The following is a 288358-nucleotide window of genomic DNA, read 5'->3' on the forward strand; positions in this document are numbered from 1 at the left end:
TAATGTTCTGTAACGGTGCCAAAGCCTACCTGATCAGGCTAAAAGCCTGAATCATCTTCATATTAAACCTGACATTCTCTTGCCCATTGTAGTGAAGGAAGCATTTTTCTTACGTGCCCTCCAGTCCAACAGAGCTTAGGAAGGGTATACAGCACATAACGCTGTGATAAAAGTAAGGTGGAATATATCAATGGAACCAGAAGTAAAAGCAACATCTATGATTCCATCATAGATGCCAACTCAAAAAGTTGCAGTTCAGGAGTCTGGAAAAAAAAGTTGTCTATTCCACAAGCTGTTTTGGCCCCTACCTCATGGCTGCATGACAGTAATTTAGTAATTCTTGATGTGAAAGTTTGTCAGATGCATATTCCAGGCAATACCTCCTCCCCCTCGTTGAATCATACAGGCTGTGTCCTAATCAAATTATATTTTTGAAGTGTTTCCTCACTGAATCCCACAAGATTGTTTCTCATGTTTTCCCCCACACCTGCTTTTTAAACTATCCCGAGGCTGCCAGCAGAGCCTTCTTTCTTCTCTCTCTCCCCTTAACCCGACTTTCCTTTTTTTGGAGGAGGAAGGCAAGGAGGAAGAGAGTCATTGAGTTACATTTGTCATTTTTCAGTCCTTCACAATCTGCCCTATAAGCTGGTAATACCTAAAAATATCAGGAAGACCAATGCTTATTCCTGTCATTTCAGCCTTATACCTGCTTTCTTGTTTTGTTGGTTTTTTTTTTCTTGTATGGCCAAGAAGGAAGAGGTGTCATCTATTAATGGCAAGAAAACACTTGTGTTCAGATCTATTGCGTCCTCTTGGACTGGCACTGATCTTCCCTGATATTTCTGAGGAGGCTCAATGACCTCTTCCAGCAAATACAATGGGATGCTCCCCCTTACAGCTCAGGGAGAGGCAGCTTGCTGGGGATCAGCACAGTAGTGACATGGAATCTTTCACCTAAGCTGCTGCCGTTCACTTCCTCATTGTTACTCAGCGATCATACACAAGAATAAAATATTATGTCCTTGGCTGTCCACTGGCTACCCCTGCTTATCACAAGCCAGTTACATCATACCCTGTTTTTTATTTACAATGGACTCACTGTTGTCTTTTGAATTATTTCGAGTTTTATTCCAAGAGTTGTTCTCAGGGCATTGTAATAACCATGTACCACCTGTTTCCTCACAAACTGACTTGCAGGGGAACATGTATTTCACCTTTGCCCAGCCATTTGCTAAATCAGGCCTCATTGCGGGGCCACAGCCTAGTGCTTTTTAGAACTTTTTCTGATGTTATAGCAATATAAAGCAGCTAATAATAGTTAGCTGCCCAGATCTGCATCCTCAGTCCTCACATAGTCCTGGCCTATAAATTCAAGGGGGAACAGGATCACAGGAAGAGAGGATTAGGGAAGGCTGAAATGCAGCTGTAGAGGCAACAGCCTTGCAGGATTCAGTACGCAAACAATGCCACGTGTAATTTAGAATCATAAAATCATAGAATAGTTAGGGTTGGAAAGGACCTTAAGATCATCTAGTTCCAACTCCCCTGCCATGGGCAGGGACACCTGGCATTAAACCATGTTGCCCAAGGCTCTGTCCAACCTGGCCTTGAACACCACCAGGGATGGAGCATTCACAACTTCCTTGGGCAACCCGTTCCAGTGCCTCACCACCCTCACAGTAAAGAACTTCTTCCTTATATCTAACCTGAACTTCCCCTGTTTAAGCTTGAAGCCAACCCCTTGTCCTACCTCTACAGTCCCTAATGAAGAGTCCCTCCCTAGCATCCTTAGAGGCCCCCTTCCAATACTGGAAGGCTGCTATGAGGTCTCCATGCAGCCTTCTCTTCTCCAGGCTGAAATGCCCCAACTTTCTCAGCCTGCCTTCATACGGGAGGTGCTCCAGCCCTCTTATCATCCTCGTGGCCCTCCTCTGGACTTGTTCCAACAGCTCCATGTCCTTTTTATGTTGAGGACACCAGAACTGTACGCAGTACTCCAAGTGAGGTCTCACGAGAGCAGAGTAGAGGGGCAGGATCACCTCCTTTGACCTGCTGGTCACGCTCCTTTTGATGCAGCCCAGGATACGGTTGGCTTTCTGGGCTGCAAGCGCACACTAAAGCCGGCTCATGTTAAGTTTCTGATGAGCCAACAAGTCCTTCTCTGCAGGGCTGCTCTGAATCTCTTCTCCACCCAACCTGTAGCTGTGAAATTTGAGCAGGACACATTCACTGTATTGAACACAGTGGGGGGGAAGTATTGCTTGGCCTGTGGGACCATGCAGCACAGGGAACAGGTGATCTACAAGTTAAGGTGAAGTTAGGATTGCTTTTATTAATACTTGGGCTTAAACTATTCTTCTGCAGGTTTCATGCCCTGGGAAAATCAGACTGAAAGAGGGGAAATTTACATTAGATATTAGGAAAAAATTCACTATGAGAGTGGTGAGACACTGACAGGGAGGTTGGAACGAGATGATCTTTAAGGTCTCTTCAAACCCTACCCATTCTATGAATCTGTGATTCCCTAGCAGAGCACTGATCACAACCAGTCTCTCAGTAAACATGCCTAAACCCACCTATTACTACTGAAGGCTGGTTTGTAGCTGCCACTTCAGCTCAGACTGGTGCCACCTCCTCCTCTTTCTCAGCACAAACCAGTATTGCTTTGTGGAAATGTACCATACAGACGGCAGATCACATTGTGCCAAGGAATCATGAGGTCTTAGCTCTTGCACTTATACTCTTAACAACTATAGGATGTCAGAGATGAGCTGAAAAACATTTCTTTCCTAAGCACAAATACCAACAAGTTATCTGAAAACCCTAATTGTCATAGAATACACGACAACAATTTCAGTCTATTGGCACAAGTATCTCTGTGTGACAAAAGCAATGCAAATAAAGCAAGAAAGATACACATTGCACAGAGCACGCTTAAGAAGGACTGGCAGCTTCATTGAAAACTTTGCATATTCTTTATCAGTTACTTAAAAACAAGCTGTGCACAAAATGAAGCAGCCTGGGGATTTAATTGCCACATTTATTTTTAAAAGAATCTCCATTTAAGATGACATATGAGACACAACATAATGTCAATCATTATTTCAGGCCAAAGGAACTAGATTTTAATAGGAATTGATCGGAGGAAGACAGAAAGGGGTTTAGAAGACATTCTGAAGTGGTTTTGTAATATATACATGGCAAAAGGCATACGATAAATCTGTAATAATCAGATATATACATTCCTAATGTATATACCTTTTGGCTAGGAGTCAAAATCTGCAGTGGCCTTCATTGGATGCCCTCTGTATCTCCAGTGCACTTCTCTTCCCTGACGTTTTCCAGGTGTAGAGTCTGGGTTTAGGCCTGAGCAATGCAATTATACAGGGACTATACAACCTGCTTCATCATGAGATGGGAAACATTTGGGGCATAGCCTGATATTGGCCAGCTAGTTTCTTTGATTAAGAAGTCTTTAGTAAGACAGATCCCTGGTAAGGATAATGCAAAAATGTGAAAGAAGCAAAGTGTAAATGTTTCATATAAGTTTTTTTTAGCCTTTTCACCTTCAGAGTTCAGCACATTGCTAGAGCTCGTCTGGAAGTTACACTGTGGAGACGACTTCTGGACTTCTGGAGCACTGAAGCTGTGCTGCCAGAACTTGTAGAGACTCTATTGTCTGATCTAGTGGTCAGCACAGACCCCAGGTATGCTGTCCTGATCACTGGTAGGAAACAAATTAAATGGGTCAATGGAAATTTGTCAAACCAAACCTTTGTCTCGACATAATGGATGGTACTTGGGAAAGCTCAGCTAGATTTGTGGGCTGCTGCATGGCCTTGACAAGAAATTCAGTCTATCCAGGGCACTACCTGAATCTATCTATAGGAGAATATAATGGTATTTTCCTCATTCTCTGGAGCTTTTTAGAGGTAAAATCCAAGAGTGGTACCAAGGTGTTCCTATAATTAGGCAACAAAATACTATGCACATGATAGCAACAGATACATATCAGCTGGACTTTTGCCCTAGTTCAGCAGCCTAAACTGAGCTTAAACGACTGATTATTTTTCCATTTAATTTACCTTATGCTCAGAATCCACCACATATCTCAATTTGGTAAGCATTAAGAATTACAGTGCGCAGCTTCCCAGCCTTCTCTACAGCCTGTTGCAGATATACATAGTTTATCCTCATCCCAGTAATGGTTCTGTGTCCTTTGATCTAGTTTAGTTTTGCTGCATCTCTCTCACAGGACATGTCTACATCATGCTTAAATCCTACCAGGGGCATCTGTACCCAGAGCAAGATGAGTCCTCCCAAAAATTCCAGACAAATTCTCAATTACCATTGCTAATATCAGGAAAAGTGCAGATACACGTACATTCATCCTGCTCTTTGGTTATCAAGCTGAAAGTGACTAGAAGGGAAAGCTAGTGAGACTGATCAGTTCACCAGCTGGATTACATTACAACTGTTTCTAAAGAGCTGAAATAGGGACAGGCAAGAAAGCGGCGTCAGGGATATTAAGTGGATGCTAAAGAACCAGTTAGGCATATCCAGGCTAGATATACAGAAACTGTGAGAGGATCCAGCAGTAGGGACAGAAGCAGAGAAGAAGGGAATAGGGAGACTAGACATAGATGGGAAACTAGCTGTTTAAATTACTGTTCATTGCCAGTAAGAGGAGACGTCATCTGGCCTATTGAAATTGCACCACAGTTAACAGCCAGGCAGATAATTTGGAGAGATACTGACAGTTCTTGGGCAGGTAGGCTTGGAGAAAAATCTGTGCATATCTTAAAAAGAAAATTAATAAAACTTATGATGAAAAGATTCATTGGTCTAGTTTCATTAACAAAGAGTAAGTGAGAAAAAAACAGAGTTATTTGGTGTGAATGTACCAAATAACAGAAATAAGTGGAACCACAACATGAACAAGAGAATAGGAAAAAACCTAAGTAAGGGCAAATTGCATAAAATCTTTATAGAGATGGTTATTTCCTCCACTGCTACTGCCCACCTCCCTACAACACTAGCGACTACAAATGCCATCACTAAGCTACAAGTATGTATGAAATATACTACATACCCCCAGTCTGAGCATGTGTGTCCAGCCAAAGCTATTCTAGAATACATGGGGAGGGCAAATACTGAGAAGGACTACTGTGTAGAAACCAGAATTAAAAACTGTGTGTTCTTGCCTTAGTTGCCACGCTCAGCCCACTCTACTATGCTGCCTCACTCCGAGTTATTACATCACTCTATGCACCCTTGAGGCAAGCTATATCATTGAATTAACATTTGTATATTTATATCTCCTCTAAAAATACCTGTAAACATATGTATATAAATACTGTATCCCACCTGCCCATCAGCCCCAGTCACCTCCCACCTCCTGCTCACTAATAGCACAGTCCTGCATCACCTCCCACTCAGCTAAGCAATCCTGTGCTAGCTGCTTTCGACATACCCACAGCTATATATATTTATGAGCACGATAAAACCCTTCTTCAAAGTAAAGATAACATCTTTTTTGCAAGAGTTACAATGCATTTTAGAGTCACTGTGATGCTCTGGGGTTTTTACACTGTTTTGTGCTACATTTACATATACGTGTATGTCTTTGCAATTCATCTAGTTTGAAAAAGTATATACCACTAAGACTAAAAAAACCCCACAACCAGCCATGTTTATGTAGGCAAAAGTATTTTTTCTAGCACAATAATTAAATCTTTATAATGCTGAATTACCAACAGATCTTAAAAAAAGCAAACACAAGTACGTTTTATTGTATAAATATAGATTTCGCAGAACAACTCTTCTGTGAAAGAGAGTCTTTTGATTACTTGTAGTCTATACATTCTGTATCAGTGGCTAAATGCAACCCTGGTTAGGAATTCCTAGTGTTACTATGCCATCTATCCATTCCTGGTACAGTGCAGATGATACATTCCAAATCTATCATAGCATGATTTCCACATGATGGAAATTTTCAGTTTTCTTTTGTTTTTCTTGTGAGGCTCTTCAGTTGTGCAGTTATTTGATCTCACTGCAAAGAGTATTTAACGACTCAAAGTGATTTTCGTTGCTTAATTTCATCCAACCATTCTAAAATAAAAATTCTCCTATATTGGTATTTGCCCTTTTCAAGTGCATGTTAACAAATATCATAACCTTTTTGCTCCACACTTTCTATTTGGCCAAGTTATACATAGCAATCTCTTTTCATGGTCAGTCAATTGCATTTATCTCTAACTTGTCTCTAGCGGGTTGAATTCGGGCTTAATGCAGTGAGGTCTGGGGTATTTCTTCAATTCAGAGAGTTAAGTGCTCCTACTCTTCTGGATTTAAAAGGTGGTTCATGGGGTATATCTGCAAATATGAGTTTATAAAACTCTCAACGTGAGTTAGACTTGAGATCCTCTTAGAAAAGTTTGCAAATGAATGTGGGCTACAACCTTTCTTTATTACACGGATTTACTTGGTGCAAAATGGTGCTGTTTACAAGGAGTTTAATGGACTCCCTACAATTGATGGACTGGCAATTGCTACTTGCCTGACTGTGACATGAATGTTCTGATCCAGAGATGGTCTCACTCTTGTTTAGTCTAGAACACTTTTTTAGCATCCCCACAGTACATGAGGAGAACCCAGAATATTTCTGGAGGGTCAAAATTCAAGCTGAGGACTGAAATTTTCAGAGAATCAGGCATTGATGTATACCTGCTGAGTGGTATTTTTGGCAGCGGCAGGGAGGAACTTCACCCTGTGGCAGTCTTACTGGCAGCTTATGATGTGACATGCCATATATTCTAGGCAGGAACGACTCCTTACAAGAGCAACTTCTCTTGGCATGCAAAAGAAAAGTATACCTAAACTTTTAACACTCTATACGTAATAACTTTAAAATATCTAAATGTTTTCTGAGAACAAGACTGGGGTTACACCAGTATCTCTCCACCCTGGAAAAGTCAGCAGTAGTGTTCAGCTGAACATTAGACAGCCAGCTGTTAAAACCAGCAACTAGTTGTGTTATCGTATTACTCACCAAAACCTTGTTTCCAAATAGGGAGTTTCCAATAAAATTCCTGTTTCATTGTGATTTTTAGATGTCAAGCTTCCAGGTATCAGAAATTACCAAGAAAGCAAATGAAAATATTATCCGACTCAAACCCCACCAAAGCTATCTCCAGTAAAAGCAGGAAAAAATATCCATTCAGGTCCTTATTTTAATCTTCTTCCCTGCTTCTCCTTAGAGCTCAATTAATTAACTTCCATAAGTAGGGGTCCAAGTGCAGGCCTACAGGATACCACACCTGAATAAACCAATGTATTTTCAGAAAATCTGAGCCTGAATTTTAATATAGACTCTTATGAAGTGGCATGAAAACAAAGTACCCATTCCAACGTAGGAGGCAAAAAAGTCTAGGAAAGCATTTTAATTATGTTTATGCTTTCAGTGAGCATAATAATAAGTGCAGACAAGCAAGTAGGCAGCAACAAAACTCATGGGGATTATTTGTAAACTGCTGTAAAGTTAAACTAATTAATTAAGTACAATTGGTATTCAGTTGCATTATCCTCAGTAGGGTAGAAGCAGGTTTTATTTAACATGGACATTTGACTGAACTGTATTTCTGCATCAAAGGAACAAGACCTGTCTGAAAAATTAAAAGAAGTACTTTGTCCAAACAAAGGAATTATTACAACGTGAATAGTAAATAATGACCCTTTCGTAAGTTTTAGGGAAAAAAATAATTGTTCACTTTTAGGCAGTATTCCCTCTGATTTAAACAAATTTCCACATCTGGCTCTAACTGTCAAAGGCAGAAATGGTGGGTTTCACAAATTAGAGGCGAAGACAAAGCCAAGGAAGCCATTCTGTTACAGGGAGACTTAGTTTTGCCACATTGCAAACCAGGCAATTTTCTGTTTACAGAATTTTGCATTTTCTCTTGGCATCACAAAGTGCTCAGATGTCCCAGAACATCTCCACTGCATAGAAGCAATCCCAGGAAATGACCAGAAATGCTGATTGCATTGCACAGCGGCCCTTTCCCTAAAACTAGAACACTGTGGAACAGAGAGTACCAGACTGCTACGAGAACATACATAACCCTTGTCCATGTTAACATTAACTAATTCCCCTAGCTCAGGAAGAGAACCATAATCACCACCTCACTTTGCAAGAGACAAAAGTGCCATACTTGTACTCAGAAGTCAGTCACTGGTAATTAATGGAAGCCTATAGGTACCAACTGACAAAAAATTTGCAGTCATCCTCAATTCTTTGTTATACCTGCTGCCTGAACTCCACACTATGCCCACTTTCGCATTTCTTGGTTGTCATCCTTTAAAAGACGCACTGAATGCCAAGCTTAAGCTTAGACATATCAAGAAGCTCTGTCCATAAAGGATAGTGGGAGTTCCATCTGTATGTCTTCGCAAACTACTGTGGTAGTCATTGCTAATCTCCCGTGTTTCCAATGTAGCCAATATAAATAATTCCACAAACAACATTTGCGAAGTTCTGACATGTGGCAAATGTTCAGTAGCTATGTTTAGCACATGCTGGATAATCCAAGTTCTTCATACACATTAAATTAGCAATTTTGACTCATGATAAAAATGGAAATTAAAAAAAAAGAAAGACTTTTACAATCTATTTCAACCATAAGAGGAAAAAAGCGTGTCATACAAGAGTGATAAAAACTTACAGGAAGAGGTGCTTCCTTAATATAACAACCAAGGTACTTTTTCTAGTTTTGTACTACCAGTGGTATTACTAAAGCTTTTCTGCTGTTGAGCACAGAGGAATCCTTGGGTAGAGTATTGCTGCTACAGTTGTTCCTATATCATCCTCTCCTCAGCCAATATCCTGAGCACTGAAGCTGTTGATATCCAACTGTCAGAATAGTCCCTTAAGGAAAGAGCAGACCTCCTTAATGTTATTCCTTATGAAGACTTCCATACTTTCTCCAAACTTCTGCAGCTTTTATTAGCAGAAATTCTGGTATTTACTCCCTTTGGGGAGGAAATGCTCAGCTGTTTCTCTTAGAGAAAGTATCAAGGTTATATTCATCTTCTTTGAAGAAAGTAGAGAGACTGGAAAATGGAATATCTTCCTACTAACACCTCAGAGGTTTTGTTGCATAAATTTGAATATTTTATTTGCTAATGCTACTACAGTGCCTTATGCTTCCCAGCTCAGATGTTCTCTCCTCTTATGCAACACAGACACTCTTAAACATTAGAAGACCAGCATATGAAGAGACTGTTCACCTGCCAAGGATCATGGGAATTGTAGTCCAAGGCAAACTTAGCCAAGAGCAGCAGACTTATCTCCTTGGAGGCACTACAGCAGAAGACTCACATAAACATAGAAATGGCCACAACTAAAGTATTTGGCTGAAATGCTGTAGGTATTCATTCATGATTTTCTTTTGCAAAAGAAAACTAGAAATCACAGATGGAAATCTGAAACTTTCTGTGAAAAGCTAAGAGGTGAAACAGCTTTAGGATTTTAAGATCCAGGTGAATACTAGTCATGTTATCTGACAAAGGAAGAAACTGAGTCATTAAGGAGAGGGTCAGGGTCAGCCACTAAAATGGTGACTAAACGGAAAGCTGAACCAAGCACTCAGAAGCGTTGGTGAGGGACAGAAGGTTGGGGAGAGGAAAGAACAGTACCAGCTGCAATTCTGATCAACCTTAACAGGTATGGAACCACATCATAAACGTTGCCTCTTGAAACAGCCACCTTAACTCTGCCCAACTTCTGTTGTTGTGTTGTCACTTCCCTGCCCCTTCCCTAAATACTCTACTTTTACTGAATGGGGAAGAAGCACTATCCCAAAACGGTCTTTGCCTTTCTTCCCCTGACAAGCTTTTGGCTTGATCTTTCCTTTGTCCAGCTTCTAGGCAGCTATTTAGATGAAAACAAATGCTCAGCAGAGATGCAAACCACACAAGATTAGCATTCCTCATCAGTATATGCAGACATATTATCACTAGATTCTTACCAGACGACAGCAAGCAAGCAGAAGCATGGCTGGATAACACTACATCAAGGTAACCTTTTATTCTGCAGTATGGAAACTTAAATGTTCTATAAAAGATTTGTTTTCATTTGCATGTTTATTTGTATACCCTTTCAGTTCCTTGTGTTTAACAGAAAACGCAGATTCATTCCAGGGGTATTCAGCCATGGTAGAAATTCCACAGATTCCCCTCTCTTGCAGGATCTCAGAGTGTTAGTAAACATAACAGGCAACCAATCAGTCAGGCTACAGGAACACACACGTCTCCAGAAGGCAGTGAGAAAGCCTTAAATAAAACATAGTACCAGCTTTCAGTAGAGTGCATTGAGACAAATGCCAGGGCTGTGAAAGGTGTCACTGGGATTACCAATGACGTGCTAATGGCTGTTCAAGCAATCTCTGTGCCTCCTTCTCTCTGACTCACTGTCTCCCTTTGGAGGCTCCTCTCACGTCATTGAGGGACTGAGGGTTATTCACAGATCACTGACTAAATGCAAGCTTTAGCTTCCCGCCTGCATTCCCCTGGCCATAGGAACAGGACTGAGGTCACAGTCAAGCAGCTTTTGAGCTTTTTATCAATAGACCCAATGGAAAACCAAACAAAACAAACAACAAAAACTCGAGCACCTTCTGCTCTCCTGCTTCTATCTCCCACCAACCTGCACTCCCCCAAAATCAGGACTTGCCTTTCTGGTTTGTGCTGTTTTCTCCAACGGGTTAAATATTCCTCTGATCACAGCAGAAGTTTTATGGTTTCTGACTCTTTGCAGAGGCTTCTGACTAATAACGCAACATGAAACGTATACATATATAAAGCTCCCAAGTTTCAGATGAGAATCCAGCTTCAGGATAAGTACTAGAGAAACCTTTTGTTACTACTAGAAACAAATGAGCCACAAGTCAACTTATACACCTGTTTCTAATTAGGTTTTACAGTGTGCTGTGATGCTCTCTCACATACTTTTTATACAAGCACTTTAGCAGGAAGTGCTTCAGGCACTGCCAGTGCAATGTCTTTGACTCAAGCCCCTTCCAAGTCACTATTATCACTCACCCAAGTGCTATACTGTTGTTGATCTTTTAAATTGGATTCCACGAGTTAGTCATCGTTTTTACTGTAACTGTTAGGTTAAGGCATTACATCCCCAAATGAGACTGGCACACAATACTACAATCCCAATGCAGCTAATACTGTATTGTTTTAATGGTGCCTTTGACCGACCACAGTGGCTTTCTTCCCCTTTCCATGTGGAAATTATCTGTACTGCAAAAAGTGCATCTGTACTAAGATAACTGCAATAGTATTATGGGAATGTAATGAGAACAGTTAGTATCTACACAGCAAAGTAGTATAATATTTGTCTGCAGAAAAAAAAATCCCAAACAACCTCAATAAGAGACGATTAGTTTATAAAGGATGACAAAAATAAAGGACTCAAATCCTGTGTCTTCAATGAACGTGACATGCCATCAAACTGGCTTCAGCACATATGAGCAAACACACTGCAGGTGCGTGAGTGTAACCCATCCATAGGGCTTTTACACATCGTCTTCCTCACCTCCTCATGTGTAGTTGTTGTTCCTGCAGTGCCTTCTCCCCATTTCACTCATTCTCCTCATTGGTTTTATCCAGGTACCAGTTTTTCACCTGTAATCCTCACCACTTGTTGCAATATTCCAACAATCAAGATGGCACTTTTTTCCATCTACGGCCCTCTTAAAGTAAAGCAGCAGATTCACTTCATCATCCCTGGTATTCCCAAATTGCCCAGCCAATTCATCACAAAAGCCTATTCCATCACACTTGGTATCACAAAACAAGATTATTATTTTGATCCAGAGATCACATTTTCTGTTGCTTGCCAGAAACCTTTGTTTCAGGTGGCTCAAGCCTCTATTGTGCATAAGCACTTCAGGTAACAATAGTAAAAGGGGTTGTTATCATACTATATAGACTCAAAAATCAAGGAGAGCCTGGAAAATAGGAAGGGTAAGAATAGTAATTGATTTAATCTACTTAAGCCTTTTTGTTTCCTAACACTGACATGGAGATAGTAACCTAGAGATGAGAGAGTCAGCAGAAAAAACTCTCAGGACTTTAACATGTTAAACCACTAGAGCAAAAATTTCCAGATTGTATTTCTTAGCACCTCAGCACAGCCCATTAAATGTAGCTGTGGCAATGAAGCAGACTGGGGAGGATTCTATTTTTCATCTCCTCCCAAGCACTCCACAGAAGGAAAATACCGCGCCAAGTTCTCAGTTTACATTTTGTGACATGGTGATGCTCTTAAAAATTAGTTGTACCCTCCACTGAAAGTATAGTTTTCTACTGTCATGACTAAATCTCCTGAAATAACAAGTCAGTTTATTTTCACACCCTCCAGCTCTCTATGGTAAAGAAATTCCAATTTATTTTTGTCTCTCTTCTTCCTATTTTCAACATTTGTGACACTTCTACTTTATAAGATAAACATTTGAAAAAGAAGATGTCTCCGCACTACAGAAACACACTTTTATCACACTGGCTTTTAAAAGAAAAGTTCAGTTCTGAAAGGGGGGAGAAATCACATCATCAGAAAATGACTTTGGATAGTCCTGTATATGAATTATTCATGTTCTATTTTATAGTCCCCTTTATTCTCCAAGAAATATCAAATGATTCAGCAAGCCTATGATTTTCTGTGTTAATCAGATGTCTGACACTATACTCAGGCCTGATGATGGGCCAAAAGAGAAAGAACTTCTTTATGTGAGTTAACTGCAAAGACTTGACAAATCCCACTCAGCTGCATGTCTTCATGTAATAAGATGTTCAAATGCAACTTAATTATGTTAGTGAGAATGGAAAATTCCATCTAATGATTTATAGCCCAACCACTAAGACATCAAGTAAGTAGCCTGGCTGATATTTCCATCAGAACTATTATGTACAAAATGAACTACAGCTTTCAATGCTTTTTGAAAAAAAAGAGAAACTCTCCCTTTTTCTTTCTTTCTTTCAAATCCATTACTACGCTATCATAGCCTATGGTTTCTTTTCCCAACACGTTTCACACATCACCACCCTTTGTAGTCAAGGACAAGGATATACACACGCACATAACAGATGCATACTTAAACACATGATGGTCAGATTATCTTTCTAACAATTCAGAAAAACTGTTGGTTTTTTTTTTGTCAATCCAGACAACCGTTTTGGTTGATTAGCATCATCTCACCCGCTGAAGATCTCATTATGTGATGTTTTACAAATTCATCAGTTACACAGAAAGACGGAAAAATACAGCATATTTGTCCAGAACAACACAGAAAATCTGTAGTATGACCTATCTTGCTATATAGATCTGTAGATGGTCTGTGTAGAATCAGTGAATGGTTTGGGTTGGAAGGGACCTTAAAGCTCATCCAGTTCCAACCCCCAGCCACAGGCAGGGACACCTTCCACTAGACCAGGTTGCTCCAAGTCCCGTCCAACCTGGCCTCGAACACTGCCAGGGATGGGGCAGCCACAGCTTCTCTGGGCAACCTGTGCCAGGGCCTCACCGCCAACACTGAGTCAGATTCTTCCAAACCCCCTGTCTTCAGATCATTCCTTCTCTCCCATTTTGCTGGTTACAATAACCCTTATTACCATATCTGCCAGTACATGGCACAAATTCTTTAGTTCTATTAGTAACAAGTTATAAGTAATAGTAGGGCTTAACCACCTGAGGAAGAATTGTTCTTCTTACCAATGGAGGCATAAAATCAGCCATAAACTATATTTTGCTCCATAGATGTTTTTTTCCTGTGCCACACAAGATTTTTGAACAACAAAACCAAAATAAAACCAGCAACCCCACACCAGAATAGGGAATTTCAAAGATACAGCTCAACTAATCTAAAACTCACCCTGGTCAAGGAAGGACCATCTTCTGCTCCTGCCCAGCTCACACTGTACAGTTCTGTCTGTATTCCATGCACCTGATTAAGCAGCAGACAGTTGAACCCAATGGCCAGTTTGATAACAGCATGATTTTGCATTGACTCAGCTGTAACACAACGCTGTAAACTCGAGCATGTCTACATGGGAAGTTAGACTAGTAAACCTGCATAATCAGCTGAAATTTCATGGTCTAGGTGCTATGAAAAGAAATGGTAAATGCCCCATCCCTGGCAGCGTTCAAGGCCAGGTTGGACAGAGCCTTGGGCAACATGGTCTAGTGTGAGGCGCCCCTGCCCATGTCAGGAGGAACTATATGATCTTAATGTCCTTTCCAATCCCAACCATTCTATAATTCTATGAAAATAAAAATATGTCCTCAACAAAGCAGGGTGCTTTTCTAATGCTGATGTTCAAATTAACATTTTGATGTTAATTTGATGGTATAACTTCTGACGTAGGTATGACAGACCACACACATTTTGAAATCTCATTGAAAAAAAAACCAAAAGACATACCTCCCTTTGACCTAATTTTAAGCCGTGTTACAATATTTGGTATTCCCTGTATCCTATGTAAGATAAAACAATAACATAAGGACCTAGCTATATTTGAAAAATAGTAAATATGACTACAATGACAGGTTACTGCAAGGAAAAAAGTGTGCAGTAAGATTCTCAACTACAGTTTCACTGTTGCTGCAGTATCTTCTGCCTGCTGAAAATAACTGTTTTGATTAGGTATTTTTTCACATTAGAATTAAAAAAAAAATAGGCTATAAAAAACAAGATTAAAAAAAGAAATAAAACATTTTTTACATTATTTTTAATAACACAGCCTACCCAACTCTTCAAGGCCTCAGTGCAGATTCAATTTCATTATGGCCTTTATGCATGAGCAATGTGCTTAGGAAAATAAAAAGAATCAAAGTCAGTTAACACCGAATTTCTAACTAATCCTTAAAATGCAACTAACTCACAAAGCAGGCAGGATCATGGGGGCAACATATGATAAATACAGGGACTGACTGAACTAAGCAGATTATACAATACACCCACCCACGAGGGCTACAAGAGGAAGACATGGAATGCAATGTGGCAAGGGTAAGCCTTCATACACTAGACTCAACTGTGCATATCTCAACTGCAGCTTTCTTGTTTTGAATCCGAGGCACTACCCCAGGAATGAGAAGAGCAGAACATGGCACTCTAAGAATAAAAGCTAACCCATATATATAATAAATACTGTATGTTCATTTTTTACTTTCTACCTTTTTCCCTTTCAGTGGCTGAGCTGCACACAGCGGCTACTCTAGGACCATCCTAAATTGTAAAGCCTTTATTGCAGGCAGGGTAAAGAGTATAAAGAACTAAAATACAGTCAAAAGCAACCACTTCCTTGCCTAACTTGTGCAGTTGGTACAACAGTTGTGTTGCGTTAGTAACTGATTCATTATTGGCTGGAGGGCTTCATGGTCTTGGATAAAGCTGACTGAACAACAAACAAGTATGATGTAGATAAAAGTTTGCATCAGTGGCTGGTAAGTGTGCTTGACAGCACTAATTGCCTTTCACTAGCTCATTATAGATTAAGAGGATGCACAGCATAGCATCATTACAGCATCATCAGTTCGGAGCAAAACAAACAAATGATTAAGTAAGTTAGTATTGGCAATTACAAAGAACAATAATGAAAACTTAGCAGCGTATGAGAAAGAACACAAAATAAACATACAACATGTATTGTCTTTAATCTTTGAAAGCAATCACTTCAATACGAGCTATATAATGTTAATTAATGATACTAGAGCTCACAGCTATGGCATTTCTTGGCAAATTGTACAAAACAGATGTCTGAGCCTGAAGACACTGGCTTCTATTTTTCCCAAAAATAGTGAGCTGTTAGCATTCTTTCTTCTGTTAACATATTGAAATCTGCTGCCATTTTCTCTCCTGTTGTCTTGGTGTTAAATCAGAAAATACATTGTTGGTTTGGTGAGAGAGGGAAGATGTATTAGGCCAATCTGAGAAAAGAAAAAAATTAACAGAGACATGAAAAGACTCCCTTTCACAGCATCACTGCTGCCCCAGGGAATATTAGACTGGGGGAGAGACTGCTGGAAGTATTTTCAGCAACAGAGGGAAAAGGATAGTGCATGGAAGGAGCGTGTAATAGCATTAGGAATACCTCAGAAGGATGTTCTGTTCCATGTTTTGTTAGTTTCTCTTGTTACTGCTAAAGCTACTTGGAAATTGAAAGCCTGTACTCCAAAATATTGATATGGCAAAGACTTCACTTGGGAATATTCTAAAGAAAACTTCTGATTTTCTTGCCATATAACCATATTTTCCATATAACCAAATAATTCTGGTTTCCTCCTCACATTTTTATTTCCGAAAATACTTAAGAAAATCGATTTTCTAGAAATTGATTCTGTTTATTGAGACTTGGTAAACGTGAAAAAGCAAAATATGACAGTTGTAATTTGTTTATCAGATCTAATAATGATTGAGCCTTGATTGTATTCTGAAGGTTTAGGTTCTGTGAAGAAAGGATTTGCAAACTGCTTTGAAAGAAAAGGTAAGAGAAAGTATAGATGAGTTGAAAATGAAAAGATTTGCGTAGTATACAAGAAAGCCATCCGTTACCACAGAAAGAGCATGCATAACACTGCCTTTTTGTTACTGAAATGATATTTTAAATGTGTTTAAGGAGGAACTTTTCAGGTGTATCTCAAAATCCACTGTTTGACAAATGAGACACAAACACTATCTCCCAGAATACATCATCCTGCTAGAAAAGCCTAATAAACAAAATACATCAGCAAAATAAGACTTGTCTGTGAGTACTGAAGAGATGCTCTCAAATATGTTGGCGAAAAAGAAAAAAGTTTGTGTGCTGGTTTTGGCTGGGATAGAGTTAATTTTCTTCACAGAAGCTGGTATAGGGCTGTGTTTTGGATTTGTGCTGGAAACAGCGTTGATAACTGAGGGATGTTTCAGTTCCTGCTGAGCAGTGCTTACACAGAGCCAAGGCCTTTTCTGCCTCTCACCCACCCCACCAGCAGGCTGGGGATGCACAAGTGGTTGGGAGAGGGCACAGGCAGGACAGCTGACCCCAACTGACCCAAGGGATGTCCCAGACCATATGGTGTCATGCTCACATACAGAGCTGGGGGAAGGAGGAAGGTGGAGACATTGGGAGTGATGGCATTTGTCTTCCCAAGAAACAGTTACACATGATGGAGCCCTGCTCTCCTGAAGATGGCTGAACACCTGCCTGCCCATGGGAAGTGGGGAGTGAATTCCTTGGCTGGTTTTGCTCATAGGTGTGGCTTTTGCTTTACCTATTAAACTGCCTTTATCTCAACCCATGAGTTTTCTCACTTTTACCTTACTGATTCTCTCCCCCAACCCACCAGGATGGAGTGAGTAAGAGGCTGTGTGGGGCTTAGTTGTCATCCAGGGTTAAACAGTTTGGTTTTAAGTCTGCCAAGTTGACATGCTAGCTTTGTAACACAGAGTTGTTTAGAACCATGCTGTATTGTTTTAGCTTAGATTTGCCTTACTGATCTTTATAAGGCAGCGAAATATTTGCAAGGAGAAATATTTCCAGTTGTAGAATATGCCAGGCAGTGATTATGTGGAAAAACTAATGCCAAATTCTCTGTTTTAGAGAACTTTGGCAAAACTGTTCAGTGATACTGCATTCAATTCTGGGAATTTTGAATTAGAAAGCTGAAGAAAGATATAATGAACTCAGAGAAGAGTAAGAAAGGAGCTGGCTGAGAAAGGGTTAAAAATAAAATTAAAGACCTCAACAAGACGTTTGGTGAACAATGGAAGGAGTTCTGAAAAAGTGGGGTGTTTGATAATGTTCGAGACGTTTGGGTGGTATTGTTATTGAGCAGGACTATTTAACATTGGAAATTGCACAATTTTGAGTAATATGGTGAACTTTATAAATCCCAAAAGAGGCAAGAGATTATAGAATTAAAAAAAAATAAAATATCTAGTAGTCTCTAAGGACAGCTGAGTTCAATCACAAAACTGCTTCTAGGTAATGCACAAGGCCAGAGCACAGCAGTTCTGGACTCACTTATCAGGTCTGTTATATATATCATCAGCAAACCCAGGAGCAGCTCATCTTTCTTTACTGCAATTGTGCTTTACTAGAATGGGGATGTTGGTATCGCCGCTTCCTCAATCTTTGTTTTATCTATTTAAACTGTAAAGCCTTAAGGGGAAAAATTACTTCATGCTATCTGTTCATAGAGTACCTTGCACAGTGGGATCCTAATTTGAGTTCTCCAATTGCTGCCATAATACAAATAATAAATGATAATGTATTAAGACCACCAAAGAACAGCCCTCCAGTTTAATAAATGTAAATCCTCACTTGAGATAGTTAAATCTACTCTGGACTTAGAAATAGAAAACATATTTCAGGGAATAATCCTGTACCAGTAGGGGCATAGCTGACCTATTTTTATCTCTAGTTCCATGAATCACAGAAGTTAAAATGGACGCATTACAGTATCAAATGTCTATTTTAAATGATTTAATAGAAGGAGAAATCTTTTGAAGTCCCTTTTCTGTCAGACACAGCACTCTACATATTGAGCCCAATGTAAGGTGCTTATCTTTGAAATATGAAATAAAAGCTGTTGACCTTTTAAACACAAATCTTGGTGAGCTTTGGTATGGCTTGGTCTAATTATATTATAATGGATAGAAGGTAATCTCTTATGTATGCTGTCTAGGCACATCACCTCTTATCAGAAATCTCAGGGAAAGAATTGGCCCTATAGCAAATCAGTGAGGTAGCAATCTTTGTTGAAAGACCAGGATACCCTGGCTTCACAACAGACAACAAGAGATGCATGACATTGCTAAGCAACGCTATGAGCTAGTGAGGTTTTCTCTGGCTTCATATGGTGTGGTAGTTAAGGAAGTAAGAGCAAGAAGAGAAAGACAAAAACAACCAAATGAACTGAAGAGTGTAAGAAAGAAACCAAAAGAAGAAATGGAAAAGCAGGAAAAATAAGTGGGAGTTAATAAAGCAACTGTAGCATATAAAACCCGCTCTTCTAGGAAAGCCACAATATTATTATTTTCTAAGTAGGAAGTAATAAAAATCAGTATGTTTACCAATGGATTTCTCCAGCTAAACTTTCATCATCTCATTTTCCTTTAAATTGTCTAATCACATATGGATTGGAAAATGCTTCCTAAAGTAAGCTACGCTTTAAAGGAAATCACCATTTGTTAAAGCTTTTCTGCAGGTAGCCTAGAGAATGTTTCAAATCTAAAGAAGTGATTGGCACAAGTTTAAGAATTGAAAGCAGAACTGTTCATATGTCTCCATCTTTTCTCTTGATAAGGTTAATTCTCAGGTGATAACAGTTTGTCTATGGTTAGACACTCCCACGTTTTCTTTTTTTAATAGAAATATTCACTACTGCTCATTTAATGACCATGCAACCAGTGCTGTTAAAAGTCTTGCCACCAAACAGAAAACCAAACAACCCAGCAGATAACTTTTGAAAGTATGGCTTGAATTGTTCCTCAGTACAATCAAATCCATGCTCATGTGCAAGAGAATCTAGTGTAAAACAAAGGTATAATACAAGCATGCTTTCAATCTAATTGTAAAAGGGTTGTAAAAGGGTTGCACTTTCTAAACAAAGTCCTCTGATTCTTTTCCTCCATTTAGGTTATTCTTCAGTTCTTTCCAAGGTCTCTAACTCTCTTGTGCAACTTCTGTATTCTGCCAGAGAAATGACATTTGGTAAAAGATTAATGAACAATCCCAATCCACCTCTCATTCAACACTGAGGAGGTGTATTGTCACCTTGTTTATGTATACTCCCTGTCAGGGAAATACCTTCTGACCTTATTTTTCCTGGAGTACTTCCCAGACAAAATAAACCTATTGCATAGACTGCAACAGAATTGCTATCTCTTAACTCCCTGAGGAGACTACAAGAGATACTTTGCAACACCTTGATCATATGATGCAAAAGCTGATATTTGGTATTTCTCATTGAGATCTAAAATAGTTAAAAGGACCATCCCAAATAAACCATTTGTCTTTATAACCTTTAGGTGTTCATAATCATTGCACTAGTCAAAATGGAACAAGTCTCACTATTGGTCCCCCGGGTGACAAATAATTGTCTAAAAATAAACAACTCATTTAAAACTAAAAATCATTTAGTTTCTAATCATTTGATCAGAAAACAAAGTAGATATTTGATACAGAATATGAGTCTCTGACTTGGTATGCTAGTTTAATTCAAGTAAGTCCAAGATTCTAGTTTCCTACTGGTTTGTAAACATACAGCAAGAATCACATTACATCAAATCCCTCAAGAAAGAGCACCAACTACAAACTAAATAAGCCACAATTTCAGTGTCATTACACTGTTTTCTGATTCACTAACAGAAGCAAAAGTAATCTTGGTAAACAATTACAAGCAGACTCTGGGCTGCAAACCTGTAAAATACTACTACTGATGAAGTCACTTCCTGACTATTATTTTTGTGTGGGAAGACTGTTCTTCTCCAGTTTTCTAAGAATTTTCAGTCTTTAAGCGCCTACAATGAGCAGCTTATTTTGCAGTGTCTGTCAGCCCAGAAGTTGTTTAATTATTCTTTCCATCTTAATGAAAACATGCTTCTTATCTAGATGTTAATAGCTAAAAAATATGTTCTGTTAGACTAAGAACTCTAGTTGCACGGTTATTCAGGATTTTAAATATGGTGCATTTAGAAAAGCTTTTACTTTCTGATTTAGAATAACCCCCAGCCCTATCCTTCTTTGTGCCATGCTTTTAAATCTCTACTCCCACTAATACTGAGGGACATCAGGGAGTTATCCTTTAATGAGGTCCAGGAATTACACAAACTTTGGAAATATTTCAGCCGCTTTGTTAAAGGCACTCTCCATTCAGTTTGGGGCATGAGAAGTGGTTTTCGACCAGAAGAGGGAGCTCATATTGTTCTATTACTTGCAAGAGCAACGCGTGGAGGCACACAGGGTACTTAAATCCATTTGGTACAGAAATGAGAAAGGTAATCAGACATATTTTAATAAGCAAGATAAGTACAGATAAAAGTTTGAACTGAAATCAATCTTACTTAAAGACTTTTTCAATGAAACCAGAATTGTTCCAGATTTAGTTCACGAAAATAAAATGCCACATTTTTAACTATGCTTTTGATAGTAAGATTTAAGATTTATGCCTGCTACTGTTCTATGAGTAACTCCATAGTGAGAGCATTTATGGGATGGCAGGTCTCTACCATGATGAACAATGCCTGCAAAATTCAGCTTTGCTCTATACATAATAACAATATACAAATGCTAACGGTCCTAGAGCCAATCTTAGATTTCCCATCAAGCTCTGTCATGTTTAAACTGCAGAAGTAGCAACAAAGTTCTTTGAAGGCTTGCAATACTCTTGAGCCTGTTATCATCAAAATGGAATAATTAACAAAAGAGCAATGTCAAGAAAGAAAACGAGCTTGGTCTGAAGACAGAAAGCACCAGTTGCTGTTTCTGCAGCTAGTGAAGACCTACTCCAGTGCAGCCCAAAGAAGGATGTTCCAGAGAGCTGTGAAGGATGCTGGAAACACATGAGAAGTAAATTACATGATCAAACTGTGTCCTCCTCCATGGTTGGACTGTTTTCTGATGACTGTTTTCTAATCTTTAGGCCTGTTGAGTTCTAAATGTCTTGAACTATAAGGCTTTTATTAGTTCCCATGTTCTCCAAACTCCATAGTTAATAATATTTCAAATATTTTCTGGCACCCAATCTTTTCTTTTTTGCTTCTGTTTTCATCTCATCACTTTCAGGCCTACACATCTTGACAAACAATTCTGCTCCTTTCTTATTGCTTACCTCTTTGAAATAATCAGGTCTTGTTCGTTTATCCATACACATCCACACACAAACCCACATACACATTTGAATGGCCCTGGAGATGAGGATGATATAAAATGGATATTATAACTGTGAAGCATCGAAAAACTGATTCAAGCACAAAATTAAGTAGGGAGGGGTTGGGATTTTTTTTTTTTTTTTTTTTTTTGTGTGTGTGTGAAAGTATTTCACGGATGGTTTGAGGGTGAAAACTTCAAAATTTTATCTGGGCTTGCAAGCACTGCTTATGCCTCACTGGCAATATTTCCCCATGCAATCTAACCAATTGCATATGTGTCCAGAACAAAAGTGCAAATGTGCATCCATTCAGATCAGTGTATTTTAGACATTTGCCTTTTCATGGGCTCCTTTTCATGGCCCTTTCAAACATTATTAGAGTTTTCAACACGAATTATCTATAAAGAAGAAAAAAGTCTGAGCATTGTTTTCTGTGCAGTTGTTTCAATGTTATTTAAACATTTATATATTGGTGTATGCTCTAATTGAAAATCAGAAAAATAACAAGAATGTGGTCTACTGTGCTGACAGACTTAGCCACAAGTTGTTCCAACATCTCACTAAAACATAACAAACTTGTAATTCCCCAAACAGGTATGTAGATGATTAGTGGTTTAAACTAAGTGACATTTATTGATTTTAAAAGACCACTCCTTTCTGCACATAACACTTTGCATGTTGACCTACAATCCGTTACCCTCAGTAACTTCCCTGAAGAAAAGTGTACCACCTCCAAATTCGTACTATTATCATTATTAAATAAAAAAAAAATTATTAAAGGTTTGCAGATATGTAACTCTATGCAGATGGCATTGAGTACATCTTACTGGTGCAGAATGCTTTGCTATATTGCAAATCCATACATACTATTTGGTTTTATTGTGACATAAATGCCATTAAGCTTCTCAGCATATTTTTCAGTGTTGTATGCTAATTTACATTTCAATCCTGTTCATGTGTCTTCTCAGTAAATCAGATTTGCCTTTTATTACAATGTAAAATACCATTTGTAGCCTAATAAAAGTGATGCATACAATTAAAAAAAAAAAAAAGAAAAAGAACATCCAAAGAATTAAAATAGCATATAAGTCTCCACTCTCTCCTCACTGCAAATTAAAATAGCAGTTGAGGAGGAAAACGAAAAGAGAAAAAATTTATTAAGGGTAATGCTATACACATTTATGTAATAAAAGTACATCTGACCCTTTTGCAGTCCCCAAAATTGCCAGCTACTGTAAGGCTTTCCATGAACTGCCTGCCAAATTGACACAAAAACTGGCCACTTTCAGCTCACATCTGTGTTCAGTTTGCATGCAGCGAGAATGTAAGACGTCGGGAATATTTGTATTGCGCCAATCTGTAACATTACTTCCGATGAGAAAGCCACTTTAGCATGGGAAAGCAATGAAACAGGTGACCAGCACTCTTGGTAAGGAATAGTTTATTAATAATAGATCACTTGAATACAGAGCTTACTTCTCAATATGCAATTCAGTTAAGTCACCTCATGATGTCTGACATAAACTTATCTACTGCAGCAACATTATAGAGAAAGCGCGATCTCTAGTTTTGTATTGTTCAGAGTTTTGAATCCCAGTCCAAATGTGGAAAACACTTGCAAGGCTTGATTTCACTATTAGTGAGCATTTAATGACACCAGCAAACCACAACAGGAGCTGGCAAAAGAAGCAGCCTTTTCTAAGGAAAGGAACAATACTAGAGTAGTCTACTTTGGCACCTGAACTTTACAATTCATATACATGTGAGATCTTCATTACAAGACATGATCTTGCAGAAATCCTGATTGATTGTCTAATGAATGCAATGGTGTTAGCTCACCAGACCTTTTTCTCCAGCTGCACAGCAGTAAAGCAGCAGCTCAACTCATCCTCTGAGGCTGCCATGATATTCCTCATTTTCTCTGGGACACAGCTGCTTAAAACAACTGCCACCACAGCCTTCTGTGCCTTCTCAGAGTTCTCAACTGAAAACTAACTACTTGAGCAGTCTCATGACTCCCTAATCCTTAGCACACCTAGCATTAAATGTGAGCTTATGATCTTGCGAACGTAAAAATGCTTGCAATTCAGGTAACTGCTGACTCAGAACTAAGAAGTCATGGGTGTTAAAAAGATGTAAACTGTCTGTACACAATTCAAAAACTTCCATATAGCCAAAAGAGCCACTTAAAAATGTTTGAAACATTCCTTTAATGTTTTACCTCATTACCTTAACCACTTCTATCTCTACAAACACCATATTTACTCCAAAATCTTTTCCAAATTGAACGCAGTGCTCAGAAATAAAAATTTATAGTGTAAAGTTGCACTGCTAAGTACTGGCTCTTGATTGTTCTGCATAGCAAAATGCAACCTGATGTTTACTAAGGTCAAAGAATTGCTAATTACATTTAATATATAAAGAATAAATTATGTAGAAAACCCCCTGGACGTAAAGCCCTTACCTTCCCTGTCCTAGAGATGTGCTACTCTACTGCTTGCAAGGTCAAGCCTCTACTCCCAGATCTCTTTGGCAAAGCCGAGAAAGTTGGACTCCTCCTCTTAGGTCTCTTCTGCCACCTGCAGAGATGACGTAAACCAAAAAAAGTATTTGTGATTGTGGGCATTCCACTTGGGGCATCCCAAACAAAACATCCTATTACAATGTAGGAAATCACCCTTCCTAAAAAATGAACATCTTTTCCCATTTACTAAACTGAGTAACTTACAATCACTGTATCCATTTGGATGCTAGCCACCACTACCAAGGTTAGTATTTAAATATCAGTATCAAACTTAAAGGCTTATTGTGAGAATTATTTGTTTTACTTTTAGCAGCATGTTTGAAATATAAAAGCTGCAACTGTATTGAACTTACAAACATGAAATTAAAAGTACACAAGTCTATCCCGAGAACAGCCTTGAAAATTGAAATCTCGAAAGATTTATTCCAATGATCATTCCCAACCCTTTATTCACAAAACTAAAAGATATAAAAATAACAAACGCCAAAGCACAGAATTACAAATACAACACTACCATGAAAAATGTGGGGTTTGTTATTCCATCAAAAATAAACTAAGGGTAGCTCCTTTATATGGAAAGAAAGTATTTTTCCTAATTTTCAACAGAAAATAATTCAAACCTGAACATGACTATAAACAAAGACTTTCATTAAATACTTTTTTTAAAACATTTCTATCTATAATATTTTGAGTGTTCTCAAACTTTGGCAGAGAACAAAGGTAATGTCCACATTTACCCTTAATTCAAACAATACCAGTGTATTCTCTTTCCCATTATTTTACTGCTATTCCAGAGTAGTGCTCTATATAGGAGAGAGTATCTCATTACATGAACATAATCAGGATATCACTAAAAGACATGCAAGGTTTTCTGTGTGTCTTTAATGGAGAAAATATAAGAAACACAGTTAGGATTTACAGTTGAAGTATTTTATGCTCAAAATGAACGCTAGACCACAAATGTTTTCATAGCCATTTAAATATTCCAAGGTAGGATTCATTCCCATGCCTTGTTTATTTTCCATATAGTTAGCCTCTAGTGTTACGATGTTGACAAAGATTTTCATCTGCTTTCCTCTCCTATAAAAGAAAAGACAACAACCAACATCTCCGAAAGAGACATAGGAATATCCATTTGTCTTTGTGGACTCATAATTAGGCAAAGGATAGAACCAAAGCATGTTCATGACAGCAAACTTACTGCAGCACACCAAGATGCCAGACATGAGGAATCGGCCACACAGCTAAAGAAAAGGAAGTGAACAACCACAGATATTCCACCAGTTAAGCAAATACACATACTTTCCAACCTGTATTTTTCCAATAGTATGGTCTTGTTCCCACAATAGACCTAATGAACTACCTGAGAAATACTAATCAGCTCACATTTTCTGTGAGCCTCAAAGAGATTGCAACATGAACTGAACGGCAAGTTTTTTCCTCTCATGGCAATTATCTCTAGGTATCCTCATTCTACTCCAGTGCTGAGGTACAAGTGGTGTGAAAACAAACCAAATGAGTTCAGTTCTGGCTCTGTAGTTCCAGTCTGCACTTGGGAGAAGTTGGAGGCTTTTTGCTTTGCCTGGTTGAGGGAGCTTACCCTCTATAAAGAAAAAGCTGTTGCCAATTAATAGCCAGTGCAAACTTCACAAAAGCAGATGGGTCAAAGAAAATTTTTTCATTTCATGTCAGTTATTCTCATCTCCTTCAGCTAACTCCATGATCTTATAGGGCACTCTAAACTCAAATATTTGGCATGGAAGGACAAAGAAAGAATCGAATTTGACCTACCAACATTTTCCAGACTCACTCCTGTCCTCACTCTTGACTCATTGTTCTCCCTACATGACAGTATTCTCATCTAGTTTTCACATAACAGTTACACATAACTGCACCTGTAAGGTGGTCAGAGAGGAATTTAGGAAGCCACAGAAAAGGAGACTACTGCCAATATTTGTGACGGTTTTTAAATGCCATAGTAATATGAGGCAAGAGGGGCAGACTGCCATCTTAGGCAGCAAAGTGAGTAAATTTCAAGAGAGCATTTGACAGAAATTGATCTTGGTGAATTGGGCTACTGAAATGTAGTTTTGAAGATGCTATTAGTTGTTTCTTTCACTGGAAATTTGTATGTATAATATGGATATTATATATAGTCCTAAAACAGTCCTATATATACCTAAAACAGCTAAAAATAATTATCAAGATTATAACCAATAAATGAAAATACAAATTAAAATTAAAGTGACTCCTGGCACGTGAAAAAAGGATGCAAAAAAGTAGGCTTTCTAGGCTGGTATAGTAGAAACAGCCGCACTGGCTTCCCAATCCAGCCAGCAAAGTGCTCTGGAGTTATTTGTTCTTAGTATGGGACAGGATCTGTCTCTGTGTTCGCCAATGCCGTGGTCCTGTCTACTGACATAAACCTGCAAGGTGAACCTAGGGATAGTATGGCTGCCAGATGTACAGAAACCCTTCATGTACTAAGGAGAAAAGAATAAAGATGTTTTGAAAATGTTTCCTTGTATGAAGTTGGCTCAGTGGCATGCACTCAGATGGGGTCGCCTCACAAAAGGACCACTTGCAAAAAGTTAATCTGAAATTTCTCTTTCAAACATCTGCCATGTCAGCTAAACTGTCCAACTTTGAGCTTATACTAATGAGGAGAATAACAAGACTTTATGGCTTAGGCTAACGAACACGGTGCAAACATAAATACTTTCCAAGTGGAAAGTAATCCTTAACCCTAAATAAATAAAATACAGCCTTCCCCTCACACATATTCAACTGACAAACTTAGAAGCAATGTTGTTTTCTTTATGTTCAAGATTACTTTATTAGTAATCACCATGTGCACTTCTTAGGAACTTTTTCAAATCTGCTTTTTTGCTGTTTAGCAAACCTCAGCTGAACTCCACATTTCAGATGTTGCCTCGTCTGTCCCTTAAAATAACTTCTAAAGTATTAGAGACAGCTGCCATCGGCCTGTCTAGTCTGTTGTACCTAAGTCTGTTTCAGGTCCATACTGATAAACATTACACTAATTTTTCCTGATCCTTACGTGGTTTATTTTGACCTAATACAAATCACAGAAAGCTTCACAAAAACCTCTTCATTTTCCAATTTTTCCATTTCCTTGTGTACACTAGAGTACACAAAATTTGGTTTGCAAAGACATCCGCTCAATGAATGCAATGCTTCTCCTACGATCACCTGAAGGATTGCTTGTAAAGCCTCCTCATTTCACCCTCTTCTGATAGGGATAACTTGCTGCTTACATTGGGTAAAATACATAGCTGCATAAAAATAGCAGTGATCTTGATTTTCTAACTCACATTCATCTCACATTTTGTTTTCAACCTCGTTACATGGGCATAGAACTTTTTTTCTTAGCCAACATTAAAGATATACATATAAAAATAGATACATATAAAAATATATACATATAAAAATATATAAATATTAAAATAATCACGCTTCAGGAGAACACAACTATGCCAGTAGTTATTTTTATCTAGTTCACTTTCTTCAAACATATACAGTAAAACAGATCCTACTACGCATTAACTAGATCCAGTCTCTTCACCTTTTTTCACATGTTCATAGGCATGCAGCTCTTAGATTTTTATCCCCAGAAAATGCACTGTGCTCAACAAGCCGGGGTCAAAATGCAATATTCAGAATTTGTATCAAGAGGTGTAACATGGGTATTTTTCCTGTGACCTGTGGTCACTCCAGTCAGCTACTCCCAACCCACATTCAGCCTACAGCAGGACGGAATCTTAGTCTCAAAAGGTCATGACTTCAAGGGAAAAAGACTACTGCTGACTACCTCTGTTCTTCCAAATTTGTACTGCCTAAATAAACTAAGAAATTCTGTTTCTCTAAGCACAGAAAAGTTTAATTCCAGAAAAGAGAACAGATCATACAGACAGAAAAAAAAAAAAAAATTATCACTTGGCAGAGCCTTGTTTGGTTTTTGTGTTTTGTTTTGGTTTAGGTTTGGGTTTGGTTTTTTTCCCTAAGAAGAAGATCCTTGTTGCCTGATAGGAAAGTCTTTGTGATGGTGAGATTTAAATATAACTCCCAAACTAAGCTCACTCTAGATGTTATACCTGCAGATTCACGCAACATGAATGCTCCAGCTTCTCCATGCCAGGTCTCTGCAACATTGATTACAGGATGGAGCACTAAGCTCTAGAGTAAATTCACTGAGATCAATAGATCTATATAAATATAACATGAAAGTGGTGTGGAGATAAGTAACAAAAGGAGCAAATCTCATACTCTCACTAAGTCAACTTTAGTATTTATTTTAATCTAGGCACATATAAAATATAGCATTTGCTCTGTAAGTATATATGAGGTTTGATGTCAGCTGCCATATTTTTAAGGAAGATGTTTAAATATGATATTAGTGTCAGATGAAGACTAAGAAATTTGATATTCCCACAGTCTTCACTACACCAAACTTCTGTCAAATTACTTTACTGCAAAGCTTTCAGAGAGTATTGTGTTCTAATTCATAATTAGTAAAACCTCACACCCCCACTTCACCATAAATGCCAGAGCAAGGCCCAGAAAAATGACCAAAACAAAACAAAGTTAAAAAAATGTAAAATGAAGCCTTATAACATTAAAATCATATGTCTAAATCATCTAAAATACATCTAACAAACTATCTAAATATACTGTTTTCAGTGGCTCTCATCTGTTTTTCAAATAATAGGTTGTTAAATGAGACCTTATATTAGCATTAGTTTAGGAAAAGGAATTACAGCTCAAATGTATATGTCTGGGAACACCTAGCTATCATAGAAAAGAAGTGGGCAGACACTTGGTCTGGTCATTTGGAGACAATTAGGTAGTTTACATTAGGTTGCATTACAAGCAGATGCAGGTGGTGTTGCTTAGGAGGAAAGCCACTGCTGCCATTGAAAGTGTGTATTAATAAAGGTCGTATCCATTTTGAAAGCACTGTGCATCTTCACATAGCCCAAGGCTAGACACTGAAAAGACTGGCAGGTAGACTGAGGTTCATTGGCTGTGCCACAAATCCAAGAATGGGTATAAAACAAATGATTCCACTCACAAAAACTCACTTTAAAAACCTGAATTCTGAATAATTAGGGTAGAAACAGAAGGTTAAAACTCTCAACATGCTTTCTCTGTGCTTCTTTACCCTTCTTGCTAACAAGCTCAAGGAAGAGTACATAGAAGAATAAGTGTTACCTTAAAACGAAGTGACTGAATGAAGATTCTGGAGATCTTGAGTCATTTCCCAGGTATGCCACAAAACATTTGTATGTCCCTAAGTCAGTCACTTTGTTTCCACTGACTTCAGGTAAAAGCTTTTATCTCATTTTGGCTCACTACTTATATATAAAGTTATAGAATCACAGAATCATAGAATAGTTAGGGTTGGAAAGGACCTTAAGATCATCTAGTTCCAACCCCCCTGCCATGGGCAGGGACACCTCGCATTAAACCATGTTGCCCAAGGCTCTATCCAACCTGGCCTTGAATACCACCAGGGATGGAGCATTCACAACTTCCTTGGGCAACCCGTTCCAGTGCCTCACCACCCTCACAGTAAAGAACTTCTTCCTTATATCTAACCTGAACTTCTCCTGTTTAAGCTTGAAGCCATTACCCCTTATCCTACCACTACAGTCCCTAATGAAGAGTTCCTCTCCGGCATCCTTAGAGGCCCCCTTCCAATACTGGAAGGCTGCTATGAGGTCTCCATGCAGCCTTCTCTTCACCAGGCTGAAATGCCGCAACTCTCTCAGCCTGCCTTCATATGGGAGGTGCTCCAGCCCTCTTATCATCCTCGTGGCCCTCCTCTGGACTCGCTCCAACAGCTCCATGTCCTTCTTATGTTGAGGACACCAGAACTGTACACAATACTCCAAGTGAGGTCTCATGAGAGCAGAGTAGAGGGGCAGGATCACCTCCTTTGACCTGCTGGTCATGCTCCTTTTGATGCAGCCCAGGATACGGTTGGCTTTCTGGGCTGCAAGCGCACACTGAAGCCAGCTCATGTTCAGCTTCTCATCAACCAACACCCTCAAGTCCTTTTCTGCAGGGCTGCTCTGAATCTCTTCTCCGCCCAACCTGTAGCAGTGCCTGGGATTGCCCCGACCCAGGTGTAGGACCTTGCACTTGGCTTAGTTAAACTTCATAAAGTTGGCATCGGCCCACCTCACAAGCGTGTCAAGGTCCCTCTGGATGGCATCCCTTCCCTCCAGCGTATCAACTGAACCACACAGCTTGGTGTCCTTGGCAAACCTGCTGAGGGCGCACTCAATCCCACTGTCCATGTCACCGACAAAGATGTTGAACAGGACCGGTCCCAACACCGATCCCTGAGGGACAGCACTCGTTACAGGTTTCCAACTGGACATCGAGCCATTTACCACAACTCCTTGCGTGCGGCCATCCAGCCAGTTCTTTATCCACTGAGTGGTCCATCTATCAAATTGATGTCTCTCCAATTTAGAGACAAGGATGTCATGAGGCACAGTGTCGAACGCTTTGCAAAAGTCCAGGCAGATGATGTCAACTGCTCTGTCGCTGTCCATCAGTTGAAATACACCCACTTTAATTTCTTTGGGTTTTTTCTCTGGTTTGCTGTCTCTAGATGCTTTCTAGTAATAAAGTATTTTGTCCAAATCCTTAGTGGTATCATTGACTACGGGTGTCACAGTATAACCCAAGGCCTCAGATGCCACAAAATCCTGTTACAGTAAGCTCTGTACGCACTGCAAACAGTGTTTAGCACCCTGTAAAAGGTCAGCATAAGGCCATAAATAAATCAAAGGATTAACAGAAGTTTCTCATAATAACCACCAATACATTCAGAAAAACATCATATGATGCATGTCTTACACAGGGAGTGGCACATGTCAGCAAGTGACTGCTCATCTTTATCACTTTCAGAGATACTGTTGATAGGCTTGGCACTATGTCAACGAGAATATCCCTTGGAAATCTAATTATCCACCCTTTCTGGATACCTTCTAGAAAGTTTCCAAGACTCTGGTTGTTTTAATCTGTGACTCCACTCCTGTCCATACTCCACAAGCAGGTTCATCAGCTGGAGACTGCAAAACTATGACATGTATTGCCCAGTGGGGTCTTTGCCAAGACTTATTCTTTTTTCTCTTAATTCAAATAGTTCATATCACTAGATATGCAGGATGCACCCACATGAGTACAAACAGAAGCCAGATATAGAAGATTATTTTCATGATAAGCCATTGAATGTTTAGTTAGGTCCTCGGTTCTGTGTAACCCTAGATGCAGAGCCTTAGTAACTCGTGTGTAAAACAGAACAATACGTTCCTGTCTCAGCACGTAGTGCATGCGCATTCACTTCAAAGAAGGAACTGTCTTCTGTTCAAAGCCCTCTTCTCCCTGCATTCATACTGAACTAACAGTCTTAAAGTATGTCAACAACACTCACTGGGCATATTGCATTACACGGCACCACAGTGAGGTTCAAACCTCAATCACTAATGCCTGTATGGCTTTAATGAGCTTTTCTTCGGTAGGTCAGAATTATTATCCTCATGTCACAAATGGAAAACCAAGAAGAGGAAAAGAAATTTCATCTCCTTTATAAGGTCACACAACATGTCACTGCCAAACTTGGGTGCAAACTCAGGAGCTTTGTGGGTAACACTCACTATTCTATTGTGGACAGCACTGATTCTGACCATGTGAAGAACAGCCTTAACCAAACCCACCAAAACCAAGACTCAGTGCTTCCCCAACAAAGAATTCTAGCAAGGGCCACTTACGTCACAGGATAAGAGTGATTAGTAATGAAAATATTGAAATGACAAAAATAGACTTTATAGTAGTAGCGAAAGTCAATCTATATTTTAACATTCATGCATTCTACTCAAGACATTTCTAAAAATAATCTCCTTACTGTTGTCATTGCTTTTCTTGACTCATGGGATGCCAAGATAAAGATAACTAACTGAAGCATCAACTGTGATGGTGCCTAATTATTGACGCATGGTTGTTACTTCTCAAAGCTCACAGCCAAAATTAACCACAACAGGATACATCTTTAATGACAGATAAAGTTCAGGAACCGGCACACTGGTATTGCTTTATACCCAGAAAAGTCGAACTCAAAATGCTTAAAATTAAGGACTTCACAGTCACAATATTTGTTTGTTTCCTGATACTCCTCTTACAAAGATACAAACAGATGAGAACATTCATGATTTCCCAATTCTACCATCAAATGCTTTGCAGAGACCTTTGACTATAAGCTTGCGTGGGAGTAAACTGAAGAGTTACTTAAATAGCAATACTGAACTTAACAGCTCAGCAACGTGTGAACATTCTTTAATCTTCATCCAATAGTCAAATCATGGCCAAGACAATAGCACCACGGGTTTATTTTGCATTTATTTAAGGTTTTATGCCAGTAGTGGAACAAAGGCACTTACAGTACTCTACCATTCTTTCTTTCTCCCTTAATCTTAATATTTGCCTCTCCCAGCTCTCAAACTTCCAGTGAGAAAGGCAGAACCTTCATTAGATGCCAAGGATAAAGGTCGTGTGAATCTCCATCTTGTCCAATGTGAAAGACAGAATGATGCTGCTGTTGTAAATAGCAATGCTAAAAGAGCTGATCCACAGAAAATGATGTATTGAGAAGAAAAGCAAGGAAAAAAGAAAAAAAAAAAAAAAGGAGAAAAAAGGAAAGCAAAGCCCTCATCTTTACTTAAGTTCATGAGCGCCCACCAGACTGGTATGCAAACAGCAAACACAGCTTTCCTCTGAAGTCAAGGCTGCCGCTTCATGGTGGCTGTCTGTGAACTGTCATTTCACAGCAGGATGCCAGGGACATAACCATTAAGCACATGCTATGCAGTAAACTAGAAATACGTATGTAGGGCCTTGGAGCACAGCATCATTAAATGGATTCAGCTGAACACTGATAGTCTACTTAGGAGGGGAAGAAGAAAAAAGTAAAAAAGAAAAAAAAGAAATTTTTACAGAAGTCCTGAGGAAAATATTTGCCAAATAACAGCCTTCATGTGACTCAATTATAACATTAGTATGATAAAGCAAATTGTTTTTTCTCATTCTACTATAGAGTTGATGTATAGTAACAAGTTAATTACCTTTCTTATGAGAAAATGGTGAAAACATTAAGCTTTAAAAAATTCAAAATTGTGTTCAGTTTTTTGCATACATAACTCAGCACATTCATGTACTTTTCTAGTATATAACAGTTTCTTTCAGTAGCATCTGTGTGTCTGGACTTATGAAAAAGAAAACACCTTCCTTTATAACACCATGGAACGCCAGTGATTAATTCATACCATACCCCAAAACTGTTGGAGAAAAGCATTTGTAATTATTTTCATATTGCATATGCACAAGAGTGCAACAGAAGTAAAAAAAAAATAAGAGGGCTTAATTTGTTGTATTTAATGCTGTATTTAATGAATTAAAAATTCTTAGCAAAAGTGTGTTATGTTTTACTGTTTCAGATCGGTTAATCAATATTTCAGAATAATATTACAATATTTCAACATAGCATTACAACATTTCAATGTAATTTTACTACACAAACATCTTGAATATATGTGAATATTAAATAGGAAATACATATTCATTTCTACATTATTAGTTTCCATTCTTTCACGTTTTTCTCCACATTACTGGAATAGTATCCAATCTATGTTCAAGTTTTTCTTACACAGAATATATTCATTTATGGGATCACAATTCTTTCCATGGCAACCAACCTTCATGTGAGAGATTCATGATGTGTGAGCTTAATGACAGGTGAATAGGCACAGAAAATGTAAGTGGTGTTGAGACGGAGAGGATGATCTAGATCTGTGTATTTCTCTAAGTGAAAATTACTGTGAAATTCTGTAAAATAACAGTTTTGGTAAACTGAGAAATAAAACATACTTCTCTCATGTTCATTATTCACATAATAATAAGTCAAAGCATGATACATGAAAACACAAAACATCTCCCAGTTTACATAAAGAATGTAACCTGACATCTCATATACTTTTGTGTGGTGTCAGCATTAACGATCAGGCCCCTGTAAAACCACTTTGACACCGGTGGAAGCCACACAAGCGTTTGAGGTGAAGCCACCTCCAGCTGCTCACCACCCTGGGCAGCACACGACACCCCCCGCCTCGCACAGGGCACACCAAAACAGGGAACATTGGAGTATTCCAGCTATTTCCGAAATCCATGCTGCTCATCTGGTCACTTTCGTTTATCCAGAGCCTGCCTGGGTTTGTAAACACCAGAGGCCAAGGGCAAACCCTGGGCAGCAGCAAGGACACTGCCAGTGCAAGGAAGCTCTTCTGGAAAGAGGAGTTATGCTACACATAAACATGGAGAAAAGCTTCTAAATCAGTACCTCTGATGAGACAGATGTATAAAATCTATCAATGCTAAAAGAGCCAATACACAGAATATGATGTATTGAGAAGGACAGCAAGGAGAAAAAGAAAAAAAAAAATCTATTTTGTTGTTTTTTCTTTTTTTTTTTTTAATAATGTCTGTATTAGTAGTCAATACATAGAAAGATAGGCGCTAAACTGTTGAATATCTAGAGAAATTCATTTCCCCTTAACACGCCCGTCACGGTGCACAACTGTGGCTCCACAGAGCAGTAAGCCTCTCCGAAGAAGAAAAAACAAACCAAACAAAAAAATTATAATAAAATAATTAAAAAGTAGTACCTCAAAGTCTTCTTACAGCGTACTGAAGTGCTGTAACTGCTCCTCACTACGAGTCCTCCTCAGGGGCAGCGGCACTGTTTCACTGTGGGCAGCCCGGGACATGCAATATGGTGGCAGCCAGCTGCCCCCTCAGCGCTGAGCGCTGCTCTAGCCACGGTCCTGGCAGCACCACCGCTTCTGGACACCCCCTTCCCCGGCACCATCCACTGACCTGCAGCTCCCAGGCACTCGGGTTTGTTCCAGGCTGCCTCTTTCGACCCATGCCCTCGTGCCTAACTAGACCTAACTCTAAGCCTGGAGCATGGTGGCTAACAACATAGGGCAGTCCCTCACCTCCACCCACTGTCCACCATTGTGTTTGGGATGGCGTATTCCCCAGGATTCCAGAAGCAAAATAAGCAAATAAGGCAAAACTAAAATCAGCTCAAAAGGTAAATGAGTGTTGGCAACTCCTTTGCCTCGGTTTTAGTAGCAACAGAACTACACGCTCAGCATGGGTCAGTGTATTAGGCGAGGAGGGGTGCAGCACCTCAGCAAACCAGCCCACCACAAAACACTACCAACAAGCAGTTAACAGCGGTTTTTAGGTGATTGATACATGTGTCAAGGACTTCAAATCAGGAGATGGAGGAAGAAAAGGACAATGTCTAAAAACAATATATGCATTTAAAAAATGATCAAAATTTTTAGGGTTTTTTTAAATTTTTGTATGGGTGAAGAGCGTATTTACCTGTAGGACCACGTAGCTGTTGAAGAGAAATACTATTTTAAACATTTTTTTATGTCTTCAGAACCAGAAGCCTGGGATAAGACAGGCTGAGAGAGTTGAGGCTGTTCAGCCTGGTGAAGAGAAGGCTGTGTGGAGACCTCATAGCAGCCTTCCAGTATCAGAAGGGGGCCTCTAAGGATGCCGGAGAGGAACTCTTCCTTAGGGACTGTAGAGGTAGGACAAGGGGTAATGGCTTCAAGCTTAAACAGGAGAAGTTCAGGTTAGATATAAGGAAGAAGTTCTTTACTGTGAGGGTGGTGAGGCACTGGAACGGGTTGCCCAGGGAGGTTGTGAATGCTCCATCCCTGGTGGTGTTCAAGGCCAGGTTGGATAGAGCCTTGGGCAACATGGTTTAGTGCGAGGTGTCCCTGCCCATGGCAGGGGGGGTGGAACTAGATGATCTTAAGGTCCTTTCCAACCCTAACTATTCTATGATTCTATGATAAGCATCACAAAATCGTAAAACTGTTTCAAGAGCTAAATGTTGAACTAAATGATTATACTTTCAACAATTGCCCTTTTTCTTTGTAATGGACTGAAAACCAAACAAGCCCTGAAACAAACAGTCCCAGTCTCAGTTCAGCCTCTAACAGCACCTATTACAAGTCTAGGTCCTATATACTGAACTGTCTTACGAGAAGCTGAGAGAAGTTGAGCTCAGTTTATAGGACCTTGGTTTAATATTGATTAAGTGTTCAAAAGCCTGTGTTGGCATAAGCCTAGCCTCAAGCTGAACAATATCAACTGTTAGGGAAAGTGAAACTTGTGCCACAAATCTGTTGCCAAATATTCATACTGGTTTCTCAAGCATACAAACACAATTTATATTCCAGTAGCACAAACCAAAAGCATTCAGTAATACACAAATGTGAAAAAGTCCTTATAATCATTCCCTTTAAATAAGCAACTGAATTCTAAAATGAAACCACTGTTTTCCTTCAGCATTTTCCATCCAGCCATAGGCACAGCTATGAATGCATTTCATTAAACAGAAGGTGAAGAGGATAAAGAGGCAGATGAAGCCAGATCAATAGTTTACAATTTAAAAAAAAATAATTTCGCTCATGCCCATGGAAGGTGAAAATAAAATGCAGAAAGAAAGCAGCTGTTCAGCATCCTCCCCAACAATATGAGGAAATTACATGTTTCTTCTGAAAGAGGTATTTTAGCACAGTAGGATGTTCTTATGTTGTGACAAGATAATATGTGTGTAAAGCACTCCTATAATTCAGCTGTCACAGAGATGCGCTTACTCAAGTGCATGTGTGTCAATGGAGAATTAGCTTTGATCTGTAAAATACATCAGATGGCTTCCATTCCTTACGCTGAATCAACTCGGTTTGATAAGAAATTAATCTGACCATCTTTCTTATTGCCATTTTCAGAGTGCCTAATCTCTGGAACGGATGGTGTGACTGCATGGAGCTGTTTACAGGGTAAAATACTAATGTCAACATGGATAAAAATCACATTTTAATGGTTTTTATCTTAGCACTTCCCCTTTAGAGCATCCTAGGCATTTCAGGGTCATCAGGGTAACACACTACCCAGCAAATTTTCCTGGGAATTAAAAAAAAACCAAACAAACAGTATTTAATCCTGAATAGACCCTAAATTTGGAACTCAAAAATACATTTTCTCTAGCTTTTGTAATTTCAGCATTAGTGATCCAGATGTGAAAACAGAATTATTTCAACAACTATGTCTGCCAACACTATAAAGACTGACTTAAATCTGCAATAGTTTATGCAGTTTAATATACAGCCGATACCAATTTTTTTCACTATAATCATTCTTCCAAATAGAAGTTAACTTCAGTCTGGACTCTAAGTTCTTCAGCGCATGCTTCTTCAGACAAACAGAAAGCAAAAGTGAGTCTGATTTTCAGAATTTGGATGTCAAAGAAAAGAAAATAGTACATGCACACTGTAAATCTAAAGTGAAAAAATTCATCTATTTTGAGGAGTATGCTTTGAAGCTGATGCTTGCTTTGAGGGACTAGAATCTGGAAGCTGTCCCTTACTTTGCTTGTTTACCTCCTTCACACACTCACCTGGATGCACAAAATACTTCTAAGAAACTCCAGTGTCCTTTCTGGACACTGAGCATGCTGCGGTCTAAAGCTTAGCTGCTGCTGCAATTCATCTGTAACTTTTCATTTGGCATGTGGGGAAAAAAGGCTAAACGTCTGATCAGAAAAAAAAAAACAGGTTAAGTAAGACCTTCACCTCAAGTATTCCTCTATGCCCTATAAGTCATAGTGCCGCAAAGTCTTACATCTAGGCACAGATAAATTCTTAATTAAGAATCTACTGACAGAGAATTCCTACAGTCATTTAATGCAGCACAAAAAAGAGGAACTAGTGTGACAAATGAAAATCACACCCATACTTGTTCTTAACTTAAGCATCTTATAGGTTTGGCTCTTCCTGTCTCTGACCATTTTACTGTTTCTAAAGACTACCTTCACAGACTGAAAACATCTACTTTGAGGAATCTAGAAGTCTTTGCTGCCAGTACACCACTTCTATAAATAAGTACGCCTATAAGCTGACATAATAGATATGGTAATACTTGTGAAGGAAAATAAACAAAAGACAGTATCTGCTCACAGATGGGCTATTTCAGCATCCAGTGAAACTCAGGTGATAGGGCAGAAACAGATGAAGTGGTGGCAATATTTTTTAACCTTTGCAACTGATGGAGCAGGAGTGTAAAGAAGAATGGAAGCTGTGGTAAACCAACCAGAAACAAGTAATTTGGGTAGGAGACAGGGAAGAGAACAACTGAGTCTCCTCTCCATCTGTCTGTGGCCTTTTATCTATGTGTGCAGCTACTAGTTGTGCTAAGCCACAAGTACATCTCTGAACAATAGCTATAACTCTGAACATAGAAATAAATCTAATTCCCATACTCGCACTACCTTTCAAAAACTATTCACTGATGTAAAGAAAACACACAGTAATTATTTACACACATTAGCTAGTTACATTTGTAATTTCAGCCAGATCAGGTAAAGTAGAGCGATACTTTACAATCCAGCCTGTAAGCCATTTTGCAAAGCAACAGGAATCAAAAGCTTGTTACCCACCCTTCACCCATTGAATCAGCTCTTCTCTGGTGTTCCCAAGGCAGCTCACCTCTATTTTCTCAGTGATACCAGCTTCTGCCAACTGCTTATGTGCTTTCCCTCAAGCACCTATGTACTTTCTTCCTCGCTTTGCAGTAGAAACATTCTCCCTCCCTGCATGAAACGAACTACCACCTCCTAGGCCTCTTTCAAAGTACCCCTTTACCACTGAGTCCCACTTTGAAGCCAGTAGTGTCAGCTCACGATGACCACTGCCTTCTCAAATTATTCTTCTGAGATCTTGAACTTCAGGCACATACTGTGATTTTACTACAACAGTAGATGGAATTTGATCTTGACCTGTACTCTTGGCTGCAGTTGTTGGACTGCAAAAGAACTAGTAGTAACAGGTGTACACAGAATTAAAGTTGAGTAGGGTGAGATTTGTTGTGAGAAAGAAAGTACCAAAGTGGAATGCAAACCTGAACAGAAAAAAAAAAAAAAAAAAAAGAAGAAAGAAAGAGAGATGGCCAAAAAAGTGTGGTTGCGCTTTTGAGCCCATTAAAAATGTAGCATTTTTATCACAAAAATTTATTATATACAAGCTGTAGGTTTGTTTCTCGCTTGAAAAATAGAAATTTGCAAAGCCAGAATCTGAGTAGGCAGAAAAACTCAATAGGTCTGTCCTCAAAATACATTCAGAAAGAAACCTGTATACCTTGTTGTCTAAAGAGTTTAATGGCTTTCAGACACACAGTGGTGCCCAATAATCAAATGGAATTAAAGTGCAATTAATTACACAGTTAGAAATTAATATATTAGTTACTTGATGGTACCATTTCTCTCCCTAATAGACTTCAAGCTGTATAACCAAAATAGAAATTGTAACCACAGCACAGCACAATTTCTTATAGACACAGATAACAGACAGTGGCCATTAACTTCCTTTAATAGTTTACACACCAAGAATTCAACAAAGGGTTACTGCAAGTATCCAAATAATATACTATAGCGAAGGTGAAAATAGGTACTCCCTACTCCCTGACGTAAAGATAACTGCAGTAGTTGAAGAATTAACTCCTCATAGGGCAAGAAAACCTGGGCCAGCTACCAAAATACAGAAAACATCAAATAATCACTGTTTATTTGATGAAGGTTTGAAGTGACCAGCCACAAAGGAGCCAGTCATTCTTTGGCTCCAGGATGCAAAGACTGTTAATTCATTTTTGTTGTTTTAAGTAAAATAACACACATACACACACACATGGCTGTTTTACAGTCAGTAGTAACTAAAGAATTGTGTTGAAATTTCCAAATGTTTCACAGCATCTGAAGTGTAGAGAAATGATACAGTGTCTCCCTCCAGCCTCCTTCAAGTAACACATACAGACTACACAGACAAACTTTGCAGTACAAGGGAAAGGAACAAACTTCTGGCTGCCATTTGAGAGCCTTTCAATAGGCTGCCACCTCTTCTGGGCAACCAGAAAGCAACATTCTGTTACTCATCACTTGATTTATTTATTATTGTCATAAAACAGGATTTGACAGGTTTAGAGTTTGATGGAGATACATACCACAAATCTTTTACAAGCAGAAATGTGGTCTATAAATTTGCTTTGCTTCTACAGCTGTTCTAAAAATAACACACAAACACCATTTCAATACAACTTTTTGAGCTTGACACTTGTCTTTGCCTTCAAAACAAAGTTTTACAGACAGTAAGTGCACTAGAAATACTAATTCACTGTTTAGAAAAAAGGTATCCAATGAGCAAAAATGTGAATCAATTACATCAATGTGTATTTCCAAAATTCACATAGACAACAGTATCACAGGTGAATGAATGCAAAAGAACTAATGCAAGGTGTCCCTGCCCATGGCAGAGGGGTTGGAACTAGATGATCTTAAGGTCCTTTCCAACCCTAACTATTCTATGATTCTATGACAACACAACCATCCCTTCCCAAATACCTGGAATGATACCTAGAAATGCACAAAAAGAATCTTCAGTAATCTTCTAGGCAAATTATTGAGGAATCAGCTATGCAGTCTGAAGCCATTCTTCCTTAAGCACAATTAATTGCAAATTCTATGGTACTCATAAGCAATATTAGCTAGTACAATATAACTGCTATGACAGAATCTTCAGTGTCTACTGTTATGTTAGACATACCTACAGTGACCTTAATAATCATAACTTGACCTTAAGTCATCACATCATTTTAGATTTTAGCTCTAAAAGCTAGAGGTTTCCTTCTGAGAAGTATCTTAATCAAATTACTTCTATATTCTTTTTATCCACTATATACAAACACTGCATCATATGCATGGCCTGTACTCATGACTTTAGTTATGTCAGTTATCACTAGTTAAATCAGTTCTTAGATTAAAAAAAAACAACCAACAAATCAATCAACATAGTCAAGCTGATGGAAAACACAAGACAGAGATCCAAGGACTGCCATTCTTCCCACTAAGTCTTTGCTTGGCAGCAGCGCACACCGTCCTGTTGGAGCTACTGCTTGTAATTTATTAAACAAGCAACAAAAATTGCAACCAATTTAGACTTAAGATTTATAGATTTAAGACAGGGGCCCACCTTGGTAAGATCTGCCATTTCTGTGTGTGCTTCTCTGCGGCAAATGCAGCTGACTTGCCTCTCCCCCTCAGCATGAAAATAGAGGACTGACTCAGCAGGGTTGCTCTCTGGATAAGAGCAACGCTGCTTGCTTCATTACAAAGGGATTTCCTAAATGACCTTTGTGGCAACCTTGGTTTGAAGGCTAACCTATGGAAAGTAAAACGCTGTAGAGCGCTTGAAGGCCCTCTGGTAACTCAACACAAAATACTCTTCATACGGACACAATGAGCTCTTCACACAACACTTTAGCTCTTCCCTAGCAGCCTTATCTAAAATTCAGTCACAAATTCAATACTGTTAGGATTGTTTATGCTTCAGCTGTGTATTAGCTATTGAGTTAAAAGCTGAAATAACAAAGCATTTTCCAATTTCACTTGAAAGCAAAAATTTTAATTAGAGTGAAATGCATCTGTATGCTCTGTATGTATGTGTGCATCTAGAGGCAACCATATCCTTTAAAAGACCCTCTCAATATTACCATAGAATCATGGAAAGGTTTGGGTTGGAAGGGACCTTAAAGCTCATCTAGTTCTAACCCTTTGCCACAGGCAGGGACACCTTCCACTAGACCAGGTCGCTCCAAGCCCCTGTGTCCAACCTGGCCTTGAACACTGCCAGGGATGAGCATATAGGTTCTAAAGTTCTTAGAACTAAACTTTGTGATCAGAATGATGTGTTGCTGTAAAGCCCTAGTGAATCAACCGACACATTAATGTAATAGTTTGAATTTACCACAATTATTCTCTCCAAGGTTTAAAATCAGACTGAAAGAAAAAAAGATTCAGTTCAGCCATACGCAAACAGGACAAACCTGACGTGATAAATAGAGATTCCAAAATATCAGTAGAATAGTGTTTTAGTAATTTATAGCTGAAGCACTAAGAAAGAATGACTTTGAAGCAAAACAGAGGTATGAGCAGTCAGTGTCCCCCTTACCATCTGAAGATCTACTGAAGTCAGCCACAGCATGTCCTTGGATTTCAGCTGGCATGAATAGGTTCTTCACAACTTCATGACTTTGTTCCCAGCTGGTGACTCTTTGTTAATTTTTAATAAAACAGTAAGATACAATAAAATGAATCACAGTGACAGTGAGATGCAAGAAATAAGTAGCTCCCCAGTTCAAATATATGATGAAAGCAATGAAATATAAATTTACAATAAATTCTATTACTGAACTTTTGTTGTCATCAGCAACAGGCTTTAATAGTTGGAAATATTTCTTTTATTCATTATCTTATTTTAAATTGTTCTTACCTTCCCTGGAGTACCTGGACTTCAGAAGGTTCATATTTTATCAATGTCTTTATTGTGAGTCAGTGAATAGCAAGATTCCCAGCTGGACTCTGGCTTCTGCTCTTCAGCTGGATTTGATCTGACTCTCACGAGCTCAGTCTTACGTCATTCAGAAAAATTATTCAAATAACTCTAACCTTGAAGTTGTTCACTGAGAAGTTGTTTTTTTCCCCCTCTTTACACCAAGAACAAGCTGTGTTCTTATTAGCACAGTGTTCAGCCAGCTTCCCACCCCCCCTTTTAGATTCTGGGCCAAGGTCATTTTTACATTATCTGCTACAGACAGATTTTAAACACACCAGACAGATGTTACTTCCATTTTAAAAACATAGCTATGGAAAGTGTTTTGAGTCATAACAAAAGAAATCTGAGGATTCTGGAATAATTTTAAAGTAACTCAAACTAGAAAGGGAGTCTGCATGATGTTGCAAAGAAGCAGTTAACAATCTGTCATGTTGAAAGTAGAGAACACTAGAGAGACCAGTAATCCTGAAAATTCTGCAAAAGCATATTAAAATCTTGGGAATAAAAGAAATATGATGACTCCTATATTAGCAGTGTTATTAATGACACTCTAAAATGCCTGTCCAAACAACAACTTCAGAAGCAGCACTTGCACTTCTTACTTCCAAGAAAAATTCTACCACTGGTTTGTAGTCTGTCTCAGGACAGCAAAAATATTCTATTGCTCAACATGGAGAGCCTTATGTTCACTTGCAAGATCATTAATGAACACTATGCATTTACAGCTTATTTGAACTATCTTAGGGAATTCTGGGAAACTAATCACATATTCCATCCATCTCATACTTATTTAACTAATTACTTTGTAAGGAATGGGGTTCACTTTTTTAATCTTCTGCCATAGGCAGCCCATGTCAGTGGTGCCCTGGTGAAACCATCCACATGTCAGTCCACCGAGTAGGAATAGTTCGTGCTTTCCCGTACCACACAGATGCAACCTCACATAAATCCTCTCTGAATCTCATATATTTTGACTTTAAAAAGCCCACCCCTAAAGAACCATCAGGCTGCGGTATCATCTGGTTATCCAAATTACAAAGGACCTAAGAATTTTCAGTCCTTTTTCCTCTGCTGTTTTCAGAGGCTCCCAGAATGATAATACCTCAGCATCTTGGAAAGCTTTGTTTTTCTCTCCAGTCTAGGAGGACCAACTTTCTAATTTCTTCCTTCCTACCACTTCTCTTCCATTCCTCGTTGATAAAATCCTACTTCATTATCTTTTTTTTTTTTTTAATTTAATCTTAGCATCTTTTCTATGGTATAGTCAGGAAAACTTTGGACTTCAGCACTTTGTAAATGATACCAATTCTAGTACTCTTGCATTTCCTATTTGACAGAATTGTCCAATCCTAGGAAGTCCTGAGAGCTTTTAACTCCACTTAAAAAGGGGATTTAAACAAGAGATTTCCATAACTAAAAAAAATATTACCAGGACTTATCTGCCCACATCACTGCTGAAAAACTCTTTCTGCTCTTCTAAGATTAAATTATCTTTTTCTAAAAAATTAATTGCTTCCAACTGTTGGTTGAGAGAGATCCCTGGCCCATGCCAGCTACTTTGTGTCCAAGAAACTATCAGGGAAAACGCTGTCTGATCAGGCCAAACAAAAGAGGCAAGGAGTCTTCTAAGAGGAAACAGCATAGACAATCAAGTTTCAGTGCTGGGAAATATTCCCTGTTACTGTTGGACAGGATTTACATCTTGGCACTGCCTATAAATCATAAAACCCTACTTTGTGCAATGCTAGCTATACACTAAATATTTGAGGCCCAGATAAAAGCTCTTGTAAAAAGGCTGAAGGTAATGCTCTCTCCTTTCATTAACACAACAATAAACAAATATACAGGAAAAATATTATTACCTTCTTTTAAACTGTTTTCTCTTGAGTCTCAAACTCATGAAAGATCTGAAATAACTGCAGTTCTGTTGGCAGCCTTACATGATTCTCTCAAATGATACCACAGGGCAAGGTGTTCCAACTCATTCTTCAGTTCCAAATTCTCTAAAAAGACTAAAAACATTGGAATTCACAATGGAGCCACTGGGGAATGAATGGCAACTCTACCAGATCCTCCAGTACAGCAACAGAGTGTTAGTTACTTTTACTAAAGAAATAAGACATATATAAAAGATATAAATACACCATGCAAAGTCATATCTTAGCACCAGTAATATTTTTTTAACACATTGAGCAGGCATGCACCTGGTTGTGGGGCCCACACTGCATGTTCAACATTTGGGATCTCCATTATTCCAGCATACAGCCTAACCCCTATTTCATTTATGAAAGCCCTAATAAAAAGTCAGGAGGCTGTTCTTCTGAGTCAGCTGTTCTACCTTTTATCCTTCCATTTTTCCTTTCACTGTAATCCAAATAAAGAGCCATGATTTCATACGTGCCTGCCCCTGGTGGGTTACCACCTGTTTTGCAGCTGGCGAGTCTCTTTCTTTGCATAAAACAGTTTTCAGACCAGACCTTCATTCTGGCACCATGGGGCAAATTGGGGTCCCACTAAAACTTACTGTCCAATTGTCTTCACACAATCATAGCCACAACCCCAAGCACTGCTGTCATGATTCCAAAAAGACAAAAATCTGTAGCAGTTTGAAAACATGCTTTATTCATCCAAGATTTAATAGTCTGTTTGCTTCTTCCGGAAGACTACATATTGTGACATTTTGCTCAGTCTAACAGATACTACAAACAACTCTTCTTAAAGCTGTGACCCTTATTTTTGTTTGCTGGTTTTGCATAATGTGAAAAGACATATTAACAGTCTCTCTAGTAACAGTGAGAATTACTGCAATGCATTTATTCCTTGCCTAAGTATTGCTTCCACTTACATGAATTTCCAATGAACCTCAGCTCTTTTTTAATGAAAACTTAGACTTATGCCCTCATATTACTCCTGAACAGGGTTTGATTTCAGTTTTATTTTTATTCATGTCCTCTAATAGCAAATGTATGTTATTGAAGAACCTGAGAAGAAAACGAGTGTCTTTTCAGGACAAAATGATAAGGGTATTTCAGAGATGATTTTTGTGGAGTAACTGTTGTTACCATGACTTAACCTTCTTTTAACAATTAACTGGTATGCCAGCAGGCCAAATTGAGATATGATGACATATACTGAGACATTAAATTTCATTGTATTAAGGGAATGTGTATAAAACAGGTTTGCAGGTCTGTTGTCCAGCTAAGTATGGAGATCATATGTTTATGTTTTTATACATGATTTCTAAAGTTTGCTTTTAAGATTTTCTTCTTTGAAACAAAAGACAGTATTAGAATCTTTTGGATTTTCCCACCAAAGGTATTTTTGCCGAGGATGGAAAATGTTGATCCTTGCACGGATGCAATATACTATGATGTGCAAGTTGTACTTGTTTAAAGTGCTTTATAACAATGATATATTCTGCCACCTTCATCATATTTCATACTTACCTGTTAAAGCACTTAAGTTGCAACTACTTCAGAGTTCCATTGCTACAGCATGTTGATGAATGGAGATGCTAATGTAATCTGTGACTGAATGTAACTGGCCCTCTTCCTCTCCACTGCCATCCACATGCACCATGTAGCATTCACACTAACTGCCTGAGTATTTCTGTGACGAGAAACAGGAGTCTGGGTAGATGCACTGAAATGAAAAAAGTGTTTATTCTACATTGAGGGAGCAGAGGAAACAGCGAAACCCAACACCACTGCTTTTCCTAAAGATGTGTGTTTCTCTACAGCTATAAATGCACCTCTCCCCCTCTTTATCTCTCAGTTTCTTTTTTCTGATGCTGCTATTTCTAAAAAGCATTGTTTTGGAGTGAAGTCTGTATGAAAAGTCACATTGTGCTCAGAGGGACAGATCACTGACCCACAAAAGCTTTTGTACAGTTACCAATCTGCCTCCTGTGCACACTTAGGGATTCTCCAAAGTTATCTAGGCTGAAGAAATCTTATCAAAGTCTTTTGTATTACACCAACTGCAGAAGCTTCAAGGGGAATTTTATGCTAATGATTCTCTTTAATCTCCATATAATTCAGGCCAACTAAAAATAGATCTTTTACAAACAATGAATCATCATGACTTTAAGTGGATGCAGACTGCCACAAAAAAGTTGCAATCTCTGTTCCACAGCACTTTTCTTTCCTCTCTCCATGTAACAACCACCCAATGAGCCACTGACAAAAATGAATACAATTGGTTTTTCTTCTCCCCTCTTACTTCAGCTATCAGTAGTACAACCAGAGTCCAATAAAGAAACTATTCCATATACCATATTCATTTGAAAGACAATTCCAGAAGAGAAATAGAATTTACCTTTTTTTTTTTAATTAAGAAAATTAGACATGAGATTGCTAAATCTCATGACAGTAGCAAAAGCAAAGCTAATCTCTCTTCTGAAAGAGAAAAAAAAAAAGAGTACCTAGTCCCAGAGCAGGCCGTAGTCCTACTTTTACTGTTGTTCCACGCTCCTGGAATGTGTGAGAAAAAAGAGATACATGCAGTGACTGAACCGATTTGTATGATTAATTAGCATCCATGTTACCTTGCAGATCAGATACATTTCACAAGACTTCACACAGTGGTATTCTACATGTAAAGATTTCTCCTGGCATGTCACTACCAGGAGACAAATAGCTTTGCAAAAGTATCTCTATGATAAAGTGGGTCTGTGTGCAGCAAGGAGCTAGCTTTGTATCTCTCCTTAGACCACTGTACTCAAAGCTACCATCACTGAAGGGAAGCAGTAACAGTCACGTCAAAAGCCTAAACAGTAATTCATTTGGCAATTGAAAAACTACTCACGTCTCAGTGACAATATCATTGGTTTTCTAACACAATTCTTGTGGATTCCTTGAATTTTAGCAACACTTGAATTTTAGCAACTTCTGGAATTCCCTTAAGACTGGTACATACGATAAAGATTTGTATGCATTTTTCTTAGACAGGAGGTGGAATAAATGAACAACTAGAGTGCAAAGGCCAACTATTAGTATCATAGAGGTTTAGGGCTAAGGGAGATCCAGGTGTTGGCTGATGAAAAGTAACCATAAGACAAGCTGAAAGATTGTTTCCTGGACTTTTAAAGGCCTTCATGCTTGAACTTCTCTGACATTTGCTTTTGGATCTCATTACATTTTATTTTATCCTTTTTCAATGGAAGTTAGCAGTGTGATCCCAGGGTTAAGTTATGCACCTTACTGACTGTGAGACATCTCTCTCAATTTATCCAACTTTCAAACCCATGGAACTTCATGGCTCTGGTGTGGTAGAGTTTTGTAAGTGAATGTGGATGTCAGTCCTGGGTAGCATGATGGAAGCAAGCCCCCATAAGGAACAATACCGCAGCTGCTATGCAATGCTAGGAGAACTCTCTTACCCAGCACACAATCACCAATTACAGACATTTTTAAGACTACTCCATTTCACAAAGCAGTGTTTAAAATCATTGCAATATACGCACCAATAAAATCAATGGGTACAGAGGCAAAACACCAACCAGGAGACAATGAAGAGCCATCATGATGTCTGCAACTAAACAGACAGCCCAGGCATAGAAGCACATCCTGTAGGCCACCTGGAAGAGGCCCCCCCCCCCCAAGACCGTGGGCTTTGCGGAGTTCTCCATGATTCTTATAGAATCAGACTGGTTTGGGTTGGAAGGGACCTTAAAGCTCATCCAGTTCCAACCCCCTGCCATGGGCAGGGACACCTTCCACTAGACCAAGTTGCTCCAAGCCCCTGTGTCCAACCTGGCCTTGAACACTGCCAGGGATGGGGCAGCCACAGCTTCTCTGGGCAACCTGTGCCAGTGCCTCACCACCCTCACAGGGAAGAAATTCTTCCTTGCATCAAAGCTAAATTTTCCCTGTTTAAGTTTGAACCTTGTCCTATCACTACAGTCCCCGATGAAGTCCCTTTTCTGGCATCCTTGAAGGCCCCCTTCAGATATTGGAAGGCTCCTGTGAGGTCTCCACGCAGGTTCTCTTCTGCAGACTGAACAGCCCCGATGTTCTTAGCCTGGGCAGCAGGACAGGCTGCTAGTTGAGAATAGCTATTCTCTGGTCTGCCGTCTTTCCCAGTCTAGAACACGAAGAGTTTAGTGAGATTGCCTGCACTTTGTATGAGGGTGATACGAGTGTTTTTTCAGAGACTGCAGTATTTCTCTAGGACTCTGAATTATACCTGAGCAATGCTTAAATTTAACATTTTAATATGTACCTCCCAAGTGAACATCTAAATCTCTAGGACTTGGTGATTTTTACAACTATGACTAAGAAAATCGCTTTTTCCTCTAGAAACATAGTTTTCAGTTTACAGGTGCTCTGAATATTTGAGGTATAAGTTAAACTGGAATTGTGCATTTATTAGGATTCAGGTTTTATTTTCTGCAGGAAAGCACTGGCTGTTCCTTCTGGGCCAGGAGTAAAAAATCAGTACAGTGCTTTTAGTTCTAAAGGAACATTTCCTCTGAAAGCAAATGTGCAGAAATACACATTTCCAGGAGAGAGATATTAAGATATGAATAGTAATACACACTGATACAGTACTTAATTTTTGTGGTCACAGACGACAGTGATGAAGGTGGGAGAGAATTCAGGTATGGGGAGACTAAATTCAAAGTTTCCTACCATCAGTAAAAACAAAGGATAACAAAGAGTTAAGACAAAGTCAGGACCCTGAGAAAGCATTAAATATAAGCCAAAATAGCATTCAATGGTATATGACAGACTGTGATCAAAATAAGAGGTTGGCAATGAAGCTGAGAGAAAGCATCATCTAAAATTCAAATAAAAAAATCCTCCAAGAGGCAATAGGACCACATGAGCAGAAGTATGTAAAGACATAATACAGACCTAGGGCCATCTTTTCGTGTCTTGAGTACTACCTGGCCCCACAAATAAGCATCTTAAGTTTTCCATTATTTCCACTGTACCTGGGGGAAGAGCAAACTCCTAACAAAGTGTACTGGAATCTACTTATTCTACAGGTCAGAAGACTGGTAACAAGATTTTCTTTAAGCATCTATGTTATTTTTCATCTAACTGCTGACTTTTTAATCTCTTCCAGACTACAATCTAGGCTTTGACCTATACTAGGGGTAAACAGACTTCTCCTTACACATACATACTGTTTTTCCTTGGAGTTTTCTTTCTCAGCAATATGACAGACAAATTATCTATTTAAATTACTTAAACTTGCATATAAACTTAAATTTATGCCAGGAAAGTCTTTCCTAAGTCTTTGCTGACAACTTTCCAGATTTGTGCATTTTACCACGTTCATACCACAATGTCCATTTTGAATGCCCATAGAGCATGTTTGTAAAGACAAGGGTTGCAAAACTTCAAACTGTTATATTTACTGATTAGTTTCTAAGAAAATGCACACTATCTTCACCATACCCTTAAGCAAATGCCGTTCCATGTTTTTTTTCAAATATTAAACACAAAAGCCATCTATTTGTTTCTCTTCTTGCTTCCTTTTCTTTTTCTTTCATAGCATTTCTACTGTGCTGTAGAAAATAGGGTGTATTTTCCAAATTAAAAACTGCTTTTCAAGTTCTGTTTTCACATAGTGCAACAAGCAACAAGTGTCCCATTGTGCAACAAGCTACACACAATCTTACTGCTATCCCAGGAAAGAAAGTAGGGGGGAAATCCTACAGTACCTTTGTCTCCTAACTTGATTATTTACAATTATGAAATCTGAACAAACTCCTTCTAGAAATATTAAAAACTGATCTGCTTTGGTAAATTACTACTAATGCTTTCAACTAAATTAAAGACAACAGTCATACTTGTACATTGCTTGTCTGATGGGCAAATAATAACATCATCCTCATCCTTACTTTGTTGTCCTCTTCATTTTGCAGTTGCTGTAATCTCTCCACTCTAAACAGAAACACTAAAAAAAAAGAGAAGAAAAAGAATTAGCCTGCCCCATAGTTCTCTGCTTCTTCTCTACTTTTCTTTATTGTTCTCTACCATTGCATATACTGGATAAACATTCTTAAATTGAAGAAATAGCAGGTTCCTTTTGCTCACTCTACAGAGGGATAACACAATACCTGTGCAGAAGAAGGGACCATGTTATGTGTTCCAGCACTCTCACGAAGGTCATATTTAACTTTCTTTGAAACAGCTCAAGTGTCCGCAAGAGTTTCTTGGGCTTTGTGTTTTTAAGCAAAAGGCCCTAGCACTTAATATTTTGGGAATCAATACATTTCTCAATCCATACATTTCTTAGGCTAAAAATGTTACTAAAATGAAACCAGATTTCTCCATAGAAATTTTTGCCAGACACTGTCGTTGATCCAAATTTTGTAGAATACCATGTTGCCAAAATAAATAACAGATCTGCTATTAAGGCATTTTCAGTGTGAATGCTGTGAATCAGTCAGCCGATGGGCTTTAAAGAATACACTCATTTCCCACGGCTCACCAGAAATGAGGACATAACTTCTGTGACAACACAAGTCTTCTCCATCAGCACAATTGCACCAACACAACAGACACATGAAATTTGTACTTCTACTGTTACCACCGGTGTGCAAATGTTTCTATAGCTGGTATCCATGTGAGGTTATCAAGTTTAGAGTTTTTTTACTTTTTACCTCAAAAGCGTATTTCCAATTTTTTGTTACTGAGGAATAACACATTATTGAACAATCAGATATCAATCTTTAAAATGGTAGGCTTTAGAAATCCGTAGTATAAAACCAGCTTACATGACTTTAATGGAGTTTTAAAGCTCCTGACCAAAACTGAGTAACTCCATTTTCCTTTGGAGGTGTCCTTACTACGTCAACACAGTGCACAAATTAATATCGCCCTTCTGATTAAAAATCTGAATCATTTCTTTTCTGAGAATTCTCATCTTAGCAACCCAGGGTGTGCAGAGCAATGTATTCCTTGAGAAGGCAGTAAAAAAGCCACCTTCTTCCTTCCCTCCACGCCCCCAGATAGTAAATTTATCTTGTCCATTGTGAGTTTATTTTAGTGATACAGTAACAATTATATTGGTGTAGCGATCAGAGGCACAGCACTTACTAGTATTACTTCATTTCAAGATACTAACAAGGCCAGGTTGGATGGGGCTTGGAGCAACCTGGTACAGTGAAAGGTGGGTTGGAACCAGGTGATCTTCAGGTCTTTTCCAACCCAACCCATGCTAGGATTCTATGATTCTATGTTTCAGATGGTCCCATTACAACCAGTTCTAGACATCCTCATATCTTTATCTCACCGGCCTGCTAGAACAATGCTTTTTTGGGGGTAAAAAAAAATACAACCGATCTATTTCTCAAGTAACAGATGGATAAACAGATGGGTGGAAAAGTCCACTGAATAGTGTGTTGGCTGCCTGTCACTGCCTGTATGACAGCCAATAAATATCATATGGATTAAACCTGTAAACTAACATGTCCCTATTTAATGAATTCTTTCAGAATGGTACGTTTGCTTGCCAATACCCATATAAATGAAATGCCACTTTGGATAAGGTAAGGCAAGGAAACCAAACACCTAAGCACAGCTTGTGCTAAGATTAATAACCAAAAGCAAACACGGAAGGAAGCCCCATGGTAAAGTGTGCATATTTTTACAGATTGCCTATGAGAAAGCACCTCTTGAACATCTGAAACCAGCTCCTGGAAAGGACTTAACCTTCAGTGTGGTTACACTTTTAAGCAGTGTGAAAACACTGTTTTCACCCTGCTTACATCTCTTCTTGAAAGGCTTTAATATTTCTGGTTTTCAGACTTGCATAAAGGAAAAGGGCTTAATCCAGTAGCCAGTCATGAGATACCTACCCACATCACACCAACAGTATTCCTCCTCTTTTGAGAGACTCTATTTTGGGCTAACAAAAAAAACCAACAAACAAACAAAAAACCAACCTACTGGCATGACACAGAAATCCATATTTGCTTAGGCCTTTCTATGTCACCTTCATCCTGTATTACAAATAACCACAATGTGTCTGCCAAAGCCAGCACGGTTGTGAGGAATGGGAGTGTCCTGCTCACTTGAGGGTGTTCATCAGAACAGAGATCATCCTGTGTAAAAGGGTACTTCCTTTACCTTTCCTGCAGCCTACTGTCTTAATATTCACTGAGTAATTTTAGCTCTTCTACTGAGACAGAGTAGATAATTTTTCCCTTATTCAGCAAACCATTACTGATTTTACAGAGAGAGATACAGCTCTTACAGGCTCGATTCCACAGGCTGCAAAGTGAGATGGAGAGAGATTCAACAATTTTCCCACACTGTATTGAAAAAAATCTGCCTTGAAAAGGAGTTCAGTTCTCCACAGCAATACTTCAATGCCTTCACCACACGGGAACCTCATTCCTTTGTTTCTGAAGGAAATACAAGAGCAAATATTCAGGCTGAATAATGACACGTGAATTTAGTCATTAAAATTGTTTTACTTTTTGAATAATTTTTGGCAGGTAATAGAAATAGATTTGCTGATTTAAAAAAAAAAATCTTTAAAAACAGTATTTCTGAAAAGAAAATGCAGTACATGGTGATGCCATAAATATTAAAAAATTTACTTGTGCCAAGATGGAACATAATGGAAAAAGAAAACATAAAATAATTTCATTAAAAAATTATAATTTATTAGCTCAATATGAATAGAAGGGTTAATTTCTGAACATGTATAGACAATTTCAAAACACTAAGAACATTATTTTCCAACACTGTTTTCAGCCATACAAAGAGGGACGTATCCAGCAGATTGGTGTATGACAACAAGAAACTGATTATAATTTGAAAAGGAAATAAAACTGAGTAGAAAACCCCTAAATTGGTTTGAAAAAAGGTCTGACCTATGGAAGACTTGGCAAAGATTAACTTTCAAAGTTAAAGTCTGGCATATGAAAGTATTAGTATGAAGAGATTTTTGCCTTTACATAACACCTTTTCCCTGAGGAGCTCCAAGCCCTGTAAAGAGGTTAACAACAGCTTCATGACATTAATTAGTTTAACATTATTCCATTGATATCAAATGGGGCTAATGTGACATAATAGGAAGGAAAACTTCTTTAAGAGCATCACAAAAGCCTGTGAATATCCCTTTTACCTTCAGAGTCCCTCACAAGGCTCTAGTACTGCCAGCAAGACCGTCCTGCTGAGCAGCCTTCAGTCCATGTCAGTGTACCCAGAAACAGGTAACTTCAGGTTTTTAAATAACAGCTGTCATTTTTCAAGCCTCTTTGGGCATATGAGGCATGTGTTTGTGAAGACATTACCTGGATCCAGTCTTGCCTAGGGCTGGAGAGCTCCTGCATTGTTGGTTCAATTTTCTTATGCACTACAGCTGCCTCCTGAATGACTGCACACCTCAAGATCTGACTGAAGGGGTGAATTAAAGGTGGAATATTCTCTTTTAGTGTAGTATTACACATCTGTGCATCTTGCTGTACACTTAGTCATCCCTCCACGTGTGAATAGGCCCTCCTGTGAAAGAGCTGCTCTGCTCTGGGTGTCTTACTATGATAGACAGAATCTGTCAGAAACCATAGTGAGGTTTTTGCCCTCTTTTCCTTAACTTACTTATAACACAGAGTAAAATTTTTAAATTAGTAGAAAATTTAATGAAACCACTAGAAATATAATTGACATAAAGAAGAACAGGAACTTTATTTTTACCCCTCAAAACTGAAGAGTTTCACATTTTGCCAAGTGAAATCTTGTCCAAACTTTTTCTTTCATTATTTTTTTTAAGCAGAGTCGTCTTACATTCCCAAAATAACTAAATAATCCTGTAGAAGCTTAGATTAAAATTAAATGAGGCTCAGATGTGTATCTGAACTAATTTTTACTCCTTGGCTTGTTAGTCTCTGGAGTCTTAGGAATGCCTGTGTCCCAGTTATTTAAGGCAATTCCAAGTCTCCAAAATCTGACAGGATCCAAGATTTCAAAATAACATCAGAGAGTACAAATTTACTCTACTGAATAAGAGCAACACAAAACAACCAAGTGTTTTCAGCCTTCTGGATACATACAGATTGAAAGCTACTGATGACTTAGATATTTTTACAGCCCAGCAGGGATGGGTTACTCCAAGGAACAACAGCCATAGCAATGCATGAAGTAATTGTTCACAGAATATCAAGTACAAACAGTGCAGATTATTGCTGGCCATTCCAAACCTTTCTCCTCCTATTCTCCTTTTTGACTGATTTGTTCTCAATATCCCTGTCATAATCAGACTCGGTTTTCTCCAGCATCTAGAGGATTTTAGTCACTACGTACTTGACCACTTCATCTTTGCTTTTTCAACATACAGTCCACAGTTAGGTGCATCTATTTTCTTCACCTCTTCAGCTTTCAGGCTCATGCACCTACCTCCAGCAGATTAGACCCAGATCCCTAGCAACTCCAGATATATTCCAGTGACAGCTGATATTGGATTATTATACAGGTTGATGCTGCCTTCAGCTGAGATGACCTTTGAAATGATTTAAGCAGACACATAGGGAGTTACCCCTGAAACACAGCCACAGAAAACACAGTAAAGACACAGTTCCTCCCATTCTGACAACAGAGGATCATCACCAGGAGTTCCACATACATCACTACTCCCCAGGTGGATACCCCCAGACTACAGCTGACTAGTTCTGGAAGTAGTCCGGAGGACACCCGGAATGATTTATGTCTCTATGGCCATTGCTCTCACAGATAACTCCAACTTCAACTGCCCATAGTGTCTCAGAAGAACTCTGGGACAACTTGTCTGTGGAGACAAGTCCAGGCAGGTACAAAGCAGCAGCTAGATGATGTACAGCCTCATCATAGACATACTATCACCTCCAAAGTGTACTCTACTCATGTTTGGCCCTGAAACATCAAAGCTGAGTTACTACAGAAAGGGCTTGACAGTAAGGCAGGTGGCAAACCCTGGAAACATGGAAAATCTGGCTTTTAAGGTCTACTTTAAACACAATATAGCGCTAGCTCTATCAGCTCCTTGCAAAGATGCATGAGACTCATGATTTGAATAATCATGATAAATCCTTAGTACAAGCATGTTATCATCATTTGGAAAGATTAAAACCCCACACACATAGAAGGATGAGGCTGTGTACATTTTATTACTGAAGTTGCAACACTAATGCTGGTTTTAGACCCTGAAGCTTTGACTCTTTTAACAGCAATATTCACACTAATTAAAAAAACCTGATCAATATCCTTCTTTGTAAACCCCTAAAGGGTTCAGCATCTAAGTGACAGTAACCCCCAATACTGCTGGTTTTCTTTCCTTTGTCTTTCTTTCCCTCTCCTTATGTTAAGCCACTAAATTCATCTTTTTAGGACAAGACAAGAAGAACCTGCAGGGGCACAGTTTGTAACATATGAGCAACGTAGGCTGATACAAGTTTCTATCTCTTATTTAAAAGTTGTGGTGATTCACCTTAAATTACTCTTTTTTTTTTTTTTTTTCTCTGATAGAAGAAAAATAAAAGCAATCCAAAACTCTGCTAGTCAAACACCTAAGAATAAAGTTAAGGGTATGTGGGGATTTTCAGGGTGTTTAATTCCTACTATTTTTTAACTTCTGTAAGTAAATAAATAAGTAAAGCAACATAAAAAATCCAGCTTCTCCATTAGTTCTCTTCAACTTCTTAGTTCTAATTAGAAATGCTGAAAAATCAGGAATGGAAGGCTTAACACACAGTGTTTCTGGACTCATGCAAATTAACTAACAAGGAAAAGGACCCATATAATTCTCTAACTTATTTTGGGGTTCCAAGAGGTTCAACGGAAAATCTGAACTTCTCTGTGTTAAGCTGAATCCCTCAAACTTTTCAGATTAACCTTTCAGTGTATTAATAACAAAGCTGTTTAAACAAAACTGCCATTTTAAGAACTGAACCTAATATTACAAGTACTGTGCAATCTGGTCTTCCCAAACACCTCCCTTAATAAATCCCTTCCAAGCCTCCAAGCTGTGATTCAGACAGAGAAGAATAGTTCAGAGGTAACAGCACGGTGAACCCTTGAGTCATGCACACTTTGTAGAAAGAGTTGGTGTATCATTAAGTAATACAGGAGGAAAGAATAATTGATACAAGCCTAGTCAGCCAAGAGGGGACAAAGCCTGCATTTGTGATGTGTGACTCAACACGCTCTTCACCAGCAGCCTTGCAGACAAACGGCTCTCTGTAGGTCCAAAAGAAGTGGGGTCTTGCAAGATGTGAATCTGGAACTTTCCTTTGTCAATTTGCTGCAGCCCAGAATGTCTCTCTGCAGAGTCACTCACATGTAAATACAAGTTATGCGTTATGCGAGAGAATTCAAAACCAACTGGGGCATCCTTGTTACTTCTGCTATGATATATATATACTACAAAGATAACAGACTGGTTTGGCTTGGAAGGGACCTTAAAGCTCGTCCATTTCCAACCCCTGCCACAGGCAGGGACACCTTCCGCTAGACCAGGTTGCTCTAAGCCCCGTCCAACCTGGCCTTAGCACTGTATAAACCTAAGCAACCTCACAAAGATGAAAGAAATACATTTTAAGTACCACAGATGAAGAAACTGGAGTTCAGTAACATTACTTGCCATTACATTGTCATTTTAATTGCAGAAGTCCATCTGCTTCTCTACATTCCCGTTCATACATGGCTCTTCCAAACAATGACCATGTCACACAGCAATAGAAAATACTGATATTAACTAATGTTGATTTTAGTTAAATATGAACATAGCTGGGAAATACAGTGTAAGTTCTCCAGCAGAAACAAATTCATAGCCTTCAGGAGTCATTTGTCATTGTAGCACTCTTCATACTGTCATTAATACCTTTGTAAAATGAAAATTTAATCTAAACCCAAATTTTAAAGAAAAATAAAACTGAGATGAAAAAATGCCCCAAATCTCATTCCTTTGAATCTGTATCTTCATTTTGGGGTCAGAATTTTCTTTGCTTCTATTCTAAAATCGGGGGTGGGCGGTGGGCGGTGGGGGGAGGGAAGATGTTTGTTTTCAGAAACAAAAACTATTCTGCGTCCTTCAGCATTTTGACTGAAAATACTTTGCATTTTCCAATGGTCATCATTTTGAAGAGGTGTCATGTTCTCACTAGGAGTAAGGTGGTTTTCAAGAAGCTGTACATTATTTCAGTAAGATGAAGAGAAGAGAGGGATAGGATGCACAAAGGAGAAAGAGAATTTGAGAAGAAATACTTTGGCTCTTGGTAAGCAGCAACTGAAAGGTACTACCATGTGAAAGCTGATCTGTGTAACATGAGGTGTTTATCCCTTCAGTCTACATCTAAAGACTTCAGCATCAATAAAGACCTTAACAGCAGCAATTAGCACCATTTCAAACAAATTACACGAGTTTGCAATTCATGCTTAATTGATACTTCACTCAACAGAAGGTATTTAATACTCACATAAACCAGAATTTTATTAGAAATGTGGTGGATTTTTTATTTTATAGACAAAGTAGTGTGCTAATAAAGACAGAGTTAGAACTATGATCCCATTCTGAGACTATGCTGGTGCAATGACAATTTTACAGCAGGAACTATATTGGAATTATACTAATGAAAGCTTTCTTGTCAGTCAGTTCTCTATATATATGCCATTTATAAATAGTTACATAAATATGTAAACTTATACATATTTATGATCCACTTTTTCCTGATCAGAAATGACTCAAAACTATGACTATCATTTAATTAAGAAACTGAAGGGCAACAGAAGCCTTCTTTTCCCCCTAACAAACACTGGCAGGCAAGGGAATTTCAAAATACTGTATTTGCGATCTCAAGATTAGTTGAAGCTTTGGTGTGCAGCATTTCCACAAACCAAGTGACTTCTCAAACATGGATTTAGGCATCTAACTTGTGCCATTCATAGCAGAACATCCCGGCCTAACTGACTTGCTGCCAACCAGCCAGAGAACAGACCCTGAGCCCTGCCCTGTCACTATCCTACCCTCTGACCACTGCAGTCTGGTGATCACCAAACTTGCTTTCATAGTAATCAATACACAATTTAGTAACAATGTCACTATATTCTACAATACTGTATTCCCAATTTAGGTCTTTTGTAATGCCAGATAACCAGTGAACTGAACAGCACAGCAAATCAGCTCTCTAACTTCAGCTCTATAGAATAAACTGTACCACTCTGAGTAATGGCTTGCATTCCTCAATTTGAGAACTGCACTTCCCTTTTGATAAGAGGAAAAGCCTTGTTAGAGCATACTCAAAACATCTACAGCAGATGGACTGTTATTAATGGGAAGACAAAAATATGTTTATCTAGGCAGGGGAACCATGACTGTTTTTAAATACAAACTTAATTCCTTTAAATAAGGATACCTGGAACTTTACAGAAAGCAGACTACTGAAACAGGTGATAACACTGATATTTTTAAGCCCTAGAAAAGCTTAAATAAAGGAAACAAGATATAATTAATGAAAGTCTGCCAAGATTATAAAAGAAAACAATAACATATTTCTGCAAGAACATATTAAACCCACTCATGAACTAATCTGCAAGGAAAGAAATCTTTCCCAAAACAACCACTTAGGTTAAATGGAAGGAAATTATGAAACTGAATCACAAAGCTGTAGGGCTCATGTTCATATTAAAAAGAAAAATAATAGGAACCAATCACCCACTCTTTCTTCTGTGGTTGCTACTGCTTCTTATTTATTTATTTTTTAAGAAACTAAGCAGGCAAAATGAAACTCTTCTATTAATGAGTATGTGTTGACTCTTGTGAAAAAAACAGTGACAACTTCTCCATAGCTGTTCACATTAGCTATTTTTAATTCATTGCATAGGCTTGAACAGCCTGAATGACCACTGAAAACATTTAATGTGAAAGTATTTTAAATAAGTTTAAGCTCTCAGGTGTTTTTAATTCTTCAGTGAGTGATACTTGCTAAGAAATAAACATTCTTCCCTTCTCTAATTTATTGTTCACCAAATTCTGTGATTTGTGAGGATGGCTGCAGCCAGCTGCGTACTGACAGCAATTCGTTTATTGCAAACAGTTTATTGAATTAAAGCCGCCCATATGTTCAGCTGCACTTGAACATGAGCCTCTGCTGATCAACCCTCCTGGCCGTGAACAGCACCGAATAGAATAAAAACACACCTGAAGATATCAGTGAAGTATTTGACTTCATTCTAGATGAGCTTTAAGGTCCCTTCCAACATAAAGCCCAATGCTGTACATGGTAAAATGCATTAGGTAATTTGTTAAAATATTTAATAATACGCTCATTTCTGCATGCAGACATACACTTCCTTCCACTTCCTACACTCCTGCTTGAACATCAGAAATAATTTCCTATGTGCATTTAATTAGATTCTGCATATTTTTTTCATACACATCCTGATGATGTGGAACATTTCCAAAATATTAGGATTATCATTAAATACATAGATGAAATTTGGGGCATTTTTGTAAATAGGATTTCCATCTTTTCCGCACAATGGGTCGTGTCATGGCCCGCTGCCCAAACAACTTCTGGTGTGGAGCTGTAGTGTTAGCTTCCCATTGCGCCCATTGTAATCATAAACCCCCGTGGCCACCAAGGGCTTTCAGCCATCCATAACCCTCTGCATTTTTCTTGAGCCAGTGGCTAAATCTTTTACTGAGATTTTGATAGATCTTAAGGATCTGTACTCTGTCCCTTAGAAACAGCTTTTTAATTAGCTTATTTACTTATTGATGAGTGTAGCTGATAGGAAAGAAAAGACGCAAGGGGAATAAGGAAAGCGTATGTTCCCAACCTATTAACCTCTGCTATTCAATAATACTCCAAAACCCTCTTAACTTCCATTTTTTTCTCTCTTTAGATGGACTAAGGCAAAATGTTTTACATCCAGCACGGAGGAGCAATAAACATCTTTGCCAGCTACATTTCTGCAGAAAATGAGCCATAGATCAATAGATTTGTGTATTTACAGACTTCTGCCACAGATGATGAATCCTCCAGTAGATTAAACTCAGAAGAAATGACAAATAGTTGTTGGCATGCTGCTGGAGATTGGCTACATTGCCATTTCCCATGAAAGAGTATGGGCTTGTAACAGTTTTTAAATTCCTTGGACAAAAACCCAAACCAACCCAAACTATACTATCTGCCAAAGCTGTCCTTGTCAACCTTTTTCTGAAGTGATTTAATACTGCTTTACTGATGTGCTCCACTGCTGCTCATCATATACTACTTTAAATAAGTCTAGAAAGAAGAATAGCATAAAAAAAATTCCTATAAAGATGCTGTCATTGCAAAGAAAAGCGTTAAGGATGCAGCATAAATTGGCATGCAATGATAATTTAACATGCTTGCAAGTCAGCTGACATGCTATTAAGTAGAATATCACTGATAAAACCCCAAGTTGCTACAGTCAGTGTGTTCAAGACAAGGATAGCACGATAGGCATGGTTGCTCTGTCCCAAATGCAGCAAACCATTTTAACACATTGTCGAGCTAATAAATTTTGCTCAACAAGGATTAATAACTCTGGTTTAACTAAACTGCTTTGATTTCCAGGACTAACATGTCATCTGCACAGTTATTAAAACAAATTACTCTTGAGTAGTTACAGATTGCATGCATTTAAGTGAATTCATTTTAAGTGAAATCACAGCAAAGTCACGATTCCCTTTCAATGCAAATTATGCGCTTTTCATGCAACATTCAGGCATCTAACAACTCCTCATGCTGCACAGATCATTCCCAAGGCCTTTGCCAAGATAAGGAAAATGACATTTTGATGCCCCTTCTTGCCATTACAAGCTGCCAGGGCACGCGCTGCCCAGGCAGGCAGGCAGCTACAACTCCCTTCTCCTTGGATTCTGCAAAGGAAGCAGTGGCTGAGGTGAATGCAAAAAGAGCTAATAACAACTGTTAAAGGGAGCAACTGGGTACTAGTCATACATTCTAATGCTTCTCAAGTTTTCTCACAATGCCACTTTAAAGCCTTAGAGCATTTCAAGCTGCTGGATTTAACACTGGGTCAGACCCCATATAATTGCTAACTGTCCACTAGTGTAGCATAATTTGGGGAAAAAATGGAAGCATGACTCAGGTGATATGAATTATATCTCGACTCTAATCACTAAAAGTGATAGTCTCAAACAACTATCTTTCAAATTAAACACTTCTCCCCATTGCAGAAGATATACCTCTCTAATTTAATCTGCCCTAAAAAAGTCATGTGCAGTATTCTTTTTGTGAATGATAAAAATGATTCTCCTTCTCCAGTAATTACCCTCAATCTTTATCATTACCCAAGGCTACTTGGAATTACACAATCACCAATTCTACAATGTACTGCTAGAGGTATTCCTCAGTCTCTTCACTGAATAATCCCTGCAGACTTCAGAGAACAGTCAGACCCAGCCACATTCAAACACCCTACTGCTTTGTCACACAGGGTTGCTTTAGGAGAGGATGAGGAGCTAGTAAGCCATGGATCCCAAAACTCCTGCTCCCTGAAGCACTGGCAGTCTCCTTCCAACAAGGTGCCTCCCATCGTTCAGTAAGCTCTTTTGGAATTCCATCTGTTGACTCTGGCTATCAAGACTAAGGAAATTGCTCACTGGGGAAGACCGTGTTTACAAACCTGTATCTATAAATATTTTCAGTCATTAATTTAATTTTATAATCTATCACCTTACAGGGATATAAAGCATAAGAAATACTTTTAAGGATCCATTTGTAAATGTTCAATTTTAAGAGAGGCTTTTATGCTTCAGAGCATACAAATTTGTGTGTTAAAGATGACCTGCTTAGCTGATACATCACACATAAGCAGGTAGCGGCAACAAGCCTTCTTTCCTTCCACTTCAAACCCATGCCATCACATGTTCTTAACTGTATCATGATTGCATTCATAGATACTAAAGATATATGCCAAATGATACAAATTATTTGGCTCAGATTTCAGTTTGGAAGACACTTAGGAGAAGCCCTAAACATTATATTATGTTCTCAAATTCTAAGCATTAATTTAAGAACAAAGATATCTGATCCCTATCTATTGTACTCCTGAGACAGTAACTAGAATTGTAGCTTTTCAGCAGGCAGTGCTCAACAAGAGATAATTGTGCGAAGAAATGAAAAACCAAGAGCATCTCAAATGGACCAGAGGCAGTAATCTATGCAGGGAATGCACAGCACCGAGGTGTGCAATAGCATACCCAGATGTGTTCTGTGCATTTACTTCGTTACATAGTTCCATAACAATTCCTTGTAAACTGCTAATTAATAGCATCCTACAGTAATTGAGATGGTACATGTGGGTGCCATGAAAGAACGATGGCACCCAAGGAAGGTGACAAGCACAGAGCCTGTCCTGGAGGCTCTGCCATGTTCTGCTATGCATACACCTTCTAGAGTGGCAAACAGAGGGCAGGGAGAGAAGGGAAAGGGCTGAAAATGTTCAAAAATCCTAAGTAAGGCTCCAAAAATGTCATATATTTCCTTAAAAATACCCACAAACATTACATTTGGTTATCATACAGACTTACGGAAAAGATAAGGGGCTTCAATTCGCACTTGGAAGTTCTTGGTTTTGTCTGCAGCCATGAAGGCTGGAAATCAACTTTGATATTTCAGGAAAGGTGAGACTCTCATGCTCATGGGAAAACTTGGAACAACATTAATTACAATGGCAATGAGAGTTGTCAGTGCTGAATCAGATGTGGTGACTTGAACACAGAAATACTCTGTAATTTTTATATGCAAAAATAAGTAAAATTGTAAATGCAGGTTTCACTTGGAGAAAAGAAAGCCTTAAGCAAAGTTATTATATAGCCTTGTTATTAAATTAAGAGAAACATTAGGTGAATATCTGCTGAGAAATGTTGGCTATTCTGTGGGATAGAAGAAGGGATTGGGAGTAAGGCCAGTTTAGGTGACACACTGTTTATTCAGTAGCCAACGTTACTTCTGTACCACTAATACATATGGTAAGTTACTTCAATAGAGAAATGATGCAGAAGCAATTACATCTGTATTTCCTCATCAAAGTTAAAAACAACAAAAAAAAGGGCAAAAAAAGCGCAGTTTTCTTAGCACAAGCCTGTATTTGAAAAAAGGAATCCATTGCCTTTTCTCAGAAAAACTTGGTACTTCATTAACTCTTTCTTATACAAAGGCTGCTGAAATGAAACAGGATCCTGAAAACTAAGCTACGACTTGGATAGGCTGAGTAAAATATTTGCCAGCTATAAGTGGAAGCAGCTGAACTGCAAAAGAGTACTTTCAATATGTTGCTGAATTACTGAACTACTGGGAAATGTGGTATTTACGGAGGACTGTGCTCCCATTGGGATGTAATTGGGTCCAATGGTCACTGCAATTAAATTCAGTCATTATTTTTTGTCTCAAAGAAAAATGTTAACTGCTGCTGCAGGATTACAGGAATGTTTCCCTTCTTTTTAAAAGAACAATAGTTAGCTTGCCCCAAGAGAAAAACAAAATTCTCCAGATCAAGCAGCAACCAGAAAACACCCCCTGCGCTCAGCTTGTAATATGTTGTTTTCCAAATAACTTGAGGTCTATCAATAAAGCATTGGCTAATAAATCTAAAACCTGAGATACTGTAACATTTTAAGAGGAGGCTCAGATTTTAATCTCCGTGTCAGTCATCACACTATCAAGTACAGCCGTGCTCCCACCCAGGTATGCAGGGTGCAGCCCAGCACTGCTCTGGTTACTTAAGATGTACATAAGAAAAATTGGCAGGGTCCCAGTGTGAAAGTTAGTGTGACACATCCCTAATCATTCCTTAATTACCTTAGGTTTAGAATACTATTATGTGCAGTACAACTATATGGCAAGGTATTTGCCAAGCTCATTTAATTAATCCACTGTTTTTTAATTTCACATCACATGCTCATTTTAACAGACTACAGTGATAACTAGAATATATGTGCAATTTAGGTCTTGAGCCCACGCTTTTTAAAACAATGGAAGGTTTTTATTGCCTTTAATAGTGGCAGCAACATATAAAAATATAAATAATGCCCCATCCCTGGCAGTGTTCAAGGTCTAATGGAAAGTGTAGAATATATGTGCAATTTAGGTCTTGAGCCCATGCTTTTTAAAACAATGGAAGGTTTTTATTGCCTTTAATAGTGGCAGCAACATATAAAAATATAAATAATGCCCCATCCCTGGCAGTGTTCAAGGTCTAATGGAAGGTGTACCTGCCCGTGGCAGGGGGTTGGAACTGGATGAGCTTAAGGTCCTTTCCAAGCAAACCAGTCTGTGATTCTGTCTATTTATATTACATATAAACGATTCTTTCTGTCACTCTCCTGCCACCCAAGAGAAGCAGTAAAAAAATTATATATAAGCTCCAATTCAAAAGATTTTTTAACTTCTTATTATTTTCCTAACTTTGGTCTTCTAAAACCCACTGCCATCACTGTTGAGCCACTGGGAAATGCAGTGTAACATACACCCAGTGGACTTGACTCTAAATCCAGATGTTTGTTAATTCAGCATCATTGTATGTAGTTGCTACCGTAGGAGCCCAGGCAGTGAGCCTGGACTGCCCCACTCTGAGTGGAGCTTCTTCTGCAGAGTGTCAAGTCTTTTCCGCTTCCAGAGACCCACCTACCAGCCTACTGGGCTTGCCTCTGTTCCCTCAGCCCTCATTGCCTCCCAAGATTTCAACTCCCATTTCTAGGGTAACTTTGAGACATTTTGGAAGTAAAATGTGAGTATAACAACACTGTACCTATAAGTAAAGGTTGCAAGATCAGGCTCTCAGGTTGCACATGTACTAACAGGCACACATGCATCATTACTCTTGAGAACAGAAGTTTTGCACAAAACAGTTTTTCTGCTATCTTCGTTTTCAGATACTTATCAGTTAGGACCATCAATACTACTTATTTCAGTTCTTCACAAAGTCTATGAGAAGTGACCTTAACCATGTAACTACTTCTGATTAAGAAAAAATAAATATACCATTAACAGGAAAGGTATGTAGAAATGAGCTTAAAACACAGTTTGAATTTCGAAAGCTTTTCTAGCCTAAATTGCTGGTGACTAAGGTTACTAAGCTTCCACACATTTTTGTGTACAAGTTACACCACAATGCTTTGAGAGGGTTTTTTTATACTTACTAACTTGCAATATAACCTTGCTCATGTTATGTTGCTATGTTAATAAATATAATTAGAGCAAATATTAATTGCTAATAACATCATTAGCCTAGTAGAGACATTTTCTGAGCTCTACTATACATTCAGTGCAAATACAAACCATGGCAAATCTCAAAGTGAAAAGCAGATTACATTTCATCAGGATCACATCCAGGCTCTAACGTGGCACGAGAACAAATGACAATGAAGTACACTAAACCCTAAGTTTTAGTCAGGTATTCTCGATGTATGAACTCTCAAATGTGATTTATGTAGCATCATTTATTTTCATTGTGTATCTGTCGTATCCCCTCATGTTTTACTGTTTATCCAAATTTTTCCACCAACATAGACATTTCTTTTCGATGAATGTCAACAAAACATGAAGCACACTTGCCAATGTTATGCCAGTCAAAATTCCATGAGCACTAAAGAATAACTAGAACTTTTATACATATATATTTTATTCTAATAACAAATTACATGTGTGAGAAACATACTGCGCAAGTCTGGGGTTGTCTTTTGAATTAGCTATCTTGATTGAAGGGTTTTCAGATAAGAAGATGACTCACCCTTTATTCCTCTAAAATTCCAGATAGCATAATTAAAACAACTACTGACCTATAAAAGTTGTTACCCACATGTTTTTATCTTGTATCTTCATGTTGACAATAAACATGCTGTTACTATAATCATTTGCAGGTGCACTCCAAACAGAACAAAGAAGAGGTATTCCCAGGACAGACAGAGGGAGCTGTATCTCCAGTTTTACTCTTTAAAAAGACAGCTATAAACCAGCTGTCACATTTAAATTTGAAAACATAAATTTCAGAAAACTTCAGCTTGTTTTTCAGTGTTACAACCAATCGAATTAGGTTTTAAAAGCATCAGAAAAAGTGTAATTTGCCTAAAGATCAAGGTACAATGAAAAAGTTTTAGTTTTTATAAATATAGCTATGTCAGCAAGACATTCAGGCAACTGATCAAAACCTGCTCTGGTTTTTTAGCTCAGATTTCCCATTAACAAATATTTGCTCCTTTTCCTGTCTTAGTGATGTGACAGTGATGTGACACGGCAAAATTGAAAACCATGGCATTTCATCAGTAAAATATATATGAAGATGACAAATATTCAACAGCTTTAATTTTAATAAAGTTGGATGGACACATATTACAGCTTTCTGAAAAAAGAAAGCCCTTCCCTCTCATTCACCCTGGGATAAGCTTACAGAGGATTCAGAAAGATAAACACAATCCTAACTGCAAAGGAGACAGAGGGAAAAATATATAGAGCTGGATTTAGAACTGTATATACCTTCCCACTAGACACCCTGCCCTGCATCCATGAATGGAGACTGAACTATCACACTGCTGCTGCTTAGCCCCAAACAGGTAAAATCAGGCAATGAACAGAAAAGTAACAGAACACTGCATATATGAAAATGTGTTAAAATTGGATGTCAACCTCATAATTACTTTTTTTCTAAGGTGTTCAAACTTTACTGCTTTTTTCTCACTTTTTAATTAAACGTGTTTTTCTCTTCTACAGGGGCTGGCAGCAGGGGGAGGGAAGAAGTTGTTCTACATTAATTTAAATTAGTTGCAAGATTCACTGTTGCACTGCAGTCTTAATTAATCCAGCTTTAATTTCAGTATACCTTAGGTATAAAAAGACCTCCACATTTGGATATACTTTGGAAAGACTTAGAAATACAATTGCATATTATTCTAAGTTACAGATTAGTTTTAAGCAACTGCTATAGGAAAATATAAATGTATGGATATAGAGACCACCAAACAGTGTTTGCAATCCAGGTGTAAATGGTCCTAATCCTACTAAAGGGCCTTTCCTGGAGAGATTTTGGGGCATAAGTAAAGCAGGCTTGAACCCCTTCATTACTCTTGCTAAAGGTAAAGATGTTAAGTAAAATGGGCAGCAACAAATTGGCTTATGAGCTCATTACTTCTCTGTTTGCTCAAACTCATCTCATTTTTCACCTGTACTTTTGTACAGTGATACTCCAAACAATGAGTTGACTGATATCTAAGTTATTAAAAATTTAAATTAATCAAATAAAATCCCTTGCAATCTGCATCTAAGACTGCTTATTGCAATCATCCCACCACTGCAAGTCGCCTTTCCCCAGGGCACGGTTCCTCATGTTCTCCCTCATTGTGCTGTTACACTATTTAGGAGTATAAACTCTCCAATTAATACCATGTCCTCTCCAATACAAAGAGTAATATTAGAGCAATCATATGAATCATTAATAATCATAGAAGTGCAACCCTGGAAAGCAGCATGCAAAAAGTCTGATCCAATACTTGCTACTAGAAGACTCACTTGCCAACAGTGTTTACTGAAGTACTTGCCCCGTTCACACTACATTAGGAATCTCTCTCCTTCCACCTTCCACCCATCAAATACCAATACATCTGTACAAAAGTTGATGTTTCAGACTGGGATTTTTCCAAGCCAAGTGGCAATCTCATCAGATGTAACTGTAAAAGATTACTGAGAAATTAATCACCCGTAATAGTTTAAAAAAAAATAAATAAAAGAACCTGAAAATATATTAAACCCTTGTATTATTTGAAAACAAGTCTCTGCATTCTGAAACAACGAAACATCCTTTCTCTTTAGGAAGAAATAGGGAAATAGTGGGTTTTGGCTATAAATGCAGCTAATTGTGTTTATACTTCAAAAGGGTATTTTTATAAAGTACTATGTCTTTACTATAAAAACCTTATTCACAGAAAACTGCATCTAGTTTTCAAACAATTACACTGTGCAAATCCCTACACCAGGTAGGTACTTTCAACAGCATATCAACTCTTTATATTCAGTTGGATTAACTAATTAAATCACGTTTTCTAATAATTTTAATGGACAGTATGTTGACAATGCATATGAGTAGTCTCATAGCTGGTTTTTGATCCTTTTTAAAGTTTCCCCACACCCTTTGAAGTACTAACATGAAAAGATACATACTTCAGCAATATGCTTTGCATGCACGTATTGTTTGGCAACACCATCGTCTCTCCACAACTACCACTTGATATTCTCTACGAATATTCACACATTGTATGTTTTTACTCATTAGATGTTTCTAAATTCCTCATAAACATGGTCTACAATCTCTTTTCTTGTTGATAGGTAATCTTGCATTCAGCTGTATGAAAATGTAGATTGCTCAGGTGGAATGGCAAATTTCAGGAATGATACACAATTTGTATCATCTTGACAGCATGACTTGGTTTTCAGCGAGACTAATCCTCCACCAGATACCATCTCCTTCATAAATACCATTTTTGATGGTGGTAAAAAAAAAAAAAGTTTAGTTTTGCTAACATGTCACATATACTATGCTAGAGTAATTTAAGCTATGCTATGTAGGCATGTGTTCTGGTAAGAACATAAAGACCTAACACCCTTCACATAACTTCACTTACTAAATAAAATGTTTAAAGATACAAGAATACTTTGACAGATTTTTTTTTTTTTTTCCCTGGGAAACCCAAAAAATTCTTTATTCAGGCAAGCAGAGGTTACAACTCCAGGACTCTCCATACCTTAGGTTTAAAGCTGAAAGCGAGATGACCCTGAGAAAAACAGGTCCCTTAAAGAAAAGCTCAATGACTGAAGCAGTGCCATGGCTGCACAACTCCAACCCAGAGATGAAGAAAAATCTCTTACTGTCCCTAACCGAGGGACTGTATTTATGAAACCTGATCTACACTAGGTTCAACAAACATAAGAAACTGCCTTTGAAATCAGATGTGAGAATGGATGGATTTGAATCATTGTTTTAAGCATAAGGAATTGCAATGCTTTCATATCATTTATGGGATGCTGATACTTCTGTTGTAATTGGATGGTCTTTTCCTGAAGTGTGTTCCTGAAGAATGCACAGCATGGCACTACAACTTTTCCAAGCCCATGCTGGAGGTACAATTTTTCCAGCTTACAACTGGAGTATGTTTCAGTATTGAATTTTAGCTAAAAATAACATTAGCTATTTATATTTAATGTTTGCATGAAAAAACGTCTATTTAAGGTACAGTCTCTTGTCTCTAAGATGCCAACAGTAAGTAATATTATTTGAAGTGGAATGCTTTACTTAATATTTAATAGAATTTAGAATGAAAAATAGTTGAAAAATATTGAAATTTCAGAAAATAATGAAATGCTCATCACCACCCAAATGTTATTTCAGATTAGCGACAGATATTATCATGTATACCTAAGAACACATTACATGACACAGCTTTACCAAGGAATTAAACAATATTGAAACTTTTATTCCTGAAGAGATGAATCAGAGGTCAAAGGAATTGAAACTTACACTATTTTCCAATCCTTTTTAACATGCAAAGATAGCAAAACAATGGTCTTTTATTAGAATATCCAATTCATATTGACTTACTAAAAAAATAAATTGTTACATCTTCCACTACCTATAGCATCCAAATAGGAAAACAGGGTTACAATGGGCCTTCTATAAAATAATTCAATACTTACCTAAGTAGCACCTCTTCATAAATGATCACCAGCAAACGAAAACACTTCATAAGACTGCAACACCCTTTTCTTGATGGGTTAATTAGAATTCCATCCACACCTAAAGGTTGTACTGCATCTATGCCCAGAAGTTACAGTCACAGGAAGGAATTCAAATGGTCAAGTACAAATCTGACTGCTTGCTTGTACTACCCAAGTGCAAACACTGCTATTCTAAGTATCTTTTTTTCCCAAGATACATTTATTATTTAGAATCCATAATCATTAAATAACCAGGTCATCACTCCAAGAAGTAAATATTTATTTAAAAAAAAAAAGGTAAAAGTAAATTTATGAATTCCTGTATAGAACATTACATACCGATACCAATTTATTTATTTAAGTACTAGCTCTTGCCCCACAGGCATCCATGCAACAAGTCAGTTGAGAAAAAAAGACTTAGGTATCATGAATTCTTAGGTTAGTTTAAACTTACTCTAGACTAAACCAGCCATCTAACTGAGGTGTGTGAAACCCCATAAAAATGGGTCTGTCTCTCAATCAGCTACTGAGTTGAGACTGTTAACATCAGGGTTTTGAATTTAATCTAAAGGAAATACTGTAAATACATCAAACCTGTAATTTCTATAAACTTTGTCTTCGATGCTCTTTTTAAAAAATGTCTTTTTTGTATACTTAGTGACACTCACCTATCTGCATTTATTTTACCTTCTGATGCTCGACACTACATCCTAATTAGAAAGAAACACAAAGGTAAGAAAGAAATCTTTTCTAACAGCACTAAATTTATTTTTTTCAGTTTGATACTATCTATTCCAGTTAGCCTTCTGGAAAACAAAATTTAAGGAAATGATACAATTATACAATTATCTGTTTTGTTTTAGAGTTTAATAGCAGCTCTTAGCTTGGCTGACCTTCCTCTTGGGTTTGTTTGAATATCCTTGGCCTGGGGTGTAAGGACTTTTTTCTGTATAAAAATCCACTTTGAATTGGATTTTCCAGGGGATATTTCTTCTGTATCTTCTTCTTTGGAGCAATTTTTCAGAGCCTGTCTTATCTTTTGTTTTGCGCCAAGATTATACTTCTCTGTCATGTCTATTCCATGAAGAAAACGTTTGATAATACGATCTTCTAGTGAATGAAAGGAGAGGGCTACAAGGCGACCTCCCGGTTTTAGAAACTTCTCAGCTGTCTTCAGCCCTATAAGGAGTTCATGGAGTTCATTATTTACAAATATTCGCAGAGCTTGGAAAGTTTTGGTAGCAACATGCGTAGGTCTCTGCAGCAAGTCCTTCCGTGCATACAATGCTGATGCTGGAAAAGCACCTGTCGGAAATTTTAAAAGGTGTATGTTAATATCTTGTTATTTCTACGTTGCTATCCTGACATGAATCCATGCATGTACGATGACTTTAAAGGAAAGCGTATTTACAACTGAACCCTGAGTGGTGAGCTTCCTTCTTTCTAATTTATCTTTCTTTCCTGCTTTGAATTCACACTGCTGAAATTAAATTCTTTTAAACTGAGCTGGCTGGTGGTTGAAGGTTGGGTTTTTTTCCTAGAATCATTCATAGAAATTCCTTCCCCAAACGCTTCACAAAGTTAAAATACAAAATGATGGTTGAAACCAAGATAGGGAAAAATAAAGATTATCCAAAACCTCACTTTACAGCTCAGTGTAATCAGTGTCAGTTCAGTATTGGTAGTGGTTGGTTTTATGCTTTCAAGGAAAAAAAATAATAATATATGATGGGAACGATTTTAACTGTTGCCTTCTAAATATCTCTACCTGCGAAAAAAGCATAGTCAAGATGAAGACATCTACCTGGTGATAAGTATCTTTCCATGAATTACTTAAAGCTTAAAAGAGACATCCTTGTTTGGGGCTAAAAATTGTTGACCTCTACACTTGTGTGTGTTCAAATGTTCACAAAAATACCTTGAGAAATTCAGAAAACACGGCTGATGCTATTGCTTTTTCAGCTTGAATCTTGCTCTATACTATCTGAGTATAGAGCAAAAAGCTAGAGGCCAGATCCGATGAACCAAAGGGACTGAAATGCAAGAGTCTTACAACATCTCTGAAACCTGGGTAAACTTACAAACTATTACGTGAGTGAGTGCAGGAGCCTGGTAAAGATAAACTGAATGAATAATGCTAGTGCATAACAGAACAGAATTATTTTTCCAAACAAGAGGGCCCATTAGAGATAAGGCAATACAGCTGGTTTGGATGCAGCAGAATGCCTTAATTGCATGCCAGTGCTAAACTATAACATAATAAAACAATGAGAGTTTGAAGTTAATGCAGTTCATAATCAAGTAATTGATATTCTACGTAGTGGAGTAAAAGAACATGATACCTCTCAAGCAAGTTGACTAAATTTACATTTACACAGGTGAGTGAAAAAAAGAAATTGAATAGAAACATCATAATCCAGTACGTTGGCACAAAATAATTAGGGGACTCTCAAGAATTTTAAACGTAAGATTTTACTTAGGTCAGAAAACCTAAGCATTTGGCATCACAAACACAGAAGCAATCACCAGTGTCAGCAAAGGGAGAGGCCAATAACGGGATTTAAAAATTCAATAATTATCAACGATGCTATTATCATGTATGCAATGTACCTAATATGCATTTCTGCATTCTCAATTTTCTCAACTACATTCCCTACCTCCTCTGACTCTAATGCCAACAGTTCCTGAATTCACTGAAGAGATCAATCGTAACTGTGGCTGCTTCCTGGTTCTGCACCCTTTCAATACAGAAAGTGGCAACAGGATCAACTTCTCCCAGCAGTATCTACTGCATAGGAACATGTGGCTTTAAACTCTGTTTTACAAAACAGAGCAAATAAACCTAACGTGCAGGAGCTAGGCTCCTCCATCACTTACAAACTCCAGGAAGAGGTACATTAGCTAGCTAATAGAATTTCTGTCTTTGGGAACACCAAGCTCTATACTTTTCTACAAATCATAAAAAGCATATATACCCCCATTTTAAGAGTCACAAAGCCTGCTTTGATGAAAGAGCTGAACTAAAAGGAGAACTCAAAATCACAGAAGGCAAGATGTCCCAAGAAGCCAAATGACACCAAGCTTGTACTACCTGGCACAATATCTGTTTATGTATTTCTTTACATACATAAAATTGATTATTTGAAAATGGAATCATTGAAACTGCCATTGACTGCTACTTGTGTGTGAAGAAAACTGTCTCTTGAAGTCTAACATAAAGGAATGTTTTGCTAAGAAAAATAAACAATTTTCTTTAAATGGTCAACTAACAGCTAGACACACTAGTAATATGCTTAGAACTCTTGAATAGTTATTAAATGAGAGAGCAATGTTTAAAATCAGCATGTAATGCATCCAAAACCACCATAGGACACGCACTAAGTGACTAAATAGCTTCATATTCTCCACAAGACCTGTCTTAGGTTTCAGTTATAACAGCGTTTTCCTTCAATGGAATTTGAAGTTGAAACATCAGGTACTCAGGTAGCTTTTGAATTCAGTTACAGAAACCTCGAATAAGAAAAGTACTGTATTTGTAAAAGATCTCTCACAGATCTCTCTCTAACAAATCTTTTTTTCTAAGCCTATTTTAAAAAACATTTAAGGCATACATCACTCTTCCCCTCCTCCCTTCCAAATCCAAGCCCACCATTATCATGCTCACTTTAGGAAAACAGTTGTAACTGGAATGAAAAAGCATCATTCCCTTACAAAGTATCAGATATTAGAAATTATATTAGGGTTAGAAAACAGGCTACATTTTTCCAGTTCTACCTCTATAGTTCCTGCCCCTTGCTGAACAATTTACAGCTGTGACGTGAAAGCATCAGTTTTATACTTTTAATTTTGGGCTGCCACTACCCGCCCAGAGCTGGTGTTCACCCCTCTGCAGATCCAGAATTTTTAACTACCATGTTTTAGCAGACTAAGGATTTCCTAAAACTACTGCTGGTTGTCTGGGGAATGATCCATTTCTGATATTCTAAGAGTAATTCAGCTTCCAAAAGTATCACAGATAAAAATGAAGCCAACCTGCAAGAGTACAGAATGTAATTTAGGTACAAAACTGACTGTGCTACTTGACTGGAACCTAACCATAAAAACAGAAGCCTAGGATGAGATCTTATGTTTAAAATCCTACAGCCAATCTCACTGGAATTTTAGTAAAATATTGCAAGTTTCATCTCCTATGTCACCAAAATATCTTATCTGAAAAAACCAAGGATGACATAAAGATCTACTTCAAGACTGGTTTTCTAAAAATCTGTTTATATCTGGCCAGATTTTTTAGTAGTCTGATCATGAATACTGCTATTTTCCAACTGCAATACTGAATAGGTAAGCGAAAGATATGAAATACTCGGGCTAGCAGCACAAATGGGACACTACCGTGTCTTTGGAAGGATCTCCATTTGCCCTGCCAGGGTTGTTGGTATCTTCCTACAAGAATCCTCTCTGATGATTAACTGGGACGTTCATTTATCACTGTGAATTAATTTATCACACACTGAAGAAAAATAAATTAAAACCCAGGTATATTCTGGACATATAATAGAACCTTACAGGCCACAGCTAAATGTGTATAAACAGTACTGTGGATCATACATAATGGTACAGAATACTAATATTCAGGAAACTGGTAAAGAAATGCAGCCACTTTTTAGCATTCTTCAAATAACCCCCCCAAAGCAAAGCCAAAACCTAACCATTTCCAAGTTCAAAGACCTACTGGTCTGTCTTCAGAGGCTGAGATTAACCAATAAAACTGTAGTAGTGATTTCTGTCACATTGGCCTTCATGCTTTTAGCGAAGACAGTAGATTTTGATCTGTGTTCAAGGGGTGAAAAATTTTCCTACCCCACTCTTAGTCCTTTGGTATAGTTAAATAAAAACCTATTTGTGCTTTCTGCTAACGCACAAAATCTCTCACCCAGCCCCCTCCAATTACCATGACACTAAAAGAAAATCCTTCCTGGTAACAGGCTGTACAATGTACAGAAATATAAAAAACTGCATGGGAAGCTTGTAAAATGAATTTCATTCATAAAAACACCACGCTTCTGGCTAGATGACTGGTTTGGAATCCCAGGGAGAAAAATTATCATTCTTAGGTGTGGGATGCCCTGATGTTACTCACACTTGTAAAAATCTAATAGATTCACGTGTTGAAATGTATTGGAATTTTAAAGCTTGTGAATGAAATGAACAATGTGCTGTGCCTGTCAATAGGAATTATTAAAGTCCCCAGAGTGTGTGAGAGTGGGAGAGTTTAAAAATTAATTCAGATCGTGCACCTGCTTGCAGGAATCTGTCTGTTGAATTAGCATTGCATTTAATAAGTTTCTGTGACGCAAGGAATGTCCTTTTGTCTAGGCTCCCTCAGCACAGTGCTCATCCTCACCCATCTGAAATTCAGGCAATATTACAAATTCCAAACTGATAATTAAAGTCTATAAATGTGAAACAGTCTGAGACCGACTTTACCCATTAAAGTTCTTTCTAAACTTTTCAAATGTCTAATATCTCCTCATCAATTCTTTTCAAGTCCAAGTGATTACATGATCCTAAAATGATCTGTTAATAGATTACATATGTAAATATCACTGAGAAAAAATGAATTCTATCTGTTAGATAATAAAGTATATTACTCATTAAAAAGAAGTAAAAGTAGATCACAGATTGTATGGGAAAAGCATTATTAAAATTACATTCTAAAAGATTCACTATTTTAACTGGTTTTCCAGCATACTGAGTTAAACCCATTGTTTCAAAACAACTCCATGAGCTACAGCAAAAGCCATCTGAAGCACTTAATTGACTTCCACACATCTATTCACAGCCCTGCAGCTGAGAACTACTGATCTTTAGCACTTACAGATCGTTCACCATTGCAGATAGCTGTGTAAAAACTACAGTGAGTGGAGTCCAGTTGTGATGCAAGAAGAGATGATGTTCACACGACTGAATAGAAAACTCCTCCTTTTTCCCCATGTGAACTGCAGACTGCATGCTCACAGGCATCTCCTTATTTAAACAGGTCAGAAGCCTTGTGGATAACATGTAGAAAAAAAATACCCACAAAAAAAAGAATCACCAAACTTCCTTTAGGATTCTTTCTTGTAGGACCTTATTCATTGGCACAGTTGAAGAGAGAGATCTTTCAGGCTCTATGTTAAGGCAATCTTGACTTAAAATTCTATTTATATATTTTTTCCAGCTATACCTTAAAATTGTAACTCTTGCTAATACATGCTTTAGACATAGCTGATTGTTCTGTATCTGGTTTGTTTGTTTGCTTTTTAAATCCATCTTTTGCTCTTATCTCCAAATCAATTAGCAACAGCAATCCATGTTCTAACCTTTTGGTAGGAAAGACCAGAAGTCTAGGATTCTATATATAGAAATTAATTTTTCCAGTCCAAATCTAGCTGTCTTGGTAGCCTGGTTATCAGCTGGACCATTAACACCAAACTTTCGAGTTCTAGAAAATCTATATAGTAATCTATAAAGAAATATGGACTATACATAAATTCTCAGATACTGACACCAGTAGAGAAAGAGACAAATACCCAGCCACATTGGCTAGATTTTTTGCTTGTTTTCTTGCTCCTATACTAGACAAAATAAAATCCTGTTCTGGAGAGATCCTCATGCTTTTATAGAGTCTGCAAAATCTAAAGTGCAAGATTTAATTATTCTAATTAATATTTTATTTTTTAAAGGACTTGACATGTAACTACAGGAGGTCACAGATTTTACTGTATGACCGGTTAGTGAGGAGTTTTCTTCATGCTGTGCCAACAAGAGGATCCTGTAGCTGTGGTCTCTGCCACTTGAGCTCTGGCTTACCTCAATAACTTCACAGGTATTGTTTTACATATACATATTACATATGTATTGTATTACATATACATATTACATATTCTTTACATAAGAATACATATTGATGAAAAATGGTAAGTTAAACAAATATATTATAGTTACCAGAAATTTTCTTAAGGTATAATCAGTTCAAAAACTAGTAGGATCCACCACTGTGTTCCTTTACTGAAGGAATCAAATTAAAATTGGAAGAAGTTCTACCCAGAGATCAGTGTAACAGTCCTAAAATCATTTTAGCATACTTCAAAAATCTGCATACTTGAAAAAAAACCCCACAAAACATACATATTTACTGTGTTGGCAGCTATGCGCTGGATTCATTGACTCTGGCATGTGTACTATCTGATGCACACCTGATTCACATATCAAGCTGCTCTTGAAATACAGCACAGTTTAAAGTGAGAACAAAAAATCCTTCTCATTGTCACAGAAAGTAACCACCAAGTGATGCAACACATTAAACATGAAGGGATCTTCAATCTCTGTCTTTGATGCACTAGTATTCTGCTTTTCTTAGTTTAAGCTAGTGCACACCATCATTTCAGAAGTTATTGAGTTGCTTGTTCATAGCCTACAACACAACACGTTTAGCATAGCAATGTAGTTACTTCAATCTCAATAATGGTACTGTTGATTGGCAGTTTTTTAAAAACATGAGATACATGTGCCAAAAGCCTACATTATTAGTTCATAATGTTGATGACAATGACTATATTAAAAATGTAACTCTTCAAGTTTCATAAAAGACTCACAGTATTTAATCTCTTTGTTTCAGGTTGTTCCTCACATTTCACATTCATTGTATTTACAGCAGGCACTTACAACAGCAAGCAACGTCTCCAGGTCCTTTAACCATATCATCTAAAAATTGGGCCTTGTTTGACTGGACATTTTGCTAAAGTATCACGACTTACACAAATGCAAACCTTTTGATTTGTTCGTTGGTCATTAAATGTATGTCCTGTGAACTTCCAGTTTAAGTAACACAATTTTTTTAAGAATACAATCTATTTTTAAAAAGTCTTCAGGATAATGATACAACATTTAAGACTATTCTTCAGTAAATGTTAAATCTGGACAGCCATTTTAAAAGTCTGTACTCAAAGGAGTCAGCAGCTTGGACTTGTTTGTGAGAAGACCCAGTAAATTTAATTTCTTGGATATAAAAAGAAATTAACATTACATATTATAATGTTAATGAACAGGATTTGTGTCTTCAATTTTTTCCTTGAACATTTTCACTTGAGAACACAAACAAGAAGGTTCTTGATGTGAGCACAGTTCCCACATAACTGCATTTTGTTCAAGTTGTTTACAGTGAAGAGCAAGTAAGATGAAGTGTTTCAACAGTTGCTTCAGGCTGATCTAGTTGGCATTCACAAGACGAAGCAAGCTAGGTATTGCTTTACTTTTTGCTTCCTGGTTCTTTAAGCAGACAGAAACGATCTGGTTTCATTCATAATTGGAAACTTCCTTCAAAATATTAAAATGTAGAAATCTAAAACTGAGAGGTATATGACGCGTTGATATTTGAAAGCTTATCAATAGTGGGGATACAGAATTCCCTAGGCTGCTGTCAATCTGTGTTTCAACTTGGTTGGCAAAATGATAAATCACTTAATGTAAAATCTATTATTAGGCTAATCATCAAACTATAATACAAAAAGTCGGAGCTGAAAAAAGAAAGAGAGAGCGTGTGCTGACATCAGAGCAGAATAGGCAGGATTAGATCCTGCATGCTTTCAAGTACAAATAGATCCCTCTGGGACTTCAGGGATTAATATTTTTTTCTCCTCAGCCACTGTGAAGAATTAATGAGGGTACCTGCAACAATGCTTGCAAGCTGCTGAGTCCTGGTGATGGGGTATATGCTGCGTGCCTGAACGATAGCTGAAGCAATTTTCTTGGCGTGCCTCTCCTCCCCATATGTTCTCAGGATGGACGCAAGCGCCTGTTGATCTAAAGCATTCACAACATCAGCAGCAGTGGGCATGTCAGGGTACCTACGCACAAGAAGAGCCAATTAGTTCACTGACGTCAGTTTTCATTGACAAGAGGTGAAGCTTCGTAGCATTGAGACATAAAGTCAAACACACACACTGCATACAAGTGCCTTTGAGGTTTTCAAATAAGAGACAGCAACCCTATGAAAACAGAGATAGCTTGCACCTTTTCAATCTTATCTCTTGCCACTTTAAATGGGGTTTGCTCCTTAACACCAATTAGAACACCTAAAACTTCCATATGATAAACTATGCTTAATGAGTTGACAAAAAAAAAATACATTTCGGTACCATGTTACGATGGAAATGCTGTGTGACTTTTCATTTAGCCAGCTTCAAAATATAAACCTGCCCCTTATGGGTTCCTTTTAGTCACCTTGCATTAAATGTTGTTTTCTAGTCAGAACTGATTTCAAGGATCTTTTCTTTCACATCTACTGCTACAAAAACAATTGCTCATGAAAATAATTTAACTTTATTTTTCACTAAAAGGCACAAGAATTTATATTCAAGTACTGTTTTGAGAGAATACAAATGACCTAATATTACAAGTGACAGGAATTATTACAATATCAACAGTATAAGCCACATATTTATTGTTTTTTAAATCTTTGTCCCTTTGCTGTTGAAATAGTTCAAGGTGTTTTATGACCATCATATGTGGGTTTACTAATCAGAAAAAACCTACAACCTACTTAAATTCTCTTTTACAAAGACATGAATGTGCAGAATATTTTCCAGGCATTTACTACCCTCCTGCAGTATCTTAGAAAAAATAACAAAACTTAGAGGCAAGTAGTATCATAGCAACAACCGTCAGGTAAGGCTTTTGTTATGCCACAGGTATCCTTTGTTCTGATGCTCCTGTTCCATGTATGTATTCTCACGATACAAATACAAGCCTGGAGTTCAGATTCTTGCAATCCCAGGAGGATCACGTGAGCTTTTCACACAGAACCGGTGAAAGCGACTATCATGAAATTTGCTCTGTTAAGACTTAACATGAATGTGTTAAGATAATTCCTTAGAAGCTGAGGCTTCCCTTCAGCTCTGTGTGAGCAATGAAAGATCTAATGACATCTCCTAAGACTACAGGTTCATCAAAACACAATGCAAAAAAAATTTCATTCTCCCCATAATGCATTAGGCAATTACTGCATCATCTATACAGCAGAGATCTCTAGTTGGTCACATCAAAAGCAGAAGGCTACAGAAATATATTAGGTTGTTTGAAGATGAAAAGTGCTACATAAAGAAGAAATTATCGTTCCACCATTGATTTTCATGCTAGAACCAATTCTAATAATTTAAATACAGGTAATTTATTTAGTAATTGTTAATTTGATAAGTAAGCAAGCCTGATGTGCCTCCTACAGAATGTGAAAGGAAGCTTATAATATTGCTAAAGAAAGCTTACAATAAATCTACGGGCATGGAAGACAACATTATACCAGTGTGTTAAAAGCAGTGTTGCTATTTGATTTCAATTGGCAGATATCATGGATGGGATTGATTTTATTTATTTTCCATTACCTTCCTTTTAGAGAGCAGTAACTGGGTCAGATGGCCATTGCAGAAAAAGAGGAAGGCTGCTCCTTTCCTGAGGGAGCAACTGAACGTGCTCAAGTGAAGGTTCCACAAATAGTAAGCGTAGCAGAAAAGGAAAGGGACTGCACTAAGGGGTTGTGAGCCTGCAGACCAAGCACAGTCTGAGAAACTGCAGGAATAAGAGGGGGAAGACATGGCTCTGAAAGTGAGATGTAACTCCAAACACACCAAAACTGTACAATTTTAATGGCATAGTTAACAAAAAATGTTACTGGTTTAACTACTCATCAACATTCCTCTTATTTCAAAGAAGGGAAAGATGATAACCAGGGTTCTAAATACTGAGATTGAGAAAAGCTTTGTGGCAAAACAAAGGCAGTATTCTCCTGTGAAATTAAATGTGGTTTGATGATGAGAATTCTTTATTTTAAGGAGAAATTAAATGCACGGGCGATGCTGAGCACAGTTTTTGAGTGTCAAGGAGAAATATTTTATTAACAGGTACCTGTCACAATCCATCCTCATGTCCAAAGGTCCATCCTTCTGCAGGGAAAATCCTCTTTCAGGTGTATCAAATTGCATAGAAGAACAGCCAGCATCCAAGAGAACTCCATCTAGAGTCCCTGGCTCAACTCCGGAGGAGATTAACAAAGCTTCTGACTGGCTAAACTGTCCTAGAAGAGCTTGAATCTGTTTCCTGTAAGAAAACAACAAATAAATAGGCTTAATTTTAACACTGCAGTGTCCTCCTTTTGTACAGCAGGAATTAAATAGTAGCACTTGTTTGCCTCGGAAGCAATAGGGCTATTCCCAAAGTAATAGTTTAAGTACTTTTCATATGTCAACACTGAAAACTCGTCCAACCCACCCATCAGCAGCTACTTAAGCTTCTTTAACTCTTTACTCCATTCCTTCTTGATTTCAAGAAACGGAAACCTGACTAAAGCTTCATCTTTTCAGCACGCAGGAACGCTAAGGGACACCTTTCACATTCATCAGGAATGCCACGACCACCAAGGTGCCTGCTGTGCTGAGCAGGGCCCTCAGTCAAGTGAGACCATAGTGCAAAAAAGAATGCAAGTTCTTGGACGTAGAGGAGGAGCAGACAAGATGCAACATGACTGCACAGCCTTGGAGTTAACACCACCTACCAGGAAAAAAAATCCTGGGCTCCTGCCATGGGACAAGCACCTTTCCTTTTAGTGGTATTTGCTGTTTCAAAAATCATTGAACAGATGAGGCACACTGGATCATAAGCAAATACTTCAGTGTAGTTTCAATTCAGGCACCTAATCACTGGGGTGAGTAGAGTTTTACATGCATTTTTCTGCTTCGCATTCTTCTTTCATAAATTTAAGGTGGTTCTTGCTTAATATTCTCATACTGGGCAGGGAAAGTGGCATGGCAAGGAAGAACATGACATCTCTGAGGTGCCAAATGCTTTCGTGGGTATCTAAACCTGGACTTTTGGGTTCTTGCTTATATATAAAGTGACTTATAATTTAATAATTTATCTACCTCTTAAACTGTCAATGAATTTCACAGATTTGAAAAGATTAACCATCATGTTGCTGCATTTTTAAGCAGTACCTGTAAAATAAGGTATTTCTGCCCCTAACAAGCAGCCAAGTGCTGATTACAGTTTGGATGACTGCTCTTCAGCCCCGCTGACTGGCTTTGAATTATTACAAGGTTCACTACACTAACTCATAGGATTTTATCTAAGTTACATGGGTAGCAGTGAATGGATGGGGAGCAACTCCTTTAACTGTGTCAGCTGCAAAAGGACAACTGCCCATATGTCTTTTCACACTTCAAACACTATAGTAATTTCAACACAATTTTGTCAACTCCAGTGGCTATGGTTTTAAAATAGTGTATGAACCTATTCTGCACCCATACAATTGGGAGTGAGAAAATGGAACCAAGATTTTAAAGGGAAGAGAGAGAGACAGAGCACGCAAAAGTTCTATCAATAAGACGTTATGAATGCAACCATATGGAAGAACATTTAAGCCACACAACGGTATCCTCATTACAGCAGAATGAATCAACCTATTTAGCAGAGCATAAAACCCGGGAAATACCTTGGATGAACAGATTTCATGAGGGATATCACCATCACACATATGCATTTTTGAATCGATTAGTGTCCAGCACATAATTAAATACAACTATTCAGCTTAATAAGAACTGTGTGGTTCCATTGATATGCTGGAGGGAAGGGATGCTATCCAGAGGGACCTGGACACGCTTGTGAGGTGGGCCAATACCAACCTTATGAAGTTTAACTAAGCCAAGTGCAAGGTCCTACACCTGGGTCAGGGCAATCCCAGGCACTGCTACAGGTTGGGCAGAGAAGAGATTCAGAGCAGCCCTGCAGAAAAGGACTTGGGGGTATTGGTTGATGAGAAGCTGAACATGAGCCAGCTTCAGTGTGCGCTTGCAGCCCGGAAAGCCAACCGTGTCCTGGGCTGCATCAAAAGGAGCGTGACCAGCAGGTCAAAGGAGGTGATCCTGCCCCTCTACTCTGCTCTTGTGAGACCTCACTTGGAGCACTGTGTACAGTTCTGGTGTCCCCAACATAAGAAGGACATGGAGCTGTTGGAGCAAGTCCAGAGGAGGGCCACGAGGATGATAAGAGGGCTGGAGCACCTCCCATATGAAGGCAGGCTGAGAAAGTTGGGGCATTTCAGCCTGGTGAAGAGAAGGCTGCGTGGAGACCTCAGAGCAGCCTTCCAGTAAGGGAAGGGGGCCTCTAAGGATGCTGGGGAGGGACTCTTCATTAGGGACTGTAGTGGTAGGATAAGGGGTAATGGGTTCAAACTTAAACAGGAGAAGTTCAGGTTAGATATAAGGAAGAAGCTCTTTACTGTGAGGGTGGTGAGGCACTGGAACGGGTTGCCCAAGGAAGTTGTGAATGCTCCATCCCTGGTGGTGTTCAAGACCAGGTTGGACAGAGCCTTGGGCAACATGGTTTAGTGCGAGGTGTCCCTGCCCATGGCAGGGGAGTTGGAACTAGATGATCTTAAGGTCCTTTCCAACCCTTACTATTCTATGATTCTATGATAGTTCCTGAAAAGCACAACAATCCACTTTACATACTTAAACCAATTTAAGCTATCTAGTTATAGCTTTGAGACTCTATTTCCCCTCCACATAATGAGAGGAATTTTCTTGAAAATCTGTACCACTCTGTCCAACTGGGCAGTGTTTCTAACTTTAAAGTTCATTCATTTGCACAAGTTGTAAAATTTAATATGTGGCAGATCAAAATAAATGAGATCTGGAAAAAAAATTACAAATTGCCATTGTCCAGTTGCCCCAGCAGACAGTAATGCATGAACTAGTGCTGTACCGTGCTACCAACCCAGCTGAAAAATTACTCTAAACTATATTTGTAACTTGCTGGAATTTTTAGTAGGTTCCTTTAAAAAAGTCATAAGTAAGTGGATGGCTAAGATGTTTGGGACAGCGCCTTCAATTTGTGGTCTGCCAACCCTTTGTGATTAGAAGATAATTAATAAAGACACATATTTAAAGTAAAGTTGAAATTTACTCTTTGGTCAAGAGACACTGCAGCTGGAAAGTGTTTTGGAGTTTGCAACTAAAAAAGAGATCAAAAAAGAATTAGATGGACATTTTGATACCAGCCTTTCAGTGGTGAAATTCTAGCTTCTGTATAAAACCTGTTTGTTAGACACTGCATTTGTGTATCAGTAGTGGATATAGGTGTCTCAGTGAACTGAGCTCTTTACTAAAACCAGATGCTGTTCCTGAGATTATAATGACATTATATTAAAATGTTCAGGACAGTTCTCTGAATTCCTATTTCTTTGTGGACTAGAAGAAACAATTTTAACCATCTTGGGTATCTCATACATTTCAATTTATCAAACCAAGCACACAGCTAGGGAAGATTTATTACCTCATGAAAGGATACAAATATCAGTGCTTTTTTGATAGGATAGTAACAATGATTATAGTGATGGCAAGGACTAATCTATTAAATTATGAGCATGGCACAGTTTTCTATAGAAAAATATTTTACAAAGCAATCAGAAGCATTTATTAGAAAATAATAAAACACTTTCCTTGTCTACTATTCTTTATGTCTATGTTCAAATAATAACTGCCTGTTACACAAAATTTTCTCTAAAAATACTTAATTTAGCCTCAATTCTTTTTGCTTTCAGATTTTTAATTGCAACATCTCTAAATCCTGTTTCCAGAATAACCTCAAATAAATAATAAAACCTGTGTACCCTATATGAAAAATGTTTATTTCCTACAGTCACATGCCTTCTGCTCTCCCCAGGTACATAGAAATTCTTTTTGCTATCTTTTCCAGTGTCCCAATGTTTCCTTTAGGCATGACAGGATTTATATTTTATGACCCCATTTACCTAGTGTGAAAATCTGTCTATTACCCTCTTTGTCTTAATATATTGCAAAAACAGTGCACAGCAGATAAAGCTGGAAAGGTAAACCAGGAAACACCCCTAAATACCAAATAAACCAGCCAAGCTTATAGTTCAAAAAACCCTGAGAAGAGAGAGCATATCAAAACATTACAGAGCAAGACTGAAGAGGGGTTTCAGGTGAGTCTATCAAAAGCTGTTAAGATGAAAAAGGGTCACATAGAGAACATTTTAATCATTTTAGGTGATCTTTGAAGATTACAATCTAACTAAATCCAATTATCCTACTGATGAGAAAATATTTAAACTTAACACTTGAACAGTACTTCACAGATTCAGAATATTCTAGAAACGAAACGACTGTGAAGAGCTTTTAGCCCCTCTCATGAATGAGGAAATAAGATTTGCAGGGTTTAATACTGAATGACTTGAAGACTCCTATGTAGAAAGCTAAGAATTTCAGAAATTATGGCCTAAGGCTGTAAAAAAGCAGACAATACTTGTCACATGTTTAGCTCTCATTTGACTTGTGTTTGTGCATGCAGCAATAGCATGGTCATTTTTTATAAACTCCCAATTGCTACAAACAACCTCTAACTTCTCAAAATATTCAATGTGCTCACTCCCTCTTTCTTAATTGTGACATTCTCCAAGAAAAAAGATTTTTAAAACACTGACAACATGGACAATCCAGCCAATTTTAAAAATAATAAGAAGTTATTTCAGCTGCTACGTTGGGGCCTTAATAGATTTTATTGTGCTACAACCTCAAGAGCTTGCCAAGTTCTTGTACTGCTTGTCACTGCTGGAAAATAAAACAGAAACTTGGGTTCAGCACCCTTTGTTCAGGTCATAACACAGTATATTATATCATACTATGACACATATCATAATAATTCTGATAGACGGCATTGGATCCACACTTCTCAATTACATGAAAGAACTGAATGAAAAAAAGTTTGAAGTCTCCTAATGCATTTCAGGCTCTTCTGCTTCCAGTTAACCTCTGGTATTCTACAACGCTTTATAAAAATATTTTTTTATTTTACTTGGCTGAGAGGGATGAGCACAGGAACAAAGTAAAGCATGGACACAGCTTCTTCAGAATAAACAGAAAAAGTCTTTCCCCTTATCTAGTTTCTCTCTGTTGTCGCAGAGGTTGCTGTGACATCAATCATCCAAGTAATTCCCCAGACAAGTATGACTATGCTTTCATGGTTCAGCATTTTTTATGCGTATATACCAATACTTGATCTTTCACCACTGCTCCCCTTACAAAGTCTATGTATGAATACACAGAAAGTCAGAAAGCAGTGATCCCTTGTCAACAGTGAAAACTACCTTCCACTCAACCAGAATAAATAGTTTCTTTGAGAGAACTGGGGAAAAAGAAGTTTTCCAGCTAGCTCTGGCCAATGCACATCAAACAAGGAGACCAATCTGGTGCTTTGGTTGATTCATTAACCCCACTGAGACTGCTAAGAGGGGTGACAATTAGCACCAGCCTTAATGAGGACATTGGTACAGACCTGGTTTGATGTCACTGCCTCACTTCACCTCGGTCACTCAGCTGCTGTCAGATAGCTGGGACTATCCTTCATGGCTGTACTGCGCCAGGCACACCCGGAAGCACACCACAAGGTATTCCAGCCATAAATCCCGGAACTTTCAGCATCCTAACTGGAAATTGTTGTGCTTATTACTCTGTAACACCCACCATCTTACTCTGCCTCTAAGAAACTTTAGGATGGTTCAAAACAGTTTGCTCATTATTCTAATGTTCATTTTTATTTTTATATAAAGCATGCATTCCACTATTTAATCCACAAGCACAATTTCAGCAAAAACTTCTGTTCTAAATTGAAGGAACTATAAATACTGCTACAACTAAAAGAAAAGATCATTATTTAATCAAAAGCATAAATATCAACAATAATTTCCATAGAGTACATCAGAAATCTTTCCACGTTAGACTTCTTTCATAGCACTTATGTCTAATCCCATCAAAAATATATCTGAAAATTTAAGTTGCTAATGAACAATGTTCTTTGGCTAAATTACAGATTAAGGAGGCAATTTCTTACTGGACAAATAGAAGAGTAACAGAATAAGACTAGTGATTATTAAGGCAAATTTCAAAATTATATGCCTCACCAAAATTTGAGAAAATGTATTTTTGAGTTTCCTAAGTAACACAAAGTTTTGCTGAGTAATAAGAGCAAATTACATTATTTTATGCAATCTGCAGCTCGCCAGAGCTGAAACTTTTGTTATAAAACACATAACATTGTTGTTTGGCACCTTTATGACATGATACATGTAAGATACATAATATTCTGTCATCATTCTGTGCCCATAAAAACAGGCCATTAGAACATTTTGCTTTTCATCTTGAGGCCTGACAGCTCAAAGGGTAAGAATACCACCCATCAGAGGAACCATAGATATTTCTCTACATTTACATTGCCCCATCTGGGGATTTAGTTTGAGGCATGTATTAGTTTAGCCTTCACAGCAATAGGACAGCCTAGTTTGACAAGGTTCAGTGGACATAATGCAAGAACAGGTGAATACCTCTCAGGTCTACCAAAGACTCATTGTGACCCTTAGCTTTATTAGCACTGATTTTAACTTTCAAGCTGACCAACTTTCTTTACACTCCTGGCTCTTCTACCGGTTTGCATTCCCTCCTGTGTTACCACACAACCTCCAAGGAACACAGACTGCTTTCCCATCTAAATAATTACAGAAATACATACAAATCTGTTCATAAAAAGGATTACAAAGAAAGTGCAAAATAATCTTGTAGTCAGCTCCCAAGATTAGAATATAGCTATCCAGCTTCTAAGGGTATTCATTCATTAGCTGAATAAAAGGTTTACTTTCTTGACATATTTATCTGCATATAAAACATGACATTGACAGAACCTACACTGATGATTTACAAAGCAGCATGCAATGAACTGTTAAAAGGTTACTCCTACCTACAGCCCGCACATTCCATTGTTTTCAAATGAATCCTATTACAATTTGATTTACATTTGCTAAGACTGGTATAAAAACACAGACATACAGCATGTAAAAAAGCACCTCTCTTTCCTCCCTGCAGAAGCAAGTAATAAATGAAGCTATTGTTCAATTTTCTTCAGCTAACAAAACAAATTTACACAATACTTTTCCACATCACAAATTCTGGCACTCTGAAGTGCTCTATTCATGGAGAGAGCTTGCTCAAGAGTGCCCTAACTGTTGCTTGGACAGACCTGCTGCTACTCATACTTGGAAATATATTAGCATAACCTTTGCCTGATTAACAAAATATGAGCCTGAACCTGAAGGCTTAGTGGCAATACTATCACACAACAAATGGAAAATAATCTAAGCCACAGAAGCTTTTTTTCCTTAATTATTCAGCAGCTGACAGTATTGGAGTGGCCTGATAAAGCCCTAGAGGATTTTTATTTCCTTTGACAAACTATTTCTTTGTTTGACATGGTAGTTAAACCTCAGAACACTAAGGATGAATACACCTGGCGTCAGGAATTTATTAAATGAAACAAGTAAGATTTTCTTCCCTCCTGTCATTCTTATCTAAGCTATCTCATAATTGACTCCCACCTTAAGCATTAAACTGTCTGCCCAGCACTTGGACAGCGGCACATCTCCCAGCTATATGCTCCTAATAGTGGGAAGGAGAAATGAGAAGCAGAACACAAGAGGAATGCAAATAAGGTCAGAAGTGGAAGTAGGGGCATCACTCAGCTGGAAATTACAGAAGCCACAAAGCTTTGTTCTTCAAGGATCCTTTGCTTCTACTACCCATTCTTGACGCAAAATGGTTTCTTTAGATTGTTAAATTGTACTTGTTACTTTGGAATTTACAAACTCCGAAATTTTGTTCCAAATTACAAAGCACTTAAAAATTAAATTTGTATTTGCCTCTCATAACATTGCAATCTATCCATAGAAACAAAATCATATAATTAATTCTACCAAAATTTCTAAGTTTTATATACATATTTCATGGAATCACAGACTGGTTTGGGTTGGAAGGGACCTTAAAGCTCATCCAGTTCCAATCCCCTGCCATGGGCAGGGATACATCCCACTAGAGCAGGTTACTCCAAGCCCCGTCCAATCTGGCCTTGAACACTGCCAGGGATGGGGCAGCCAGAGCTGCTCTGGGCAACCTGTGCCAGCGCCTCACGACCCTCACAGGGAAGAACGTCTTCTTAAAATAGAATATTTTACTAGTTCATCAAATCAAAACTTTGAAGTCAGAATTTTCAAATACTGCATCTGAAAATTAGGTTCATTTACTAAAATAACGGGGTTTTAGTTACACTGGGAAACAGTAAGTTCTGAAAACCTACTAAAGTTAGACAAAAGAATGGAATTTAAACGACTAAGAATGCTTTTAATTTAAAAAGCTGCCTTAAAACAGCAATTCACTTTCCCAGCCACTTTGAACTTTTTCTTATTTAAAAATTTCAATTTCAGAGTGCAATCATAAAACTGGTTTGTTTATGAACCATTAACATCTTGCTGCTCTGTAGACACCACCTCGTTAGCATCCCTGTAGAATCCTACAGGCAATTCTATACTAAATTCTAATTCTGTTCTCTCCTTGATAAGATATCTTGTAATAACATCTGGCAAATTTAGCTGCATTTCACCAGTGACAGTCTTTCCTGACAATCAGTGTTTTGTGTATTGACATTCTTAACTTTATACAAGTCAGGAAATGCTGCATTCAGTACGACTTCGCTCCTACACAGTAAACATCCAGAATCTGTGCAAATTATTTCTTAAATAAATATAGGAAATAAAAATAATTACTTGTTTTGGTGAGATACCTGAATTTTAATGACATTTGTGGGGTTTTATGTACAGAGATCACATGCACAGCCTAGTTACTTGCCCCTGCAGATGACAACAAAGTCTCAAGTTGTTAAGTATTTGAAGTAAGAAAATATTTAATTGATTAATGTTTGGTCCTGAAAGTACACACATAATTTTAAATTACTGCTGTTTCTCTCTACTGGGAAAATAAATATATCCAATCGAGATTAAAAAAAAATAAGAAATGTCCCCCCACTTGTGCAACAAGAGAACATCCAGAGGTAAAACAACAGCGAGTCACCTTCACCAGTTGTCAAAGGGAATTGAACAGTTACATAATCAACACTATTTTTTTTTTCAAGCAGCAAAAATGAACAGCTTACATTAAAAAGATACCATATAGAAGAAATGATGTGGAAGTACAAAAATGTGACCACCAGACTATCAGAACAGAAGCTGCTGCATAAGTCCATTTAAACTACCATGAAACATGATCCTTAAAAACCCATACTCAAAAAGTATTTGTAGTCAAGTTTCTATTAACCTAGAAGAGGCAATGTCACAATCTAGATATATTTGTTTTGAGTACCCCAGTAAAGGATTACAAAGTTCATAAAGAAATGGCCAAGGAGAAATATGAGGAGCTGAACAGCATCACACGTGAAACCATGAAATGCCAGGAAAAAAAAACCAAATGTTGCATGAGCTGGAAGCTCATCATCTGGCCTTAGCTGTGAGGAAAAGGAACGCGAAGTTTTATTTGACCATAAAATGAACAGTAAACCATAGCACAAACGCAGCCATAAAAAGGGAAACAAAATCCTCGGAAGTACAAGTCAGAAATCTTTTCATCAGGAATAGAAAAGTATTAGTGGTAAGACTTCATCCGGAGTATCATATGCCATTACAGGAGTCTTATGTAAAAGATAGCAACTCAAAGTGGAACTGGCACAGAGGAGTTCTAATAGGATGACTAGGAGAAATGAGAGCTATTCTTATGAGATGAAAGTATAAAAAAAAAAATAAAAATAAAAAATAAGAGGCCCAGACTTGTTGTGCATACAAAAAACAAGGCCGAGAATAGATGCTAATATTCTCCACAGAGTATTTTAAATGCCAGGGAGAAAAAAGGCTAATGGACATTAATCAACTATTAGTTAATTTTAAATTTTATTCAACTAAAATTAAATTAGGTAACTATTTTACCCGGAAATTTAAAGAAAGTTTTATATAATGAAAAATGAGACTCTGGAATAGCTGGAGTACTGCATATAGAACTCCTAATTACTTTTAAGATAGAGCACAGTGAAGGAGATTAAATTATGCAGTGGCTTCTAATACCAGGCAATTGGATTCAATGATCTACAAATCTCTTACAGGAGGTTTATGTTTGAACAGCTATTGTAATTCTCCATTGTAAAGTTTACCCCCAAAATGTTTACTTAAAATTATCAAGACATACACACATTATACTTGCTACGCATGTATAAACATACTCCAACCAAAGAATAACATATCCCTTAGGTATAAACAGGTCATTTTATTTTTAGGAAAACCTAAACTGAATATATAACATTAGCATTGAAAAGGCTTCTTGCTCTTCATTTTCCTCAAAGTGATTACCAGGGATTTTTGAACCAAATAGAACACTAGTATTGACTGCAAACTGCTATTTTCTGGTACCAAACTGAAAAAAGATACTGCATTCAGATAAAATGATTTGTACCTTTTTGAAATTCAGAAGAGAAAGCAACTCCCAAACCCTCTGGCTGCTACAAAAGGATGATGACGACCCCAAGGTCGACAACTTTTGATTATTACTGAAGGAGAAGTTCAGTATCTGTTTTTCCACAGACAGCGATAAAATAATCTAAAGGCATTAACCTAATGCGAGATAAAAGGAGAGATCCGCAATATTAAAAAAAAACCAAACCCAAAAAACCCCCCAAAAAACCAAACCCACCGAAAAAACTCCCAACAAACCCACAAACAAAAAAACCCCAACAAAAACTAAACCACCCCAACAACCAAACAAAACCAAAAGAAACTACCCCACCATATTGGAACCGTATTGCTTCCCAACTAGAACAAAGGAGAACTGGCTTACCTGAGAAGAACATTTTAACATTCCGCTCCATGACTTGGGACTTTGTAGGCTCTATTTCTCTAAATTTTTGAGCAGTTTTCCATCTGTTTCACACAGTAGCTGATTCCTCTGACTAGTAGTTTCTTTTGCACTACTATCTTTATTATATGCTAAGATCTTATAAGTTAAATAATTACAGGTAATTTCCATGTGAACCTGAATGCCCTTTGAGATGCTAGAAAATACACAGTAACATGATCTTGACAGGCTTCAGAAGACAAGGACAGTCTACTCAGGCATTTATTTTAACTGATGGTTTCCAAAACCGGAATTCTGCTAGAATCTGTCTGTTTCACAAATGTTCAGAGTGTTATGGAGAACTTTTCTCTGAGGTGCCACTTTTTACTGAAGAATTGCAGAATCAGAGAATAATTTATCAGGAGACCTCGGGAGGCCGCCTAGCCCAACGTCCTGCTCAATGCAGGTCTAATTAGATGAGGTCGCTCAAGGCCAGGTCTACTTGAGCCTTCAACACCTCCAAAGATAAAGATTCAACAAGTTCTCCAGGCAACTTGTCCCGGTACTACCACCCTTACGGCTATTTTCCGCCCCTCTTCCCCCACCCCCATACCTAATCAGAATTTCTTGCCTTTTAACTTGTGTCCCAGAAAAATTCCAAAGGACTCCAGCTATATGGCAGCTCTTCAGGCAGGTAAAAAGCTTTAGTGCAAATTGCTCATAAAGTTGGTGTAGGGTTTTAAACAAGCCAAGTCTTCAAGAACACTATAGATCACTCATCTTGTTTTGTATTTTTTTTTTTCCCCAGAATTATAAAGATAAGTTTGAAATTAAGATGAAGCAACTGCGTATTTAGTTCAATCATAGAACCACAGAATAGTTTAAGCTGGAAAGGACCTTAAGATCATATAGGTCCAACCTCCCTGCCATGGGCAGGGACACCTCACACTAGACCAGGTTGCTCCGAGCCCCATCCAACCTGGCCTTGAACACTGCCAGGGATGGAGCATTTACCACTTTTTTGGGAAACCTGTTCCAGGGCCTCACCACCCTCACAGTAAAGAATTTCTTCCTTATATCCAACCTAAATCTCCTTGTTTAAGTTTGAACACATAAAACCAGCACAGTTTGACACACCTCAGGAACACTGATCCTTGGTTGTATTTTGTCACACAAAGCAAAACTATTAGTCCTGAACCAGTTATGGATTTACTTCATGCTTCATACAAATTACTCCATCTTCCATATCAGAGTATGAATATAAGAGTCAAAGTTTTTAAGGTCAGATTCTTGGTAGGATATAAAATAATCATTCATCATGTGGACTTGAACAATTAAAGAAGCTGGTTTACAGCTTGGTATTTTTGCACATTCTCCAAATAAACGATTTTTCAGTTCAGATTCAGGTTTCTCTTTGGAAGTGTCAGTAAGTGACAGTTTCATTGCTCTCCATTTGCTACAATGCTTTTTTAGCAGAAAGAATTTGTTACGGAGTAAAATAACCTTCACTGGAAGAAAGTTTCATTTTTGTTCCTATACAAATATATTTGTGTTCTTTTTCACAAGCTGGACTACTGATATCAGTATAAATACCAAGCACTTCAAGCAAAAAAATTACCCTTTTGTTGTTAATAAACTTCTCTTTGCCGTGGCAAAAACATGCGTAATCCTTAAATTCCTCAAAAGGCACTAGATGGCTCCACTGGTGTTCCTGCAACTTGCCCTGGTAACATTTCAAATCTCCCATGGGAAATACTAAAGAAATATCTTACTATTTCATTTCAACAATATAATGTATTAACTAGAGTATACTCTTTTCTACAGTGGCATATGGTAATATTAAGTGTAACTCCATTTGAAAAACTTCTGTAAAAGAAACTCAAAAGACACAGCATTTCCAATAAGGAAATATCAACTACAATCAAGCAGAATTCTACAGAACTCCCCAGTAGAACTCGTTTTCATTAGGAGAAGCAGTTTTACTCTGCGAAACACTGCCATGAACTTGGCGCAGCAAATTCCATCCCCATCATACATCTCCTGCAATACCAATGACTTCTGTGTTATATCCACAGTACAGTTATTAGACTTGTTACAAAATGTGTAGCTTGAGTTGAATTATAAAATTAATCCTCAAGTGATTCCAGAGCTATTGTTCTGTCTTACAAAGAATCCAGAAACTACTGCCCAGAGAACTTCCTCTGCAAGTCCAGCTGCTCAACATTCATCCATTTGGACAGACATCTCCATGCAAAGCAGTTCTGACATCATACTGCTTTTTTCCATAAAACCAGTGAGTTATTTGATACACAGACTAATGAATAAAGCATAATAGAATACGCTGTATGCTCAAAAGATGATCAGAGAGTTCTGGTTTTATTAGTTGTTAGATGGGGGGATAAGACACTCAATTCATTACAGTTATTTTGCATCATTCTTCTTGCAAAGAAGCAGCTGAGCAAAATCATATCAGGCAAACGCTTAAATCATGTACAAAATATTTTGGGTTCTTCTCAATATATGGTCCTCACCATTTATCTTTACTGCTTGTTTTTCTGATACCACCTATTTGTGGATCACTGACAAACACAAAGGTCCTGTCTAAAGTGAAGAGCGACATTCTGCACAATAAGGCCTAGCACATCTTCTATACATACATACATATATATATATAAAAGTGGTGAGAAGCTTACAAACATATATATGTATGAGAAGCTATGAGCTTCTCTCATAGCTATGAGGCTGGTTTTCCAAGACACGATCAGTAGCATGTGTGCAAAGTAGTGATACACAAGCATTTTAGACAAAAGTGGCCCCTCTGATCAATCTTGCTTACTGCACTTTGGTTTGCATCAGAGTGGCTTCAGTGCACATAATCTGAATTCCTGTCCAAAGAATTTAAATATGAAGACAAGTGTTTAATGTGCTTGGAGCACTAAGGAGCACTCAGTCCTAGGGATGAGAGTATTCAACTGCAAAACAAATTGTATCTCTCAGGTCAAAAGCACAACCTTTTCCGTTGTCTCATACTAGATGTTAACGCAGGCATTGCTTATGACTGTGGATTTTGGGAATTCAGATGAAGGATTCCATTCCTTCCAACAGAAGAGTTTGGGTTGGAAGGGACCTTAAAGCTCATCCAGTTCCAAACCCCCGCCACGGGCAGGGACACCTCACACTAGACCAGGTTGCTCCAAGCCCCGTCCAACCTGGCCTTGAGCACTGCCAGGGACGGGGCAGCCACAGCTTCTCTGGGCAACTTGTGCCAGCACATCACCACCCTCACAGGAAAGAATTTCTTCCTAATCTCTGATCTAAATGTACCTTCATCATGTAGGCTCACGTTTCCAGGCAGTACCTGGCTCACTTTACAAAACACCTTGAAAACCAAATATTGGAAAACCAGAATAGAACAATTTGCAGTTTGAAGGGACCTACAATGATCCTCTAAATCCAACTGCCTGACTACTTCAGGGTTGACCAAAAGCTAAAAGCATGTTATTAAGGGCATTTCCCAAATGCCTCTTAAACACTGACAGGCTTGGGGCATCAACCACCTCTTTTTTGAGGCTACTGACGAACCAGTACATAAGGACAAAAAACAACAACAACAAAAACCCCAAAAAACAAAAACAAACAACAAAACAACCCCCCAAAAACAAAAACCAAAACAAACAAAAAAAAAAAAAAAAGAAAAAAAAAGAAAAAAAAAAACAACAAAAAAAACCAGCCAAACATTTGGTTAAAAAAAAAAAAAAAAAAAAAAAAAAAACCTCCAAAACACGGACTGCGGATAGTGAATATTGAGTGCAGTTGGTTATAGATCCTGAGTGTTCTACATAACATCGTAGCACACTAGGCAGTCATGGTGGATATCTATGTAGTTTAAAACACACCAGAGCAGTAATTATAAACAATTTGTACTCAAGCTGGCTAGTAATCCAACAGGATTTTTACAGGCACTAACCTGCGCCTGGTACAAGTCATTCTTTTTTATGCTGATAGAACTGTAAAGCTTCAGAGAATTGGAGAATCACATCTTTCAACAAAATACGGTACATTAAAAGATGAAGCTCTTGGGGAAAAAAGGCAAATATTTCACATTATAACTAGCAGAAGTCTGATAAACAAAGCATTTTACACAACAGAACTAATCAGGTATCACCTGAAGTACTGGACCAAGTTTTACAGTCACTGCTTTAAAAAATAAGTCCAAAATCTCAAAGAGATCCAGGGACCAACATAAAAGACGGTTAGAAAACATGACTCATATGGAAACACTGTCATGCTCTGTTTTGGTTTTCTTTCTGAATCAAAGAAGGCTGGAGGGGACCTGGATGGTTACCTCTATAAGAAGTTGTGAAAGACATCAGTATTCAGTCAGTCTGTATGTCAAGTGAAAGCAAGTCAAGGAATACTTGGCTAAAGTGAAAGCAAAGCAGCTCTGCACCAGCCATTAAGAAAATTCTTCATGTATAAACCACACAAAATCACCAAGACATATTATTTATGCAAAGCATGTTACTTAAGAAGGTTTCTAAGAACAGGGAAGGAAAACACCATGAAGGAACTCCAGAAGCATATTTGATTTCATTTCAGATCAAGGAAAAAAAATAAACCAGGTAATTCCTTGACATCATTTAAACCCCATGTTTGTGACATCCATGATTTATTTTCTTTTAATTTCTTTTTGGAAATTATTCAGGGTTGAAATTATTTCATTCCTATGTCTGATCTGGAATTCTGCAGTAAAATTTCAAGTTGGTAACATCTGATCCACTTCTTAGAAAAAGTGACTGATCAGTATTTTGTCTCTATCATTCCACTCGCTCTTCCGTCTTATTTCCTGAAACTTCTAAGACTGCCCCAGGAGGTTCTTTCTTTTATCACAGATTTATTTCTTTGTGCTAGAAATACAGGCAGAATAGCCCAGTTCATGCTCTTATCTCCTATCCCTGCAGTCAACAGTCTCCCAGGTACGATTTCTGAAAGGTAGAGCTCATAGTGCTTACTCTTTTCTGCCTGTTTATTAGTAAGGTAATATTCTGCATTGATAAACCAGATTTTGGATATACAGAAAACTTTCTACTGGAGTCTGCAAGTCATCTTTGACTCTCCTTCCTTGATATCATGAATGTCAAAGTATCCTTTGTCCCTCCAACAAACTGCAGTTTATCTAAAACCTATACAAAAAACCTCCTCAGAAAAAATACAGTACGTAGATAATTATTTGTTTTATCTTTTAAAAGACTGTAACATATAGAACCCACATCTCTTTTTTTGCATGTTATACATATTGTTAGACTGCTTCCTGACAACCAGAAGTTATTACCCACAGGACTTAAATCATCCTTGTTTCCTTTCCTGTGTGCACAAAAAGAGCACAGGGTTTTTTTCAGATGATCCTGGCTGGCCAACTATGACAGGAAATGTTACACAAGTCCCTGTCAATTAAAATCATGGTAATAAAATCTCTAATGTAATTAGACATAGGGAAGTATTGCCCACTTTAAAGGAGGAATTGAAAATCTTATCTCCAAGCTCAACACAGATGTCACAAGAAAAAGAAGAAACCAAAAATCAAATAGTGGGTAATTTCCAGGAGGGTCCAGACTGTGCAGAAGAGCCGAGTTGGAAGCGACCACAGCAGACTTAGAAGTGTTTTCACTGATTGATTTCATGCTTAAGTGGACAGAGAGGTGTAAAGCCACAGTACTTTCCATGGCAACTGTAAAAGATGGCATATATGCTTTTGATGTAGAGCAAAAAATGAAGCAAGACAGAAATGCACAGCCATGCATAGTTCAGGATTTTTCCCTCTAAACAACAAAACCCAACATCTGTCTTTCACTCAATAATTCCATCTAGAGCTAGACACACTGAAGCATACCCTGAGGACTCCTCTAAAGCTTCTTCTAGCCTTCTCCACAAATTTTAACTACTGCCATTGAATGGTCAACCAATATTTAACTTCTGTTCTTTGCTATTTTGCCATCTTCTCCATTTATTTCACCTCTGACTCATTATTCCTCCTAAAAATGTCCTACCCCCTTCAATCATGAATTATTCAATTCACTTAGCCTTTGGTATCTTTCTGATGCTCCATTTTTCTCATAAAAAATTACATACAGCTTGTCTTCTAGACTTGCTTTTTATCCTTCAATTACTATATTTTTTCAATTGTCCTCGTGTTCCTGAATTTCCCACTTTCTTCCATATTCTTCCCCATTGCTTCTCCACAAAGAATCAATGCAATCCTACAGGTATTCTCAAGACATAATTTCCATCCTCTCTGAACAACGAACAGATGTTCATTGCAGCAAATATCCCTTAAAAAGCTTTTCCTATTTACTAGGGGAAAGAAGTCTTGTCTGTTCTTAGGATGCTTATTTCTTGCTCTTATTTCTCATTTACCAAAGTATAACCAAACAGTTATAAGCCACGCTTCTTTTTGCAGTACATCAACACAGATAGAGATTAAATTAAATATAGCCATGTTCGTTACAAACAAATCCCATATAAGTGATAGGAAATCACTGACTTTTCACAATTCTGCACAAATAAAGATCAACCTTTGAAGCTGTTTACGCTTACATCATCATTTTCCTAAACTGCAACTGAAGTTAGAGAGCTGGAACATGGAGTTGTAGATATGACTTGGATCTTCACAAGAAGCTTTACATTACAATACCTCACCAATTGGACTTTAAATAAGTAATCACTCGTGTATCTTGCAATTCCTGTTAAATCTTGTTCCTGATAAAATAGTGAATGTTAAGAAAATAAAATCTGAAATTAATTTGTGGACCACCACTATTCTTCCGTCATACACTGTTCATTGCTGTGACAATGAGAAGAATACACAGTGCCTGAATTACAGATATTCAGTTACAAAGGTTAATGTTGCACATTAAAGGAGATAAAAATTCTTGAGCAGATTCTTCTAAAAGACTAGCATTTGTGATAAATGTACCTGATTTGGGGGGGAGGAAATACTGAGGGGAAAAAAGGGAATTAAAACTACAGTGAAACTGTGCAACTGTCGCCTGTATTATTATTATAACATATGAGCAAGGAAATCACTGGTTTAAGCCTTTCACAAATACATATTCTACTTCAGGGCAATTCTTGCATTGAAAATGCCTTCATTCAAGATCCTTATCTCAGGATTAACAAGCACTTAAGGATATCAGGGATATCCACATTGTAGGTATCTAGATCTTGCAGGCTGCAACAGCCTAAAAATTAAATCATTTTGAACAGTTACTTCAGAACTTTTCAAAATGTTACTAATTTCGTTTTTCACAGGAAGTTCTCTAACAGATTATTTTTTCCCTGATTCTTGTATGTGCTGTATCAAGAGAAAGCTTACAAATCACTATTCAGATTTCCAAAATGACTGTTTGTCGTGGTTTGAGCCCAGCCGGTAACTCAGAACCACACAGCCGCTCGCTCACCCCCCCCCCCCCCTTCTTCCTCCCCCCGCTCCCGGAGGGATGGGGAGGAGAATGGGAAGAATGCAACTCCCACGGGTTGAGATAAGAGCAGTCCCGCAACTAAGGTATAACACAAAACCACTACTGCTACCACCAATGATAATAACGATTAGTGAAATAACAAGGGGAGAGGATACAATTGCTCACCACCCGCCGACCGATACCCAGCCCGACCCGAGCAGTGATCTGGGCCTTCCGGGTAACTCCCCCCGGTTTATATACTGGGCATGACGTGCTGTGGTATGGAATACCCCTTTGGCTAGTTTGGGTCAGGTGTCCTGTCTCTGCTTCCTCCCGGCTTCCCCTCCTCCCTGGCAAAGCATGAGACTGAGAAAGTCCTTGGTTGGAATAAACATTACTTAGCAACAACTAAAAACATCGGTGTTATCAGCGTTGTTCCCAGGCTGAAAGTTAAAAAACACAGCACTGCACCAGCTACTAAGCAGGAGAAAAATGACTGCTATAGCTGAACCCAGGACAGTATCCACCCCTTATTCCATACCATTCACGTCATGCTCAGATCCCACATCTCTCAGCACACCATCACCCCTGTCCCATATATACACATATATATACACCCACACCCACACACAGAGAAAGATATCGTTCCCTAGTCCATGGACCAATCCCTGTAAAATTGCTGAACTCATCCAGTCCATGATGTCAGGCTCCATCTCTTGTAATAGTCTTTCAGGGCAGGAGGGACGGTACATAGTGTTGGGTTGTTGCCTGCTGATGATACCGCCAAACTCATCTGGTCACTGCTGAGCTCGTCTGGTTTCCTCAAAATTCATTCTTTGTTGAGGTGATGATCGGAGGGAAGTCAGGGTCAATGGCTGGTGACCTGAAGATATCTAGCTGGTGGGCTATAAAAGTGTTATAGAGCAGGCAACAGCGTACAATTGAGTTCATTGGCTGTTTTCCCCCAAAATCAAATCCCCTTGAGGTACACATCGGACTTCCCCATCTTCCCGCATTACCCACCAAGTATATCCAGGTCCCTGAGCAAAAGCAACCCCACGAGTGGGTTTGCCTTTACCTGAAGCAGGAATAACCCAGACTGTCTTCCCCAACAAATTCTTTATGTGCACCACAGGAACTTTATCCCCCTCTACAGTACGTAAAAGTTCTGATTGGGCTGGGCCAGCCCTGTTGGCAGATCCCCTACTGTTGACCAACCAGGTGGCTTTTGGTAAATGTGTATCCCAGTGTTTGAAAGTCCCACCACCCACTGCTCTCAGTGTAGTTTTTAACAGCCCATTGTACCGTTCGATTTTCCCAGAGGCTGGTGCATGGTAGGGGATGTGGTATACCCACTCAATGCCATGCTCTTTGGCCCAAGTGTCTATGAGGTTGTTCCGGAAATGAGTCCCATTGTCTGACCCAATTCTCTCTGGGGTGCCGTGTCGCCACAAGACTTGTTTCTCAAGGCCCAGGATAGTGTTCCGGGCAGTGGCGTGGGACACAGCGTATGTTTCCAGCCAGCCGGTGGTTGCTTCCACCATGGTAAGCACATAGCGCTTGCCCTGGCGGGTTGGTGGGAGTGTGATATAGTCAATCTGCCAGGCCTCCCCATATTTGTACTTCAGCCATCGTCCTCCATACCAGAGAGGCTTTAACCGCTTGGCTTGCTTAATTGCAGCACATGTTTCACATTCGTGAATAACCTGGGCAATAGTGTCCATCGTTAAGTCCACCCCTCGATCACGAGCCCATCTATATGTTGCATCTCTGCCTTGATGGCCTGAGGTGTCATGGGCCCACCGGGCTAAAAATAATTCACCCTTATGTTGCCAATCCAAGTCCATCTGAGCCACTTTAATCTTAGCAGCTTTATCCACTTGCTGGTTATTCTGGTGTTCCTCAGTGGCCCGACTCTTGGGTACATGAGCATCTACGTGGTGTACTTTCACCACCAGCTTCTGCACCCGAGCAGCGATATCTTGCCACAATGCAGCAGCCCAGATGGGTTTACTTCTGCGTTGCCAGTTGCTCTGCTTCCATTGCTGCAACCACCCCCACAGGGCATTTGCCACCATCCATGAGTCAGTATAGAGATAAAGTACTGGCCATTTTTCTCGTTCAGCAATGTCCAAGGCCAGCTGGATGGCTTTCACCTCTGCAAATTGACTCGATTCACCCTCTCCCTCAGCAGTTTCTGCAACTTGTCGCAGGGGACTCCACACAGCTGCCTTCCATCTCCGATGCTTTCCCACAATACGGCAGGACCCATCAGTAAACAAGGCATATTGCTTTTCACTCTCTGACAGTTCATTATATGGTGGGGCCTCTTCAGCACGCGTCACCTTCTCTTCTGGTGACATCCCAAAATCTTTGCCCTCTGGCCAGTCCATGATGACTTCTAGAATTCCTGGACGACTGGGATTTCCTATTCGAGCTCGTTGTGTAATTAGTGCGGCCCACTTACTCCATGTAGCATCAGTTGCATGATGTGTAGAGGAGACCCTGCCTTTGAACATCCAGCCCAGCACAGGCAACCGGGGTGCCAGGAGGAGCTGCGCTTCAGTTCCAATCACTTCTGAGGCAGCTCGAACCCCTTCATAGGCTGCCAGTATCTCTTTTTCAGTGGGAGTGTAGCTGGCCTCGGATCCTTTATATCCCCGACTCCAAAAGCCAAGGGGTCGACCTCGAGTCTCCCCTGGAGCTTTCTGCCAGAGGCTCCAGGTAGGACCATTCTCCCCAGCTGCGGTATAGAGCACATTTTTCACATCTGGCCCGGCCCGGACTGGTCCGAGGGCTACTGCATGAACTATTTCTCGTTTAATTTGTTCAAAGGCTTGTTGTTGCTCAGGGCCCCATTTGAAATCATTCTTCTTCCGGGTCACGTGGTAGAGAGGGCTTACAATCAGACTGTAATTTGGGATGTGCATTCTCCAGAACCCCACAACACCTAAGAAAGCTTGTGTTTCTTTCTTGTTAGTTGGTGGAGACATTGCTGTTATCTTGTTGATCACGTCTGTGGGGATCTGGCGGCGTCCATCTTGCCATTGACACTGTTCCAAGTATTGCTTAAATATCTGTAGATCATCAGCACTCAAGAAAGGGCAGGAAAAATACTCTGTTGTCATTTTAAAGCTGGATTAACATTTGAGTATAACTATTACATTTAAGATTACAAGCAGTCAGCCTTTTACCCACATTCAGTTAGGTGTATGTACAGAAACAACAAGCTAGTAACTTCAAAATGTGCATATTCCAATGAGCAGAAGACTGTTAATGGCTTCTCTCACGAAACACAAAAGCATAAACAAGCCATCTGTCCACTAGAAAACTTCTTTTAAAAGAATATTGAAAGGATCATGCAGGAAAACAACCATGGTTTTTGATGTTTCAAACTTCAAAGTGTGGATTCTTTTATGTCATGGCCGCGTGTACACAGTTCAGAGCGAACATTCAGACAGATGCAAACAAAATGTGTGCACAGGATAACCAACAAGGCCACTTTGGCTTTCTGAAAGGCTTGATGTCGCCTTCATACAGTTGCTTAAGAAATATAATCCCTTCTCCCTCTCTAATTGCCTACTTGCCTTTCCCAACATAACTGGAAACATCTCAAGCAGTTTGCCTTCTCCTCAAGATAAGTGTAACTTTTCTGCTTACTGTTTTAATGGTCTCCAAATCCCATCACCTCTTAGGCAGCCTTTCCATTCAGTCCCTTCAGTTCAGTTGGGCAAACCAACTCATTCTTTGTCAGTCCTCACAACTACTTTTTTCTACCCCATATGTTTCAACAACTTTCTCAGTCACTACCCTGCAATAATCATGGAATGGTGTGGGTTGGAAGAGACCTTCAAAGGTCTGCAATGAGCAGGGACATCTTCCACTAGATCAGGTTGCTCAGAACCAAAGAAGAAAATGTTTGTCTCCATTAACTTTCTTTTTCCCAAGCCCAAGCCCACCCCCACCACCCCATTTTCCTCCACATCCCCTATATATCCCCAGTTCTCTCCACCTTATGTCTTCAGCCCCTTTCGCAGCCTACTGAAGCTACTGGACTGACCTGTGAGCATGACTCAGCTGTAATGACATTAAATCCTAATAAAGGCTCATGCATTTGACGAGGCAGGCCAGGTTAACCCCTGCTGCTCTGATACACATATACAGCAAACAGTCAACCTGCTTAAAGGTGTGTAGCTCAATAGCAGGTCTTGTGAACTCTGAGTGCAATAATTCATATTTTTATTCTGTTGCTTTTGGAAAGCTACATTTAGTAAGTTATAAAAAAGATCTCTTCCCTTACTTCTATATCGAGAAAGAATCCTAATTGGCCAGAATCAGTCATAAAAATTTAACCATGTTTCTGAAAACACAAGTGCCAAAGGGTAATGCATCGCTAATGGTTGCCAGTGGAATAAATAGCAGTTCTGACGTCAAAACTTTGTTACACTCCAATAACTGGCTCACTTGAGGTTTCAGGTACAGCAAGTTACATGTCAGTTTTAAATAAAGTTATAAAAATAGAATACATGGTGAACCATATTGTCACTATGCAACCCGAAACTACATGATTTATGTCTAATAAAATGTTAACAAAGGTGAAATGGTATAAAAATAGTATTTTCTACCTCCTAATATCCTCTTACTTGGATTTGAGAAGGCAAAACAAGGCAGATATTTCTCTTTCATTTTTCAAAACACATGGCCAAAACCAGAGTAAGCAATTTCAGATGAAAGTGACATTTTTTAAACATTTCTAGTACCTTTACCCAAAAGACAGTCTAGTAAAACTCAAGTAAAAATCTGCATTACAACAGAGCTTTGATTCCCTCTCTCAAATACATTAAGTAGCAAGTGGCATTTCCCTGCCTTTCAATTTCCTCTAAAGAGTAACTATTTAGCAAAATACTCTCTTTACATTTAATTTTGTAAAAGATGCAAACCATAGGCCATGCTTGCATAACAGTTCACAGGCTCAGTGATGCAGCCAACCAGATGATGGACAGAACTATGGTGCACATGTGGAACTCAATACTTGAATCCTTCCAGCTATGTCTACACACAAATGGAGGTTTAGCTGTGCAAGCTATGGTTGCATCCACAGGGAATGGGCAATGCTATTAAGGTAACACACAAGGCTAGAGATAGAAAGGCTGATCTGAGAGCAGGTTCCCCAAACTGTTATCTGGAGTCCCGCCTAAATAAGACTACACCATCCTGATCAAATACTAGCATTAGTAATTAATGGTGAGACAATAGCACAGGTTGCCCAGAGAAGTAAATGCCCCATCCCTGGCAGTGTTCAATACCAGGTTGGACGGGGCTTGGAGCAACTGGTCTAGTGGAAGGTGTCCCTGCCCGTGGCAGGGGCTTGGAACTGGATGAACTTTAAGGTCCTTCCAACCCAAACTAGTCTGTGATTCTATTATATGATTCTATGATTAAGCATTACTTATCTTTTTCTTCCCAAGTCTGATAATACAATCTTGCCAAAATATAAATATAAATTATAACATTTCCAATTTCAGGATAGCTGAAATCCTGAGGACTTCCATAAAAGAGGTCATATCATGTCCAAAAGTGAAGATGAAGAAATATGCAGTTTTGCCAAAATCTTATGATCATTTAATGGAGCACATCCAGCAGCTCACAGTTCTAGAGCTGGAACTTGACGTCAGATGACAGTGTGAAATGCAGCTATGATGATGATTTGGAAGGAGATAAAAACTGTCCAGCAATTAAGCCCTCGACCCTGTCACTTGGGTACCAAATGTACACTACCCTGAAGATTGCTAAGGAGGAGAGTGCAGGTCCCCTAAACCTCACCCTGACATTTGTCTCTGGAGAGGTGCTTTTCAAAGACTGTCAAATGGGGTCATCCTGTTTTGGTCAGGTTATAAACCTCTGAAAACTGCTGTCTCCTCATTGCATAGATGGTTCAGTTGGGGCTTACAAAGGCCTTAAACCGGGGGAGCGGATGAGAGGATTGATCTTCCCTGAGCATACTCTGAACTAGAAGTGGGAAGGGTTTTTCCTGCCATTACTCCTCACAGAGGTCAGGGTCCGTGGTGCCATCCACATGGAGCCAGGAGGCTGGTCCTTTTGAGAAGAAATTCCCAAGATGGGGGGTGATCCTCCTCTTTCCTCCAGCTTGGGCAGAGCCTGTCAACTGTTCATGTAGTCACTAATAAATCTCTTTCACTTGAATAGCAAGTCTTGTTCATCTCAAATCATTTCTGTCTCGAGCATCTTTTTAAGCATTTCTGGGAGAACAGGCATTATTTCCATTTCAGAGATAAGAATGTGAGCTGATTTAAATATTTGTACCATGTTCTGCCTGTCTGAAAATACACACAAAAACTTCTGTTCACAATTAAAAAAATGCTCAAGATGTTGCTCCAAGAAAGCATGCAGCCAAAATAAATCCAGTTTGTCTGTGGCCCCTGGTAGAACTGATGAATATTTTGTTCTCAAGTGTAAGAAACTGAGTTGTAGACTTAGAACATGTGATCATTTAAATGCTGGTGATACTAAGTAATTAAAAACTGTAACGGTGGTAGCATCTAACATCTCTTCTTTTCAAAAAGCAGCAGCATTAGGACAGCAAAGAAAAAAAAAAGTAACTGGGGAAAAAACCTGCCAAAAGAAATTGTTACCTGTTGATTACCATGAGTACCTAAGGTGTGGCAAAACCAAATATACTTTATATATTTATGTACTACATATAATTACTACATATACCTCAACCTTTACAATGCTGAGTTGACTACTACATTTTCTGTACTTGATCCTGAGTGCAAGAAAGGTACTGGCAGCAAAAACTGTCTGCAAGTACCTTTCAAATAGGAAATTATACCCTGGGGTTTTTTTTTCAGCTACAGAACAGCCCTAATTTTCCAGTAGGTTTTTCCCTCCAGTGAGCAGCAGCAAATATTAATAAGAAAAAAAGAATAAAAAGCAACAAACTGCCCTTTTGAAATACAATTCACTATGAACTGCAAATTTCTTCTCTCAAAATAGGGCAGATTTTAATCCTTTAAATCAAGGTGACTGTTTTGCTTGCCATATTCATTTAAATTACAGCACCCATAGCTTTCTAATGTTGTTTTGTTTCTGATACTGCAGAAAAAACATTACCTTTTAAACACATCATTGTGTTTAAAAACACGGACCTAGTTTTGTTGGTTTTGCTTTGGTGTCATGTGCATCATCTCCCCCCCCCAGTATAAGCTGGTGGGCCTGTCTAGGCTGGCAGAAGGAAATTCATCTCAAGAGGGAACAAGTGTTTCAGCCACAAGTTTTCATGAAGAACAAACAGCCAGAGCAGTGACAGGACCATCTAAGACTGAGCTTGCCTGAGGGGCAATGATGAAGCAACGCGTATTTGCTGCCTTGACTATATCCCTGTTTTTATCCGCATCTCTAATCTTGTGCTGCATTGGGATTTCTATCTTTTGTCTTCCCACTGGGGAAATACAAGTTTAAATCCTTTCTTATACGACAGAAGTAGCAAAGTATCTCATCACTATGAGTAACACTCCAAAATCTTCATTTGTTTATAAGCCATTAAACAACTACCATTAGAGAGGGCAGAGGAAAGAGCTCTAGGGCAGAACGTGGGCAGCAATGGCACTGGTCCCTGCAGCCTTGGTGGCATCCCTCCTTGCCAAGGACTGAGTGGGCAGCTCTACATGGTACACATCCTTCCACTGCCCAATTACTTGCATCTTCTAATGCCATCTTGTGATGTCCTCTTGCCGTCACCTGATGTAGCCCAGCAAAGCAGCTATACTTTCACTGCTTGCAAACATGTGGCTCCAGAGCCCGAGTGTGGCAAGTTCAATTAATTCTTTCAACTCTCCCCGAGTACTTTCCAATAATACCCAAAGAAAGTCTGTAACAACCTGGGACAATCCATGATTCATTATTGTAAGGCAAACACAGATCATCCAAAAAATGTATCTTAAAGCTCTAGGTGACTCCATGAATCAGACTATAAAACAAAATAAGCATTAGAAAAGTTGACATAACACCAACTTGCCTCTCCAGCTGCTCCATTTTGGTCCAAGTTCTAGCAAAGACAGGCAACCAGTCTGTCGTCAGGTCGATATATAAACTTCTTCAAAATAAGGCAAGTTTATTTTAAATATATTAAATAAGAAAATCTTCCCAGTGTTGTCTGCAGGTGGTGATGAAATTCTGCCTACAACATGAAGACTTTTTCAACTTTTCCACATTATACATGCTTAGCCTTCTACCACAAACATGAAAGTTCTTTCACTTGGGAGAGTGGGTCATCCCACATGTATAACCTCTTTTAAATACAATTAGCAACTATAGTACCATTTGTATAGATGGGAGGCATTCCTCCTATCGTTTCCTTACTCTTTAATGGAACTCAAAACTTAAGTGAACATCACAGCTGCCAATCAAACAAAAAATGCCATTTCTCAGTTCTGAGACCTTCATTTTGCTTTTTAAGTTCTTTACTTTTGTTAATCCTCACAATTATTAGGAATTTTTTTTTATTATTTTATATCTAAGAGAATTTTCCCTAAATAAGGAAAAAACCTATTAAAAAAAAAAAAAAGCCTTGTTAATAAGGCATAGATACTTCACTATGCTATTTTACCACATTATCTTTAAGACAAAAGTCCTTATATCTTACCAAGTACATCCTCCATCAAGAACTCTCCTCATGGTTCCAATTTCATTTTTTTTAGGTAAAAGAAAATACCCTTTAAAGAAAAGACTGACCAAGTTTTTGATACATCAACCCATTCTCTCTATCAATGCAGACATTTAATTATCAACATATTCTAACCTTACAAGGGAAACAGAATGGATACATACAAACCTTCATATGTATTTTAAAGTCCCAACTTTCAGGATGAAATAAGAAAACCCACAGTTGAATACTCACAAATATCAGAGCTCTGACAATATATGAAGATAGAAGTATATCCCACATCTTTCTAATGCATCAGGACAGATGATGACCATCATTAGTCCCTGGAAGCTCATATGCTTGATACCAGCACCTTGCTTAAACGTGGTTTGATTTTTTTTCAAGGTTATAATAGGGGGGGAAAAAAAAAATAAAATATTCTTTCTGTCTTTTAATGACTTCTAATGCTATACAAAGAAAGGGAGAAAGAGATCTGACCCAATTATAAGAAGGATACAGGCAAGACAGTGCCAAATCTAAAGGGTAATTTCACTGATCTCTTGCTTCCTCAATGGGGAGGAAACAGATTTAAGGAGATGAGGCGTAAAAAGATAGTATGAAAATTTTTATAAGACTGTTTCTAAAATTAACCATCCAAGCCAATCCTTGGCTGTCCAGGCATCCTATTCCATGTTTCAATGCTTCAGTTTTTATTTCGGATGATATTTATGTGATGCTCCGAGCAAAAAATATCACTACAATCTTAATTAAATGGCTATAAAGTAATTATTTTCCCAAGTATAGAATTTATAGTTTTAGCACTGCATCTTCAGAAGACTTTAAAGGAGGGCAGGGGAGAATGAAGACAGTATCTACAGCATGCAAAGTGCTCTTAAAACCAAGAAACTTCAGGAAAAACAGAGTTACTTTTTTCTGCTTTACCGCTTAATGCCAGCACCCAGGTACAAAGAATAATGAGCAATTTCTTATAATGTAAACTAGAGAAGAGATCAGAACTTGGTGACAAAATGGAGATTCAGTAGCACCTTCTCTCCTAGCTCTGTTTTCATGGCTCATACAGAAAAGACAGAAAACTTGGAGCAACGAACTGAAAGTTCAAGTTTAAAGAAAATTGAGAAAGCTTGATTCAGATTCAGTAGAAGGAACGAAGTGGCCAGATTCAAAAGACAGATATAAGTACTCAGGCAATGAAGGAAGATCTTGATTAGTAAGTTTAATGTAAAATTCATCATTTTCCACATCCTGCTTTTCTTCTGTAATTGCTTGTGTTGTTGGAAATCTTGATTATACCCTCATTTTCTAAGAGGTAATTTTCTGACAAGTGAAGCACTCCAGCTGTTCCACCTCTAAGTGGCAACCCTAGGTGTCTTGTGATTATTGTCAAAGCAACACACACACCTCAGACAAGTCAAGGCCTTCAAGGTCTGAAAGTCTGATTCAAGTCTGCTAATTTGAGCACTGGGTTTGCGGATAGAATGCCTTCCTAGCAAGCAAGAGGAAAATAAGGGAAGATGCTCTTGATTTGTTGAACTTAAGACTCTTGAACAAAAGCAATGTTTGACAACAATATTGTTCTTTTGCAAAACAGCCCAGAAAAAGGTATAATTCTGTTTGTGCTGAAGATCAGTTCCTGATCGCAGTGTAAATTCATTTAGGATCACTAAAATTGTATAAATATACAATAAGCAGCCTGTATTTAATGCTCCCTTTCTAACCTCCAATAAACATGAAGCGCAAGAGTACTCGACTACACAAGTTGATCTTTGAGGGATAAAAAACAATGCAACAGTGAAAGCTCCTAAAGCCAACTGCTGGAAAGCATTCGTTTCATAATTATGAGCCGTAGCATAAGAAAAGGCTAGGAAAAACTTTGTGATCAAAGCTCCTGTTGACTTCTCTCAAACAGGAACAGGGGGAGCCTATCCAGTCAAGAGAAACCGCTTTTATTCCTAACAGCATTTTGCATAACACTAGGAGAACGTAGCTTTGTGCTGCTACACATTCACTTCATAAAGATCATTAAACATATTGAAAATAGTATTTAAATGTATTTTTACTAGACAATCACATCACGTATCATGATGATCATTCAGAAGATGGTGTGACACGATCATACAAACTGCATATTCTTAGCTCCTAATTGTAGCATGTAAACTTTAATAGGCATTTCCAATTTATTTAGTAAACTGCATAATGTGTCACGTTAACAATTTATTTACCTTTTGCTTGAGACACAAGAGCAATTTCAGAAAAAACAATGATTGCAATCAAAGGACATTTAACTGCTGTAGTTTCAGCTTCTTTCCTTCCTTAACTAAAAATAAACCCAAAATGCCTACTGGTTTAACATTTAAATCATACAGTATCGCAGTAAATGCACAGTCTTCAAAGTCCTTTAAAATTAAACAGGAAAAAATGTGAAGAAATCACATTAACTTCAGTTTAGTTTAGGGATAACAACAGCTGTCATTCCGATCCATAGGTTCTCCAATGTTTAGTTTGAGAATATTAATACATACATATCGTTACATGTATCTCCCAAAGCTAAGGAAATGCAGCTAGCTTGCAGCACTGTGGATCAAAGCTCACACACATGAAATCCCACCCTTGTAAAAGGCTGGTGATGGACTTACAAGTTACCTACACTAAGTCTAAACTTTCAGCAGAAAAGACTTAAAGCTTGTAAAAAACTGTGGAAGCAGGGAAGTGAACTTGGAACTGGTTTTCTTGCTCTTCTAGTTCTGTAATATTTGAAGATATAACCTCCTGCTGCAATGACAACCTCCAGAGAGACTTACAAATAACAGAAAAATAAATATATATATAGTAAGACTGATATCCACTTGAGTGAACGTTCTTGAGAAAAAGCCATACAGCAACGTGATAAAACTAAACAATCACTCCTTTAAAGAAGAAAATTTAGGTTCTACATACAATTACAACAGAAAAATTAACAATTGAATTGGTTCTTTTGTATTCCTTACAATAAAACAAATTGTTATAGTATCAAGTGCAACCAACAAAATAATACTTATTTTGACTTCTATAATTTATTTTCTTTGTTCATCAGCATCAATTGCACCACAGGCTCCTGCTGTTTATTGTCCTGGTCGATTTTAAGCCCTTAGGTGACTTGTTAGCAAATGACTTGGAAATAAAAAGTGACGCAAAAAGCTGTGTAAATCCTTATTAATCGTTAACTCACTCTACCTCCAAGCCACCTGCAGTACCTCTTAAAGTTGATTATGGGGCAGAAAGACGTCAGAAAGCTAAAGCACTGAGAACATTCTGGTTCTAGTTAAACGGTGCACTTTTTTTTCATATATAGCTCTATTGAGATTGTCACTCAAGCTTAGAACAGTCGAAGAGTTTGACTAAAGCACTTCAGAGATGTGTTAAACCTCTAACAGATAGCGACTGGATTGAACATTGCAGCAGGAAAGAAGAAACAAATTATCTTATAGAAGACTTTTTTTCACCAAAAAATGAAGAAAACACCACAAGAACTGCCTTCCTGTTGACTTAGGATATGACCTAAACCGATAAAGATATACTTCACTTTTTTCTCTCAGTCATGTAATTCTAAAATCAAGTGTAAATATTCAGTCCCCCTCTTACCTGGCACAGAAAACCTTCCAAGACCACATGCTGCTTGAGAGAAGAGCTTCGCTTCCCAATACATCAACACTTAGGAAGCACTGAACCTTGAACCACAATTCTTTATCTCCTAATCTTACCACAGGTAGTAAAGAAACAAAGTACCAAGCTGTCATTCACTTGCAATTTTACTTTTACACAGGAACCTTAAAAAAAAAAACAAAACACAAACCCAAAACTCAAAGAAAAACACCTCTCTGAATCTGCTGTATGAAAAAAATAAGTCAGTCATAATAATTTGAGGATTTGCTGGCATTTAAGATGACAATAAAGCTGATAGCTTTATTGAACAAGAACTAGAAGAATGCAGCTGAGCGCAGCTCCACCTCTGACAAGTATAATGCTCTCTGCTGAGTTTAAGCAAAGTTGCCAATGACACTGTTGACATAATCTTAAGAGATCTTTTTAGTAACTGATGTGTTATGCAGGTCATAGTGTTTATCCTTTGCAACAGCTTTTAAAGGTAAAAATATAAATGACAATTCCTATTTGTCAAATGCAATTTAGACTTTTCAGTACTAAGAGTATTAGAAACTACATTCATCATACAAATAAAAAATGGAACTGAACTCTTCATGAAATTTAGCAGAAATGGTCTTCCAGATTTTTAGTATCATATGATCTCCATTCTCACATTTTACTGCTTTCTGGGAATCACTAAAATTTCCTGTTGGGGGGAGGGGGGCGGGAAGCAAAGGAAAAAAGAAAAAAAAAGACTACAATGAATGTGGAAGCACATGAAAACTGGACAAAGACTGTATGGTTATGAAGTAAGAAAGTTCTAGGCCAGTTTCATATAGCGCCAAGGGGAATACTTGTAGTAAACTATACAATACCCATACTAACACAAAGATATGGAATTGGTAAAAACCTTTTGGTACGAGAAGCAAGCATCCCAATAATATCTGACTTTTGCTTCTCAGCTCCTGAGACAGCCTCAAACAGATTTTGGAGGAATGACAGTAAATGGTGCATTAACAGCTTGTTCTTCATGGAAAGAATAAACAGAATAAACCATTTTAACATTGACACCCTAGATCCTGGGCTAGACAGTGCCATCCCTGGCAGCATTCAAGGCCAGGTTGGACGGGGTTTGGAGGTGTCCCTGTCCATGGCAGGGGGTTGGACCTAGATGAGCTTTAAGGTCCCTTCCAAACCAAACCATTCTGTGATTGTGATTCTGCAGGCTAAGACTTCAGGCAAAATTGCTGATGATCCTGCTGGTAAGTGAGGATGACAAGCAGCAGATGAGAAGTCCCAGGATTCAGGAAGACCTCAGCCTTTTTAGGCAATGGGTAAGGAGGAAGCCTTGGGAGGCTCTCCTGACACATGAAGGAACTAAAACTGGGAAGGACATGTCATGAAGACATGGCAGACTGGAGAATAGCACAGGTTACACCTAGGAATAAATTTCACTGAAAAGGCTGAGTTAGTAAAAGACTTTGCCTAAGTATTTACTGGACAAAATCTGCTCTTAAGTGCCCACTATCAAAGACTAGGAGGAAACATACTAACACCACAGTACAGGAGGACTAAGCAAGATGGTGATGAGGAGAGACGACAATGGACCCTACACGATTCAATGTGAATCAAGCAGAAGCCACTCTATTGTTCCCACAATCCCTTTATATACAGAGTTTTCTATCTCTGCGTGCGGTCACGCGCCTTTTGATTGGTAAAAGCCCTCTTGCACGAGGCAATCACGTGGCTCAGTAAGTGTCCTTATTGGTTCATCTAATTCCTGGTGTTCTTCCCATGTATTCGACTGCAGATGTTTTCTTCCTCTTATCTTCTTCTTGGTATGCGGCTATGTGTTTAGAAGAAGCTCTCTGATGGCTGGTTCACATCTTCTTATCTTCTTCTTGGTATGCGGCTGCATGCTTAGACGAGGCCCTCATATGGCTGCCTCATCACATGCCCACTATCCTCCAAATACGACCCCACAATTCCCCCTTTTTCTCTTTGAACCAGCCAAACTTTCTTCAAGGAATTAGTAATCATGTTAGACGCTCCCTTTAAGATACAGGGAACGATTAACAATACAATCACAATTATTCTTAAAAATACAATGCCTTGTTTACAAAGATCTAAAAGCCATCTCGTTATGCCCCGTCCCCTTAACCACTTATCTAAACCTGAACTGACCACCGTTAGTTTGTTCATGTTGTCTTTTATCTTGAGACTTTTATGAATTGACTCCGAATGGTCAGACAGATTCATACAACACATCCCTTCAAAATCCTCACACCCGTGACCCTGTGCTAAAAGCAAAAATCAATTGCAGCTCTATTTTGCAAAACAGCGTGTCTTGTGCTATCTACATCATTAAGCATTTGTGTAATTACTTCTGACGTTAAATTTATCTGCTTTGCGGCCCAACACCCTAACTCAGTCATGTCTCCTAATGCTTTTGCTGCAGCTACTTCTGCAGGGGCAAACAAGGAGGCGATAACTCGAGACGGCACATCCCAAAATTGTACCTGATCATTACAATCGGGCCTCAGTTGTATCCTTGTTGACAAGCAATATTGAGCTCTAACTTAAACAATATGTCATTTGACACATATCCCTTGAACCATTGTGACTGATAACCTTCTACCCCACGCGTGCCCTAGAACTTCGACAATACCATCTGACTCCACAATACTCGCAAACACACAAACTCCAAGGCTCCCAAGTTCCACAGTTATGTCACGGAGTCCTTAGGTGCTGGGGTGTTTTCGGGTGGGTCATGCAACTTTTCTTGCCATGGCTTTACCCACTTGGCTGGTATCCATCTGGTTCCTGTATCTGTAACAACACATGCATATCCTCTTCCCGATGTGACTAACTTAACTGGTCCTTCCCAGGCCCCTGTTATTCCGTTTTTAATCATTACCTTGCATTGTCTGCTCTTAACTTCTTCCAACCCTCCTTGTAGACCAGCCCCGTGTTTTACCATTGGTGGCACCAAGCTATCTTGCAGCAATCATAAGAAATTTAACACATATAGGACTTTGTTTAATCTATCTGCTGGTGACATAGCACTTTCTCCCCCTTTTTGTTTTTGAAGCAAACGCTTCAATGTCTGATTCATATGTTCAACCATAGTCTGACCAGTAGGTGAATGGGGCGTACCCGTCACGTGAGTAATGCCCCAGAGCTGGAAAAACGCTTGCGCGGAATGAGCTACATAGCCAAGGCCGTTGTCAGTTTTGATTTCTTGTGGCACACCAAGGGCCACTATAGCCGAACGCATGTGACACTGCATATGTTTGCTAGATTCGCCAGTCTGAGCTGTAGCCCAAACTGCAAGAGAAAAACAATCCAAGCAGACATGCACATATTTTTGTTTACCAAATTCTGGGACATGCGTAACATCCATTTGCCAAATTTCTAAAGGTCCAGTACCACCAGGATTGACTCCAGGAGCCCAGCCTCCGGTATACTGTTGACAATCGGGGCACGACTGGACAATGCCGCGGGCATCTGATTCAGACAGCCTGAATTGGCGGCGCAGTACTTTGGCCGACTGGTGGAAAAAATCATGAGACCGTCTGGCTTGCGCAAACCGGTCCGTTGAGGGAGCCGCCCATAGCGGCACTACCAGCTTGTCGGCTCTCGGGTTGCCTTCCACTAAGCCTTAGATTATTCCTGTGTGACTCCGAATATGGGTGATAAAATATTCACATTGTCTTTCTGACAGCAATAGCCACAACCTCCAAAATAGTTTGTACAATACCTCATCGTTTATCTCTTTCAGCAATGCTCATTCTATACGTGATACAACTCTTACTACATACAGTGAATCACAAACATTAACTGGTGTTGTCTTCCATCAAGCAAACACTTCTACCATGGCTCGCAACTCCAAATGTTGTGTGGAGCCTTGACAGTCTGTTAAAACTACATCATGCCGTTGCCCGTTGGCCTGCCACGTGATGGCAGCCTTTTGAGATCTTCCTCCTGCATCTGTAAAGACTGTAGCACCGTCTACCGGACGTGCAGAGCATCTACGTCGCTCTTCTATTTGACAGGAATGTAGTACACTAAAAAACTTGTGTGGTGGATAGTGCACCTTTACTTCACCCGAATAATCCAGCAACGCCACTTGCAATAAAACACACTGGCGCAAAGCCCAAGCTAAATATTCTGCCACTAAAGGTATTATGATAAAAGATGGTTCTTTCCCTGCTATTTCAACAATTCGATTTCGCCCCCTCATGATTAATTGTGCTAGCGCCTCCATTCGTGTTGTAACTGTCCGCTTTGACTGTGCCGATAAAAATACCCACTCTAATAACCGCAAAGGATCTCCTCCAGGAATCCATTGCAGTATTACAGCAAAAGGGTGCTGCTCACTATTGATTATTGCTAAACCTATCCCATAACCAGGGTTCCAGAGATGGGTATAGGCCTTACTAACTTTTACACTAATCTGCTGCAAAGCCTCTTTGGCCTCATTTGCCAACGTCCGGGGTACGTTTGCACCACCTCCTCCCCTGAGTAACCTCATCAGAGGTGCCAGCTCCCCATTGGTAATACCACATAGGGTCCTCACTCAGTTTAAATCTCCGAACAATTTTTGTACATCATTCAAGGTGTGGATCTCTGTCTGGAGTTCCACCTTTTGAGGTCGAACAACTGCTTTGTTGATTTCCCAGCCGAGATACTTCCGTACTTCTGTTTTTTGTATTTTTTCAGGGGCCAACTGTAGCCCGTTTGACTGCAACACATTTTGTAATTCAACAATCAACTGGTCTCCATTCAGCTGTTTTCCAGCTATCAAAATGTCATCCATGTAATGATAAATAAGCAAGTCTGGATGCGCTTCACGTACCGGAGTAAGTGCCCAGGCCACGTAAATCTGGCACATGGTTGGTGAATTTTTCATGCCCTGCGGTAACACTACCCAGTGGTACCTTTTCATAGGTTCACTTTTGTTTACGCTCAGTACAGAAAAAGCGAATTTCTGATAATCTTCTGGATGCAGGGGAATAGTAAAAAAGCAATCTTTTAAATCGATAATTAAAATGTCCCAATTTTGTGGAATCATATTTGGGGAGGGTAATCCACGCTGTAACGCCCCCATATCCTCCATGACCTCATTAATTTTCCTCAGATCATGCAATAGGCGCCATTTGCCACTTCTCTTTGGAATTGTAAAAATTGGGGTATTCCAAGGGCTTGTGGTCGGTTTAATGCGACCTTTCTCTAATTGCTCCTGTCCCTTTCCAAAGCTAAAATTAAGGGATCTGGCAGAGCTCTCTTAATTCCATATTCCTTCTGCCACTCCTGCTGGTTTCTTAACGTGAAAAACATATCTGCATACATTACTTCGCTCTGTTGATATCCCATTATTAATTTTACACACACACAAGGGATCCCACAAACACACTCCACACAACTACAATACCTAAAACACAAAAAAAATCCAATTAGACAAACAGCTATTAATGACACAATCACAACATACAGTGCAGCCTTGACATATTATATCGTCAACACCAAAATCGTTACCGTGATAATCCACAAAACTAGGTCAAATACCAGCAAGTCACAAACAAACAAATCCAAATGTATACCAATCGAGCGCTAGCAGCCGGGTATATGCCTTTACCTACGAGATTTCTATATCTCGATTTACGGAAGGCTCCAAACAAAAGGTTAACCCACCAAAATCCAAACTTCAAACAGACTCCCACGCAGGACATCTCCTATGACTTACGGAATGTTAACCAAAACAAAATGATATTTACAAAAGAATACCTTCTTAAAGACGGTCCTTGTCTGCTCCCGAGCGAGTGATCCGAGCGAGTTGAGGGGTCCCTCCGGGAAAATTCCCTGGGGGCCCTAGGGAGCCCTGTTCTCAGCGGGTCCTGCAGCGGAGCAGAGAGGGTCCCATCTGGGTCGCCAAATTGATTCGTAGAACTCGTTAAGAACTTGCCAACTTAATTAGTTTGGTAACACTGCTGGCATAAATGAGTGATTTCTCCTTGTCCTTCTACTTAGCAGTTAATTTCGCTACATCACCTCCTGAACATCTGCTTAGTTTCAGCTACTCCTTAGCTATAATCCTGTTTTGGTTACAATAAATTTTGTGCAAAGGTCATAACGTTCCAAAACTATGTCAGCTACAACGATTCATCTCAGACAAGGACCCTTATTGTCTTCTTTTGGTCGGGCCTTTTTTAGGTTTGGAAAGTTTTGTTGTTATATACAAAGCCACCAAGCTTAAAGTTACTTAGAACTAAATTTTCTTATTTACAAAAGATTATATTTCATTTTGTACTTCCTTGTCTCAAATCCCCCTTTTTTCTACCCTTTTGCAAATTCTTTTTTATTCCCGCCCCGCCCCCCCCCCAAAGCATTCTGAATAATCCCTCTCCATCGCCGTGTTGGGTCCCTGTCAGTTTTAGCAGTTTCACCTCTCACCTCTCCCCACCCCCTGGAGCTTCCCACAGCTTCGCCTCTCGCCTCCCCCCACCCCCGTGTGTTCTTCTCGAGCGATCTTTTTCCAAGTCCTACAACTTTCGAAGTAGTTTCTGTGCCCAGTCCAGTTCCCTGTGGGGCTCGAGCGTGGATGATTTTCGCAGAGACGTTGCTGGGGGAGGCATGGATGGAGGGAGAGGTGGAAAAAGCGATGGCTGGCTCTTGGAGTGAGACGGGTCAGGTGGGACGGGTGGCGGCTCTCCCCTGGGTGGCTTTTCTACACAAGGGTCGGGAGGCAGTGGTACGGACCAGGATTCATCCACTTCCATCCCCTCGTTTTTCCGGGGATCCACCTCGTCTTCTGTCAGAGGTGTCAACGGGGCAGCAGGGGAAGGGACAGGGAGCCGATCGAAAACTTTGATCTTAGACGATGGGGGCTGTAAAGCTATAAAAGCTCCGGCAGCAGCTGATCGCTCCGCCCTCATCGCTTGAAGGGTCGTTAGAATCAGCTTCCAAGTTGTTGCTAGTCCCTTAGCTTCTTTGTTGCCGTCGCTTACGGCATCCCATAACCGTTCCCCAACCTTTTCCCAAGTTTCAACCTTAAAAGCGGCCTGCGGATCTGGGGGGAACCCGTTCTCTCGGCACCATATTAATAATTTCGGAGCACAAGCTCATCGTGTTTAATTCCTCTCTTAGAGAGTATATGTAGGAGCAGTTTCACAATCGTACTTTCTCTCTTTGTTACACTCTGCCCCATCTCTTATTACCAGCTGCTCACCTCTAAGGGTGTCCCGTTGCAACGTACATTCTTTTTCTTCACGGACCGTCCTCCGATCCATCCCAACTCCAGTCCCGCTTGCTTGGCTCTCCAGCCGGTCCTCTCCTTCGGGGTTGCTCCCGGTACTATCGTATGACGATCACGTCGGGGTCACCAACTGAGGAGAGACGACAATGGACCCTACACGATTCAATGTGAATCAAGCAGAAGCCACTTTATTGTTCCCACAATCCCTTTATATACAGAGTTTTCTATCTCTGCGTGCGGTCACGCGCCTTTTGATTGGTAAAAGCCCTCTTGCACGAGGCAATCACGTGGCTCAGTAAGTGTCCTTATTGGTTCATCTAATTCCTGGTGTTCTTCCCATGTATTCGACTGCAGATGTTTTCTTCCTCTTATCTTCTTCTTGGTATGCGGCTATGTGTTTAGAAGAAGCTCTCTGATGGCTAGTTCACATCCTCTTATCTTCTTCTTGGTATGCGACTGCATGCTTAGAAGAGGCCCTCATATGGCTGCCTCATCACATGTGCACTGTCCTCCAAATACGACCCCACATGGTCACATATAGCAGCTGGACATGTACAGGCTAAGGGATCAGATGACACACCCAAAAGTGTCAAGAGAGGGGCCTAATGCTATCAGGAAGCCGCTCCGTCAGCCTTAAGGCATCATGGTGATCAGGTCCCTGATGACTGAAGAAAGGTCTGTGCCATGATAGTTTCCAAAAACTGTCAGGAAGGATTGCCCAGAGAACTAGAGGCTGGCAGAGCTCACCTTAATCAGTGTGGAAATTATACACTAAGTCCTCGTGGAAACTGTTCCCCAGCACATGAAGAGCAAGAGAACAGCCAACACAGATGTATTGAAGGCAAAACACTCCTGACCAACCTAGTTGCTTTCTAAGACTAACCAGCTCTGTGCCTAAGAGGTAAACAGTAGATTTAATTTGATTTTAATACAGCTTTGGGGTTTTTTTCCTCTATTACCCTGGTAACCCACATGAAATGCACAAATTGAATGTATGGGCAAAAAGCTGGATTCAAAGGCTATTGGTACAATGGATCAATGTGGGACTTGTACCTGGAAGTCTAAGAGGAGAGAAGTGCTTTCTTCCAGAGAGAAAGCCCTGTCAGACCTCCCATGGGAAATGTAATTTTGAGTTGAAAGCTTAAGTAAAGTTCAGTAATAAAGTCTGAATGCTACCTTGCTGGCTGCAGAATGAAGGCATAAATGCATGTTTGTATGCCATAACTTTATTACATATTAGTCTATTTCTCATAGTCTTCCAACATTGACTCACTGAGAAGCTTCCAGACTGGCACCCAAATATTAACTTTTCTTTCTGTAGTAATGGTTAGAGAAAGGACAGGACAATACAATTTTAGTTCTGCACACTTCTGTAACTCCATGATCAATAGCTTATTAACTATGAGAATTAAAATGGAAACACATCCCTTTGAAAACAAGGAATTCCCCTGATTATACAATGAGATTGAGCTCTTGTTTCTAGCCTTGATAAGATAAAGGTCTTTGAGCCATGAAATTATTGCTCAGAAAAGGACTACAGAATATTAAAAAGTCTTTAAAATTCAGTAGAATTTTATTTTATTCGTATTTCTTACTGCAACATATCTGAATTTATAATAAACTAGTGTCTCAAGCAAACAGATATGAAAAAAGACATCAAATTAATATCAAAAGCCTACAGAGGCTCCTTTTTCAGTCCATTTGTTACCTGAGAAATATCCAAAGAAACACAATTCAGGGTTTCTTCAGACACAGTTTTGATGCCCTGTTCATCAGGTATGGGACCATACAAAACAATGGAACAGATGAGACCAAGAATATCAGCATCTTTCATGCCTGCTCCTTACTCTGCTAAATTGCTCTCAAACACCAAATATTCCAAATACCTGGGACCAGCAACATGGAAATTCTCTATTATAAGAATGATGTGAGAGGTCTTATCTGGATTATAGTATAAAGCAAGTATAAAGCAGCTCAAACACTTGTCAACAGTTCCACGATTGCTCATACAATTCTCATTGTTACCAGCCACTTTAGTTAATAATATTGTTAATGCATTTGAATGTTGATAAAAAGATTATTTTGAAGGCAAAAAAAAATTGTAATGATGCATTTTATTCTCAGAAATCTAAGTTTTTCCACAGCACAGTGTGCCAGAAGGCTTCCATCTTAACACTGGGCTCACCAAGTGCCAACATCCAATTCTTTTGACAAAGGCAGACTGTGGGAAGGGTTGAATTCAGGCGAGTGTGCTCTTCCACTCCACACTTGGGCACTCACATGTTGCTACACCTTAACCCAGACTGTACTGCAGGGAATCAAAACTACTCTGATGCTCCATCAACTGAATGAGATTTTTGCCTTGTCTTTTGTGGTAAATCACTCTGTTCACCAGGAACAGCTAGTAGTCATGAATGAGATGAAAGAGGATGAAGTACTACCCTAAACTGACTGAAAACATGATGCAGCACATCTCTTTGAAAAGGGTGGGAAGAGACAACACAGAACTGGATTAACTGTTCCTGGTAACAGAAAAGCTGTTTTTTAACAGCTGTTTGCCGAGTTTCATGGGAATTGGTTCCTACAGTTTCTTTCAACGGGCAAAGGTACAGGTTTTCAGGTCCCCATTAAATCATTGGAGTGAAAAAAATAACAGTGCTTTCCCAGAGATAAAGATGCAATGGCTTGGGAGAGGTTGCTCTTGCCCTCCACTTTCCTTTCCCAGCCTAGCTGGTAGCACAGATCACCTCGAAGATGAATGGCCAATCTAGATATCATTATCAGGAAGAATTTGGTGCTGTTTTCCCAACTCATATTTAAAAATTTAAGTTGCAGCAGCAGCCTCTAACTTCTCATGATCAGTGTGAGATTACAGTAAACAATACCAGAATTACAGATTGTTTCTGCTGTTGAGACATGTTATTTATATTATTTCTTATAATCTCTGAAATTTCCCTACCTAAACCCTTGCTAATTGAGCAAACTAAGTTACTGTATTTTTCAGGCATCCAAATACAAAGCCAGCAATTAACTGATTTTTACTTTCAGTTCTTTGAATATTCTGCACAACACTTGGCACAGCTGAGTCACAAACATCAAAATCAAATTAAAACGCAAATAATGTTTATTATGACAAGAAAAAAAAAATGTAGTCAAACTCCAAGAAATTCATTTTTATAGTCTATGTCACTTACATGCATAATCCTAATGTATCTAAGATAAGTATTTGAAGTACAATGACTCAATCAGAAAAATAACCTGAACTCCAAATAACTTGTATTTACATTTGTGTATTTCATACTTTTGTGTAAAGCTCAATACTGATACTAAAATGTGTTAACACATTTTCGTTTAGTTTCCTGTTTTCCTTATAAATAATAAAATTCTTAATAAAATTAAGAATCATAAACTATCAGCTTTTGGTTTAGTTACTTAGTAAACAATGTGCTTACCTTCAATACCAACAAGTCTTAACCTTCTCCTAGTGACAAGCACCTTTTTGACCACACATTTACACCATTTTCATCTTTCTATGAAAAACTAGAATCTTCTACTCAAAAATTATGATCTATGTACTCATGAAATGAACTTTTGCCTTCATGGTCTGAAACAAGGAGGAGTATTCAACACAGTTTATGTCCTCTCATTTTGTGCAGAGCACCTCAATGCCTCCTGTTGTAAATATGAACAAAAATGAGCTAAATATACAGCTCTTGACAAATAGCAAGCTAAAATACTAACTGTTGCTGAGGAATATGGAGATACCATCTCCACAACAGGACAAAAAGATTTGTAGACAACTAGCTACCAGTTAGTTGCAAAAAACTTCAGATGAGAATCTATGTTCTCTTCCCCTCCTCTCTCTCATTGAAAAAGCAGAACCTTGAGTTTCACTGTCATGAAAAAATAAAACAAAGAAAAAATTGAAAGGACTACTCCATCAGTTTGATAGAAAATGGTAACTAAATGGTTGTAAAAGTAATATAAAAGTTACCTGAACACCTGTAAGAAATTTTCTAATCAAAACCAAAATTGAAAAGTCAATGTCTCCTTTACGGATCATGTAAGTTCAACAATTATTTCAGCATCCTGATTATTTACTTTAAAAAATGACATTTGTTCCTTTTAGAAAAAACCTACAACCCAAATTAAGCTTCACATAACTGTCCTCAGAAACACTCTGCCTTTAAGAGATATAACATTAAAGTGTTCTGCTTATACCACACTGATACAGATGAATTAAAAAAAATACCTAGCAGTATCTCAAACAGAAAGTATGAAAAGGAATAGAGGGAAGCAGGAATAACTCACAGAAGCAGAATCACTTCCTGCATGCTTTGCATGAGGATCCACTCAACAGAAAGTCTGAAGGAGATGACAATATGACACATCTCTCAATTTAAATTCTGTGGACAATATAAACCAATCCAAAACACTATCACACGGCATGTGACTCCAGGGGCCACCTTCAGGTCCCTCACTACTGCCTGCTAGAGACCAGCACTGCACAAATGTACCACTCAATGTCAGAGCACTATGCACAGTAAGATCAGAAAGTAAACATATTTTAGAATCCTACTGTGCCTTGGAAAAATTCAAGGCCTCCCATTCACAACAGGTTACAACCTACAGTCTAAAACTGTTCCTACTGAACCTGCCTGAAGCATGAGGCTGGACTAGATGACATCCTAAGATACCTTCCAATGGGAATGATTTTGATAGTGGTAGAAATTGCCTAAGCCAAAACTCCCATCCAAATTGATATATACCAATTATTCACAAAACTCTAATTTTCACGGAATACTGAAATGTAAAACGACTCTATAATGGTAACAGAAAAAAATGTGGAAATAACACAGTTCATTGTTTTAAACCTGACGCTTTTAAACCTTCCTTCAGAGCTTCAAACTGGACAACACCTAAGATTTTCATATTAAAATGACATTGCAGCTTCTCTCAAGACCACTCAGATAAAAATGGCAGCAATTTGTTTTCCTAAACCACTAACATAAAAATGCAGTCCTGACTCATTTGACTGGAAATTACATTAAATCCAGCACTGGCACATGAGATGTTATGTATGAAAACAGACAAAACCCCAGATTTATGACATGACATTGAAAATAATTTTAATAATTATTCTATCAGATCATTTTCCCAAAATAAATATATATAGCATTAAAATGACTAACAGAATCTTGTAAACAGAGTGAGCTGATAGACTGATTAGCATTTAATCAGTTTCCCAATGTTTTTATTACTAAATAAAAGTTTCAGTGGGAATGTCAACATAACCACATGCCTTGAAAGTAGAGCCATTGTATATACAGACGCAGTATTTAGGCGTAGCCATGTTCTTAAGACACCTTATTCCTTTAAGATGTAAATAAGGTGCAGATAAGAACTTCTCTTATGTAAAGAGTATATGAAATTTAAAATTGGAAATAGTCTGTAGCCATCCCACCTCAATGCACGAGCCAGACACATCTCGTTAGTTAAGCAAGAGTCAGGTCAGGACAGCATTTGTCTGTAACCAAGGCAGAAAAAATTAGAGCTCTGAAGTGATTTGATAAATTTATGTATTTAAATTTAGCAGATAGAGAGCTTTTCCTTGTGATTCAGTCTTAAAATTCTGCTATGATACAGCGCTAAAAGAATTCCGTGACGGAGAGATAAGAGATGTTGATCCACGTTCATCAATTCATCAATCTTTAACATCCTATACCTTGAGCATAAAAAGCTCTGCTCCAGCCTTCCAAATACACATATTAGCATGCTCCAGTGAACACAAACGCAATCTTTCCTGCCCTTACTGAATGCAATGTAAGTTAAGAGCTGTATTCTGGCTTGCCATGCATACAATAGCTAACAACTCCTGCCACTGGAAGTAAATACTAGTTTTAAGACCTACTGCATGGACCATATCGGCACTGAGTTTAGGACCCCCTTCAGCCTTTTCCATACATATGGATGTGGTGGCAACTCACACTTTCACACACATGCCCCCTCTGTGAGGTGCAATGTATGAACTTTTTCACATCTACCTCTGAGGAAAAGAATAAACATGCTGGAAACTGAATCTGACCAAAGAGACACAGCCAAACACCACCACATCAAAGGTAGGCTTATTACAGCCTGCAGGACAACTTCTTCTAGAAACATTTCTCCCTTACTCCAGGTAACTCACAAACTTGCTTTCCTGCAGGCCTCCCCGCCCCCCACAAAAAATTAGCATAGGACTTTATATCTTAAAGACTGTGGATAAATACCCTTTCAACTGAGTAACAGACATTACTGAAATTGCAGGGGTAAAATCTTAAGATATTTAGTCTAACTGTTGCACCCAATTCATTCAATCTCTTCAAGTTTCAGGTTGACACCTGAAGGCTGAAGACTGCTTGTCTGCTCAACCACAACAGCCAGATTTGTCATCGTTTTTGGCTTTCTACTAGTAACATCTTCTCAAACTTACTTCTATTACTGAGCTACATACTGTTTTAAAGAAACATTTGGATTTGTGCATCATTTTTCTTCCATCTCCTATTCTAAGGAGGTAGTGGTTTAGCCTACCTGGTCTTAGATTCTGCTACATTTTAAAAATGCTTACGTGTTCATATATCTATGACTAGTTCCACATGAAATGCGCTCTATTTAAGCCAAACAAAAGCATTCGGCCCATATGAACAGACACACAGATTGAACAGATGTAAGGTACTCTCTGTGCCCTGTGTTGTTTTCCAGGGGTGACAATCTCATTAATACTTCCATTTGCTTAATACTTTAAGCAAAAACATATTATGCACACTGTCTATGTATTACGGTAAATATATTAAACCAAATTTTTATAATGTAAAATATTTGGTTTCTACCATGCATTTTTACACTATAATTTGGGGTTTCCATCTTTTTGCTGTTGTCTCCCAATTGAAATACATGAAAAGAGTTGATGGTAACTCTGGGGACAGCAGTACGGGCACACAAGGCACCTGCAGTTGCTCAGTGTATATGTTGTACATGCATAGAAATTGTTTTTAGTACACAAATATAAATTGTTAGAAGTTTTATATACTATATTTAGAACAAATAAATTATTCTGCTAGAAGACCAATTAAGAATATGGTCTTCATGAAGAGCCATCATCATTTGTTCCTATTATCTCTTGATTTAGCCAGGAAATACCCAACAGAATATAAACAAAGTGGTCTTAGTACAATACTGCATGTTAGTCACTCCACTGCAGCTCCCTGATCTAAAATCCCTAACAAAAACAATAAACTGGTCTTTCCCAATTGCTTGGGATAGATGTGTTATTGGGAACTGTGAGTATATGACTGAAACAACAATTCAGAGTATTAGCATAGGACTGTTAAGAAAATTAAGAAAACAATCCAGCAACATTTAGTTCAGCTAATTAACAGGGTCAGCTATTTAAGAATGATGCTGAGCTGTACTGGGATTGCACAGCAAGGTTTTGGTACCAGGGGGGCTTCTGTGAGACAGCAGGGGTGAGGGGAAGGTGGTTTAAGATTTGGTTTTGTTTCTCACTATTCTACTCTGATTTAGTTTGATAATAAATTAAACTAATTTCCCCAAGTTGAGTCTTGCTTTCCCCTGACAGTAACTGGTGAGTTATCTTTCCCTGTCCTTATCTTGATGTACAAGCCTTTTGCTGAATCTCCTGTCCCCATCCTACTGTGGATGGGAGTGATAACGCAGCTTTGGTGGGCACCCGGCATCCAGAAACACACAGATACATGGTGAAGAACATTTTAAACAAAGAAACAAAAGCATCTACATATATAACACATGCAGCTAGAATTCACAAGCACTTCAAATAAGCTTATTGCAACTGGAAGTAGTTCTGTTTCCCCTAGATTTGGACAAAATGCATTCTATTTTCCCCATAACATACAACACAGAGCTGATGGTTCTGTCCCACTTTTCCCATCAACTTAGTGCAACTGTAAAAGCTAAACCCACAAGCACCATTGAACCTCAAAATCACTTTAGAACTACAATAAAAAGGTAGTTAAATCACATGAGAAATTTTAGACTATTTATCCTTACTTTTAGGGCTCACTTTCTTATTCTGCTCAGAGAATTACAAAGAACATACTGCCTCCTCTGTGTAAGGCTTTGCACAGGATTCTCATATTTAAAAGCTTGTAGTGATATTGGTTAATTGCCAGATTTCAGCCACCTCTCTAACCTTTCCCTTTCAGTGGGTGTGAAAGGGTTTACTTGTAATATGTATTGCTGCTGAATGAATTTTATCTTGTTCTCCTGGATTCTCAGCAGCAATTCCCAAGTTAGAGGCTTCCCCAGAAAGCATGTCAAAGGATTCCCACCCACACACTGAATATCTAACAGGCCCTGACCCATTTTCTCCTTATTAAAGCAGCACTACATAGTTTAAAAAAATAATAAACAGAGAGCCTAAATGAATGTGAGATTTGCAGTTGGAACTCCACCCTCTTCAGATTTCAGATCTGACAAAATCACTACCGAGAAGCAAAAAGACATTTAAAATACAAACATCAAATACATTTTCCCTCAGTGCTCTCCTTCGGTGACTTATTACTCCAGCTGTCTTTCAGCTAAGCACAAGGAGGACTTCATTTATTAGTTCTGAATATAGAAAAATTCCCTAATTTAGCCATATTTATCTCACCTTCCAACCATATCTTTGGGCATATTTCTGCAACTTGAGCTTTAATAATCTTGTAACTCAGTGCCTTGTGATATAGGATGCTTAAAAAATGAAGTCTCATAGGGAGTAACAGTTGGAACTACATGATTTTACTACTATTAAAAATGTTACCTAACCAGAAGAAATAATAGCAATTAACACTGAATATTTTGAAGTTTTTCATGTAGGATGGACTATTGCAAATACTACTGCAAGACTCAAAACCTATCATGTAGTTGATATGCTGGAATTTATTAATATCCCCGATTAAACAGGTACAATATCCTGTTTTAAGCAGAAACGAAATAGGAACAGAAGATTCAGTTCATGTATGACTTCCAATTTGCCCACTGCATTCACAATTTCAGACATAGCGGAAATTAGATTTTACCAGTTACCAGTTACCATTGCCTTTCCCAGCTCTTCTGCCATCAGCTCCAAAGGAAGTGAAGCAAGTCAAACAACCTCTCTCTAAACAGGAATGTTAAACAGAAGAGGTTTAAAAATAACCACAAAAAAAACCAAAAAAAAAAACCAATTGGATGAATTCCCTGAGCTTTTGATGCCAATACAAATTTGAATTAAACTGATGAAATCATGATAAAAGAATTATTTCACACAGTGCAGAAAATAGACAATAGACCCCATAATATTAGATGAACCACCTTTTAATGAATACTGAAAGAAAAAAAATCCATTTAGGAAAGCTACAAGTCTTGTAACAAGTAAATCCTTTATACTTACAACTGATTTGTAAGCAAACCCTAGCTTTACGTGTTAGTTATAAATGATACACCTCTTCTTTCCTCCTTTTAATTAAACCATGTTTTATACAACTGACTTCCCAGTTAAAGCAGATTGCTAATGAGCACATATATCATATATGAATATTCTTTTACCTTAATTTTCAACAGAAACTACTACGAAAAAAAGATATATCTTCCTTCTGAAAAAGGACCCACCTGTTCTTTTCAATAGGAAAGTTGGGAGATGAGGGAAACCACCAAAACAAGTAAGACTGCTCTGTATCTTACAATAGTATTCAAGCGATATGTATTCATCTTTCAGTGACGAAGATTTTTCACTAACACTATGTTATCTAATAATCTGCTTCATTCTAATGATAACTTGTGTCTATAGACGCAGACAACAATGTCTGGAGTCCAAGTAACCAAGTTTATATGATTTTACAACCAAAAATAGGACTACGAGACCTCCTTTGTTTATAAAGCCATAGTAACTTACATCAACTGCAATACCATATTGATTAAAGCTCTCTTCCTAAACATACGCAAGCAGAGAATTAACAATGACAATCACTGCAGAACAGCATCAAACCTGTAAAATCTCTTCATCCATTTAGAAAATAAACTTGCTTCACACCCAGGTTTGCATACTTTACAGATAAATATATGTTGAGTTAGAGGACTCTTCACTGTCTTACATTGTGCGAATGGTTCTGAAAACTTCTGTTAGGTATAAGATTAGGTTTAATGTGAACTAGAGTTTTTTGGTTTGGGTTTGGTTTCTTTTTGCTATGACACAAGAACAGAAGACTCTACAACTCCCATGACATCGAGTGGAATGTGTTTGCAAGGCTTAGTTTCAAAGAAAATGGACTTTCCTTGCCAATTATTCTCTCAACAAGAGCATTCTCTGGAGAAATAACAGTTGAGATCGGAGTTCCACAAATTTGTAAGTATACACTGCATGTTACTTCAGCCCACAGAGAACTGAAAATTTTGGGAAATATATTTAAGTGGTCTTACAGAGCAGGATAACTAGAAACTGAGCTCTGCTTTCTTCTCACATGCTTACATTTTTCCCACTGGGCCTCTGACATTGGCACTTGAAGAAGGGAACGCACACTTTAGCCTTTTCTTTTAGCAAGGGTGAGGAATACCTTCCGCATTGCTTGAATAGTATTGCTGTCTTAGAATTCCTTTTTATGTGGGGGAAAAGAAGATTGAAGAACTAGGTGTTTCTCCATCCACCTCTACCAGTTTTCTTCTTACTGGAAAGCTTTGGTTTTCCTCATGTAGAAGCTCTTTGAAATAAATAATTGTAGAATTAGAGACTGGTTTGGTTTGCAAGGGGCCTTAAAACTCATCCAGTTCTAACCCTCTGCCATGGGCAGGAACATCTTCCACCAGACCAGGTTGCTCCAAGCTATGTCCAACCTGGCCTTGAACACTGCCAGGGACGGGGCAGCCACAGCTTCTCCGGGAAACAATGTTTTTCTGGGCAATGTTTTCAACCTGAGAGTTTAAATTTCTTTAAGTATTAAGCATTATTCCATATTATTTAATTATATATCTACGTATTTCTACTTCTTGGTCAAATATGAACAGCAGCTGTTTCTGAAAGTTCATATTCCGTTTTACATATTGCACACTTCTGCATGAATGCTCTCTTACTGGGCTGTTTCTTGAATAAAGGAACTTGTATGACCACAGAAAACTAAAAATTTGCATTTAGCAATTGTTCACTTAGCAAATTCAGCACTCTTTTAAAAGAAAATTGAAGCATTAGCTTTACACAGAAATAGTAGCTTATTCAATTGTTTACTAGTTTCTGAAGCCAGTGGCAAAATATTTAGCAAACCTAATACTGAATTAAAATTCATTTATTTTTAAAAAATTAAAATATTCATAAGCAATATTTAAATAACCTCATTATTAAAAAGTATATTATTTCATCTTTTTTTATGAAATATTTACCACAAAGTGTATGTTTTGTACAACCCTGCCATCAGAACCATCTCAAAGCAAACAGAACACGAAACTTTCTTAAAACAATTTTTAAATATGAAATTGGTCACTTGACACATACTCAAAATTAACAATTTACAGAAAAAAAATACATTTAACTCCAAAAACCTCAGAAGAACTTGCATGCAAATACTCCTAAAATGAACTGGATGTGCTATTTAATGGGGTATATAAAGCATACAGAACTATTCTACAATAAGCCATTAAAAACTATTTATCAAAACTATAAAGACATATTCAATTGTGGACATAATAGCACAGTATCAACCTTATCTCGACCATATTTAAGACAGGAGAAGACAACTTACGGGTACGATTCTGAAAGCTGCTGAGCTATGTTATAAGCTGTGGGGTCCCTGTCCAGTGCATATATCGTGATGTTGCTGGTTTTCTCTAGAAGAGCTGTAGTGTGACCGCCGGCTCCAAACGTCATGTCAAGGAAACGCTGTTGAGTGAAAGAGACAACACCTTTACCTTTCCACAACAATAATAACAACAAAAAATGTTTGTTGATTTAAAGCTGCTTTTGCTGATTTCCTCACATGGAGGAAAACATATCATTCAATGTAGTCACAGTGCAGCAAGTCTCAACAGGAGGAAAGAAGGAGAAGCAGAAGGGCAGCTGAGATAAAAACTTTGGAAAGGTGAACACTGCTCTCCTGGCTATGTGGTTTCTGCAGGCTCGTTCTAGAGGTTTCTGTAGTCAGAGTCCACATGACCAAGAGGCTGACCAGGAGGCTTTGCTCCTGAAACTTTCCTAATAAACAATGAGTCGGGAAGCAGTCATCCCCCTTAAACCAAGACAGGTTGGGCTATGACTCCATTAACAGGAGAAACAAGAAAATCAGGTAGAACTTAATGCTGCTTTAAGTCTTTACCCGTAAAATAGCAGGACTGTTTCTAGAAGCTGTCCCATGCACCCTTCTCCTTTGGCCTTTGTTAAGTACAACACTCATACTTAACAGCTTAAAAGGCAAGAACTATATTGTTGACAGAAATAACTGGTTCTTCACTTACCAATGAAGAGGTTGCAGTTCCACTTACAAAATATTTCCTTTCAAATTACTAAAAAAGTATCTATAATTCTATACCCTAGGGAAAACATACTGGAGTTTAGAAAGTGACAGAATTTTATCATTTTATAACACTGCATTTAAAACCAAAGTAGAAATGTGACTGAGCAGCATTTTTTCTAGTTTCTGCACCTCTGAATTGCCATAAATCTTTCCTCTCAGTTTGTTTAACTGACCTCCCTTGACTGGGGGAAACAGCAGACTCCATGGAAGCTAAACTGGAACAACAAAATTCTCCACACCCTTCAGTACGTATTTCTGGTTAGGCTTTTTCTAAATTCTTTAATTACTTTTTGTGTGTGAAACAGTTTTTGAAGACCACTTAACAAGTGCAGTCATCTTAGAAATTAATGTGAACTAAACTTATTTACAAAAACTACACACCCTAAAGGTAAGCACCTTTTAAGGGAAATTTTGTAACTTACCTCTTGAAAGAATTAAGATTCAACCACAAAATCCCTTTGGATAAAAACAGAAATTCAAAGGCAATGAAGACAGACACAGACATTTTTCAAGAAATAGTTTTTAGAGAACATAAATAAAAGCTTTTTAATGGAAATCCTATAATAATAAAACAATATTTATGAGAAGAATAATACAACTCCAACATGGTTATAAGTGCAAGTTATGATTCTTTCAAATCTTTAGGTTGTCACAATTTAATTTCTTTGTGTGATACCTTCATGTTTCCTAAACCTGTGCTCTAAAAGCAGAACTTTCTTATAATATTTCACAAAGAAAAAAAATTGAGTTGACTCATCATCCAATATTAAAATCGCACCACTCATAGAAAGCAATAAAGAACTGACACATTTTTTTTAAGCAGTAGAAGACAAAATTATATTACAGAGGATATGATATTCGTATTATATAAATGCTCCCACTGTTTAATTAAGGATTCTGATTTATCTTCTGCCTAAAACCAAAGTATGTTCACTGAAACCAATTTATAAGTACAAAACTGAAACAGTCAAAAAAGTATTTTGTAAAAGACAACTAACAACAAGAATTTAACTAGGTTTTGAAAATACTTACATACATTAAAAATTCCAATCTACTGATAACATATTTTGTCTATAAGCTCTCACATTATCACTGTTGACCAGATTCAGAGAACCTCCCTCATGACAGAGGCTCCATTCAGAACAGGGTTTTTGCACTGCACTGTTACTTCTGCTAACTTTGTAAAAGTCCAATACTGGCTATTGAGTGGGCTATTAAAGTAATTAGAAAAACTTGTATTCTCTCTCCTAAATGAAAATTACTAACATAAAAGTATACTTGTTAACTCTGAAATTAACATGAAATCTAAATTCACATGAAATCTAGAAAATATACAAATGCTCTTAAATTACTCTTAAAATTTCCAAGAAATGTCTGATATTTTTTGATTTCCACTCAAGTTATTTCCATTTAATCCTTACCAGAAGTAAGGTACATGAGCAATAAGCAAATATGAGCAATAAAAAAATTTTCACTTTTATCTTCTATTTCTGTAGATAAATCCCTTCAGGAAAATGTGAAACAACAGCAGAAAATGAAAACCACATTTTGTTTCTTGCATAGGATTAACCCACTCAGAAATGTGGTCACACCAGTCTCAAGCATTAATTAGGACTGCACTCATTCTGCAACAACACAAAACAATCAAGACCAAAATTACATCATAATTCCTCTTGCAAAAAGTGAGTTTAATCAACATGAGTAACATCATCTAGGTTGGGTCTGGTTGTTTTGTTTAAAAAAAAGGCCTTCTCCAAATCCAGGGTAGCCAGTTCTCCTGATAGCTTCCGGAGAGAGCCCACGTTATCCCTAGGGTGTCTTTTTTTAGAAACATACCTGTAGAAGCCCCTTCCTGTCATCTTTCACATCTCTTTCCAGACTCAATTCTAACTGGGTCTTAGCTTTCGTGACCTGATCCCTAGCTTCCCGGACAATGTCCCTATATTCTTCCCAGGCCGCCTGTCCTTGCTTCCACCTTCTGTAAGCTTCTTTTTTCCTTCTAAGTTTCCTCAGAAGTTCCTTATCCATCCATGCAGGCCTCCTGGCCCTCCTGACATATTTCCTTCTAGTCGGTACACAACACTACTGATTTTGGAGCAGGTGATCCTTGAATATCAACCAGCAGTCTTGGGGCCCCCTGCCCTCTAGGGCTTTATCCCATGGCACCTTACTGAGCAGGTTCCTCAAGAGGCCAAAGTCTGCTCTCTTGAAGTCCAGGGCAGTGAACTTGCTGTGTGCCCTTCTCACTGTCCTGAGGATCTCGAACTCCACCAAGGCTGCCCTGGAGCATCACACTTCCAACCAGCCCCTCCCTGTTGGTGAGCACAAGGTCAAGCATGGCACCTCTCCTTGTCAGCTCCTCTATTACTTGTAAGAGCAAGTTGTCTTCCACACAATAAAGGAGCCTCCTGGATTGCTTATGCCAGGCCGTACCATCCCTCCAACAGGTATCAGGATGGTTGAAGTCCCCCATGAGGACAAGGGTCTGCAAGTGTGAGGCTGCTCCTATCTGTTTATACAGAGCTTCATCCTCCTGATTAGGCAGACTGTAACAGATCCCCACAGTCATGTCCCCCATCGCCATTCTCCCTTTGACCCTGACCCACAAGCTCTCTGTTGGCTCATCACCCAGGCAGAGTTCCATACTCTCCAGCCTATCACTGACACAAATAGCTATAACCTCTCCCTGTCTGCCTCGCCTGTCTTTCCTAAAGAGCCTACAACCTTCCATTCCAACACTCCAGTCATAGCAGCCATCCTGCCATGTTCCTGTGATCCCAACAATGTAATATCTCTGTAGCTGTGTACATATCTCTAATTCCTCTTTTTATTCCCCATCCTACAGGCGTTTGTATAGAGGCATCTGAGCCGGCCTCCAAATAAAGTCGACTCGTTGGCTGGAGCAGCTGAATATTTACTACTACCTTTTTTTTTGCTCCAAAAAATGAATTTTGGAGATCTTGTGGCTCATTCAAGAATACTTAGATTTGTTATTTTGCTTAACAGTCTCACCTGTCCTCACACACATCTATCAGCCTCTGCTTTCACTACTTTCAAATTTGATAAACTTTAAGCTTGGTAAACCTCTTACACAAAATGAATATTAATGAACCATACAGCAGATCTTATAAATAAACTAAAAATAAATGCTAGTAATGCAAAGGAAATAAGAAGAGAAAGGATAAAGCTCATTGTACCAAGATATAGTGACAAGCTCTCCATATTGTGACAGCATAAAAAAGCTTTAGTTAAGAATTCATGCAAGCATTCACTGTGAATAAACACATGCTCACCAAATTATACTGCCCTTTCTGGAAGAACCAACACAAACCAACCAAACCTTTAAGCAACAGTAGACAACTGTAACATGATCTTTAAATTGGGAGCACTACACAGAAGAGGATACAGCTCTGATTCAAGCACAAGTGACTGCAGGAGTGAATACACAGTGCTGGATCAAACACTGCATCACCAGCATTAACGGAATAAGCTGAAGCCGTTTTGGCCTCCTACCAAACCTAATTAAGGCTACATTAAGTACATTTTACATAATTTTGTAAGGTAGACCTTCCATGGATAATCTCTGAACTGGACACATATATATGCCTGAACTAGCAAGCAAGTATTCATACAGATGCCTCATAATCTACCTGTTCCACTCAAAAGCAACACTTTGCATGTAGAACCTAAAAAAAAAAAAAAAAAAAAAAAACACCTTAAATTATCAAATAATTTTATTATTTTATTATTAACGACCATTTTGGAGCATTGATCACATTTTCAATAACTCACTTTACTATACTGCTTCATAATACGGTTTTTATACATCCCATCCGTCTTTCATGCCTGAAATAAAAGATGCTTCATTTTTTCTTCCTTTTTCTCTTTTGCCTAGTAGTTTTTAATCGAATAAAATTAAATGCCATTTTATCCTCCTGGTCCTATAAATACTGGAAAAGATTATTACATGAATTCCTCCTGCAGTGACTCACCGTTCCATTGGTAAGTTATGACAGCCCCATCAGAGTTCCCCTTGGGAATTTTCTAATCAGTTTGTGACTGTGCATTTTAGAAACCATTTCACTCCTTCATGACATACAGATAGAAACAAACAAAAACTTTATAGTTTTCATTTTACAACTAGCTCTAAGATCGAGATACAAAAAGTTAATCTTCCTCATTTTTGTATATGAGACTTTTCACTGACAAGCTACCACCTAATAAATACCTTTTAGGCGCTTCATTTTACTATGACTGAAGTCATCTGTAATTCTGCTTATGATTATGTTCCACAGCTAATAAAGGTTACTCCAGAATACTTGGTAGCCTTTGCAATTATTTTTCCTTTACTATGTAGCAAAAAGAGATTGCAGAACTTATACAAAATTGAAACTCAAACATGACACAAACTGAAACTGCATGAGACTTACTTTAAAAACTTGTAAATCACAAATTTTGTCATTAGCTCCAGTAATTTCTAGTCTCTGCTTGCTTTCTTTATTAAATGCAAGAACTTTACCGTGTTCTTAAAGTAATTTGATCCTTTGATGTGCAACCTTATTTTCTGCTACTAACCGTAATTCTCTCAAGCACTTGATGGCGATCAGCTGATCTGTCACTAAACATTTTTTTTCTTTCTCTTGCAACCCTGACACAGCCTCAAAGGTCTGTGACAAATTGTACAAAATCTCAATATCCAAGACATACTGAGTTGGAATATAGTACATGAAGGAGCATGCAAAACAGTCTTCTATCCCAGGTCTTTTCCATTGCCCATATGACAGACTTCTGTTTACCTTCTGGTCTAGACAAACTTTTGTCTCAGCTTCTTCACACACACCACCAAAATATCATTATTATGCTATGATTAACTAGTACACATAAAGCATTCCCCATGGCTCTTTCCAACATATAACATTAATTCCTTCTAAAAACCAAGAGCCTGCTATATGCTAAAAATGACCTTGCACTGCATTGTTTTTTCTTCAACCCCCACTTTTTCTATTAAAACCCCCCAACTATGTTGTTAATGACCATCCCCTTGGCCTTCAGCAAGTGCTATCACCTGAAACACCTTAACCCCAAATTCACTGATACGAGGGGGGGGGGGGAATCAATCCCAAATCAATCTTCCCAGGAAAATGCAGTTCCTTCCTCCAACCCCATTTCTCACTTCCTCCAAATACTTAACACACACTCACAGAAGAGACAACTGTACAATTATTCCCCTCAGATGCTCTTGAATCACATTCTTGGCATCTTTCTCTTCTTGTATAAAGAAATCTTTATTTAAGTGGCAATCATTCAAGTATAGCAAGATAATGTACTGAGAGAACATTTTGCAGTACCCTTCAGAGTACATTTGTTGGAGTATCCTCCTCGCAAATTAAATGTTCATCAGACTCATCAAACACACCATGAGGAAATCACTTAGAAGGCAGTGAAGACAGCTATCGTGCCAGTCAAACAGAACAGCAGGCCAGCCATTGAAAGACAAACGGATATTACATATATTACAATGCATGACCTCTATACAATATAGAAGTAACTCACCTTTGTAATTTGCAATATATGTATCAAAAATTGTTCAAATTTACTTTTAAGAGGAAAATGTTACTCATTAGTAAGCCAAAATAAGGGAGAATCCTACTTAGTCATCTCTTTCAGCTATCAGAAGGACATACTTCCTGACGAGCAAAAAACTAAGCCAAGAGTAGTGCTGATTCTGGAATAGAAAACAATGTGAATGTAAAGTTTAAAATATGAGCAGAAGAAAAATTAGCTTGGAAAAACTACACACTTGGCCAGTATAGTATACACGAATATATTATTTTAAGTGATACATGCCCAACGGAGGACTTTCTACCCAAAACTGAGCTTCACAAATGATAAACTAGAATCACAGAACTTTCTTGTGGGAGGTAAAGAAAAGAAATATATCCACAATCCCTGCTGTCACAGCAGAGAACACAGCCAGTCCCAACAGCCCCTCACCCTCCATGTTCAGTCTTCCAGAATAAAAGCCAGGAGTTAGAGAGAATAACAATTATGAAATCAGCATCTTTTCAGTGCTAGCATAATATATTTGCTTTGAAAGTAAATGGTACTCTTTGCACTTTTTTACAGGCTTGAAACAAAAATCATCAGAATACCAGTTTATCTGAAACAAACTTTTTAAAGAAAAAGGGAAGAACAACTATTCAGCACCCAAACTATGCCTTCTACCTTTTCAACTCATTAGAAGAACAGAAAATGCCTGGTATCTACTGATGAAGAAAGAAAAACAACAGAGAGAAAGACTCACGCAATTGAGACATCAAACACCAAAATAACAATTGTTCTTGACATACTGTTACACTGGATATTCTAACAATAAGTTCACAAAAATAAATGGTTATGGAATTAGAGCAATAGCATATTTCGATGTTACTAAAGCCACCATCCACAAGCATATTCCAAGCCAATCACGACTAGGTCATGGCTCTTCTCTCTTTGCTTTCACTGATCTTAGTGGGATGACAAGCCAACATTTGTCACAATAATGTGGTTTCCATATTTGAAATATGCGCTAGTGTTTTCTTGTAAATGCAGAGAAGGTCAAACTACTAGTACACTTGTATTTTGAATCGAGATGTTTGTTAAGGCTAACAACATTTCATTTATCACTGCATCACCAGGCACTGTTGGTAGGTATCAAAGTACTTACTCTTATTTCTATCTATTCCATCGCTTGGTGGAAAAAAAATCTCAGGAACAAAAAAGTAATATCATAAACAAAATAATCCACACACTGCAAGATGCTTTTTGCTTCTTCATTCTCCTGGTGTTTCTATGATGATTCATGTTCCTTAAACTTGTTGTCTGAATTTCCTTGTTATTCACAACAGAAATTGCTCATTGTCACAACACAACTTGTTTTCCACCCTGCTGTATTTTTAAAATATCAGCTCTAAGTGCACTGAAGTATAAATATACCTGACCTCTTGTTCAAACATCTTGAATTTGCCACAGCTTACCATTTGAATACACTATAATACAACTATTTCATATACACTTAAGGAGAATAACAAACTGAGTTGAAATGGGGAGCAGTGACAAGGAATTCTACAGGAATCATTTGCTAGCAATGAGTTTTTTTAAAGGAATAGTTGATCTGCTGTGTGCTTTTCTTACCATATTTTTCACAACTAATCACTGCAAAGGTATGAATTAATATATACATTTAAAAAATAACTACTGGAGTACATACAGGCTACTGTTTGGGCACATATTTTAAGGTCCACAGTGGGAAAAGGCAAAATCTCTTCTCAATTCTTTAGACTCTTCCTTCCCTTCTGCAAAGCTCAAAGTTCACCAGCTCAAAATTGAAAATTAATGCTGAGTGCTGGCCTTTGTTAATACCAACCTCACTGAAGCTACAGTTTCAATAAACAGAAAATTAATCAGAAGTACAAAAGAGATGCTTAAGAGGAAAACTACATACATACTTAACTGTATTTCCTTCCAGCTTCTAAAAACAGGGACTCTGTTCTACCACAACACAAAACAGAACTTACACGTACTACGGAAGAGGACAGTGATCCAACAAAGAGATTGCAAACCCTATTCTAGCCAATAGGCTAGACCAGGAATGCCCAAGATCCTAAATGGGCTTCTCTTGGAAGACAGCAGGAAACACTGCTTTAAGGAGGCAACCTTCCCAAAACCACATCCACCCTCTATAGAGAATTATAACACATTAAGATTGGTATGCATGGAATGAATGGGAACCTCCAGGTGTGAACAGATCTATTCTGACCCCCACAGACTATCACGAAGAACACCGCCAGTAAATACTGATACCTATACACATTTCTAGCTGCATGAAGAACTATGATTTGAAAAAAACAGTATTTAACAAAACTTACTGATTTTAGAACTGTTCTGCTTTGCAGTCTCCTTCCCAGACACTAGTAGTAATTGATGAGAATAAATATGGTTCATCACATTCCAACTCATCTTCTGAATTTCAATAAAAGACCAATTACTACTTCAGTGTATGAGCAAGTATTTTTCATCCCAAAATACATCTGGCCAGTATGACACAAGACAGGAGAAAAGGTTCTGTTGCTCTCAAATCTGACACTCACCAGAATTAAGTTTCAAAAATTTCATACAGGCCTTTCTAACAGCAGTTCTGACATTCTTTGGTATATAGTAAAAAAGTATCAGCACTTGTACACTGTTGAGGTTTTTCTTCAATTCCACTTTTTTACTTCAACAGAATGTTTTACAGTAAGAGATTACTGTGATGGTCCTTAGAAAACCAGAAATTTATGGTCATATTCAAGTGCCTTAATTTTAAGATAATTGTCCAAGTGAATCAAGAAACAGAAATCTATTCAGAAAAGAAAAAACAATTCTATCTTACTTGAAATAAACTTCCCATGTTGCAACATGCAGCATAGTACATACTACTTTTCTGTTCCTAAAATTATAATTAATTTCTTTTTGAATACTCTTTTTAATGAACAGGAGAAACAAAGTTCAGAGAGCCTTTACAGATTACCTTTAGCTGACATGCATACCAATGAACAGTAAAAAAATATGTATATTCAGTAATTTTATATACTACATAGCCCTAGCTTTCTAATCAATAAAGATTACACTAATCCGATTTGTCCAAATTAATTTAAAACTTAAGTTAAACCCCTTTTGTTTTGCAAATATTAAACTATGTTTGTACATGCATTCTACGCTGTACAATGAAAATTAATTCACCTGCAAGGTGGCAGAAGCTGGACAAGCATCTGCCATGGAGCTCTAAAGGTCAGCTTGCCCCAGTGCCTTAACGTGGCAAGTAGTTAGTTCCATATAAACCAGTTAAGCTATTTCTGGGACCAACACGATTTAATGTATTCCCACACTACCAAAACCACGTTATATATATTCCACATTATGGAATGTGATTTTTAATTAACAGAAAAGATAATTATTCTGAGATAAAACTATGTTCCAACTCAGACGTTTTCATAAGAAACTATATGGATGGCAAAAAAACCTGTTTTGTGCAGCAAAGTATTCTAGATGAAAGCAGAAAAGTCTTGGGTTGGTTGTTTTTCTTCACACCAATATCTGATCCAAATCTTATTCACTGCTGAAATTGTTCACCAACAGGACATAAACAGTACACTTCTCCTACCTTCTTCCTCCATGTCACCTTCTTAGCATGCACAACTCAAGCCTATGAACATCATTTCCACAAACTGTTGATTTTGAATCAAATTATGGCAGTGCAGATATTATCCCATACAATTCTCAAAACACAATCATGTTAAAAATACTGGTTTGGTATGTCAAATACAGTAATGGAAAGTGCAAGCTTACGATATTTTTGTATTCCTTTGGAATTTTTTGTACATTACAGAAAAAAAAACCCAAACAAAAAACCAAAACCAAACCATTTCTCCTGAACGCTTCTATATCCAACATTTGCACTTCTCACAGCACTCGCCTTTAATCCACTGAATATATTCTGTCAATATTTTTTTATGCTAAAGCAGACAACCATTGTGTCATCTTCGTTCCCACAAGGACTGTGACCCTTCTCAAACAAATTTTAAGATCAGCATTTGCAAAGAACAGCAAAACTTCTAACATGAGCCTACAAGATACTATTTGAGGTACACACAGAAAACTTTGCTCTGCAGCTCATGATGTTCAAAGCCACGTCAACATCTGCTGGAGGTGTTTTGACAGATCATGTTTATGACCAAATATAATGGAAAAATTAAATTTAGGGCTGTCTTTCCTAAACACATGTGCTGAACACCACAGTCCAGAAAATGGTAATAACCAGCAGGAAGCAAAACTTTCATTTTGTAAGAATTTAAAAGGCACTATTGAGGTATAACTTTGCCAGAGACAAAAAGGAAGTAATTTCACATCTCTTACATAGAGTTTATTTCAGGTATTATTTTGCATTTTAACCTACACTTACAATTATTTATGAACAAATTACGATGATCATTGCCTGCAGCAAATAAAAGAATATAGTTCAAAAGGAGCTTTGAACTGTTTGCCTCAGGTCACTGTGAACATATTTACGTAATTAAAAAAAGTGTTTCTTTAAAAACTTAACATTTACAAACAAAGAAACAAAGTTATTAATTGCAAAGCCATTGTAAATTCGTACATGGATAAAGTCAGTTACACCATCTCAGTTACACAGAACAATCCAAAATGTCGGCGTTGACTTTGGAACATCTTATTATGGTAACAAACAATCTATTCAAAAGACACTAATGGAAGTGGGATCACTTTTCATCTGAAAGACATATGGAGTCCTTTTCCTGTCAACTGAAGTTCATGGCTGCACTCAATTTACAACTCTGATCAGACTAACATGCTTAAAATCCTACAACATGTAGCAATCTCACAAATGCTCTCCTATCATTAGATAATAATTATGTAACTTTGTAACATTATAAATAATAATCTCATAACAGTTTTTCTCCTAATTGTGCCACTATATGAAAATAATTTCATGCAAATATATGCTCGATTTTTTTTTTTGAGCTTACCACAGTAAAAGAAAAAAAGAGAAAACTCTAACTAAACCCCATGGCCTTCTCCAGCAGAAAAGAATCTCCTTGAAAAATAATGAATTTTTATTGTTCACCTTTGGCTGAAGTGTAACCACAAGATCGTAAGTTACGCGTATCCACCAATTCAACTACATTATGAATGGAAATTGTTGTTAAGAACAGTAACTTACCTTCAACATCAAAAGATCTACTCATCTAAACTCTTTCACTACTCTTCTCTCGGTAGTATTTTTTCATATAATATTCCCTACTGGTTAACTCACGGATATTTCAAGAAAAAATACATGTTATCGAATATATTATTATTCTAGAAAAGGAAGTCAAAAGGCAGTGATCTGAGAAGAATCTCCCATTTGGTTTTGACATTATTAATACAATAAGCTTATTAACATTTTTTCCAGTAACTAACTGAGCAAGTTCTCTCCTTCTCTGAGCTAGTCCTTAATTTCACTCTTCGTAACTCAGATCTGAACATACTAAAAAGAGGTTTCTGAAATTCACCACAGATTAACGTTTTAATTATATATACAGAAACCCAAAGTAACATGGCATTTGTGATCTGTTAGGAAACATTAGCTCCCAAACATCATGAAGGACTACATTTTCTACAAAGTATGTAAACAGAAGTTCAATTTCATAAGAAAGGTACAAGAAAAAAACAAAGTAAAAAAAACCCCAACCATAATATTTTGTATGCTCCCTGCCAAGACAAATCCACACTACTATACTGTTGGATAAAACTGGAAACACATGATGCATATTTACATACTCTGAACAATGTTACAGAATCATAGAGTGGTTTGGTTTGGAAGGAACCCTTCTGACTACACCACATTGCTCCAAGCCCCATCCGACCTGGCCTTGAACACTCACAGAATTGAAGTCTTAGTCATAGTATGCAAAGGCCACAGTGTTGTCCTTTGGTCATCTGTCATTACCAGTTATTTCAATTGTTCAAAACTGACGTGCTTTGGGGTGTTTTCTTATTTTTTAGCACTTCCCATGGAATTGGGCAGAAGCAAGTCAATATGATTAACAGAGCTGATTTTGTTCTTTAGGATACTGAAGCTCAGCTGACTCACAAATTAAACATATACTGCATAGCTATTTCTCTTCACTTTTTTAAAAAGAAAAAAGCTTTTAAAGTAAAATCTGGCTATTCATATTTCCATATTTCACCTGAATTAATAGAAAACATTGTCCTCCAGCTGCACTGTGCTATGTGTTTTTTCCCCAAAGACAGCAGTGCTTAAGAACTGCGGGCTCGGGGCACATTCAGTAAAACATGACATATTACCAGCTTTCCTTCTGATATTAGTGAACCCAGGCTCCGTTACTTCAGCTCTAGGATCAGCATTTCTTTGAAAAGGTCATGCCTGCCAACTATCTGCTTCCTGCTCAGGATATGAACAGTTCAGGACAAAGCTAGAAAGGGATGCGATGCAGAGTTGCCAAAGGTAGCCTGTAATTTAGATGCTTTTCTATTTGCAGATTGTTGGGTTGATGAGCAGAATAGATCATTAGAAGCACAGTCTGAGCAACTGTGCAACAGATTTATACCCTTATCCCACCAGTTCACCTTAACCTATCAAGTAGCATTTGCTTCCCTAACACAGTCAAGTCAAACACCATGCTGATAATGCCTCATTTAAATACTTCAAGAAGGTAGGCTAAGTAGGCTAAGTGTTATCAAAAGGGATGTTATACTTAGAAGCACAGACCACTGCAGAGGATGCATTGTCAAAGGACTGTCTGTAGCAACAGAACACTGTGCTGTAGGCTAGCATACCCTAAGAGCTACATGAATGCAGTTATCTCCAGACCTTGGCTGATGCCATGTATCTTGCACTGGATGCTAATTAGGTCTGCTAATATTATTATGTATTAAAAGATTTGGCATGCCATGATATAATACTATTTTTGCATACGTCATTTTTGTATTGTGTTGATCAACCGGATCTTGTTCCAGTCATTTCAAGATTTATAGTATCCAAACGAATCACATAAGTGGCTATATGAATAGAGAATCACCAGAAATCATGTTCAGGGATTAGACCATCAGCCTTGTTTATAACGCTTTTTAGAATGAGAAATGTGCTGGCTCAAATTCCTACTTTATATTACAGCAATATCTGCAGTATGGCAACAACAATATTAGTAAAGTTTACCCTTACAATTCATAAAAACAGTTATTGCCAAACAGAGGTAAGCTTCTGATCACTTCAGTCTTACAACTGACAGCCTAAAGCCAATAAAAATATTTTCTGCAAATCACTTGGTCCCAACACATTTCAGTGTCCTTTCTAGAAATCTTACATTACTTTTAGCCGAAATAATTTCTGCCTGAAGAGGGAAAAGGTCAAATGTGAAGTAGTAAGGGAAGATGAGACACTGATACTGAGAATCCAGGTTACATTAGTCATCTCTTCATGAAATTAATACATTATTTTGGGAACAGGGTAGAATTCAGCCATGCTTTTATGAAATACTAAAAAATATTCACAAATAATCTATTCCATTTATTATTTTACACTCAAATATCTCAAGAGTTACCTTACAATGAGAGATTTCTTAAAAAATACTTTTTTAATTTTGTAGGATGTTTTACAGCAATTGCTTTCCATACTGTGAAAAATCCCTATGGAGTTACTTACCAAGTGAGTGACTATCTTACTGCAGCTAAACATAGCTGCTCTAAACCAAGCAACAAACATTGAACATTTTTCAGTAATTAGAAATGCAGTGCTACTAAACTTCATAGAGCAGAGAAGATTTAATGACCTCCAATACACCGTAACTGGAGATGCTCATATTCTCATTTAGTATGCAGGTACAATACACTAATACATAATTAAAGAACAGGCAGTTACTGATTTATATTTACGTGAGATCAGCTTTACAAAAAGGAACATACTTCAGACTCACAGGCAATTAAAACCAGATTAATTTCCTACCACAAATATGAGTGCAAACTCCTAAGTGAGAACAGTAAGACTTATCACTTACTTTAATACTCTTTATTACATTAATACAGCAATCAAAACATAATACAGACCCTGAGAAAAATCCTGTCATTCACCACGGGCAAAAATTATTAGCATAAAAACCTTGTAGAACTATACAGTTTTCACATAATTCACTCTGCCCTTCAGAGCATATAATCGAACACCAGGAACTTCCAACCTCTTGTAGAAGCTCTTCATGCAACTGGTTCAATAGTAGTTTAAGAAATCTTAATCAGCAACACCTAATTAATTACAGTAATAAAACATGTTTAAAGTGTTGACATAAGTGACTGAAAAAACATGTATCCACAACGTAGTCTGAACAAGTGTCCCTTTACTTCCTTTTTAAGGCAAAAAACATTTTCAATTGTGTATTTTAATATAACATGCCATGCTGGAAATGACTGAATACAATGTCATGACTAAATTAAACAAATTCTTTTTTTGGGGGAGGTTCAGCTGTTAATTCCAAAAAGAATAGACGAGTGCATTAAGAACACAATAAACTATATTTTACATTGAAGTTGTTAAACTAACTGTGTGCATTTCAACATAACAGTATAGACAGTCAAAAGCTGGAAGAGGCAGCATACCAAATCCTTCTCTTTCTGACAACACTCTTTGTTTACAAAGCAAGTACTACCTGCGGCAGCATGTTACAAAATAAGCAGCTGGTTTGGCTCACCTTAGTTCTTATTAGCTAAAAAAAGAAGCATAGGTAGACCACGTCTAACTTAATTACCTAGATTATTGTGTGTAACAGTAGCTGAATCAACCAGTTCTAATACAGCATTAGTTTAAAACACAAACAGGAGCAATGCTACTCAACATGCTACTCTCCATGTAAAAAAACTGTTTTAAAAATCCCTACAAATACACAGAAAATAAGAGAGCTTTTATCACGAGACAGACTGTAAATACAGAAAGCTTTCTTGCTCCCCTTTGTCTATTATTTATTGCCTGCAAACAAATTGATTTTGCTATAATCACGCTTGTATGCCATGATCATTTATTAGAGGCCAAAGGAATTACCATTAGCACAGCTCATTTGCTTTATGAACTGTACACACATACAATACCGTTCTTTCGAAATGAACTTATCTAACAAGACAAGATCAAACAAGTGTGACAACAGTAAGAAAGGCCATACAGATAACAGTAACAATTCCATGTAATTACATAGATTAGTAGTCATCTCCCTCCGAGCAAAGCAATTAAACACATGTTTATCTTGAGACATAGTTTCATTTACCTCCAAAAGACTATTCATGGGTTTAATGTTATGAGCATTGCCTAGAGTGCTTAGCTGGCTCCACATCAACATGCACAACTAGATGGGGCTGTTAGTTTCACAATTGCTAGCTTTATCCTGCATTTCCATCCAACAGTTAGTTGCACAAGAAAAAAAACTTTAAAAGCAATTACAATTTTGAATCCTCTCTTCCCCAAGCAGAATCTGAGCCAGCAAAACCTCTCCTTGGATCTAGCTCTAAACACATTCCATCCTGTTGAGCTCCTCAAGACATCAACACACAGTAAATTACTGTTTTCCTACTGCCTGCTGTTGCATACACAAGCTTGCACTGTCTTGTATACAGCCAACCTGATAAGGTGTCAATATACCAGAGCAGCACAGTTACAGGGGAGGATGGCAGCACAACTTGGAATTACCAACATCTCGGAAACTGTACCAAAATTCACCAAAAAAAAAAAAGAGGCAAATTCAAGTACTATTGGTAAAACAGGAATGGGTCACAAAAATCACATAGGTATAGTTGAACAACAACAAAGGCAGATTAGAACTTTAATGAAGGTTCATTGATTAAACCCCATCCAACTCCTAATACCTCAGCTGTTTGAGCTTTTCTAAGAGCAATGCAAAAGACAGATGTGTTTGTCACTACAGCACGCAGTCATGACTGTCAAATTATATGCGAAACTCATTTCCTATAAGAAGAATGCATAGGTCCACTTTTCCTAGCAGGATAGTATTTATACACATTTTGGGGAGTAGTTCATTTGAGGAAGCTGGAAAATAATCTAGTTCTGAAACACTGACGAGTGGTATTACATTCACAAGAATCTGAAGTATACACTTCACTGAGCCCATTTTGACAAACTCTTCCATTTCTGACACTTGAGATAACCCTGTTAATCAGCATTTTCTGTTATAAGTAAAAATTTGGCAAAAATGTCTGTGCAGGATTTTAAAATACCACTAAAAATAACCTTTTTCAAAAAGAAAGCAAGGTTTTTCTATTCCCCAATCCCATTCTGCTTCCTACAAGAAATCTGAAGCATACATTTCACAACGGAAAATAGTTTGAAGGTTGATTTTAATATGATGCCTGCCCTACTGATGTTTTCTCCAGAAAGCATTAAAACATTTAATTTAAAATGTAGCATAAAGATTGGAGGACCTATTTCCCGTTGCTATATTAAACAGTCCTCAGGTTTAGAATGGCATCAACTGGTGAATATCAGGTAAGAAAACTGGACCAAGTCCCACTATCAGCATTCTTTACAGGATACAACATGGAAGGTAAGTAGCTAGTCAGTGTCACAGATATGTCTACGCTATGAAGAATTACTGGTGATTCTTCTCAAGAAGTCATGTCACACTACCAAAAAATTCATACCCCATATGACCCCAAACTCTGAAAGTTACTTTCTACAGCATCAGTGATCAGAAATCTTATTCTTAAGTAGCTGCACAACAGCTGCTCAAGTGAGAACAGAACAGACAGATTTCACCCTACTCTTATCTGCTATTCTCTATCTGCTTCTATTCTATCTGCTAAAAACCTGTCTCACAACACAGGATACGAAACTACAAATTTCCTCTAGAAAATCCAAGCAATTTGATACACCTTCTATTGAAAAAAAACGCAGGCAAAAGAACTAATTTTGAAACTTCTGTAAGAACAAAGACTGCAAATCTCCACACTCCAGTAACACAGAAAATGTGCCTCGCTTAGACGAAGAGAAGGCACTTACAGACACTGCAAAGTATCCTGTGTGGGACATAGCAGTAAAGTCCCTGAAATAACAGGTAAGCACAAATACATTCTCCCAGCTAAGAATATAAAAGGTCAAAACAGGACATCTCTAAACATAACTACAGTGTAAGCCTGTTGAACTCCTAAAATATCACTGCATACAGAATCTTCACACAAACAGGTTAACACACACACAAAAAAAACCCACACCACACAACTGGTAATTGCTACCAAAGTAAAATACTAATGAAATTAAGATACTGAAAGCAGCGAATGCAATGGGTATTTTACACCAAAACTTGTCAACAGAGGAACATTGTGTTGAATGTCACCAATAAAATTAAGAAACAGAATACAGCAAAAGACATTTACCAAGTAAATCTGCTTGAAAAGGAACATCATTTTTAGTCTTTCTGCTCTTTCAGCACTAAATTCATCATGACCCAGCAGTGTGCACTTGCAGCCCAGAAACCAACTGTGTGCTGGGCTGCATCCCCAGCAGCGTTAGCAGCAGGTCGAGGGAGAGGATCTGCCCCTCTACTGTGCTCTGGGGAGCCCCCTCTGCAGTCCTGCATCCAGCTCTGAGGCAACAACACAAGAGGGACACAGAGCTGTTGGAGTGAGTCCAGAGGAGGCCACGGAGATGCTGCGAGGGCTGGAGCAGCTCTGCCATGAAGACAGGCTGAGAGAGCTGGACTTGTTCAGCCTGGAGAAGAGAAGGCTCTGGGGAGACCGTAGAGCAGCTTCCAGTGCCTAAAGGGGCCAACAAGAAACCTGGAGAGGGGCTTTGGACAAGGCCATGTAGTGACAGGACAAGGGGGAATGGCTTTAAACTGACAGAGAGGAGATTGAGATTAAGACATTAGGAAGAAGTTCTTCCCTATGAGGGTGCTGAGGCGCTGGCACAGGTTGCCCAGAGAAGCTGTGGCTGCCCCATCCCTGGCAGTGTTCAAGGCCAGGTTGGACAGGGCTTGGAGCAACCTGGTCCAGTGGAAGGTGTCAATGCCAGCGGCAGGGGGTTGGGACTAGACAAGCTGTTAGGTCCCTTCCAACCCAAACCATTCTATGCTTCTACGAACATTTGCTCCAATTTAACCACAGCCATGAAAATCTAGTAGGTTTCAAAACTGAGATTTAGTGATTGCTTCCAAAAAGAACAGAAAAGGACAACATGTTCAATGAATGCCACATAGGCCAGCAGTACTGCAAAGGAGTCATGGAGATTCCTAAACCTGCAAAATAAGTAAATAAATAAAGAGATAAATAGATAGATAGATAAATAAATAAATAACCCACCACACACAACACTCCATTTTCATGTTCACTGCTGTAGACAGAAGAATATGCATCCATGATTGGAGGTGATCAGCAATTTTCTAAAACATACATTGTAAGAATCCAGTTGCAATTCAAAAATAAGAGTGATATCTGTCCCCAGCTGCTCTGATTAAAGCAGAGGGAAACAAAAACCAGAACAGCTGATGAAAACTTATTCAGGATGAAAGTCAATGCACAACATAATTCACCCTGTCACATCAACTGAGCGTATTCACTACTGTTATCTTCACCCCACAACCTCCTTAACCAGGATATGAATGTATATGCAACCATCTCTAGAAGAAAAAGGTTGTGAAGCATGATAGGTAGGTAGACATGCATGTTCTTACCAGTGTCTGCTGATAGGCACAGCCGGCCAAGACATTCAAGCCTCAGGTGCTTCACTGAGCACTAGTAATGCAGAATGCCTGACCAAAAATAACGGCATTACCATCATTTATAACTATTTACACCCTTTTACTCAAAATGTATTTCATCAAAATTATCATTTAGACATTTCTAAACATAGTTCGATAAGGTAACTAGCAACTGTGAGCTCCATCTCCTAAAACAACAGTATGGATACATTTTCTTGTGATTAAGAACCACTGTTTTACACAGCTTTTAGTACTTGTTTAGAATAATTGCATAGTTGATTTTGAATTTGCGCCTTATATTCCATTTTTTGCTTTTAATATTTATATGTTTTCATACACAACTCAAATAGAAAAATCCTAACGTAAGCAACCTAACTTGCTCAGAAAAAATAAAGACATTTATCCTAAACCACTTCAGAAAATTCTTTACAAAACCACAAAACAAACGCACCGGGCTGAGAGTAGCTTTCCAAGTGTACTTACTGCACTTTTTCTTAAATTAATTATTATAGCCCCCTAAGTTATTCTAAAATTGGTACCTTAATTGTTTCATGTCCACTAGGTGTTAAAATTTATCTTCTGGATTTTCTAAATGCCAGCTCCATCAGGTTCTGAGGGCTTACTCTTGCCCACTCAGAGTCAGGTCAACAAGACAGAATTTTTGCATAACATTTGCTCAAATCAAGCCTTAAAACTAATTATGCTCTCTACCAGCAGCCAAGAGACTAGCAAATAGTTCCAAAACTGGTGTCCCGATGCCATTGGCTTTGGGGTTTGTTTTTTTTTTCCCCTTACCTGCCTGGAAGAATGACCTACTCTGATAGAAATTTTGTACAACATTTGTAAAAACAATCCATGCACCAGAGCAAGGCAAAACTATTGGCTGTAACATGCAATATGCCAATGCTCACAGAAGACAACCTCTAAATATTTTACTGAGATGTTCGATGAAATTATAGAGGAAAAATTACAGATATCACCATTAGTTGTTTACTTGTTATAAAGAAAGCCTTGTCCCACACAATTAAAAAGGCACGACTTTTCAGTGTGTGTAAACATTCCTAAATATTTCCCCTACTTAAAGCAAATGAAAATCCCCCTACTCGTGGGATATTCCAGACTTCTGCATCAAGATGCAGAAATCCCATTAACAGGTCAGAAATCTCATTGCTGCTTCTTCAGTACTCCAACTTACAACAGACCGATTCTGCCCAGCAATAACCTAAGCAAAAGAAGTTTGAAGTGCTAAAACCCAAAAAATATAGGTACAAACGGTGTGTGGGAAACAGGATGAGAACAAATAGGAATCTATCACCACTTCTAACTCTATAACCAAGATTACATGAGCAACAATGCACTTGTTGCTCATGTGATCTTCTTCTTTCAAGGAAGAGCCATTAATATTTTACAAAGTAATCACTTCACACAACTTTATCACTGAAGATACTATTACTACTGTTACTGTACAAACCACAATATGACAATTCCCATATTACTGCATTTAAAATCCAAGCTGCAAGTCTCCACCACAGAAATCTTCCCTCAAATCTTCTGCAAAGAACAAGAAACGTTCACCTGAAACTAAGATTTTTATCTGACTTCATTCTACTTAGAAATTGGATACCTCCAAGTAGAGTTTTTTTCTCCTCAGTGGCTTTTGAGGCAGGTGAAAGCTTTGCTTTAAATCTTAACTGCTTTTTTTCAAACGGAAAAGATGCGTTGAAATATGCTGCATTAATGATTTTATTGCTAGTTGCTGGGACAAATATTTTGGGGACCATAGTCAAAATATCTAAACATGTTCACAAAGTGAAGTAACGGAATGAATACCTACATGAAAAAGTTACAACCATGAACCTATTTTAAAATGTAGGGGTTTAAATAACCTGAAATTATATGCAAAACCAAATTAATAGCTATTTTGATGGAGAGTAAGCACAATTTGGGAAAAAGTAAGAACAGCTAGAAAAGGAACTGGATAAAATCAGGACAAAGATGACAGGAAAAATACATGGAGTAAATCCCACAGAAAGGAAGAAGGCTCAATAAGTCTTGCATCCTAAGAGAAAGTTGGTGTAAGGGAAATCTACGATCCAGAAAACCAAGAAAGTCACATTCAAAGAACAAATCTCAGAGCTAAGTGAATGATTGTTTCAGGAGAGAACAGGACACCTTCCGTTATTGCTGCTTTATATGAAACTGGGCTTAGATGAAGACAAGAACAGAGGAAATGTGGAAAAGGAGTCCCTTAGGACACATCTCTCTGGTCCAATACAACATCTGAAGGCTCCAGCAATTTTCTGTGGAGGACTATTAACGTTGCTTTTATACAGCTGTAGCAGATGGTATGATTCACTTATCTCAAAATACAAGAGCTCAGGGAACTTGATGATATTATCAGGCATCAAGTTAGAACAAATAAGAAAAAGTCCCTTTCATGCAAATATTGAAACTATGGATATCATGTTGCAGGGAGAGGGCTAATATTTAACACCTTTCTTAGAGAGATTAAACTGGAAAAAAAGACTATGCTAGTGATATTACACAAATACGACTCTTTGGTTTTTTTCCTTCCAGGTTGCTCAAAGCCCCATCTGACCCAGCCTTGAACACTCCCATGGATGGGGCAGCCACAGCTTCTCTGGGCAACCTGTGCCAGTGTCTCACCACTCTCACAGGGAAGAATTCCTTCCTAATGTCTAATCTAAACCTCCCCTCTTTCAGTTTAAAACCATTCCCCCTTGTTTTTCCACTACAGACCCTTGTCAAAAGTCCTTCTCCAGATTTTTTGTACACTTCTGATGTGAACCAGACCTGTATTATGGTCTCATGATTTAGCAACATCTTTAGATCTAAATAGCTTACAAGAGAGGAAAAACTGTTCAAGAGAAAAAACAGACATAATCAGAACATCTTCCATCTCCTCAAGTATCTAGGAAGACATTTCTTCACCATCTCAGCTTCAGCACTTATCACATACAGAAGTAGCATACACAAGTTCTGAAAGTTCAAAAATATTGTCTCAAAGGTTTTAAAAGTAAGAAACTGAGTTGACAAGAGAGCCACCATCCACTCAAGTTTTCCTTCCTCAGTTCTCAGCTGGAGCAAGTAGGAGTCCTACACAAAGACAGCAAGGGTTTTTAATCAATGCAAATGATTTTTAAAAAAAAAGTAAAAAAAATTGAAATAAAGCCCTGGAGGGATTTGTTTTTCCCCTAATGAAAGATAGCTTCAAGACATGTCCTGTTCCCTCCTGCCCCCATATAGCTCTTTGCCTCCTCAAGCTGCATCATGCAAACAAACACACACACAAAGGCACTGAAGAACAGGAGGGAGAAAGGCTCCAGAGATATTGGAAACCACTGCCATCATCTGGGGACGACATGCAGGCACTGGGATAAAGAAAAGCCATTTATTATAAAACAGGGATCAACCCAAGAGGAACACTAGAAATTAAAACTAACAAAACTGAAGACATAATCTGTAAATCAACACAAAAAATACCAATCTTTTTAACTTTTAAGAAATACTGCTTTAAAAAGTTGAGGATAAGTGAAAAAGTATTCATCAGTGCTAATAGGACAGTTCTTAATGAAGAAAACTAAAAAAAAAAAAAAAAATCCTCAAAGGACTCCAAACCTCTGTAAATCCACAGGCATGGTAAAGAGCATAATTACCGAATACGTGACCTAACATGGAAAAAAAAAAGATTCGAAGTACTATAAGAAAAGATCACAAAGAGGATAGCAAAAGATAATGGCAATGGCAGGTCTACTCAACAGAAACAAGATCTTAAACCACACAAATTTTAACAGCAAAGAACAATTAATGTAAGTTGCTAAAAACAAAATACTTCAGTGGGATGTCAATCAGTAACACTGAGCTGACAACTGTGCTTTAATTAAATTTGAGACTGTTACCAATTAGTCTAGAGCACTACAGGCTTCATGCTGCGTATGACTCAGTGCACTGACTCATCCAGTCAAACTTTTCTTACAGAAGAACTAGCCAGGCACCCACAAGGATGCAAGATCAAAAAGGAACGTAGTTTCACTGACCTTCTTAGCAAAAATCTTGTTTCAAATTTAGACGACCAAAAGTACATACTGAAACAACTGCTCCAACAGGTTTATGGAGGACAGAATTTCAGGAGCACTGTTTTAACTTCATTTTAGGTAAACATCTCAAAAAAATCAAAATACGAGTAATGCTTTGTATAGTTTGAAGCTGAAGCAGCAGATTTTAAGTCTGCTTTTTAATAAGCTGCCCAAGGAGCATTGTTATTAATAAAATACCTATAATTTTTCATTGAAAGCTCCTGTTTTCTGCCACTTAAAGAGTCCTGAGTCATTTTAACAATTGGAGGCTGAAATTTTTTTATGTCAGGTCTTCAGCTGATGGGGTGGGGAGGGGTTGGAAAGGGTGACAAAACGTCTTCAGCCATTTCCCTGTTCAGGAAAAAAAAACATGTTTGCTTAGATTTTAAAATGGGAACAATTCTACTGTCATGCTAAGCATTAATAGCATTTTCAAGTTCTGAAAGACAAACAATGGGAGGATAGTCTTGGGTGAAAAACTCTTCTACTGATATTCCCATGGACCTCCAAAAACATGTTATATCTAAAAGCAAGACTTCTCTCCCAGTTGTTCGTTGTGGATGCTCAGGCTATGATGTCTAAGCTGCCAGGCACAGGATCTTGGGAAAGGAAAGCTGTCTCTCTTGCTCTCCCAGATTCCGTACTGATAGTTTCAACACAGAGGGAACCAACAGAGAAGAGTGGGTGAGAGATGTCCAGGCCCAAGACAGGCAACCTATTGAAGAGAATCCCTAAAGTCCCTATGTACGAACTGATGGAAACATCGCACTGTTTCTCCAAACAACTGGCTGCTCACTATCATCTTCAGCTCTAGATGCACACAGGCCCTGTGGTCACAGGTTGGATCAGCTTCCTTATTCACCTGAAAAGAATTACAAGTAAACTGACAGATCTGGTGCGAGCTCACTGCATGACTGCACCATCAGCAGAGCAAGGGAGGAAGGAAAAATGTACATCCAAATAGCAGCATGGGCAATGCATCCGAGATCTCTTAAGCCCTATGACAAGGTAGGAGCAGACAAACTTGAAATAGATTTGTATTTTAGCCTTAGAGCAAAGTGTGGAACAGGTAGGGCTGTTGAGAGTTAAAATGAGCATGAATGTTGCAATTAAGTGAGATTCTTAAATTAAAGCATGTTTTCCCCAGAACCTACAATAGGATCTACAAATCTCAGAATTTAAATTAATTTTTACCTATTGAAAAAGCTGTAACTTCACTGGGAACAGGTATATTTCATCTCCTTCTCACAGCAAAGTCAGAGAACGACAACCTACCACTGAACTAAAGCTATAGTTTCACAAGTATTGGGGGAAGGGTATGAACAAAAAGGGAGCAATTCTGAACTATTTTCTCATGTGCAAGTCTTCCTTCTTCTAGTTAATTTCTCCAAGCACTGGTTCTTACTAGGTACTTAAAATCACAGAATCATAGAACAGTGAGGTTTGGAAAGGACCTTAAGATCATCTAGTTCCAACCCCCCCTGCCATGGGCAGGGACATCATACACTAAACTTCCAATTTAACTTAGCAGCCTGGCATAGAAAACTCATACAGAAGAAAAAGTTGTATTGTTTTCTCCCATATTAGCATGTTTAACTGTTTTGCAGAACAGTCAGAGAGGGACAGGAGCATAGGGAGAGGCTTGGGGAACAGGCAAGCTGGACTTCCTCCCTTCAGTGGCAGCAAGACATTTCCCTGGCTTAGCTGTTAGGCCTGGCTCTTCCAGCAAACCTTGCAGGAACGAATCAACCACTTAAATAAAAGTTTTCTTTTGAAAAGAGAAGCAACATCAGAAATTGCAATATCCAACACAGTAATTAAAAAATGCACTTAGCTGACAGATGAACACAGGAACCCCTACCACGCAGCTCTCGTGTGATTCTCAGGAGCTCACTAAACCAAGCAGGCAGGTCACATTACTGGTTCTCATTGTTCTGGCTGTAAAACTCGGGAACTCGGATCTGCTTCCCAGACACACTGTGACCTCAGCAACTGCGAGTGGATGTCACTCCAGTGTGTGCTCTCAAGCAAATCTTTAACTCAAAATATTAACCTCTTACGAAAAGGGGCATGTCCACTTGGGCACCTAAAGCATTATTTTGGTATACCTCTAAGTTCTGCAAAAGAGAGACCCTACACACATGCCAGTGGGATTTACTTCACACCATTTCCACTTTGGTTCTTCAGGCTGAATATTTATCAACAGTTGGAGCACAAGGTACACTCTCAGAATCCATCTCCTGGCTTAGTCTGAAGAAATCCAGTTTGCGCACTGTGAACCATCTGCTTCAACCAGAAACAATCAATACATTTTCTCAAAAGCAGATTCTTTACCCAAGAACAGAAATGCTAATGCAGATGAACCCTATATTGTGTTAAAAGCAAAGTGCTTTGGGGTTTTTAATGTATTTTTTAAAATATAACTTTTAAATATAATCATGCTTTACTGTAAAAAGTATTTTTTTAAATATTATCTAAAACCATTTTCCAAAGGAAGCTCACAAAATACAGAAACGATGCAATCTGGGAAACCTTTCAGTGCCAGAACTGTAAGTGACAATTAAACCATTCAGCTGTCTTCTACTGCATTATTAAATCCCTACAAATACAACAAATACAAACTAGAAAACAGAGGATATAAACGATGTATGTCAAGCCAAGATGTGTGTTTCATGTATTTAATTTAGTCTTCTGTAATACTTTCATTACACGATACTCCAGTCAACTTTCTTGTGGCAGAGTTAAGATGGAATATAAAATACAGACCACTGTGATGGTTAGGCTGGCAAATAGAGTCTGGAGTTTAACAGGGGGAGGGGAGGGAAGTTCCTCAAGTGGTAGTTTTCTTTCTATATGCCAGAAAAGCTGTTAAATGTATTTGTTACAGAAATCTACTGTCTTAGTGTTTCTTCATGTTTTTACTGTACCAGATCAAAACTGTCTGTAGTGAATTACCTTTTAACCTATTCTAAACCTAATCTGAAGAAATTAATATACCAGATTATCTACAAAAATGAAGGAAAACTTTTTAATGCCTCACCAAGAATTCAAGAAGTACAGCAAATCTTAATTACCCAACAGTATCTGCAACATTCTTCACAAAGGAAACCCAACCAGATCATCTCACCATAATAAAACAATCGAGATGAGACTGCAAATATTCTATAACTCCTTAAAACATATCTTGGACATTATCCCAAATGATATATGCAATTCACAGGATTCCTATTAGAGTTATAAAATATATGTATACTAGAAAGCTCTCTAAAGACAAAAGTACTACAATATTGTGGGAAAAAAACCCACACAACTAATTAAGTGCTAGTTGTGGCTAAATAAGAGGTTACTACTACAGAAGTGTTTTACATTCTACTAAGAAGGGCTTCTCAACAGGATACAATTTCCCAATGTCGCTTAGTCATTTTTATACCTTATAAATTCAAGGCCTTGATCAAAAGATTTATCAATCTCAGACCTTGTTTTCTCCATGACATTAGCATTTCAGCCACCAAAATACTAGCAGATAAGTTTCTGTGAATCTTTCTCCTCTTCTGCTCTGTCAGGGGGTGCACCTACTGCTCTGCTAGAAGTAAGAGCATATAGCTCATGGAAGCTGAGAGATGCTCAGCTTCTCAAAGCCATTTAACAAGGACTAATCTTGAAAAGCAAAGTCTACCAACCTACTCTTGGTTATTTCCAAAGCCTGTATCTATAAATTTTAATTATATTTCTCAGTTCTAAGCACTGTTTCCTTGGTTGACTCAAGATGTGGCTTACGATGGATAAGGCTCCTACATCCTCTGCACTTATGCCAAATCTGTTTATAGCAGCTACCACTATGTCCTATCTAATGCATGTGTAGATCAAACATGTACCACGTAGAGAAAGGGTATCTCTATTTTCACACTTAAATTATTTTCACACCTAAAAATTTGTCTTTGATCCCTGTTAAATACACAGGAATTAAGAAGGAATACTTGTTGCGTATGCCTGCCAAAAGGCAGGGCTTTTGAAATTATTTTAAATAAATCAGATTGTTAAAACACGTTGGCACAGTGAGACAGGCTATAAAAGTTGGTTACTCGTGGGATCGCGACAAGGATTTGCTAGTAGAGAAATCTACTTTTAGAGAAATGCTGGAAGGGTTTTAGTATTTCTCTAAATAAATTAAGAAACTGTACACAGTCATAGCTGAAAAAAGAATACTAAAACATACATTTCGCTGTTATTCACATGCAAGTAAGAAAAATTATCCTCAAACCAACAAAGAAGGTCCAAGATGTTCTTGCATTTTTATTGGAATGTATTTATACCATTGCAATTTGGTAAGAAGCATTATTTAGCCTTTAGCATACTAACAACCTTTCCTCCCTCTTATGAGAATTTAAAATATTTTGCAAAGATGTTCAGTTTCATAAGGTAAGTCAGACAGATCTGTTTTTAAACTAGAAAGATTTTTGAGTTTTTAGTAACTGTTTCAAAACTATTACCTCACAGAAGGAAAAATATTATTAGAAATCTAGAGAATCACAAACTGTACACAGACACCTAGATACTCTGAAGCCCCTACCTCCCTTTCTGAAAAAACTTACAATTTGCATTTGCACTCTGTTTCTTCTCTAAGGAACTAAAAAAATGAAAGATGATGTAGTATTCCAGTAAATGTTTCAATGTCATCTTAACTTCAATCAACAAAAAAGTAGTGCCATGTTATAATAAAAAATTTATTATCAATGAAAAAGGAATAAAAAAGGAAGTTCTGGAAAGTTCCTTTTACTGGAAAAATAAAAGCATTTGAGGCTAAAAAGTGGTCGAGGTTCCCCTATAGAGCAAAGCAGTCATTCCGAGCTTCCCTGCAACAAACTCCAAAGTGTTGAAAACATATGCATTTCCAAAACCTACCTATCTGCACCTACCACCAAAAAGGTGATGGTGGTGATACTGCTACAAAATGCATGAGCAGGTACATGGTACAGATTCCCATCCAAACCTTTATCAAGTATACAAGAGCTGAACTTGTCAGGGAAAATATCATGAAGAATTAAAAGGCCTTATGCCTTATGTCATCACCTGCCAGAAAATAAAGATGACCAAAAAAGAATAAAAATCTTACACTTCTCTATTTTTGCCAGTAGCAATACACAACACCATACAAAACATTTTTTCTGGTATCTACTAGAGAAGAGAAAGCAGCATATAAAGTACACAGCGAAAAAGAATTTTAGTTGCAAGTAAAAAATACTTCCTATCAGTTCTATAGAGTACGTATCTTTCATCTACGTAAAAGATTATCACATGTAATTTAAGAAAACAAGGACTGATAGGTGGAACACAACTGGACTGTAATTTTTTCCAAAAGCACCTTTGAGAGAATATGAAATGATGAAAAAGTTATTTACACTCCAAGTCTAACAATCCACATTACAAAGACATCTAAATAAACAGTTGGCATGTGGAAAACAACCTTCTCACATAATGCATTTAGTACAATATAAAATTATTTTCCAGTACGGGTCTACTCAACAATTCAACATAATACAGCTATTATTACCCGTTTTTCACATTCATGTCATTAGCACACTAACAGAGGAAGCTACTAAATTATTCTAGGATTCAGCTGAAACATCTGTAAGATCACTGACTAGGTCTGCACATTCAGGTATTCCAGTAACTTGCATCCTCTATCAACCACCTCTACATCATCCCACACAGAGGGGAAGTAAGGTTATGAACATGTTTTGAAGCACCCATCAATCCTAATCACTCAACAGCCTCGAAATTGATTTCAAATATATTTCTTCACAAGGCCTCAATTTTCTGATTACAGCTAAACATGAAATAGACAAGATACCCCCCTCTTTACTTACGAACTTTTTTTTTAATCAAGAGATGAAAAAAGGCATTTTACCTCTTCTTTGTTATTGTTTTTCCACCTTCACTTGTTTTCTAATACTGCATACCTTAATGCTTACTCCACCAGTAAGCGTGGGCAATTTATCTTAAAATTTATCTCAGTCATCAAGTGTAGGTCCACTGCAGGTCCAAAAGTCCATTTGCTGGTAAACCACGTCATTCCTCACACATCCAGAAGCGAAGAGCGCTGCATCCCAGACCCTCTAGTGTACAGCCAAGCGGTGTTCCTTGTGTAGTGTGAAACCTGCCAGCCAAACACTGCTTTTCATGTGAGTGAAAAGTCCACAAATATGACCAAGAGTAAATCACTTCAAAGCAACAGAACACACAAGCCCTTTCTCCCTTTCCTCTCAGATCAGAGGTAACAGAAGCAAACAAAAACCACCACCACCTGCCTTTGTCACCTGCTTTTAGACAGCTCTGGCAGGCCTCACTTCAGTATGCATTATTTACTTTACTCATTTCCCTACGAGTAATGTTGTCTGGAATTAGATTTAATGACATTATGACTCAAGCACGCCATCAGTAACATCTCCGTAGGAAATTAAAATTTCAATGTCTGAATGACTTCAGCTAATCACCAGACTTAGCAAGACACAGATGATTTCCTGAGCTACCTCAGAAGAAACTTTGTTCCTCAATTATAACTGAGGAAATACTTAAGATGCAACGAAAATTTTACAAAGGCTCAACTGAACATCTAATCCACTCTTTAATATTTATGGTTAGCCAATCCCCAAAAAACCATGTACATGTTTTTGATAAGTCTTGGCTGCCAGGTGTCTACAGCAATTTGACATAATACAACTTTCTATAAAGTGGGAGCCTGGAACAATATTAGTTCATTTCAGTGTTTAAAACTGAAACTATTACTACAACAGTATTTTCCCAAGCTGCTGAGTACCAACACGCACCACCGGAATGAAGGTGATGTGTTCAGAAACTCTGGGAAGAAGTAAAAAATATTAAAATAAAATCAGACCATACATTTGAATGATTTTAGATACCTGTTAATTTTAAACATCAAATTTGGTAGTTTAACCTTTTAATTATCTTTATGTAGGACAAACCCATGCAAAGGTACTCACTACAGGATTACCTTAAACAGAAAGACAAGCAAGTAAGAAAAAAACCCCTGCAGATATTTCCCATACTCCAATTGTGATCTTAAACTCCCAGTAATATTTTGTGTGGTAGAAAAAGTCTGTATTCCTGTTTGCAAACTTGAATTCAAATATTTAATAAGAAAGCTTAGCCAAAAGGCTGACTAAATAAGACACACAGTACTAGATGGGGAGGAAATGAGTAGCTACATATATTAATTATCACCCTTTCTGCAATCACAGGCTCACTCGAGTTAAAATTTAAAAGGGCTTAGATTACTTTCTGGTGAATTTTATTAGTTTTCCCCAAGAGGTGCAAAGACTAATGCTGTCACAACAGAAAAGAAGAGCATATACAGCGTCATTACAAGCTGAGTCACCCAAAAGCACTGAATCTTGCTTTATTATAACACAGCATCTTAAATAGTCTCCTGAAGCACTATCATTTGTTATGCGATAGAGTGATAACGGCAAGCTAACCCAGTATTACAATAAAATGAAATCTGGTGCATCTGTGGAGCTGCTCTCAGTAGGCAGACCAAGTCCCTTGCTGATCTCTTTGGAGAGAGCAGCTGCAGGCTTCCCTTCCTCTACTGCAATCGAGAAAGATGCCGAACAAAGTTGTCGAGAGCCGTCTTGCTGCTGAAGGTAACGTTTAGCTATGCCTGCTGAAAGCCATGCTGCAGGTGGAAAGAAGAGGTGGTTGGGCACATGTCCAAGAATTACAACCAAAAAGATTTTTCCCTGTGCAGCTGTAGCCATCAACTTATTCTTCCCCCTCACACAATTTTTTTAGTTTCTTTCTCTCTAAAGAACAAAATCTTGGAAGTATTAAAAAAGTAAAACTGGAAAGGACCTCTTCACCACATTCGTATTTTACCACCATTCAGATCCAATATGTGACACTTCTCATTTGCTGATATTACAATCTAATCACAGAGCAGTACCAGATTCAAAAGAAAAAACAGTTGTGCAGTACTTTCAAATATATCATGTATGTTTTACTTCATCTGTCATTAAAGAATTTGCAATCCCTGTATTTTTGGGAGACCCCCTACAGAAGACAGCAAAGCAAGAGATTTCTGACAATTAAAGGGCATGACTGGACTTGAGAAACCTGAGGTAGTGGAAGGCGTCCCTGCCCATTGCAAGGGGGTTGGAACTAAATGAGCTTTAAGGTCCCTTCCAACCCAAACCATTCTGTGATTCTACGACTTTCACCACCCCCTGAACTGACATTCATGAAAACCATCTTCTGTCTTATTTTCTTCCCTGTCCCCCTCTCTCCTCTCTTATCTCGTGATGGAACTCACCCATATGCAGATGCTGTAAAACTTGTATGACATTTGATGGCATCACACTGTCAAATACTACTACTCCTCCTTTGTTACTTTTGATGCCGCAAAGAGCCATCAGTTATACGCCAAGGAACTTTCGGAAATGGGGTCTGGTCTTCCAAATCCCCATGTAGACACTACAATCATAAAACCAGGTAATATTGTTACTTTAAATGATGATAGGTATTTGAGGGACTATTTTGTGCATATTAATCAAAATCTTTTTGAAAATGTTTTCCATTTTCATGCACTGCCTTCAAATGGTAACTTCACCCCAAAAAAACCCTTTTAAAGTATGATTTCAGCCAAATAATTTAAATGGTGCTCCCTATCCCATGAGATTCAATTTAACAAGTTTCCTATTACACACTGCAGGAACCGAATACACTTTGCATACATATGCACTCTACGCACATTTCATTACACATCTCCCTACAAAGCTGTGATCTGAAGCCTGGCTCGTCCCTTTCCCAAATTCACAATATACACAACCAGAAAACCAGGCAAGAGAAGAATGAATAAAAGGTACATAGGAGCTACATCATCAGCTGAAATAACTCTTAATACCTCCCAGAAACACTAAAGTATCATGAATAAAAGTGTGTTCTGTGATTCCCAGATTATCTTCAGAATTTCTCTATATTAATTTATTGCCTCTTGCACATCCCACTATATTCTTTCTTCCAGTTTTACAACAGCTTATCTTTATCAATCACCACATAAATCACTGTGCTGCTGCCACAGAAAAATTGACCATACAGTTTGCATAGGGAAAGATATGTTCAGCATGCTTCCCACAAGCAAAAGCCAAACACAGAGTTATCTCTACAACAAAGAACACTACATAAACCAGTTGCTTTATGCCACCTACTTTAATTTTACAAGTCCAGTGGAAAACAAGCTAAAATGATAAAACCAATTACTATGTCCATGGAATGTTGTGTTTTTCCAAAATGAGTATTTCCGCATTTATTTCATGATGTAATCAATATTCCGTGCCAACCTTGGCATTTCGGTTGCATCCTACAAAATACTTTGTACAACTTGAGAACTCAGAATTCATTTTTCCAGGTCCTTTTTCAATTCCTGTTTATCTCAGACACCCTGCAGAAAACTTCAATTCTGATAGCCTTTAGTGTAAATAATGGGCTGTTCCAATTACAAATTATTTGCAGATGGCTTTGGAAGTACTACAGTAAGTACACTGGTCACCAGCATCGCCACGTAACTATTTATACGCCATGAAACTTGGAAACCCTTCTCACAAAACAGAAGTCCACTCTGCAGGGTGCTGTACAGAGAAAGGTTATTTTTGTCCTTAAAAGCTTACACTCATTGTAAAGCAGAAAAAGAAAAGCAATACTGACATACAGACATGGGTATAAAGAAACTAAGACAACAATTTCGAAACAATAGACTTGGCTTTCACGCACCAGCAGTCTACCTCATCTTCCTCTGAGTGTCATTTAACCAATATCTTGACATCTTGACTAACTAGCTCTGTGAAACAGGAAGGAGACAACTATGCTCCACATCAACAATATCCAACAGTGGCAACAGAATTTCAGGAGGTGAAAGGCTACTGTCTTCAAACTAATTGCAGAGCTCAAGCAGCACCTCAGCAACAAAAGACCAGTATTTGCCTGTCAGCAATGTCTTATGCTTCCTCTTGCTATTTTGGAAGGCCGTGCTCATAGTATCTGTCAGTTGAAAAAGAACCATTTGACCTTTAGATGCATGAAAACAGTAGCTGTCCTGAGAACAACGCAATATATATCTGGAAAACTGGAAAGCTCATAGCAAAGCTTGATGATTTTAAGAAATACATGTCTCTTTCTAGAAGATAGGTATCACACACTATTTCCAAGACAAAGAGGATATCCCATTCAATGAAAGCTGGGTAGTAAAAATAACCTTTATAATTTTATAAAGAATCAAAGACAATACTTCCACAAGAAGTCCTAGCTAACTCAAGATGATGTCAGACAAAACCTGGAGAAAATTAACTGCCTTATTTTTTAGACACAAGTTCACATAATGAGACAAAAACATCATATGATATTAACTCTGTTTCTGATGAATCACTAAAACACTGGAGAAAAGGGAATGTTTCATTCATTCTTTCTCACCTCAAGTTTGACCACCTATCATTTAATTTACAGGTATTAAAAAATGCTTCCAGGAGTATCTTAAACCAAATAGTACTCCTAGACCTCAATGCATCTCCATTTTAGTCTATTCTAGATTATATTTAAAGCAAAACCACAGATATATCAGATTACAGGCTTCTCCATACAATCTGAGTAGGGTGTAACATTTCTTTTTGTTCTAGTTGGAGTTTAAATATTATACCCAGAAGTGTTCTGTTTGTGCTTGAGCACTATCAAAATAGTTTCCTAGAGCTCTGCAACCTGTAAGAACCTTTGTTATTAGACCCCATGAGAATAATTAAAATCACAAAGTTTCATCCTCTCTCATTCACACTAGAACACACCGCTAACGAAATTCTTTCTCATACAACTATAGTAATACGATGTGGAAGAAATCCACACCTCTAGTTAAAAAACAAGTCACTATTGCAAAGGAAAAAATAGGAAAAAGCAGGGTGAAAACTGGGAAAACATGCTTCTGGTTGTCCAAAGACATTCACTCTGAAAATATGCTTGGTTCTTAAAGAGAACAGAGAAAACTCAAGCTGCCCTGACAACTGCAGAAACATTGGTCGAGTACACATAAAGAACACTAGTGGACTGATAAGACCAACGTTTTGTTTAGTCAATACAGTAAACTTAAAGAGGAAATTACTTGTGTGTGGATTTATTGCAACAGACTTTTCATTGAGAAGCGATGTAGATTGGTAAAAAACAATTTGTACACATGCTTCAAAGACAGGACTACTACAGGGACAGAAACAAGCGCTAAGGCAATAAAAGAGTCAAAGATAAGTGGAAATGCTATTGCTTAAATCCCTGACAAACAGATTCCACAAACAAAAAGACAGTCAATAAGAATATTCATTAGGAGGGTACTAACATCTTCATCTCAGCTGTGTCTTACTCTTAACTAACATTTATTTTCTTAGGGCCCCCTGTAAGTAAAATGAAAACCCCATTGACCAACCAAAACCAAAGGGAGAATATTATCCATCTAATTGGATTTTCTTTATATTGGCAACTCTTTGTCGTAGGACACAAGAAAGAGAGGCCCAAATCAGCTTTTTCATAACAAAGAATTTAACCGTGTTAAAACCAAGTAAAGGAAATCTTGGTGTGCATAGAAGAAAGCAGACAAACAAAATCCAAGATCAGAACATTACCTTCCCTGCCCACAAAATAAAGTGCTCACGGACTTCCAAATTATGACTATAACCTCAAAAATGTAAATTGATACGACAGTCCCTGTTGATATCCATGTTAACAGAAACTGTACCACCGCTGTCAGGGAGAAACAGTCTTAATTTTTGTTCAAAACTTCACTGATGCTTACTCTATCAAAACTCAGTTGACACACCGCTCCCTTTTGCAGACTACTTATTTTCAAAACCTGAAGCTTCAGAAAGTGCTGCAAATAGACAATTTACTCTGTCAGTAAAAAAACATGGAAGTGCTGTTTCAGTTAAGCTAAAGAGGATAGCTATATTATAAATGCTTCTGTTCAACGTAACGCACTTGTGCTGTCTTGTATCTGTCATTAGTGGTTCACCACTACCTCAGGAATCTGTAAAACCACGTATACAGAGACCCGAAAACACCCTACCCCAACAGTAAGCTATTTTACATTCATAAATACTTAAGTTATCAAAAAGCCTTCAGGGACAACAACAGCTACTCTCCATAACTTACAACCATGAATAGTTTCTTTTGGAAATTCTATTGCCAAATAAGTTTGGGGTTTTTTTATATCAACAAACAGAGTTTATTAGTCAGTCAGCTTCTTGATTTTTATTTACGTAGAAACTTACACAACTGGAAGAAATAGCTTTACATACAGCATCACAACTTGTATGTTCATTTAATGTATGAAAATTTCATCATGGCTGTTACATCTGTGAACTCAAAGCTCCTAGGATATTTCACTAGTTCAGGTATTTTCAGCAGTAGGACGCATGCCAAAGCAATGTGTATGTGTCAATATTTACACTATTCTGATTCTCTCTCATTTTCAAAACACTTAAAATGATACGTTGTCTTCCAAACAAAAGTTCTCACAAAGCAACACACAAAATTTGACCACAATTTCATGCTCCCTGAACACACTTCAAACTTGCCACGCCCCTTTGCCATTGTTGTACGATGCTGGTTTTGAGTAAAAATAAACAGACACATACTTTGAACTTTCTACTTCTTTATGGATCATTTCAGTCTTTGTAGTGAAACTACTTATTGGTAAGCCTAAATAAGATTCTATGAAGTTAATATATAAAGAGACAAAATCACAGATGAAAGCATCTGAAATGTGAAAATTATTTAAGCATTTAAGTTGTGTAAGAAATCCTTTCTATTTACTCTTGTATTTAAGATACCTCAGATGAAAACTGTTTCACTGTATCATTTTTGTAAAGGCAATGTGTAACAGTATACTTACCTTACACCAGTAGAATGTAGATATATCAAAACTGCAGTGTAGAGAGACCTGAGCTAACCCAGATACCAAAAGGAGTTTACAGACAGTACCATAGTGAAATAAGATGACTTGTAGTACCTACCACATTGCTGATGCTAAACCATTTCTGGTACCATACGCAGTCATTTTCTAACTACTGTACCTCTACTGTGCACCATATTATGCAGTGTAAGCGGATGCTAAGGAAACGCAGTGCCTCAAACCAAGTAAAACCATGGAAGTAACTATCTCTAAACAAGGTATGATTATGATCATGATTTTAAAAACCTACATAGTTACTACCTCTCATACAAAAGAAAAGAGCACCTCACAAACTGATGACATAACCACACAAGAAAACTTTCTGCTACTATTAGTAATTAACACAACCCTAGAAATACACAGAAAGACAAGCACAAAAGCAAGAAATTATTCAAACACTTACTACGGCTTTAACAAATACTGCTTATTTGGGGATTCAGGAATACAGATACCAGATTTCTATTATTACTAATACAGAGCCTTAATTTGAATTGCAAAAAAATTTAGAACCTTTAAAACATGCAACTGATTCTTAAAGAGCATCTCTGCATTCCTCTAAACAAAAGTTATCCCTACAGTGCACTAATTTTACTTCTGGACTGCTACTGAATCACAAATGTTAATCACTTAACTCACCTCACCTGGCTGAGGGGATAAACAATTAACAACCTCCTCCAGCATCACTGGTATGTGCAATCTTCCACGATCATTGTTTTCTATACTTTGAGGCAACTCTTCAGTTTCACATTTCTGGATGGTTTGTTCCTTTAACTCCAAGTCAGAAAGCTTTTTTGACGAAGAATGGATCCTCCCGGCCAAAATAGCCACATTTATTGAATTCAGTTTTAAGTTGCGCAAAACCAAACATTTGTAAACTTGGCACACACGCTGGGATAACATTTTGGAGTTGATCAACCTAGAAAAACAGTAGATGTCGGGAATTACTGCAACACAGTTAAAACAGTAGGTTTAAAAAACGAAGTGGAAATGCTGTAAGTAAAGCATTACACAATCCAAGATGGGCAGTTTTAAATGAGAAAGTCTAACTTGTTTCAGAATTTTCTATCTTATCTACCAATCAATCATATGCAAGCAACAATGGTTTTCCTTTTGTAAGAAACACCTTATTTTCCTTTACACTGGCAAACGCTATCAATGTCCCAGAGACTTTAGCATTAAATGACTAACAACATCTGAGCACAACCAGAACAGTGACTTCACTTTCAGGTTGCACCCCTCCATTTTGCCAAAAATGAGACATTTGCTCAGAGTAGCAGCACTCTGGTTGCCAAGTTCTCCGTATTTCCAGTTAAAATGGGAATGCACAAATCAAATACAACAATCAGATTTCAAACAGTGCTATAATTTAGCATTACACATGTAATAAATTCATGGGTTTTGTTACCATAGAATCGTTAGGTTGGAAAGGACCTTAAGATCATCTGGTTCCAACCCCCCTGCCATGGGCAGGGACACCTCGCACTAGACCATGTCACCCAAGACTCTGTCCAGCCTGGCCTTGAACGCTGCCAGGGATGGGGCAGCTACAGCTTCTCTGGGCAACCTGTGCCAGGGCGTCACCTCCCTCACAGTAAAGAACTTCTTCCTTATACCTAACCTAAACTTGCCCTGTTTAAGTCTGAACCCATGACCCCTTGTCCTATCGCTACAATCCCTGTATTACATCTTAATAAACACAGCCAGAGCTAAGAACACTCCAGAGTAAAACTAACTGAAATAATACTCAAGACTCTGGAAAAACCCAAGTGGTTAGCTACATAGTTTAACTACACGGAGAACTGATGACTTTTTTCACTCTGTCTAAACCACTCCAGAAAGCAAGCCAGTAACCAGCTAGAATTATTTCCATTTAAAAAAAAAAAAAAAAAAAAAAAGGGAAAAAAAGAAAAAATAAAGTTTAACATAGGCGATAACAAGGCTTTATTTGTAAGATCTCTGGATTTCTTTATGGAGCCGAGACCTTCTGTGATACTGTATTGCATACCCTCTTCCGCCAGACAACAAACTTGCAAACTTTGAAATAAAAGCATTTGAAAAAGTGCCACCCTACATTTGTACCATTAGCAAAAGGGCAACCTTATGTTAACCAATAGATTTTTATTCTGTGCTTTGCTTGGATTTACCAAACCAGAGGCCTGACGTGTTATTTTGCCTGCGTAAATAAGATCATGGAAATTTATTCTCATAACAATTTGTCTCAGCTTTCAGATTTAGGAGAAAATACTAAGGTGAGGAAAATAGTGCCCCTTCACCTTAAATCTGAAAGTGTATGTCACTCTACATAACCTCTCACAGTCACGCCAGAGCCCCAGGGTTCTCCAAGGAACTGCAATACCTCCACAAAAACATATGAGCAGGGTGAAGATCAACAATCACTCAACTTCCACTGTCCTATGTTGTTGGTAGGAACACCCAAGAAATGGTGTTAACACCAGGGACACACTTTGCTTTCACCCAACCTCAGTCTACACAATTAAGGGGTCTGTTTCTCCTCAGAAGTGAGCAGAACCGCGTTACTTTCTTACAGCACGTGCCTTAAGCGGCATTCGGGCACGGTTTGAGGCAGGACTTGCATCGAGGCTAAAAAAAACCGGACTCCGCAGGGATTCTTCCTCAGAGACGGCCGAAAAAGCGGCACTCCGCCCGCACCCCGGCCACGCCGCGCCGGGCCCCTGCCACTACACGGCAGGAAGAAACCAGGACACAAAAGGGACCTTGTGTAGGGAACAAGAACCGCCCGCCCTGCCAGGCCTGGAAAAAGAAAAACCCCCTCATGGCGGGCTGTGTCGCTGACCCTCGCACACCCCTCACCGCAGCCCCCTCCGCCCCTCACACAGCCCTCTCTCCCCTGAGGCTCAAAAAAGGCGGGAAACTGTGAATAACCTCCACTCGGCCTCCACGCCAGCAGAGCCACTGCCCAAGGCAGCCGCCCGCAGCCGCTGCGGGACACGGCTCACTCCAGGGGCCCGCACACCCACGCGCGCGACATTACAGAGCTGCCGAACCCCGGGGGCGACCGCGCCAGAACCGACCAGGCCCCAGCACGGACCGACCGGCGCGCTTACCATCGACACCGTCGCGCTGTCGACGTCACGGGAGCGACGGCCAATGAGGAGGCGGGAGGGCGGGCCGCCTGTGTTTGAATTCGGCGGGCGCGGCGGGCGGTGGTTGCTCTGCTGAGGGGGTGAGGTGAGTGGTGGCTGGGGCGGCAGTCGCGATCCTCTGCTCTGCCTTTGGTGGTGCGGTGCGGTTGACTCTGGTGGCGCGCTCCGGGGGAGGGCTGTTTGCGGTGGGTCGAGAGCGTTTGGGGGGACTGCGCTTGCATGTATCCGGGTGCTCTCTCCATTTTATGGCTTTGCTTCGCAGCCGTGTTTTAGTCAACCCAGGGTTTGTGTGGCTTGGCTGAGAGGGGGGCAGTTTGCTCTAAGGCCGCAACAGCGTTACGAAGACCCTCTACTGCGAAGGTCGCTGTCTGGTGTTAGGAGTGAGCAACTTTCAGTTGTCAGCAGTGATGGCCCATTAAAAAGAAGTTCTGATTTGACATACGTGGAAGGTGTTTTTGTACCCTTTACGAATTATGTTAATGTGAATCCCCTTTTAACTGTCTCTTTAAACCTACGTCCTACGTGACTAAACCAGTAACCCAGAGAAAGCAGAGAGGCGGTTACTCTGTGTTTTATTAAAGGACAAAAAAAACCCCACTTCTTTAATCTAGGGAAACCCGGTAGCTTATCTGCAATCTTCCTCTCAAATGGAGGAAAGCCGGTAGATGTTTTACGAGTTTAAATTGTTGAAATAAGCGTAAGAATTTCTCGGGGAAATACTAATTCGTTTTCTTAAAGCTGTGCTGAATTGGGTCACCTTTTCAGGCCAGTTACCGTGCTTTCCAAAGGGCTAGCTAACAGAGGGAAGGGGAGATGCAGCACAAGTGCGAGCTCCTAATCCTAGTTAAAGGCATGGACTATTCAGAAGGTTATATTTGAAATATAAGGCCTTTCGAGCTTTGGGTTGTTTTTTTTTGTTAATTTCAGAGAAGATTCAGCTGCTTGATCTGAAAGAGTCCTGGAAGTGAAGAAGAAGGGGCTAAAGGGATGTTATGTCTGCTACTAAGGAAGATGATGTCTGTAATCATGTCAAAGTGGTGGTCCGTGTCCGTCCAGAGTCTCAAAAAGAAAAAGATGGCAACTTTACCAAGGTTGTCCATGTTGTTGACCAGCATATATTGGTCTTTGATCCAAAGGAGGAGGAAGTTAGCTTTTTTCACGGAAAGAAAATGACCCATAGGGATATTAATAAAAGACAAAAGAAAGACCTGAAATTCGTGTTTGATGCTGTTTTTGCTGAAAGTTCAACCCAGTTGGAAGTTTTTGAGCATACTACCAAAAGTGTGATCGATGGCTTCTTAAATGGATATAACTGCACAGGTAACTTTATTATTTATCATCTGCAATTCAAAAACTTTACGGAATTCCTCAAAGTTTCTACCATTGTGTCCAATGGCTGCAGAAGCCTTGAGAGAGGCTGAGATGTAAATAATATAAATATTTTTATTTTAATTTATGGATATGAGAGGCTGATGTTTTGGCCTGTGAAAGTTAGGGTAGCTCTATTTTGAAAATGAGTTCATGTTAGGGCTGTAATACACTTTAGAATTTTATTGGATATGTGTATGCTTATGAGGGGAGCTTTCTGGAAAGAGTTACTCAACCGGAAGCGGCTGTATCACTGTGTGATAGCCTGCTTTCTGAACTCTCTTTAAGAGCTTGGTTCTTTTAATTGGCAAATGGAGTATGATGGGGAAATGAAATAACCTACCTGCAATAAGTTGATGTCTTAGGATTTGGAGAGAAAGCAAAGTTTCATCGTAAACTGACAGTGAATAAATTTGGAACTAAAAATTGAAAAGTAAATGTGATTTTTTGAAATGGCTTTCTCATTATAGCTGTAAAAGGTAAAGCCCAAGTAAGAAACTTGATCAGTTTATGCAAACAGCTATGCAGAATAACAGAGGTGTGAGGATGTCCATTTGACACTTGTGTTCCTGATTAGCTTACTGGTATAAAGTGTGTCTCTTTGCTGTATTGTTATTCTGTGAAACTTCAGTGCTTGCATATGGTGCAACGGGAGCTGGAAAGACTCATACGATGCTGGGTTCTCCTGAAGATCCTGGTGTGATGTATTTAACCATGATGGCGCTTTATAATTGCATGGATGAAATAAAAGAAGATAAAATATGCAATATTGCTGTCTCTTATTTAGAGGTGAGTTCTTGTATTTGGTATGTTGCTTTTAATAGGACATATTTTAAGGAAAAAATCTGATTTTGCCTTTCTTCAGCCCTTTTCAGGACTTTACAAAATGTATCCCTGATAGGAATGAATCTAAACTGTACTCCACAAATTTGGTGTTATTCATGGGCATCTGTTGCAGTTTTACAGAAGGCTGTCCAAAAAGGACTATCTTTTCTAATGTCTTCAGTGAACATTCTAATGACTTTTGTTTTGCTGGCCAGTTACATCCCTCTGAAGTTCTGTTGATGTGTAAAGGAAAAATCTTTTCAGGGTTATATTTAACAATATAACTTAACAATAAAATCCTATAAGCACTGTGAGATCACACAATGAAGTATCTAATCCCTTTTTGATAATGATTTTTAAAGTTTTTAATTTATTTGTCTGAGACAGAGCGCAACTGCTTGAATTAGAGCTGCTATGTCAATGGTTAGCTCTTTACAAATATTGCTTTTGTTCTTTGTCATCTCTCTCCAACTTTTTTGCATCACAGTTCTGTTTTCACAAGTAGGTGTCTTGGCACTGCTGTCAAGTAGTAGTAGTGAAATTGTTACCTTCTAGCCCTGTCAAAGTCTTAATGGAAGAATAGTTAGTATTTGGCAGGTGAGGAGGGAGAGAAGGAGGAGGGAATAGTTTGCTTTGCCATGTACTATTTCAAGTGCTTCCACAGACCAAGTAATAAAGCATTTAACAAGTTTAACAGAAGTACATAGGGATTAAGTGGTCTTGCTGAAGTTTATGGATTATGAGGTGTAATAAAGGACAAATGCTATGGATTTATGCTTTCTGCAAAATTTGGGTGTTTTTGTAAACTAAAATTTGATTTTTTTTTTTAATTTTTTTTTAATGAACAATTATTTACTAGGAAAGAGTGGCTCCCACTTCAATGGCTAAAAAAAATCATGCCAATTAATGTTTCAAGCTCAGTATAGGAGAACTCTTTGGCAAAATTACTACACAATGAATTTGTTACTTTGTCTTAAAGAAGTGTTAAAAAGACTGTGTTGATTTCTGTTTAGTTAAGTTTAATCCTGGCAAGTTTGGGAGGACAGTTGTATTAAAAGATTTTCAATTCCCTTTCAAAGGTCTACAATGAACAGATCCGTGATCTGCTGGTAAACTCGGGACCTCTGGCTGTTCGTGAAGATACCCAGAAAGGGGTGGTAGTTCAAGGGCTAACGTTACATCAGGTATGTAAATAGGTGTTGAAATTCAGGATGCTTCACGGTGCATTTGAGAAAATGGGTAAGATTCCATTGCTCTGTGGAAGCTGTGTCCAACTAAATTATTTCCTAGTGGGCTTTTTTTCTGGTCATAATCACCAATACCTTAGTAACTTGGAAACATAAGTAATGATTCAAAAGCATGTTGTTGGGAAAAAAAAGTGGTGATGTTGAATACAAATAGATAAAAGCATTTATTGCTCATTATCAAAAGGGTACCATTGGTTTGATGCTCACCTTCAAGATCCGGGTTTTTTGCTAAAATATCTTAGCATTTGTTCAAGAAATTCACTGTCTTCAGTGCTGTCTTGGAGTGTTCTACACCCCTGCAATGTCTTAATGTTGGTTTTGTTTTTAAATAGCCATGTTTGAGAAGTTTCATGTTAAATTGCCTTTCCAGGCCAGTGTAGCAATTCTTTGGCTAAGTCAGTGACAGAATCTGAAAATCAACTCTCATGGACCTATTTTCCTGCAGCCTTTTAGTGTACGCTACATGCTGTGTAGGTTCCAGCTTTTGTGTACAAAGAATAATGATTCAAGAGGAAACAGTGTTATTAGGTTGGCTCACTCTGTAAATGCAATCCTTCACAAAGCTTGTGTCTTCTGGGGAAAAAATTAGTATATTGGTGTTTAATGCATTGGCATAAGAAAAATTAAGTCAATCATTAAGTAAGGCTTCTTATAACAATGGAGAACCTCAGCAGGTTTGTTTAAATTCTTCACTAAAAAATTATCTGATTTTAAAGTGCTTGCTTTTCTCAGTTAAATAGCAGTAAGGTACAAGTGTTTGAAGTACTTCAAATTCAGAACAGGAAATTTTTCTTAGTTCTAGGTAACTAAAATTTCAAGTTCCTCTTTTTTTTTCTAAGGCAAATGTTAATGTCTTTTAGATCAGTGTAGAATCTCCTACAGTTGACTAAAAGAAGTGCATTTATCTTTTACTCTACCCTTAAAGCCTAAATCAGCAGAGGAAATCCTTCAAATGTTGGATTATGGAAATAACAACAGAACACAGCACCCCACAGATGTAAATGCCTCCTCTTCCCGGTCCCACGCTGTCTTTCAGGTAAGATGAGACAGGAGGCGTACAGTGGTCATTACTGTGAGTTGTAGGTTTTAATTAAAGCTGAATGCAATGGAAGCTTTTGGGGTTTTTTTTAAACTAACTGTGTTGAACCTTAGTTTAGGTTAGAGGAGAATGAAGTTTTCCAGTTTATTGTTCTCTTTGACTTGTAAGTATGTAAATATTCATAGTGATTTCACTGAACTAATCTTTTCCAGTATAAAGGCCTCTAGTTCCAATAGTTTGAAATAATATTCCATGGAAGAAATAGCTTTTCTGGAAAGCTGTAATCTTGAACAGCTGTTGGGGTTTTGGTGTTAGTTTGGGGTTTTTTTAATGCTTTATGGTTAATGAAACCATGAATGCTTAATGGTTTAATTCCATTGCTCCGCATTTTTCTAGGAAAAATATGTTACAGAATGCAGTTATATGTCTATGAACTGAGAATCTCAAGTAGGACTTTCTCATTCTGCTTGCTCTGGAGAATGTTGATTTTTATACTAAAGTAATTTCTTCCTGTTCTTGTATATACCAAGTTTTAGTACAATTAAAGCAGTGTATGTGCTCTGAAAATATCTCCATACACATGTTTTCAAAATGAAATTCTGATTTTTAGTTTCCATCTATAGGAGTTTTAAATCTGTTGTAGAAATCTGCTAAAACTTAAGACTTCTCCGAAGATTATTGCTGTTTGATAACCACCGCCTTATCCTTCTGATTCCTTACATGCAACCTGTGATGCTTTCAAAAAATAGTATTTAAAAAATCAGTCTTGTTAACTAAAATTTCCTTTATTTCTGTTTCTAGTGCATACTGCAAAGCACATTATCTTGAATAATTAAATGTTACCATTCTGGGTTTCAAAATAGTAAAATAAATTTCAATTCCTTGAACTACTGGTAAACTTTCACTGTTAGGTAGTTCTTAACTCTACCTGCAGACTTAGACAATGCTTAATAACTATAGCCAGAAGTTTCTATTTTGACATAGATGATGGCAGTGCAGTAGCTGTAAAGTTACCATGCCACAACTCTACTGTCAAGATTGATGAGAAGTGGTTAGTAACAGGCAGTATGTGTCTTAAATTGATCTCATGGTAGATACACCTGCTTGTTAGCAAAGGTTGCACATGCACCAAATAAACTATAGTGTCAAAATTACTAAACCTATTATCTTATTACGATTTTGTTTGAATGTTTAACAAAAAAAACTTGATTGGTATTTATGCTTTTTTTTTTTTTTTTTTTTAATAAATTATCATTTGAAACTATTTCTAGCTTACAGAGGAGAAAATTAAACCAAATATGAATGCTTGCAGATGAGAGGATTGTTTTCTTTCTGGCAATATAAGTAAAAACGTAATGAAAAGAAACATCCTCTCCTATTTAAATATTATAGGAACAGCAAATACATAATTTGTGTGTGTGTATATACATGAATATATTTGAGATGCAGCCTTGTTTGCCATGCGCTGAATGAAAGCTGTTATGCTCAATGGTCTTGTCAATGTTTTTCATATTATGGTCTAAAATGAACAAGCTTTGGGGTTTTTTATTTGTGTGCATATTATATACACACTGTGAACTGGCGTGTTGCATGAAGAAGTACAAATAACAATCATTTGATTATGAAATACTGTACAGTAAGCATCTGACTTTAAAGATCAAGAAGGATACGCTTTTGTAGCTCATACATATTAAGCCCTGAATGATTTTTCTCTGATTTCATTGTTGTTGATAATAGAATTCTTAAGATTATTTAAGCTAGTGTGAACATTTGTGTCTTTGAGATTGAGATGACTGACAAAGTTACTTTTGGAGTAATCCCTTCACGTTCTTTCTTTGTTTTTCCTGTGTCCCCATAGCAGTAGTGGCCAGCAAAATACCCTTGACTCTGTAAAGTGCACTGGCTGTCTTTTAGCCAGTCTCCGTACACAGCTGCAGTCAGTTAAATGGCATGCTTGACTGACCTTGATTTCATGGACAAATATCTAGGGGTTACAGCTTGTTCATGAAGCAAAGGACCTTTCAATGTAAAGGACAGGCATTGCCATGTCATGGCTGGAAGCATGTTCTGCTCTGTACTCATCATTCAGTCTCGGTGCACAGTTCGTTCACCAAAACTGCCAGACTGATTCTGTTGAAGGATACTAGAGTTGGCAAAGCCTTTCTCTGGTATGCTTTGCAGTATTCCTAATCCAGTTATTCCTGTCATGAGGTAATCCTGAATGTTTGTTGTATTTGTCTTTTGAGATGGTCTAGCTGTCAATCAAGATATTTAATTGCTTTTGCTTAAGTTGTATTTTCTGCCAAGTGCACAAAGTATTGGTAAAAGCAATGGTTAGTTTTGTTAAACAATTGTATTTTGAATATGTGATTTGTATAAATATCTATTAATATGGTGTGTTCTCGGAGATAAACAAGTGCAGCCTTTGAATAATAGCGCACTTCAGAGTGAATGGGTTTTAAGCCTTTTTCACAGAAGTGACTTCATGCTTGAGAGGAGGAGAGGATTAATCATTAATCTGGAAAAATGTGTACATAAATGTTTAATAGGAATGCTGCATCTGCATGTGGCACTTGAAAGGAATATTACTGTTGCTAACTAGGTAGGTCCATTGAATGCACTGGAAGTTTAACTGATGTTAATTTGTGTGTACTCATTTAAGCAAATTCACAACCATACACTTTTTAAGTGGGTTCTTAAATACTCTATCTACTTGATGCACTTAGTAGTGGTGGCATCTGTAAGAAGTAATTACAAACTAGTCAATTAGTGCTACAAGTAACCACTTGTGTCAGTTTTTATTTCCACAAATTTGTGGTATTTAGCAAACATGTCTTACCTGCTTATTCTTTGTTTTATTGCCTCATTGCTTCCACAGGTAAAAATGATGAGAAATGCCTGTTGCTGTCTTGATTCCTCTTAATTTTTAAGTTTTCTGTTATTTTTTTAGAGTTGCTTTTGTTTGTAGAGAAATGTTTGTTTGTTTTATGCTGGAGATGATTTTTGTTGTTCACTTTATTGGAGCAGGATGTTTTCTGGGGCTGACTCAAAGTAGTAAAAGTCTTGTCCCAGGACATTCCAAGCTAATCTTTGCCTTACTGTACCATCTGTCTTAGGTTTGAAATATCTATCTAGGTCAGGCAATTACTGCATTTGAAAGTAAAATCCCAATTGCCACACTGCTCTATTGAAAATGTTTTGCTGACGGACAGAGAAGTAGGAAAGATCCTGCTTTGGGGTATCTCCTGTATCTTTTGAATTTTTATAAAAGATGTGTCATACAACATAGTTTGGCTGTCACTCCACTTTTCTCTACTTCACTAATGATAGTTACTGGGTTCTGGTAGAATGTTAGTTAGGTGGAGATAGCTACTTTTCCAAGGTAAGTACTGGGGAGTGGTTTTTTTGGTTTGGGTTGGGTTTTTTTTTTTGGGGGGGGGGGGGGGGGTTTGTTATGTTGTTTTTTTGTGGTTGGTTTTGGTTTTTTGGGTTTGTTTTTTTTTTTTAATTTTACTAGAAATAGAACCTACTTGTATTGTTTGATAGAGAAACACTTCTATTTGGTATAGATATTTTGTGGCAAGTTATAAGAATTTTATTCACTCCCAATATTTGCAAATTTTTTTGGTGGTGTAAATTGCTGTGAAGATTTCACTGCTGATGTACAAAGCTTAAAACTGCAGAACTGGTGAGATGTTGACAAATAAAGACAACTCCTTTACATGTAGGGCAACTTGTTCCCAATTCACTGTCTAAAAGTGCATTCATGAAATTGTCAGTAATCATGAGCCTGGCAAATGGCAAGGCGCTCAATACAAAAGAAGGGAGAATTTCTAGAGAATCCTGAACAAGTAAAAGCCATCTAAGGATAACATTAATTCTTCTTATTGACTGCATAACCATGCTTTGCCTACTTGTTCATAAGCCTGAGGAAAGAATATCTTCACTAGCAGAAGGAAGCAAAAGTGTTTACTACTTTGTACATCTCCTGTGCCATGAAAATTTCAGGAAAGAAGGGGTGAGAGGGAACAGCTTTGCAGAAAGGCCTGGAGTAATATGTGTGTTCACAGCAGTAAATTAGTATTATTCCCTTATTAGTGGTAGTTACAGTTAAGTCTAAATCACTGGAAGTCCAGCCTTTTTCCTGGTTTGTCCCTGTATATGTGTATCCTTATGGCATACTTTTAAAGGTGCCTTGAGAAAGTGAAGACCCTTTTTAGTTTGAAGTGAAATAGCGTGTTATACATCTTGAGTGCTGAAGAGTTGAGAGCTATTTTAGCTATGAAATTCATTTGAAGCTCTCCAATCTTTGCCACTCTGGTAAGCACTGGCCTAGTTGCTTGCTTACTTCTCTGCAGCAAAAGAGAGGAGAGGGAAATAACCCATTTTATTTAAGTGAGAGGGCTAGATGGGGAAACAATTACTTAACACTGGCAGACTGATGTCCAGCCAGTCCTCAAGCAGTGGGAACTGTGGAGAAACCAAAAAAGCTGGAGCAAAAGCTAAACACTGGTGTGCCACCAGCACTACTGGGGTCACAAATATGAAAGTACCATACAGGCTGCTATGCCGAAAATTAACCAAACCCAGTGCAGCCACAACCTGCTTCTTTTTCCTTACTAATAGCTGAAGCTGGTGAGTTTAAGGGGTCAGTGTCAGAAGTGGATTCACTGTTTTCCATTAGGCCAAACTACCTATTGGTGTTAGGTATATACTGGAAGGTTTAACTTGGATTCTGAGAAGGATGCCAATGTTTCTGAAAACAGTTGTTACGCTGTAAAATAAAGTTATTGCTTAGAGTAACAAGACTCGTTAGTTGTTACTTTTTAATTATTTTCTTTTTTTATTGTAGATCTATCTAAGGCAGCAAGATAAGCCAGCCAGTATCAACCAAAATGTTCGCATCGCCAAAATGTCTCTCATTGACCTGGCAGGATCTGAACGTGCCAGTGCAACAAATGCCAAGGGGGCCCGTTTTAGAGAAGGAGCAAATATTAACCGCTCCCTGCTAGCTCTGGGAAATGTCATTAATGCCTTGGCAGATCCAAAGGTATGTGCTTCTTTGCCATGCAGTCCTCACCTCCTAGTGTTCTGAAAATAGTTTGAAAAATTGTAAGCTTTCATTGACTTTAATTCACAGTCCTAATGGGAGAGTTCTCAAAAATAGTGTGCAGCCACCTAAGGATAGTGTCAAAGATGAATGTACCTCCTTTTCTTAACCACACTTTTCAAAATCAAGCATATGTAGAGAAGATTGCATGAGTGAATATATAGCCTTATTAAGACAAAGACTTTTCCAGAGGTTTATGCCCTTTAATCTTAGGGGAGGAAGCTCTTATAAGAGAAAACACCTGTCCAAACTTGTTCTTTTGTATTGTTGCATGTTTCCATACACCCACACTCACAGCCTTTTCCCCGCCATCCCATTCACAGTAGTGAATTAATCTTGTCATCTGGCTCACTAACTCCAGGGAAGGAGTGGGGACAGTTGTGTGGGAGAAGGACAAAACCTCCTGAACTTTTGCCAAAGACAAGTCCAGTGCCTACAGCTACACTGTTTTTGTTCTCTGGTCAGCTAACAATTTCCGCCTTCAATTATGCCAGAGAAAAATGATCAAAGCTTTTATTTCCCTTCCTGGTGCCACACATTCTCATCATCATCTTGTTGGAGTGGGAGGCAGAATTTAAAATCCGTACACGGACCATAAGTGAGATTCTTCATGTTGACTTACTTGGTGCAAGACTGGGATACTAGTGATCTAACTGGGGTACTGTGAGATGAAGATTCTGTATATGTGATTGGGGAAAAAAAAAAAAAAGCTTCGCAAAGCTGACTTTGGGTTGCCTAGAAAGATTGTGTTATCTCCATCCTGTAAGATAGTTAAAACCCGAGTTGGCATAGACCTTGGCTGCTTACTGTAGGTAACCATGCTTTGAGCAGAGGGATTGGGCTAAATGGATCTTGAGAGGTCCTTCCCAACCTCCATTTTTCTGTAAACTGTAAGTAGTTTAATGTAGTCTGCCTTTCCTGTTAGTTGCCCACATCACAAAAATAGTTGTCATGTATCTGGACATCAGAAAGAAACCTGGCTAACACGTGTGGTATAAAAGTATTAAAGAGTTCCAAGAGATTTAAATCATTTGAAATGTATATGTAGTTGTGAGAAAGATTACTTATGTCAAAGAAAAGCTCCAAGGCTGTTTATTGTGGTTTATGGCCTTTTTGAAATTCTAAGCAGACTAAAGGTGAATATTTAAAATACAGTTGACTAACCCATAAATTGCATATCAACTTTCTTTCTAGAGTAAGAAACAGCACATTCCTTATCGGAACAGCAAGCTCACTCGTTTATTGAAAGATTCTCTTGGAGGAAATTGCCGAACAATAATGATAGCTGCCATTAGTCCATCGTCTATGTTCTATGATGATACATATAATACACTTAAGTATGCAAACCGAGCAAAGGATATCAAGTCTTCTGTGAGTATGTTGGTATTTATTGATCTATCAAAGTATAATAAAACAATATTGAGAGAGTTATTTCTTTTAGAAGATTGTAATTTCCTTTACTTCTGTCCTAAAATTTTGTTCACTTAGCTCTTGTTTCTTACAATTAATTACTCATCTGAGTGAGAAATGGAGGTGCAAAAAGCAACATAGCTTCATTAGTGGGGTGATGCTGCCAGTTTGGAAGTTTGTTTTCTGACCGTCAATTTTAGAAATAATTCTCAGCTGGTAGAATTCACAGCCAGTTTCAGTATCTTACTACTTTCTCAGGGAACTGTAAAGCATATTAAAGAAATGGCTAAGCAGTTGTGCAAGAGCCAGTCTAGGTTTGTTACAGGTAGAATTCAGCTGGAGATTATATTGATACATCAAAAGCTACTGGAGTGACCTGTTGTCTCCTCTCTGTCTTCTATAATACTTTGTAGCGTTGCTTCTAATTTCTTCTATGTAATATGGGTTGACTGTAGTTTCCACGTGTTGCAAATGTAAACATAGTTTTTTATAATAAAAGGCAGAAGATACGCGTAAAATAGTAAACCTAGGCTGAATAAGTGCAAAATGTGCTTGTGCATATAAATAATTACTTTTTTACTGTTCTGTTGAAGGAAATGGTCATGGGAGTGCAACAGGTGACTCCAGAAGTTGGGAGTCATTTTTGTTGTGCAAGTCAGGATTTTATTCACCCCTTTCTTCATAATGCAGTACAAGTGTAATTATGTAGTACTTACAGACAGTGTATTTATTATGCAGGAAAACATGAAGGAGCCTTCTTAAATTCTAACTTGTTCCTTTTCTTTAACAGTTGAAGAGCAATGTTGTTAGTTTGGACAGTCACATAAGCCAGTATGTTAAAATTTGCAATGAACAAAAGAAAGAGGTATGTTTAAAAAAAAAAAAAAAAAATCTATTGTTGAAAGTGTGAAAAATTAATTGTTACAATTTTGAATAAAAAAATGTATATATGTTTATAGGATTAAACCTATATGGCAATATTGTCCTAATTCTGCCATATAGTCTTTAAAAGTAAGATATTTTGTCCTCTAAGAAGAATATCGCTTACTGCCATTTGTAAAGTTTTTCAAGACATAAGCACAGAATGATAGGTTTAAAAACAACAGACCCATTATATTCCAACTAAAAGGTACCTTTTTTGGTTTAGATCCTAATGTTGAAAGAGAAGCTTAGAGAATATGAAGAAAAGCAAGGAAGCATTCCTGGAAATCCTAATGCCGCAATACTTTCAAGCAACCAACAAGTGATAATACAAAGGTAAGTGAATCACATGACAATCTTGCTTCAAAATTGGGGTTTGCATAACTTGTAAAAGCATCTGTAGAACAACTCTTTCCAATGTAGGTTTCCTCATTTTTAGCATTGCTTTACTTTGCCTAGGTGTGGCTTTGCATAATTTATCACTTCTTTACAGAACAGCTTGGTGGTGGATTTAAAACAAAGCAAATATTGTATACTTGAAATATTCTGATATTAACCTTCTAGGAAAATTCGGTGAAACACTGCAAGATAACTGTGATCCTCAAGGAGCTGACATAACTCGCTCTGACATCACAATTGAGATCAGTGATGAAGGGTCTTGCATCTATAGGTACTTTCTTACAAAGTATTTCCTAGATTGACAGAAGTGCAACAATATCAGTATTCTGTGGGTTGTATTTATTCCTATCAAGTTTTCATTAGAACTGCTGATATCAAGAGTATTTTTTTGTTGAACCTTACTGAAAGTTATGACCCTCATCAGTGCATATGTGGTTTTTAAAATGCTTATGTGCTGGCTTTTTTTAAAGCTTATCAATAGCTTCGTTATTGTAATGAAGAAATTTCATGGCAGAATGGGGTATTTTTGTCTCAAGGCTACCAATATTATTCTGTATTAACATGCAGATGGAATTCTACCACTCGTAACACAAAAGATGTTAGGACAAGTGTTCTCAAAGGAAGCTCTAGAGCTCTGTAGGGCTAAAAAGTTCTTTTCTACAACCAAAAGCTAACAATTTTGGAGAAAAATAACAGCTTCTTTAACCTTGGTTGTATAAAGTACTATCTTGCAATGTAGATTTTCAGAATAACCAACATCAAATGTAAATTTTATCGATTTCTTATCCTATTTTGAGCCAATATTTAGCAAAATTGCTATGTATTGATTTTAAGTTACCTTGACTTTTTGGATCTGATGCCTATTGTTGTGTTACTAAAAGGATCCCCATGTGAGAACACTTGTCTTTCAAAAAGCTGAGAGCATGTGTGTGTATACATACATATGCATGTATACATATATACACACACATATGCAGTAGCAGATGAAAATTATGTGGTGCCAGCCAGCAAATTAAAAATTCATCAAACAAAAATACAGTAAAGAACCCAAAGCAAACAAGCCAAACTACTAAATAGCCATATAGTGGGCTGAGCCATAACCTAACAATAGAAATAGAATGATCAGTGTAACAAAAGAGTAGCGTTATATTTGAGTTCTATGTAATACAGAAGTACAATGCATTTAAGAAAGGGGAAAAGAAGTTGAACTTAATAGCAACAAAAGCTTCCTGATATATCTGTCTATAGAACACTCTTACTTAGAGAATAAGTCGTCCATCTCACAGGCCTTTTAAAACCAGGCAAAGTCATTTAATAACAGGAAAAAATCCTTTTTCTGGTAGGAAGCTTATGTTCATGACACAAAAAATGTGCAAATGTCCTACAAGTAAGAGTAAGTTACTACAGTTTTGAAGGTATTAATAAAGTGGTCAAAATCTAGACTTCTAAAATCAAGATGATAGGTTTTGAGGAGAGGCACAGTATTATTTACAAGGGTTTTTATCAATAACTCTAGGAACATGTTACCAAATGGAACTTAATTTGAAATTCCAAAACTATAGTCTTAAGTTCTAATGGTGGTGTTTCTCCTCACAGTCTACTTTAGTTAAGTAATTGGGCAGGCAACACATATAAGCAGCAGGAAGGAGCATATGAATGCTAGCTTTCAGCAAAGCTACGTAACAGGTCTTTTTTTGTGGGTGGGCAGAATGTAGTTTGCATAAATGATAGCTGCTGCCAGATAGTATTTTGGTAATAAGTTTCCTGCAAGGTTTAAGAGAAGCAAGAACTTGAAGTTCTTCTTTCCACAGAGTTTAATTTATGTTTGTAGGTTCCTCACTTTCTATTGCTTTTATATTTCTTGGTCTCTTTTTATTCTTGGTGATGTTCCTGTCTGTCTTTTCTGATGTGACAGTCTCTGATGACAGCACACAAAAAAGTAACAGATTAAGACATGATATATGAATTTGTTGCAGAAGTCAATCTATTCCATAAGAAGGTTAGGTTTTTGTGTGAAAGTCTTTCTGGATCTGTCTCTGCATATCTCACCACATATTTCTGAGAATTATTCACCTAGGTTTATTCAGTTAACTTCTTAATGGCCATTTGAATGTGGTATTTTTTTAACCTGGAAAACTTTGGTAAAAATCCGTTCAAAGCAAAATTCTCTCTGAGCTTCATTTTACTGGCTGTCCAGATGTTTCAATAAACCTCTCATTCAAGTTTATTTTTATTTAATTTTCAAAAGAAGTGTAGGCTGCCAAGCCATATTGAGAGTTCTGACAGTTTTCGTGCATATTTTTGCACTGTAAGTCTTTAAGGTTAATTTAATTTCTTGTGATTTGCCCTTTATTTCATTCTATGTGTGTGGGAAGAGTCAGTCAAAGGCAAGGTCTCTAAAATGTCTTTTCAAAATGCCGGACACATTCCATGCCAAGATTTCTTGGTCAGAGAATGTTAGGGTGTTAATGTTCTGGAATAGCCATAGAGACACATGTAAGCTTATCCCAATCGCTCTAGATATAGGCAATAAAGTGGATGTTTCATTCTGTTCTTCCTCATGAGGATCCTGTCAGATTCATCCTACTGATAGTATGGGTGATGAGTTGATTTCCCCCATCTTTACAGGTTTTGAAGGTATTCTGCTGTCCTTTCCCTTCCATTTGGGACAGGGTAGAGAGCCTTATTCAGAATCTTGTGTTTCAGTCTAACTACCTATGGCTTTTGCTTCACTGCTATCTGGAAGAAACTTGCTGATTACACCACTTGCTTCTTCAAAACCAAAGGTCATTCCTGCTCCCTCTGTCTAAAGCTTGGTCATGCGTTGTCTGCCAACCCTTAGAGTCTGGAGCCTGTTGAGGTAGCAGTGGACACTGGAACTACCACCGCCAGGTCCACAAGCTCTTTGAGATTAGGTAGCACAAAGTTCATACCCTGGATATGCCTGCAGGATCACTTTGTCATTTTTAAATGAAGAAGAGAGGGTGGAGATAAGAAGTGTGCTTACTCAAAGAATGAATCCAGTTCAAGGCAAGAGTTTTGCAAAGGCTTCTTTACTTGATGCTATATTTGGGGCACTGATCATTATATGTACACAGAGTTGAATCTACCTGTAATGGTTCCTCACAGTGACTGTACACAGAATCTACAGCCTCTCTTACATTATGCCCAGGGTTTTACTGTGAAGTAAATTGAGAGAGAGGATTCACCTTCATTTCGTATTGCTGTTTCCCAGACAGCTGGGAGGAACCATGTTTCTATGGATACTACTATAGTACTGCAGACTGTATAGATAGTAACAGTGTAGGGTAAGAACTCTGATATTCTGCAGCTGACTATGTTATACCTTAAAGAAATATTATGTCTAAATCCTGTGTGAGCTTTAGTACACAATTTACCTAGATATGTAGACACTTGAGTAAAACTGTAGAATTTCTAAAACTGTACATAAGAATTCATTTGTTAATTCTGTTCACTTTTAAAATGACAGTAATAAACCACTAGAATAAAAGACTTGCCATTATTCAGACTTTAGACTATGTAATGGAATTGCAACTTCTGAAACAGTGGCAAGAAGTCAACTACATGGCAAAAATGTCTTTTCAACTTGCTCTCTGGTTGCACCTATGTGTTATTTTATAGTATTAGTATGGTATTTAATGTTGTTACTGTTTATACTCAACACTGTATAATGACCTCAAATGTTGCATGTCTTTAGAATGTTTGCATGCTACCGGCTCGGCTTAAACCACAACAGCATGTTAAACTGTGCCTTTATTCTTATGGAAAGTTCTAGCGTGTCAGTAGGATGTTACGACATGGCTTGAATACAAGGCTGGTCTTTATTGAAATATACAGTATCTTTTTGGGCTCTTCTGTACTGCATTTTGAGTATTCAGGAGTGAAGTGAGAAAGTACCATGACTGAAACTTATACTGCAATACGGTAGTGCTTCTAGGCTTTTTCCTTATCCTTGTTATTCTCATTTACATTGCAGGCTAAGGATAAGCAGATTTTGAGGCTATTTAAACATTGGTCTCCTTAGAATAAGTTTTAAGTACCTTCTATCATTAGTTTGTGTTTTTCTCACCTCTTAGCCTAGTATGTGTTAAAACATGATGCATGTTCTGATTTTTGTCATCCATTGGTGATTAAAATTATACAACAAAATTTCAGAGAAAGGGAGCAACTGAAGACTTCTGGTTTTAATTTTTTGAGAGATAGCTAGCAGGTTTTTGAAGACCTTGTGTGTCTATGGCAACAGTAGTCTGATATGTTTAATAAATTGGTATAGGGAGAGAACATGGATATTTAGTTTGTTTTGGAGGTAGAGATAAGACCTATGTGAATAAGTTGGATATCTTTCTTTTGAATCCCAGTGTCGTCTTCATAAATACAACAAGGCTTATTTCTAGTGTCCCCCCCTTCAAAATTTACATCCCATTTCTAGTTCGGGTACATAAAATCACTACTGAAGTGCTGGCACTTTATTTAGTCCTAATCTAGAACAGCCTTTACTTTTTTCCTCTTAATTTTTGTATATTTATTTCATTAACCTCTAATTGAAAGTTCCCCTTGTGTGGAGGAGATGGTCATTCAAAAAAGTCTTCAGTAAGTAATCCATTATTTATTATTATCTTTTGGTTCTAATAGATACAAAGAAATCCTTAAAAATGTGTTTGCAAACCGTGAGGAAGTTAGAAAAGAATACCTCAAATTGGAAATGCAACTAAAGGAAAATGCCCTGAAGACACATTACCAGAAACAATGTCATGAACAAATTCAACTGATGTGCTCTGAAGAAAGAGTAGAAAAGGTGAGTTTTCCGTAACGTAATACAAGGTATCATCTTAGTTTTGCTGTACTAATGTATGGTTTTTGCTCGAGTAATTATATAATCACTTAATGCTTAATGATTAAAATGAGACCAGTTATCACTTCTCTGTGACAAACTGAGTTAGTGTCTTAATTTTTCGAGTGTATTGCAAACTACATATGTCCTCCAAATAGAAGGAGTCTCCTTTGCCTTGTTAGGACACTGCATCACTCATTCTGCTTGCTGGTGCTGGTTTTGTGCCTTTTTCCTTGTCAAATTTCAGAGAAGCATCAGAAGAATTTTGGTGCTTGAACATGGAGGATGTTCCTTTTGCCAGATACTCCATCCTTTAGTGAGTTCTGCTTAGGACATATTGCTTTAGGAAAACAAAGCAGGTTAAATTCCATCTTCATATTCATGCTTGAGCAGAAATTGTTAGGTTATTTGTATCTAGAAGTGTGCCTGTCTGTATGTGCACAAGTAGTTTTTCAGTCTTTCCAACTTAAGATAATTATGGCCTGGAACAGAAATTGATCAAATCCAAGGTATTATTCTTCAAAGGAATAATCAGATGACACTGCTCTCTGTTAAAAGGGTTTCCAGGAAAAGGGGGAAGGGAGGGGGGGGGAAGAGGAATGAAAATATTTAAAGTAATGCCTGTAAGAGACTGTACTAAACTTTTATTAAACTGATCAGAAATGCAAAATGTTTGTTATTCCCAGTTAAGTGTAACAGTATGGAAAAAGACTTTTCTGAGATAGAGAGAGAGATAGAGATATATATAAAAAATATTTGTGAACATCATTTGAAAGTTTTCACTTTAAATGCTGATTTTTAGGCCACTTGCAAGAGGAATCAAAGGCTTGCAATGCTTAGAACCCGCCGTGTGCACATACAGCAGAAGAGAGAGGAGGAGGCTGAACGTTTTGAGGAAAATACCAATTGGCTGCATCGTGTTGAGAATGAAATGCGTCTCCTGAGTCAAGATGGGTGCATTCCAAAGGTAAAATGCCTTTCATTTCAAGTACAGGTTTCATGCAAGCAACATGTAAGCAACATCTGACTATAGTTAAGAATAGATTTTAATTATTGGCCTCCTCCCCCACCCTGTCTCACTTCTGTTCACGGTTCCTGCCATTCTTTCAGGGTGGTTTCAAATTCCAGTGTTAGTTGTTTCTGTTCTTTTGCCTTCAAATGGTTCATTATTTGTGCAAGTGTTCCTTGGTCATGAAAGTAGATGATGACATGCAAAAATGCATGCTAAAGGGGAGTAAGCATGTTATTGTTGGGCAGTTCAGATAGCTGCCAGTATTGATACTGCTCCTGGCCATTCACTTCTAGTCTTGCCTTTACAGTAGCTCCTGATGCTTGTTGAACCGTGTGACAACCTAATTCTTAGCCTGGCCAAAAAAACCTTTGGTGGGAGAAGAGTGGGAAGGGGAAAAGAAGTGGGAAGTTAAGTTCTGTGCCAAACATTAGCAAGTAGAGTCAACTCAGTGCAGCCTCAGACAAGCACCAGAGCTGGGAGAGGAGATGAAGTCCTGTACAGAAACAAGGACAAGACAAGACAAGGCAGCTGGGGTGTTGTTCCTCTGTGCCTTTTGGTTTCAGCCAGCAAGTGAAGTGGCTTAAATGATACTGTAATGAGCGCTGATCTGACTCATATATTGGAACATATTTCAATACGTGTATTTTTGTTGGGATGACAAAAATGTGTTGATACCTTAAAATAAATTAACTAAGATATTTCAAAGAGGATACTGGCATCTTGGGAAGATGGCTAAGTACAATGAGGACTTGTCCCAGATAATGTCACTGAAACTCAGATATGGAGCCAGTGCACAGGAAAAGATGAGCATGTTTTTGGGCATGCATAGATAATCATAGATGTGTGCCTGTTGGATTCTTAATGCTAATTACAGCACACTCGCTGTTGGTCAAACAGCTCTACAAAGCATTATTTATGCATGCAAAAGAAAATCAAAAAAATCATACTTTTTTACCATAAAACTTCAATAATATAGATCTCCATCTTTTCAAGATAGGATGAATTAATATTACTTTCGGTTTGAATTTTAGTTTCTCACTATCAGCTTGATGTGCAGTTGTTTCATTTTGGGTTTTGTTTTTTTTTTTCCTTGCTAATTTCCCAAGGAACTCTGTGAAGATCTGCAGTGTTGCCATTTAAAGCTAGAAGTTAAAGACCTGAAAGCCCAGATTGAGCACATGTTATCTCTGGTGTCCCTTCAAGATCGGCATTATAAGCAGACAGAAAAGTAAGTATGGTTTCATAGCAGGTGTGATAAGACTTATATGCTGGTATTTGTAACTTCAGAAGACATATCTATAGAATTTAGTTTTAGTTGAAACAGAAGCAGGATGTTTATCAAACTTTTTTTCTGTGTTAGAATTGTGTTTCAAGTAAGATGTAAAATAATAACTTAAGTCTTGGCCTGTATTCACAATGGTTTAACAGAAACTGCAGGTATACTCTAGTGCTTGTTATTTCTATTTAACTTTCTTCTTCGCATAGTTTTTCCAAATTGTTCAATAGATCCAGGTGCCTTTATTTTCTTCTGTGTTGAAGAGCAGTATTGATTTTTTTGTGTTTGTGTTCTCTTAATTTCTTGCTTTGTTGACATTAATAAATTTACCTGTGTAAAAAAACATTTACTATTGAACTCAAATATAGCTAGTCAGTCTGGGGAAAAAAAAAAATCTGAATTTGCAGGTAAGCAACCAGCTTTTTATTATCAGTCTCTTGAAAATGTTGCTTTTCTTCCTCGCTTGGAGAAGAGGCTGTTACCATAAACATGACAAAAAGTAATACATAAGCAAGCTTTTTAAAGCTACAAAGTTAATAATTACAAAGTTGCCTCCTTGGCTTTTATATATATACACTCCTTCCCATATTGCATGAACCTACTTTTTAGTCTTGCAACTGACTCCGCAGTTAATGAATTCCTGTGTTCAGGAGGAATTCCTAAGCTTTTGTCACTTCAATTTGATTTGCAGGAGTGTGTGGATCTTAATGTATTCCATTCTTTAATTAAAGATCATAGTATCTTAATTTATTTGGAGTAGGCTTCTAATAAGGTTCTATGCACATATGATTAAGATCTCCTTGGTTTAATCCACATTATTTGTTTTATACACTTGTTCATTTATCTGATACTTGATTTTAGAAAGTCATAATTCAATCGAGAAATACTGACTTTCTGTGGTGTTTGAGGGACTGAAGATCTTAGACGCAGTTGGTAAATGCTTAGGGTGAAATACAAGGTTTTTCCAAAGAGAAAAATCACTCTACTTAGTCATGAATATTTCCTATTAGTGTCATGGTATTCCCTTAAAAATTAAAATACATAGCAGAACTTGGCAAGGGGGGAAGGGTGTGGAGAAGGACAAAACCTTGTTGTGTTCCTAATAGTAGCAGTGCTAGTAAGGAACAGATTAGTTATGATGTAGTCATATTTGTCTTGCTTCTTGTTATTTTACAGAGTACTAAATACTTTGCTTCCAGTTCTTCGCAAGCAGTACCTGGCTTTGAAAGAAGCTGGGTTGACACATAATGTGTCTGAGACTGAATTTGGGGAGGTTGAGCAGCTGATACAAAGACAAAAATCAGTAGTTTGGGCTGACCAGGCTGAAGAGAAGGAAGAAAATCAAAACCACGAACTAGAGTTGTCTGCTATCTTTGCATTCCCACAGCTTGTGAACAGACCAAACACCCCATGTTGTAAGTATATAATTTATTTGTTCTCTGTTAGAAACAGATTTCAATGTCTCCTGCAAAAGCTATGTCATCCACAAACACAGCGAATGTACACTTCTAGAAATACCTAAGCCAAATGTAAAACTGAGCCTTGGACCCACTTTGTGTAAATTATATACCACTCTTAACTGGATATAGAAAAGTTTACTTCTTCAATGGCTAGACACTCTGCCAACAGATAACTCCCTCTTTATCTTGTTGTAACATATCCCATATATCAATTTTCCTAGATTCTGTGAGTGTTGTTAATAATTTCATTTGAGTCTTTTGTGTGACCTTGATAGAAAAGGAATCTTAGTGACAAGAAGTATAATAATTCTGTTATTGATTTGAAATCTTAAGCAGCTAGTACAGTTTGCACAGTTTCAAGTAATAGCCTTGAGGGGGATGAGATTTCATATTAATAACAGGTTGAATTGGAATCAATTTGGAACAATATTTTATAAGCTTATTTTTCCAAGAATCAAAGGATTCACCATTTCTACCATGGAGTTGACTGCTTTACTGTATTCTGATGGCCCCATTTTTTCTCCATAACTCTATGTAGCTGGCTTTTCAGCTGTAAAGTGAGTTGCTCTAGAGTCTAGCCTGGATAAAAAGATATGAAGAATCCTTGCAGAAGGTGCTGTTGCAAGAGATGACAAGCAAAAATCTCTGCCTGATAGTGCAGCTGCTGGAGGCCAATGCTTGTGTCTTGTGCTATGCGTAGCCAGTACTCAATATACTGTGACTTTGAAAGACATCCATAGGTAACAAGGGAACATGAACAGTAGCAGCTCTGCTCAGAAAAACCTCTATTCAAACAGTATTTGTAGAGTATAATTTTAATCTTAATGTGTCCTTACCTAAAATACTACTGGTGTTGACACAGTCATTTCCATACATCTTGGGTCTTGAGGTGGAAAAAAGTAATCATTTACCAGGGCTTTAAAAAAATTTCTGTTGAGCACAAAATAAATAAAATAACTCTTGAATTGTTTGAAATCACGTTTAAAATATTTTGAGCTATTAGCTGATACTATGTTATGGAAATATACAGAATGCTTGTAACAAACTATTCAGGGTTAAAAACAAACAAACAAACAAAAAAAACCAAACCCACAGAAATTGGGGAAAAAAAAACCCTTGACATGAGAACATGTGAAGTGGTACAAGAGCAACATCCCGATTGAAAATAGGAAGGTTGTAGTAATTTCTTTTTTCATTTAAAGATGAAGTAAATTATTCAAGAATCCAATTCCTTCTCCCTAAAGTCATCTCTGAAGTGTTCTTGGCAAATGTTAGCAAGAGCTGACCTAAGAACTTGGTGAACAAATACAAAGGAAGATTTATACAGATTTCCTCACACATTGTGGGGCTTTGATATTTTATTATTTATAATTTGTCCAAGATGTTGGGAAGTAAATAGTGTTTGAAGAAAGAAAAAGTAAAGTGAAATTAATTAGCTGTGTTCTACACAGTGGTCGTTATTCCTTATATAAAAATCCATATTTCACCTATAACACAATTGTGTGGACTTCAACTTGACAGCAGGGAAGAGTAATGCACTTCATTTCTTGTGATTTGATTCTTACTTCTCATGCTATAAGTTGAAAGCAGTAATTTTTTTAAAAATCTCATTTAATAGAAATATATGTAGCTTTGTGTTAGTGTCTCAGAAGTTTCTTTCCAAAATTATGTAGGCAAAGGATAGAAAAGTTAACTGGTGGCAATATAATGTTTCATATGAAACCTAAGTCTAACGCATCCTGGAGGAAGAGTACTAGAGCTGCTGGTAACAAATGTGATGTATTGCTTTTGAACCTATGTTAACACATACTGAAAAGAATATTTTTTTTAAATACAAATCCCTCTGCAAAAACAAGATGCTGCTCATGTAGAACACAGTAAGACCTATGAGGAAAATTAAATTCCTCTTCGGTGTAAGCTTATGAAGTTAATAATTATATATGTTTTGTTGAACTCAAAAGTATCTAAGTATGTATGCAGTATCCATGCATTATCTATATTTGGAAATTCCAAATTAATGAACAAACAGCTCACTATGCATTTAAAATGGTAGTGATGCAGAGAAACATCTGTACTTAAAGAAGCTGTTGATTTCTGCATGTCATAAAACATGAGGCACTAATCATTGCAGAAACTTTCTTTCATAACAAGTAACCTTTTACCAGAAGTCTTTTCAGAGAGACCCATGACATGGTTTAGTTGCAAATGAATTGTTATTGAGCGTGTGTGTGCGTGTGTATATATATATATAATTATATGATCTCTCAAAAATGAAAATATGTTAAGCCACTTTTCTGATTATAAGCACTGTGCCCAAAAGGCCAAAGCAGCTAAATCATTTGTGTAGAATAGGAAAACCTGTGAAAGCAGGACCTTGACTTCTCATGGGTTTCTTTGGAATTAACTACATTCCACTAGCTGATCCTGAAGAAGGAAGTCAAACTAGTAATTGATGTGGGGAAAAAGAACATTAAAAGTGTGAAGGGAAGGATAGCAAACGTGAAAGGGTAGGGATTTTTGTCCCAGCTTTTGTTAAAAGTCTCTCACAGAAAGATGCTTTCAAATATATATTCCCAATGGGCTGTATTGTATGAAGTGGTTTTGGTATTACCTTGTTTCAAGATGTCTATCGGGAGTTTCAAAACGCTAAAGAATTTCACCTGAATTCCAGAAATGAATAAATCTTTTTTGTATTTAAGGCTTCTCCCTTGGAAAGGGTCTACGTGTCAAATGATATCAAGTCATAGTGGGAGAGGAAAAGATCAGAGGGGAGATTAAGATTAGGTATTAAGAAAAAAAAACAAACTTGGCTATGAGGGTGGTGAGGTGCTGGTACAGGTTGGCCAGAGAAGCTGTGGCTGCCCCATCCCTGGCAGTGTTCAAGGCCAGGTTGGATGGGGCTTGGAGCAACCTGGTCTAGTGGAAGGTGTCACTGCCCATGGAAGGCGGTTGGAACTGAATGAGCTTTGAGGTCCCTTCCAACCCAAACCATTCTATGATACTCCGGCTGTGTATTCAACATGTGTTTCTATGGTCAAGGTATCAAGTTAGTCAGTTCTTGTGCTTAAAAACTATTTTTTAGCAAAAGCTAATCAAAGCTCATCAGCTTTGCCGAAGCATATGTCGTGCTTAACTATAGTAATAGACATCTTTCTATCTTGTTTTTCCTTTAACCTTTGAAACCTTTAAACACGTTCTGTAAACTATCTTGCTCTGAGAATCAGATATAGGCTGCTAGCTGACTGTTACTCAGCAACTTTGTCCAACCAAGTAGTGTTGCTTAGTCATCTGTTATCTGCATGCAGTAGCACTACCACGGGTAACGCAAATAACTCTCAGAAAATTCACTATTTGTCTTAAGCAAATGCTCCTTGCTCTCTTGGTTTGTTTACGCCATGCCGTACAAGTAACTTACTCTAACAAATTGGTTTGCAGTGTATGCTAACACACTCTACATGTAATGATTGAAGGAGTGTTTAGTAAAGAACTTAACGGAGTGTCTGAATCTTAAATTTCTGATTGCACTTAATTGATGTGGGTTTTCTTCTTCCACCACTTCAGGAATTTTGAAAATGGAGCTAAATACCCTCAAATACCTGTCCTATGAGGAAAAACTGAGAGAGCTCAGGTTCTTCAGCCTGGAGAACAGAAGGCTCTGGAGAGACATTATTGTGGCCTTTCAGTTCTTAAAAGGGGCCTATAAGAAAAATGGGGAGAGACTTTTTGGCACGGCCTATTGTGATAGGACAAGGGGTGATGGTTTTAAACTAAAAGAGGGAGATGCAGGCTGGAAAAAAAATCTTTATAATGAGGGTGGTAAAACATTGGCACAGGTTGCCCAGAGAAGTGGTGGATGTGCCATCCCTGGAGACATTCAAGGCTAGGGCTGGATGTGGTTCTGGGCAACCTGATCTAGTTGAAGATGTCCCTGCTTATTACAGGGGGGTTGGACTAAATGCCTTTTGAAGGTCCCTTCCAACCCAAACTATTCTATGATTCTATGAAATTTAAAATGCAATATTTGAGTTATAATTTCAAGTTGTTCAAGTAAAAATTATTTCACAATATTTGCACATTAGTTTATCCCACTGTGTTCATATTATACTTTTTTTAATACTGGTTCTCCTTGGTAATTTAATTTTGATTTCTTAAAACAAGACTGAAAACACATTATTTTCAGAACCTCTACTCTTGCTCTCTTCTACTATGAAGCCTTGATGTGGAGTTTCTGTAACATGTCTTAACCATACTTTCTACTCAATAGGGCTGATATTTTTCTTTTAACAATTTTCATCAATGTATACTCCTATTTTTAAGTGTCCACCCATACTATTCATTCTGACCAAAATTATAAATTTGAGGAATTGTTTTGTAGAGGACATGCTAATTTTTCTGCTATCATTTTTGTTTACAAATACACAACAGATTGATTATGTTTGTTTTGTGAAACCATACATGTGATATCTCTGTATCAAGGTATTGCACAAGCAATGAAAACAATGTTAAATTCATTTTAAAATATATTTGGGCCCCCATTCTTGGATGCTGGTTAATGGAGGCCATACAGTATGCATAGAGTATGGACTGATGGGTGGAGAGCTCTGACTGGTATTTGCAAGTATTTCTGTGAATGGGAAAGTTGTTGGCATTGTTTCAGGCATCCCATTTCCGGAAGCCTTACTGTACATTACTGTTGAGAGAATGGAATTGATTTACAGGAAAAAAAAAAAAAAAAAAGGTCAGGCATCCATTACCTCCTCTTGTCACAAACATCCGAAAGGAAAATCAATTTATTGTTTTGCATGGAAAAATTGGGGTGTAATTTTATGCAGTAGAAAATTGATTAAAAGTAGGAAAAGCATGTGTCTTGTATATAGGAAAGATTTGTTTTGCATTGACCAACTTTTTCACACTATCCTATCACTTGGGTTTTTTTTAGGTTTTGGTTTTTTTTTTTCCCTCATACTGTGTAAAATAGTACACCTGACCACCAGGACTCACAAGGATGCATCCAGGATCTTAGCCTTTTACAGTTCCCAGCTGTTGTTTCCAAAACTGTTGTGAAACTGGTGGTCACATAGGTGTGTTTGCATCACGTAAATACTCAAGAATTGAAATGCGTTCACTGGGCCTTGCTTGTAATTTGGAATTCCAGGAGTCAGTTGTTAAGAGGATGAAAATGAATGATTAGTGTTGTAATTGGATCAATCACTGGTAGCCCAGAAATGTTTATTGAAATGAATACATTAATATTTGATTTCACTTTAGCAGAACTACCTGGTAGACTTAATTTAGCACAGTTTCCAGAAATAATCCTTATGCGCATATTAACATGAGTTCCAGAGGAGAAGTATAGGCCATTATTCTGTCCCAAATGTCAATTAGAAATAACCCAATTCATCGGAGTTGTTTGTCATGAACTCTACTCGCTTTTGCTGTGACTCATGTTTCACAAATACTGCTTTTCATATTAACTCACGGGGCTGTAAATATCTAATATCACTGTGTTTCTCTCCTGATAAATCAGTTCTTCTCAGAAGTCTTTTGGGACAGATAATACAACAAGCTTATGACCAAAACCACCTCATACTGTTTGGGGGGTGATTAGTCAGTGGAGGATGGCTTTGATTTTTAATCTGTGTGAGACTCAAAAATGATATTTAGAAACTCTGACAATTATGTTTCATAATCCTCAGCCTGAAACAAAAGATCAGCAAATACGTGATCTATTCTTTAAAATACATCTGGAATAATGCTTATTGTTAAAGAGAAGTGTTGCAGCTGAAAGCACTAACTAAGGAAACGCACCTTAATAACTAAGGAAATAAACTTTTCTTTCAAGCTACTCCATCAGGATGTAGGTTAACTGTGGACGTTTTGGTAAAGTAAAAAGGGATTCATTTTTGTGTGTAAAATAAAAAGTAAACTTAGTATCACTGAATCATGGTGGTCATTCTGATACAAAAGATTGAACTGGCCACAAAACATGAAGCAAATACGAACTGTAAACATTATAATTTCCCTACCTTTTTATGGAACAGATTTGGAGATTTTCTTCCAAGTTGGAACATGCTTTTGTCTTGCAGTAGGAAAGTAATGACAATTAATGGTAAGCATTAGACATCCATTCTGGAACTATTTAGAGTTTTTCAAGGAAATAGGTTGTCTTCAGTGTGCTGTCTTCTTGCCAGTAACAGTTCTAAGACAGTGATAACAGGTCGAATCTAGAGTTGGCCGACTTGCAGTTTCCAGTTCCAATGCAAGGGAAAATCCCATTGAACCAATCACATGTAATGCTTGCCAGTAGACATCTTCTAAGTTTGTCGAATCCTGTATTTTTGAAACCCATTTATGGGATTTGACATAGCATGCTGCAGTGAGTTCAACAGTGTAATTGTTCTATGGGAGGTAGGTATTGCTCTTAAACTTGTTATGTGATACGAATGGGGTATCTACTGTTAGTGCAAGAAATCTTTGTTAATCTGTGATATTTTATCACTGCTTAATATATTTCCTCAGTTGTTCATAATTAAGAATGTATTGTCTCAATTTACTGTGTTTAGGCAACAAGATAAAGCATGTGTTAAAACATATATACATACATCCCACCTACAAGCATTCAACAATATCACATTAAAATGGAGTATCCTGGGAGAAAGCATTGCCTAAGATTGTCATATAGTTTGGTTTTAGTAGGCATGACTTGCTATGAAATGAATGTCTCTTCTGTGTTGCTTTAATACGGGAAATTTATATTTGCCACTTAGAGTATTTGAAGTCCTTTGGTCTGGAGCTTTTTCTTTTTCGCTTCTTGACTAGGATTTAGGGGAACTGGTTCTCCTTAGCTTTCATTATCGCATTGAGATATGAGCAACATCGTCACAGATGACCACATGACTGCCTGAAATGTTCAGTGCTTGCTTAGACAAAATTATGCTAAAATTGTTTGAATTTTAAATATTCTCATACACTTATAGATATTTTTATATATTTTAAAATATTTTTATATTATATATTTTTAAATGCTGAAAACAATATTTAGGAAAGATAAGGGTATGGTGTTTTAGTCTGAGGCAAATTGCTTTAGTGACAGATTGTGGTACTAAATTCCCTTTCAATAAGAATTTTTTTTTATATATGAATCTTAAAGTATGCCTCTCCATATCAATTCTTTTAATAATATTGAGTAGCCTTTGAAGTAGTTTAAGGTAGGTTTTTTGTGAAAAAAATAATATTTGGGGGTTGTTTTTTTTTTTTTTAGGAGAAACATGACCACATGAAGTTATCTGAAATCTACAGGAGTCATGGGATTTTTTAGCTATTGTTGTCATAACCATTTTATTTAAACTTCTCAATGGCAGCTATTAAAAGCACCTGCAAAAAATGAGCAACTGTCTTTAGTATGTTGCTTCCTTATTAAGACAGAGATAAAATCACTATCATTCCTTTCTTTTAGGGGTTTAAATGCCCTTTTTTTTTTTTTGTGTACTTGTTTACTTTTAGATCATGACTGTTTGGAGCTGTATGCTATGGAATAACTAAGATGGAATTGAGGTGTTGGGGTTGCTAACATCATATTTGGTTTGTGCTATTTAGTGTAACCAAGTTAATGATGTTGCTAGTGGTGGTTTTGGTTACTTTGTTGTTTACTGTGTTAAGAGCGACTTGATGCTTTCACAGAAAGTTATGAGAAGGGACACTTCTTAAATGTTTTATATGATTTCCAATACTTAACTGGCAAGAAAAGCTAGTTTTGTTTTAACTTTGTTTTAAAATGAGTTTCATTACAGAAATAAATAATTTTTAAAATAGATCTGGGGTTTTAACAGCCTATATAGAATTGCTGCAACTGTCTTTTTATTAATGTACTTGTATTACAGTATGAAATACTGTTCATTATGATGAAATTCAACAAATTATTAATGGTGGCAATAATTTTGTGTTCTCTACCTATTTAGTTCATGGTTTGAATGCTTGCATTTACAGTTAATTTAAAAATGCTTCCAGTATTTAGTCCTGGAGAAGCTTCTAAAACTTGGCACTGACCAAAATGTTCCTCCATCAGACTTCCTTCCTAGTAACTTTAGGACATTAGCAAAACCTCAGTGTCTTACAGTAAGCAAACTTTCTGCAGCTGGAACCTCCCTGTCCTAATGTAACAACAGAAAAATAGAATTCTAACCATTATTTTTCCCTGAAACACACACTTTCAGATGCATATAAGCAGGAGAAAACCTAATAAATGAATATTTTAAAATTTGTTGTGAGATGTTTAATGGCTAGTTACTTCAAATGCTAGACTGGAATCCTTAGAGAAAGCTTATTCTTTTATTTAAGAATGTAAGCTGTCCAAAAATCTTTAAAAGCAAGTTTTGGCTTCAATTTTGATTGTGATGACTAAAAAATATGGGGGATTTTTGAAAGAAAGAAAAGTTAGTTTTTTACATAGAGCAATAATACTCATAAAACCAAAATTAAAGAGCAAACACATTAATAAGGCATAGCTTTGGTGATAGTATCACCAAGTTCATATTGAAAATGGTTCATAAATAAGTTTCTTGCTTGTCAGTGACAAAATTCTACCAAGTCTTGGAGAAAAATGTCTTCATTGAAGTAGGCCTGTATTATTTCTGGGGGAGGTAAAAGTTATTTGGGGAACACACAGGACCTGTTCTACTACCCTTGCCGTTTCACTGATCATGGAGAATATTACGAATTAGCTTAATGTTTAGACTACAATCAAGCTACTGGGTCTCAATAACTTGCTGCACTTCACCTGGTGAATGTTGACCATGAATTAGACTAAGATTAGGTATGAGATTATAATGTATTTTGCTTTTTACCAACAACAAAAAAATCTTATTTATAGTGAACTGTACATGGGCACATACACAAACTCACAATTTCATGTCAGGTAGTCCTCTCAGGCCTGAGATTGCCATGCTTGCGTTTCTTCAAAGCTGAAAAGAGTGTAATAGAATTGTAATTGTTCATGTTCAAGCACCTTTTCGATAAGCATTTAAGCTAAAATTAACCTGCTTTTATTGTTTTTGCATTGTTGGATATTTGTTGAACCATAGTAGTTTAAACACTGCTTTCTGAAACTGAGCCCTTGAGTGAGGAATAAATGTTGGCTTTGTTTTTTCAATGGTTTCATGATTGAATTAAGGTCTGTCAACAAAGAATAGATTTGTGGCCTATTTATTAGCATCTAATTTACTTGCCAGTTGTACACGTTTTGATACTATCCATTCCATCCTCCCAGAACAGGTCTAGGTCTTTAAATCCTTTCCTGTCTCCTTACAGCTCTAATTTGTATTTTCTAATTGGGCATCATCTTGTATAGCTGGGCATGAGGAATCCATCATATGGTATGTTTAGTTCCAAAGTGTGTACAAAAAAACATGGTACTGAGATCACCCTTCATCCTTTGACAGCTTTCTTTCATTGAGGCTCTTATTTGGGCCCTTTCCCCAAGATACCTGATTTCGTGAGGGTACTTGAGGAATTTGCATTCTTAAAGCTTTCTGCCTATGGCAAATTGGGTTACAACTGGGCAATAAGGTCAAAATTAAATGGGGCTGAGAAGAGGCAAACAGACAAAAGACTTTGTAATCATTTAAGCTTTGCTTTTTGTAAAAAAAGTCAAACTGGGGGGTGGAATAATACATAATACATATGTGTTTCTAATCAATTTTCCTCCTCTTCAAAGAATTTTTATGGAACAGCTAAAATGGCTTAAGTTTTAACACATGAGAGCGAAGTAAAGAAGCATTCAGACTGAGGAGTTCAAACTAACTTTCTTAGTCTGAGACAAAAGTAGAATGGAATTTTAGAAGAAATAAGTATTTATCAGCACCGTTATATGAATACCACAGTTAATTCTTGAGTAACTTGCAGCAATTTAAAAAACAGGAACTCTTTTTACACTGTGGTTGATCACAGGAATACAGGAGGCAATGCAGAAAGAGGATGTATGATGCTGTGGCTACCAGCTGAAGTGGTGCCAATTCATACACATTTTTATGGTAGTAGCCTTAATTTTTGAAGTTTGCACTGAAAGTGAAATCTAGAAGCACTTGGGGTTTTGACAGCCCTCTCCCACTCTTGGTTTGTTGATAAAAAATGTAAGCTGCTATTTCTTATTTAACTACTGAAGTCAGCATTATCCTACCCATTTGAACAGTAGTCTGTTTAGATGATTCTCCTTTACTGAAAACTTGAATAGAAAAAAGGTCTTTTCTGTCTTTGGAGATTGCCCTCATAACCACCTGCTTGCACATGACATTATTATGCTACTTCAAGAAACATAGTATCAATCAGGATGAATGCGAATGGCCAATTAGTGCTGTATTTCTTGCTTTGTTATTTTTAGAGGGTGGGGGTTTTAGTAAAGAGCTTTTATTTCCAGAGTTGATATATTGAGGTGTCAGGATCCAAGTAACGTACTTCTCCTATTCCAAAACACTGCGTTAGCATTTGCAACGTCCAAGAATTTTGTCTCCAAGTGATTTCTATATCCACCCTTTTACAACAGTCTCATTCTACTTCATGGTACTTGCTAGGGAAAAAAAGGCTGTGACCACGAGGCAGCTGTAGATGGCTGTGATAGTACCATCTTAAAATAAAAGTTGTGTCATGATAATGGGATTTTTTATTTTTTTTTCGTTGCTCTTATTCTTCCATTCCCTGTTGTCATGTGTCATATCTTACTTGTGATTACTTGTAATATCTCTGGGATTAACTATATCAGCCTATGCATATTTATATTACTCTGAGTGCCACAGAACAAATGCTACCATCTGGACTATGCTGCAATAAAAATAATTTCAGTTAAATGATCAAATTAATATGTAAATGAAATAAATAGATTTTGTCATAATTTCTGTTAATAAATGTATTTCAGCAGGGAAGAGGAGAAAAAGGGCAAGATCTTTGGTAGCAAATGTAGGTAAATGTGCTAACTAGTGTTGCCTATGTTGCACAGGTACAACGTTTGGTACACCGTCACAAGAAATGAATAAAAATACACAACTAATTGTAGAATTTGCAGTACCACCACAGAAAAGAACCAGGCGGAAGCTAATGGACTCTCCAGTCACAGCTCAAAGTCCTGCTGCATCCATACAACCCAGTCTATGTCATCTGGAGGATTCCCTTACCAAGGAGGTTCGCCCTATTGTGTACACACCAGAATTTTGCAGGAAGCCAGTACAGAGCTTGTCTACAGATACTGTGGTAAAGAAAGCTTTACACCTTGCTGGCCTTCAGGAAGCTGAGGTGTATAATACAGATATGCCAGTGAAAAAGGAGAGTGTTTTGGATACTACATGTGACATAATTCCAGAGTGCAATGTAGCTGACATGGACTCAACAGTAATTCTCTATGAAGGGACAGGTGAAACAACAGAAACATCTACTGAGTCACCTGTGAAGGGTTCAAAGCCATGCATCAATAGCATTCTGCACAGGTATTTTCCATTTATAACAGAAAGGAATATTACCCAAACAATTTAATTCTGTTTATCTTCACAACTGTGTTTTTCCATTTAAGTCAATTTTATTTGTAAACCCAATATTTTGAAAATCAATCCCTCAATTTTAATCAGCATCAGATTAAATTCTGCCATTATTTGAAGTGGTATGTCAGTGATAACAGATGAAGCTAAAGGCTTGTTCTCTTTCACAAGATAGGTACTGAAAAGAAAATACAGCACTTGTGAAATGGTTTGTGGTGCCTCAGGCAAGTTTCTTTCTCTAAGCTCTACTTTTCCTGTCTGTAAAATGGATGCTTTAGCCTCTTTGACGTTGAGAAATGCCATTGTTAAAGCTGCCATGTATATGTGAGGTTCTGCGAATCTGCCTCAAGTAATACTGAAATGAATTTCCCATGTTGTTTTTCAACTTAACATATGTTTACTTACAGTTGAGAACAGTTTCACTTCTACCCAGAACAGGTTTTACAAAAATATAATTCTTTGATTTCAGACTTGAAATCTCTTCCTTAAAAAACAAAAATCCTACTTCGGTACTTGAGAAGCCCTCCTATATGGCAATGACTTCTGCTGCTGAGAGAAAAAGAAAAATATTAAGGTAAAATTAAACTAAATTTTCTATGCAAATGAATTTGTATTACTTTCTTATGTTCTTACTTAAGTTTTGGTATTATATTTCAAATCTGAAAACCTCTTATACAGGTCCTATGGACCTACTTAGGAGCTGTTCTGGCTCAAATACTTTGAACAATTCAATTTATGGATTTTTACCTGGCAAATTTTGAGGAAAAGGCTTTTTTCTTTTCGTCTTTTTCCAAAAGCCAAAACTGAGACAATCTTTTTTTAAATCATATTATGAGTTGCCTGTTGCTAGACAGTGAGTGGAGCTGCCACCTCATAGGTATTCTAAAGAATGTTTCAAGGCTCTTGGAACAAGTTCTATAGATAGATCACAGGACACAGAAGAAACTTCTTTGGTTTATTAGCATCTTTGAGATAGCAAATCTTCCTAGTAGATGATCAGATTTACCTGATCCAATTTCATGTTCCTGTTCTAATTGTTACTAATTCTTGTTGTAAACTATTTTCTAGGATTGCTCTATGATGAGAAAACAGGCATATCTCACATTTTAATTTCTTCAAATAAATGATTATGAATTTAGCAAAATAAATCACCTGATCCCTGAAACTGAGCTAGTTTTCTAGATTCTCTTTAGGGGCAGGTATGGGAACTGTTGGAGCCTGATTTATCTGAAGGTAAATGTTCTATGACAGACTTGAGGAGTGCTTTTTTCTAATAGCTGTGTAATGATTTCCAAATTTATATATACTTAGATCTGACTTAGAGATAAAAATACTAGCTCTTTCTTCTCTTTTATCTCATTCCAACTGTATCTCAAACACATATTTCCCTGTTTCCAAGTTAGGATAACACTACAGGAAAATCACCTAACTTTTATTCCTTTTGTGGGAATACACTCCTCTGCCTTGGAGTGTAAACTGGCTGTAAAGCAAAGTTCTTTGGTTTTGGCTAGCAGTTTATGATGAAGAGAAGGAATGAAAACTTCTTGTTCATGAAGGAGGAAAGGAATATGCTTTTGCCTTTCAGATAGTGCCTTTCCTTGCTCTTCTTTTTCCCCCTTTTCTCTCTCATGATTTCCATGTTCACTCCAGTCATTCGTCTCCTACTAGCATTAGAATAAAATATAAATTTCTGACATATTCTCTAAATCAGAAATATAATTTGAAACAGTCTATTGCTAGGACAAGGGATAAGAAGCAAGTCAGTCAAAATACAGAAGCTGCTTTTACTAAATAGCATTACATTCTTATTGGCATATAATTCTCTTCCAAGAAGCATGCATGAATAGAACTTAGGCCTGGCACAAAGCAAGTCTTTGTCTTTACCGCTTGCTATATATTTTCATTTAGGCAGAAAATCATTCTTAAGAAAAAACAGTCTAAGTTAGGAGACTATAAAGTCAGAATACTACAATATCCTTAGAGGAATAGGAAAAGCATAGAAATTTGGTACATAAATAGCTTGCTTATGAGGCTGTCTTACAGAGTGGAACTGGTGAAGTTAGCGAGGCAAGTGTGAAAGGGTGAGATTAGATAGATTCATAATTTTCACTGTAGATCTGAAGTTCTTCACATAAAAGGCTATAAAGTATAGATGTTTTGTCTTAATGAATTTGAAGCTATAGCAGCATTCTTCTAGTTTAGCTAAAAAGTATTGCCTGCTACGAAGCCACCCTCTCCAACTGTGTTGGAGGATGTAGAGAAACTATTGTAGCAATGAAAAATGTTATTAGTTCAATAAACACAGCTTGATCATTTCAAGGATTTCATACATGTGTTAAGGTTATTTCTCAGTATAATTTGCAAGCAGTGACCACCGAGCTGGCTTCTGGGGTTTCCAAAATAACTGGCACATTGGTCTGCATTTTAACATAAGTAGTAACATTGGTTCTTATGTTCACAGCTGAAATGGTCTTGTAGATTTTTAAAAAGGAAAAAAGGGAATAATATCCTTATAGGTGTCATATATTAGTTTATTCTTTGCGTTCTGTTGCATCACTTAATATATTTCTACATTGCAAGGCCTAAACTAGTGGAACTGTAGCTTAATCCTTTTGCTGAAAGCAAACTCTTTTCTGGCTTCTTTTTCCAGTTCTACATCAAACACCGGGTTAGGCAGCCTGCGAGATACTGTTTCTGCAAAACGCATTCGACAAGAGGTCTTGTTAAGCCATACAGCTTTGCGAGTACCCAAAATGGCGGGTAAGTGTCAAAACTCAAACAACATTTGTTGGTACAGGAGGTCCAGAATTAAGGTGGATACTCAAGGTTTTGTCAATTTAACAGCATGGGTTGCTGTCATCAATACACTAAGCTGTCAGTTTGAGTAGTATATCCATTCATTAAAAACAAATCCGAATGTTTAACCAGTTATCTATATCATATCTAATCAAAAGTCAGTGTTACTACAAGCATGTTGGGAAAAGCCTTTCTGAAGAGTTAAGGTCTCCCACCAAAAATTGTTTGTGTCCTTGTTGAGAAATTAGCGAACCAATTCTATCTTTTGCCAAGAGTGGTTTACAGCAACATAACATCGTCTGATCATTTCCATACCTGTTTTTAACTGCTTGTTTTGTTTTATAACACTGCACTGATTTGTTTTTACAGATACAGGGTGTATTTCCCCGAGAGTTTTATTACTTTAATTCTGGGGCTATTTTGGGCCAATAAAGTAGTGGAGGAAAAATTATTTTAAAACAATATTTAGGAATTATTTTGCTTCTAACAAATTGCTGATAATGCTATCGGGTGGTATTCTGTCAAAGTCTGCTACAATTCGATGGCTTCTCCCTGAGGTACATCTTTACGATAACAAAATCAGTTGCAAATAATTTTTTTCAGTTGATGTGGACAAAGGTCTTCTGTTCACAGCTTTCCAAAAACCTCTGCCTTTCCTAGTGCATGACACACTACATTGCTTGGCACCTGCAGTATATTTTAATGTACTAAATCCTTACAGTTTTCCTTTTATCTCTCCCTACTTGTCTCCTTTTCTTCTCTGTCTTCAGAAATACACTTAATGATCTTTGTTACTGTGGCTTAGAGGAGATCAAAGATTGTTTAAAGTTTTAGTCTGCTGTTATGAAATAGTCTGATCATGTAGCTTTGCCCAATGGCACAGGCAATATGCACTTTTACAGCACATAGGGGTTTTTCTGTAAGAACTGATGTGAAGGAGCAAGTACAGATGAATGTGGTGTTCTCCATTCATGAGAAATGTTGAGTCTCTCTATTACAATAAACTTCCTGAACAGTGTAAACCTGAGGTTAAGCATTATCTAACCAATAGTTAGTTACTTGGCAAAGTGCATGCACAGTTACATCAATTTCTGCTACTCAAGACTGGGTTATGAAGTTGCCAAAATCAATCGCTACTCTGGTATTACTGAGAAACTCTGTAATGAAGGACCGCATTGTGAAATAGAGAACAAATTTTTTGATTCTTCAAAGTTTAACTGAATGTAAAATACATCTTTCTTTCAATAGCATGCATTTCCCTTAGAGGAAGAGCTGCTTTTGTATTGAATAGCCAAAAATTTTCTAATGACTGTTCATTTTTCAATACTCTTCTAAAATAATATGGATTAACAAAATTTACACCTATTTCTACACTTCTATATAGACCACTGTGCCCTTTTAATAACACCTCATGCTGATTGAGGTTTAATCATTGGACTTTCTAGGCAGTTAGCACACTAGATTGCTGAGCTGAGTTATTACATTTTTGCATATCAAAATTAGGCTCTCAAGGACAAGAAATGGCTGTAAAAATTCTCAACATGCTCTGGAAACAAGATATCCAGATAGGCCAGATTCTGCTTATGTTTATTGAATGATTGTCTCCTATTTATAATAAATGTTCTTTCTTCACTAGGAATGAAAACAAGGAGCTGGAAGCCAGAACAGGATGTGCCAAGAAACCTAGTTAGAAGCCTTTCTGAAGGAAACGTAGCATTTGGTGTTAAATCAAGGACATCAAAAAATCTTTTACTTCGTGTTTGTAAGAAAAAAAAATAGGGTTTACTTCTGAGTTCATCCATATTTCAAGAAGAATGGATGGATAGCAAATGAGGACAGGCAGACTTTTAGTTTCCTCCCGTGAATTCTTTTGTGGTAAAGATGACTCTCTCAGTAATGCACTATTTCAGAAAGAACAGCTTCTTGGAAATAAAAGGATTTTGTTAAATTCTAAAATAAAATAAGTTATTTTTTTGTCTCTTGTTAGCTCACAAATGTCTTTGTCATATTAACAAGTGAATAAGGAGTTTCATTTGGACTTGGGAATGGAGAAGGGCTCAGTATACCTTTTGGCATAATCTTTATGAGCATTTCCCTGTGTTTGACGAAGTTTAATACTTCAGATGATGCAAGTCTTTGAGGGGATCAGTCATAATGTAATTTTGAGATGCTACCTTAAATTGCTACCTACAGTCAGTCTTAATTTTCAATGGGAATTTTGTCATACAAAAGTTAAAAAAATCATTTTGACCTGCTAAATCACTTTGACTGCAACTTCTTAATGTTAAAATTGTTTTTCATTTGAAAGCAAGTAAAACAGATGCTAATACTAAAACGCATTCCTGCTTAGCATTAGGATGCCAGTTTATTCTCAGATATGTTCTGATACTACCAGTGTAGAACCAAAAGACACAAATATTTACAAAAAGTCTTTTTAATCAAGTATTATATATAGATGTTTTTAGCCTTTTTTTTAGTCTGTTGGTTGTAAATGTTCCTGGTTTGTTGTTAATTTTTTTTAATTCAGTTGTAAATAGGATAATTGTCAATTACTTTAAATAAATGTTTAGATTTAATAAGCAATATAATGTCAATTTAACTTCTAGGAAAAAATACCTTTTTGCCTCTTCTATCATGAAAAATGTCTGAATTAATCTTAGCAAGTATTGCCAGAAGTACACATAGTTTATATTGTATCTTGTGGTCAATGATTAATATTCAAAGTGGTTTATATATAGTTGTATTGAAGCCTTGACAGCCTGCCAATCCTGAGAAGCATGGTTCTAATGTGTTTGGTCTGTGCAAATAGAAGTGTATACGTGAATTGCCCCAGACTAAGGAGAACTAATGGGAGAAGTCCAGTAACTAGTACAGAGGTTTTAATCGCCTGTCTGAAGCAATGAGCTTTCAACCCAATCAGTTAAGCAACACCAAGTATGCTGCGGAAAAACATTCTGGCTTGCAGCCATAGTAATGGGCTTAAAAGTTTCACAGGTGGTGGTGGTTGTTCATCACAAGCTTTCCTGTGATAGAAAACTGGACTCCATGATCTAATGGCTTTTATAAAATTAATTCTGAAAATTGTTGCAGTATTCCAAATGTTTATAGTTTTGGTTTTGCTCTGTGTAGTCTTTGATTTTTAGACAAACTAATATAAACCTTCTTCCCAGTTATGTCTCCCCCTAGTTATTGAATGTTGACATGTTGATTTTTCACACATTGGAGAGCATTTTTCAGAAGGTTTCTGAAGGAAATGGTCATTGCCTGTATAAGATTTCAGGACCACTTGCTGGGACAAGCAGACAATGTTGCAGAGGCTGACTTCATCAGGGAAGTTCAAAGAGCAAGGAATGATTCCTTGAGAAGTAGGCCTTACTAGTGAAAAATGAGGTCAGGAAAAATTTAATCCTACTATTTGCATTGTAAAGAAAATATAGGTGATAGAGTTGTGGTAAGCATGGGGACATGCTGATAGCATAATGAGGACTGAGAAATTATTGGCTGTGGAAAAGGCTTTTATGAACAAATTTCTAAACATCAGAAAAGCCTAAAAACTATAATCTGGGACTTGACAACATTTCAGTACAAAGGGTGAGGGAGTCATTTAATATTTCTCTGTCATGATGAAGAACAAGATTTAGTAATTAATTTTAATTTAGGATTTTGGCACCTGGTACAGCTAAAATTGTAGAGGCCACACATTTTTTATTTATGTGATGTCTCCCAGATTCTGTGTTTAATATAAAGTGTGCACAGGGAGCTACTTTTGTTCATACTACTTCGTGTCTGCAAGAGGCATGTTGAGCTTTGCTTATGAAGATATTTGTAATGTGCATTGTTTTTGTGGCATGTAAGACTTATGCATAAATGTTCCTAGCAATTTTGACAGGTTTTCAGATGAGCTTGTGCATGTAACATTTTGATACTCAGGCAAAACAGAACTGATGAGATCTCATCCTTTCTTAATGTGTTTGGCATACCCTTGAGTAGAACTGATTCAATTGACTTGCAACAATTCCAGGCACTAAATGAAAAAAAAAAAAAGTATATTGAGAAAATTAGCACGCTGAACTGAGAAGTGACTCCTGTTCCTATCTGCTAACCAGATGTTGATCACAAGTTTGTTAGCTAGGTATGTATTTATCAATCATAACTCGCATAAATGCTTACAGAAATTATAACAGATTGAAGCAGGATTTCCATATTTTAGATTGCTGTTTATTAATATTCTGCTCTATTAATTGTACATTTATTTTTTATTTTATGTACATTATGTGGCATACTATGAACACATCTAGACTTCATAAGCAGAAGAGTATGTTCCACGGACAATGCTGGTATGGAACTTGTTACTGCCTAGTAAGTTTTTTGTCAGATTGCCAGTTTCTTCTTAGATAGAAAACAAATAATATTTGGGAAGCAGAGGAGGTATGATATAACTGCATTTGCCAATTTGCATTGCCTGTTACCTGTTGACCTGCCTTTACAAACTAAGTAATAGCATTTATCAGAAGTATACATTTAATTGATTTCACTCTGCTGTACCATGCAGTGTTAAATCATGCCAGATAGGGTGTAACGGAGTATTGCACAACATAACATGACTCAGGCTGAATCAAGAATTCAAATGATTTGGGTCAGTTTAATCTTCTCTAGTGTAAAAAAAAAAAAAAAAAAAAAAAAAAAAAAGGGAAAAAAGCAAAAGCAGTTTAAAAATAAGTTCCCTTGAAGAATGTTGTGCTTCTTAACTATCCTAGACATCCTGGATAGCTACTTTATCAGTCCTAAGTGAATCATACTTGCTATGTGATACACATGACAAATGTTGTATGTTTGGGCATATACATGGCAATAGGAGTACTGATCTTGGCTCATCTTGCTTTCTTATTCAATACAGAAACCTAATTTCCTTAAATCAAATACAAGCCTGAGTCAAAAATGTAGGTCTAATATTTGTGTCTCTAATTGAACATTTGTGAGTTCAGTGCTGCATATCAGCATTGTGCAAAGCAGTCCCTCATATGCGGATGTCTTATTTTAGTGTTTTGAAAAGTTCATATGCTAAATTATTGGAGTATAAAACTCTCAGAAAATCTGCAGATAGATAAATTGCAATGATGTGCTACGTAGTGTATTTTGGAGAAAGGCAAGAAGGAAAATATTTTGTAAGAATTCTCTGTAAAAGTTTCTTTCATTAGAATATTTCTGAGTATATTTTGCAATATAAATCTTAAGCATCTTTTTAAACTAAGAGGTACATACATTGTTGCCATAATACCTCGTGTAACTGGATGGGAAGAGTAGCATTTGCTTTAATATGGTAGTCTTCATGTTGGAGTAGTAAAAGCCCTTGCATAGCTCAAAAGGGTTTGTGAGGTATTCAGTATTAAAATTATCATTGCTCTTCCATCAAACTAAAGCAGTCATGAAAACCTCAAAATCTAAAAATATTAGTATACACCTAGAGGAATGCTGTCCAGGCTTGCTTTAGCCAAAAAAAGGTTTCTCATTCTATGGTCTGCATCAGGAATATGTCATACTCCAGTACGTCTTATTTTGCCTTCTGAAAGTGGTTGCTATCAACAGGGACTCCTATGGTTTACATCTAGCTGCTGCATTTATTGGTTGAACCCCTGTTAGTACAAGCTTGGGAGCCCTAGTAACCTGTTCCTGGCCAGGCTTGAGGACAGCTTACTATTATCAGGTTTTCAAAGCAGCTCACTGCAGACCATTTTACCAAGAGATCAACATTTCCTGGGACCAAATGGACAGAGATTTGTTTCTGAAAAGCAATTTTTTGCAAGTGTGAAAAGGATGTTAAAGATTTTGTCCCACTGAGAAATTCTTAGCAAAACATTATAAAAGCTGTAGGGTATAGTTTCTGCTATGATTCATTTACTTGCTTATTTTCATTGCAGGAAGTGAATTTGTAGCATAGGCTTGGGAGGAAATGAGTATTTGCTGCTGGGGATGGAGTTGGGGAGCAATATTGTTATTAGTGAGGCTATAGACACTGAAGCATTTATAATGGACTCATTACATCTTCATACCCATTTTGCAAAACATTTTTTTCATGACTAAGTCCACGCAAGTAGCAGATATTTCAGTCACTTCTCTGGAGTAACTGCCTTTCACCGCACACATGGGCCTGCATGGCTGTGCTCCAGCATATTTGTACCAAGTGCCTGGGCATGTTAAAAGCCCATCGTGTCCATTGATTTTGGTAGAATTTTAACAGGCGTTGTTTCCCTCATAGTAAACGAAGACCTGTGAAAACTTATATCCAGACATGCCTGTAGATTTCTGTAGGTTATATAAAACTTTAAGATTGCAGGCTCAAGAAATCATATCTGCTGTCCTGTCTGACTGGCAAAGCACAAGAACTTGATTGGGTTATTAGGAAAAGTCATTTGTGGTGCTGGTTTCCATAGCAGACAAATATTTTGAGGTATCCTCTACTGAGGCAGCTGAGCCTTTTGCACCTGCAAGTTTGGGTACTCTGCTGCAGAAGATAGCAGGTATGATTTGGAAGCCTGAAAACGCAATGCAAAAATTTGTATTAGCTATGTGGTCCACCTTGAAAATCATTTTGACTCCTGAGTAGTTTGTTTCATTTTGGCTTTTTTACAGTGTGTCTCTGTAAATAGGCATAGGGAAACTAGAGAAAGTAAATGTTCTTAGAAAATTCATCCACTACAAGTGTAAAAATATGTAGTCTTTCCTGCAGGAAACTCCAAGAGCTGCCTTAATAGAAAGTAGATGTGTAATGGTAAATGGCTTGTTTTATTTCTCTACTATGTAGTGCTCTTGGGAAAATTATTCTGGATTTCCCTGATGCTTTAAGTTTGATTGTACTATACATATTAGGGCTTAAGGGTTTATGTAACATGATTGTTGTACATCTAAATTCTACAAGGGAGTGATTGAATCTAACATTTATTAGAAGATACAGTAGAGTAAATCAAGCTTTGAAAGTGTTTAACAAAAACAGTTTTCATTTTGCGGTTTGAATTCTAGCCTTCTTGATTACTGGCATCGTATTTAACTGAATACCTGTAGTTATATTTCAAAGTGTTACAGTAAGATGATGAAAACAGTTTTCACAGCTACCTAGCAAATGTACTTAGAGGCTACTACTTTACTTCACATTTCACTGAAGCAGTTGGTTCTTTTACTTTAATGTCTTTAAAAAGAAAAGGTATTCAGATAAACTAACCTTGGATACTGTAGTGGTTTTGTATTCTGAAGGGGACTGGAAAACAGCTGAAGAAGTTAACCAAATGATTAACGTGGAATATGTTTGCATTGAAACTCAGTAGCTAAACTCCTGTTGTTCATCCCAACCTGCATCAGGTCAATGACATAAGGGAAAATGGTCTTTAAAGAGCAGAAAACACTATAGTCATTAGAGACCTAACTGTGTCTAGATAAAATAGCATCAGGAGAGGTTGTGATGCAGATTACACTTCTAGGCACCAAAACCAATGCTTGATGTACCTAAGTCTGAGCTAGCATAGATGATGCCTTGAAGTTATTCATCCCTCACCTTTGACAGCCTTTGTAAGAAGAAAAAAAGCCCAGAATAGTCACTGGAGTATTTGACTGGGGAAGGGAGAACTAAACCTGAAGTAAATGTTTAAAAACCAAGTGGAAGGGGCAGTTAAACTCTGAAGATGTTCACCTGAGTTATCTATCAAATCGGCCCTAGTGGGGAAGTGGGGGGGGGAAACCAAATACTTAAAAAAACCAAATAAAGGAGGTTTAGATTGGATATTAGGAAAAACAACTCCAGAAAGGGTATTCAGTCACTGAAACAGGCTGTCCAGGGAAGCGGTGGAATTACCATCCCTGGAAGTGTTCAAAAACTGTGTGGATGAGGCCCTCAGTGACATGGTTTAGTGGTGGTCTTGGCAGTCCTGGGGTAATGGTTGGACTTGAAGATCTTAAAGGTCTCTTCCAACCTAACTGATTCTATGATTCTAATCATAGAAGTCAAAATGTGTACCTTTGAATATTGGAAGTGAAAATGTGGAAAGCTATGTTTATTTGGAGAAAACCAAACAATTTTAAATACAGAAGTTTTAAAACAATTTGCTGAAAGTGAGAGTTAGGGTTAGCTACTTTCCCACCTATGGGAGGGCTGACTCTCAATGGTTCAGTAAAAAAGTAGTCAGTGAGGAAAGCCCATGTTAGAGATCTTAAAAGGAGGTAGGAATCTTAAAGGAATACCTGAGATGTTAAATGAAACTTGCTTGTCAGAGCTTTTCCTTACAGGAAATAGATACATTGACATTTGAGGTTGAAGAGATGGAAAGCACCTTCCTCAAGTTTGCAGGGGCCACCAAGCTGGCGGGGTGCAGCTGCCATGCTCAAGGGCAGGGCTGTCATTCAGAGCTAAAGGAAATGACCAACAGGAACCTCTGTATTCAGTATGGTGCCCAGGGTTGAGTACAAGACAAAGGCTGAAAGAGTAGGGTTTGGGTTTAAGTTGGCAAAGAAGAAAGCCTAATAGCAACCCTGCATACTTCAGAGGAGGTTGAGAAGACAGGGCGAGACTGCTGTGGTGCATGGCTGGAAGAACACAGTGGTTCTAAATTGAACTGGAGGTGTTTTTAATGGGGAAGATAACAAAGTGCTAGAACACGTGGCCCATGTGGCTGTGGAATCTCTGTCCTTGAAGATTTCAAGAAAGAACTGGACAAAGGCCTGAGTTACTTGTTCTGAAATCAGTGTTGACGCTGCATTGAGCAGGAGGCTGGATTTGATGACATTTCAAGCTCTCTTCCAACCTGAATGATCCTACAATTCAAAGGAATGGGATGAATTGTCTCAAACTGAAGAGCCAATAGAAGCTATTTTATAACAGAGTATTTAAAGGAGTGCTAATAGGTCTCTTTCACTGGCCAAAAATACTGAAGGTCAAATATAGAACAGCTAAATAAGTGTGATATGAGATCTATTGTTTCAGTTGTCCCTAAGATTGGTGACTTACAAAGAGGCAAAATTGATTGTTTGTTTTTGTTGGTTGGTTTATTTAAATGCTCTAGGGTTCTATAGTAAAATATAAAGAATTCGATAAGCAATCTGATAGGAAATATTGACGAGATGTGATAAATACGCCTTTGGGCAGATGCAGTTGTTCAGTAGGGGGAAGTCATGTTTCACAAATCTGTTATATTACAGTCTCTGAGCTTATAATTAAGATAGGACTGCTTAGTGTAGTCCACTTAAATTTCCAAAAAGTTGTCAGAAGTTGCTTCTGGGCAAAGGTGGTGGCATGGGAATCTATAAGAGTTAATAAGTGCTTTCAAGGTCAAAACCAAAGGGTGGGAATAAATGGTGAGTTTTGAGAATAGAGGAGAAGGTTATCAGTGTAGCACAAGTGTGCTAGATCCATAGGGTTTAATATATCACAAATTATTTCAAGAAGGGGTCCTAAAGTAAGCTGACAAAATTATTGATCCAGAATTATTCACATAATCAAAACAAAAATCAACTATGAAGAGTTGTAGGAGCATCTCAGCTACTGAGTGACTGGGCAATAAAATAACAGATGAAACTGAATGTCAATGAATGCAAAATAATGCAGAAGAAAGAAAACAACCCAAACTGTGTGTACATGATGAGGGGTTCTCAGATAGATATTGTGACTCAGGAAAGAGACCTTGGAGTTAATGTAAAAATACCTTGAAAACATCAGCTCTGTGGTCAAAATAGCAAGAAAATGAATAAAGAACAAATTATTGTGTAAATCCTTGGTATGCCTGCATCTTAGTGTTGCCCTACACATTTCAAATAAAGGTAGTAGAACTACAAAAGGTATAAAGAAGGATGAGATGAGTGATTAAAGTACTGAAGAGCCTGAATACAAGGAATGATTACATAGATTGGTACACTTCAGTTTAGAAAGTAGGGGATTGAGGAGTTATCACAAAGGCATATGGAATAATGAGTCATGGAAAAGGGACTAGGCAACAATTATTCACTGTTTCTTACTGTACAAGAACTAAAGGGCAGGTTCAAAACACATGAAAGTTCTTCCCTGCATAGCGTATTTTGTGACAGTGAGCTCTGTAATTTTAAATGTGATGGGTGCCAAAAAGCTTGGAGTTCAAAAGTGATCAGGCAAACCTGTGGAAGAAATAGTTATGGAGAGCTACTGAACACAGCTTGGTTCAGCCTCGGCTCAGAGCAATGAGCAGATAGGAGGGAGGGAAAGTTCAGTGTCATTAGTATGTTTGGCTCTGGTATTTCCATTAGTATCTGCTAAGGGGTGCAACAGAGATACAGAGAGGCTAGAAGAGACTCTTTTCCAGAAAGCAGTTCAGAATGGCAACCTGGCTTGAATTCCTTTGGCAATGCACTTGCCTGGCAGGTTCCTGGAGGACCTTCAAGTTTGGCCCTCTGGATATCTCCTCCCAAGTGAAGTTTATATTTACTCTCCAGATACTGTGTAAAATTATAAGATTGCACACTAATGAAGAGCAGATTAGTTTCTGAATTTTTACCCTAGATTTTGGCATATCTCTGAGATTTGAAGTCCTACATGAAAGTATACCCTAGTTGAGGTGCAGAGGTCCAGAAACCATAAGTGGGCACCAAGTGAGCTAGCTTCTGATATCACTGCTGTAATGACTTCATGTAAAAGGATTTCACATTTTGGAGAGAGAGAAGAAAAACAGACAAAAAAATCTAAATGGCAGACAAAAAACACAATCCACAAATATCCTGACATTGCTGCAAAACTTGAAAATAATGATTTTGCATACTTGGCTTTGCTTTTTCATCTGGTTCAAAGAGTTCTTATTCCCTCCTATTGACCTTTAAATCATGCATTTCTTAGCCATTCTGTGACACTCTTCTGCTCTTATTCACGTTAGAGAAAATAAGAAGTAAAAGTGTGTGTTGGACATTCCGAAAGATACAGGAAGATTAATTTTGTGATTGCTTTAGGATATTTAATCTGAGACTCACTGAGCCATTAAAGATCAAGAAATTAAGAATGAGTTACACAGTAAATATTTTTAAGCTCTGAAGATTCCACTGGAAAGCTCTAAGAGCTGCATTGCCTTAACACAGTTCTTACATCCATAAAACAGCGGTGCTATGGAAGTTCGCTGAAATATATACTGAATATGACACAACACACTGAAACAATAAAACATTTCCTAAATAAACAGACTCTAATGTGCCAGGAAAGTGGTTCACAGGTGGGGGAAGTCTTTGAAATTAGTCTGAAATATGTTAAAGAATACTTTATCTGAATACTCTCCCACAACTTCATATGGTTTATACTTTTTTCTCCCTTCTCAAAAACGATAATTTCTACCAGGTCTTATATTTGTCTGCAAATCCACTTAAAGACATTTCAGTCACCTTAGCTCTGTTCAAGTTAATGCGCTATTTTTTTGTTTTCTGCTATTTCATTAATTTTCTTTTTCTCTTAAGCCTCTCATTCTTCTCCGAATAACAGCCCCACACCACCATGCCTGTTCAATTCTTCATTCAGCATTGCAAAAGCTTGTGAAATCAGCACAGGAAGCAATGTTTTACCATTTCAAATCAATACAGTGTTGTTACTAAATTTTACAGTAAGCAAAATGCTTTGTCATAATCAATAGAAGCTAGACAAGCTGAGTTTGTCAGCATAACATGGTATTGTGGCAGGTTAAAAGCTTTTCAATGTCCTCCTACTTTACTGTATGCTGTACATTAATTTCTCTTAAAATACAGAATATTCTTACTTTATACTTCTAATATTTCCCTGTTGTGTGTTAACCTATCTTACAACCTGTGACCATGTTTTCTAGGATCACTCTGAAAAAGTAGATCATGATAGTTTCTCATTTTTCGTAGTAAGATAGCTTTGGGGGAAAAAAATGTTCTTTATAAAATAAAACCATACCTGTATCGGCATTGTTAGTTTGCATTCTGGACATAGTGATCACAGGACTTTACACAAAGCAGAAAATAAATTTTGATGGGAGATAAGATGGTGGACAAAAGAAATGGTCATTGTGAAAGTTACTCGCCAAATCTTTGGTTGAACCTCAGATTCCCCAGTTCATCTCTTATGGTAGTAGGAACTGGGCTAGTTTAACATACTCTTGGATTTATTTTTTTTTTTGTTAGGAATTGTATAAAAATAAAAACCATCCAAGAATTGAAGTATCTAATCTGATTGCTACTGCTGTACACAGCACAACTACTTTTATCTATTATGTTAACACTTTGCATGCGCATTGTGTTGCTTAGATGGTTCTTCTTGGTTCTTTGTGTTTAGTCATGATGCACCTATGCGGAATGCAAATCAGTGCTCTACTTTGCTGCCTTATCAGATTTGCTTTTCTTCCCTCACCATGTCCCAGAGGTGTAAGGTGGGGGCATGACTATCAATGTGAGTCCTCCTGATGATACAGTTTGTTACTGTGATGAAATTACAGTGCAGTATTTCTTGCAATATTTAGTTTATTGGAAAATCCACTTTGGGGCTGTTTGAGACAACTAATCATGGGCTTGGATTTGATGGTGATAGCAAGAGTACAGAGAGTAACAACATTTTCCATGACTGAATGTGTCTGTTGCTTGTTGCTGATTGCTATGATCAGCCTTAGGGGGCTATGCCAAAACAGTGTTTTTGCTTGTGCCTGGCAGAGGTGTTTTGCTCTATATGTTGTCTATGCATGTGGCATGAGCCCCAAGAGAGTAGTGTCATTTTTTACTTCCCTTTCTTTTCTCCCTTAACATCATAGGTTAGTTTCCTCCAGTGAGGACTCTTTAGGCATTGGTGGAAAAACACTGAAATGGCAGCTGAAACCAGACCTTGAAAGTTAGCTTGTAGAGAGATAAATGAGCTTCACTTTAAGTGTTTTCAAATACATGTTGTTTAGCAATTGAGCTGTAATGGATTGTCTGAATCTAGCCTGATTTTCTGAGGTTCCCCTCAAAATCAGTTATTTGCTATTAAATCTAATTCTGTCTCACAGCATCTCTTTGCCACTGACCTGTCTGTATATTTTCCTCAGTTCTTGGTCTAAGACTTCAGTGATGATCAGGACACTCATGCTTGATGATTTGCGTCCCTGTAACTTTTGCTCTTTGCACACAGGCATCTTATATAGTCTTTAGTGTTAGCAAATGATACGTATATCCCTTTCTTCAATATGTACATCTTTTCTTCAGTTTTCTTCTTCTGGTGCACAGGCTGGAGTTGTTTTAGTCGTGGCTGGAGTCATTCAGTGAAGAGGATAGAAATCTACAGGAAATCTCATTTCATGTGTAAGATGTGAATGATCTTGTGAATGACACAAGAGAAAGGACACTTTTTTTGATTTTTGGCCAACGTGAAGTAAGCATTATATCTAAGCTTCACTCTAAGGCAATGGGCAGGTCATTCAAAACAAACTTTTTTAAGTGTCTTCATTTTTTGAGTGCTCATTTTGAGACAACTGAGGCTTGATCTTGAAAAATGTTGAACATGTGCAGTATTTTGCATTCACAGCAGTAACTGATGTAATCAAGCTCTTTGCTCTCAACATATAAAAAGGCTTTAAAAAAACCTTAGCTTTTGGAAAACTCAGGTCCTTAGACTTTCAAAATTGGCAAATAAAATTAGCTGACACTTCTGAACATTTTGGCTTTTATCTTAAATATTCCATTCCCCTTGTGTAAAATAGTGATAAAAAATACCCTCTTACTTCAAAAGGGCGTTGAGAGGATCAGCTCATTAATGTTTTCAAAGCACTCAGATGCCGTAGTGAAAGTACCATACAAAATCCCATAAGGAATTTGTTAATTCTGTATTCATTGTAGTCTATGGGTGACAGTAAGTCAATAAGACATAAAATTATATACTGTGTGTGAAGGGTATTGCAGGACTTTGCAGCAGTCTTGACTCAAGGAATGCTGCCCACCCAAGGCATGAGGTGTGCCAGGAGCTGTGCAGAAAACTGTGTTGAAGCTGAGGGGAAAAGGCATCTGAACTGTGGGGAATGGGCACTCGGAGGCAAACTCATGTTGCATGGGCAGCCTTAAAATGATTTTGAGTTGGCCTTCAGTCAGTCAGTCATTCTTTAGTCAATGCTGTTAATGCATGTTTGCCAAGCAATTGACATAGAGATTTATCTGTTGAATGACTGACACAGAATCCCATTGACCTGGTCTTGAGAGCGGCCCTACACTTTCTGAACCTAACATATCGCATTTCAAGTATCTGGCAGAGAGATTTGCACAACAACTGTGCAGAAAAATGAAGTAAAAATCAACATGGCAAATTTGGTTTCATAGAGTTTAAAAAAAAAACCAACCAAAAAACAGCTTCTCAGAATTATTCAACCTATATGAAGCTTTAAGAGCTGTAAGCATTTAAGCAGGAACTCCAGTTAACAGTTGTGCTGAAATCAGAAAGTTCTTAAAATGGAAAGTGAAATCTGAAGGTGAATAGAAATTTAGAGGTGGATGAAACAAAGCTACACAGTTCCTGTAACCTTATTCAACATTTCTGAAGGTGTAAATTTAAGTAGTGAAGAATGAAAGAAGATACTAAAATGAGTGGAATGGTAGATGTTACTGATCCATGTGGCCAGCATGTTCCCCAGCTAGAGGAGCAGAGGTGCAGGAGCTGATGTGATATGAGCTCAGTCTGGCACACAGTAGAGGCAGGATGAGCCTGTGGGTGACCACAACCCTCTGAGGGAAGCGTGGTGTATTTCAGTCAATGGTGACAACCACATAGCAAGATAGAAGTTCTTAAGAAAGTAAATGTTCTAGTGACAGGTCAGATGATATGTGTACCACAATGACTGGCACTTCAGGGGGGCCTTCTGGAATACGGATGGGTAAAGACAGAGTAAGATAGTACATGGATTGATAATAAATCTCAAAAAAAAAAAAAAGGGAAAAAGGTGGGGCAAAACAAACAAAAAACCCCACCACCCCTCATTTGGCAGTGAAATGAAGATATCAGAACATCATTCACGCAGAAATTTAAGGTTAACTTCATGAATTATTACATTTCAGTGATCTAGCCAAATAGATGCTCAAAATTTCCTTGAAAATTTAGGAAATATGCATTTACTTGGCAGATTCTGAGAGGTTCAAGTATTGCTGTGTGTTCATGCACACTGGGAGCCATCAGAAGAAAGAAGAGATGATCTTGGGTGGCCAGTGCAATGTTGTGGGCAGAGCAAATGGATTCGTTGATCTGTAGGGCAGGCGCTAATGATTCTGAAGAATATTTATATCTGCCAATTTGCAGTAATAGAAATGTCAAAAAAAGAAAAAGGAGAAACTTGAAACCAAGGGAATTTTTTTGTTGTGATATTTATTTTTTCACAGATTCAAGCTTTTTCTTCTAAAGACAAAGTATATGTTCTTTTAAATTGTACACTCAACAAGAATAACAACTGTATAATGCGTTCCAGCTAAAACTCACCACCGAGTAAAGGATTAAATGACTAAAATTGAGAGTCAACGTGAGTTCTTCATTTAAACTCCTCATTGAGGGCTTATATTTTTATTTAATTTTTACTAAACTGCTTTACAAAAAGCCTAGCCAAGAGTAAAGCTCTTACATTTTTTTTTTGTTAATAAGAGGAACCTGGAGCAGGAAAGGGAGCATGCTTTCTAGATGCTGTCTGCTTTTACAAGGAGAATTAGATCATGTGAGACTCCGCCCCTGTAGACTCACACACAAGTAGTATTTTTGTTCTCATCATCATCATTATTTCTAAAAGTTTTTTAGTGTTTTTTTCCCACACCAGACAATCTTAATTACCTAGAGACTATTTTTAAGATAGCCTTTACATAATTCACATTATGTCCCATTAACTAACAAATAAGCACCAAAATATAACACCCAATAAATTCACTAGAAAAGTTAATGAAATTGATAGTAAGAGATAAAAATTAGAGAATGAAATTGCGTTGTTTAAAGTTATGTGCAATAAATTAGTGGTTATGCATACCTAGGCACAACTGAAAATGTTTGGACATAACGTTAAGAGTAGACTTGGAATAATGGCAATCTGCTTTTGAAATTTCTAGAGGAAAAAGTAAATGTATTACTTCATTCGGTTCTATCCACAAGGTAATGAAGCAAGAGATTCAGAAAGACTGCCAGACTATCACTGAAGGGGTGGTTTTTTTCAACACATAATTTTTAAAATGCATGGATGGTAAAACAAAGAAATAATGCAAACGGATGGGGCATCTGGGAAGAATGGAAGTGATAAACTGCACAACTGTTCCTACAGCCGCACAGTGTACACTGGCACTAACAATGTTAGTGCTATTGACAGATACTACTCTGAGAAGATGTTAATGCTTTCGGGCATATGCTAAGTTATTAACCCATTCTTCTTCCTCTTTATCCTTTAGAAATTCAGAGGAAACTGACATGTTATGGCAGCAGAATCTGCTTTCTTCTTTAATTTTTTTTTTTTTTTTGGGGGGGGGGTTTGTTGTTTGAAATGTGTTAACTGTTACTGGGAGAAAACATCTTAAATTCCTGTTCTCGTTTAATAAATCCAAGGCATACTGTTAAATCTTCATTTCAGTCTCTAGAAGGAAGCTTCTTCACGCAAGCAAGTAGGAGTCCTCTGCTGCTCTCTTGGTTTTCTCTGTAGACGCAAGCTGACAAAGGTTAGTCAAGGCCACTGTGCAGCTTTTTGCTTGCTGCTGTTGCAGCGTGTGTTGGACCATGAGCAATGCTGTATTCTGATCTCTCTTACGTCTAGACAGATATTCATAATGAAATAGATGCCTGGATAATGAAGTAGACTTTCACAGTCCTAATGGGATTGAAGCCTACAGAGGCTGGAAAAAGAGCAACTTGCATTGCATGCTCCAGGACTGCTGAATTTCACAAGTAAGATGAGCACAAGCAGTCAGACTGGTTTTGTCTTATAACCTCACCTTCTCCCCACACACTCAAGCCCTGCTTGACCTGACTTGTACTCCCAAGACTTTGTGGAGGACTGCAAAGCATGTTGACAGAGACAATTGAGAGAAGCTTATCCAATATTTAATCTCATCAAACATCTCAAAATACAGGGCTTTTTTTAAGAATCAAATTTTAGTCTTTAAATTTTGTGCACAGCCATGATCTTCTAATGGATGATGGAACATATGTTTACTTGCATATTTTTATGCTGCTTGGCATGCGGAAATCCTTCCTAACTAAAATAAGAGTAACTATAGCTCCCAAAGGCTATCCTTTTATGCTTCAAAAGTTTCTTGAAATAGTAAATCACATTGGAAGATGATCATGTGAGTGCTAGCAGTGGTGAGAGCAAGGGCATAGGCAATCGCTTTTTGTTCTTAACAAAGTTGGACCAGCTAAAGAGGCCCATCGCTAATGTCAGAAACAAGCTATAAGGTATCTTCTGTCTTTTGAGCTGCTTGGAGCCAGAGTACGGTAAAATCGCTGCAGAAGTCATGTGCTTTCATTCTCATTTATGTGTAAAATTGTTATTTTTTTTCTCTATATTTTAAGAAAACTTGAAATCTTTAGGAGTTGAGAAACGGGTATTTCCCTTGTGGTCTTTTTAGGATCTGGTGTCACAGGGGCCGGGGTTTATTTTCATCAGGTCTTCTTGAAGAGATGCCAGATACACACTGCGCCTAACCCTGCGTGTGCTGAATGCGGCCTCCAAGTCAACAGACCTCCAAGTAACTCCTCAAAGTTAACTAATGCTTGTAGGTCACTTATGTTCAATGTTTCACTGCTCAGTGTTGCCCAAGTAGCTACTCTGTATGAGTGCAGAAAACTTGCAAATGTGTTCAGCAAACACACATTATGCATTTTCTCTTGTAACTGATGACCTTTCATAACATACCTGTGTGTTGGGCATTCATCAGTTGTAATGTGATCTATAACTCATGTAAATGTATCTCTACAAAACCCATTAAATAATATATGGACGTACTGAAAAAGAAGTACAACCAAAGGAAGGGGTACAGATTAATGGCTGTCTTTCCCTTCTTTTTTAGGAAGGTAAAATTCTAATTTGTCAATATTTCAAATTTTTATCTTTAAAATTCTTTTTCAAATGAAAAACACTTTAAAAATTAATTTGCTAAAAAAGAACATTTTCAAAATGTCAAAGTTTATGAAAATATTTAATATTCACAAATAGAGGCATAGCTTTAAAACAAAATGTAAAAATAAGGCAATGATGACATAGAATGCAAAACTTTCAGATGCTTTGAATTTAAAAGGTTTTCAGAAATTGCTTTTGAGGGTTTTTTGATCAGCAAGTAATGTATGCATAGAAGAGAACGTGCATGGTTCACTGCCTGTAGCTTTTATCATAAGCATGTGTATTAAGACAAGGAACCTTTTTAAAATCTTCAGCTTTACTCATAGCATTTCAGTCAATAGAACTATTTACACTGGCTGAAATATTTCCTATGATTAATAGGCCATACAGTGACATGAATTTTCTGATAAGATAGATCATAAAAAAACTTGAAATATTTACATTTTGGGCTACTTTGAGAGGGAAGAAGATATTTCATCTTGGGCAGGTAGGTGTGAATGGCATGCATTCAGCTTTAGGAAAGAATGTATCAGTGAAACAGGTACTTATATTAACGATGGCTTAATCCTGTACTCTGAATTGTCCTGCTCTTCAGTACACATATAGAGTTACTATTATGGACTTTTATGGTCTGATTTCTCTGAAATTGTACATTTGTTGTTAGGGTATACTTGCATAGTAAACTGCATTTCTGTATTTAGGCTTTAGCAATATGTAATTAGTTTGCAGATATCACACACCTGCAGAATTATACACTAACATTCTTGGCAGAACATTAATTCATTAGACTTATTAGAAGCAAGAATGCATTTTGGTCATTTTGTGGAGAACAAAAGAACCGTGAAGGAAGTCTATAACTTAAAACTTGTAATTTTTTTTAAAGTTGAAACTGTGCTTTGTATGCGCAACAGGAGGACAATGACAATCCAAGCAGAAATCATAACCTGTGGAAAAACAACAAATGTTAACTGCTGCACAGTGGTACAGATGGAAACCATGGCAAAATGAATGGAGGTAAGCTCAGCTCTAGCTGGACTGGTGTTCCCAAGTGCCATAATAATAAAAGTGATTGTGTTGGTGTGTTAACAATATTTGTACATCTACTATAGCGTTCACAGGCTTAACTTCTTGTAAATTAACTGTATTTAATACCATTAATTTGTGTCTCTCTAGTTCATCCTAATCCATAGGAACTTCTATGGCCTTATTTGTTATATTGTTTTAACTGGAGAAAATAATATTCAGACTCAGCTCGGATGGTTATTTTAATTGTGCGGAGTAGCTGCCATGAGCAGAGTTGAAAGGAGCACGGAAAGATTTTCTCAAGTGCAACATGTGAATGGTCCTCTCTTGGGTATTTTTTACCTTCTGGATTTCTTTTAAAGATAGTATTTCTCATCGTCGTTAAGCAAAGCCATTGTAAAACAGAGACTAAAAATAGGTCTATTTTCCCAAACCTTCAGTGTCAAAATCTAATTTTGCATTAGTATCTCTTTATTTGACCACAAAGAGAAAGTAAAAAATAATAAATAAATTTAAAAAAAAAAAAAAAGACCACAAAACAAAACAGCTAAATCTTTACTGATTTTTTTAATGAATCTTTTCAGTGAGGACTGCTTAACCTCTACTTTGTCGTCTTGTCTGGTACTAGGAGGTATTTCAGACAGCCTCAGTTTTCTAATCTGAGTGCCTACCAGTCACTTGTCTCCCAGCAGCAGGAAAAGCTCTGTAGGAAGGAGCTCTTCACAAATGACCAAATATATGTTGGGGTTTTTTTATTATGTCTTATAAAGCCAAGGTAGGAATATGAGATATATTAGAGGGAAAAAAATACTTGATAGACACGCTAAAATGTGCAGCAAGGATTCCTGCTGTTTCAAAAGGTGTGATGAATCCCAGTAGGAGGAAAAGGCTTTCTAGACAATGTATTTATTGTGCCTTTTACCACCATAATCTCTTCACTTGTACTCAATTTCAGGACACATTCCAGATTAGCAAATATATAAATCTGGTGTTTTAAACAATCTTTTATCTGTAAATAGTGCCAATGGTAGTGGACAGATACCTGAACTAGCTTAAAATCAACTGTAATGGCCTTCTTTGCAATTTGGTGCTTATCAGAATTCAATTTACTCTGCTTAGCTGTTGTAGGCTTTTTTTTCTTAATTAGTCCAATGTTCCACCTAAGTATTAATTGCCTGTATCACTTTTCAGAATACGAGCAAAAATTAGAGCAATTGTCTCCTAACTGAGAAACATCTGATCTAAGGAAAACTTATTTCTCCTTACAATGTCGTCTTAATGCTGGGAAAGGTAACTTGGCCTATTGCAGCATTTGAAGTTCTTTAGTTGTCAACAGAATGGCCAACAGAGATTAAAAAACTAATTCGCATTGTGCCAATTGAAACCACGCATGAGTAATTAACATGGTCTATCAAACAAAGAAAAACAAATACCTAATGACCAGTAAAATAAATCCTTTGTGGCTTTTAATTACTGTATACATTCCAAATAAAATTTAATCAATGCAAACCATCCCAGTTAACATTCCTATCAATAAGTGGAGTCTTTTGTTAAGCCATTTACTTTCTTGCTTTCTTTGCGTAAGACGATGTTGTTCTGTAATAAATAGCTACCTCTGAAGATTATTATTACTAGCATTACTAAAATTAGTGTTAGTGGTGTTGTTATTCTGCATTTTAAATTCTTAAAGTGGCCATGTGCTATTGCAGAAATAGATGCTACTTTTCTAGAATTTGACATTTCATACAGCCTGAGGACATATATTTCTCATTGTTTCAGGAGTGCAGATGGTCATAGTTTTTCTGGGTGATGTCTTCCACATTTTGTTGTTTAAACTTCCTTACAATTTCAGATTTTTAATGTGATATGAACGAGGTATCAAGTCACTATTTGTACCTGAATGTCTGGCCATAATGATTTGAGTTGGCATTAACAATTTCAGTGCCTTTTCACTATGTCTTAAGGTGGAAATCTAATCCTTCCACAAGTCACAACTCGGTGTTGTTAGATGACATAATATTATGACTAAATGATGACAGTGATATGGTATATACAAAAAGACTTTCCAGTCTTTATCTAACATCCTCCAGGGACTCGGTGACCACCAGACTTGCTCCTTCTTCCCCTGCCAGGATAGCGATGACTGACCCATTCTGCTGTTATCCAGAGAAGCAGAGTGAAGAAAAAACTTGTGATTGCTGAGTTGACAGATATCTGCATAGCCCTGAATCAAAACTTTCACCTGAACTAAAATCTACCCACTTTATGATGATTGCAAGTGAATTTGCTAACACTTCATCTGTGAACAGGAATTCTGACTTGTAGGGACACTGTTTTCAGAAAGCTATGAAGATGGGAGAAAAGCAAATGATTTCCACTAAGGATCTAAGAGCTAGGCTTCTGGGGACAGCTTTAGGACATCCAAGATAGAGTAAGATTTAGTGTGTTTTGTTGTGCACAGAAAGCTCCCTTCTCAGTTTGCTTTTTGGAGTTTTGGGTTTTTTGCTATGGTTTTGTTTGGTTGGTTATGGGGGTTTTTTGCCGGGGGAAAAATGGGGTGTGTGTAGATTATGATGTTTTTTCACTTTGATTGAAAGTATTTTTGTGTCTCTCAGTTTGAACCTCAGAGTTTTTTCCCAAAGTATGAAGAAGAACACTGTATAAGTTGGGATGTATTATTTACCCTTTAAACATGCAAAAACTGATGCACAGTGAGAATCTAAAGTATCAGATGCCTTGGTTAAAATCTCAAAGTGAACCTGGCAACAGCCAAATTGTAACTAAAATATTTCACATTGAGAACATATAACCTTGTTTCTGACACTACATCATCTTTCTTTTTCTAGTGCTCTGACATAGATAATGAAATGCATGGTCCTTGAAGATGGGGGTTGTTTGTACAGGCTTGCTAGAACTAATGAAGAGAATGTGTATATATATGGGAGTTCATAATACTCAGAAATTACCCAAGCTTTTGCCTTACTTTGTAAATAGAACTGTTTTACAAAACCATTATTCTGAGAGCAATTGTTGATGTCTAGCTGCTGTTCAAACCTTTTAAAGTTGTCTTTTTGTTAATTCATATTGAAAAATAATTGATCAGATTCAGGCTAGTGGATTTAATTTCACTCTCATCAAATGACAGGTATTGGTTGCTAGTTACCAACACCTTAGCATCTGATACTCTCAAGGTGGCTAAAGAGACACTATCTCATTTCTTTTAGGATTGGTATTCAACAGCAAATTCACTTTCTATTTTAATGCAGACAAGGTGAAGATATGCTAACTAGCAATGTTTAATAAGATACTAGAGCCAGGACTGAATCCTTGGAAAGTGAGAGGCAAAATAATACTTAAATAATGTTATTGTGAAGATTGTGCATCAAGTCTCTCAGATAAACACTGGCTGACTACCCTTACCCACTGTAGACACCCTTAGTCTATGAAGACCAGTTTTGCGGTGTGGACAGACTGGATCTCTGCTGATGTCAGACCAGTGTCTGATGGTACCCCCTGCATGCTTGGTTGGCCTCAGGAAAATGATCTTCCTGGTGGCCTAAGGGAAGGTCTCTGTTCCTAATTTGCATGAAGTGCGAGTGCTTCTGCCCAAGTTATCCTTGTTCCCACAAAGGAAGACCATGAAGAGCAGCACTGGGGGAGCCTTGATTGGGTATAGGGGGGTGAGGGACAGTGTGGGCTTCTTATACCTTGAACCATGGATATGGTCCTGACCCTGCAGACTGGTGAGTTCCCACAGAGACAAGAGGAATATCAGGGAATTTTAGCCATTGACACTAAACTCCAGTGCAAGGATGTGCTTTAAAAATGTGTTTGTCTTGTTTTCATGGAGACATACCTGACTTTCTGACAAGGATCTTGCTTTCAGCACTGATCCATAATAGCAGAGCATCGCTGCGTAGGAGTCTGATGGTAAAACATTTCTTTACAAAAGCAGAGGACAGAAATATTGCTTAACATTAGACTCTTGTTTATATGAGACATTCAGTTAATGAAATACTTTCAGGTGACCTATAACCTGTCTGTCTGCTCCACACTCTGAAAATCCCCTTCTTCCCCCCACCTCCCATTTCTGAGCTCAGATGTGTCTGTAACCGGAGCCTGGAGTCACCAGGACACAAGTGTTTCCAGGCTGTATTGACCTTGGCGGTGGGTGGAAGCTGCATGTTTGGTTGTGCGATACCTTTGCTTACCAGCTTTCAGATGTCACCCTTGTGCAATATGGGGAAAGTGAGCCAAGATCCCCATTATTGGGAAGAGGCTCTGGCCATCTGTACAATGGCAGGCATGCCCACTTCTTGGTGTACTGTTTCCAAACAGCAAATGCTCTTTTGCTGCTCTCAGGCACAGTGCAGTTCAGTGATCGGAGTGCTCCAAATGCTCCCGTGATCCTTTTTCTTTGCACAATATCCTAAGACAATAAATCTGTCAGACAGGAGATACGTGTTTAAACTGCACCTGCTGCTATCCTTGCTGGACTGATACTGTGACAGCATACCACTGTATTAACGTAGCTGTGCTACCCTTTCCCATGTTACCAGGAAAAATCCTGCCTAGAGTGTAGTGGGCTGCAGTTCTGCTGCTGTTGGACCATTTGCCATGGTATACTTAATTACAGAACATCAAACAAATAACGAAATGTTGTCTGTGTTCTGCTAGCATCTCTCTGGCTGTCTCCTAGACTACATATTTTGCCTATGAGTCTGAAGGGACACTAAGATGAGGTGGGCCTCAAATTAGGTGCTGCTGCTAATGTCCTCTTTCAGGTTCAGGCTTTGGATTCCTCAAACAAATGTTATGGGTTTTTTTCCCTGTAGGTGCACCTTTGTAAATAATAAAAGTGAGAGAAACACGATCTGATAAACTAATAATTTAATAAGTTAAGTAATACAACATGAAAGAAGTAGTACAGAACAAAAGATTCCTTGTACTGCTCAATTATTATGTGATTGTCTAGGGCAAATTGTGCATATGCAAATGTGTTTCAAAGTAGTTTTGTGCTGTTAAAAGTGCCTTAACAGGCTGTTGGGATGTTCTTGAGCCATGATTTGTCATGTGGCCAGTGACCTGAGGCACTAAATAACTTGTTTGCAAAGTATTTCGTCCTCTGATGAATCTCTAAACCCATGCTATGGGAAATGAGGAAATATGATGGCACTAACCCTTATTCTAGGAAAATATAGTGTCTTGTAAGTCTTGTGTGTGGAGGAAGAGGTCTCTGTGCAAGCAGAACTAAGGGTTTTGGGAGGAAAGAGTGTTTGACAAAGGAGAAAAGAAACAGTTGTTGAATGCCTTTAACAGTGCCAATGAAGTATCTCTGGAAATTGAGATAAGACGTGGTTTGATTAAAATAGCCTACTCTTGCCATTTAGAGGTGTGATACTATAGATAGGAGGAGGAATATAATTGTGTGTAGATGTAGAGGCTGAGTATCTGCATGTGTGCACATAGGGAAAGAGGGGAATGTAAAGAAAAGACATGAGGAACTAAATTGATTACTGGTCTTTATTTTTATTTCTGCTAAGTTACTTACTGCACTGTTTTACATAGAGTATTAATTTTAAGAAACACTCGTAGTTAACAACAATTGTAGACCCAGGAGTTATGGCTATGGTCAGCTATATATCTGTTGTTCTGTGATTTATAAATTCAATGTTCTCTAAGTGATAAAATTCTGTAGTTTATTTCCTGGCACGGGATTAATTTTTGTTCCTCAGCTGTAGGGAAGCATGGCTACACATTGGCTGCCTTTGTCTGAAATATGTTTGACTCTTGTTCATCAGGAGTTGTGGTCCTACTCTGGCTTTCTGCCTAACATGTGCCTGATAGAGCTTGAAACTGTCAGTCAGGACTGTGTTTTGTCTGCTGCATAATAGGCAGGCAGTGACACTGCATAATTCACTCACAGGGTGTCCCCCTGTGATGTCCACATCCTCTCCATCTCAAGCAGCCAGGATTTCCACAAGACCCCATACTTCAGGTTTTTGTTGCCTTGCAAAGCAGGTAAAGGCTCCAAGCTCTCCTATCTTATACACCAAGAGATTTCCAACATCTTCTCTGACATGGGCACTAATGAGTAGGAGAAAGTGGTTTTCTACAGACAAGTATGTGCAGTGACGATAATTCTGCTCCATGAAATTAGTAAAAGCTATCGTTTTCACACCCTCAGCACAGCATGCTGCTTTACCTGAGGATGCTTTACATGTGGAGGATGTAATGGCCCACCCATGAAGACCAATCAAAGATTAGCACACACCCTTTTTTAACAGGTGCTTTATTTGGTTGCTCAGTGCCTCGAGCAAATTACTTAGCTCAGCACCCTACAGGTCTCTCCTTTCAAATTTAATTTACCCTAACTGGATTTAAGTGAAGCATCATCTCAGTATCATCACCACAGCATTGCTTGAGTTCCATTTTGGCAAGACTGAGAAAGCAGCTCAACAAAAAAGTCCTGTCCTAGGAGAAATTACACTCCAAGGTAAATGTGATTCAAAATAAAATCATTCTCAGCCTTAGACCCTGCAAAATCTTAACTCATGCTATAATCCTAGAGTTCAAATTTCTGGCAAATATGGTGAATGCTTGAAACCTGAATGTAAGCTAAAAAGCTAAAGATGAGCTTGAGAGCTTAGAATCTTAGGAACTTTGTAACTTCAGCCTCTGCTCTCTGTAGCTTTGTGGTGCATTTTCTTTTTTCTTGTAGTTTTTTGTTTTTAATTCAAATGAACCCTCAAAGTAATGGGGTCGACTTTATAAGTATTGGAGTATCAAAAAAGGGTAAAGTGTTAAAGCAATACAAGCTTATTTTCCCCTATATTCCCTAGAAGGATAAGTAAATTCAAGACCAAAGGATTTTTCTGCAATTAAAACATTTAAAGCTTTGGTGCCTGATAGCTTTGTTCTAGCCACAAAAACATGCACTTCTCTACCAATGTAATTTTTTTTTTTTTTTCCCTAATAACTTTTATGAAAAATCTGTGAGGAAAAGGTATCAGGCATGACAGGCATACTTTAAGCATTAGAGGATAAGCACTAAATATATATTAAGAAAATAATTGCTGTCAAAACCTTCTTATGGATATGTAGGCACCATTGTGATTTTTAAAGTACTATGTTTATCCATTTTGGCAAATTAGTATGTGTTGGACAAGCTACAGCTGTGCAAACTTTGCCTATGTTTCAGGTGCATGCATTTCTCAGGGAGAAGGCAGCCCAATATATCCTGCTCTGGCATTCGGAATGAGTGGGTATTTCTAGACGTAAAACAAAAGGCATGAAACTAGTAACTTCCGACTGCTACCTGTTCTAATAAACACCAGAGTTTTGTGCTCTTAGAGAACACTCTATAAGGATTTTAAAAGACTTACAAGCATTACTGCATAAAGCTGCTTATACTTGCTCTGGGTTAGAGTGATGGTATCAGAGTTGCATTCTGCACTAGTCTCCAGTAAACGATAGAGCATTACCTATTATCACATTACTGCATCAATTTGTATTCTGGAAGTCTCCAGTTACTTAACAGTAGACTCCCTTAAATTATTTATGGTTATTACATATATTTTCTATGATTGTAGTGCCTGGGAGATTTAAACATGGAACAGGACCCAAACCAGAAGAAAATATACAACGGAGAGAAAGCCCTTGCCCCAAAATGCTTGCAAGGTGACATGGCATGATAACCAAGGAACAAGACAGTACTGGCCAGCATAGCAGGCAGGGGTTAAGCACATTAGTAGTCTGCCTTTTGGTTTTGTAGGCACTGTGAAAAAGAATATACCTAGTGGTAAATGGCAGCAGATATATCTTCAGTGAATGAAAGCTGATAGGCAAATAGAGGGTCCTTAAATGTAGAAGCAAGTAGTTTAGGTTTGCAATGGCTGGAGGTAAGAGGAGAAGCCAGCACAACCAATGCAAAGGTGAAGTGACATGGGCAGACGGGTCAGAAAATATGCCTTGGTAGAGCATTCAGGGTAGAGATCAGTGGGGCAAAGCTGCATTTGTCAGGGTAGGATGTTGCAATATTTAAGGTGGTAAGAGTTTTGATAAAAGCTCTGCCTGTGTGAATAAAGCTCCAATTTCAGAGGTCTTAGGCAAAAAGAAACGAGAGATATTAGGACATAATCTGGGCATCAGAAATTATAATGAGGTTGCCTTTCTCATGCCAGGGGGGAACCATTAATTTAGTATTCCCCTATGCTGCCAAGTTAGGGTTTTTCTTTTCCAGCCTCAGGCTATAAAAGCAGAAGTCCACAGTGTTAACATATGGCAGTTGGGCTGACAAAGAGCCAGTTTTATGGCAAACCTCAGAAAACTTTTGTCAAAAGTTTCAAATGAGATGCCAGAATCAAGGAACTCCATAACAATAGCAGAGGTTTGGTTTTGGTTTTTTTGTTTGGGTTTTTTTTTTTTTTTTGTTTTGTTTGGTTGTTTTGGTTTTGGTTTTTCGTGGGTTTTGGTTTGGTTTTTGTTTGGTTTTTTTTGAAGTTCTGGCATTCAGGGTTTCACTAAATGTTAAAAACATTACTAAAATGTGCAGCAAATTAGAAGTGAATTAGATGGAACTGGGCATGCATTAATTGATAAAACTTACAAATTTTTACATGACTTCTGTCATTTCTTTTGCTTCTGATTAGAGATTTCTGAATACTTGAGACTAGCAGTGTACCATATTGCACATACCTACTTATATAGCTCTGTTAGTTGCATTTCTGCAGATAATATACCTTGTTATGATGCCACAGTTCTTAGTTTTACACAGCTCAGCATAGCGGTATCAAAGCTTTCTAGCCAAGCATGGCTTGAGCTCTGTAAGCTAACTTCTTGACCTCTGGAAGCTGCTTGTGATTGTTTCATACCTTCAAAGTTTACATGTTTACTTTATTAAACCTTAGTCACTTTTATACACTTCACATCTTTTGCTCTAACCTCCTTCTAAACAAATTTAGCATACTCTTATTCAAGTACCATTTCCACCTTTGAGGCTGTGTTTCCATCTGACTCTGGCTTCAGCATGTGCTCTCTAACCTCCATGACATGGGCTGAAATTCGAGTCTGTTGGTATAACTTTTAAATTGCATTGTTGAACGACTTGACCCCATTATGCTCATGGCGTTTGACACTTCAGAGTGCCAGTAATTATGCAGGTCCCCCTGCTGCACTGTCTTAACTGCGCTGTCTGAACACAACCTTCCACTCTATAGCAAATACACCTTTTTGCCTTGAGAAAGGGCCTGTAGAGACCATTTTATTTGGCATGGGTAGCAAACGAAGGTGTAGCAGAGGAGCAGGAATTTTCCCACTTTCCAGCAGGGCTGAATAAGGGATAGTGTAGGTTTCTTCTCTTTTTCATAGGGTTTGCTTCAGCTTTCATTGGCCATACTCGTGTTTAATTATTTGTGCTCCTGTAATTCAAAATCAAATAAGAAAATTGACTGTGTATAAGCTAAAACCTACGGAAGAGAGATCAGTTTAGTTGTTCAGGCAGTTCTCACATGTAAACAGTGGTGATTTATCTCTTGAAATAATGGGAACTAATATAGCATTTCACTCTAACGCCCAACAGAGAATGCCTGTGTGCTAAGCCTCATTCAGCACGTAAGCAATAAAGCTGTTGTGTTTGTCCAGCAGTAGAGCTGCCAAGTTTTACAACCATTAAAATGAGAGGTTAATCAAGTTCTTATCCATAAAGCAGAAATAAACTTGATCTGCTCACCCTGCTTCAGTGACTGTCAGAGGACTAGCTAATTAAGAGCTGACACACATCGAATCATAGAATCAACTTGGTTGGAAAAGACCTGTAAGATCATCAAGTCCAACCATTCCCCCAGCACTGCCAAGACCACCACTAAACCATGTCACCGAGGGCCTCATCCACATGGTTTTTGAACACTTCTTGGAATGGTGATTCCACCACTTCCCTGGACAGCCTGTTCCAATACCTGACCACCATCTCTGTGAAGAAATTTTTCCTAATATCCAATCTAAACATCCCCTGGCACAGCTTGAGACCATCTCCTATCAAGAGCTAACAGGTATGTAACAGGTTAAACTCTGATGCTTGAAGACCAGAAATGAACTTCAGTGCCCTACTAACATTGAGAGTGGGGCAAATTATGCCTGGGCAAGAAATGTGTCTGTCATCAACTTGAAACTGGACTGGTTATTCTCACTACGCTTTTTTTGGAAGATGCTTCGCCAGAGTCATTCTGAATGGTCTGATTAGGCCAAAAGTGTTGGCCAGTTAATGGGAGACTTGTATTTCCCTGTACTCCCAAGCCACCAAGGACTTTGCAAGAGGATGAAGTCCAGCAATCTGTGCTGATATGTCTGGAAAGGGTTTCTTGTTAAGGCTGTGCCTCTTTGTTGGTGCTGGGGGTGAGCATGTGGATTTGGAACCCAATTTATTGGTTACATCCAGGAGCTCTTATACAAATAAAAACCTTACTGGGTGCTTATGTGAAGGAGGAGCTGGGCTAAGTGTAGATGAGCAAAAGAGGAGATGCAGAAGCAAAATCACCAAACATGGAGTTTGTTTTCCTGGTTTATCCTCATAGGTCAATTGCAGTTACCCTTTTCCTCACAAGAAAGTTTGAGCCTGTTGCTGTAAAAGTCTATTGTTTGCTTTTGAGCATGTAGGCAGTAAAAGAAAGCTACCTGCATAGATTGTCCCTTCCAACCCAAACTAGTCTATGATTCTACATAGATGTCCATTTTATCCATTTGTGTTGAGTGTTGTTGAGGAGTAACCTGTGGGTAAAATGGGGAGATTGGGCTCCCCAGCTGCAGTTCCACCAACAGTTACCAATGGAAGTCACTATTCTATACTAACCCCTGCCTGGGCATTGTCTGGAAGAGTGCCACCTTCTTTTGGGTCAAAACACTGCTGACCGCTATGGTTTGGTAACAATTTGACAATATCAAACCCAGGGCTATCCTGTGTTTGCTAGTATATATAGTCCAAAATAATACTGACAGCAGTAATATACACTTCAAAGCTCATCTGAAGTGAGAAGTTCAGGTTTGATTATGGCATGAATAGGTAATTAGTCTCCTAGTGGTAATCTGTTGCAGTTTATCAATTTTATGCTGTCGTCCGTTACTAGTGGATTAATTTTTTTTTTTTAACAATACCTCTAGGTAACATTTTTCTGGCAAGTCTCTGTCAGTGTAAATGGGGTGACAACATTCCACACCCAGTCAGGGAGGGGAGACATCTCTTCTGTAAGTGCTACTGCATCTGAAATAATTAATGTGTTACAAATGACACAGAGATGGAAGAAGCTGATTATATCTTGTATAGTTTCTTCAGGCCCAGAAACCTAATTGCTTATACTATTGCCCAATTCCACGTAACACGCAGCTGTCAGGAAATCTCTCTCATGCAGAGTTGCAGAATGTCAGTATTTTATTTGGAAGATGGAGTTACATTAAGCAAATACACTGTATTTACAGTAAAATATTTAATGTTTAGGTTAGTTTTGCATTAAGACAAATATAATATTCCAATGTAAACATCCATTCTCTCTTTAACAAGGAAGATCCTGCTATCTATAACATCAAGAGCTCTTCCTAGGAGGATTTCAAAAGATGTTTTGTTGTTATGAAAAATTTTAGTCTTGCTCTGCAGTTCAGCCATGCAGCAGGAGGGAGCAAAATGCAAACAGTGTAGAAAGTGAACACAAGGATCTGAAAGGCAAAGGAAACCAGTCATTTAATATATTATCTTTGTGTTTCAAATTGTTGCTTTTGAGTTTCCTCAATCTTAATTTAAGGATTCTCTTCATATTATTTTGGTCATAAATTATTTATATGTTTCATTGTCTTTTATGGTACTCTGTTTCTGGGCTTCCTGCGAGACCTCATCAACTTCTAGCAACATGCTGAGGCAGTGCTGTAATCCGTCAAAAAGGAGGGGAGATGGGGCTAACAAAGTGATGCTCTGGGACTTGTACTAGCATGAATTGTCAAAGATGAATAAATAATGGTATGTTTTCTCATTTCTGAGAAGCTGTGGAGAATGCCTAGTAATTTTGTTAGAATAATTCATTAACCAGCATTTTTATCCTTCATTGTTAAATCTTATGTACCTTTCTTGTTTTCATCAATCTTAATGAAGAGCTTTAGCATTTGTACATCTTCCTTTTCAAAGAAGGCTATTTCCCAGAGCATCTTTGCTGGTATTTTGTTCCATTCGATTTAAATTACCTCAAGAGAGATGCTTCTGTATCCTTAAGAGATGAGGATACAGTCCAGGACATCTCAGAGTCAGGTGCTGCCAAGATAGTCCTGTCGTCCTTGCATCCTATTACTGACAGGGCTATGTATATCTCAATTCTTCTTCCTGCACTGTATTTCTCTTTTTAGACACTCAGAAACTGTTATTTGGCACCTGTAATTTTGCCAAACTGTGGCCAAGATGAGATTGTGCAGCAGCATTGTCAGCAAGCACAGGCTGAGCAAACCTTCACAGGTTTTTGTGCCCAAAAGCTGTGTGGAGCCCGTGGTGCCCTGCAGGATGTCTTGCCAGTGGCAAGTACAAGCATAGTTTCTTCATTCTCCTATCCGTGTTTGGTAAACTCCCATTTCATTAGCTCTCCATGTTTCTCTCTGGTTCAGACCCATTCATAGTCATAAAATCTACTTAGATTCTCCTTTAGTTTCTGGAGATCGTAATTTTTAAATTGAGATAACTGAAGCACAAGGACACTTTTTCTTTTACCACCACGATGATATGAAATATCACTGATGGAGCTGGAAAGCCTTTTGCAGGTTTTAGGATAGTTGGAATTTATTCCTCCTATGCAAAATATATCTAGAACCAAGTGAATGTGAGCAACCTTATGGAAATACTTGGGTGCGGCTACCTGTTGGAAATTGTTCTTCTCATTGACTTCTTCAGGACTACAGCTACATTCTTCCCTGTGGTGGGAGTTCTCTTCTGACTCTCAGATTTTCTGCGGCTGACTTGCAATCAGATTTATTGACTAGGTTAGGCTGACTTGCAGAAAGTGTGAAAGACAAAACAATAACTGTGGGAATAAAAAAAAAGAACAAACCCTTTTTTTTCCCTCCTTGCTGGCAACTTCCTTGATCTGACTTTTTGACCTCATCCCAAAGTCAGTTAAATGCCTCAAAGGAACTGGAGTGATTACAGATCAACTTTGCCATCATCCAGTAGGTGGATGGAGAACACTTCATAAAAAAGAAAAAAAGAAGGAAAAGTTTCCAGGGAGACCTTCTCAGTATGTGACTTCTCCATGAATTGAAGATGAGACCTTTTCACAGGGCAATTTCCTGGTTGCTCAAGTGTTCTCAAACAGACTTGGTGCCCCTAGATGGTGTTGTCCTGGCACAGTGGTGTCAAGTCAACCATCAACACACTCAGCTGGAGTCCTCCTCCTCCTTCCTTGGTTTCCCATCCTCTGGTCCAGTATATTATCTGTTAAGTACCTTGCTCACTCCAGACTGGAGAGATATGTCATTATCAGGGAATAATACTTTCTGACTGCGGTTGATAGTGAAAGGAAAAAGCAACAAAAAATGAGCACTAAATGAAGATGATCCTGTTGACTGCAAGAACTATCTTTGAAGACTTCCAAACAATCAGAAACTTCAGTTTGTTTTCAGCATATGCTCCCAGGGGAAGGTCATCTGATTCATATCCGTCAAATGTTGAAGGGATGAGTCACAGTCAAACAAATCACACTTTCCTAACTTGTCTTTACACATACGGGAAGGAATAATCTCTCTCCATTTAAAAGAACTTTTCCTTTTTTTTAGTAGACAACACTCAATAACTTAGGCCCATGTTACCTCTTTCTGTTGAATTATGAATATTTATTCCTCTCCATATCCATAAATAATACATAATCTACAGTTGCCTCATTTTTCTCTTATGACCTTTATACACATCTTGTACTTTAAATCAAACTCATAGTTACAAAAAGCTCTAATTTCCAGTTGAAACTTAATTCAACAACCATAAAAAAGAAAGTCTTCAAATAATAGCTAATATCAGATCTTATATCCTTGACTGCCAGTCAGCCAACATTGGGCATAAGCAGAAATAAACTACTCCAGAAGTCATCAGTTTATGACATAGTTTTTAAGATAGGATAAAATGTGTATGTTCCCGTGCCCTGTGATACGAATCCTGTGGCTGCAGTATTACTGTGGAGGTGTGAAAAGTTCCCACTGTATGCAGTACTCGTATAAAGATGACGGGATGCCATGCAGATGCAGCACCTGCTTTTCTGCTCCAGGAAAATCTCAGGAGGAGTTGTGATTACCCTTCTGGCAATTACATGAGGGCCTTCTCCTCGTGTGCCACCCACCTGAGGCTGCATAGCCCCCTGGGCAAATTTTTACTTTAACATTTATGTTTGCTTTGCTTTATAAGTTCTAAGGGTTGAATACATTTCAAGAATGGTGTTTGCTATGGCTACGCTTTTTCTGACAGTAATTGTGTGGTTCAGTGCACAAAAGTGCTAATTCCTGTTCTGCACTACCTTCCAAAATGTGCTGGCACAAGAGCTGGGATCATGGGATCATAGAATTATAGCATGATTAGAGTTGGAAAGGACCTTAAGATCATCTATTTCTAACCCCTTGCCAAAGGCAGGGACACCTTCCACTAGACTAGGTTGCTCCAAGCCCCATCCAACCTGGCCTTGAACACTGCCAGGGATGGGGCAGCCACAGCTTCTCTCGGCAACTTGTACCAGCGCCTCACCATCCTTACAGTGGGGAATTTCTTCCTAATATTTAACCTGAACATCCCCTATTTAAGCTTTAATCCATTACCCCTTGCCCTATTGCTACAGTCCCTGATGAAGAGTCTCTCTCTGGCACCCAAATACTTCCCCTTGCATCAGATTGCTCTGTGAAATGCAACCCAGCAAATAACTCTGTTCATCCAAATCCACTTCTGCCTGGAGTTCAGTTTGCAGCCATCTGCATGCTTGCACCCCCACAGGAGAGGGGGCAGCTCACCCCAGGGTACCTGTGTGAGAGTGGAAGTCCAGGGGTGCCTTTTGGGCAGTGATGGCTTGAGCCAGATGTCAAGCTATTAAAAAAAAGCTCTCAGGAAGGTGTGCTCTGAACTGCGACCTGAATGTAAAATAAATGAGTTTGCAAGGCATGTTCATGAAATTAAAAACTTTCTTTGCAAGGAACCAAAACTCTTTCCCTGATTCTCCCCCAATATATACTAAAACATCTAAGGAGTAAATCTGAATGCAACAACTATTTTAACAACAACTACTTCACTCTATTTAAGAAAATGCATTAATTCAGATTTATCACCCAAACAATTCTCAGTGAACACGTACAGGTGTTGTCTCAGCCACTACATGGTAAGAATCTGAACTGTTGACGTACCTAGGACCAGAGCCAGATCTTCTGACTCACAGCACTTCATTTTTGTTAAGAAAAAAACCCATACTTATTTTTCATAATTATGTCATATAATTAATGTTTAAAAGATGATTTAAAAAATTGATATGAACTTTAATCCTATTTATTAATTCCATTATGATGAACATGGTTTTGGAAATATCAATTTTACTGTCACCTGTTTGTTTATAAAACAAATACATATATCTAATCTTTCATTTTGGATACCTTTATGAAATATTTCTAAATTCTCCTAAAAAGAACTTTGAAACTTAATTGATGGGAAATACCAAAATTTCAGATTTTATGCTGAATTCTAAGCTTTGATATTTCTAGAAGACTGGATCTGCCTGTGAAGGGATGCCAATCTCTTCCTAGCTCCTCCGATTTCAAATGGCCATTTGCCAAGACAGAAAGTAGTTAGTAGAACCATTGAATGTTGAAATGTAACTTGCAGTAATATAAAATACAAAAGGAAAAAAGGAACCTTCTCAAAGCTGCATTTTACCATGAAGCTAATTTTTCAGATAAGTAAAAACTTTGAGGCCCTTTAATGCAAATAGACAGGCTGTATCTTTCCCAGATTCATATAGAGCAGTTTTTCTGACTGCTGTCATTTAGATCCTTTGGCCAGTTCATATGAAATAAATGATACCACTTAGATACATAACTGATATTGAAATATCATTTTTTTCTAGAGAAAAAAAAAGAATCTTTGCATATCTTAACTCATTCTGTTTTCTCTCATATGTTTCTCCACTCTCCAAAGAGCTCTAATTTTGTATTTTCTCTGTCATAAAAATCCCTATGCTTATAGGTCTCGGACTTTATTTTGTTTCTTATCCCATGTTTATATCTTCAACTTCAGAACTGAAATGTGTATGATTTCCTACTTACAAATAATTAGCTAAACACAGCTTTATTTAACTCAGCCGTTAGCCCAACTTGATTTTTTTTCACAATGCTTGGGTTCAAAAGCGTTTGTTAGTGGGCATCATGCTCTTGAGTATTCAGTATCCAAAATATATACCAAAAGCTCAGTTCCAAGGGCCAGGATTTTAAAACCTGCCTGCAAAAGGAGGGAGGGTAAAAAAGAAAGTGTGATCTATGCATCCAAAGGGAGAACTGAGTTATCCTGAGAATTTAACCCCAGCTGTAAATGCTATGTTCTTGACAATATAACCTTGTTGGTTATATGATATATAATATCATAGTATCATAAAACCTTCTTGGGTTGCAATAAACCATGTGAATGTAAATTTCTCTGAACCAGTTCTATTTACATTTTAGACTTTAACAAATGATACTTCATCCAAAAACGTTAATAAACCCCATCCCAGTATCACTGTAGAACTGGAGTGTAATATGAGAACATACAGAGGACCTTGGAGGTGCGGTATCTTCAATCCAAATTGCTAGAATGGTAGACACCATTCAGAGAACAGTAGACATTCAGAGAACAGTAGAATGGCGGACAACATTCAGAGAATAGGATCTTGTCCTGAGTTTTCTATCTGACTGCAAAAGTGATCTTGGTGTAGTGATTCAATATCTCATTATGTGCAAAAGGTCTTCAAGATAAATTCTGAAGCACAGAGAAATTAGTGTTAAAAATAACATTTCTTCTTTTTTCTTTTATTAAGTTTCATTTAGAGTTAGATGTTGAAACAAGGTGATCTAATAAGCAGACTGAATAGGATGTCACATTGCTTTAAAACAGTGGATGACTTGCCTTAATGTCTTAATACTGCTGTACCTATAATGAATACTTCTGGAGCCTCACTTGACAGCTGCTTTAATATCAAGTTAATTCATGTTGATGGCTACTGCCTATTAGTCACCACTTCCAACAGGAATATCAGTGACTGGATACTTGAGAGAAATACTGCGATTGACGATTTGCATTATGAAAAATGCTAGTATCGGATCTATTTTGGTGTCCTTGAGAGGCTGAGCTTTGAGAAAATGACATGTGGAGTTCAGCAATGTGGGGGCGTGCCTGGGCACAGGGAGCCCAGGATCTACTTGAGGTCCCACCAGCCCTCTTCTATTTCATAGCAGACAACCCTTGACTGACAAAAGCCCTGTTTGGAATGAAAGCTATGAACTCCTCCCTCTGACATGGCTGAAGTTACAGCCATGTAGGATTTGCTTCATGCTGTTCCTGCGCCCCTCGTTTCCCAGGTAATCTTTGTTATTTAAGAGAAAGCTTCAGTGAAAGGGCTGGAGGGCGGGTGCCTGTTTCAGGAGGAGGATGTAGGCTAATGCATGGTGCCTAATAGATGGAATTCACAGGCTGAAATCTGTACACATCCCATTCTACCCAGTGATTTCTCTGGGAATCAGGATTTGTAGGAAAGGATGGTAGGTCCCCACCCATCTCCTCCTCAACTGGTGCTCCTAAGCTCTAGACAGCAGAGAGTCTGGGGAAAGGCAGAAGCAGAGCTGCGGATCACATACAAATTGGAAAGAAAAAAGCTTAATGGGCAAAGATTGACAGGATAAAATGAGACTTTTGAGAACTGTCATCATAGGTTTAGCAACTGCAACAACATTAAATACGAGTAAGATCATAGAGTCATAGAACAGTCTGAGTTGGAAGGAGCCTTCAAAGGCCTGATCCCCTTGCAATGAGCAGGGACATCTTCATCTAGATCAGGTTGCCCAGAACCACATCCAGCCTGGCCTTGAATGTCTCCAGGGATGGTGCATCCACCACCTCTCTGGGGAATCTGTGCCGGTGTTTTACCACTCTCATCACAAAAAATTTCTTCCTCACATCCAGGCCTGAATCTCCCCTCTTTTAGTTTAAAACCATCACCCCTCATCCTACCACAACAGGCCCTGCTAAAAAGTCTCTCCTCATCTTTCTTGTAGGCTCCTTTTAAGGACTGAAAGGCCACAATAAGGTCTCACCAGACTCTTCTCCAGGCTGAACCACCCCAGCTCTCTCAGCCTTTCCTCATAGGAGAGGTGCTCCAGCCCTCTTATCATTTTTGTGGTCCTTCTCTGGACCCTCTCCAACAGGTCCATGTCTTTCCTGTACTGAGGACTCCAGAGCTGGATGCAGCACTCCACGTGGGGTCTTATCAGAGTGGAGTAAAGGGACAAAATCCCCTCCCTCGACCTGCTGTCCACGCTCCTCTGGATGCAGCCCAAGGTACGATTGACCTTCTGGGCTGCAAGCGCACATTGCTGGCTCATGTCCAGTCTTTCATCCACCAGCACTCCCAGGTCCTTCTCCTCAGATGTCCAAGTCAAGATATTTTCTTCTTTATTTTGATTGTCACCCCATAGCACTATTACTGTCCTTATTCTTTGTGTATGTGTTAGGCATAGGGCATGAATTATCCTCAGCAACTATTTTCCTTTGAGTACTTAATTGAGCTTACTAAGAGGCATAGATTACCAGTTGTTCTAATGCTTATGCGTATGAAAAATATTTCAAGATAGAAAATATCTGGCAATGTCTTAATGTTAAAATATTATTTTCTTTCATCCTTTGGTCTTCAGATAAGGTTTCTGCTTGATTTTATTGAAACTTTTCATATGGCTTATTAGCAGCAATGTATTGAATTAATCTGTTTAAGAACTCTTTTGTGGTGGTTGAATAAATATTGTAATGGAATGTGGTGTGAGGATGATTTACGGCCCATGCATGTGAGTGCAACTTGATTAGGAGGCGACATGTCATCAGAGAAGTTGAATGGAGAGATGTCAAGCATTATAGAGGGGCTAATTTAGGAAGTTCCCTGGAGCTGAATGGAAAAAAAGTTTTAAGTATGTGTTTAAGTAGCTAAAAATCTAGAACACTTTGTAGACTCCACAGTTTGCTAAATTTAAAATTAGTTTAAACTTACATTTATGCTATGATTCCACCAAAGTCTGAGAAGATCAATAAGGGAGGCAAATATCTTTCAGGAGATCAGTGCTCTTTCATGGAATTTTGGACATTGAAAGGTTCTGTATGTTTCAAAGATATCCCTTAAAATATGTTGCAGAAGGAAATGAGTCATCCTCCTGTCTCAGGAGAATGGTTGCTTAGACTGATAACATGGGAAAGTTAAGTGCAGGAACAAGGTTTGTGGAGGAAGAAGTTTGAATTAACACTGGAAAACAGCAAACAAAACCAATTACCCTTTCCTCCTGCTCTCTCACCCACCCTCTTTTTGCACACCTGACAGTTGTAGAAATGTGGTTTCAATATACAAAATTCATTTTGATTAGACAAATGACAGTATTTTAGAACCTGAGTTTTGTATTAGTGCTCAGATATGCAAAGAGCATCACACTATTTTAAATATGGCACTTTCAGGTAAATAACTTGAGCTGATCTTGCAAGATGCTCAGTGCTGCTGAGGAGGTATCCTTCTTCCTCCTTTCCTCCCCACAGCCACACAAAGCATTGTGTCTGTACAGTGCCATGCACATCGTAGATGTGTGTTGATAAGGGAGTCTATAAGCCACTGTAACATAAACAATGAGAGCAAGCTAATTAATTCTCTTCTGGCTTTCACACTGATAATGAGATGTAGTTACTACTTTGTTGCTATTGTACTTTATCTAACACTTCCTTAGAGAACTCCCTTAGAGAATTTCCCCGAAGAAAAAAAAAAAAGTGGTTTTTTTTCTGCCCTCTGTGCATCAGTTGTCAAATTCAAGGATGCCTGCCAACGCAGCTCAGCCTTTTGTAGTCAGAAATTCATTTCAAACAATGCTTCCCAATTCCAAGCTAATCTGTTGTATGTTATTCAAACATTCAATATATGTAGTTTCGCAAGGATCGACGTAGCCAAGTACACGGAAGCCTTGAGCTGGCATGTCAAACAAAATGTTCTCTGTTGGAAGTGAACATGATTTCATAGTCATTGAATAATTAGTGTTTTGAGTGTTTGTGTCTGAGGTTTTGCAGTGTATTCCAAAGTCTAATTTTACAAATGTGTCCTAACGCTTCCTGATTATGACTATAGAACAGCTGTTTTGTGTAAATTAACTGCAAGTGGAAAAGCCTAGCCCTAGTTTAAGTCAGCTGCATAGATCTCTTGAGTTTCTTTGGTTTGGGAATTTCTTGCCTCTCCTTCAGGATACATTACCTTCATTCCCGCTGATTCCAATCACAAATTAGGTTTTAAACTTTCAATGAGGTTAGTGGCTATGCAGGGCCTCTTGACATTTCCTTCTTTGCTAAACCTCGGCCAAGGTCACACAGACATTTTTTGGTCTATGTACTGTAACATCGGTGCAAACCAGCAGTCTTTCAAGAAAATCTCCTAATAAAAGCTCATGACAGAGTTGGCTGGGGAGCCAGTAGCCTTCCTCTTACAGTATCTGATGAGTCAAAAGAAGATCAGAGAAGTTAGAGCATTTCAGAACTGCCTACTCGTCACACAGACATTTTGTTTCAGGAGGATTAGCTGCTCTGGGGACCAGGCTAGCAACTAAACCCCTTATGTGCTAGATAGCCAAAACTCTCACAGACAAAGAAATGATAAAACTGAGTAAGAGCAGGCTGTTGTCCCAAACTCTGTTTCCTTTGCTCAGTAAAACATTACTATGCTATGTGCTATAGGACCCGTTTTCTATGCAAATCTTTCTCAATCCAGCCACCCAACATTCCCTTTCATGAAGAAGCAAAGGGAGGCTGCATCTCTCCCCTTCTGTCTGGGGAAAAGGTAGGCATGAGGGAAGCAGAAAAGGACTCCTTTAATGAGCTCTAATACTAGTATTTTATCCTCTCTGCGTTTCAGTCAGTAACCTACAAAGGCATCATTCCCTCATCAAGCTTAGCTGGTAATGTGTCATGCCCAGGTTCATCTCATTTCAGACAGTGGGGCTTCTCAGATGATGCAGGGAAGCAGGATTTGGTGTTGAATTTACGGTCATTATAAATGGATTATGCACCTTGGGCTAGTCTGAAAATTCATGAAAAGGATTTAGAAGCTCCAAGCATTTCTTTTCCTTTACCTCTTTAAAGAAATTATTTTGTTAATACATAGATTAATACATGGGTTGACGTCAAAAGTTAAGGTTTCCTCCATTGATAAGGCAAATTTCTAAGGGAAGAAGTAAAATGGTTTGTGCTATGAAAAGGCTGGTCCTACACCTGAAAGAAACTTTCCAGACCTTTCTTCAGCTATATGACATTTTAATAAATGCTTACTAAACACTGCAATTCATGCAATCAAAGTTTCGACGCTTCGAAACTTGCACAATACATTGAAGATGATAATGTTGGACACTTCATCAGGAGAAAAACCTATGCATTAAACTCAGTAGGTCCTATATCCCAGCACAGACCTTCCTTGGCTGGAGAGCACGAATGTTTGGTCCCTGGTGCAATCACCAATGCTTCTGTGATCAGCAGAGCCCTATTTGTGCCCAGACACACCCCTCCAAGGGCTGCTGTGATACAAGGGTCCCTGCTTCTCTCCAGATGCATCCTCAGGGTGATAGCACAGGGGGCATAACTCAGTTTCTCTTGCTGTTGTGAGGGCCCTCTCCTTTGATTATTCATGTTACAGTAGCACCTAGAGGAACTGAGCATGGAGTGGCCCCATTAGCCAACTTTGTGCTTCCTATGGCTGAGCTGCAGTGCAACGCAATCCCTTGGGCATGAGAACTATTTTTTAATTAAGTAGTTACAATACTGCATTATTTGAGGATCATTCAGCTTCTTCTAATCCTTATTTGATTTAGCTTTATTTCGCTAATGTACATTTCACTGCTTGTTGTTATCTTTCTCTTTGAATCTGCTTAGAAATCCATTTAGTCTGGGTAATTGCTCCTTCACAAGGCACTTCTCAGTAATGTTCAGCTCAATGATCTCATGTCAAAAGATGATGTTAAAATAAAGTGATTGTCATGGTAAAGTTGGGGGGGGTTCTTTAAGGAAAAAAAAAAAAAAAAGAAGAAGAAGAATTAAAATCTGCCATTTGTTCCTGTTTCTGATTATCCTCCATTACAGGTAATGAAATAATGTGAATAAAAGTGGTAAATATCATATACTACAGGAAACTCAGTCAGTCATCAACAATATCAGGAATGACAAACATAATCTTATTTAGTTGCACATATTTCTGCAGTCAGAACTCAGTTGTCTGATTACAAGAAAGAAACGGAAGCATCAATATTTGTACTGAAGTCTGAAAGTCATTCTCAAATTAACAGCATTGCTGATGCACCTGCATATATTGAGTGTACACTTCCTTTGTTGAAAGAATCCTCTGCAGTGAACACAAGGAATTTGAAGGTACTGCCTCAGACTTTTTGTCTCTGAATGGTTTTGATGTTGTTGAAAAATAAATATTAAAGTTAAAAAACCCCAAACAAGCAAAGAAAAAAACTCTTATTAGACTGATATTTTAACCACTTCTCATTTGGGTCCAAAAAATGGAGCCTTGATTTGCAGCCTTCCGTGCCAATGACCAGCAAAAGCAGTGGCAGGTACTGCAGGATTGTTTCTACTCATGGTAAAGGAATGGGCAGTTCCTGACTCAGCTGGACTCTGAGATTTGGGGCTGAGAATACCAGCCTGCGTCATGCTTTCGTCAGCATGTTAACTTCTAATTTTAGAGGGGAGGTGCTGGTCTTGAACAAAGGTGTGTAGGAAAAGGGGGCACAATCTGGTTTATATAGTTTGTTTTCAATGGCATTCATTTCATCCTCTGTTTCTGCATGGTTCTGTAGAAGGTGGTGTTGAAGGAAAAAAACTAAAGCCATTAATAATATTGTTTGTTTTGCAAGATTTTTTTAACTAGTAGCTTAAGCTATGTTCTAACAGAACATCTTAGTCCTGATTTAGAAAATAATTATTTCTTTAAGCTCATCCACAGATCCACGTTTCTGTGATTGAAATAGGAAGGTCTTACTCTAAACTAAAATCTTATTTTAAAGGAATTGGTGTAGATTGAGACTAGCGGATTAATTTATTATGCCATTTGCTGAGTTACCCTAGTTTGAAGATGTTTCTGATTTTTTTACAGTAAACATGACAACGCAGTGTGTCATTGGCAACCTTCAGAAATGACAGCAAGGATGAGTACCAGAGATGAGTGCCTGCTACCGAAGGTGGCGGCTCTCTGAGTTCAACTCCTATCAGTTGCATCTGTGCTACTGTATATATTTGTTGCTTTTAAAAATCTGTTAGCTGCCACTATGGGTCGATAAAGATTCACAGTATTTCAGGTTGGCCACAAAGACCTGACACTTCGACTGTGTAGGGGGAGCTCAGGAGGCACATCCCACAGCCAACCACCTGGAAAATGTCTTTTCTTCTTGTTGCCCTCCAGATGCAACTCTGTCTCCGCTCTTATATACAAAGGGTAAATATAACCAACATTAATGGTCTCCAAAAATTTAACTTTAAACAGTACTGGCAAAATTTTTGGCCTATGTGTGTGGCAGTACAACAAGGGGTGGGTGGGATTTTTTTCTCTTTTTTGTTTGTTTTTGCTTCTTTCATTGTTTGTTTTTTTTGCTATGGTATTACTCATGCCTTGGTCTGGGAGGAGAAGTAGCCAGCTACCCTTAAATAAGAGAGATTTGTTAATATAGCCATCATCTGATGCTAACAAGCCTGACACGAACCTGTTTTATAAGTGTTCCTACCTAGGAAGAATGATAAGGTGGTGTGATTCAGACCTTGGTTGAATTTCTTAGGTCGTTATCAGCTTAGCTTCAGGACATTTTACAATCAGAGCAAGGTAGATATTAATGCCTGTGGTCAGTGATCTGCTTGTAATAGACAAAAAGTGCTACATGATAGTTTCATGGGAAGATTGATGCTGCTGTCTCTGAGATGTTGCTGACTCATCCATGGCATCTAATGGATGCACTTCCCTGAATTAATTCCTGCTTCCAGTTCCATAAATATGGCTAAACTAAAAGATACCTCTTAGGAAACATCCGGTCTTCATCTTAATGTCACTTACTCCGATGGTTAATTACTCTTACTGTTAAACATTTGCATCTTACTTCTAGCTGATAAGTGTCGAGTGTCAGATTCCAGTTACAGCTTATTATGCTTGTGTTGTTTTGTCAAAAAGCTGGTTTTACATTAGAGGTTTTGAAATTAAACAAGCTTTCTTTTTTTTTCCCAGTAAGATTTTCAAGATAACACCCCAGTATTTTCACCAAAATATATTTTTCCCACTTCTTTTTTTTTTTTTTTTTTTCCCCCAGAGAAGTAGCACTTTGGAATGGATAAAGCTTGTTTTAAATTATAGTATTTTTAAAAATAGTGGCAATGCTTTAGCTTTGACATTCCAAAAGTATAAGGGAGACAAGGATTGCAGGGTATGGTCATATGTTTTATTAGACTGACACAGACTTGGGACAGGGATATATAAAAAATTGGACACATAAACATTCCCTGAGATGTCAAGAGCTTTTTGTGACCAAGTATGTACCTGTGTATCAGTCAGTTTAATAAGAGGTCACTTCTTTTAATTCTTCCTTTTCTGCAATATTTAACAAAACAAGGGCAAGAAATGTTGTATAAAGAACATTTAGATATCTTCTATCAAAAATAAGTTTTTTGAGAAGAATAATCTGCACAAAAATTATGAGCAGTGTTGTTCAGTTCAAAAATAAATAAATCAAAAATGTGCTATATTTTCTGTCAGGCTAAAAGTGTCGAGCCAGAGAAACTTCTGTTACAGTTGTCTCTCTTGTCTTTCATCACCTCAAAGTTTATTAAAGGAAATAAGTACCACTAAATGTATTCAGCAATAAAGTATTATATAAAGGCATATAAAAATTCAATGACGGGGGAAAAAAATGAGTAGCCAATCATTGTAGTTTTCTCTAACCATTTTGACAAGCACTTCGCCCCCCTCCCCTGTCACCACCTCTGTCAATGTTGGAGGAGGCAGGAAATTGCATGAGGGGATCAAATAACGTAATTACTCCAAAAAAAAAAAAAACCTAACTGTTTCTGTTTAAAAGAAGGCAAAGAGGTGTTGATTCTTCCTCATTCACAACATTTACTACGTATTTGACATTTGAGCTGCTATAACTGGGAAGAGATGACTCCATCCTGAGGGGTAGGATGTAATTTCTGCAGCTAATTGGCTGGCTGATACCTTAATTCATAAATCTGTGCGCCTGTTCTCATTTACCATGGCTAGAGCTGCCAGCAATTTATAGCTAGTGGTGAGGACAAGAATACTTAATTTTCCTGCTTTCTTTGAAGTCCATTCTTAAAAATCACCGAGATGTAAAATTCCCTTTCAACAGGTCTTTCTTTCTAAACCTAAGCACCATTAAAAATATATATAATATCAAACCTTCCCTAAGAAATCTGTCACACAGTGACTGAGAATTAAATCTTCTTATTGAGTGAAGAAGTAATTTACACTCAAATTTCACCAGATGAGGTTAATGTAATTATACTAGAGATTTTCCAACAATTGACAGCTCCCTGTAGCCTTATGATTGCCTGCAAATCAGAAGTGAAAAAGCTTCGAGTTCCCATTCCCCCCATGCATGATACATACGGAAAGCTAAATAGGGACTTTTCCAGATGAGCCACACCGTCTTTCTGAATGGGTTTTTTTCTTCAGATTTTGTTCATGGTAATAGATGTACTAATTTTTATTTTTAAAAATGCACCTGCTCTGCTCAGTTTGACCTTATTGATTATTAACTTTTAATGTTAAGACTTAAAAGGGGATTTAAATTAAAAAAATAAATAAAATCCAGATAGATGGTACTGAACTATAAATTGCAAAACAATAGATGATTACATTACCAATGCACTGTAAGATTTACCTCACAGTGGATATTTCTTCTAGATAAAAGAGCCTTTAATTTCTTTTAATTAGAAGATCCCTTCAGGATTGGTCCCTCCACATCTGCTTCAGTAACTTAATGTTTCAAACTTCTACAGGTTTTCTGAGATCTACATATAAGAAGACACATAAAACTTCAATAAAATTATTGGCCTATGGTAATTGAAAAGCCCTCTCTTTAGCTGGGGGGAAAGAAGTTTGATATGAGCAATGCACAGTTTAGGTATCTAAACTGAGCAAACTGTTGTGCCCTTTTGTGCTTAGGGCAAATCTATTGTATCCATGACTTTCTCAAGGGTAAGCTGTATGGAAAATTTAAGCCTGGTGTATTCAAGACCTGTAAGATTTTGCACACTGCACTGTCTAAAATGTTCTGGGACATATATGCACTAATGATGCTCATACAGACCAGATAATTAGTTGTGTGTTAAAATAGGCAGGCAAGTGTACAACCCCCCAAATATTCTCTCCAGTCAATCAGCTGACAATGGTGCATGAACATTTTAATATTATATATTCTATTCGTGAAGGTGGAAGAGACAGAGAGAAAATGCAAGAAAGTATTTTGAAGTTTTCAGATATGAATCTTAGGATAACTAAATATTGGTTTTATATTTACACTTTATACCAAAAGTCATTTACTTCTGATCCACGCGTTACTTGATATGTATTTGCTGTATAAGGAAAAATCTAGGCTGAAAAAGAGGTCTTTGAGGTACTGGTCTTCTCCTTGATTTCCCTGATGCACAGCAGGAATTTTCTTAGTGATATTTTATTCATTTCTTCCCTTATAATTATCTTTGATTTTTCTTTTCCCATCCTTCTTTCTATGCTGTATCACAAAAAGTGCCTTTGTGGTGAGCAGAGGGGAATTCCTTCAACATATTTCAGGGAGCATGAAAGTCAACCTGGGATTTTGCTGCAAAGGTTGGAGATGAAAAGTGCTAACTAACAAAATCTGCTTGAGGGGAAAGCGTTTTCTCACTTTCATAATGAAATATTCATAGCGCAACGCTTTCCCCCTGTCTGTGACAACCACAGGTAAATCCCAGACTGAACTTCTGTGATCTCTAGAAGTGGGACCTTGGCAATACCACTTCTGTCATGCTTATTCATCCCAGAGCTGGATGCAAAATGTACTCAACCAGCTGTGTGGCTACAAACTCCTACATATACACTTTCTGTGTTGCCTGACTCAGAGTGACGTGCTAAGATCCTTCTGCCACAGGCCTAATTGCCTAGGAGAATCCCCTGGAAGAGATCCAAATCTCAGCTCTTCAGCCTGTGCATGCCTTCATCCTACTGAGGCCACGGGCTGGTCTTCTCAGGGCATCACTGAGCAGTGCAGAGAGCTATGTGCTGAGCGCTGAACTTCTTTTGCTGCTATAGTCACCCAGTGAGGCCTGCTTTAAAAGACAGTCTCCCTGCAAAGGTAGATGACAGGAAGTTTTAAGTGGCTTTTGGTTTTTCATTTGTTTGGTTTGGTTTTGCTTTGTAAAGGCAACTGGGGGAGAAAAACAACTTTTCTTTTGAACTGGTGCCAGCACAAAACCAAACAACCAAAAATGAATCTCACATTTTCATACCAAGATGCAGCAACAAAAAGCTTAAAGAACGTTTTCAGTTATGTTTTGGGTATTTCTTTTTTTTTTTTAAGCCTGAATTTTTCTGTCACATGAATTAATCATTTTATGAACTTCGTATAATCAATATATAGGGTGTATGGAGATCCCACACAGCATGCATTCAAAGCGCTGCAGCCCAGCAGAGCAGAAGGTAAACCTACAAAATTGTAAGACCTGCCTTAATCTAATTTTCTCCAATTGAGAGACACTGAAATAAAGCTACAGGGTTTGAAAACAGACACATGAACAAGAGACAAATTATATTCTGAAGGTTAAAAAATTATTAGTCTTATGCAGTATTAGATTATGTGGTTTATTGGACTACTATGCAGTATATAATGTGTGACACATATTTCATGCAATTAACAAATGGTCACAATTTCAAAGCTATCCCAAAGGGGCAACATTAATATATTCATTAACAACCGTCAAATACATAATAAATATATTCATCATAAAAAATTATTTGTTCCATTTATAAATTACGTTTTATATATATTTATTTATAGATATGGAATAAAGCTGAACACAGAAAATTATTTCCATTTCCTAGGTAATGTAAGACACTCCTGTATTTCTGGGGGGAAAATTATCCTATGTGCATAATCTCAGGCTTTGAACAAGAAATGGGAAAACATAAAACTAAATGCTTTTTCTCATCTGTGGTTCATTGAATTCCACTTAAGCAATGAAAATCAAATGCTGCACACTACACTTTGAGAGACTCTTCCTATCTGACCTCAAGGAACAAGTTAACTATTTTTTTGTGGTTTAATTTACATGAATGAAATTCACCTCTCTTGATATCAATGACAAAGTCCCTGTGCTTTCAGTGGGGCTGTAATTCCACACCCATGGGTACGCTATGACTGATGGTGTCTGTCACATGTAGCTCCAGAAAATGTCATTTACGTAGATTTGTGCAGTGGTCTGTGCAGTAAAGGTTGGGCTTGGTTGAAGTGAGCCAATGAGCTGGGAACATAATACAAATAATAAATGATACCTGCTAAACAACTTTGTATAGGGGATTGTGATTGTGTGGAAAAGAGATTCATACAGAGATTCATGAAAAAATATTTTTTAATGACTTTCCTGTCTGTTTTTATTTGCCTGCCTGCAGGTTAAATGGACAGTTTAACATACAACATGACTAATTCTCTAGATTGCTCAAGGACCTTACGAGAGCTAAGCATAAATTATTTTGGTTTGAATGTTATCAGTTTAACTGACCAAATAAAATTGACTTCAACCTCCCAGATTAGTGGGGGTTTTTTTTCCAGAAAATATTGCTGTGGCCTTGGTTTGGGTTTGCTTCTTGCTCCTGTAGGTGTGTCGCAATTCGTCTTTCCTAGAAGTGGCAGGTAAACTGTCTTTAGAAAACATAACCTGGCCAAATAACGAGGGGGTGAAATGTCTTAGTTTTATCTTTCAACCTTCTTACCCATCAGTGGAACAGAAACTCCAACACAGTTGCAGTGACCACCAAAGGAAACATTGCATAACTGTCACACCAGCATGGCATAGCGAGAAAGAGCTCCCTGTTTTCAGCTTTGCTCCTTGAATGGAACTGCCAAGCTCAAAAGCAAATTGTAGAAATAAGAAAAGCAATGTGTAGGTATAAAAAAACCCCACAGAAACAAAAAACCACAAAAAAACCCCAAAAACAAACCCCAAACCAAACCAAACCAAAAGCAAACAAACAAACAAACAAACAAACAAAGACAAAACCAAAAATACACCAAACCCAAAAAAACTAACCCAATCAAAAGAAAGAAACACCCAACCAAATCAAAAAGTCTAGAGCTGTTTCTTTGTCCAATCCAGACAGGCTATACTCAAGGGCAAAATCCGGTGTGTTCAATACTAGATCACTTTACATTTTTTTTCCCTTAAAGATTTAAATACTCATTGGTAAGTCAGATGGAGGTGAAGGATAACAAGAGCTCCACATTGCAATGTAGTAAAATCATTATTTGAAATCTAAGGCACTGCAGTGAGCATCTTCTTGATGGTCAGATATAAAATGAGGTAACATCTGGGTATACTTACTTTCGTTTATAGGGAAATTAATTTACCTGCAGCAATTTATCCCTAAAGTGTTTATTTTTATTATCTAGCTGGGACACTGTTGTGAAAGCTTGCAGAAATAGACACAGAAGCTGACTCTGACAGTTCCCTGTGCCTTGTAAAGAAGTAAAATGCTTGTTACTGTTCATTGCTTTTGACTAATAGAGGGAAAAGCATTCTCCGAGCAGACTTGGATGCTTAACATTGTGATCAGATAGAGAGGAGGATACACATTGTTGTTGCTTCTCTGTACTAACTAGCTACGTGCCACCAGTGTCTTATCCTACATCGCAGTTACATTGGAGATAAAAACTTCTCTTGGCATTGTAATTTCAGTCAGGCAATAGGAATCTTGGAACTTTTTTGTACAGACAAGAGGCTGCATATGCCAAACCCACACAATAATGGTGATTGTAATGAATACTATAAAAAATGCTGGTTTGAGAGCTCTTGCCTTCATGCCTTGTTTTGCTTTGGGATTTGTATAAACTATACTGAGAAAATGCAAAACTTCTCTTTGGTACTATAAGCTGCATGTATACTTGGATATTTGGCACTATAGGTGCCATAAACGAACATTTCCCACAGTAGGTAAAGTCCATACATCAATGGTACCCTTCAAATATATTGCATTACCTTCAAATTCTCAAGTAGAAATAGGAAACTACCTGTGTGTAGGTAAAAGGAGTTCCAGTGCCTTTCTCCTCTGCAGACTGAAGATCTGACATTGGCATTTACAGAAGGATGTTAAGGACTCAGGAGCATGACTTGGAAATCAGATGAGAACATAAGGAGCTGGGGGGGAGAACTTCAGACACCTGAAAAAAACGTTACTGGCAGTATATTAATGTCCTTCCTCAAGGTATGCTGTTGTTTTACCAAGCACCCCTATTAGCTGTTTCCAGCCTCTCGTTGTCATCCGTGGCAGCTTTAACTTTATTCTCTAAAATGATAATGTGCTAAAATCAAACTGCCTATTAATGTGCCTAAAAACCTATGCTGTGTTGCTTCTATTCAATTTAGTCACGCTTCAAGATTTGTCAGTTAAAACAACGTCTCAAAAAGATAGTATTTGCTTCTGGAAATTTAATATTGTAACTGTGTGGAGAGCCATTAGTGGCTGACTTGTGGCAGCCTTCATCTCTTATTCCCGTCAGAACTGTGTTTTCCATCTGCACTTCCCCTCGGTGTCTGCCTAGGAATATTACTGTTACTAGAGCAGCAGATTGCAGCTGCCCTATCCCTCCAGTCGAAAGCATCCTCCAGACCGCTCTAACCAGACTATAATGAAGAATAAATGCCTCATGCCCCAATTTGGGAAATTAGATTAAACAATTGAACATATCCAAAGAAATTAAATGTAGCCCAATAACTCCGAATGGCTTGGAAAACTCTGTGTGTGTGTGGGAGCTATAAGTCCTAGGGTAAAAATGTGGTATACTCATTCAGAAATGAGTATTATCTTAACCTGCTTAACTTAAGAGAAATTTTAGGAAATCAGAATGTCAGAATCTGACTAACAGAGCATCGTCTACCCCTGCATTGTAATGAATGTTGTCTGTGTTGATATCAGTCACCCCAACTGTTCCCAAGATGTTTATCCCCTCCTTCCTCGGTATTCATAGCAAAACCAGCTCAGAGGAAAAAGAAGACCTGAGTACAGGGCGCTGACAGAGGGTCACCACCAATTTTTAGCTCAGCTTTGTACTCAAGCCTCATAAATGCAAGTCTGAGCCCCAACACACTGCCACGGGCTCAGGTCCCCCCCACAGTGCCCATGGCTTTGTTGGGACAGGGAAGGAGAAGGGGTGGTTGCTGGCTCAGTTTTCATGAGTGTGTATGGGGTGGGAGGTCACTATGTCCCACTTCAAAATCATTAAGGCTCTCCATGCTTGAGCTTACAAGAAGATATTTGGAGCTGAAAAGTGCTCTCTTCCTTAACTTTCTTCTTTCCATGTTTACTGGAGGCTTTTGGATGGTGTTTGCACATCTTTCATCCCCTCTGCTCCTGAGGGGTTATTTAGTCCTAACTGCCTGACATTTACTTGGCTTCAGGTCTTTGAATGAACGTGAAGCCAACCAGGGAAAAATCTTCTGGCATGATTTCATCATAGGCATGGTGATGTTATAGATTATCCTACTTATTTTCTTTTTCATGTGAGTAACAGAGCAGCAAGAGTTTAGAAAAACAGTCCTGGCAAAAAAACTTTCTTTATGTTGAATAATTTTTAAAATTAAAAAAACAAAACAAAACAAAACAAAAACCAACCCAAAAAAAAAAAAAAAAATCCCAACCAAAACACAAAAAACCCAAAAAAAACCCCAAACCTAACAAACCCCAGTACCAAAGAACCCCAATAGCTTTGGGAGCAGGGTTGTTATTCATTTACCAGTTGTCACACCTCCTAGGCCAGCTGCTAAGCAATGAAGTAGGAAGTAGAAATAGCTCCTCCTCAGGAATGGAAGCAGCTAGCAAAAACCCCATGGGTCTTTCACCATTTTGACAATGAAAAGAAATAATAATTGCAATTCTGTAACACTTCAATTTTTCTTTTACTTTCTCACAGCCACCTGGGTGCACCACATTTTTCCATTCACAGCTAAGCCACAAGGCTTATAAGAATTTACTACAGTGATGCAACATAAAGCTGTTCCTCAACCTGATATGTTAGAAGGGGCATGTATTGAAGACAGTAGGGTTTGAGCTGGTTCAATGGTAAGTTTTCCTTAGCCACAGCGGGATATACACTTTACAAATGCTTGTAATATTCGGGTCTGGACTCTCCTGGGGAGCATCTATTTGGCCCAATATGGCTTAGCGTAGAAGCTCCCCAAATTAGCTTCAAGTGCCTATAAAGTCTCATTCATATCCTGGACACTAAGTGCATAGGGTATTAAGTACTTTGTCCAGACTAATTCTCATTCCAGTGTTAGTTTATGGATCTGTATTCTGATTTCAATTGGGTGAAGCAGATATGTAGTTGATTTCTGCCCAGAAATAGAAGGTACTGGAAATTTCATAACAGTCTTACTTTATTGAGGGGGGGGAGGGGTGGTAGAAATGTAGGCTACGTTTGCAGGTGTAAATACTTTCACTTACTTTTCAGCTGATGATTTGAATATTAAACCCTATTTGCCCAATTTCTTTGCATTTAAAAGTTTGTCCATTTGACTGTGATGAGAACAGATAAGAAATGTGAAAAGTACTCTTATAAATGTATTTTACTGCTAAAAATGTTGCATTAGCAATTTTACCTGCAACCAGATAACCCAGACTGGTCTTACCAGCACATCTGCCTCTGTTTCTTTTGCGCAAATCTAATAGTTACATATGAGCTTCAGTAGGTTTCTTTGACATACCACTAATGAAATGAAGAATGTGGTGATTGTAATTACCTTTTTTGGCAACAAATAAATCATAAATACTGATGGATCTAAGTTTGATTAACTACAGATTCTTCCTTTTTAAAAATTTTTCTTGATCTAATTTTTCTTGATCCCTTGGCTGACCTAAGAAGGTAGAAATCTTTAGAGCCACTGCACTGATGTGCTGTCTAAACCAGCTATGACCTGGGAAGATGTACTAATTGATGGTACAATCAGCATTTTAAAGTTCATAGTGGGCTACCATCACTGAAGCTTCTTTATTTTGTTAGTGCTTCCAATGGATTAATTTAGGTATGAAGCTGAAAGTTTGCTAATGTTAAGATTCTGTAAGTTTTCTTTCTTCAGAAACACTAGGAATCTATTCCTGGGAGAACTCAGCTGGTCACCCAATTGCTCTGTTTTGGAGTAATTCTCTTTAGCTAACGCTCACAGTTGACAGGCTTTGTTCACCTCTGGAAGTATGAAAGGGTGTTGTTTGGGACCACACGGCAAAAGAACAGGGTCCTTAGAGCCTGGAGTAAGCTAAATCCTCCAATAGGTCAGAGGCATTTATGGCTTATTATACAAACAGTGACAAGGATCAAATAATTTGCACTGTGGGCTTTCACACGCTCTAGGGAAATTGCAGAAATTATTAAAAAAGAGGGGAAATCCTAGCAAGTAATCCGTCAGCTTCACAAATATTTTTCTCTTTGCATCTAATTCCATGCAGATGTGGGAGACACATGGCAAAGATGATTTGTTTGAATCTCTGCTAAAAGGTGAGTTCAATTTTTTTATCTTTTTTTTAATATTCTGCCACCTATTGGTAGCTGTAGGTGCTTTAGGTGGTGTACACAACACAGTGCTACAGACAGCAGCCAACATAATTCATGTCCCTGTCCCTCTTATTAACATGTTAATTTACTCTTCTTCTTATCTAATTTACGCTGCAAAATTTCCTATGGATCCAATTATGTCAGGGGAAACCACCAAAGCATTTAAATGATCTCACTGTTTTTTGGTTGGCCTGATGACAAAACAAACTTGCAGATTTTGGACTGTCTTTTGCCCTAGCAATGCATCTGAAATTCTGGGGCCTCTCTTACCGGGTCTAATATGAACACTTCTATAAACTCTGTGTGTTAAAAACTTTAGGAAATCAACAGCATTTCTGTCTATATGTAACTAGAGACATTAATTTATTTTGTTCATGATGTACATTGAATAGATTTGGACATCCATTGTGCCTGGAACATATTTTGAGAACTCTCTAATTCTTTGGAAATCATATCAATCTTGATTAGCTCTTTATGTTCAGAAGCAGAGAAAGGTTTACTTCATCTTGAGGGAACTCTGGATGAGCTTAGTATTTGCTTGTGTTTTTTGAAGATGAATGGGAAAACCTGTGATTTTGATTTTTGTGTAATATACCCCATATGACTACTCTTTGTTCAGAAAGCTACTCAACGAAGCCATATACAATGTTATCTTTACCTCATTTTTAATTCCAAATGTGTAAGGTTAGCATCACTTTAAAGATTCCATTCCTATGCAGGGGGGAGGGATCAAAGGCCAGGATTGGTCAGTCCCTCAGAGTTCGTTATTTGGGGTTAATCTCCCTTGAAAGATTCTTATCTGTGGATGTGAAACTTGAATCTCTAACACAGCAGATGTGCAAGGGATTGATCTATCTGTTATATGTTGGATATTGAGTATCATTGGAAAACAGGAAAGGAAGAATCAGTGTGAGAAGAAACGGAATATTGGGGCAGGTAAAAATGGGTCAAATTTTCTATTTTTGGGTGTGAACCAGGACTTCCAGTCTAGGATTGAGTTGAAGATGTCAGAAATAGAGTCACAAGGAATGGGAAAGATGAAACATAATCAGAAAAGGTGGGAGACTAAACCAGAGTGGCCAACACAAAGGTTTACCCACCAACTGACCCTCAAATGTATTTGGGCACATAAAAAAGAAATGAAGAAGAGCTTCCCAATGGTTACATTGCAAAGGTGCTTTAGCCAGACTGTGGAGCCAAAAAAATGAATCCAAACTCTGACTGATAAGGGCAAATGTGGAAAGTAGAAGGCCAAAGTGTGAAAACAAACAGGAAACTCTTCAAGCATCTTGGAGCAGAAAAATAAAGGTTATAGTGTGATGAGTGAGTTACCAGAAAATAAAGCCGAGAGGTAATTAAAAAATACTGCTGAAGAGCTCATGGATGTATTTCTGTCAGTCTTGTTTGGGAGGCTGCTGGGAGGCACAGGTTTTCCTCGGGCAACAGAGATGACACCATCTGGGACTGAAGTGCTGCTTTAATACATTTTGCAAGAAATGTAGATCAGCTGAGGCATAACAGGACACCAAAGCTAGATGATGAAATAGCTCAGGGCTTGGGCTTTGACTCCAGAGGAGCTTAGGTATAAAGCTTTAAAACATTCCCATGTAAGTAGCTGGTATGTATTAGATACAGTGCCTATAGCAGATAGATACATTTATAATGGAAATTGAAGTGGTGTTTTTTCAGTATCCTCTAAAAGGAATGATGACCCCAAAGAAGTACAAGTTCGTGTTCATTACTTCTAGGAAAAGCTGTAAAAACAATCATAAGTGATGCTTGTTCAAAATGCTTGGCAGCAGATAGGAATTGAAAGAGGAAATTTAGCCTCTCTGAAGGAACTGTACCTCTTTAATATCTTGATTTTTATTTTGTATTTACAAATGACTGTTAACGAAGTAGAGAAAGCATGAAATGAGAGGTAAAATGCTATTCAGTTTAAAGAGATTAGTGGCCAGAAAATAGAAGCTGCTCTAAATCTAAGCCTGGCAAGGCATCAGCAGTGGAATGACCCTTGAAGTGGTTGATGGGGAGATTTGATGGGCTCCTGCCTGTGTCCAGCCTTTCTGAGTGAGTCAGCGAGCCAGCACAGGCACAGCTTTCCTGGGAGGGCAAGCTCTGTGGCATCTTCAGCTCTCACACTACATTCCCCACTGACACTTCCAGCTAGCTACACTCACAAGGAGGACTTGATTTCCAAGGAAAGGTTTTATTCCCATATTATGTAAGGGCCTTTGGCTCATGTGGCCAAGAAAGACTGCACAGAAACAGCAAATTCCAGTGTACATGCCCAATAAACTTTGGTTTCTGTCGTAGACAATACTCCTGAACTATTCTTTTGCTCAGTTACAATCAAACTTACTGCATTAATCTTTGACCCAGGACTGTAGTTACCTGTAGGTGCCAGGATTTGGTGTTTGGTACTTAGGCTCCCTCTCTATTAATTCAGGTGCCCTTTCCCAGGTGGCCACCATCATCTTCATGGAATATTTCCTTATGGGTTTGTAGAAAACCAAAAGTAAACAGCTTGCTCATAAGGATCTATGGGAACTCTGCACTCCTGTTAGACCCACAGCTCCCTAGCAGGCTAGAAGCAGGTAGAGCAGAAGTACAAGACCTCTACAAGACAAAAGAATGGGTAGACAACAGCATCAGCAAAGTGGTGTTGGTAAATGCACATTACTGTGCACAGGAAGCAGCTTCTTCATTAATGAGTTGTTACTACTCCAAAGGAAGACTCGTGTGTCAGTGTAGTATCAATTCACATATCAACGTAGTCTCAGTTCAGTCAAATTCTGTTCAGTATCGAATTCCAAAAGGAATGAGAGCAACAGGTGATATAAATCATGTGGGGGAAAAGTATAAATATATGATTCTATTTTAGAAATTAGTAATTCCTTATTTTGAAAGTGCCACTTTTATTCCTTGTCACCAAATGTGAAAGGAGACAGCCAAGGCAGAAGTGATTTAGGAATGAAGGAGGAAAATTACGGACTTTCACACAGAAACAAATTCATCTAGAACTGACACAGCAACAGCTTTGGGTACGGTTAGAAAGGCACTGAGCTATCTTGGTGGTATGCAATTCCTCAGTTAGAAGAAGAGGTAGCTAACAAAAAAGTTGTGACAAAATTCTTATCTACTTTCTATAAATTAAAACCTAAAAACTAGGCGAAGATATTGAGGGAAACGTGCCCTTCCAGAGAACACACATTGACGGATAAACAGAACACAGACAAACAAAATAGGCTTCATCTGCACTAGCCATGAAAAAATGGGGTATGGGTTTTTAGATTTCAATCCTAGTCGGCCCATCCAGGTTTATAGGTTTGTAATGAAGTGGAGAACGATGTCGTCAGCTGGTACTTTCTCAATCAGCTGCCATTGTGCTCTTTGGTGGCTTCATTACATCCTTCAAGAAGCTACTAGACACATACAGGTTCCATCTTGTGAGCAAGGTATCTGTGACACTTTGAAAATCACTAAAAACCTGGTCTTGGCTTGTTACATGGATGAGACTTGCAGGATCTACAAAACTCTCTCAATCTACTGGCTATTGGCAACTGAAAATATAAGCGCAGTTACAGCTTTGACACTGGTATTCAGTCTGCTATGGCAGAAGTTTACTTACTGTTGCTAGTTTTAGTACTCTAAGTGCACTAGTTTGTGAATGCACTTCAAAATGTGGATTCACTTGCAGTAAATGTAAACTCATGCCCTGTTTTATGCAGAATATCCAAGGCAGAAAGTGCCTCTGCTGACCCATGTGCCGAACAGACCACACAGTAACTCATTTATTTCCCTAGGGAGGGAGAGAGAGATCATGGAAATTAAAGGCTGCAGCACATAATTTCCTTCTCTTTGTTTTGCTTTTATCCATTTTCTCCTGTAATTCAAAAGAGTTTGTCGTGGGAGTAACTGACGTAGCCTACGACAGAGATTATCAAGGCCAGTACAGCTTTCATTTAGTGATGGTGGAGGGATTTAACGTATTACCATTTTGGTGGAGAGACATCAAGTAATACTGTGAAAAAACTATTTTCCTTATAGAAAAACTATCATGGGAATTGACGTATTTAATAGGGAGTGAGGTTGTTGGGGCAGGCCCTTGGTGGTCAGTGCAACGGGGTCAGACTGTGACTATAACTCACCAGCTAAGAGCTGCTCAGGAAGGACCTGCCAAAAGGCTCCAGGTTGCCTGTTGCGCCAGTCAGTCCTCAATGCAGGTTATAGGTGGAAAGCTGGAAGAATAAAAGCATGTGTGGGAGCAAACACCCTCAGGGATGGCCCTCAGCAGATATAAAGCAGACTCCAACATCTCTGATTGCAGGAAAGACCAAGGAAGCTGAGGAAAAGGATTAGGTAAATCTGTCCTCCTAGACTTTCTAATACTCCCATGAAAGGAGGCATAAAGAAGGAAGAAAATCAAATAGTCTGTATTGAATTTCAAAGCCTGCCTATGCAATTGGGTTGCACAGAGAGGGACTAGTTGCTGGCTCCTGAGTGAAATGGACAAACTTGTAAAAGCCTCTGGCAAAGTCTCTCCCCACACCAGCTGGTTCTCCTGCACACTGTGGCACATGCAACCTTCTGCATGTCATCGTGGGCTGTGGGCCACCACTACTCCAGCAAACGACATGGAAATAGGCACAGGCGTGAGCTCTAGCACTTGCAAACCCCCCTTCTTAACATCCCTTCTGGTGCCCTCCTCACATGGGCCAGGGCACGGTTGGAGGGACAGCAAGAGCCAGAGGCCACCTCTGACTGGCAATATGGTTTGGCCCCCTCTTCTGGGGTATGAGTCAGCACCTAAGAGTACAAGTAAAAATGGCACCCTACTATTTATTCTTAGCATCCTCAACAGCCTCTTTTACCACTGACCACAGGTGCCGCTCTGGTGGCCGAGTGGGAAGCGCATCACTGCTGGCTTGGAAAATAAGCTTGTGATGAGGGCAAACCTCTTCTCATGTCCAGTCCATGCAGCTTGGAAAAAGATGTGCCTCTTTGGTTCAGCTGCAGGAAAACGTCATGTAGTTTGGGGTTTTAGTGATATTTGTTTTATGAGCAAGTTCCTTGCTGTTGTGCTTTGCTGTAGTGTGTGTACTGACGCTGAATGAAAGCCCACAGGTTTCTGCTGCTCCTGAAACAAGCATGGATTGGACTTCTGAATTTGTATTTTCCTTACATGATAATCCACCAGACCTTAACTTTGTGACCACCTTTGGACAAATTACTGAAATAGCAGTGCATGGTACTTCAACATATTTGGGTTAGCTACATAAAGAATTTACACACAAAGTAGTCACCTATTTTCAGTTAGATGAGTTGGGCAGCACAGGCATGGCAGCCACTTAGAAATACCTGTATCACAAAAGACTCCAAGAGAGATGCTTTAAATTGTGTTCGTTCCAGAGAAGTTACCTCATGAGAAGAAGCATATATGGATTAAAAAAAAAATAAAAAAAGAAAGGTATGATTATACCAAAGATCATTCACCCCACACCTCACTTTTCAGAGCCAGAGCTCTTTGCAGTCGTTTTTTGCTCAAATTTCACCTCCATACTTGTCTCAGATACATTTCTCCTGCTAGTTGTCTCTTTTACATTGTTTAAATGTACAAATACTTTTGGCTCAGCTTGGAGCACCACCATGAAAGCTGCCTGGCATGGCCCAGTAAAGACCATCTTTATCTGTTTTTTAACTTTGGTAGAGTTTCATTACTAGGAATGTCATTTTGCCAGACTGCATCAAGCTGATATGTGTACATATGTGAAAGAAACACAAGGTAACCTGTGGAGTAAGGCTAACGGGAAGTATATTGGTTTAGTACTTTATTTTTGCTCTATGAAGTTTCACTTAAAGTGTCTTCATGCTTGAGAACAGAAATTCAAAAACTGGCTAAGTGTTATTTAGGTTAAGTAAGCAGGTCTGTCAGCCTGATGTTGACAATGTGCTTTTAGCCATCCTCACGAAAATCTGCTGAAACTTGGCCAACTTGTAAATCCCAGTTGAAAAAAAAAAAAGAAAAGAAAGAAAGAAAGAAGGAAATCTGTATGCCTGTGCCCAGCAGCGTGTGTGTGCAGTGGTGAAGTGCCAGGCTGGAGGGGCTGGGATGGGCTCTACTCCAGTTGTCCCTTCTGACTGCTGGGCAATACATCCATATCAAGCTCTCCTCCTCCTGGTGCTTGTCCTATTGTAGGTTCAGAATGAGAGAGTTGTGGTCACCTTTTATACTTCCTGTACTGCACTTCCCACAGCTCTGTCTGAACCTAGAATCATAGTTTGGGTTGGAAGGGACCTTCAAAGGCATCTAGTCCAGCCCCCCCGCAATGAGCAGAGACATCTTCATTTAGATCAGGTTGCCCAGAACCACATCCAGCCTGGCCTTGAATGTCTCCAGGGATGGTGCATCCACCACCTCTCTGGGCAACCTGTGCCGGTGTTTTACCAGCCTCATTGTAAAGAATTTCTTCTTCACCTCCAGCCTGAATCTCCTCTCTTTCAGTTTAAAACCATAACCTCTCATCCTCTCGCAACAGGCGCTGCTAAAAAGTCTCTCCTCATCTTTCTTATAGGCCCCTTTTAATACCGAAAGGCCACAGTAAGGTCTTCCCAGAGCCTTCTCTCCTCCAGGCTGAACAACCCCAGCTCTCTCAGCCTTTCCTCATAGGAGAAGTGCTCCAGCCCTCTTATCATTTTTGTGGCCCTTCTCTGGACCCTCTCCAACAGGTCCATGTCTTTCCCATACTGAGGACTCCAGAGCTGGAAGCAGCACTCCAAGTGGGGTCTTACCAGAGCAAAGGGGCAAAATCCCCTTCCTTGACCTGCTGTCCACGCTCCTCTGGATGCAGCCCAAGGTACGATTGACCTTCTGGGCTGCAAGCGCACATTGCTGGCTCATGTCCAGTCTTTCATCCACCAGCACTCCCAGGTCCTTCTTCTCAGGATACTCTCAATTCCTTCATCCCCCAGCCTGTATTGATAGTGGGGATTGCCCCGACTCATGTGCAGGACCCTGCACTTGGCCCCTTTGAACCTCATGAGGCTCATATGGGTCCACCTGATGAAAGGTTGTTATGCAATACTAATACTAATAGAATCCTAGAATGATTTGGGTTGGAAGGGATCTTAAAGCTCATCCAGTTCCAACCCCCTTCCATGGGCAGGGACACCTTCCACTAGACCAAGTTGCTTCAAGCCCTATCCAACTTGGCCTTGAACACTGCCAGGGATGGGGCAGCCACAGCTTCTCTGGGCAACCTGTGCCAGCGCCTCACCGCCCTCACAGGGAAAGAATTTCTTACTTATATCTAACCGAAATCTCCTCTCTACCAGTGTAAAGCCATTCCCCCTTGACCTATCAAGCCATTCCCCCTTGACCTATCACTACATGCCCTTGTAAAAGGTCCCTTTCCAGTGTTCTTGTAATACTGATGATATTACTACTATTACTACTGATGATATTACTACTACTACTACTACTACTAATAATAATAACAATAATTTTGAGTTAGGCTTTGACAGTATGGCAGCTAAAATATGGTCAGGAGACCATAATGCTATCATAAGCCAGTGGCAAATGCATGGTACAAGTCCTTGCCTGAGCCATTTTGACTTGCTACAGGCATAATGAGCTGAGTTCTGGACTTTGAGCTCCCATTCTCTAATTGTCTGTAAGAAAACATCCTGAATTTCTATTTCTTTCTGCCCACTTACCATGCAGGTGATTTTTGTAAGGTAGTTGAGTATGCCAATGGATGTTTTTCACTGAGAAGGGCAGTTTAAGATGTATTGCCTTTACTGTAATTTTGTAGTGGGACTAATTTTCTCAATAGACCTGAGGAATTAAAGTCAAAAGTCATCGCCAAAATCTAAATATTGCACTAATCTTACTTGTACCAACTGTCAATGAAAAGTCAACATTATGATCAGTTCAAATGCAGAAGAGGTCACACTCACCATAAAAAAATCTGAAAATCACTGTATAGAAGATATGTTATTGTTTTCCATCACTAACAGCTAGTGCAGTTTGCAGGAGTTTGCAGTTATGGGGACTTGCAGGCGTGTGCAGTTTGCAAGTCAGATTAACATTACAGGGCTTCTAATTGATATGAAAAATGTGACCAGAAATGTTCTCTGCTCTATATTTTACCTATGAACAGTGTAGATCAGCACACCACTTTGGGAGAGGAAGATTTGAAAGTAAGTACCAGAAAGAGACTGTAACAATAGCACTTGTTCTGTAATGCCATGCAATAATCAACCAAGTATTTGATATAAATATACTACTATATAAGATACAAATAAAGTCTGGCTAGATTTTTCACCTGCATAGTAAAAGATGGAGAGCCAAGACCAAGCTCTGGACCTTGGATCCAGCCTCCCAGGTAAGCCTGAGTTAAAGCACTGACATCCCAGTTACTAGTAAAAAATGCTTTTCTTTTGTGGACACAATAAAGAGCACTGAAGAAGCTCGGAGAGTGTAATCCTGAGTTAAACCAGGCAGGTTGTTTTTTGGATAGGGAGCCATTGGCTTTTCTAGTTCTAGCAAGGATGCCTCTTGATGTAGAGGTGGCAGTTAACAGCTTTCTGACATGCCCCTTGCACTAGTATTTCCACCGGTGCCTACTGTGTGACTGGTGCTCGGTTGGGTGTAATCTCCCCATGCTGCAATTATCCCTTGTACAATAGGGATGAGAACAATCCTTGCCTGCTGTCACCTCCATGTCTCTGTCTGTCCTGGCCCTCACTGTATGATCCCAAGCCTGGCTGAGCTTCTAAGCAATTTTGGTAACACAAAAAAAAGAAGCCATCTTTTACTAAAGATGACAGGGGCACAGCCACCTTGCAGACATTTTAAATCCTCTTAATATTTGCATTTATTTGCCCTTAATCCCCAGTGCCATAGAGTTCATGAAATGGATGTGGAATGTAAAAAACAGGCAGTTTCAGTCTTTTCAGCTGGATGGGAGAAAGCCAGAAAACCAGGTTTGCTGCTTGGATTCCAAAGTGCTTCTGTATTGTTGCACAATTTCAGAGCTGTCCCTTAAATCAAGACTACTGTTTGCTTGCTGATCAATGTCCAATAACAAGTCAATATGTAGAAATGTAGGGATGTCTTTTGCTGGTCGTATGCCTTCTAGCCATCCTTAGCATTTGAGAAATGGTGGAAAGGGAGATGATGGTTGAGTCAGTGGGATAAAATAGAATTCTGTGGTCTGGTCCTTTCCGTGTCAAATGGGTGTTGCTGTCAGCACTGGGAGTTGTCACTTTGTTTCAGCTGATCCTGGAAGCTTTGTGGTCCTTTTTGAGTAATTTACTTTCAGGCCTCTCTGCTGAAAAGCAACAGTTCTTTTTAGTTTTAATTTCTCAATTCTTAACAGTCATAGAATGGTTTGGGTTGGAAGGGACCTTAAAAATCATGCTCCAGTCCTGTCAAAAGGAGGCATTACCTTTTTTTTTGGTGTAAAATACAGAATACGAAACAAAACTGACCTGGTATCTTGAATGATTGGATAACTGCACAGTACCTGAAAGTGTGAAGATTCCCAAGCCCCAAGGAATTATTGCTGTTATGTTATTTCTTATATAGGGCTACATCCTGCCTTCCTCATTAATTGAACACAACTGCTAAAACATCCTTTACAATAAGTACTTCTTCATACCAGACATATTTCCTGGATCTATAAAACAGCTTTTAGAAAGGGAGAACTGTATTTAAGACATTAATATAGTTCCACAAAATGATGCTTGCTGACATATGGAGCACTTTTTGAATAATTCACTTTGAAATTAACACTATAATACCATTTACCTTTTAAGTCCTATTTACTGGAGCTGCAAAGAATTGTTCTCTGGAGATGAGGATAACAGCAAATACCAGACTTTCAGACCATCTTTGGTTTAATAAAAATGGTCAGATGATTTCATGCAAAGAAAACCAGTAAGCAGTGAAAGCAGTGAAAACAGCGAAAATTGCAGGGGGCAAATGCCAACTTTTCCTCCTCCTCAGGTCCAGGTTGCTGGTTTCAGCAACAGAGGAGGCTTGTGGAGGTCCTGCCCTTGGACACAGCTCCCATGCCAGAGTTTGCTCCCCCCTCAGCTGCAGTGACATGACTGCATGGGGGACTGAGCCGTAAACTGGTTCACTGGTGTGGTCGGGGTTAAATTTAATCCTTAGGAAAACAGGGATTATTTCAAATGCAGATAAATTGCTCACTGTGATTTGCAGGGCCACCCCACAGACAGCTGGCCAATCCCCACTGCAGCTTGGAGGTGGCCACCAGGCTCGCTGAACCTGGTGCGGCTTGGCAGGCATCCTCTGATCCCACCAGAATGCCACAGTGCGGAGCATCCTGGACCTCTTTCATCGAGTCCTAGCAAACAGACTTGATTTGAAACTTCAGATTTATCTTTCTTTTCTCTCTTTCCTTTCCACCTTTCTGCCATGGCAGGAGTTGGTGACATAGTTTAGGCAGAAAGAAAGAAAGAGATGATGGAGCTTCTGCCCATTAAAATTGTCTGCAAATGTTTCAGTCAAATATTCACTTCAATGAGTGCTCATAACAGCATAGCTGCAACTTTATTTTCATATGGTTCATTAATTACTTGCTCTTTAGTCCATTTTAGCTGTAATTAATGAGGAAAAAAATGGGATCTTGGTGAAGTGCTTTTCTAATGATTTCAAAATGACCTTTCGTAATAGTTTCTCTGACAATTACTATGGATGTTGATTTTTGGAGGTAGAGTGCTAGATTTTTTATTCATTCAACACCTGTTTAGCACTACTAACAAAAATGTTTTCAGTACAGCCATTTGATGTTGTTCTTTGGCTGAGATGACTGCCAATGAGGATAGCCCAAGCTGCAGCTGATTTTTTTGCTGAGATAACAGTACAGAGCAGACATGAACACCCATTTCCCATCACAGTTCACGCTGACATTTTTTTATTTCCCATTATTTTATTTCCCATTATTTTGTTTCCCATTTTGCAGCTTCAGTATTGCCAACCTCAAACTTTCAAAAACTTGAGTCAGCTTATGACAATATTGAGATTGATTTCATGTTATGTACCTATAGGGGTTATTTTCTTCAGTAAGCCCAAATATATAAAAGCGTAAGGTGTAAAAGTTATTTAGAAGCATGTTGGCTGAGCTGTTTGCCTAGTCAGAAGATTGCAGGAACTGGGACCTTACCATTCTCTGCCACTGCTATCCAAGGTTGCTGACAATCTGGAAAAGCTGGCACCACTGCCATGCTCAGCCCGGAATAACCTGTACGGAGTGTCTTCTGTTTTCATTTAGCTGAAACGTAAAGCCACTTATCCCTTCCAGGTATACCAGTCACAGTATAGCTTGGCAAGAGTAAGAAACTGTCTGGTTCAGACCACTAATGGGCTTTTATTTTAGAAACTCTGTCTTCAGTAGGAATCACAAATTCTGCATCCCTGTATAAGTGGAGGAATGGATAATAACATCTAGATTTGTCTGAATTCTATATATCCCAGAGGGATCAAGTTTGATTCCCTCCCTTATTTACAATGATACAAGGAAAGCATTTCAATTCTCCAAATGCTCCCTCATGTGGCTTCTTAGTACTAATACTGAAACATTTATGTGTTCTCGGAGATTACAACTCTATGCCAGGAAATAGGCTGAGACAATGTAAGAGGTATTTCATGTGACCTTTGACACTAGAAAATGATGGTTCCAGATCCTACATGTAAAATATTTTGCTTTTATGTTGTTAAATTAGCTGGAACGCAGTTATATGTGCTTGTGCCCCTGTGTTGGGGGAAGGGAGAAACCTGTGATTTGATTGGGTTTGCCCACTAGATTAGCTCATCAGATGTCATGGCAATAGGTAAGGGATAGAAACCTGAAAATACCGGAATTGCTTTGGTGTAAAGCCTGAAGAATTGGAAGTCCGGTGTACTCAGCATTCAAGGCGAAGTGTGTTTGCTTAATGCACAACCTCACTTCCACGACATTTGCAACGAAATAAATACAGAAGATGAAGAGAGAAAAGGAGATGGAGGGAGGCAAATGTGCTGTTGCTTTGAAACTGCAGGGAAGAAAAGGATGTCCTTCTACTTCAGCACAGTTTAGGAGATACTCCTTTGAGCTCTGACACTTCCCGTTTGGTTACAATGTGGGAAGCCACTGCTGAACCTCAGTAAGCAGGTGACAAAGCAATTTGTGTAATAAATATGCTGATTTACCTTCAGCTTAATCGCCTAGTCAACTAATGACCTGGGGCAGCATTGCTTATTTTCTTTAATGCTCAGTCCGTGCCAGCACTGTTCCTGGCTTTGCCATTTCTGGTGCTACTGCTGGCACTGCAGGTTGAGTGGAGAGTCCACCTCCAGGCAGTTTAACCCTGGGAGGTGGGAACGGATGGATGCCCCATGGGCTGACGGCTTCCCCTCTGCACTGTTCTTGTCATGCTGAACTGCAGCGTTAATGAAGAAGGAGTGATTCAGGTCTGGCAGTCTTCTCTTATATGAAAATCTCTGAAATAAAAAGAAAATTCTTTTCCCTTATGCATGAACACTGGAGGGACATTGCAATGTGTCTCATAGATTTATTCAAATAGGTTGCTCGAGAATCATAGAATCATAGAATAGTTGTGGTTGGAAAGGACCTTAAGATCATTGTTCCAACCGCACTGCCATGGGCAGGGACACCTCACACTAAGCCATGTCACCAAAGGCTCTGTCCAACCCGGCCTTGAAAGCTGCCAGGGTTGGAGCATTTACCGCTTCTTTGGGCAACCTGTTCCAGTGTCTCACCACCCTCACAGTAAAGAACATCTTCCTTATACCTAACCTGAGCTTCCCCTATTTAAGTTTAAACTGATTCCCCCTTGTCCTATTGCTACAGTCCCTGATGAAGAGTCCCTCTCTGGCATTCTTTTAGGCCCCCTTCAGATATTGGAAGGCTGCTATGAGGTCTCCATGCAGCTTCTCTTCTCCAGGCCGAAGAGCCCCAACTTTTTCAGCTTGTCTTCATATAGAAGGTTCTCCAGCCCCCTTATCCTTGTGGCCCTCCTCTGGACTTGCTCCAACAGCTCCATGTCCTTCTTATGTTGATGACACCAGAACTGTACACAGTGCTCCAAGAGTTTCACAAGAGCAGAGTAGAGGGGCAGGATCACCTCCTTCGACCTGCTGGTCACACTCTTTTTGAAGAGGACTTCAGGTTCAGCAGGCATCTCTTCCCAGTCATTGAGGCTGAATATAGGCAAGGGAGCAGAAAGGTGTGGGTGAGGCAAAAAGCCCGACTGTGTCAAAGAGAAGACATGCTTAGGGAAGACATTTTGGTGTCCATCTTCAGACCTCTCACTTGATGCCAAAGCATTTGCATGGTATGCAAAGACACATATGCAGGTGTTTTGGTGTTGGAGGTCAAGAAGACTAATCATAGAATCATAGAATCATAGAATAGTAAGGGTTGGAAAGGACCTTAAGATCATGTAGTTCCAACCCCCCTGCCATGGGAAGGGACACCTTGCCCTAAACCACGTGGTCCAAGGCTCTGTCCAACCTGGCCTTGAACACTGCCAGGGATGGAGCATCCACAACCTCCCTGTGCAACCCATTCCAGTGCTTCACCACCCTCACTGTACTGTCATTTAGACAATCCGGGAACACTTGCTTTACAACTCTGCCTCGCATGTCCTCTGGGAAAAGAGTTTTACCTTAAGGAGGTTGATTCTTGAGTTGCTGGCTCCCTAAAAAAGAGGAAAAAGAAATCAAAGGACTGCAAAGTTAATATGTTTCATGTTGGACAAAAGGTTTCAGGAAAGACCTTATACACAGGGGAGGCCTTATAACAGTCTTTTAATACCTAAAAGGGGCCTCCAAGAAAGCTAGAGAGGGAATTTTGATAAGAGCATGTAGTGACAGCACAAAGGGGGAATGGCTTTAAGCTGACAGAGGGGAAATTTAGATTACATGTTGGGAAGAATTCTTCCCTATGAGGGTGGTGAGGCACTGGCACAGATTGCCCAGAGAAGCTGTGGCTGTCCCATTCCTGGCAGTGTTCAAGGCCAGGTTGGATGGGGCTTGGAACAACCTGGTCTAGTGGAAGGTGTCCCTGCCCATGGAAGGCGGTTGGAACCGGATGAGCTTTAAGGTCCTTTCTAACCCAAACCAGTCTGTGATTCTATGAAAATATTTCTCTCGACAAGAAACTTTTCCATTCAATTTTGAGCTTTTTAAAGCCTCTACAAATGAAATTCCCTGACCCTGCAATAATTTCTTTTGAACTTTGATGAAAAATCTGGCAAAAGTGGGAGTTGTGACCATTTTGGGAACACAGCTCTGCAGTTTTCACTGATAGAAGTTTTAACCAGCCTTTCCCAGGAAGACGTGGTAGGTGACCATGTGCTCCTTATCCAGATGTTGTCATTGAAAATATTGCAGAAACATACAGTGTTGAAACCTCCCCAGCAAAACTTTTCGTGAGATGACGCTGTGCCTGTAGGCACCTGGACAAATGTGTCCAACATGGACTCACACTGTTTGGTATCACTTCTAGCCCTTTGGGAAAGTAAGCCAATGCCTAAAGAAATGCAACTGTTGAGGGACAGAAAAAGTTTCACATGTTGGAGGGGTGAGGAATCAGTTACTAACCAAAATCTCCATGTTATTTAATATACAGTACATAAAAACTTTGATTTTGATCAAAACAAGAAAATATCACAGGATTGTTTCTTCAGGAAGTCTCGATGTCTTTGTTTTTATCCAGTTTTATCACCTGTTCTTCAGGTAACTTAAGTTTTGCATATGTTGAGGGGAATATGTGTCCATACATATGTATGTGTATTCAGGGGAATCTATAAACCAAGAAAGACTGTTTTCTTTTACAGGAACATGTCAGACTTCAAGATTTATGCAAATGGAGCCTTTCTGAAGGAACAACGTATGAAATTGTTACATCTTTGTTTGCAGGTATGTCCTACTTGTTGTGACAAAATGTTTGTAATATGTTGAAGCTGAGATAAAGTGTTGAGCCTGCCCCATCTTATGAGAAACTGCAGACTAAGACCTAACAGAGAATCTATTCCTAAAATTACAAGACAAAAGGTTTCAAGCAAACCCTACCTCACCTCACATGACACTTCTCAGTTTTGTACAGTAAAATAAAAACAAGTCAATGATTGATAACTGGGACTGACCTTTTCCAGAGGTAGTTGCAACTACTGGTCCTTTTTTGGTGAAAACACAATAACATATGGGGGGTCCAGGACAAAAGATAGAAGTTGCGCTGCTGTAGGCATTTCAGACACCTGCCAAATAAAATGTGAGGGAAATGGAAATTAAACACTATAAATCAGTAAAACTCTTCCACTTATGCTAATTAACAATGATATCTAATTTGGACTCAGTGTGAAGTATAGCTGGATAAGTAATGGCAGTATATACAAAGTTCTTGTTCCTCCTCCTTTCCAGCCTATTCAAATATCCTACTTTCAGTAACACTATAAGATTTTGTTGTTATGTCAGTCTGAAATCTAGAAATTATATTAAATACAGCATCCAGTGTAGTTACCACCAAGCCACAAACATCAAGGCTCTTCCCTAGGGTATTGTTCAGTAACAGGAGAATGAGGAGCAAAACTGCACCGCAGCCTTGCTCTTGGGTTGCATGGACAGTTTGGTGCATAGACAGTTTAGCAAGGTGAGAAGGTATAAGAACCTATACCAAATACATTGGTATTTACATTATTCACCTCTTCAGTTAGTCATTTCAGTTCTATCCAGCTTTCAGAGACTGTGATAGTTGCTGCATGCGGGTACTGCTTTGCAGTGGAGCAGGTGACAAGCTCAGCCCGTTGCCATCTCTTTGGCAGTACTGAATTTTGCACTGGGAGCTCCTGGTAAACAAAATGCAAATGAAATATTTTCTTTTTTGCAAAACAGCTAAAGCAATCTATTTTACTTTTTTGTTTAATTGGTCTTACAAGCCAGCAAAGCATCTTCATAAATTCACTGTGCTCCATGACCTGAATTCATACTCCTTGCATGTGAAGTATCCAGAAATAATATGATTCACTGTTTTGTGTTTATTTGGGTATTATTCACCCAAGGTCCTTAAAGTGATGTGAAAAATGTATTTACATTGCAGGAATATTAAAAATAGGCAACGGGGATTCTAACACTGGGAATTAAGAGGGCTCAGAGACTCCTAAAAAAGATACCAAATACAATAGACATTTTAATTACTAAAAAGGCATATGTAATTCTCCTTTTCTATAATCTCACACCCAGTGATGCCAGCGCATGTATATGTGATTTAGACTACTTAGGCACCAATCCAAAAAAGCAAATACCACCAAATCTACTATTATTCACTGACCTAATCGTGTTTTGAATGCTACTCACACAGAGAAGACAACAATGTGATTAAAAAAATAACAAAACCAGAACTACTTTTAAATATCTGTTGTCAAAAATCCCAAAGACTGTGCCTTTTGAAAAGCTTTCACCTGAATGATTATTCACAGTAAACCCCATTTCACCTCTTTTTCACAAAGTAAAGGGGCTTTACAGTGGCCATAATTCCTATTTATACCTGAAGTCCTCTGGATATGGCTGGGGCTGTGTAAAAGGATGTTAGTTTAAATGACAACTAAGACACAAAGGGCTGTGACTGATGAGCAAGTATGACTTAGTCTACAATGAATAGGGCTGCCCTCCTCCTCTAGGGTGCTGTCTTATATCTCCATGTGGCAGCTACTCACAGTACGCAGTTTACACTGGGGTAAACCTGTACCAAGTGTAGGTTTCTTTCCTACACTGAATTGCAAACAGGCAACTCAGCAGCTACGCTGTGAATAACTGAGACATTTCTGCGGAGGGTTGCTTGAAGGACAACTGGAAGCAGCAGCCACAAAAGGCATCACAAGATGAATAGTTCCCTCTTGTCATTCAGACCCCTAAGCGTATTTTGGGGAATATTTGTTGTGTGGACAAACAGGGCCACAAATACATTACAGTGCTTTAAGTTCCAACCCAAGCATGTGAAAAAGATTTTTGTTGCGTAAGACCATTAAAAGAGGTAGAAGTTATGTGGCTGGAATCCTGTGTATAGAAAAACTTTAAAAAGCAGCAACCACAGCCTGTTTCATTGTGATTTTTGTTTCTATATTTCCTTTTTTTTTTTTTTTTTTACCAGCCTGGTGGATGATCATCACCAAAATCACAGTGCAATGCTGCATTATTTACTCTAATACCATCAGAACACAGCAAAAGTACTTCAAAATAAACATCTGTGAAAAAAGCCAGACTAATGAAATTACTGCGCATTCAAATATTCAAATATGCATCCCAACAGCTGTTGGGATCGATCTGAAGCCACAGCTAGTCTGGTAAAGAGCATTTATTCAAATGCCTTTGCAAAGCATTGAGAGCATCAAGCTCATAGCAGTAAACTGGTTGATGTTTCAATTCAATTCAATTTAGCTCATTATTAATGGTTAGTATTGAGTACATGTGCAGAGGTCTCCCTCAAAAGAATTCTGTCACTGTGCTCAAGCTCCACCGCAAAAGGAAGCTCCCTGCGGGATGGAGCATCCATCTCTCCATCTTGATAAACACTGCAGGCCTGAGCTAGAAACACAAACTGGCCCCTTTCACCCGCAGAAGTGTTGTGGTCTCGTTCCTCCATGGGAGTGGCCAGCTGGTAGTTTTGCTCCAACCAGCAAGTTGACATGAAGAAGCACAAACAGAGATTCTTCTTACTATGCAAGTAAAGAATACAGGGCTTGTGAAACAGAAGTGGAGCCTTGGCCAGGGTGCTAGCTGGTGTAAGTTACACCACACTCTGGAGTCAGCAGAATGCTCTTCAACTTTCTCTGGCAAGCTCTTCAAACTTTTGGGTTTGTTTTTTGGTGGAGGAATTTCAAACAGAGCTAGGACCATAACCTTGGGATCTCAGCTCCTTGTTCCTTGCTGTAATCATTATACAAGTTCTTCTAAAGGTGAAGTGTTGTGGTGGGATCAGTCCTGTACATGGTGTGTACACAGAATGATGAAGTGTTTGATCTGAGGTGTATGAAGCTGAATATTTTCTACTCTGTTGGGTTTAATTTCAAAATAAACAAAAACCTGTGAGTGCGTTCTGAGTTCCCCCTGATGTGTGATGCTTTGTGACTCCTGAACCCCTGGCTGGGCTGCAGTGCTGCCAGAGGGTCCTGCCTCTCCCTGCAGAAGCGGAGCAATCAGAAACTTCTGGGTCTAAAGCTGCTGCAGTTTCTGTTAGCCGTGGCCCTTATTTTCTCCTTATGTGCATTTTATGGGTCTGTGGAAGAAAAAGCTGACTTTGAGGTTAGAGGCCGTTGTGTAAATCAGAGACACATGTTTTTATCAGGGACGCTACGGTACATGCAAATAACAATAAAATCAGTGGCACAGACATCACTCTGGGGCTTTGAGTTCGGATTTTTCTCTATTACTGTGATGTAAACCTGGAAAAATTGGGAGCTACTTGGTACCTTTGAACATTCCACCTTATACTGAACTTCAGGACAGATGAACATCAAACATAAGAGAAATTGGATTCCCAGAACAGATAAAAAAAAAAAAAAGGTGCTGAAATAGTTGTCTAAAGGTAAAGCTTAAAAATGGGAATAGAAAACCTATATTCTTTATCTGACTTGGACAGAAATGCTGAGTTTGAAAAAAATGCTTATCTTTAATACTGGAGTTACTCTGCTGATTGGATGGAGGGGAGGAAGGGGTGGAGAATGGATAAAAGGAGAGAAAGAGTTATTTTTCAAGGTAAACTATTGATGCAGACTGAGTTGGGCTGTTCAAAAGGAACATGCTATGGGAGACAAAAAGAGCTGTTATGTGAATGATGCAGAGACAAAAGACGCTGGAATGCCACCACTGGCTATGAAAGCAGAGGGTGGGTGAGTCAGGTCTGCTTAAGAGAGGATTTAAATCAAGAAGGAACCTAATATGCTCTTGGAAAAAAAAAAAAAAGTGATGGAAGACTGGAAGAAAGTGAGGTGTTTGTTTGTTAAGAACATCTCCTTTTGGCAAGGGTGAGCTTGTGCTGCAAAATTCAGTCCTGAGTATGGATCCTCAAGAAAGTGATGCTGACTGAAGTTCGCCAACAGCTCCTGATTATTACTGCCTGAAATTGCAGTTGAAAGGGTGACACGGAGATGAAAGAGTGTGTATTTTATGGTCAGTCTTCTGAGCTGCCTGCAATATGTATTTGTAGGACTTAATTGAAAAATAGCCAATCTGGAAGAGATTTTTTTCTTTCAGACTCGTCTGAAGTTCATTCCTGAAACCCGTTAATCACCAGGAGAGAAAGAACACGAGAGGGAGAGAGTGGCTTAGACAAGTCTGAGGAAGGAGAAATTATGACTCAAACAAAAAAAGGAGGAGAATATTTTCAAGATGGAAAAGTTGACAGCTTTCAGTAAGATATTTTTGGTCTTTTAAAAGATTCTATTTGATTTCCAATTACCAAAAAAAATCGATGTGTGCATGTGTGGTTGTGTATAGTGATGATAACAACATGCTCTTAAAAATCCTGAATTATTTGTGGTTTCCACTTCTCCAGTCATGAATCTGGATCCCTGCATGTCCTGGCCCCTGTCTTTAATCAGTGGCTCACTTACCAAATGGAAGACAGATATGTATAACTTCACAAGATTTATAGTATACGCATTTCACATTAGCTTAATAGGCAGGCGTGTTTTGCTTGGGTTTGCCTTGTAAGAGCCATACCTAACACAGCTTGTAGGCATATCAGCAACCAGCTCCCACTAGCATTTGTTCTCAGACATTGCTATTATTTTTCATCATCATCCTATAAAGTCATTTATAGGGAACGGTCTCATATACAGCAATATTTTGGAAAGCACCTTTCCAAGGTTTCTCACAATGTGAGTTCAGCATGCTCCAGTTTATACCACACTTCATATATCTGCACTGTCTGGGGAAGGAGATTAAAGTGGTCTTTCATGTGCCTGTCAGTCTCTTCTGTCTGGAGACGTTTGTTTTTAAGCAGGATAAATAGAAACACATTAAAACTTGAATGTGGGTCTGTATATGAATGGCTGGATGGTTCAGTGGGAAACTTCACCTGGAAAAATTTCCAGTGAGAAAATTGCCAATGTTTGTTACAGAACATAATTTAGAATAATAGCATATACATATATGAATATATAAATATATATTTAAATATATCTGTCTCATTATGCAAAATACAAGCCACACAAGAAAAAAGCATTATCAAAATAAGAGAAGGGTTTTGTTTCTGGTTTTTAGTACACTGTAAAAATGTACCTTATCTTTTCCATACTGACACAAGGTTAAAGAGACAAACAAGCTGGTGGCCTAAATGAGAGAACAAATGTGTAATTACTGCATCTGGAAGTATATGTTGGGGGGTTTTGGTTGGTTGGTTTTAGATCTGTGTTTTTATGTCCCTTCCCATTCCAGACCACAGTAGACCAGCCACTACATTTCGTATCACAGAAAGTGTGACAGGGCCAAATTCTGAGACATATATGGGTGATTTAAGGTACAGTAAACTCTTTTACACCCCTGTTAGATCATCAAAAGCCTAGACTAATCCACCAGTAGAGTGAGCTTAGTTCAAATCCTTTCATGTGTAGAGGTAATATGGCAGTAATCCACTCTTTAAGTTACACTTAAAATTCTATTAGATATTACCCTCTAAAAAGTAATTATTTCAATATGAAGAGCTTATTTATTGTGCTTAATGAAGGTTAGCTAGGATGCTGGCTCATTTGACAGCATCCAGATTCACTCTACATGTATTGCAAGGTTCAAGCCCGGACATGTGGAGGGTACAGCATTGTTTCTTTTTTCTGTTCTAACAACAGTAAATGATGAAGTATTAGTGGCATTTATTTGGAAGAACTATTTATTTTGTTCATATCACATTTTATAGGTATCTTGTTTGATAGGCACATTTGGCATCTCTCAAACAGAGTTTTATCAACAGTAAAAAAAAAAAAAAATTTGGATTTTTAAGCAGTTCCTTCCATCAAAGTTAGTAGACCTTTGTTGTGTATTTCGCTATCAGCACATCAAAATCATACAGCTACTTTCAAAGAAACAAAGCTTCTAATCAGGATTAGGACTTCAATTTTTTTTAGTGCAGTTCATGTTATTTAACTTCTCCAGCAGTGAGTTTCTGTAAGTCATGTCATCTGAAACTTTAGTCCCACGCCTATACATACCAAAACCACAGGCAGAGGGATGCGCTGCTCCTCAAACAAACAGTGGCAGCGGCCGGTGGTAACCAGAAAAGCAGCAAACCAAAGATATGCCCCTTTTCTTTCATATAAAACCAGATAAGGGTCCTGAAAGCTGAGGGGACTGGGATTGTTGCTTCGCCGCAAGTGCCAGATCAAGACATAAAAATATTACTGAGCAAAAGCTTTTAAATAGAGCAAATTATACATACTTTACCTCTGGCAAGACTTATGTGTGTTAGTAGCAGCCATAGCATGACTGCTATCATCCATCAGCACCATAATTAATTAGAAAATCCTTGGAAGAAGCAGCAGACGAAGAGCAAAAATACTGCACCAGGAATGTTTCCCTAGTGAAGAAATGTGCTGCTGAACACCACAATCTGTTTCAGTTTTGACAGAAAGATGTTTCTTGAGAGTTTGCATCTGTAGAATGAAAAAAAAGAGCATTTTATGGCTATTTTTATAAGGGGTTTTTTTATGCATTTCTTTTGCAGTTTAATAATACATTTGTAGGCCTCCATATAATCCAACTGCCATGCAAAGATTTCCGGTGATATGCAGGGTTGGAGGTGTGTGGGAGGGGGAAATTCCTGGTTTGTGTTTTGGTTTCCCTTGGTTCTTAAAAGAGAAGGGAGGCTTGAAAACTTTTTAGAAAGGATTTTTTTAAGGGTGTATTCAACATTTGGCACTCAGGTTGTCTAGCCATTTATTTTTTTTTTGTTCCTGGAAGACTATGGATCACTGGAGAGCTATTAAGCTTATGACATCAAAGGTGCCATGGAAACAAAACCTGCTTAAGAGTGATTTTGGTTAGTCTGTTTGAAGCTTTTTTTTTTTTTTTTTTATGTTAACTCAAATGTTTGAATGAACATCTGGAAGGAGAAAAAAAAACCCAACAAACTACAAGGATTTCCTCTTCTTATCATGGAGTCAGTTGTGTGTCTTCCTCGTCAAAGGTTGCAAGCTGCATCCCTCTAAGTCTTACGAGGAATGTTTCCAGCAACCAAAAGACATCAAGCTTCCCCAGTATATCTCAAATAAGGGAGAACAAGCACACAAACGAGTACCATTGCCAGGGCCCAAAACTGGCACTTTTTTTTTCTGCTTCAACTGGAAGGAAAGACAGTTTTGTTCTCCCTGACTCCCTACAAGTGACGGGCTAAATTAGCTCTAGGAAGAGATTCCCCATTCATCAGTCTGATGTGAAATCCAAGTCCTTCTTCTTATGTGGAGTCTCAGGCTAAGACAACTAGCCTGAAAGCCTGCTCCACTGAAACCAGTGGGTGCCCTGCAAGTACCTTTGCAGAAACACAGATTTATCTTGTCGTGAAGTCTTCTTTTGCCTTCATATACCTTTGTAGTTCCTAAACATTTTTCTAATGTTTTTATGCTTCATGCATACTCAATTGGAAGATCTGTTATTATTTTCAGTCTGAAAACAAGCATCATGCTTAAATGATACCCGACTGTGGCTGGGTATTAAACAGTCATTCTTCCTTCCTCATACCTTCATTTCAGTCACTCTCTGGCTTTGCCAAAACCCTTTTATGGAGTTACTACAATGACATTTCTTTTCAAGCCAGAGATCTGTTTCCCACATACCTGAAACCGATTTTTATCTGAGCTTCACATGGTTCATAGCTCCCTCTTTCCATTGTGAATATCCTTGTTTGTTTGTCTCCTTTCCTTGGGAATTTGCTATATTACCCTGATGCCAGCTTCATCTATCCCTCATATCCTTCCTTTTGAATAAAATGCTGAGTTGGCTGAATTCCAGCTGGTTCATATATTTCCTCACCAAATACACTGCCTTCATCCTTGTGCTCTGCTGGTATCCTAAGGCCTCTCAGTAAGGCTCCTACAGGTTGTTTAAATGGTTGGTTGGGTATACACACTTTTGCATGCATTTCTGAATTGCATGCCACAAGATACATGCATTGAAAGGTCTCTGTTGCATGTTCCTGCTGTGTTAGAAAGACACGGTGCTGTTCAGAGCCTTGCCCACAGCACTGACCAAAGCCATTAAAACAGTAATGAAGAGTACTAAGTAGGTAACAGAAATGAATGTTACTAAGGGTATAAGTCAGGAGTTGTCATGCCAAGGTGAGAACAGTTATACCTGTAAAAAATCAGTATTTGCCAGTATTTCACTCTGTTTTCCTGCTGCAGACAGAAGGAAGGCCACAAGCATAGGCCATGAGCAGGTCTGGAAACACTTCAAAGAGCCATCAAAAATCTGGCCTGAGAAACATGTGCAATACAAAGACTGAAAATGTGGACAAATCTGTTCTCCTACAAAAGTTTTGTCCCATCCTACCTTTTAGCCATTTTGCTTTTGAATGTGTTGAGAAAAGTTTGCTTCATTAGCTTTGCCAACTTGTTCATGCTTATCCCAGAGCTTTGCGCTCATTTGCTGCTGTATCTCCCATAGTATCTAACAAAGAGCAGATGGGCTTATTTGAACTCATAGTTACAATCAATTTTTTTATCTTCCCTCTCAGCCAAAAATATTGTATTGCTTTGTTATATTGTTATGATGAACGGAAGCAGTGGTATGACTCCAACCCTCTTAGCAACCGCAGTGCTGTCACCTGGAGCAAGCAGCTGACCCTAAAGAGGTGGAAAAAAGAGTAAGGCGATGGTGCTAACATGCAACTCGTTTCCTTCCCACACTCTTAGAAGGTCACTGGCTAGTAGAAGTGACATCTGAAACCTAAGAGATAAAACACTGAGGATGCAAGGAGTCTTCCTAGGCATGGCTTATATAGGGCCAGCTGATCCCTAATCTACTTGACATCAAGTGTGTGAGCACAGCCACCAGTTCTACAGGAAGCAGGTGTAAGTGCTTACAGGGAAAAGGCTCAAGTGTTTGCTGTCGACAAGAGTGAATGAGTGCTGGTGGTGGGAGTGTTCATGGGTATAAGCACATGGAGCAGCAATTGAACAGGAATGCTCTTTTCTGAAGGAGATGAGCCTTCAGGCTTTTAGTGTAGTCACCAGCAGGTATGTTTAGTGTTTCTGTACCTCCTCACCTTTGTCAGTACTAGACTTTCTTTCTTAAACGCTGGTTTAAGCAATGAGGCAAAACTGCAACTTTTCTTTCACTGCTAGGACTACCTTGACCCTACTCTGTTTTACACACTCTATTTTATAACCTTGGGGTTATTTTTTTCTTTTTTGCTTTTAAAAACACTTTAGTTTCCTCTGCATTTTTGTGTTCAGCTGTTGCTTGTGTGTGCTTCCCTCAGCTTAGCATTGCAAACCAGTCCTGGCTCTTTTGAAAGCTGTCACTTCTGAAACGGCAGCAGCAGCATAAGCTGAGTGTTTGGATTAGCCTGTATGGAGGAAGGATGAGAGGATATTTTTCTCTCTAAATTTCATCCAAGCTATTCTTTCTTTTATCCATATTGATTATTGTAACAAAGTCTGACTATCCTCTCATTCTTACTGCTTTGCTTGTGGAGGTTTAACTGTTAAGTAGTACTTTGACTGGAAGGGAACAAACAATTTCAACTTTTTCTGTATCCAGCACTTTTTTACTGAACATAAATGAGAAACTAAGGTATTTCCTGTCTTCCACATTCTTCTCCATTCATAGGTCAGAAGTGCATATTAGTTATGACCCTCGTTTGCAGTACAGGATTGCAAAAGAAAAGAGGCAGAAAAAGGAAATCTCTGAAGCCTATTGCTTAGCTCTCATTGCTCTGATCCCTGAAGAAAATTAACCCAGGGGAAGGTGCGCAGGGCCTGAGGCAGTACTTGCTAAATTGGTGGCTCAACATTGAAGAGTTCAGAGGCATGATGTCTATACTGAACTTCCGCTTGCACAGTTGTTTTTGTGAAATCTCTTCCCCTTTTGCATATGCATTTTTGTGATGGTCTTTATAATTCATGAGAAATAATGAAGCCGTGCTGTTCCCTGTTCCTAAAAACTACTTGGGCTATCAAAAGATGCGAGCAAACAGGGAGGGAGAAGCAGCAGTTGCAAAATTAAGTGCAGCTCCCATCCACAGGTAGTTTAAGTCAGTAACACTGCTTGAGGTTCAAGGACTATGGGGCTGTTTTTCTTGACTCCTCTGGTTCAGATTTGATTAAGAAGGCTTTCTGTGATGTTAGAGATATGTGGCCAGACTCTTTCCTGTATAAACTGCATGCGTAATCCACACGCAAAACTTGTATGAGGCTTTCTTGGGAAAAGCAGTTGCTTTAAATGGCACTTAAACCCATCTGTTTAACTGGAAGGGCCTTTCTTTTATAGGGTACAAGATACATAAGTACATCTGTTTCTACTACCTTTAGCTAATTCATTTCCCTGCCTTCTCTAAGAAGCAGAGAAGACTTCTGCACTCTGGTGTCCTTATGCCCACGTCTTCTTCCCTGCACAGGGCTATCAAAGTGCCAACATCCCCAGAGGGGATGCGCTGGTTGGGCACAGTCCTGATGCTGGGTGTGCTCTGGGTTGCTCTTGTGAAGCCAGACAGGTTGTAAGTGGCAGAAGGGCTTTGCCCATGTCTGCTTCTCAAACACATGCACTAGGACTCGCCTTAATTTTAACCACATGCACACAAGTGGTCGCTCGGGTGAGCTGCATGCCAGCAGAACCCTTCCCACACTAGCCAGCACTGGAGGAGGAGCTCCTGTAGACATGCAGTGCAGCTGAGATATTTGGCTTCGTGATTTGTGGTGGGAGAAAGAGCCTCAGCACAGTCGCCTACTCATTCGGAGGCTCTAAAAACTGCCAGTTCTGATGCCCAAAAAGCGTCTGCCCCCACACCCTCTGCTGCTGGTGTGACTCTTTATTTTCTGCTTGGGGGGACAAACAGCCCACTCTGGGGAGTCACATATCGGAAGGGGGGAGAAAGCCACCTCAGTGACCATGAAGCACAACAGTAACACAGAAAAAACTAGGGGGACTGGGTGGCTGTTCAGTCCAGGTCTTAGTCTGGGTTTCCAAAGATGTGGGCACGACTCTTCTGCCAGCTGTAGCTTGAACCCAAGCCTGATGCAGTCCTGAGCCAGTAACTCAGGCCTGCATTAACCCCATTTAACTAACACATCTAAACCAGGAGGGCCATTTTTGTAAGGATTTAGTTATATAGGCTCATCTCAGGGGTGTTTAGTCCTTGGTTTGGATCGCTCTGGAGGTGTCTGCCTTCCCCTGTTGACCAAAAGGAACTGGAGGCAATTAAATAAAAATTAACCAGGATCTTAATCTCCCTACATAATAAGGACAAATATTTTCTTTGCCTGGCTTATCTCCCCAAACTATGAACTTTTTGGGTTGTTGCTGTCCCTCGCATAGTAGAGGTTTTGGCTTAGGGAAAAGCAAAACAAAGTAAATAGGAAAAAGAAATAAGAAAAATAGGTTAGGTTTCCTAGCCATGGGGAAGGGGATCATTTCCAGGGTTCCCAGACAAGGAGGCATAAGGAGATGCAGCCCAGTCCCAGCCTGAGCTTGGTGTTATGAGAGCAAAGAGACATTGCTTGCCACGTGGGCTCGGGGATCGCTGCCATCCATGCATACCTGTTCATCTGGGTTCATCTGACCACAGTCTTATAAAGGTGCCTCTGGTTCCATCTGCTCTTCTATGCCCCAAACAGGATAGGAAAGAATACTCTGGTTTTTTCATTGGGGTACAGTAATGTTGCAGGCAGCAAGCAACTCTTCTGTATGCACTGATAGCTACTTAATTTTTCCACCAGGGTTCTGGCCTGACATCCTTCCTGGCAAAAAAAACGCCCTAGGACCCACCAGCCATGCATCCCCAAGGGGCACAGCAGGCTAGAGAGCCAGGCTGTGAAGGCACCAGATGTGTAAGAGCTTCTGCCAGGGCTGCTCCCCTTTCCCAACCTCACAAAAGATGTTGTCAATTTTTTAGCTTCTTCCCACCCTCTCAAAGCTGGAGGTGATTGATTTTGCATGACTGTTCAAAGCATCTCCTGGAGCTTATTTCCCAAAGCCCTGGAGAAGGGGGCAGGGGTAAGAGGAATTAAAAGGGATAAATATTTCCTTGGGTTTTCTTGACATCAATCATATATTTTCTGAACTAAAACTGCTGTATGGTGACATTTATGGCATTGGCATCATGTGTCTGACATCCTACGGAGTAGCAATTCCCTTAGAAAAGGCTTGTGTGTCTGGAAAGCATTTCCTTCCCTTAAACTCTTTAATAGGCAGTGTTCGTTCGATGCTTGGGCGCACACATTGGACCCTTTGTCATTCAACAGGGAGCTCTCAGAGGCACCAAATACGTTTGCGTGATGCCTCTTAAGCTCCTGGTATGCCAGGTCTCATGTACTTTTCTACTAAATGGAGACATTAGCAAAGCCCAAGCAGGGCTGTCTCTTACTCCCTGGAAGAAGGGCCTTTTGCACTGGGGAAACCGAATCTTTCTGAACCCATGAGTTTTGGAGGCTTGAAGAGGAAGCTGTGACTCTGAGCTGTCTCTCTTCCCAGCAGAAACTCCTTGCACAGCACACCTCCTTTCATTGCATAATGCTGGTAGACTAGTCTAGATGTGACTCTTCTCTGGCAGAATTTGTCTTAGCTCCCAGTATATGGGGTGAAGGGATAACTGGAGACTCGGCTCTAACTAGAGAAGCTTTGGTTTCACTTCCTTTAAATAGTCTTTGGGAGGAATTTGGCGTTTTTGGGTGGGGGAAAAGGAAATCTGAATTTCTAGAGGACTGTCAAGCATAATTAGAACTTGGCATATACTTACAGGCATCAAATGAATGTGGAGACAGCTTGCGAGCAGTGTCCTGAGCCTGGCTGCTGGGAGGGCAAGGGCTGGGAGCAGCAGAGTGGCAGAAAGCTGCTCCTCAGGAGTCTGTGTTTGACAGCTCTTGGGAGTCCTGTTTGTGTTTAAATGAGATGTACAAGCAGTGAACTTTTAATGATAGAGGTCATTTTAATGGTACAAGTCTAGCAAAAATCAAAATATGTGATATATTCATAGGGATTTTGCTGCTTGGGTCAGTTTATGGAGTTGTGAACTACAGGAAGAAAAAAAATCAATCTCTAAATGCTTCATTCTGACAAAATAAATGTGTCAGGTTGATTTTAAAATAATAAATGTATCCTTGTTCTTTTATACTTTTTTAAATACAGTCACAGCCAGCTAAAGAAGTTTTTATTATTGAGCTGAAATATGTACTATAGGTCCATTTGAAACTGATTATTTGGGGTTAACCTGATCTGTAACCTGTATTCTGGGTTATTTCTTGATAAGGAAAGAATTTGAGCCTCACACACCACCCTCAGCCTGTTGTGTGTTTCTGTTGGTTTCCGATTAAGCAAATGCATGAAATTCAAAACAGGAGTGCTGACAGCTATTGTACTGGTTAGGAAATAGTGAAAACCTCCCAATATGTATGGAAATAACAATATAACGTGTTTCTGCACTTGTTCAGGTGAAGGCTGCCAAGCGACAGTCTGGGGCCCAGACACAGCCTGTTCCCAAATGCTTTTCTGCTATTATCTTGTACTATAAGATACTTACTTTGTCCATTAAAGTAGATGGTAAGTTGGGCATCCTGGCTTGCTCGATTAGAATTAAATCAAAACTTCTGTATACTGTTTGATATGTAAGTTGGCTTCTGTAAGTACTGGAACATGTCAACATTTTCTAGCAAAAGGTGTTTTCAAATGGAAGTTATTCTGGCAGTTGCAGCAAAACAGAAAGCTCTTAACACAGAAGAAAAATATTAACACAATAGAAGATTAAAAGATACCATGTATTTCGAATAAACAAAAGGCGGGGGGGGGGGAACCCCATAAACTTGGAAAAAAACCAACCCAGGAGTATAAAGGATTTAAAGGAGAATAAAGCAGAGGTCCACCACACCTCTGGTTCTGGGTGGTAAGACTTTGCTTCAGCCAGTCTTGCTGGCTGCACCTCCAGGAGCAGTGGTCCCCATCACGGGCAATCTGCTTGTTTGTGCCAATAAACATGGCACCTGTCCCACTCCATGCTGCTGCCCACCAGCCAGCATTTCTGACCCTTTCCCAACACTTTTTAAGAAAGATGCAACAGATCTCCTTTCCCAGGAAGACCATGTCCTGACATACATGGGTGGCAAGAGGCGGGGTTGATGCCTTTCCTGAATGCTGGTAGCTTCCACAAGTCCCAGAACAGATATTATTCAGTGTTTTGCACAGGGTAAAAGCCCA

The 288358-nt window shown here is 38.3% G+C and overlaps 2 protein-coding genes and 1 long non-coding RNA gene across 5 annotated transcripts; 2 read left to right on the forward strand and 1 right to left on the reverse strand.

Annotated features, from left to right (window-relative positions):
* Window positions 1-42578: 42578 nt before the first annotated feature.
* Window positions 42579-170532, reverse strand: METTL15 (methyltransferase like 15). Of its 3 annotated transcripts, XR_003990971.1 has the most exons (11): window positions 168054-168215; window positions 131267-131403; window positions 81621-81812; window positions 79389-79567; window positions 71576-71987; window positions 53204-53354; window positions 50844-50899; window positions 47415-47463; window positions 46438-46633; window positions 44854-45003; window positions 42579-42708 (listed from the first exon to the last, which is right to left on the reverse strand). XR_003990971.1 is itself a non-coding variant. In XM_030483046.1 (6 exons), exons 2-6 carry the CDS (start codon window positions 168310-168312, stop codon window positions 71542-71544), a joined length of 1218 nt encoding a protein of 405 aa, XP_030338906.1. In that variant the 5' UTR covers window positions 168313-168328; window positions 170499-170532; the 3' UTR covers window positions 69693-71541. The 3 variants fall into 3 exon arrangements, 2 of the variants coding, with proteins under 2 accessions (XP_030338906.1, XP_030338907.1); XM_030483046.1 differs by lacking the exons at window positions 42579-42708; window positions 44854-45003; window positions 46438-46633; ... (1 more) ...; window positions 50844-50899; window positions 53204-53354 and adding an exon at window positions 170499-170532 and having other exon boundaries at window positions 69693-71987; window positions 168049-168328; XM_030483047.1 differs by lacking the exons at window positions 42579-42708; window positions 44854-45003; window positions 46438-46633; ... (1 more) ...; window positions 50844-50899; window positions 53204-53354 and adding an exon at window positions 170317-170470 and having other exon boundaries at window positions 69693-71987; window positions 168049-168328.
* Window positions 170533-170568: 36 nt separating this feature from the next.
* Window positions 170569-208935, forward strand: KIF18A (kinesin family member 18A). The gene is made up of 17 exons (XM_030483048.1): window positions 170569-170622; window positions 171465-171857; window positions 172537-172694; window positions 173810-173914; window positions 174903-175013; window positions 179869-180066; window positions 181321-181497; window positions 182327-182401; window positions 182684-182793; window positions 187510-187672; window positions 188511-188675; window positions 189827-189948; window positions 191173-191411; window positions 202444-202927; window positions 203445-203549; window positions 205626-205735; window positions 207408-208935. Exons 2-17 carry the CDS (start codon window positions 171530-171532, stop codon window positions 207548-207550), a joined length of 2793 nt encoding a protein of 930 aa, XP_030338908.1. The 5' UTR covers window positions 170569-170622; window positions 171465-171529; the 3' UTR covers window positions 207551-208935.
* LOC115606698 lies at window positions 198731-202382 on the forward strand. Its single transcript, XR_003990972.1, has 3 exons — window positions 198731-198856; window positions 200763-200827; window positions 202363-202382. It is a non-coding gene; the product is annotated as an uncharacterized LOC115606698 (long non-coding RNA).
* Window positions 208936-288358: the final 79423 nt, after the last annotated feature.

Source organism: Strigops habroptila, chromosome 4, assembly GCF_004027225.2.
Source record: "Strigops habroptila isolate Jane chromosome 4, bStrHab1.2.pri, whole genome shotgun sequence".
NCBI lineage: Eukaryota > Metazoa > Chordata > Aves > Psittaciformes > Psittacidae > Strigops > Strigops habroptila.

What these genes read in the sequence shown, in the direction of transcription:
- KIF18A (XM_030483048.1), top strand. Translation starts at nt 171,530, where the DNA reads ATGTCTGCTACTAAGGAAGATGATGTCTGTAATCATGTCAAAGTGGTG. An exon ending in CTGAAGAAAGAGTAGAAAAG is followed by an intron (nt 187,673 to 188,510) that starts GTGAGTTTTCCG and finishes GCTGATTTTTAG; the next exon opens with GCCACTTGCAAGAGGAATCA. An exon ending in AAGATGGGTGCATTCCAAAG is followed by an intron (nt 188,676 to 189,826) that starts GTAAAATGCCTT and finishes TAATTTCCCAAG; the next exon opens with GAACTCTGTGAAGATCTGCA.
- METTL15 (XM_030483046.1), bottom strand. Translation starts at nt 168,312, where the DNA reads ATGTTATCCCAGCGTGTGTGCCAAGTTTACAAATGTTTGGTTTTGCGC. An exon ending in CAGCTTTCAGAATCGTACCC is followed by an intron (nt 81,813 to 131,266) that starts GTAAGTTGTCTT and finishes GTTTTCTTACAG; the next exon opens with GAAACAGATTCAAGCTCTTC. An exon ending in ATGAGGATGGATTGTGACAG is followed by an intron (nt 79,568 to 81,620) that starts GTACCTGTTAAT and finishes TCTTGTGCGTAG; the next exon opens with GTACCCTGACATGCCCACTG.